General features: G+C 49.0%; 3 protein-coding genes and 1 long non-coding RNA gene across 21 annotated transcripts; 1 reads left to right on the top strand and 3 right to left on the bottom strand.

The window, feature by feature from the left end:
• Positions 1–10,889: 10,889 nt before the first annotated feature.
• Positions 10,890–196,838, top strand: PPDPFL (pancreatic progenitor cell differentiation and proliferation factor like). Of its 17 annotated transcripts, XR_010936543.1 has the most exons (8): positions 35,695–35,807; positions 37,838–38,036; positions 83,022–83,108; positions 83,385–83,499; positions 84,119–84,203; positions 85,296–85,440; positions 85,564–85,741; positions 97,852–98,258. XR_010936543.1 is itself a non-coding variant. In XM_067712369.1 (6 exons), exons 1-6 carry the CDS (start codon positions 35,801–35,803, stop codon positions 195,628–195,630), a joined length of 360 nt encoding a protein of 119 aa, XP_067568470.1. In that variant the 5' UTR covers positions 35,690–35,800; the 3' UTR covers positions 195,631–196,838. The 17 variants fall into 17 exon arrangements, 1 of the variants encoding a protein (XP_067568470.1); XR_010936542.1 differs by lacking the exons at positions 35,695–35,807; positions 37,838–38,036 and adding an exon at positions 10,890–11,170; XR_010936538.1 differs by lacking the exon at positions 37,838–38,036 and having other exon boundaries at positions 35,684–35,807.
• CLXN (calaxin) lies at positions 24,927–35,543 on the bottom strand. The gene is made up of 6 exons (XM_067712367.1): positions 35,381–35,543; positions 31,270–31,428; positions 30,440–30,544; positions 29,621–29,772; positions 29,249–29,353; positions 24,927–25,498 (listed from the first exon to the last, which is right to left on the bottom strand). The coding sequence occupies exons 1-6, from the start codon at positions 35,436–35,438 to the stop codon at positions 25,439–25,441; spliced, it is 639 nt and encodes a 212-aa protein (XP_067568468.1). The 5' UTR covers positions 35,439–35,543; the 3' UTR covers positions 24,927–25,438.
• Positions 136,445–141,354, bottom strand: LOC137210466 (uncharacterized). Of its 2 annotated transcripts, none has more exons than XR_010936555.1 (3): positions 141,028–141,354; positions 139,219–139,418; positions 136,445–139,113 (listed from the first exon to the last, which is right to left on the bottom strand). It is a non-coding gene; the product is annotated as an uncharacterized lncRNA (long non-coding RNA). The 2 variants fall into 2 exon arrangements; XR_010936554.1 differs by having other exon boundaries at positions 136,445–139,128; positions 141,028–141,351.
• Positions 153,639–157,280, bottom strand: SNAI2 (snail family transcriptional repressor 2). The gene is made up of 3 exons (XM_067712368.1): positions 157,106–157,280; positions 155,873–156,418; positions 153,639–154,934 (listed from the first exon to the last, which is right to left on the bottom strand). Exons 1-3 carry the CDS (start codon positions 157,182–157,184, stop codon positions 154,753–154,755), a joined length of 807 nt encoding a protein of 268 aa, XP_067568469.1. The 5' UTR covers positions 157,185–157,280; the 3' UTR covers positions 153,639–154,752.
• Positions 196,839–211,743: the final 14,905 nt, after the last annotated feature.

Here is a 211,743-nt window from a genome sequence, read left to right as displayed (position 1 = left end):
TTTGCTAGTATTTTATTGAGGATTTTTGCATCTATGTTCATCAGGGATATTGGCCTGTAGTTTTCTTTCTTTGTGACATCCTTGTCTGGTTTTGGTATCAAGGTGATGGTGGCCTCGTAGAATGAGTTTGGGAGTGTTCCTCCCTCTGCTATATTTTGGAAGAGTTTGAGAACGATAGGTGTTAGCTCTTCTCTAAATGTTTGATAGAATTTGCCTGTGAAGCCATCTGGTCCTGGGCTTTTGTTTGTTGGAAGATTTTTAATCACAGTTTCAATTTCAGTGTTGTGATTGGTCTGTTCATATTTTCTATTTCTTCCTGGTTCAGTCTCAGAAGGTTGTGCATTTCTAAGAATTTGTCCATTTTTTCCAGGTTGTCCATTTTATTGGCATATAGTTGCTTGTAGTCATCTCTCACGATTCTTTGTATTTTTGCAGTGTCAGTTGTTACTTCTCCTTTTTCATTTCTAATTCTATTGATTTGAGTCTTCTCCCTTTTTTCTTGATGATTCTGGGTAATGGTTTATCAATTTTGTTTATGCATGTAGGTCACCTGAGGGCATCTGTTCTTCACTCAGACAGGACGGGGTTAAAGGAGCAGCTGCTGCGGGGGCTCTGGCTCACTCAGGCCGGGGGGAGGGAGGGGTGCGGATGCGGGGCGAACCTGTGTGACGTTGCACCAGCCTGAGGAGTGCCGTGCATTCTCCCGGGGAAGTTGTCCCTGGATCCCGGGACCCTGGCAGTGGCGGGCTGCACAGGCTCCCCGGAAGCGGGGTGTGGATAGTGACCTGTGCTCGCACACAGGCTTCTTGGTGGCGGCAGCAGCAGTCTTAGCATCTCATGCCCGTCTCTGGGGTCCGCGCTGATAGCCGTGGCTCGCACCCGCCTCTGGAGCTCGTTTAGATGGTGCTCTGAACCCCCTCTCCTCCCGCACCCCGAAACAATTGTCTCTTGCCTATTCGGCAGGGCCAGACTTTTCCCTGGACTCCCTCCCGGCTAGCCGTGGTGCACTAACCCCTTCAGGCTATGTTCAAGCCGCCAACCCCAGTCCTCTCCCTGCGCTCCGACCGAAGCCCGACCCTCAGCTCCCAGCCCCGCCCGCCCCGGCGGGTGAGCAAACAAGCCTCTCGGGCTGGTGAGTGCCGGTCGGCACCGATCCTCTCCGCGGGAATCTCTCTGCTTTGCCCTCCGCACCCCTGTGGCTGCGCTCTCCTCCGTGGCCCCCAAGCTCCCCACTCTGCCACCCGCAGTCTCCGCCCGCGAAGGGGCTCCTAGTGTGTGGAAACCTTTCCTCCTTCACGGCTCCCTCCCACTGGTGCAGGTCCCGTCCCTATCCTTTTGTCTCTGTTTATTCTTTTTCCTTTTGCCCTACCCAGGTATGGGGGGAGTTTCTTGCCTTTTGGGAGGTCTGAGGTCTTCTGCCAGCATTCAGTAGGTGTTCTGTAGGAGTTGTTCCACGTGTAGATGTATTTCTGGTGTATCTGTGGGGAGGAAGGTGATCTCCGCGTCTTACTCTTCCGCCATCTTGAAGCTCCTCTCCCAGGTGGGACTTTTTATCTCATTTTTACACAAGAAAATTGAAGCTTTTTCTGGGTAGAAACTGCTTAATTAACTCTTTGCCCAGAATGGTGCTTGACATACGTAAGGTGCTCAGTAAGGTAGTTAAACAAAGGATGGGATTTTTAATCACTGTTGATCCTGATGTACTGTAAGAATTGAATTTTTTTTCCCTTGAAGTCTGCCTGTGTCTCCAGATAGATGGCCTCTTTGTAACATCTCAGGCCCTGGTTCTTGGAGTAGAAATTCAGTATTGATCTTCAAGTTTTATGAAAGATATGTAAAAAGTAGAGATTATCAAAGAAAATCATAAGGTAATATGAATATTAGTAATCTGAATATTGGAATGTAGGTTGAGCTAATTGGAGTTGTTTTAACCTAAAGGAGGAAAGGCTAAGGTTGCTTTCAAATATATGGATAACAAAGTAATTTATTTTTTGCAGAAAGTAGATTAAAAGAGAGAAGAACAGATCAAAAATTAAAACAGATTGTTTAAGAAAATCTGGTGGGGCTTCCCTGGTGGCACAGTGGTTGAGAGTCCGCCTGCCGATGCAGGGGACACAGGTTTGTGCCCCGGTCCAGGAAGATCCCACATGCCGCGGAGCGGCTGGGCCCGTGAGCCATGGCCGTTGAGCCTGCGCATCCGGAGTCTGTGCTCTGCAACGGGAGAGGCCACGACAGTGAGAGGCCCGCGTACTGCAAAAAAAAAAAAAAAAAGAAAGTCTGGTGGAATCTTCAACCTGGGCCATAAGAAGAGAAGATACGCGATGGTTTGTCATTCTAATGAGGCCTTTCTGAGGTCTGTTCCAATACTAGAATTTGAAGATAGTTTTTGGTTAAATATTTTTTCTAGAAGAACGAATACAGTTTTCTTACATGTGGGTCACAGGCGATGATAAGTATTTGGTGGTTTCAAGACACAACCACAGTTACATTAGTAATAGTGGAAAAGTACACTTTTCTTACCCGAGCCATAAAAGCTGGAAAACTGCCAAGTACCTGCTAGCTGAGGAGGGAAGCTGATCCCAGGGCTCACTTCCTGCCGCTGGTGCCGCTTCCTACAGAAACAGAGGGCGCTGCCGCCTGCACGGCTCCTGGGCTGTCACATCAAGTCCGGGACGGAAACAAAGACGATGCGCTGTTTGTTGATTTCTCTCCATCATCAAATGGCCAGTGGCCAGAAGGCGGCCCTGGCGAGCACGAGGAAAGGTTTGTGGTAAATACTCCCCTTCCCTGCCCTGTTCTGACAACAGCACTCGCTGGGTTAGCTGGGACGCTCAGATGAATAAGGTGTGCGGTCTGAACCGCTTTGAGTTTGTCCGAGGAATGCCACAAAAGTAAACTCTTGCTTAGTTGTTGTTGTTGTGTTTTTTTTTTGTTTTTTTTGTTTTTTTTTTTTTGCGGTACGCGGGCCTCTCACTGTTGTGGCCTCTCCCGTTGAGGAGCACAGGTTCCAGACGCGCAGGCTCAGCGGCCATGGCTCACGGGCCCAGCCGCTCCGCGGCATGTGGGATCTTCCCGGACGGGGGCACGAACCCACATCCCCTGCATCGGCAGGTGGACTCTCAACCACTGCACCACCAGGGAAGCCCATTGCTTAGTTTTTAAACATTTTAAAAATTGATAACAAAATTTAAAACAAAATACCTACCTTAAAGTATACAGAAATCATCCACAATTTCAACATCCCATAACATTTTCTTTTTTTAAAAAACTTTAATGTCAGATATTAAGTTCTGAAGAAAAAAGATAATAAAATAGCTCAATGTTAGAGAAAGATTGCATAGACATTCAATGGATATGGATGTGGAAGGTTCAGGGCAAGAGAGACTCTGGCCAGTGTTGTGTCCTGCTCTCAGCAGCTTCCCGGGCTGGGTGGGTGGCCACCCTCCAACCTCGGGTGCTGCTGGGCTCACCCAGGCGTCGGGGCCGTGACGGAACGTGAGTGGACGAGGAGCCGTCAGGGGACAGAGAGCCGTCCAGATCCAGGCTGGCCTAAGGCTACACTGAGGCTGCACAGCTGGCCCTCAGCATCTGTCCCAGGGGATTCACAGACCACCTTTGACTAAAGAAACAGGGGCAAGATGGAGCGCCTGGCACGTGGTGCTCGGGAGTGACTTACAAAGAGTATCACATGTAAGGAGAAAAACTCAAGGTCTCATACAAATACGTTTCCATTTAGGCTCAATTACTTTACATAATTGCCTTTCTTGTCGAGGCATGTGAAGAAGTCATTGGTTTTCTTTACCGTTTAGGGACCTGAAGTTATAATGAGTCAATAGCTTTCAGGGACAAGAATATTGTCTTGTGCTCCCTCCACTTCTCTCCTCCCTAAAAGCCAAAGCCCTCGAACAGATGTTACTTAGATTTTTCCAAAATGTAAATAAGTGACCCCTGGAGAAGGAGAAAATCATAGCATGGAAAGTTTTCAGGGAAAATGCTTTGTTTTTCAGAAAATTATACATGAAGGAAAATAATAAATGGGATTTAGGGTGAAAATATTTATACAACTTTATAACATTCTCTTCCCGGCAGTACCGTAATAATGCTGATTTATCCTTTTGCCATTTTTGCTTTTGTGATTTTGGTCACATCAGAAACTAGTCTGTGATCATTTGTTTCTGGCTTGAAACTCTGTTTTACTTTATATTAAAAGACTTGAAAAAACTCTCTTGCTTCTCACCATATTCCTGTTTCCATGACTACATCAGATGTTTTTTTAAGAAGTACCAGTATTTCTGAAAGTTGTACAGTGTTTTCAGTTGCACACCTAGGAAGCAATTATTGTTTTGGGAGAGGATTTGAAGCTTAAACTACCTTAATATTTGCCAATAGGCTTTAAAATCTATGAATCCACTAAAAACCTTAGATATTATTTCCTCCTTCCTGAACATATAATTTTATTTTATTATTATTATTTTTTAAATATTTATTTATTTGGCTGCACTGGGTCTTAGTTGCGGCCTGTGGGATTTTTCTTTTTTTTTCAGTTGCGGCCTGCAGGATCTAGTTCCCCGACCGGGGATCGAACTGGGGCCCCCTGAATTGGGAGCATGGAGTCTTAACCACTAGCCCACCAGGTAAGTCCCCTGAACATATAATTTTAAACTGTAGTCAAACTCACATTCTCCATAACCTGCCAGTGAGCATGTGTGTCAGCATCTTACCTGTGGAGAGATGCCGGCTTGTAAAAATTCCGAGGGAAATAGGAACTCGGAAAGACAAGCCGTGGTGAGGGAACCTGTGACTAATCTGTAGCAAAGTGAGTCTGATGGTTTGAGCTAACTTGCGTCTGTCCTCCCACTGCCCCGAGAGTTGGGCCACCAGGAGACGAAGACAGTGGGTCCAATCAGGAGGCAGGAACTCAGCGCTGGACCCTGACCACGCTGCCCTCACTGTGGGTGGTGTGCGCCCCTCGGGGGTGAAGTTGGAGGGATGGAGGGGAAGTAAAAGAAAGACACAGAGATACAAGAAGGGAGGAACCAGTGCAAACGAGCTGCAGATCACGCTGGCCGTCCCGGGTCTCGCCGACCTCGGCAGACTCGGAGAGTCATATTTTATGTAGACGAACGTTTTCAACTTCTCCTGCGTCTCAGGAACAGGCAAATGTTTTTCCTTGAGGCTTGGTCAAGGCATTCTTTATATTCCTCAAAGTTTTATCGTATTAATAGATGTCTTGTGGTGTGCTTGAGTTAATCTCGACGCTGTATTTTTCATTGTTAAAGAAAAAGGCATCTTTAGTTTTTGTCTGAACGTTTGACCCTCTGGCCTCTGATGCGGAAGCTTTCCTGACGCAGTCTGCACACAGCCCCGCTATATTTCAGAAGTAGAAGAGCATAACCAATTGAGCGTATGGGAAGTCACCGCGTCAAATATCATTATTAAACTGGATGGAGCGCCCTGTGTGCCCCTTTACTGGTGGATTCCTGTAGGGAGGGGGTCACCCTGGCGGTGAGTCCACATCTGCACCAGGCAGACATCGTGATGATACCCTTGTCCTGACCTCACTTTCCCAGTCCTTATTGAGGGTTTTATTGATTTAGAAAAGCACACTCAGCTGGAGTTAAAGATAAAGCGAGGGGATGGAAACACACTGCTCAGAGCTGCTCTCGTGATGACGGGTGGGACGGGGCAGCTCCCCACACATCGGGCGGCCCTGGGCCCTCGTCCCCCTGTGCGGCCCCGGGAGCCCCGGTGAGGTCGCGGGGACCCCGGTCACCTGCCTCTCAGGCTGAGAGCACTTGCCGGACAGTAACAGACAACACTCCTTATCACGAATCCCCTCTCAAAGATTGCTTTCGCTGACTTTTCCTGCGATCTTGCATCTGTGGACAGATGTGACCATGGGCTGGCGTCTTCCTACTCACGCTGGCTCGGGCGGCCGAGGGGAGTGATGGCAGGGGAGCCGGACTTCACTTGTTCTTGGGCGGCGACGCGGCTTCTCTCCAGACTGGACAGCAGGTGGACGCGGGAGGAGCAGGCGCTCCACGTGTCGTGCTTGTCAGACACACGCTTTCAGGTCTCGTTTGCATCGTAAATGCTTTGTTCCTCCTTTTCTTCACCTGGGACTCAAGCCCTGCTCTGTGATGTCTGCTGCCGTCTGTGGTGTGAACGCCCCAGCTTGGAGCAGCCCACTCACCCACGAGACGCGAGTGAGCTCAGAGCTGGCTGAGCCCGGGAGCCCCTGGCCTGCCACCCGCCACCTGCTGTGATCCACACGCGGCCTCAGGCACGCCGGGCACAGAGAAACGGAATAAAATATTTAGGAAGTGATGAATTTTGAGTTCTTATTATTTTTGCATTGAATATAATTTATTCAGGTGTACTTTTCTATAATTTAAGAAAGTCAATCATGGTAGAACTTAACAAGCAGCTAAACGTCTCCTGAAGATCTAACACGGGTTTCCCGCGAGGCTCCCTGAGCTTGTCCGAGCCTCCTCTGCTCCTGGCGAGGCGTGTACTTTCCGTGGTTACGGTTAATCACCCAGCTGAGTCTGGTGACTGGCTCAACAATTAAAATTAAGTATGAGTGTGGGTTTAGAAAAGCCTTTTAGAATGGAATATTTTATTTGCAGTGTCTCCTGACAAGATCAGTTCCTTACATTCCTTTCACGGAATCACCTTTGAAACTCATGACGTCTGCGGTGACTTTTATTGAAATATAGCAAAACTGGTACACATGTTGCAATGGTGAGCCAATTGATTGCCGAGTTACTAATGTTAGACATTGTGAATTGCATATTGACAGTGAGCATGGAACTATTCAAAATGTGGACAGTAAATCCATGGGTCTGGGGACTGGCCCCTCTAAATTCTTGTAAAGTAACCAGTATTATTCTGATCATTTCTGTCTAAAATGATTGATAGTCGATCATCAAGATACTGTGTCACCCAGACTTAAACCATGTAACAAAGGTAAAACCAATCCTGAGGTTAACATATAAGGTAGACCTTGGACCCACAATCACTGGATGAATTCAGATATGAAGGCAAGACGGAAAATGTAATGCGTGTGAAAACTTTGAGCCTCTAGGTTACTTTTAAAACTGTCTAGGGGATTCTCTGATTATTCAAGTGAAGCCAACACAAAACAGTTGTCTCAATACCTGCTTTCCGTTCCGCCCCCTTAAAGAGCTTTGCTCCCCGATCCTGAGCTCGGACCACGTGCTCCCTTGTGGGCGGCACGGCTGGCTGGCACACATTTGTGTGACTTTCCAGAAGACGGGGAGTAAAGGGTGAATAGGTAAAGTGTACGAAGCAGATGGACCACTGGAGGTGTGGCTGGAGGAGAGGCAAAGGGGAGCCCCGTGTCTGGGGCAGAACTCCCCACCGACCTGGCTGGGGCCTGGCGGGCTCTGCACCCTCGGGAGCCCATGTCTGGAGCCTGGATGGGGCGTCACTCCTTCGCCACCTGGCCACCCGGTCGGCTGTGCAAGGGTCCTGTGCAGTGAGATTTAAATGCCTACCTCACTTTTTAGGCAAAGGTAAAGAATTTTCTCCCTAACTTAAATCTCTTTTTTCCCCACACGATCCACTTGTATTTATAAAATTGGGTCTCACATTTACCAGCAGTGTGGAAAGCACCGGGCAGGTTTCCCTGGGCTGGTTGGTCTGTTGGGAAGAGCTGGGACCCGGGAGCTGCTCCATTTGAACCCGAGGAACAAGGGCTCTGTCACTGAGTTGACACAGGGGACAATGTGCACCGTGGACAGTCACTGAGTCCGAGGCGCCGTCCGCCTGCAGCTCCATCACCGAGAAGCCCAACTGCCCCGTCCACGGGATACAGGGGTTGCACGTCCTTCCAGGGAACCGCAGCCTCCTTTCCTGGGTCTGCACATGCACATAAGCACACACTCCAGTGCCTGTCACGGGAAGGAAATGTGGAACCTTTGCAGGAATGGGGTCCTGTTCCACAGCAAGCAACTCCTTGCTCTGGGCCCGACTGCCAACCTCCCCTTCCGCCTGAGACAAAACCCGCAAATCTGAACACTGGCACCAAGCTCGGGCACCCAGCACGCGCAGGTCTCCAAGCCCTGCAGGGTCATCTCACGGGGCAGTGGCCACGTTTCATTCAATGACTGTGGTGTTTAAGTGGGACTAATAAAAAGAAAGTTTGATTACTTAAAGTCGGGCCAAACGTAGAATTAACAACCTTCCCATGAAAACAACATGAAGGTATAGAAACAGTGTCGAAGGAACTAAAACAGAGCAGAGAAAATGATATCAGAAAAGGATACACTGCTAACATCAGTGGTAACACAGATGAGAGCTAACAGCAGGCGCTGTGCTGAGGACACACCAAACCACGTGTATCACTGACTCTCCCCACAAAACAATCCTGGCAGCTCAATTCCACCTTCCCCAAGGTGGAGGCCCTCACGGGGAGAGGAGTTGGGGGTGGAGGGAGGGTCCTGGAGACACGGCCTTGGGCCCGGGCAGCTGTTTCAAGGCTCTTTCCAGGTGTGTCACCTTCTTTCTGTCCTCAGGAAGGGGCTGCAACAGACCATCCTCTGGTGCAAAGCTGGCCCTGCCAACGTGCTGGTTGTTAATATTTTGATGGTTATTTAATTTTTTTTATTGTGTTTGCTTATTTTTTAATCGATGTACTTCCAGAGTCTTCTTGAGTTCTGCAGGTTTTCTCAAGTTCCTGTCCCTCTTCCTGAGCTAAGAACCAGGTCCTTGGACTCCATTCCTGCCTAGATTTTCTTTTACGTCTCCACGTGGAAAAAAGAGCAAAGCATGGAAGCCAGGAACCCCTCACTAAGTCCGATTCTCCACGACGTGCTGCTGTGGAGCAACCTCCATCCCCTGTCCACTCCCGGGTGCCCCGTGTGGCAGCGGGTCTCAGCTCTGTTCAAACAGAATCTGCTCTTCTCTCGCGATTGTGGCAGGGTGTTTTTCACTTAAAAAAGCCGGGGAAGCGTTCGCTGCAGTTTTGGGGGAGATGCTCCTCTGCGCTGGCGGCTGTGAGAAGAGAAGCTGCTCTGAGTAAGCAGGCAGAGACTTTGTCAGGAGGACGGTTTCTGCAGAGAAGCCTCGTCTTCCAGGCCTCTCCTTCCAGCAGGCTGCTTATTAAAGAGACAGGTGTGTGTGTGCACGTGTATAGGAAACAAACTGAGCCTTGGAGACCCCGCTTCCAGGAAACCTCCTTGCTGTGCTCGATGCCGAGAGAAAGTGACCTCTGATCACCTCTGCGGCGGATTTTTCAGCTCCCAGTGTCTGAGTGCTGGTAATAACGAAGCAGCCAGTTTCTCAGCCTTTGAACTCCCCACAGCCCTTTGAGTCTTCCTGGCTGCTCCTTGCCGGGCGGGAGAGAGGAATGCGGGCAGGCTGGTGCCTGCTCTGTGCGCTGAGGTCTGCGCAATGGCAGCCGCGCCGTGCAGCCCCTTCTCTGCGGCTTCCTGGTGGTGGCAGCAAGAAGCTGGACGGGCTTCTGGGCACATCTTGCGCTCCAGTCAAATGAGTGATTCCCTTCCAGCCCTGTAGGTTTTCAGGCAGCTCCCGACACCGGCTCTGGGTCTGGATGGGAGCTGTCCATCTGTGTGAAGCTGGGCAGCCCGTCCCTCTGCTCTGGGGGCAGCTCTGCCTGGTCCGTCCGGGAGCTGGGAGCGGGCGCTGTCTGCCCTGCTGCCCCGCCTCCCAGACACCTCCAATCACCTGGGCTCTGATGTCCTAGGACACATGGGGAGCGCTCCTGGCGGGAGCTGCTGCTGCTTTTGACGTGTCCTTGTGGCCCGGTGGGCCGATGGCCGGGAGACGTGACTTTATAACATCTGGTGTCGTCTCTGCCGGGTGGGAACTAATGGCTGTGCTGGAATCGTTAAGCCTTTGTACCGGAGCACACGCTGAGCCATTAAAGCAAACCTAATGATCCAGCGCGCGTTCCCAAGCCCCTGTCGCCCCAGAAGCTGCGGCGCTCGGGAAGCCCTGTGTCTCTTGCCCTCGAGCCAGACCCCTCCCAGTGGCCTCCACGCTCCCACATGGTTGCCTGTGAATGTCGTGGATCCTACGAAGCTGCAGTGACTCCAGGCCAGCGCTGGGACCCTGTCCGTGGGCGCCTCCCCGCGTGGCCCTTGCAGTTGAGGTCTGACCTGTCCGTGCCTCGGTTTACTCACCATTAATCATACCGTCTGCCTGTCCACTTCTGGGAAGGCTGTAAGATCACACGAAGTCGTGGGTGTAAAAGTGATTTGCAAAGTATAAAAGTGCCACTCAAATAACAAAAACCCTGCAGGTGCTGGGGTCAGGGCACAGGGTCAGGGAACCAGCCCCGCCGACTGTGACTGAGTGTGTGGGGCCTCAGTGAGCACTTCGGGGAACAGGCTTGGTTTCCTGCTGGCCGAGGCACCTGTGTAAGGAGCGTAGGTGCAGGGTGCTTGGACCACAGCGTCCTCAGACCAGCAGCGGTGCGCCCTCCTCACCAACACACACTGGACGCCTGTTACCTGGACGGCAGGTGCCTGTCGGTGCTGAAGCCGGTGAATACCAGCCCCTCACAGCCCTGTGTCCACCAGGCAGTGCCAATCTGGGAGTCAGGACAAAGGTGGTGTCAGGGATGCAAAGGACGGAGAAGGGAATCCCTGCCCACTTTCACTTTCAGTTTTGGTTCTTACTGATGCCTCTAGGGCCGCGGACCGTATCTGACGCATACCGTCGCGGACGGGTCGACCCTCCGTGGACAGAGGGAAGGTGGGTGAGCTTGGAGGATGGCTCACTGCCAGTGCCGATGTGAGTCACACTTTGGGGTGTGCCCAGGACGCCCTATTGCTTTGCAGTGTGCTCTGTACCCATAGTGCCTGAGATGCGCATGCGTGTTGACTGTCGTTGCGGGAAAACCCCAGATCAACCTTAGATGCAACGTGGTCTTCAGGGAGCTGGTGGCCGCCTTGCGCTGCAGGTGGACGTGGTGGAGGTGACTTCCTCACGCGCATCAGCTCCTGAACGAAGATGTGGCTGGTTCTCCCATTTGGAGTTTGAAGCCTGTAGGGAAGGACCCAAATGGGTTTGGTTTTCTTTAGATCATAGCAATACTCTGGGGGTCCGACTTTCCGAGGATCCAGACAACTCGCTACCGTCCGCGAGCCCTGCCAGGCTGCTTCTAGAACCTTCATACCAGGTGAGAGATTAACACAGTCACTTACCGGCCTGGGGTTGCAGGTGAATGAGGTACCTTTTGTCCTTGGGGAGCCTGTCTTTTGTCGGGTATGGGCACATACCAGCAAGAACTTGAACTCTGACGGGTTGCTGGTGACGGGGTGATGGGGGCCCCCGGAGTTTCCTGAGAGACCCGGACAGAAGCAGGTCTGGGCATGAGGTGGAGTGACCCAGGTGGAGCAAGGGCGAGGGAGGAAGAGAGTAGACAGTAAGGTCAGAACCAGCTGGTGACCTGGGAGAAAAGGAGGCAGTAGGATGCGGTAGCAGATGTATGTGCAGCGTGGAAGGTAAAGTGTAACGAGACGCGGTCTGAGAGGCAGGCCCTCAGGAGGCCGTGTGCGGAGGTTGAAACAGGTGAGGTGAAGACTCCGGAGGAGGGATGGGGGCGCTGCTCCCCAAGAGGGCGAGAGGCTGGCGGAGACAGACCGTCCACACGAATGTCTGTCATTCTTGGGGCAGGAGATCTGGATTCTGGGAACATTGGGGGAAATGTTAGAGTCCCCCGGAGTCCGCGAGTTTGGTCTGAGAACAGTGTTCACGCATCCGTCACGTCACTGGGGGTGGTCACCCCCCAGATGAGTGCGCTGCCGTGAATTACGGGCCCAGGGAAGTCAGTTGGCAGACGAGGGCAAAGCTGAGGAGTGGGCCAGGCAGCGGCTCGGGGCTGACCCCTCTGCAGGACCGGGTAGGTCCACAGGGAGGGGGACCCCGGCGGGAAGGGAGGGGAGGAGGCGTGAGGCCCCGCAGGCCCGCAGGGGTGTCAGCTCCAGGGGCCCCTCGTCCTGGCAAAGCCCTGCCGGGTGGCCTCTCGGGTGCCCCAAGTTGCCGGAACACCTAACCGGCCACAACAGTGCATGTTTCTGAGAGAGTAACACACCCGCCAAGGAAGGGAGGCTGTTCTCAGGACGTGTGGCTTCTACCAGGTGATTTCGTATCTTGTTTACCTGCACATTCTCTGCCTTTAAAAGTTAAGATTTTGTGGCCAGCCGCGTGCTGAAAACGTGTGAGTTTGAAGCCCTTGACCTCATAACTTTACCCGGGGCCTGGATCAGTGGGATCGCCGCCCTGGCGGCATAAATCCTGCAGTGCCCTCCCGCCAGTGGCAAGGCCTTTAAGTTTCCTAAGGATGCTAGTTTCTTAGCAGATTGTCCTAGGTTGTTCTAGTCCATAGAATAATCTTTATTGAACTCAAGTCATACTTACTATGTACTTTACTTGGAGTCTATTTACTTTTGCTCCATTTGTGAAGATGTATTCCATGTAATAAACTTACACTGTGAACGTCAAATAAAGGCACTCAATCAGCTAGTATTCTTCTCTGGGCAAAGACATACATACTCATCCTAGTGAATTTTCCAGGTGCCCAAGTGTCCCTGGTTTACTGCTTTTTGTCTCTGAGGGACCATTTTTTAATAGATTAAAAAAATTTTATTTACTTATTTATTTATTTATGGCCGTGTTGGGCCTTCGTTGTTGTGCGTGGGCTTTCTCTAGTTGCAGCGAGCGGGGGCTACTCTTCGTTGCGGTGCACGGGCTTCTCATTGTGGTGGCTTCTCTTGTCATGGAGCATGGGCTGTAGGCACGTGGGCTTCAGTAGTTGTGGCACACGGGCTCAGTAGTTGTGGCTCGCGGGCTCTAGAGTGCAGGCTCAGTAGTTGTGGCTTGAAGGCTCTAGAGCACGGGCTCAGTAGTTGTGGTGCACGGGCTTAGCTGCTCCGTGGCATGTGGGATCTTCCCAGACCAGAGATAGAACCCATGTCCCCTGCATTGGCAGGTGGATTCTTAACCACTGTGCCACCAGGGAAGTCCACGAGTGACCATTTTTAATTTTGTTTGGTGACCACCATGAAAGGTCGCTGCTGACACCCCTGAAATGATGGGCAGAATTAACCACTGACCTCTGGTCCTGATCTCCCACAGTGAGTGTGGGCCGTCAGGGCTGCCTTGGACCTCAGGGAGATAATTCTGTCATACTTTATGCTGTTGGGTACGTACTGGTGTCCCAACGACTTTCTCAGGAATCAGCGTCACCCTGGGCACACAAACTCACACAGAAAGAGGTTTTCCAACAACACAGGCCTTGGGATTCAGTCATCGACTCATTCAGCAGATATTTATTAAGCGCCAACTCTCTGAAAAGCCAGGAGGACAAGAGTGAATAAGACTGGTGAGATCTATGTGTTCATGGACGTACATTCTTGTAGAATGAAAAAAACCGTCAGATAATTAAATAGGAAATTAGAGAAAAACAGAGACGGGCGGTGCGGTGGTGTGCGGTGCACTAAGCCCTGGCTTCCCTTCGGGGCGCTGAGGGGGGTTAGTAACTAGTGCAGCTGCAGCAAAGGGGTGGCTGATGGGACACTGTCTTCTAGGCTTTCATCCCTCCACTTAGCGCCACGTCTCCCATTTTCTCACAGCATAACTGATAGAAATGGGAAATCCTGCCCGAGGATCAAAGGCCTTTTGGAGGCAGCAGAGGGCTGGATGCGCATGTGCGTCAGGAACACGGGTCTCTGTCTGGTTTCTGATGTCACATCAGGGAGAGGAGAGCCCTCCCAGAGGGCTGAGCGGCCCTTCAACAAAGAACCACGACTCCCCGCCCCCCCCAGGGTGGGTGGGTGTGAACACGCGGTGGCTCCTGGGTCCGCCAAGGGGACTCGGGTGGCAGCTGGAGGCTCTGGGGCTTCTGAGCACGGGGCCGGGAGGCTGGGGGAGCCGCGTGCCCAGGGATGGCCAAGGGTGGACGGGAGGGTGCCGGTGCGAGGGCTGGGCGGGCAGCGCCGGGGGTCCGGAGAGGCCTCTGCCGAGAGGAGCCCCGGGCACCCCTCCGCCCACGCCCCGTCCCGGAGCCGCCGCGGGCGTCACCCCCGCTGCACCCCGGGACCTGCGGGCGGAGGGCGCTCGGCTGTTCGGCAGCCGCGTGGCTTTCCTGCAGAGCCGGGACGTGTCCCGACCGCACCTGCAGGGCTCCCGTCCCGGGGCCGCGGCACTGGCTGCGCTGCACCTGCCGTGGGTGCGCCTGCCGCGGGGCCGCATACCTGGCGCTGGGCTGCAGGCCCCGGCCTGCTCTGCATCCTGCTGTGCCCGCGGTGGCGAGACTCTGCACGGCCAGGATTTCCTAGCCGGCACGGAAGCGAGGGGGGGGGCTCCCCCCTGCCTCCCCCCGTGCATGGCCCATCGTGACCTCACCTTCGTCCTTCTGCTGCTGTCAGCTCCTCTGCTTATCGCGGCTTCTCAAGAGCGAACTGCTCAGACCCTAGAGGCTGGCCCTGGAGGAGGGGACACCAATCGCCAGGGAAGCAGGGCTTTGCTGAGGCTCTTTGGGGGCAGCTAGTCGTGCTTTCCTATCAGAACCCACACACAAGCTTTATGCAAAGTCAAGTGCTGTTTGCTCCTGGACCTTGAACGTTTTGGTAGTTTTTCTGGGCTCTGAGAGACATCTCCAGGCATGGGCTTGTTCGGGGCGACCGGGGGAGGGGTGCTGAGATGGAAGGAACAGCACACACCCGGGGGCAGCGTGCATGGCCGGAGGGGAGCGGGGACGCCGCTGAGGCTCCGAGGCCACTCCGAGCGCCTGCCCCGTGGACCAGGATTTGGCTGCAGGGTTTTCTGTCGTCCTGCTTCTGTGATGTGCCACAGTGACAGAGCAGCGGGAAGGCTTTCTGCTGAGGACAGAGCACCTGCCACTAGCTCTTCTGACCACAGCGGTGACTGCCTTGCACAGAGTATTCGCCAGTGGTGGGAGTTTAACATCTCGTTTCCTGGTTGGAATTTTCCATGTGGGCATTTGTATGTCCTTCGTGCTCGTTGGATTTGTGGGGGCTGCAGGGCGCTAGAGCCCGCGGGGGCTGGGCGGGAGCTGGGGCGGAGCCGTGGAGGAAGCGTCCTATTTCACCCCTTTCTCCAAACGTCCTCTTGCTGGTAACCCCTCACACAGGGACCCTGTGTGTGTGTGTGTGTGTGTGTGTGCTGTGTGTGTGCATGCGTGTGCGTGTGTGCGTGTGTGGCTGGGCCATGTGGTGGGGACCGTGCAGGCCGATGAGGCTGGAGGGGGTGAAAGTTGACACCATGATGTGTGTCTTGGGGGAGGAGCATTTTCTTGCGGGATTAAATCTCGGCTGGAGGACACAGCAAACGCAGGGCCTGTGGCTCGGCTCCCAGGGGAGGTCGGGACAGTGTGGGGACGTCAAGACACACGAGGGGTTTCTGGGGCGTCTGCAGAGGCCCCAGCATCTCCGTGCTCTTCTGTGGCTGCACCTGCGGGTGAGTGGCCGCCGGGCCACCTCGTCCATGTGGTGCTCTATTGGGGTGAAGCTTCCCAGTGTCGGGTTTACTGGCAGCCCCTCGAGGGCACAGCAGCTCCACCCTCCCCCGTCATAAGCCCCCATCCCCCCACCTTCCAGTCCATCAGGACCATTCTCTTCGCTGTGTCTTTATTTTTGGCTGCGTTGGGTCTTCGTTGCTGTGCACGGGCTTTCTCTAGTTGTGGCGAGCGGGGGCTACTCTTTGTTGCGGTGCACGGGCTTCTCATTGCGGTGGCTTCTCTTGTTGCGGAGCACGGGCTCTAGGCTCACAGGCTTCAGTAGTTGTGGCACACGGGCTCAGTAGTTGTGGCACGTGGGCTCAGTAGTTGTGGCTCACGGGCTCAGTAGTTGTGGCTCATGGGCTCTAGAGCACAGGCTCAGTAGTTGTGGCACACGGGCTTAGTTGCTCTGTGGCATGTGGGATCTTCCTGGACCAGGGCTCAAATCCGTGTCCCCTGCATTGGCAGGCGGATTCTTAACCACCGTGCAGGGAAGTCCCCTCGCTGTGTCTTGACATAATTTCTGGCTGCAATCGATGCCGTTTTGCTTTTCAGAAAACGCCTTTGCGTGTGTGTACACTTAGGTTAGCGTCTGGATGACTGTCCCCTGCCCACATTTTCTTGTTGCTGTTCTTTTAGGGCCCCTGCGATCAAATCAAACCTCAGTTTTCACTTCTCCAGGCCAAATACGTGATTCCTTTTGCCGCCTGTGGTGTGTTGTGAAATCCCCCCGGGGCCCCACTGGTCTCCAGGCGTGAAGCCAAGCGAGCTGCCCACACCTCGTGCGTCACTGTGGGACCAGCCTGGCGCGGCCGCGCGTCTGCATCCTAAGCAGCTTCCTGAGCTGTGGCCGCACCGGGGGCCATGCAGATGCTCTGCGGCCTCATTCCCCTTGCAGGCAGAGGGGCCGCCTCCCTCAGACCGGCGTTCGCTGGACCCTGGATGAGCCCCCGGGCCCCACACATGGCTCCCCGCACGGCCAGGCGCTCTGTCGTGCTTACCTGGGCCACTGCCCGTCACTCCTGCTGGCGCCGAGGGAGGGGCACGTCCACCCGAGAGATCTGTGCCACCTGCCCTGGGTTATAAGACGTGTGCCCGGGCTGGGGGGCCTGGGACCCCACTGAGCCAGGTGGCCCCGTCCTGCTCCCCGGAGCCTGTGCTCAGCTGCCCCTTCATGTCCCCCAGGACACGCATGTCCTCAACTGCCTGGCGGCCCCTTCCCCCGTTGTTCTCATCACTCAGTCCTTCCCTCCTGCCTCCCCCTCCCCCCATTCATCCTGCCCCCTGTGGGCTCTGGGGGATGGCTGTTCCCCCCCCCCCCCGACCTGTTCACACTTTTCAGGGCTGAGGATTCTTCCAAGCAGAGGAATTCAAGGGACCAGCTCAGGACGACCCTGCTTGTGAGCCTCACTGCACGGGGTTGCCTTGTCCGTCCTCTCTGAGATCGGCAGCCCTGGGTCCTCACGGGGCGGGACCTCCACCCGGGGGTAGAGCCGCTTCCGCGGGATGGTCTTGAGGGCGGAGGCTGAGCCCCAGCCCCCTCGCCCTCACCCTCTCCTGGGGGGACACAGAGAAAGGCGGGAGGGGATGCCTCTCCTCACACCTGGAGGTGCCCCCAGGACGCCAGGCGAGGGCACAGCAGGCGGGGCCGAGGGCGAGCGTGCCAGCGTCTGAGGGAGGAGGCCTGCTGGGGGGCGCAGGTGCACGTGCGTGAACAGGCATGCCTGCACACACAAACACGCGTACACACAGACACATGCACACACGCATACGCAAGGCCACAGCTCACACTGGGACCAGAGACAAGCGCTCAGACCCACTCAGCAGTGACAGGGTCGGAGGTCAACGGCAGGTGCAGGAGGTTGTCCCTGGACGTCCCCTGTCACCTGTGTGCTCCTGGGACGTGGCAGTGCTGAGGAGGGAGCTTGGGGAAGGAGAGTGTATCACCGTGTTGCCGAGTCACGTGCGGGGAAGGCATTTTCCATCCCGTCCGAGGATCCCACTGCCCCCGACACCGGCTCCTCCAGGCACCCCCCCGAGACGCCCACCCCTGCGGGGGCCCCTGCGAGTGGGTCTGCCTGCTGAGGGTGACCGAGGAGCCCCGGCCTCACTGCCCCTCCCGAGAGCCCGGCGGGTCCAAGTCCCGCGTGGCTGAGTCCAGGGCCGACCTGGATGGAGCGTCTGTCCTGTGCCCGGTGCTCTCCAGGTACACCCCATCTGCCCCCTCCCTGGGTATCCACGCCCTGCGGGCGGGCATCCCTGTGGCCCAAATGCGTGCGTGGGGTGAAGTGAGGCCCGGAGGGACCTTGGGCCCTGGGACCGGGTGCGCAGAGGGGCTCCTGCCCGGTGCCCGACCAGAAGCGCATCTGCTGACCCTGGGGACGCAGGGGAGCCCCGGAGCTGGCAGGGCGGGGGCTCAGTGCCCCTCCAGCTCACCTGCACACCCCCCCCTCCCAGGCCCAGGCGCAGGGCTGCACCGCCTGCAGCTCCGTGTACTCCGGGAGAAAAGCCTCAGATCACAACCTCTGGATCCCGGGTCCCAGAATCGTCCCGATTTTGATTTTCTGTGACTACTCACCCCATCTGTACCTGAGGGACGTGACCGCCTGGTATTCCTCCCCCGCAGCAGCAGGTCCCGACAGGGCTCGCCTGGAGCAGCCGCCCCGGTGGACCGGGGGCACCAAGATCACAGGGGGCGGGTGGGGCTGCCGGGAGACAGTCACCCGGCGGGGATGCAGCCCACCACCCCCGCCCTCCGGGGGTGCCGCTCTGCCCAGCTGCCCAGGTGCAGCCCGCCGCCGGGAGCTCAGGGGAGGCGTGGCGTCAGAGGAGAGACCCAAGAGGAGCGTGAGGCCTCCCCGGCCGGCGGGCCGCAGGGCGCGGGGCCTGTGAGGGGCCGGCTCTGCCCCCCTCCTGCAGGCCCCCTCTGCCCAGCAGGCCTGCCCCTCTCCTGGGCCTCTCCCGACACGGCAGACACAGGGCTCTGGGGCCCCGAGCTGGGCCACTCGGGTGGTTTGAAGGCCCGGCGGCTCCTGCCGCCTCGTCGTCACTCGCTGCCGTTGGGCGCCTTCTTTGCGCCCACACTTCCCTTCCCAGCCACTCCGTCCTGCCGGGGCCCTGGACCCAGCCCTGGAGCAGTTCCGCAGCCTCAGAGCCCCGTGGGATTTTTGACGGTGTAAGGTGCCCTGGCCATGCCCGCACCCTGCCCTTAGAGTCTAGCAGCCTCACCCCGGGGGGCTGGGAGCCCCCCTTCCAAGCGCTGGGGGCCTGAAGACGTCCCGCGCCTCCATTTCTGCCTCCTGTCCCCAGCTGTACTCGGTAGTTGCTTGTTTGCAAAACGGCCTCTGATTACAGGTCGGGATCGGGGCTGAGCGGCCCTTCAACAAAGAACCACGACTCCCCCCCCAGGGTGGGTGGGTGTGAACACGCGGTGGCTCCTGGGCCCGCCAAGGGGACTCGGGTGGCAGCTGGAGGCTCTGGGGCTTCTCAGCACGGGGCCGGGAGGCTGGGGGAGCCGCGTGCCCAGGGATGGCCGAGGGTGGATGGGAGGGTGCCGGTGCGAGGACTGGGCGGGCAGCGCCGGGGGTCCGGAGAGGCCTCTGCCGAGAGGAGCCCCGGGCACCCCTCCGCCCACGCCCCGTCTCGGAGCCGCCACGGGCGTCACCCCCGCTGCACCCCGGGACCTGCGGGCGGAGGGCGCTCGGCTGTTCGGCAGCCGCGTGGCTTTCCTGCAGAGCCGGGACGTGTCCCGACCGCACCTGCAGGGCTCCCGTCCCGGGGCCGCGGCACTGGCTGCGCTGCACCTGCCGTGGGCGCGCCTGCCGCGGGGCCGCATACCTGGCGCTGGGCTGCAGGCCCCGGCCTGCTCTGCATCCTGCTGTGCCCGCCGTGGCGAGACTCTGCACGGCCAGGATTTCCTAGCCGGCACGGAGGGCGGGGGGGACGTGCCGCCCCTTAACTCTCCATCTTACCTGTTTTCTTTAAAACAAATTCACGCGGTGAAAACGGTGCTCCCAGTCAGGGAATGCCCTCCCCCAGCCCCTTCCTCCTGGCCCTCCTATCCCTCCATCGCCCCCTCCTTTCCTCCTTCTTTCTGAGACAACAGCGGCTCCGATTTCCTGGACTCTGTGCTCCCTGCAGGTGGGACAGTGGGACTCTTCTCACCTGGCTTGTGGTCTGCAGACACCGAACCTGGGGCACCGTGCCCAAATCCAGCAGGATGGTTTTCAGAGTCCTCGGCAAGAAGGAGGTGCATCCGCTTCCCAGCTGATGACTGACCCTAGTTTCTAGGGCTGCTGTGTTCTTTCCTGAATTTTACGAGTCAGAATCAGCATCAAGTCATATTTAGAAATGCAAGGAGGCAAGAAGCCTGTTCTGCACTTAGTCAAACTTACCCTGTCCCAGTTAGGAACGTGGCAAGCAGCCCCAGGTGTGAACTTGGCCGGCTCGAGCTCACATAACGTGGACGCAGCTCGTGTTTACTCAGTGGGCTTTTGGGCTCTTGTGCTTTCATGCAAACCCTACAGCCTGTTAGTTCCTCTGTGATATCAGCACCTTAGAGCCGGCACCACAAGCACACTGAGCGCTGAGTGCGGTTTGTCAGGAAGAGACGTTAGCCGGACAGTGCTTGCTGTTTGGGGCTGGTGGCGTCTTGGGGTGAGAGGAAAATTCAAGGGGCTCGAATGTTCCTCTTGAAGGGAATGAAGTGCTGTATGTTTCTGTGAGTCTGTGATGAGGGTGGTGTGTGTGTGTGTGTTAATGGGGGGCAGTTTCGTTAAAACAGACTCCAAGCGTGTCATGTTCGTGAAGATCCTAGTGACGCTTCCTCTGGAGTTTTATCCTGGCTCCATGAGATTCATTTCTCTAAATACGTTAGATTATTGAAGGCATTTCTCGAGACGCCCTTCATCTGCCTGTGGCTCCGTCACTTAAGCGATGCCCCACGTTTGTCCACAGGGAGGACCCAGAGCTGGGTTCTTCAAGTCAAGGCTGCCTGTATTTTTTTTTTTTATAAATGTATTTATTTATTTGTTTTTATTTTTGGCTGTGTTGGGTCTTTGTTGCTGTGCGCGGGCTTTCTCTCCTTGTGGCGAGCAGGGGCTACTCTTCGTTGTGGTGCACGGGCTTCTCATTGCAGTGGCTTCTCTTGTTGCAGAACACGGGCTCTAGGCGCACGGGCTTCAGTAGTTGTGGCTGACGGGCTCAGTACTTGTGGCTCGCAGGCTCAGTAGTTGTGGCGCACAGGCTTAGTTGCTCCGCGGCATGTGGGATCTTCCCGGACGAGGGCTAGAACCCGTCTCCCCTGCGCTGGCAGGCGGATTCTTAACCACTGCGCCACCAGGGAAGCCCTGCCTGTGCTCTTATTTATTCATCACCTACGAGCCCCTGGTGAGAACACTGGCCCTCATGTCCACCACATACCTTTATTAACCTCGTATTCATTTCGCACTTTACAGTTGACAGAACGGCACTGTAGGCTGATCCTTACTCATTCTCAAAGACCCTGTGAGGTGAAATGGAGGCAGAGAGAGTAGGCACTGCTCCCGCTTTACCTGAGATGCACCTGTGGGGTAATCTGTAGCCTGTGGGTCGGGAGACCGTGGGCCCAGCTTTGCAGGACAGCCCCAATCACACGGGCCTGATAGGACCACAGCTTCCCCTCGCAGTCTCGATGCACGGTGCACACTCTGGCCCCACCGTCCACAAACCACTCTGCGCTTCTGTCAGACGTTCAAGTCCACGTGGCCCGTGTCGGGCCGTCAGAGCATGACCGCAGGCGGGGCCTGGCGCAAACCCGCCCTTCCCCACAGCTGGGGTCCTTGGGCTGCTTCCCGGCCCTTGGCGAGAGCCACGTCACCACGTCTGCGTTTGCTGCTGGGTCCCGTGGACTCGGCTCCTGACATCTGCTTCTCCGGATGGAAACCTCTCTACGCTGCCCTGGCCTCCGTGAGGGGCCCAGCCCCCCCATCCCAGAGGACTTCTGCCATCCCCCCCAGCAGCCCACAGTGGCCTCACCTCTCCTTCCACCCCGCCTTGTGCGTGGCTGCCCTCGTGACTGGGCGGGGCCCAGCCTAGTGTCCTGACTGCTCTTTGTTCCGGAAACGGGTGCCTTTACATGCAAATTGGAAATTCAACGAAAGAAAGAACATTCCCAGGTGTTTCTGACGTGAAGAGCCCTGGAGAGGCCCAGCGGCCCCCTCTGCGCGCATAAACCACGTGGCGGCCCGGCCGCCAGGAAGGGAAGCAGGAAGCCCCTGCAGGGAGCTGTCCTCGGTCACCCTGAGCAGCAAGGAGAGTGGACGTCCCCTTCCGCGACCGTGAGGGAAGGTTTACCCTTAGATCCAGGCAAGGGCTGAGTGTGGCCTGGCTCTGTATCACTTCGGTGCGCGGAGGAAGTTTCTTGATTTCCCTAAACCCTGACTCCCTCCATTGGAGGGACAGTGGATCTCGGATGGGACGGGAGGTCATGCCCTTGGTTGCCCCCAGGACTGAGTGGGAAGCATGGGGTGATCGCGTAGCATTTAGCGTGACACCTCAAGCAAAAGTGCTCGTTGGGGTTTTGTATGATGTGTCACTGAGATCACAGGGACTGTTATTCCTCTTCTGACCCCGTTGTATTCTAAAGGTTATTAAGGACCAGATGGTTTCCATTAGCCTCTGGACGGGCCTGAGCTCCAGGCTGACCGCTCCCACTAGGAGGCGGTGGCTCGGCCCCTGCTGCCACTGGAGACAGGACGTGCCCATCTTTCTGCCTGCTCCGTCCCTGCTTGCCGCCCTGGGCTCTGAGCCACTGTGCCGTCGTCCACACCGAGACTTGGGGGTGGGGACAGGAAACGGGTGCACAAGGTCCAGGGCAGGATGACCTGGACGCCACCCAATTTTGTCAAATGCCCTCTGGGTGGACAGCCTCTCCCGCAGGGGTGCCGAGTCCGGCCAGGCAGCAGGAAGTGGAGACAGACAGGGGATGCGGGTCTCGGGGGAGGAGCGTTTTCCTGGCGGATTCAGTGGGCGGCACAGGGCACAGGAAGCCACGCTTGGGATGCAGGGACCTTGAGCGCTGCATGCCTTGGGGATGCGATGTGGAGTCCCCAGCCCGTCCCCAGCCCGGCCGCCCCTCCTCTTGCTGGGAAGTGGGCACCTCCTGGCTGGCTCTCAGGTGTGTTTGGGGACGGCTCCTCCTTCAGGGGTGACCGAGACTGGCGACGCTCCAGGAGGTCCTGTGCTCCACCTGGATGGAGCGCGGCCCCTGAGGTGGGGGACACATGCGACTTCAGCCCTTCTGGGCATTGCCAGGCGATTGCACAGTCAGTGCGTCGTAACGAGCGCTAGTCTGGGGACAAGCCTATTCCGTTGTGTATCTTTTACGGCAGCTGCATGTGAACCTTGACAACTGGGAGGGTTGGGGGCGGTGAGCAAACACATCAGGAAAGATACACTTGGAGGAACCTTCTCTAGACGCGGCTGTCTTCACAGTTTCCGAGCGTATGCGGTGGGAATTCCCTTGAACAATCTCCTTTCATTCAGTGACATAACTCGTGCTGGGCCGGGGGGAGGGGCTGTCGCAGGGATGCCTGGTGCTGTGGGGGCGGCAGGGGCGGCGCAGGGCGCGGAGCCCTCGTCGACACTGCGGACCGGGCGAGGCCAGGGGCTGACTTAGTCTTAGGCTGGGTTACCCCCCCTTCCCGGCTTAGCCCGAGGTGGGACTCGCAGGCAATTGCAGGCTTGACTTCTCACAAGTGCAATCTTGTTCCCAAAGATATTTGCAGGTTAAGAATGCAGGACTACCAGTTTTCAGTGATAGCTTTCAAATCCTGTAGTTGAAAAACAAAAGGATTGTTTCCCAAACAGAATCTCTCTGTGCTGCGTGGAGGCCACGCAGCCCCCCAGAGGGGCCTCCCACGGCGCGGGGGGCTGGTGGGAGGGGAGGGAAGCCCCACTCAGAGGAGCCAGTGAGAGGAAGGCTGCGTTCAACTCTCCAGGTTATGACCGCTTCCCGCAGCCCGACCCTGCCGCCCGAGGCAGGCGCCGTGCCGAGCGGGCAGGATGGGCTGAGCCTGGGCGGGGGTCAGCAGCGGGGCCCAGCGCGGAGCTCGAGGACACAGGGGTCCTCAGAGGGACGCGGGTACTCGGATGAGCTGCCCCGGAGTCGAGTGACTCCTTGGTGCTAAACTCCTCTGAGTTACCACAGTGGTGGCATGAAGAGAGGCCGGGACTCTCGAGCAAGGTGCAGGGGGAGGCGACTGGGGCACATCTTGAAGAGGGGTTCAGGAGGCAGGGCATGCTCTGAGCTGCCCGGGGAGGCTGTGGCTTCTCCCTCAGGTGCTGGCATCCTCTTCAGTTCCACCACAGTTACGGAGAATTGTTTTAAAGGTTTTTTTAGTTTTAAATAAAGTCAAGTAATAAAACAGGGTTATCCACGTGGAAGTCAATTTGTACCCAACCTACAACACGATGTTTAGGGACAGACGCAAAGCATTAGTTCTTTGCATCATGAGTTCAAATCACGGTCAGTTAGGGCCCACGCGTTGGCAAAGAAGTTAAAAGACGGTGCGGCACAGGGACGGGATCTGTCCTCACGCGTTGGCCCAGCCGGTCTTCCCGGAGGGTGTGAGGTCACATGTGCTGGAAATCTCAAAATGATGCAGGCCTGAAAGCCAGCATTCCTACTTCTACAAAGTTACCCCAAGTAAGTAAGCGACGATGCACGTGAAGAGGTTTATCTACAAGGACAGTTCATTTCGGGAAGTATCTGTAACAGCAAAAATGTGGCAATATCCAAACGCGAAGGGCAGGGAAAGAGCCTCACAAGCCCTTCTTTCTCAAGCTGCTACCTGACGCCCAGGGGCACCTGCTGGAGAGTGGGGGGCAGGGGGAAGGCAGGGCTGTCTTCAGGGCTTCCTGGCCAGTGGGTACAGTGGGATGTGACCCCAGACGAGGGGCTGCACAAGGGGAGTCCCAGGTGTGGGGGGAATGCACTGAGGGGCAGGGCGGGGGATGGGGACCAAGAATGGGGTCCAGGTGGAGACACAGCGGAGCCAGACAGAGAGCGAGCTCCTCATCCGCCGGCAAGGGCGGCCTCCGGCTGACTCCAGAGGGAAGCTGAGAGCCGCACCCGGGCCTCACCCCTCAGGTCCAGGGAAGAGCACTCTTGCCTCTGCCCACCCACAGGTGGGTTTGCCTCCTGGTGCCTCGTGGTACTGTGCATCCCTGGTGTTTACCCAGGGCCGCTCTGGGCAGCGGGCTGTGCCCTCAGACGCCTCAAACAGTAACACAGATCGTATGCACACAGGCTCCGTGTCTCTGAGTCTCCCTCAGGGCCCAGCAGAAAGACGTTCCAACGCTAAATGCCAGAACCGTTGTGCTCTGGGTGCCACCTTGATCATTTCCTGCTCCAGAGGAAACTCAGTAGTTTCAGTGATTTTGTTTTAACATCTTTATTGGAGTATAATTGCTTTACAATGGTGTGTTCGCTTCTGCTTTATAACAGAGTGAATCAGCTGTACGTATACATATGTCTCCGTGGGACAGGGAGGGTGGGAGGAAGACACAGAGTTTCAGTGATTTTTAAACGCGTGCCCAGCATCTTTCTGACGTGAGGAAAATAACTCATGATGATATAGTCTCTCTATTCATTTCATTCATACAAACATTTTATGACAGTTATGTGTCAACAGACAGTCTAGGTGATACCTTGTCTCCGCAGTGTTCACTCGTCTGGCCAAACCCAACCACAGCTAATAAGGAACCCCTTGTCTTCGTCTATCTTAGTGGCGTCTTACGCCAAAGTTGAATGATACACGTTAGTCAGCCCTGACCCCTCTCACCAAACACGCAATTCACAACCACGTTCCGAGCTAAGCAGGAAAAATACACAACACGGATGAGGCTCCTTTTCTACTCACTTGAGACAACAAGACATTTAGGAATTCACACCTCGTTGAACTCGTTTGGATCTTTGAATACTTGGGCTTCAAATTCTTTCTGGTTCTGCAAAATGAAAGTGTTCAAATTAGTACAGACTTTCAAAAAAATAAACAAAAAATGTTCCTTAGGCCTCCTAACATCCGAAGAGATGGGCAGTGACCGAGGAGGAGTGGGGTCGGGGACCTGGGAGGGGCTGCGTGTTCACCCGCAGGCGTGGACTCTGCTCCAGCCCAGCGCTGGTTCTGGGCCCACAGGGTGGGCGAGACCACATGGCCTGGCTCCCAGGAGCCCCTGCCATGAGCTTAGGCTCTCAGCCAGGAGCCGGGAGCTCAGCTCACTGCAGTGGGGGCTGCAGGAGTGTGAGCGCATCAGGGGTCCAGGGGGCTCAGCACGAAAGGGAGATGCCTCCTGGCTCGGGAGGCTCTGGATGGAGAGCAGGGGGTGGGGGAGGGACGAGGTCGAGCGAGACAAGAACCCAAGGGCCTACCGCCTGGGCTTTCTCAGCAAGGTGCGGGTGACCTTGGCAAGAGCAGTTGCAAGAGGGGACGGGAAGAAGCGATGGTCGTGTAGGTCATAAACATGGACAATTCTTCCAAGACGCTTGGCTGTGACAAAACAAGCCTTGGACAGGAAATAGAAGCAGGTGTGGAACTAGGGGAAGCTCTCTCCTTTGCTTCCCTCCCTCCCTCCCTTCCTTCCCTTTTGTTTGTCACATGTGACAGGTTTAGGTCTGTTTAAATTCTGATGGGAAGGTTTTAGTAGTGAGGAAGGAGGTTGAAGATGTAGGGTAAAGATGAAGGTAAATGATGGAGTTTCTGAGGAGATGGAAGGACATAGATCCAGGACTCTCCCTCAGGCACTTCTGAGATCTCTCCACCCATCCATCCACCCACCTTCCATCCAACTATCCACCTGTCCATCCACCCATCCACCCACCCATCCATCCACCCATCCACCCACCCGTCCACCCATCCACCCATCCATCCATCCACCCACCCTTCCATCCAGCTATCCATCTGTCCATCCACCCATCCACCCATCCATCCATCCATCCACCCATCCATCCATCCACCCATCCACCCACCCGTCCATCCATCCACCCGTCTATCCATCCACCCATCCACCCATCCACCCATCCATCCACCCACCCATCCACCCGTCCACCCATCCACGCACCCGTCCATCCATCCACCCGTCCATCCATCCATCCACCCATCCATCCATCCACCCGTCCACCCATCCACCCACCCGTCCATCCATCCACCCATCTTCCATCCAACTATCCACCTGTCCATCCACCCATCCACCCATCCATCCATCCACCCATCCACCCACCCGTCCATCCATCCACCCGTCTATCCATCCACCCATCCACCCATCCACCCGTCCATCCATCCACCCGTCCATCCATCCACCCATCCATCCATCCATCCACCCACCCGTCCATCCATCCACCCATCCATCCATCCACCCATCCACCCGTCCATCCATCCACCCGTCTATCCATCCACCCATCCACCCATCCATCCGTCCACCCACCCACCCGTCCATCCATCCACCCATCCATCCATCCATCCACCCACCCGTCCATCCATCCACCCATCCATCCATCCACCCACCCGTCCATCCACCCACCCGTCCATCCATCCATCCATCCACCCATCCACCCATCCACCCGTCCATCCATCCACCCGTCTATCCATCCACCCATCCACCCATCCATCCGTCCACCCATCCACCCGTCCATCCATCCACCCATCCATCCATCCATCCACCCACCCGTCCATCCATCCACCCGTCCATCCATCCACCCATCCATCCATCCACCCATCCACCCACCCGTCCATCCATCCACCCACCCGTCCATCCACCCACCCGTCCATCCACCCACCCGTCCATCCATCCATCCATCCACCCATCCACCCATCCACCCACCCATCCACCCATCCACCTGTCCATCCATCCACCCGTCCACCCGTCCACCCATCCACCCGTCCATCCATCCACCCATCCATCCATCCATCCACCCACCCGTCCATCCATCCACCCATCCATCCATCCACCCATCCACCCGTCCATCCATCCATCCACCCATCCACCCGTCCATCCATCCACCCGTCCACCCGTCCATCCATCCACCCGTCCACCCGTCCACCCATCCACCCACCCGTCCATCCATCCACCCATCCACCCGTCCATCCATCCACCCACCCGTCCATCCACCCACCCATCCACCCACCCACCCGTCCATCCATCCACCCATCCACCCGTCCACCCACCCACCCGTCCATCCATCCACCCGTCCACCCACCCACCCATCCACCCGTCCACCCACCCACCCATCCATCCATCCACCCATCCATCCATCCATCCACCCACCCCTCCACCCATCCACCCGTCCATCCACCCACCTGTCCATCCATCCATCCACCCACCTGTCCATCCATCCATCCACTCAACATTTACTAGGGACCCACCATGTGCTACACACTACATGTGAGGAAATATGGTGAAAACCTCCCAAGTTCCTGCTTTAGGGACCTTACATCTACATGTCAAGACAGACAATAAGTGAGTAAATATATTCTGTGTGACGATAAGAACTGTGAAGAGAAAGAAGCAGGGTCGGGGATGGAGGGGAGGAGAAGTTAAGATGATCAACAGCATCTGAGCAGAGACTGAACGAGGCGAGGTCTGGAGGGAACATTCTGGACAGAGGTCACGGCGAGCACAAGGGCACCAGGGAGGCAGGGCAGGTGGCCGGGGGGGCTCCAGGGGAAGAGGGGACAGGACACAGCAGGAGACGTGGCTGGAAAGAGAGAAAGGGGCCTCGTGCAGACTTCAGGGCCCGCCAGGGAGGGGCTCGAGCACCAGAGGGGCCTGAGAGCCTTTGTGTTTTTACATATCCTGGATATTGTGGAGGGCAGTCAGTAGGGGGACAGCAGTGGAAGCATGACCTGGGCTGGGTGACTGATGACAGCGACTTGATGGGGGCTGGTGGCCAACAGACGTGGGAGAAGAGATTATATTCAAGGGTTTATTTTGAAAGAGTAGCGAAAAGTGTTACGAGAGAGAGGTTAAGGATGACTCCTAGGGTTTTGACTGAACACCTGAGTGCGGGGGGTGTCATTTATTGAGTTAGGGAAGACTGGGGGAGGGGCAAGTTTGGGAGAAAATCAAGAGTTTATTGAGATCATTTACTCCGTATGTTGAGAAGGCAGCTGGAGATACAGACTAGAGACTGGGGTGGGTGGGTATAGGGTAATATTTATATATCACATCCCTCCATCTGCCTAAAATCTTCCAACAAATCCTCGTGATCTTCAAGACAAAATCCAGCTCCGAGCTCCATGGACTTGGCCCTCTGTGTCTTCCCGCTTCATCATCAGTCTCATGAACCTAATACAGGTTCCTTTGTATCCCCCGCTTCCCTCGCTCATGCATGTCATTCTCTCTGCTTGGGCCCTTCTCCCCGGCTGACCGCTGTGTCCGCAAAGACCCGGGGACACTTCCTTGTCCTTCCAGCCATACCCCCATCTCCCTGCAGCCTGTTTCCGTGCTCCTTATTTATTTTTTTGGTTACACAGGCCTCTCACTGTTGTGGCCTCTCCTGTTGCGGAGCACAGGCTCCGGACGCACAGGCTCAGTGGCCATGGCTCACAGCCCAGCCACTCCGCGGCATGTGGGATCCTCCCGGACCGGGGCACGAACCCGTGTCCCCTGCACCGGCAGGCGGACTCTCAACAACTGCGCCACCAGGGAAGCCCCCTACGTGACATTTTGGTCACTGTTCTGTGAATGTAGTGCCGTTACCTTTGGGTCAGGAAGACACGGTCCAAATGCTTCCAGCAGAAGAGTCTCCTCCCTCACAGCCTGTTCATAGTCTGCGAAGGACAGCTTCCCGTCGTGGTCGTGGTCCTGGGGGCAACCGGCCACACCGCAGTTAACATGGAAAACATCACAAACACACACTGTCTTCTCATGGCCCAGTGTTCACAAAGAAGACGTCAGAAAAGTATGAGGCTAAGTACTGAAATTGAAAGGAACTGTCATATTATGATAAAAGAGCACAGTCCGAGTGCTGTCTTTCACCAGGCAGGAAACTGAGAGTTACTCTAATTTGAGTTCTTATTTCTACCCCACATCTGTGGATTTCACGAGAAAACTCTAAATTACCCATCGTACCATTTTCTTCAGGGTTATTTCCACCAGGTCTTTGATTCCTTCGTCGGGGTCCTCCTCGGACGGCTGCTTCAGGAGGCTATCCTTCAGCATGTGGAACATCTCCTCCTTCGAGATGAAGCCGTCGCCGTTCAAGTCAAACACGTCAAAGCAATCTTCAAGAAAGAACCGGTACGAATGTGCTGCGGCCAGGAAGGCGGCCTTGGTTCTGATGGTGTTCAAGGCCCAGGGCTCCAGTGGTGTTTACATCAAGCCTCGGGCCTCAGGGCAATCAATTCCCCTAACAAATGCCTGATGTCCGCTTACTGAACATACTCAACAATCCTTAGAAAGTTTCCTACACTTAGCTTCAAAGAGCAGGCCAAGGAGCAACGACTTAACATTCTCACCGTGAAAACCTTGGAAAACGGATTGAACTGCGCCTCTTAAACAGAGTTCATTGGGATGAATTAGGAATTAACTAAGAATCAGAAACTTGAATCGATGTTGTATGATGACAATTTGAGTAACAAAATATGTAAAGCACTTACCACCTTCATACGTAAACGCATGCGTACGTGGTCCGCACGTGCACCACCTGCCTGTGCAGTCTGGCTTGGCATGGATTCCGCCTCAGAACTTCTTGATTTGCCTTTTTATTAATTTTTTTCAACCCTTATTATTGACCTGAATTTGCTCCGTAAAAGAGGCTGATGGGAATTCATACCAAGCAAACAACACACAAACCCACCCCACTGGCTGGGCTGGAAGACATTGATGATTTTCACTCTTTCGAGGTACTTATCGTAAAGTGCAAACCAATAGGATAACACGAAGTCTTACATTTCATTTTCTCTTCCAGAGTTCCTCGAAGAAACACGGATAATCCATACACCCACTCTGATACAGTTATGCAACCATCATTGTCTTTGTCAAACCCTCGGAATACTAAAAAAAAAGAGAGAAGTAAAAAATGTGACACTTGTGCTGCGTTTCTATTCTCGGTGACGGACCCGCACAGGGCTACGCACTTCTGAAATTTAGGCGAAACCTCACGCCCATATGGTCCCATGTTCTCATTTGATAAAGGAGGAAACTAAGATGTCGTAACATCGGAAAACTCTTTTACTTAAGCGTTCACGTTTCCCTTCATACTTTGTGGGAACAAGTAAATTCTGAATAGCTAAATACATGAATCAACAGTGAACGTATACACATATAGGTACATTAAATTTGTTGATATATTAACATAAAACATAATTTTATATTTTGTTACCCAAGAAAAGTACTGCTATTACATGATAGATAAGATTATATCTTAACTTTTATTGGAATACTCTTGATGATGTAAGGAAGTTTAAATGTCCTTTTAAAACGATTATTTATTGTTCTATTTACTAAGTAGGAATATAAATAGCTCGGGTTTTCTGATGTAAAGAAAGGAAACCTAGTTATTCAAGTTGACTTTGTCCTCTTCCTAAATCCACAGAAAGAGTGGTTGCTACCTTCTTCCCTACCGTGCTTCCCTATGAATGTAAAAATTAAACTTTTATGTTCAAATGGATTTGGAAACACAGAACGTGAAGCTTCCCGCCCAGAGTTTGTCCAAACTCCAAACTGTTTTTCCCAGTTATGGCTGGATTTGGCCCGTCTAGACACTGACGTCCGCTCACCTCTGTCCATGATCATGTCGTCCGTCATCCCAAATGTCACGTGCAGGATGTTCCGAAAGGCGTTCCGATCCAGCCCGACGTCCAAACCCTGCCGCTCTGTCACATCACCCACCAAGTTATAGAAAAGATTGATAAGGCATTTCACTTCAAATTTATTAACTGTGAAAGAATGAAATTGAGATGTAACAAAAACGCCTTTTAATCTTTAATGTCCAACTTAAACTTTGCACAAATGAGTTTTGTAGACAAACAACACTGGAATCATGAATGGGCAGCTGTCAACAGGAGACGGTCCTCTTTTGAGATTCATGACCCTCGAGTTACCAGAGGATGGTCACTACCCAGAAGTTCCCACTGAAGTAAGGGCAGCAGCCGTCCCTCCAAACAGATGTAAGTGCAGTCACAGTTAGAAAAAGGACGATAATATTAGCCAGGTCACCTGAATGCGGATTGTGGGGTCTGATTCTGAGTAACCAAGGCGATGTTAAAAATGGTAGCTTTCCCCCAGCATTTTGATTATAGGCATTCGTGAGATTTGCAGTTTAACTCTTCCCTGGAAATAGATACCAGCCTCCCCCAAACCAGGCAACGACTTTCATCTCACATTAGCCTTCGTGAAGCCGTGCGCCAGAGTTTGGAAAGCAGAGTCACCTATTTTCCAATAAGGAAGGAGTTAAGCATATCCTAGCACCCAGGAAGGTTCTCGCTGTGAGGGCTGGAAATTAACAGGCAGCCGTGCAGCAGCACTTCGGAGGAAGGACTTTTGTGTCTAAAGGGTGTGCACACACATGCCTGCTTGCACACACACGACTGCAGAGAGGGTGGTGCTGTTCACACTGAGCTAATTGTGTCCCCATCGCTGTCCGAGGTGTGTAGGTGGAAGGATTAGTGTCTGGCATTAGAACATAAAGGTGAGTTTCAATATGAGGTAAAGGTGGAAGATGGGGAAGATCTTATTTCAAAACAAGACAAAATTAAGGTTGAGTATTTTTAAAAGCAAGGACGGAAGCTGTGTGCATGTAAAGGAAAACAGCCCAAAGAAATGGATAAATCCCACCTCATCTTACAGGCCAGGAGAGGCTTGAGGGCGAGTTCCAGTTTGGGGGTGCCACAATTTAAGACGAACATTGAAAACGTTGGAAAACAAATGATTTAGTAAATAAATTGATAAATAGTAGAAATAATGTAATGGTTATAATTTTAAAAAGAGCCTTTACTTGCCACAGAAAACGGTATGAATGGTATGTCACTTCAAAAAAAAATTACACATAGAAATACTACAGAATCCAGTGATTCCACTTCTGGGTATTTGCCCCAAAGGATTGAAAGCAGGGACTCTGATACTTGTACACCATTATTCATAGCAGCAGTCGTCACAACAGCCAGAAGGTGGGAGCAATCCAGGTGTCCATGGGTGGATGAGTGGATGAATAAGATGTGGTCCATCCATACAATGGACCATGAGTCAGCATTAAAAAGGGAGGAAATCGTGACTCCTGCTACAACTTGCCTGACTCCTGACTACATCATGCTGAGTGAAACAAGCCAGATGAAAAAGGACAAATATTATTTGATTTCACTTATATGATGTACCCAGAGTGGTGAGATTCATAGAGACAAAAAGTAGACGGTGGGTGCCAGGGGCTGCGGGAGGGGGAAGTGGGGAGCAACAGTTTAATGGGGACAGAGTTTCAGCTGGAAAGATGAGAAAGTTCTGGAGATGGATGGTGGTGACAGCTGCACAATGTGAATGTACTTAGTGCCCCTGAGCGGTGCACTTAAAATAATTAAAATGGTAAATTTTATGTCATGTCTATTTAACCACAATAAAAAACTCTAAAAATAAAAAGTGATGTTAATGGCTGGGGAAGAAAACCTTGCATGAAGAATGATGCAGTCTGATCACATATATGAAATGCTAGCTGAGGGGATGTTGATTAGCCATTTCCCATCTCAGCTGAAATAAAAATGAAAGAGTATTAGCTCAATTTATTCCCCAAAAGATCCAAGATGGGTAATTTTTCCACAGGAAAAATTCTCTTGCTGAAATGTTTCTTATATCATGCCACAACTAAAAGATCCACGTGCCGCAACTAAGACCCAGCGCAGCCAAATAAATAAATAAATATTGGGAAAAAAGAATACTAAATGAAATTAAGGAAATTCGAGAATGGATTTTCATCTTTTTGTAAGGTGTAAGTCTGCTGTGCAGATCAGATCTGCAGAATGGTGGATTAACTAGACAAACATTTAAGATACTTTCTTCTTTGATTCTACAAAATCTATCCATTTCATCTTGGTGGGATTATCACCTGGCAACTAAAAGGAAATCTGACTTTAGAAGAAACGTCCTCTGTTTAAAGAAACTCAAAATTATTATAATGCCCATGATTAGTCACTATTTCTATAGAATTTAACTGGTAATCATCAAGGTTCTTAAGGTTCACTTTAAAATTTTTATGTAGGACAAAAATCAAAAGAGTTGACTGGTTTTCTTGCTGTGTTTTCGCTTATCTTTTCCTTTTATAAATTTATTTTATTTTTGGCTGCGTTGGGTCTTCGTTGCTGCGCACAGGCTTTCTCTAGTTGCGGCGAGCAGGGGCTACTCTTCGTTGCAGTGCACGGGCTTCTCATTTCAGTGGATTCTCTTGTTGCGGAGCACAGGCTCTAGGTGCGCGGGCTTCAGTAGTCACGGCGCGAGGGCTCAGTAGTTGTGGCTCGCAGGCTCTAGAGCGCAGGCTCAGTAGTTGTGGCGCACGGGCTTAGTTGCTCCGCATGTGGGATCTTCCCGGACCAGGGCTTGAACCAGTGTCTCCTGCATTGGCAGGCAGATTCTTAACCACTGAGCCACCAGGGAAGCCCTCACATCTTTGAATATGTTCACAGAATATCTGCAATACATTGCAAACTCACTTGAACAGGAACTAAATCAAATTCAGTGTTCGTTGTGTATAGCAGTTATTGCACTGTTTATTTAAAATGTTTACTAGATGTTTAAGATCTGGCCTTTTCCCACAAATGAAAGTATTTTAAGAAAAACAACAGAACAAAACTCTCATCAGATTGTAATAACCATGATAATATCTTAAATTATAGGATGACTTTTTTTAGACGTAACTTTTATTTCCAGCACCATCCTGACAGGATTTCCTACCACTCATCATATAAGATACTGAGTATGATTAGAAGGCACTAGATCCCATAATCTCTAGGACTACATGAGAACATGTTTGTTCTTTCTTTGCACAGTGGGAGTAGTCTTGGGATTATGGCTGTGGGATTATTGCGATAAGCACTCAACTTCTAAGATTTCTCGTCACATATCTCCCTCATCTAAGCCATATCCACAGCTTCCTTGCCCAAGCACAGTCCTGTTTTTCAGTCTGAATATAATTCTAAGGTTACCTGTGAAATTCTAGGACCACTTTTCAGACTATGTGTGAGATGGGAGCAGATGTCTTCAATAGGTGTCCATCTTGCCACCTGCCAAGTCTAATCCTTCACTTTGCTGGAAAGTTGGGTCTAGAGTTGGGAACAGATCCTTTACTGTGTGTTTAGCTTTGTTGAGCTTCTTGGATTCCAGGCACATTTCCTTGCTCTGAGATACAAGTTTCTGGGCCACTTCACCGTGTCTGTCCTAAGGATGTTCAACCCCTGATAACCACTTTCCCTTATAGGTCTCTTGGTAATTCCCAAAACTTGGACCTTGCCAGTTGATTTGCTCTAAGAAGAGCTGTTGGTTGGGCTACTTTTCTTGAGTTCGGTGGTTTTTAGTGCTTGTTTTCCACCTGTGTCTGAAGCTAAATCCACATGTGTCTCCAGGGTACATAAATCCCGTTTCTATAGCGTAAGGGTAAGTTAAGAGAAGGTTTGAGAAGCAAGTATGTGCGTGCTAGATACCTGGATACTGGAAATGCGCCTTAAGATCGTGGGCGCCAGGAGTGCCCGCCCCAAGGAGCTGATGTTGGTGTTCCCTTCCAGACTCCTCTTTAGGGTCGGGCGTGGAGAGGGCTCCGACTGCGCTCGGGCTCTGCAGGCGGAACAGTAGCACCGGGTAGGACAGGACCTGGCCCAGGAGCCTCTGCACACCCGGCACCTGATTCTTACTTACAGTGCTTGCAATTTTTAGTTAAGGAGTCCGTTAGCTTCTGCAGCTTCTTGCGGTTCATGCCGGCCGCTCAGGGAACCGGGTCGCGGCCCGTGTCCAGTGGGGCGGCTGCCGGGACCCTCGCGAGGCCTGGGCCTGGGGCTGCTGGCGAGTCTCCCCTGTGCGCGTGCGCGGTCCTAACACACGACGTGGCCATGGCAACGGCTTGGCGGCCGCCGATTGGCTGCCGGGCTGGGGTGGGCGTGATCCTAACCGGGCGACGAGCCATGGCAACGCCTGGGCGGCAGCTGATTGGCTCCCGGGCCGGCCGGCACTGTCTCCCTGGGAGGGCCGGCCAGGCGCGCTGCGACCGCGTTCCGACTGTGACGTCGGCGGGTGACCCTCCAGGTGTGGCTGGCTCGAGTTCACAACCCCTTTCATGAGATGCACCGTGAGTCCTCAGGGCTGAATTCTGTGGGGATGTCTTGGGTGGTGAGCGCTACACCAGGGAGGCTTCAGATCCTCAGCGAGGTCTGGGAACCCGGGGGTTGCAGGAATGAGCACGTGTGGTCCAGACGACGGCTTTTCGGGCGCGGGAGGGTGAGGGGCTCGCTCTCAGGTTGCCAGTCCTTTTGCCAGGAGGGAGTCTGCCACAGGATATCTTCAAGTTTTTGGTGATGCTGCAGAGAGCAAGAGGCGCTTGGAGTAGTTCCCCGCCCCCTCATTCATTCTTGAGGTGGGGCTGGAGACTGTCCGTGGAGTCTGGGGAGAGCCCCTGGCAACTTTTCAGCTTGTTAAAGAGGCAACCTCCCAAATAAAGACGAGCTGACAGCTGACACTAGCTCTGGGGTACAGCCTGACCTTGCTTTTCTGGAAAATATCTCAGTAAAATGGATCTTCTACTTATTTGAAAGACAGGTTCTTTGACTGCAAAGGCTAGTCCTTACGTCTTTACTATGAGAGGACTTTCTGCTCTTAACACAGATGAAACACCCTCTTTGAATTAAGACAGCGATAACATGGGTCAGCTCAGCCAGGAGCAAAAAACCTACAATATTCTCCCACATGTCACTTGTTTCGCTTCAGAAGGCAAAATGCTTTTGAATACAAATTATTCTATAGTGTGTGTACTGTCATTGTTAAACTGAAAGCAGAAAAATTCTGCCAACGGTATGTAACAACCCCACATGAGGTCTCTGATTCTCTTTCCTTGTTTCATTTGTTTGTTGAATGGAGGACTGGGGTGCTGCTTGAATCCAGGGTCGAGGATGCTTGGGGAAGGCAGGCAGGCACTGTATGATCCTGAAGCAGATTCCCTGAGAACTGTTAATTAATATGAAGTGATAGTGAATGTGAGATGGCCACCGTTAACGGTTAAGCGGTATTCCTGTTCGTGCCCTTGTCCGGCAGGTGCGGCGTTTCTAACAGGACTGTAGGGGACAGATGGAGATGGATGTATTCTGACACACGCACTGCGAGACCTTAGTGATCTGTCAGATGCCAGAGCCGTGGCAAATATTTAGTCCTTAGAGATCGTTGGGGTGCTCGTTAGAAAGGCAAGCAGCCCAAAGCGTGGCTGTCTGGGGCTAATAAGGGGAGCCGCTCCCGTCCCTACCAGGTGTGCTGAACAGACTCCCTGCCGGCGTGTCTGGGGAGCAACCTCCTCTCTGCGCGAGTTCAGGCGTCTGGGCAGACCTCATGCACTGGAAGCTTCTCGAGCACCTTTGGGGAGCAAATCCATTCTTCCTTCCTAAGCTTCAGGCCTGGGCCCCGCCATCTGTGTTCCCTTAAAGTGGAAAAGCCAATGGAAGGGCAGTGCCACAGAAGGCTGATTAGGAGTCAGATCTGTTCTAGCAGCAGAGACCCTGCACCTGCCGAGAAACCTTGGTGACGCGTCCTACTCCCAGCTCCCCCTTCCCCCGGTCTTCCTTCTATGTTATTCTTTTAGCCAAAACTTTACAAATTCACCATAGCGTCTCTCTCATGTCTCTGAGAGCATTGTGGAACTGGCCTCACCATACGGTCTTGCAAACCTTTCTCAGGGAAAGCAGGCATTTACTAGGGGCGTCTTTTGTCCACATACTGGCAAACCTCAGAGCGTTCTCTACATTCTTGTGACATCCTGAACTTAATATTTTTAGACCCCAGAACGAGCTGTGGGCCTGATAGAGCCTGCTGAGTGCATCTCAGAGCCGGTGGTAATTTCTGTCCATAGACTTTGTTGCTTGTGGGGAGGAGATGCAGCATTGCGTCCCAAGGGCTTTTTCCAAGAGAGGCAATTAGGCCTGAACAGTTACCTCATATCGAATCAATCAGTAATAGAATAATCAAAAACTGGGCTGAATTTGTGCTGTGCATGAAGTGATCATAGAACTTTCCAAAGTTCAAGCAGCTTTGAGATGGGTGCTTTCGTGAACACAAAAGTACGTTAAAGTGACTATGAAAGTTATAACTGCTTCCTTTAATTTTGTGTGCAAACAGTTTTCTCTTAGACTCACAATTAATTGGAATTTTGCCATAATAAAGAGCTTGGACGTCGAATTGATGAAAGTGTTTCCCTCAGTGTGGACCTTTTATGATGGAGGCGTTTGGAAGCTGTGGGAAATGACATCACAGAATTGATTTCCAAGTATATTACAAGTCTATTATGAAATTACTTTAATGAAAGGAAAATATAAAGGTTAGTTATCTACATAATTTTTATTCATTTGTACCAGTTTTATGTTGTAGGGCGAGTAATGGGAAGTTCTGTGGGGACTTGAGCCAACCTTTCGGGCAGGTGACCCTCCTCTGGTCTCTCACCGCTTTCTCTCCCCTGTGCCGCTCCCCCAGCCCCCTGACAGCGCAAGGGGCGTCTCCCTCCAGGACTGCTGCCAGGCCTTCACTCCATCCCCTGAGGCCCCTCTTGTGAGTGAATCCCTCCTGCCTCTGTCCTCCTGCTTTGCCTCGGGACTACCCTTCCAGCGCTTGCCACGCTGAGTGATGACTCTCCTTCTCTGATCTCTCCTCCCCACTGGACTGTGAAGTACATGATCCCTCTCTCCTCACATTTGTGTCTGTTTTTATCTCTGAATCCCTTTGTCTGGCACCTGTCTGTCATCCTTCTGCATTTGCCAGTACAGCCCAGGCTCCGTGGTCCACACTCAGGGGGAGGAGTCGCCTGAGTGGGAGGAACCCCGAGCCCCTTCCTCCGCAGCCCCCGTCCTGGAGACCCCTGTGAATGTACAGCAGGGCCTTTAGAGGGCTGGGAGTGAAGAAGACATTTTCCGAGTATACACACCAAACACTCACTGCTCTTAACACGTCTCTAGGTAATTTTTGGGAACCTTAAGCAAGTGGATGGTGGGGAAGGCAGACACCCGAGGTCTACTGAGGTTGGGGCCCTCACGTCTTACATATGCTTCTGATGCTGGAAACTACGGAGTGGCCTGTGATAAGTAATTACTGTGACAGCAGTAATCAGTCAGCAGGTTGAGTAAGGGAGCTGACCCTCCAAGCCTCACGGAGCTGCCCATGATGTCCTGAGGAACCCACTGGGCTTCCTCCTGTGGCCCGCTGGGTCCCGGGCCCAGAGCCTGGCTCTGGCCACTGTGCTGTCTGAATCACCCTCCAGGGACTTGGGATCTGCCCAGGGCTCCCTTGCACCCGGTCCTACTGGGTCAGGATTGCCATCCTTCTGAAGTCTGGTCATTAGTGGGTGTGTAGTGCAGACCCCTTGTGATTTTCATTTGCATTTCCCAATGACTACTGAATTGAATTTCTTTTTAATAGTAGGTTGTAAGTGTTCTTTATGTATTAGGAATGGAACACCGTTATCAGAATAGAGTCTGTGACTTTTATTCTTTTACTAGTGGCCTTTGAAAAGCGAAAGTTTTGAGTTTTGGTGAAGTTCAGTCTACCACAATTTAATTTTGTGGTTCATGCTTTTTGTGTGCTTCTTAAAAATATTTTCCTAATCCAAAACCATAAAGATTTTTGTCCTGTATTTTTTACGTGGTTTATGGTTTTATCTCTTACATTTAGACCGCTGGTTTCCTTCAGTTAATTTTCGTATGTGTCTGAGGTAAGGGTTAATGTTCCCTATTTTTCATATGGGCACCTGATTTTTATAAAAGACTCTTCCTTTTCCATTGAATTATTCTGGCATTTTTGTCAAATACATCTCGTGGGCTTAGTTTTGGACTATCTATTCTGTTCCATTGATCACTGTGGCTGTTCTTTGGCCAGTATCACACTGTGTTCATTTCTGTAGTTTTATAGTGAATCTTCAAATCAGGGGGTGTAAATTCTGTAATGTTGTTCTTTTTCAAAATTGTTTTGATTAATTAACATTCTTTTCATTTCATATGACTTTTAGAATCAGCTTGTCAATTTCCAAAGAAACAAAATCCTGCTGAGGTGTTGCATCACATCTATTTGCATCACATCTATTTGCATCACATCTATTTGCATCTATTGCATCTATTTGCATCACATCAATTTGGGTAGAATTGACGTCTTCACTAAGCTATTGCTTTTTCTGATCCATGGGCATGGTACGTCTCTCCATTTATGTAGGTCTTCATTACTTTCTCTCAGCATTGTTTTGAGGTTTTAAGTGTACACATCGGAGCATGTGTACATGTATTTATAGTATTTTTGATGCTAATATAAATGCAATGTTTAATATTGCAACTGTTCTTTGATAGTACATAAAATATAACTGATATGTGTACACGGATCTTGTATGCTGGAAACATGCTACACTCGTATATTCTTCTACTAGATTTTTTTTAGATTATTTAAGATTTTCTACATTGATGATCGTGTTCTCTACAAATAAAGGCATTTTTACTTCTTCTTTTCCAATCTGTATGCCATTTTAAATCAGCATTGGGCACGTTCCCTCCAACACAGGGAACAAAGGGAGGTCCCTGCTTTTGCCCCCTTCCAGCGTGATGCTGAGGAGCGGTGGCGAGAGCGGACCCTCGCTTTGCTTCCTGTGTTGGAGGGAAGGTGCCCATTGTTCCGCATCACACGTGCTGTTTGCTGTAGCTTTCTCACAGATGTCCTACATTAGATTAGGAAGCGGTCATCTATTCCAAATTTCCTGAGCGTGTTTGTCATCAGTGGGTTGCTGAGTTTTTACTGCTCATCCACACCTCCCCCTGCCGGAAGTGGCACCAGCATCTGTTAGTTGAGCTGCACATCACAGAAAACGCAGGCAAAGCTGGAATGCCTGTCTCTGAGGAAAATAGATGACTCACAGCTCATCCTGGACCTTGAGAGTGTTTGCATTCTCTGCAGTGCTCTGAGCAGTAAGCATCAGTGCAGCACAGAAGGGTCCACCATCATGTCCCCACCCTCCCTCGTTGTGAATTATTGTCAAAGTTCCGTAGCATTTTAAGTCTCCGTTTTTATAAAGTTGACTACACTACTGACTTCGGTCATTTTGAACTGACTTCCTCACCGAAGCCTACAAGTGACTGGCTTACTTGTCTGGTGCTGTCTCTATAGCCTCACTCAGGGGCTCTTGTTTTGTTTTTTCACTGTGGTCAGAGCTTCACAGCTTCACATTTTATTTTCAGTAGAACAGTCTTTTCATTTATTACTTCCTTTTGTGTGAGAATATACTTTCTTTGGCATTTCTATTATTTAGAGACTCAGCATTTTTCTCTTGAAACACAGTGGATCAAGCACCATAAGCTTAGACGTGTTAGACGTACATGGTGATGGTTAGCAGTGCACCCTTAATATTCCTCCTGGTCCTGTGGGGAGACCACCCTTCTCAGCCCTTCGCATCAAGACAGGACCATATCACCGGGTCCTGGCTAGCGGGACGCGGACAGAAGTGAGAGGGGCTGCCCCGGCCTGGCCACACCACTGATCTCTGCGTGGTCCCCTTCGAGCTGCTGGGCAGGGGGTGGGGTACACATTTCCGGAGCCTGGGGCTCCGCGGTAAATCCTTGGACGACAGACACTGCTTAGAGCGTCCTGGTCAGGGGCACCTTGTGTGGACACTGAGTGAGTGGAAGGTCTTCACTGCTCTACAGCGTTGGAGCTTGGGGTCGCATGTTACAGATCGCCTACCCTGAGCAATACACACCATCCAGCAAAGTGGGGCAGCCAGTCCCCCGACGGGAACGGGGTGCACGCCATCTTTAATGCTTCAACGAACATAGCTACTTTATGTGCATCTTCCGGTTGCGTTTGCTGAAGAATGAATGATTTATAATCTTGACATCCTGTCTCCAGAAGGAGCAAGTGTTGCCCCAAAGCTATTTGGCTTTTTTTCTCTTACTATGAAGCAATAGACCCCAAGTGAGATTTACAAATATTTCTCGTTAAGTTCATTAAAAATAAAGTACTATGTTGAGTATTCCCAACCCTTAAATATCTTAAAAAATTGTAAGTATTATTCTCTCCATTGTACGCGCTTACTTTTAATTGTCTTACGCGCATGCTGTCATTAGTTTATATTGTAAATCCCAGCGCACTGTCAGTTCAAGCTTCCTCTCCAACGATTCATTCGTAATCTCATAAATGGGAGAATCTTTCTAGTTTATAAATGTGTGTTTCTCTGTGGCCAGCTTCTTGCAGATCTGACCAGATCGTCCTACTCTCGGTGGGAGAGCTCCATGGGAGGGGGCCGGGCTCCTCTGTTCCCTGCTCGTGGGCTTGTGCCTTTTGTGTCACTGTTACCCTCAGATCGGGGTTTCTGCGAAGAAATGATTTCAACCTACTCGTCCTTTTTTTCAGGGCTAGTTCAGTCAAAACCAGAGAATTTAATCCCCAACTCCGCTTAACCAGGCACATGTTTAAGGGCAATGCCCGTGACACTCTGGAAGCAGAGAAACGAATAAAGGGTCACATCCTCTCCCGCACATCTCAGAATACTGCTCTTAGGACACGCATGTGACTGTCCTACAAACAGGAGAGCACATGGCCTTGAGAGCCTGCCCTGGAATACACGTTGTCACTTAAACAACAGCAACAAAAACTCATTCTAATAATAACTCACGGTGGGACAGTTGTTTCTCAGTGACTTGTGAGAGCTGTTGCTACTTTTCTTTGTCCCTCTCGATGCTCTGAGGTGTCACACCTGAGCATGTAGCCTCGCCTATTACTTCAGACAGAAAATAGAGGTCATCCTTCACGAACTTTCTAAATTTTCACGTCTTCCCCAGCTACCGTCAGGGAGTCCACCTACCCTTCCTTCCTGTGTCAGCAGAGGAAGTGTTTTCTCTCGGACAAGAAGAAGAATCTTTATAATGTTTCCAAAAAGCACACCAAATTCCCTTCAGTTTTTTTAGCTTAAACTCACGTGTCCTTTTCAATGACATCCTTGAAACTTTGGAAATAGGTTTTCTATTTTTTTCATCCCCATTGTTTCTGAGCATCTGCCTACCTTGAACCGTATTGTATTCTGCGAGGTGATATCACATCCTGTGCTGAAGAGAGATCCAGTTAAACAATAAAGAGTCCCAGCTAGAGCTTCAGTTATAATGACATCATGCGACATGTCAAAGTTTGGTTCGAGTTTGTAGATAATTAGTTTCCTACAATTTTCTGGCTGTCCGTCATCACTTTTTAGAGCTCGGTGGATTTCAGCCTCAAGATGAGAAGAACCTTCACTTTCTCTTTTACATCCCACAGTGGGTTTTACACCGAGTAGAAATAGCACAGTTTGCTACACTCGGAGGGTTAGCGCCAACGGATTCTTTCCTTTAATAAGGTTTTACACATTTGAATTTACTTTGTTCAGGGAGCACTTAGGAGGAATCAAATACATCCTTCTTCTCCTGCTTCTCCCCCTTCTCCTTCTCCTCCTCCTTCTTCTTCTTTGTTCATCCCTGGTGAAGTCAGTTCCTGATTGAGGTCAAGTTCTGCTGCTGGCAGATCTCTTATAGCTCGCCTGACTGTTTGGGACTCACTATAGGCGAAGGGCTCACGGGACCAAGCCTGCTGTTGATTCTGCTCCTTTCCCCAACGTCTCCAGCATTCGCCTATCAACTGACTCCATGTCAGTGAAACTTCACGATTGTTGTAACTTTCTGGATTCCCCTGAAACAGAACCATTCAGTTCAGACCTGGGAACCTATGAAACGAAGTGTGACTAACACTGATCTTAGAGCACGCGGTTAATGAGACCACTGTCTCAGGAGAGACAGGCTAAATCCCCGACTAAGCAGCATTGTCTTATAATCACCGCGGCACTGACGGATTGGTTTTCTGAGGACGGCAGTGCTGCATTTGAGAAGCCGGCTTTGTGGCTGGGAGTGTCGATGCTGCTGGGATTAGGGATGGGATGGGACCAGCAGGAGCTCAGGAGAGGAGAGGAGACGTCAATCTCAGTAGAAAGAGAGTGATTCAGGCCGTCTCCTTGCGGTGGACGGAGGGCTGCTCTCAGGGATCGGCCGAGCTCTGGCGCATTCATTTCTCATTCAGTCTGAGGACGGAGATGTGGCCTCTCTTCGGTGGTCGGGGAACCTTGCATTTAAACAAAAGTGAGCCCATTCGCAGAGCCGTGCACACTGATTCAGTTCTGCAGTGTTCCTTCTTGCTCTGGAAATCAAGTTCTTAAAAGTCTCTGTTTCAAGGTCTTGTTTCAGTCGTGGATGTGTATCATTACGTGTGTGTGTCCACATAATCTGGTAATAGATGGTCAAGTCAGTCCGTATTTAGATTTAAAAATGGTTCATCTCCCCACTTCCTTTCTATGAGTAAAGCTCTGGGTCGTGGAGAAATGCAGTGCAGGGAAGGGACTCGGAAACGCCCTTGGTGATGCCAGGGTCCTGGTCCCAACTTTGCGGAAGGTCTGGTGTGAGGCTTTGCTGCGCCAACAATGCCAGCTCTAGTAGGAGAACTGTGAGTTTCGTATAAACAAATATATTTTGAGGCACTTTCGGAGTTATTCTCTTAAGAGTTGCTGAAAAATTGCTCTTTGATGAGAACCGCAAAGGGCAGTCTCCGCTCCCACCAGAGGGGTGTCCTCTCCAGCTGGCCCTGGGCGCCCTCACCGTCTCCCTCTCACGACAGGGCCCCGGCTTTCCTTCCAAGTGGGCGGTGGGTTGAACCCGGCTGGTCCCCCGTTCCCCTGCCACCTCTGACTTGCCGGGTCATCTCTGGGACAGAACTGCTTGAATGCGGGCCCTGGTCCTCCTCCTCTGAGGCCGCAGACTTCTGAGCCTGCTGGGTCTTTGTGAGGCATCGCACAGATGTGTTTACATTTACAGCAGCGTTGGAAAGAGAGAAACTGTGAAACAGTCCAAATGTTGCCTCTAAGATGGTCACGAAACGCCTAGCTTTATTTTTCTCCTTGGCTCACTCAGAGAAACGCAGATTTCCCCCAACCCGTGTGCCCTGAGCTGGGGCTCGGTGCCTCCTTTGTCTGGCCCGGATCACAGCCACGTTCCTACAGCCCCTGGACCCCGGTCTGCTTCCTAGCCATTACTTTATTCCCTCCTCAGCGGTACCCTCGGAAGCATTTCCTGAGCTTCTGGGGGGAGAAGCCCATGGTCAGAATGATGCACAAACCAGCCAATCAGAGGCAGGGCTGGACCTGAGCCAGGACTGCTCTGCATCCGCTACGCTGTCCCCGGGGCCACAGCTCTGTCATCCCGACTTCCTGCCGGACGCAAGGTCGGAGGCTCGCGGCCCCTCTGCTGACCTCAGCTGGCCCCTGTGTGGTGTGGACCCATCAGCCACTCCTTCACGGCTCAGCTGAGCCTGGGAGGCCCCCCAGAAAGTGGTGCACGCACAGCCCCCGTCTCTCCTCTTTACTCCTTTTCTGGGATGGAGAGTCTTCCTGTTGCCCGGACCCAGCTCTGTGGGGACAGAGGGGAATTCACATGGAGGGTCTCAAGTCTGAAGGGTCCCAGCTCTGCGGGGACGGAGGGGGATTCACGTGGAGGGTCTCAGTCTCTGAAGGGTCCCGTGGAGCAGAGCCGCCCGCGGCTGGGAGCTCACCTCGGATCCAAGGGAAACCACCGTGTCTGTTTTAACCCGGGGGGTTGTTTCTGGGTCTCTGCCAGCTCAGCGCGCGGGTGGTGCTCTAAGACCTGCAGGAGACCAGCCACAAGTCACACGTGCACCATGTGAGAGCCTGACAGGCACCAGGGCTCAGGGGAGAGGCCTCCCGGGAAAAGAGGCCCCAGGGAACAGGGAAGGCATCTGGAGGACACTGTAGAGAGGGGCAGCGGCGGCCGAGGCCCAGGCCTGTGGGGAGCGCTGCCCGGGGGCCCTGGGTGACAGCGGGGCTGAGCCAGCTGTGCCCGCGACACCTTGCCCACGTCGCCATGGCTGAGAGCCGCAGCCAGCTGTCAGCTCCCGGGTCTGCGTTTGGTGATCTGGGCTCAGCTCAGCTCAGCATCCTCCCCTGTTTAGAAGAGCTGGAATGGGCGCCGCTGCCCCCAGGCCGTGGCCACCCTGTCGCAGCAGGTCCGCGGCAGCACAGACCCGGAGGAGAAGCGGTACCTCTTTCCAGGGGACTTGGCCCTGCGGGGAGGGAGGAGGCAGGCTGGTGGCTTCCAGGGACCCCGCGGGATGTGGTCCCCTGGGGCTCGGCCACGCCCGTTAGGAAACCCCCGAGGGCGAGGGGAGATAGGCGGCCTGGGTGACTCTTACATACAGGGCGCTGGGCGGCTGCCCTCCCCCAGGACCGTGTCCAGGGCTGAGACCCTTTCGGCCGCGTCCCGTGGTGCAGACCCGCTCGCCGGGCGGGAGACTGATTCCCGCGCCGCCCTGTGACCCCTGGGACCGTGTGGCCGCAGGAGCCGTGAGGTCACACCGTCGCCCTGGGGACACGCTCACTTCCTCCCTCTGTGGGCTGGTGCGGAGAGAGGAACTGCTGAAAATAACCGGGAGGGAGGTCACCGAGGGAGAGTTGGCAGGCGGTCCCCATGCTTTTACTAATGTGGACTTTCTCGGGCTCGAGGAAGTACTTGGTCTCAAAAATAGCCGGTGCTTTTCCAGGAGGAGCCTTGGAGCAGAGCGGTCCCCTGGGCCTGTGAGGCATCGCTCTTGCGGCCGGGCTGCCTCGGTCCTGCCCTGCGCTGCCCAGATATTTGTGCCTGGGGCAGGGGACAGGGACCAGCAGGAAGGGAGAGCCCTTCCTCTCCTTGAGGAGGAATCAAGGGTGTTGAGCATCTGGAAACACAGCCGAGGGCCTGGACACGTCGGTGAAGGATAAAGGTTTCCTGAGAACAAATTCTGAGCTTGACTAATCGGAGTTTGCCAGCACTTATAACCAGGGCAGCGTGTTTTGACAGGTAGAAGCCTGGAGGTGGAGGGTAGGCACCAGAAAGGTGGCAGGAAACATCTACATCTTGCTTTCAAGAACAAGCTACGGTTATTCAATACTGACCGTGTGCCAGACAGCACTCTTGGCATTTTATCTGTTTTACAGCATCCGACCTCAGGTGAGCCCTGGGCGGTAGGTTGTTTTCCCCTCTGAGCTGCACTGGAGGAAGCTGAGGCCCGGAGAGGTGTGGTTGCTTCACGCTGGGGGCAAAGGGTGCGCTTCACCTCACAGGGGCTTTGTGTCCTTTCCAAGCGCACTGGTGGCTGTTCCTGTGCCACATGCGCGTGCGTACCTGTGCGTGTATGCACGTGGATGCGTGTGTGTGTGCATGGTGCACTCTTGTATGATGCTTCTGATGGGCGTGCCTATGCCGGCATGACTGCAGGCACAGTTTCACTGGCTTGCCCATCCCCAGGGGCCGCTTGTTCTCTGGTGCTGGTGCCTCGTGTGTCACCTGCCATTTCTTACTGGCCTGTGGTCTCTGGAAAGCCTTTCCCCTGGGAGATGGATGTGGTGGATGGTGCCTTCTGGGTAGAGAATGCTGTTTCCACAGGACGCACGGTGGAGTGTTTCCAGCGTGGGGGCTCGCGATGCAGCCCGGGTCCTGCTCCGACGCTGCTCTGTGGAGGCTTTGACTTCTCGGCCGAGGACAGGTTTAGTTTATGCTATTATATGCCTTGTCAAGCAGACTTCTTCCTGCCAGAGACGTTCAAGGCGAAGGCCAGAATCTGAAAGTAAACATCGATTTGTGAGGGCACATGAGCACACTTGATTACTTTGTATAGTTGATCACATTTTATATGATGTTTTAGACTCGACCTTACTTCGTGGCAAGGAATCCTCTTTTCTCAAACAGATCAAAAATTCATTGGTGTTTATAGCAAAACCTCATCGAGTCAGGCTGCCCCATGTCACACATCCTACGCAGTTACAATTTAAATTTCTAAAGATGTGAAGAATCATTTGCTTAAAATGAATAACACACCCAAAGCTTGGGGCTACATAGACGCGTTTCTGTGTTCAGTTATGCTTTACGTGCAAATCTGTGTGCTAATTACAGCACAGACTTAGTTCTTCATTAATATCCTCCAACCTTTTAATGGTTCAGATTACTACATGTGCAATTCCTGAAAAGATCTGACAGGAAAGCACTTTAAAGTTTATTATAATCCAAAATGTTTGTGTTTTGTATCTTACCCCTGCCTGTGGCCTCATCAGTGCCCTTCATATGTCTGCTTTGGAATGCTTATCAGGTTCTATATTAATTATTTTCTTCTTATCTGCTTTCTCATAAACACTGCGACTCCGTCAGTTATTCAGAAGGCCTAGCAAAGTCCTCCCAGATGCTGGGGGACTCAGGGATCCTGCATCTTCCTGGCCCCTGGCAGTTGCTCAGGCTTGGCTATTCATTCACCTGGAGGTGTAATTTGGTGCTTCTAGTTTCCAGAATAGATTTTATACAATCCATGTTAATTCTTCTATAAAGGTTTGGTAGCATTCCTCAGGGAAACTATCTGTGCCTGAAGAGTAACTTTTGGGGATGCTTTTAGTTACAAATTGGATTTCCTTAATAGTTAAGGAATAGCTTCCTTAAAAAGCTACTCACATTCCATATGTCATAATGGGTAAGTTGTGGTCGTTTGTGCTTTTCAAGGAATCAGTCCACTCATCTAAGTTGTCACATTTATGTGTGTAGACTTGTCCATGTTACTCCCTTATTATCATTTTCATGTCTGCAGGATCTGTAGTAATATCCCCATTTCATGCCTGATTGGTAATTTGTGACCTCTTTCTCTCTCTCTTTTATTTTTTGTAAGTCTTATAGGAGGTTTGTCAGGGTTGTTGATTTTTTAAAAAAACAAAACTTCTTATTTCATGGGTGTGCTCTATTGTTTTCATGCTTCTAATTTCATTGGTTTCTGTCCTTGTCCTTCCATTTGCTTTGTTTACTTTGCCAGGTTCTCGAGGTGGAAGCTTAGATCATTGACTTGGAAATCTCCCTCTTTTCTGAGGTAAGCATTTCGTGCTATGAATGTCCCTCCCAGCGCTGCTTTAGCCACATCCCACACATTTTATTATGTGGCATTTTCATGCAGTTCAATGCACACTTTATTTGTCCTGAGATTTCCTCTTTGACCCATGGACTATTTAAAACTGCATTGGTTAGTTTCCAAGTGTTTGGAGGTTATTTTCCATTTTGAATTTCTAGTTTGGCTCCATTGTGGGCTGCAAGCATTCTGTATGATTTTAATTCTGTTAGATTTGTTGATTTTGTTTTCTGACCAAGATACGGTCTCTCTTGATGTGTTGACTAGATCCTGTTGGTTGATGGTGCTGCTGAGTACTTCCGTATTCTTGGTGGTTTTCTGAATAGCTTTTCCATCAAGTGCAGAGAGAGGCATGCTGAAGTCTCCAAATACTGTTGTGGGTTTGCTCTTTCTCCTTTCAGTTCTATCAGGTTTGTTTAAAAAATTATGCAGCCCTGTTGTTTGGTGCATACACATTTGGGATTGCTGTGTCTTCTTGGAGGCCTGACCCTTTTATCGTATTGCACTATTCCTCTCTGTCACTGGTCATTTTCTTTGCTCTGACATCTCCATTAGCTGATATGAATATAGCTTTTGAGAGCTCCTTTCTTTTGATTAATGTTTGCATGATACATCTTTTTCTATATAGTTTCTTGAAGGCAATATATAGTTGTGTCACAATTTTCAATCCACTGGGCCAATCTTTGTCTCTTAAGTGCTGTATTTACATCATTTCACTTAATGTAATTATTAATTGTTATGGTTTAAACCTACCATTTCATTTTTCTTTTCTACTTATGTATAGTTTTTCTTTTCTCTGTGTCTTTTTTTTCTGGCTTTCTCTGGGTTAGTTGAACACATTTTGGAGTTCCATTTTGATTTATCTCAGTGTTTTTAAATGTATCGCTTTCTGCAAGTTGTTGTTATTGTTGTTTTAATCCCTGTCTACGGGTGTCAATATTTTCCAGTTTGAATAAAGTTTGGAAACTTTACCTCCCTTTATATCCCATTTATAACCTTGTTTAAAATACAATTGTATTGTATATTTTCTCTACATATTTTTAGAGGCACATCAGAAAGTTTTACAACTTTTTGTTTTAACCATCAAGGGTAATTTAGAAAACTCAGTAGGAGAAGGATATGTATTGTCTAGATACATATTTTTACTCTTTGCATTGTTCTCATTTCCTGCCCTTCCAAGTTTCCCTCTTTCAGAAATTCCTTTCTGTCTAGAGAACTTCACTTAGCTATTCTGTTGGGTTAGTTCTGCTAGCAGCAATTTTTTTCTTCATCTGAGAAAGTCTTTGAATTCCCTTCATTCTTGAAGGGTATTTTACGAGTATAGGAATCTAGGTTGATAGTTCTTTTACATCTTAAAAAATATTGTGGACTCTAATTTCTGGAGAGAACTTCACTCTCATTCACATTGTTTTTCCCCTAGAGAAAAAGTGTTCTGTCTCCTGCTATTTTCAAGATTTTTTTCTTCGTCTTCACATTTTAGTAATGTGAATATGATGTTTCTTGGAATGGATGTCTTAGGGCTTATCCTGTTTGGGATTTTCTCAGCTTCTTGAATCTGTAGGATTATGTCTTTTGCCAAATTTGGAGATTTTGGAGTCATTATTTCATTGAATAGTTTTCCAGACACTTTCTTCCCCCTTTCTTTCAGGGACTCATGCCATGAATGTGAGAATTTTCTTTTAAATCTGCCTACAGTTCCCTGTGACTTTGTTCATCTTTTTCTTTTCTTTTTTCTACTTTTTTTGGTATTGTTCAGATTGGGTAATTTCTGTTGTTTACTGTCCAGTTAATGGATTCTTCCTTTGTCCTCATGTTGTTGAGTCCATGTACTGAGTTTAAAATTTTTTTTTCAGTTATTGTATTTTTCTATTCTAAATTTCCCTTTTGTTTTACTTTGTATCTTCTATTTGCTAAGACTTTCTGTTCTTTCATTTGTTTCCAGTGTGTTTGTACTTGCTCATTGAAGCACGTTTATGGTGGCTGCTTAAAAATCTTTGTCAGATAATTCTAACATCTTGGCATGTTGGTGTTGGTGTCTGTTGACTGTCTTATTTTTTATTCAGGTTGAAATTTTCTTGATTCTTGGTATAATGCGTGATTTTCAACTGAAATTTGGACATTTTGGGTATTATGTTATGAGATCTGAATTTTATTTAAACCTTCCATTTTAGCTGCATCACTCCTCTGCATCACTCCAGCAGGGGGAAGGGGCCTCTGCCTGGGTCCTGCCAGATGAGGTTAGAAGTTCAGGGTCCCCCCTTGGCCTTCACTGGCACCTTCACTGGCACCAAGGGAGGAAAGGATCCTTGTACAGCTGGTTAAATGTGGGAGTCTGGCTCCCACTAGGCCTCCAGCGACACCAGCCTGGCCTGGATGCTGAGGGTGCCTTGTTACTGCTCCCCACTTGGCTACACTGGCATCACCCCACTGGGGAGTGGGGGGGGGTCTTCATACCCCCATTCAGGATGCAATTCCCAGCCCACTCATTACTTGGCCTTTTGTGACACACCCTGGCAAGGTGTCCAGGGCATCTCATTACACTTGGATGGAACAGGGAGCAGGCCCCTCCCTGTGCCTTTGCTGGTGGGGTTGGGGCCACAGTTTTCCTCTGGCGTTTGGCAAGAGTGGAGCACTTGTTGTCTAGACACTTTCCTTATTGACAGGCTGCCCCTTTTCCAGCCCCTTGGCTGGAGATGGCAGGCTCTTCTTGGGGCTTTTCTGGTTTGTGCCTGTTCACACTTCTGGGTGGCCGGTTCTTCAGCTCCGGGGCTGGGATACAAGGCAAAAAGGAAACCCATGGAATTCGCCACCGTCTCCCTTGGGTCCTGAGTTCTTGAGCGGCGCACCTTCTCCGCTCTACCTTTAGGTTTGTGTTGTATATACTGTTTATTTTTATTTGTACTTAGCAGGAAGAAAAGGGAAAAACATGTCTATTACATCTTTCTGGAAGCAGAAGTCCAATGGAAGGCTGCTAGATTTTTAGTTTCTATTTTAAAAATTTTACAAGCATCTTACTTATAGAAAGATTTTAGGACTCAGTATATTTGTGCGGTTTTCATAAAATGGCAACTCTCTTTTTCACACTCATATTTCCTCTGTGTGTACATTTAATATCATGCTATGTAATGCATATAGTATTATATTACATAATGTATTACTCTATATGTATTACATAAATTTAATGTATTATATACATTATAATACATAATATATAATTATAATATGTTATACATTAATTATATAATACATAGCTGTATTACTTTATATAATTCTGTATGTATTTTATGTAATATATACGCCATTACATGTATTTACATTATTGTGTATTATATATAGCAAACTGAGTCACCAATAAGCAGGTTTTGAGTCCTCCTTTGCCCGAGCTAGGAGCTGGGTGTCACAGAGCATGAGAGGCAGTTTGTTTGCCGGGAGGCCGTAACAATTGTCACAGACGTGTGTTTTCTCGCAGTTCTGGAGGCAGGAGTCTGAGATAAAGGGTTGGCAGGGCAGGTTTCTCCTGGGCTCATGGCTGGCCGTGTCCTCCTGCATCTTTACACGTCTCCCTCTGTATGTCTGGGTCCGAATCTCGTCTTCTTACAAGGACACGGTTCATGTTGTGTCAGGACCCACCCCCAGTGACCTCACTCTACCTTAATCATCTCTTTAAAGGCCTGTCTCCAAGTCATCTCCTTTGAGGTCCTGGGGTCAGGACTTCAGCACTGAGTGTCCAGGGCACCCCCGTCGGCCCCTGACGGGAGCCTGGGACACAGACAGCACAGGGAAGGCCGCAGCCTAGCCTGCCCACTGCTCCTGACTTGGACGCGGCGGCCAGGCCCGGGCTGCAGACAGGCTCCTGGCGGAGGTGGCCGTCAGGGCCGGGGCTCGAGGGAGGCCGGGCCGGCGTCACGAAGGGGCGAATTCCAGGCTGGAAGGGGCCTCTGCTCTCACTTGGTTCCACTTCCTGCTCCAAACAAACCACGACTTCTAACCTCCAGAGAAGGGAGCCAAGCCCCCAGGGGGTGTCCCCCCTACGGCGAAGGCTTCTGGAGTCCTTGCCTGTCCAGCAGCGCTCACGAGTGTGTTTCATGAAAGAATGATGGCTTCTTTTCACAGATTTTTAAGGAAATCGATTCTTACATTTTAATGAAAGAGAAAACAAATGATATGGTACATTTCAATAGACCTTCGTGTTAAGAATTCACATATCCTGGAGATATATTCTTGGTTGGTTTTTTTAATTGTTGTTTTTTATACTTAACATGTGCTCTGAGATTTACCAATTGAATTTTCTTTGACCTCAAAAACCCACGTAAACCAAGACTCCGAGCACGAACTGCTTTTCTTCCTCCCCACTTCAAACAAACACACATCTTCTGTTGAATCCCGGCAGCCCAGTGGATTCTCCGAGCAGCAGTTGGTAGGGAAAAAAGAGCGGCACGAAAGCCTCCTACCAGACATGTTCAGCAAATGCTTTCTTGCTTTAATTTCATTATGAGTTATTGAAGCGTTCAACGTTTGTCCTGGCGATGGGCCCCAGCCACCCCGGCCCGGGAGACAGGCGCCCTTGCTGACCCCCTGCATTTGGCAGCCTGGTCGTGGCTCAGTCCTACTGCCCACCCTGCCCCCACCAAGGAAGTAAGAGCACTGTGTATTCTAGGAAAGAAACACTCCTTTCAGAGTCTCCTCCTCCTGCGGCCTGTGCAGCGCGGGTGCTCTCGGGGGCCGGGAACAGAGTGGCCTTCTGTGGGCCACCAGCCGCAGACTGGCTGTCTGCGTGGGGAGTTCCTGCTGCTCCGGCCCAGCTGCCAGGCCCCTCCTGCTTGGCTGGGGAGCTGAACTGGCAACTCGGGAGCCCAGAGCAGGAAGAAAGGGGCTTTCACTCCCTCCCTGATTGGACACACAGCTCGGCCTCTGGACGCGTGCTTCCCTGACGGCTCTCCGAGCAGCGACGGAGCAGCAGGCCTTCCTCCTGAACCAGCTGCCTGGGGAAGCAGATCCCAGAGGCGGGGCCGTGGCTGGGGGACTGTGCGCGTACCTCCCCCTTGCTGGGGGTTCTGGGCACCGGTGGGGCCTTCTTCACGTTGGGTCTGCACGGTCCACCCTGGAGCCTCGGCCTGATTTCCAGGGCTGGCCGCCTGCGTGAGGATGCGGGGCTGCAGGGATGTGGGGATAGGGAGACACAAGGATGCGGGCATGTGGGCCCTGAACGCGGCCCTGCTCCATCTCCATGCCTGGGGCTGGGGATGAAGCCCTGCCAGCCCCTCTGCAGATGCCCAGCTCTGGGACTGGACCTCAACCCCGATGGCTACGGCTCTGAGCTGCCACTGGTGCTTAGCTGGCAGCTCCCCGGATTCTAAGGAGCTGGTGGGACCTGCATCAGAGCCTTCCTCGCTCCTCAGAACCGTCAAGGCCCCCAAGCCCTGACCCAGCAGGAGCTGCCTCTCACTGGTGCTGGGGAAGCCTCGGGAAGGGCATGTCTTGAAGGCTCCAGGTGTGGTTCTGGAAGCATTTATTTGGTGAATTCTGGTGTTCCGTGTGGCTCTGATACACGGGTGACTGGGAAGGAAAAGGCCAGAAGAGGAATACTGAGTCCAGCCTTGCATCTTCCTACTTGTGACGACACCGGAGCCCCACGGGGTGTGACCTTCGTTCCCACGGGACCCTCTCTGTCTGGACCTGAGGCCGGAGGAGGAACCAGAGGCAGGACCCTCAGCATAAAGGCTGAGCACCTTCACGGCTCAGCTAACAGTGCACCCCAAGGAGTCTTTATCCTGCCAGCCTGAGAGACCTAAATTCCAGAATTCTCTGCAGAGCCTGACACCTTGAGTGTCGAAAACACCTTTGTTAAAGTGAGTTCTTCCCCTAATCTCGTTCACGCACGCTCTGGGGAGGCACCCACGTCACATGTGCTGGACATTTCTCTTACCTGCACGTGGAGATGAGGTTGTGTCTTGGGCAGGAGCCTCGTTGTTGGATGTGAATAAGCACATATGATGTTCACTGGTCAAATTTTAGTAGGAAACAGAGTCATTTATACCTGCCCTTGAATGCCCAGGCAAAAATAAAAGAGGCAGACAAGGTGGCCCTGACCAGGCATGTTACCTGTGAGGCCCGCTGGTACGTGGGGACCCCAGACCTAGGGCATCTTGGCTCAAGTGTTTCACTTATTTATTCATTTTCTCTTTGTTTATTTGCATATTGCTTATGTGACTTGTTTGTTTAGGGGAGCTGGGCTGAGCTAATAATGACTTTGAATCATTTATTTAGGATAGATTGGTTGAATTATTAGCTTATTTACATGATGCCTCTCTGCTTCACTCAGAAAATCGGGAATTCATTCTGAGACTGGGAAAATATTAAGTCTTTACTTCTCAGAAATGCTGTGATTCTTGTTTGCAAAAGAACAAACTAAACCAGACAATCAAAAAGCAAAACCAAAACCTGCCCTGACTGTGACCAGAGGAGAAGGGTGGAGAGAGGAGGAGGCACTTTTGCTTTCAGGATAAATTAGACGCACTTTTCCTGTTCCTCCCACAAAGTACAGCTGAAATTGATGGGCTTTAAATGTCTAATACGTGAAGGGAGACTGAAAGTTGGAGACAGGTGGGTGGACAGGTAGGGACTTGGCATCAAGTCTTGAGAGCATCAGGGAGCAGGGGCCCCTGGTTTCCCTTCTCCTCGTATCCCAGACCTGGGGCAGAATAATCCAGAACCTGAGATGCAGATGAGGATCAGGGATGAGAGCCTTGCAGAACAGAGAGCTTTTAGAGGGCAACCACTGATTCCGCCCACACCCACACACACCAGCAAATGCTGAGAAGGGAGTCCAGTTGGAGGGGCCAGTTCTGAGTCATCAGAGTCCCAGGAGGACTGAGAAGCAGGGCAGGATGGAGGAGAAAGAGTGAAAATGTGAAAATACAGTGTGTTTTCCTTCTCTTATTGAGTTCTCCAAATTGTATTTGACAGTCTAAGCAAAAGTTATAAAACTTCTGCATGTGGCATTAAATGTGAGAAGAAGAAATATTTAAGATGATTATATTTTTAGTGAGGGAGGAAAGGGGATATAAAAATGATGTGACCTTTTTACACGTCACTCAAAAGTAAAACATCTACCCCGGGAGACTGTGGGAATTTCTATACGCCCACCACTGAAGGGCATACAAAGGGATACACTCCCAGTGGAATTCTAAAATTAGGTTTAAGTGACCTACAGGAAGGCAGAAAAGGGAAAAAAAAAAAAAAAGAAAGAAAAACAGAATAAACTGAAAGAAATAAAATAACAGGCTTAAGGCTTAACAGTTCAATAATTGCATTAAATTTAAATGATCTAAGTGCATGAATTAAAAGAGATTGACACAGTGATTTTTAAATGATCTAATTATATAATCCCTGCAAGAAACTCATTTCAAATGGGTGATACAGGTAAATTGAAAGAAAAAAGATGTATCATGCAAACATTAATCAAAAGGAGTTATCAAAGCTATATTCATATCAGTTAATGGAGATGTCAGAGCAAAGAAAATGACCAGTGACAGAGATAGTGCACTATGATAAAAGGGTCAGGCCACCAAGAAGACACAGCAATTCCAAATGTGTAAGCACCAAACAACAGGGCTGCATAATTTGTGAAACAAACTTGATAGAACTGAAGGGAGAAACAACAACCCCACAACGGTATTTGGAGACTTCAACATGCCTCTCTCTGCACTTGATGGAAAAGCTATTCAGAAAACCACCAAGAATATGGAAGTACTCAGCAGCACCATCAACCAACAGGATCTAGTCAACACATCAAGAGAAACCATATCTTGGTCAGAAAACAAAGCCAACAAATCTAACAGAATTAAAATCATACAGAATGCTTGCTGCCCACAATGGAGCCAAACTAGAAATCCAAAATGGGGGATATCTCCAAACACTTGGAAACTAACCAGTGTACTTTCAAATAGTCCATGGGTCAAAGAGGAAGTCTCAGGAGAAATAAAATGTCCATTGAACTGAATGAAAATGCCACATAATAAAATGTGTGGGATGTGGCTAAAGCAGCGCTGGGAGGGACATTCATAGCACGAAATGCTTACCTCAGAAAAGAGGGAAATTTCCAATTAGTGGACTAATTTCCACTTAGTCAGTGATCTAAGCTTCCACCTCAAGAATCTGGCAAAGTAAACAAAGCAAATGGAAGGAAAATGACAGAAACCAATGAAATTAGAAGCACGAAAACAATAAAGAAAACCCATGAAACGAGAAGGTTTTTCTTTGAAAAGATCAACAATCCTGACAAACCTCTAATAAGTCTTACCAAAAAAAAGAGAGAGAGAGAGCACAAATTACCAATATCAGGCATGAAATGGGGATGTTACTACAGATCCTGCAGACATCAGGATGATAATAAGGGAGTAACATGGACAAGTCTACACACATAAATGTGACAACTTAGATGAGTGGACTGATGCCTTGAAAAGCACAAATGACCACAACTTACCCTTATGACATACGGAATTTGAGTAGCCTTTCAACTATTAAAGAAGTCCAATTTCTAACTAAAAGCATCCCCAAAAGGTAATCTTCAGGCGTAAATAGTTTCCCTGAGGAATGCTACCAAACCTTTAGAGAAGAATTAACATTAATTGTTTAAACTCTATTCTGGAAAATAGAGGAGGAAAAAATTCTTCCCAGTTCATCATACTTAAATCAAAACCAGACAAAACAGTACAACAAAAGAAAACTACAGACCCATATCCTTCATGGATACAGACTGAAAAATCCTCAACAAAACTGTAGTAAATAAAATCAGAATTATATAAAATGAATTATACACCATAACATAGTGGAGATGCAGAGCTGGTTCAGTATTCAAAAATAGATCTGGATTATACACCATACTAACAGGCTAAAGAAGAAAAATCACGTGTATATTAGTTGATATATTTAGAAAAAGTGGTGGTTTTGTGCTTTGGTTTTCCAAGATGTTGCGTTGGAGGGACTGCCTAAAGGTGCACGAGAACCTCCACGTTATTCCTCAGAACTGCATGTGAAGCGACACTTATTTCAAAATAAATATTGGCATTTAGTCAAAGACTGGTACTCTGATCAGTGCCAGTCCTTCAAACTCTGCTTTCTGGAGAAGCTCGGACTCACGTGTCCGGTGCAGGTACCTTGGCCGCAGGGACAGTGCGTGTTTTCTGAGTCATTAGGGAGCTTTTGCGTGCAAGTTAACCCTTGATTCAACCCTCATACGATGAGAATTCCAGAGGTCAGCTGCACTGACACTGCAGGTGTACCAATATCCAGGCCGTTTCCTTCTCCCTGATCATTCTCAGCATTCGTGTTACAACGTTCATCTTGAGCTGTCAGGTCCGGAGGGAGTCAAGGGCTGATGCGCCCTCCCAGTGTCTTTCCCTTAGGAGACAAACTCCTGTTTCCAGAAGCTGCCCCCGACCTGCACCCAGTGGCCGCTACGGGGTCCCGAGCCCTTGCCGGATTAGGCCAGCGGCCGTGTGCAGGAGGGTGGATGTCAGAAGTGCCTCCTGGGTAGGCCAAGGAGGAGTTTGACGAGAGAGGGGCCTTCCCCGGCCATGGCCCCGGTGCACGCTAAGCGCCTTGCCTTTGGGCCTGCAGCAGTTTCGTGGGTGAGCAGGTGAACCGCCCAGTTTAGGCAGGAGAGTGAGTGTCACCGTGGGTAATGCAACAGCCTCCTGGGGCCAGTGAGTGCAGGGCTGGGGTCTGAAGAGAATTTAAAAGCAGAACCGTCTTTTCTTTCAAAAGCCTCACTTTTGACAGGGGTTATTTTGTGGATCTGCACTGTCCAAGTAGCTGTTTTATTATATTAATTAGTTTGTTTGTTACTTATTATTTAACGGAAGGTAAGGCTTTCGGCTAGTGGGACTACTTGCTCTGGTGTTGGGACGGCGTTCAGATGCCTGGCCGGGTCCTGGGATGCTCAGCTGTTCGGAACCCAGGCTTGTCCTCTGGCCCGTGAGTAGCCCGGCAGCACGGACACGGGGCCAGGAGTCTGGCTGGGGCTACCTGCCCTGCAGAATCTCCATTTCCCTCTTGGTCTTTGAGATTTGTGGGCAGGGCCCTGACCACCCACGGATTCCCACACAGAAGTCCCTTTGTGGGCAAATAGCTAGTTATTTATAACTGTGGTCACAGATTTCTCAAAGAAGAATGCCAAGCTGTAGGATCCCTGTCTGGAAGAGAGAAAAAAAACTGGGAAGCATGGGAAACGTGGTGAAAACCGTTTCCTTACACTGCATGTTAAGCAGAATATTGCATTTTATCCCACCTGTATCCCAAGCATTACCTGTCTGAGGGATCCCCGAGGAGTTGCTGGTCGGTTGGTTTGTGCATGGTATGCAGTAGGCACTCAATAAATGTTTGCCAGGCAGCTTGGGGGTGGGCCTGGCGTTTTTCTCATGGCACCTAGTTATTATGGGGACTCAGAAGTGCAGACACTGCAGACTAACCATCATTTAGAAGCAGCAAAAGCCAAAGTTAACCCAGTTTTCTCTTATTATGCTCTTCAAAGCAGTTCTGGTTTGGCATCCGCATCTCTTATGGGAAAGGGTTTGGATGAAATCGTATTTTATCTGTAATTCTCCCCCATCTTAGGTTTGCAGGCAGGGCCCCCAGTCCCTGTGTGTCTCTGCCAGCCTAGCCTAAATAGGGCCTATTGTAGGTTTAAAACATGCATCAGAGCTTCAAATACAAGAGGAGCAGGAGAGACGCTTCTAAATTCTCATCAGTGTCTAAATGCATTTCAGTTTTTAAAAATAAATATAACGTGCGTGTGCATGCGCACGTGCGTATGTGTGTGTGTGAGCTTGTGCGCGCGTGCGTGCACCTGAGGAAGGGGCGGAAGGGACAGCCCCGAGACTTTCTGTCATTGGATCAGTCACCATTCCGTGTACCTGGTGATTAAACTATCACAGCACGACCCGTAGGGCGAACGCTCACGTCAACGTCACAGCAGTTTCTTTCTGAAAGTTTTCATACAAGGAAAAGTTGTTTAAGGCTGAGCCAGGTTGCCCGGCATGTTATGTATGTCTTCAGTTTTATTTATTTGTTTTGAATTTCATAGCTCCAGGGACCTCAGGCATTGGGTTAATTCCTAAGAAGGCCAGTGTGTTTCTCTGAGGGTTATTTCATGGTGGGAGAAGATTCTTAATAAATGGCGCACTCTGTGAAGTGTCTATGTTGTTGGTGGGCATTGAATAGTATTTTCACCCTCCTCAGAACTTGTTTCTCGTTTCAAAGCTGCAGGTCAGGCGATGTGCCTGATTCTCTCATCCTTTCACTCGTCTCCCTGCTTCTCAGGTAACACACAGGGGCCTTTGTCTTTGTCCTGTTGGTCCTTATCAGCACCTTAATTATTTAAATGAGGAACAGCAGTGTTATCTGGAAGGGACTCGTCAGGGTGCAATTCTTAGGCAAACCAAGGAAGGACAAACACTTCAGGGTCCTGGCCTAAGACTAATTTTACACAAAGAAATGTTTCTAGTCAAAGAATAGAAAAGGTATGTGTATGTATTTTCAAAGACACATGATTGTTTTTAAGATTTAAAAATAATTTTTAATTAATCTATAAAAGGACAGTGGTTCCATTTTACAAATACAGAGTGTGGGCAGCGTGATGTCATGTGACTTGCAGAAGGTCAAGCATGCACCAGCCCTGAGGGGGCGGCCGCTGGGTCTGTGCCCACCTGCACCTGCCAGGACCCTGACTTCCTCAGGTTTGCTACCCTCTGTGTAGAATACCGAGTCCCTGATTTTGTCCTAAGAGCTGTCACTTCTACCGTAGGGGCGTTTATTGAAAAGGCCCACATTGCACCCAGAGCGCAGCCTGGGCTTCAGATGCCGCCTGAGCCCAGGTGACCGGCGTCCGTCCACAGCCCGCCCCGTCCACCCAGTACCTGGGGATCTGTGCCGCCGGTGGCTCCCCACTGCCTGTGTTCCGCCTGCTTTTCTGCTGCGACACACAGAGCCCCCTGTCACTGGGAAGGCTGAGCTGCTGTGGATGGTTCCCCGCCTGAGTCCTCAGCTGCAGAGCAGGGGAGCTGCTCATTCCTGCTCCTCAGACTTGGGGTCACTCACGGAGTGACCAGCACAGGACCTGGAGCCCAGTGAGTGACTGACACGCAGCCCATCGCACCTGGAGGCCCTCAGCTCACCTCGCAAAGAAATGCTTCAGGCGGTGACATTCCATTCCAGAGATACTGCAATTCAAGTTCTAAACGGTTTCAAACTTCTCAGCATCCGTAGCCTCTTTATTGCCAAACAAAAACATTACACACGGAAAAGTATGAAATTGAAAGACCATAGCCAATAAAAATGACAATTTGTATGTCATTATTCAATAGTTTCGAAAGATGCTATCATTTTAACAGTCAGTGTTTAAAAATATCTTTCTATATACAGAGAACTCAATTTTCCTAGAGGTTTTAAAAGGACCCATAACTACAGTTTCTTCCTTATGTGGCTTCATCAGCTATGTTTTGGTCAACTTATAGATGATGTTTTTCAAATTATCATAAATTCTTAAAATTGTTTCTTCTCTTGTATGTATGTCAGAAGTTTAGCAAAATAATGCATATTCAAGTTTGTGTGTGTGTGAATTTGTATAGAAATGCCAGGAAGGAGACATCTGTGTGTGTGTGCCCTTTTGAATCGTAAAGATGTCACATGAGCTTAAACCTCAAACTAACTCAGCAGGTGTTATAACTTTTGGATTATTCAGAACTCTGACTGCACTTGTAAGCCGTCTGATCCATCGTTATACTCGTTACAACATCCCAGTAGAAGCTTTAATAAGCTCTGTATAACCTGACTCATTTCTTTCTTAAGGGCTATGCAGCGAATCGGAACAATCTTACAAACTCATTTTGACGAGGTTTGAATTTTGTATACATTTTCAATAATATTAAGCCGTGACTTCTTTGCACATTAGAAAGGTGTTTTAAAAACTTTTTACACACCCCAGGCAGATACCCTGGAACTATTTTGTAAACTTTCACAGTACACATTGCCGCGAGGACTAGGTTTTTTTTCCTCCCATCTTCGGGTATGTTTTGCCATCCTTTCTTGCCGTTGACTTGGCTGGAAGGCCAGCATCCAGCCTGTCATTTCACATGTTGTCACTGTGGTCCACAGCGCAAACATTTAATTTAGTTAATTTAATGCAGTTAATTTCATATTAAGCTAGTCGAGAGCATCATGTCTGTTTTTATAATGTCTCTTAAATATTGTTTTTAACCAGCAATTTATTACTAGTTTCCAAAGGAATTATTTTGCACCCAAACTGACGACACATTTCTTTTTTCTTCCTTGCTGGTAAGTATTTATTTATTGCAGTTTAGTTGATTTACAATGTCGTGTTAGTTTCAGGTGTACAGCAAAGTGAGTCAGTTATGCATAAACATATATCCATTCGTTTTTAGATTCTTTTCCCAAGTAGGTTATTACTGAGTATTGAATAGAGTTCCCTGTGCTTTCCAGTAGGTCCTTACCAGTTACCTATTTTATATAATGTAGTTGTGTTTATATGTTGATCCTGATCTCCTAATTTTTCCCTCCCCCGTTTCGCCTTTGGTAACCATAAGTTTGTTTTCTACGTCTGTGACTTGATTTATGTTTTGTAAATAAGTTCATTTGTACCATTTTTTTAAGATTCCACATGTAAGTGATATCCTATATTTGTCTTTCTCTTTTTACTTCACTTAGTATGATAATCTCTAGGTCCATCCATGTTGCTGCAAATGGCATTATTTCATTCTATTTTATGGCTGAGTAATATTCCATTGTATATATGTACCACATCTTCTTTATCCATTCATCTGTTGATGGACAGTTAGGTTGCTTCCGTGTCTTGACTATTGTAAATGGTGCTGCTATGAACATTGGGGTGCATGTATCATTTCGAATTATGGTTTTCTCCAGATATATGCCCAGGAGTAGAAATGCTGGATCACATGGTAGTTCTATTTTTAATTTTTCATGATACATTAAAAGTGCCTTGCATTTGATCTTGATTTACTCTAGAAGGTTGTGTGTCGGCTGGTTATTACGCAGACCGCTGCTCAGAACATGCCTGGAGAAGGTTTCACTCCTGAGAGCAGCAGGGTGAGGACGTAGACTCTCAGTGCCTGGGCGTCCTCCTGGCGGGCACGTGGGCAGTGAGGCTGAGCTGGGCAGGGACTGAGGGCCTCCAGGGGCCCAGGGCCACCCACCAGGGTCCCCAGCGTAACCTACCAGGGTCCCAGGGCAGTGCACCAGGGAAAGGCACAGTCTGAAAATTGTAACCGGAGTATATCAATTTGTTTCAACATGGCAACTAAGAAAAACAACGGGTTCTACTGGAATCGGCAAAGGCTGGGGCATCAGATCCAGGTTCAAATCCTGCCTCTGTCACTTCTAAATACAACAAAATATTTATATTATTATAATTGTTTTAGTTGGTGGATTGCAGTTACCAGCCCATCCGAAATTTACAGGGTTTGGAGTATCAAATGAAGGCTGGCTATTCAAAACAATAAACAAAAACCATAAAGTTAGAGTGGTTTGTTACTAGTAAACAGAACTTTTGATTTTATTGATAGCCAGGTCTCTCTAAATACAACTGCTTCTTGTAGATACTTTGTCTTAAGACAAGCATTTAGGTTGTTTACATTTTGTGGGTTATTTTCTTTCCATTTTAGACTTGAGTTTATCATAGAAACAGAGCTAGAATGGTGGTTACTAGGGACCAGGAAAGTAGGGGAACAGGGAGAGGCTGGTGAAGGGCATAAACTTCCAGCTAAAAGCAGAATAATTTCTGAGGATTGAATGTAAAACGTGGTGACTACCGTTGATCACGGTTTTGTATCGTTGAAATTTGCTAAGAGAGCAGAACTTAAAAGTCCTCACACACGAAGATACACGTGAGGTGACGGTTGCTAGTTAACCGCGTGCCGGAAGTCCTTTCACAGTGTACACGTGTATCAAATCACCACAGCGCACACTTTCAATATCTTACAGTTGCGTTAATTGTACCTCAATAAAGCTGAAATTTAAAAGACCAAGTTTAAACATCAAAAGAGAGACGAGCAGTATTGAAGCTCCTTCAAAGAATCGATGTTTTACGTGAGACCCTCACTCTACAGAACAGCTTGTAAACACCAGCTAAAGCAGGAGGCGTCTCTTTCAATTATTCCAAAAATTGTCTTCTTTGTTGTTTTTGCTCTTCATTTCCAAATTCTGTCCTCTGGACCGACCAAGGTCAAAGAGCACCAGGGAACAGACCAGCACTGGGAACTGGCTGGAGGAGAAGGCCTTTCCTGGGCACGGCTCGGTCCCAAGATTCACGGGAAGCTTTGGTTTCTTACACCTCTGTCACCCTCTCTGTCTTTCTTCAAGTGCTACCGTAAACACTTTAAACCCTGTGTCCTTCCTTCTCAAGTTTGCCCAGTTCCCACAGTTTGTCACCTTCTGCGCTTGTTTTGCTGTTGACCTTTGTCTCCTGGACTTGGGAACAAGAATCTAGGAACTCGAAGAAAGAACACAGATACTTTATTTTGCATCTTTCATTAAAAAAAAACCCCTCAAAACATAATCTACTCTGTTGTTACCTTAAAAGCTTAAGGTGCAGTTACTATAATTGAATTTATGTAATTTAAATTAATCAATAGATTGGTTTTTCAGAACGTAGTCCATCTAAGTGGCATGTGGTCTGCAAGGCACTAAAGGAAATGGACATTTATCTTTCAAATGCTGGTAATGTTCCCCTGTAACAGCTGAGGAGTGGCCCCGGGCAGGGCTCCTGCGGCCGTGTTTAATGCCTGGGCCCTCAGATATACCTCTTCTACTATGCGGCAGAAGAAACACTGGAAAATTCACGTCTAGTTTCGGGGGGACTACGAAATGGAAACTGTGTCTAACCGTTCCTCTTATTCAACCACAAAGGGTGTGGATCGCTATTTCATAACGGTCTGTTTGTTGGGTCAGAATCCCGTCTCCGGCAAGGGAAACATAAAATAAGAGCCATGGAGCATAGCCACGGAGCTGATGTGTTTATTCTGTGTAATACAATCAGTTCAACAAGAATTTTGAGCTGTTTTGTAAAATGTGGCCACTGTTTTCTTCTATTCCAAGTCTTCACTTCGGGGCTCTGTTTCCCCTCTAGCCGGGGTGGGGATGGAGTCTCTGCCGGGGGACCTTGGGCGCGTCACAGTGCTGTCCGAGGCTCTGAGCCCCTTCCCAGTTTCCCGTGTATCCGCGCGCCCTTGCGCATCTGCCCTGTCTCGCGGCGGCGGGCACCCTGGCCTCTGCGGTCGCCACCGCCGCCCCCAGAACAGTTTCTCCTGCATTTCCTCAATCCTGGAATGAATCCAGGGGACCCTGGGAGCCGCTGTCCTCACAGCCGCTGCTCTCTCCAAATCAGGAAGGCTCCCCATGGCCACACCCCACACCTGGCGCGGCCACTGCCGCGCCTGGCAGGAGCCCCCAGGGTCCCCTTCGGAAGCTCCCTCTGCCCAGCCCGCCCGCTCCCTGCAGCTGTGCTCCGGCTCCGAGCTGGCATGGCTTCCCCAGGCTACGCTCTGCCGGGCCGCCTGGGGTCCCCTGGCCCCGCGGAGCTGCGCCCCTACTCCTGCAACCAAAGTGCCTCACGTGAAGGACGCTGGGAGCACCGCCCTGACCACCGGAGCAGGCAGAGTTCCTGGTAATTTGGTCCATCTGCCTCTCTTCTTACAATGAACGTACCCATTTGGAATAATCGGATGGTCTGCTCTCTTGCTGAGATTAGATCTGCTGGGGTGCTGGGCGGCTCTCAGTGTAGTTTGGATTTTCCAGGTGGTGGATAAGGAGACTCCAGGCGCTGTGGAGTCTGGGAGTTTGGTGGACGGGGTGGTACTGGCAGGTGCCAGAGGCGCTGAGGGCTGGGCTGCGGCTACGGGGCGTGAAGGAGGCTGCCGACCCCCTGAGGTCAGGGAAAAAGGGTAGCAGGTCCTGCTTTTTCTCCAGGGCCCCCACCTCCCCGGGGGACCCAGCTGCCAGGGAAAGTCAGGGGTCCAGGCGCTCGGTTAAGGCACGCAGTTGTGGCCTTTCCCGAGCCACGATGTCTGTCCTTCGAAGGTGAAACGGCAAAGGGAGTGGAGGCCTGAATGGAAAGCAGCTCTGCTCCAGAGAGCGGGGCCCAAAGGATTCGCCAGCTCGAGGGGACACAGGCGTCTTAGCTAGAAAGGAAACGTATGGTTAGAGGTTTGCCTGGCGAGTCCTCTTACAGTGGGAAGCACATTTATTTCACGCTCAGGATTTCTCATTTTACTGTCCGTAGAGATTTTTCACAATGACCTGATGTAATCGTGGTCATACTTTCCTAGCGTGTTGGCGCCTGGAGTGAAGTTGCGCACAGAATCATGTGTTGACTTATGCGTTCTCTCCAGATTTCTCATTTGACAAACTCCCACTTACAAAAAGACTATTCTTTTGCCCAAAGAGCCAGATACTCTTCGAAATACCACATTTTCTGTCCTAATCACAGACAACCGGTCTTCAGGAAGAGGCAAGAGAAATTAGTGGAGACTTTACTTGTTTCCCAGATAGAGACGCACACTTAGGGCTTTGCAGCGTTCAAGGACGCAACGCCTGGCAGCAGTGTGTGCATCGTAAGCGTAACCCTGAGTTGCTTTCGTGCCAGGGCTGTCTTCCAAGTCACTGTGTGTTGACCATCCATCCTGCTTCATATTTGTTCTGCTAGTTTTAAAGCAACATCCTCCTTGGAACACGCACTCGAACATTTAAAAGTCAAAGGACATGTGCAAAGGAGAAAGCCGCTGATCTGGATCGTCATAAGGAAAACAGCATGCACGTCACAGCCATGACACGGGCAGAGGCTGGGGGCCTGGGCTGAACACGTGACCTGCACGTTCCGAGTGCGAATTCAGCTCTCGGCCCGGGGAAGGCAGCATCGCAGCCTCAGCCTGTATCCCAGGACAGGTGTGCGTGAATCTTCTCGCTCGGGGGGTGCTACAGAAGCAGTTTTCTTCTCAATGGAGACTTAAAAAAAGAGGCAGGTTTTCTCCCCTTGTCACAGAAAGACACTGCTGACATGTGACTTTTGGAATTAGGACCCAGAAGAATGAACAGAGGTCAAATGAATGGAACTGGAAGATTCCATTCTGGCCTTTTTGCCGCCTGAGCCATTAAAACAAATCCTTTTTTCTTAAAATTATTTGCAATAATCCACTGACTTCATGGAAGTTCAGCTGCTCACAGGCTTTATGGTGCTGTAAGAAAACAAGTTCATCACCTTCCTCCTTCAATATCACCTCATTTCCAGGGTCTTGTTTTCTTTTTCCAAACCTCCAGAGTGACCCAGGCAGAGATGTTTGCACTTTGCTAGGTCACGTGCAGCCTCTCTCTAGCTCTGTGGTGCGTTGTTACTTTCAAAGGCAATGTGTTGTAATTTCCTGCCTAATTCAAGTTTTATGAACTTTTCGCAGTCTTACTCTTTTGTTTCTCAGATATTTCAAGTGTTTCTCAAATAAATAATGTTAGAAAGAGAGAGCATGCGCAAACTTAGCTCCTTTACTGTCGCCGTGGTGCGTTCCTGCTGCAAGTGCAGCTCTCAACCCGGAGCAGCTTCTCTTTCTCGTCTGGAGAGAAAACCTGAAAATCTCCAGGTCTGAGAAACTTCAGGTCAAACATTTAAGAAAGAGTTTCCGTAAATATATTTTGATGAAGAGTTTCTCAAAGCTCTTTATACGTTTTCGAGAGAACCATTTCTTACAGTCACTAAGGCAGACTTTGTTCAAAGCTCCTCATAACTTTGCAAGACAAGGAAGTCGCTTTCACAGCCACGGAGGGAGCTCCCGGAAAGGCCTCTGACTTGGAGAGTATCACAGGGGCTTACTGGGCACTGGTTGAGGGCTCTGGTTTTAAGTGGACTCAGACAGGGCAGCCGGCTTCATCCCAGGTGCACACTCTCCCTCTACCTGTCCCCCACCTGTGTGGCAGCAGTATTTCGTTTGCTGGTTCATTATTTTACCTGGTTCCAGCGGGGGCTAAGGCGGACAGGCAGGCCCCGGCAGGGCAGGTGGAGGGGCCCGATGGGCTGGCCTCCCGTGCCCTGCTCACTGGCGATCGCTTCTCGGACCTGGGCTGGACTGGACTCTTGACTGAAGCCACCAATAGGGCACAGACCTAAGAAGCCAGTGATGAGAAAACGAGTCCAGCCCGGCAGACGGCAGCAGCCACGGTGGAGATGGGACTGAGTCAGCCTGCGACCTGCCGCCGTCTCCCGGCCATGGGACCACGGAGCTCAGGCTGGGAGAAAAGTCTGCTCAGACATTGATTTTGCTTTTCTCCCCAGTACTTTTTTTCTTCTTTTTCACGTCGTAGATTTAATTCAGGGGAAACACATGTAAAAGTTCCATGAGATAATTTATTATACAATATGCAAAACAGATACTATGTTCTTTTTCTTGCTAAAGCGCTTGCGTCTCTTATCTAGACTCACTGAAGATCCTCTGCAGTGTAATAAGTAATTACTTTTTAAGAATCTGCAAGTGATCGTCTACAGCTGCATAGTTGCACATATGTACCTATATGTATATAGAGTTAATATCTGCATGCGTGTAATTTCAAGGAAGAAGAATCTTCTAATCACGTTTATAAATTGAAGGCAGTAAAAGATGTTTAGCTAAGTTATCAGAGTGTCTGGCTCACCATACAGGAACCACTTCAGAAGGACTTATGAAATGAATAAATATAGTCACCGGTGGGGATGAGACAAAGCATAAGCATTTCTGTTTTCAATTGAAATTTTTCTGTGGTGTTTATTTGGTGACATAGGAAAGCTTTTATGCTAGAATAAACAGTTAAGGGGGTATATTTGCAGGAAGAAAAAACATTCTACTTATTAAATGATTTTCAAGGGTCTGGAATCTCACAGGATGAAAAACATAGAGACTGTTATTCAAGAAAGACACCCACACCCTCTACGTTATGTGTTTGCTGAACAGCTTCTTTCTGACATTAAAATAAAATCAAGCAAAAAACACGTGTAACAAAAGAGAGCGGAAAAGCAGGCAGACGGAGAACAAGACGCCACCTGTTGCTTAGGGAGCTGTTTCTGTGCGTTTAGCCCAGAGGACGTCTGCTGAGCTCGACTGCGTGTGACAAAAGTTAGAAAGATGCAAGTTCACTGCCTGGCTGCTGTACTTTGTATAAATGTGCCACTTTTGTTGGAATCTCAAGATTCTACATGAAAAGGAACCTAAAATATGAATGAAAAGGTTTGACATGGAGGCCTGTCTGGCACAGGGCTTAGTGCCTTCAAGCATGAATGAGATACTTACCGAGTGACGGACGGAAGGAACGGCCGGGCTGCCCTCCTTTCACTCCGTCCACCTGCTGCCCCTGCGTGTGGACGTCACCCCCGCAGCCCCCCACCAAGCCTGGCGGTCATCCTGGGCGTCTGCGTCCCCAAACCCTCTGCCACCTTCAAGTTCCCCCAGAGAATTCCTCCCCTCCCATTGCCCAGCCTGGTCGGGAGCTGCTGTGATGCTTTCCTGCAGAGCACAGATCATACTTTGCAGTGAGGCGTGATGTCCGTGTTATTCGAATAATGCCATTTTACTAGCATGCGAGTCTCATGAAGGCAAGATGCTTTGCTCTCTGTTGTATCTCTGGCACTTAGCACAGAGCTAGGCACATAGATCGTGCTCAATACGTATTTAAGAACGAATGAATGAATAAGATTGTTGTACCATTAGGGTCAAATTACAGTGGCCTGAGGCTCTTGCTTTCCCAGGCCCCTGGCAGAGCTACCTCAGCTCGTGGGTCTTAGCCCTCAAGTCTGTAAAAAATATCGACTGAAAAACAAGTTACAGGGCTTCCCTGGTGGTGCAGTGGTTAAGAATCCACCTGCCAATGCAGGGGACATGGGTTCGAGCCCTGGTCCAGGAAGATCCCACATGCCGCGGAGCAACTAAGCCCATGCACCACAACTACTGAGCCTGTGCTCTAGAGCCCACGAGCCACAGCTACTGAGCCTGTGAGCCACAGCTACTGAGCCCACGTGCCACAACTGCTGAAGCCTGTGCGCCTAGAGCCCATGCTCTGCAATAAGAGAAGCCACCGCAGTCAGCCTGCGCACCGCAAAGAAGAGTAGCCCCCGCTCGCCGCAACTAGAGAAAGCCCACACGCAGCAATAAAGACCCAATGCAGCCAAAAATAAAATAAATAAATTTATATAAAAAAAAACAAGCTACAGCTAACACCATACTTAGTGGTGAAACATTAAACGCCTTCTTCCAACGATTGAGACTAACATGAGGATATCTACTCTCATTACTTATATTCAACTTATTATTGGAGGTTGTAGCCAGTGCAGTAAGAAATATAAACACAAGGCGTATGATTGGAAAGGAAGAAGTAAAATTATTTCATTTGCAGGTGATGTGATGGTGGTTTACACAGATATACTAAGACTTCTCTGGAACCCATAGTGAATTCGGCAAGGTCACAGGATAATGCCTGGTTTTCAAAAATCAGTTACATTATTTACCAGTAAGCAAAGAACTGGAAAACAGAACACAAATATCCCGTGTACAACAGCAACACACCAAATACGACACAAGAGTAAGTTTAGGAAAAGACACGTGAATCCACCGCTGAGAGGAATGACAGAAGCCCTAAGTAAGTGGAGAATAATGCTCATGTTCATTGATTGGAGGACCTTCTGTTGTTGATTTTCCTCAAATTGATGTAGCAATCACACAGTCACAATCAAAATCTCAGGGGGCACTTTTCAAAAGAAATAGATCAGCTGATTCTAAAGTATATTTGGGAAAACACAGCACCTAAGAAAATCAACAAAAGCCGACAAGTGAAAACCATTGGAGGACTGACAATCTGATACGCTTTTTCCTGTAGCTCTGTATTAATCGTGGTGGTGTGCTGTTGGCTTAAGAGTAGATAGTCAGTGAAGACAGCAGAGAATTCAGGAGTGCGTCCGCCTGCACGTGTCAACTGCTCTTCGACAGAGATGTCGAGAATATTCAGTGGGGGAAGTGAGCACTGGGGAGGGGTCTCCTGCAGGGCTGGGCAGTTTTCTTCCTTTCCACCGTTCAGCCTGCCCCGTGGGGGAAGTGAGCACTGGGGAGGGGTCTCCTGCAGGGTGGGCAGTTTTCTTCCTTTCCACCGTTCAGCCCGCCCCCAAGCGCTCACGCCAGCCGTGGGGCCGCTCGGGAGATTTGGGCCGGAGGCAAAGCGAACCGTCAGACCTGTTTCCGTTCTGTTCTCCTTCCGTGTTGCTGACTAGGGCAGGTCTGGGGGTGCTGATCACCCCTCTAACAGGGTCCTAAGCAGAGGCCAGGACGTGTTACTCTTTTCCTCTTTCTAAAATTCATCAGATTCTGACGGTTTTATTTATTTATTTTTTTATTAAATTTTTTGATTGAAGTCTAGTTGATTTACAATGCTGTGTTAGTTTCAGGTGTACAGCAAAGTGATTCAGGTATACATAGACATATATTTTTCAGGTTCTTTTCCATAATAAGTTATTGCAAAATACTGAGTATCGCTCCCTGTGCTCTAGATTCTGAGAGGTCTGATCTCATAGCTTTCCTGCCTGGGCTGTGTATGCCCGTTCCATGTGCTTCCATGACCCCAAGCTGCTCCTTTTGGTGAAAATCCTTATGTTCCTGCTTCCTCTGAAAATATCACCCTGATTATATTTCTCTAAATACAACTTTATTTATCCTGCTTTCTTTTTAAAAAACTGTATTTTTTTTCTAAATGCAACTCAAAATATCATGTCTGTCAAATCCACGTGATCCAGCGTCAAGCTGGCGTCCATTGCATTCACTGCTTTGCCCCCAGCACCTCGACTGCCTCCCCGACATCTCCTCTCCTGGTCGCTCACCCACTCCCTCACCCGTCACCTGCGAGTCCGTTCCATCCTCACCGCGCACACCCGCCGTCGCCCAGGTGGCGACGGGGTGCCTGTCTTTGCGCAGAATCTCAGCGTTCCCGGGATAGACCAAGCCGTGATGACTTTGTTCGCAGGCATCTGCCGTCGTGTAAACAGTTAATGAGTTTTCACTGAAGGAAGGAAGGCAGGCAGAGGACTCAGCCGACACCACCGGCGCTGCCGGTGGCAAAGCCCTGGGGTCCTGTCCTGTGTGTAGCACGAGCTGGCAGCCCCTCTGTCCCTCCCTTAGAGGCCAGGTCTAGGCTCCTCTGGGGTCAGTGGCAGGCTGTCCATAACCCGAGAGCCTGGCAGGGTGTGGATTTGCCCAGAGGTCAACGCCCTGGTGCAGCCCTGGAGTCAGCTCGTCCCGTGTGGGGAGAAGGAAGGATGCTGACCATCTTCCAGGGAGCACGGGGGCCTGCGGGGAGACCCGCCAGGTGAGGAACAATGACGGCACTTGGTAGCAAGCTAACGTCTCCTGAGATGCCGAGGAGGCTGCTGAAAGGTAGCTAGCGGCTTCTGAAGCAGCTTCGGCCGCTCCCCCAGGTTGTCCGTTAGATTGAAAAATGAGGATGTTCACCCGTCGTTGACTCGCCAAAATGGTAATTTTGTAGACTTTACCCTCATTTTTACTTTTTATTTTTAAACATATTTGTAAATAAACTCATTGATTGTAATTGATTGATTGAAGTAGAGTTGATTTATAATATTCTATTAGTTTACTCTAATGTTTACTTTTCAGGGGTGAAACGACTCACAGAGTACCTGAGCTATTTTAAGGCTTAAGGCATAAAAGTCCCTTTATCTTAGAAAGAAAAAAAAAAGAGAAGGAAAGAAAAGACGAAAAGAAAGAATGAAAGTGAATTGTTAGAACAGGAGGGAGCTCTGGCCCTTTTCCTGCGTGTGGCTTGGAGTGAGCTTTGAGCTGAGGCAGGAAGCTCTAGCGCAGGCTCTAGGGCTGGGGGCACACGCGGCCTCCCTGCTTTCCCCGCCGCCCTCCTGGGCCCCAGCGTCCAGGAGGATGTGCGTCCTGTCTTCACATCTGAACTGTTTCCTCGAGTCTAGGGGCCCGAGCAGGGTGGCTGGGAGTGGGCAGAAGTACCAGGCCAGCCAGGACCCGGGTGTCGGCGGGGCCTGGGTGTGCCCGGCATGTTCCCTGACGGCTCCTGACACGGGGCCTACTCGCACAGCCAGGACCCGGGTGGTGGCGAGGCCTGGGTGTGCCCGGCATGTTCCCTGACGGCTCCTGACACGGGGCCTACTCGCACAGCCAGGACCCGGGTGGTGGCGAGGCCTGGGTGTGCCCGGCATGTTCCCTGACAGCTTCTGCCACGGGGCCTGCTCTCGGTGGGTTACCCTGAACTGCGCCATCCTGGCTCACCCTGCAGTTTCCTTTTTGAGTCACTTTTCAGCTCAGAATGAATCACTCTCCTCCCTGCTTTCTCAGCCTTCCGTGCCTGCAGGCTCCATGGCCAGTGGGAGGCAGAGAGTTTTCTGTGCGAGGAGAGCAGTTCAGCCAGGAGCCCCTTCCTCAGCTGCCAGCCGTCCAGGCCCCTGCGCACACGCCGTCCATGCGCGGGGGTCAGCCTGGGGACAGTGCAGGGGCGGGTGGCCCAGCAGGCTCTGGGCGGACAGGAACACTCCCCTTCCCGTCTGCGTTTTTCTCTGGACTGAAAAGTCAGAAGCTCGTCCCCTGGGCTTTGTGAGAGGCGCTTTCAGTATCCTGGTGCCCCCGGGTGCTGGCTGTGCTCTGTCATCAGAAAAACGAGATGTCCCTAAAGTCAGTGGTCACTGGATTTGACCACAGGAATCTCCAAAAGCCTTGTCCGTTTTCTCATAGTTTTGAAAAGTATATACTTACGAAGAATTTGGCTTTGAGTTGTTGCGTCCAGCTGCCTTTCTTTTATTCTGTTTCCCTCAGCTTTTAGCCCACAGACCCTGGTCAAAACTAAAAGTGCTGTTTCTACAAGGCAACTGCAGACAGGGTGCTCGCGGCCGGGAGCACAGAGGGCTCTTTGTGGGTCCCCGGCTCGGGTGGGTGTGACGGGGCGGCAGAGCCGGGACGGGCCCGGCCCTGGCTCGGCCCGCGGCAGCTCTTCCAGCGCCAGCGTCCTCAGGGAGCAGGGCCGGGGCCTCGGGCCTGAGAGAGGATGTGACTCATCCTTGGATCTGGAAGCTGGTGCCTCTGCCCTGTTGTTTGGCCAGTTCACGGGCTTTGGGGCTTCCCAGGGGAGCCGTCGGTGCTGAGAGGGAAGCGTTCTCGTGCTCTCGGCCCCAACTTTCTCTTCCGAGTAACTGGGGACCCCCAGGAGGAAGGCGGCCTGCAGCTGCTGGGAGGGGAGCAGGGCACAGAGTGTCCAGGCCAGGCTCCCTCTCCTCTCCCACCCCCCGACGACATTCTTTGGGTCCTGGGGAATGCTCCATTTGGGCAGGTCTCCAGGGGTGTGTGTGCTGAGCGTGGGGCAGGCTGACCCCCAGGTGGGAAAGCCCGGGACACGGTGCCCCAGGGACTCTGAGTCTCGCTTCCAGCGGGTCCAGATCATCACCAGTGCCTGTGCCCCCCAGCAGACCCTCCGTGACCCCAGCGCCGGAGGCAGAGTTGATTCACGTTCACTGGACTGGACGGGAGCTCTGCGTGCCTGCGTCCTCGTCTCCTCCCTGCCCCTCATTCTTCGAGCCTGACTTCCTTTCCAGTTATTTCCATGCCCCCCCTCCTTTGCCAGTTGTTGAGATCTTAGCCATTTTCCAAAGCCCATCTACTTCACAAGACTGTTGCCATCGCTCGGGTCAACGCGATCCCGTATTTGTTTCTTCCCCTTGGCACCCGGGGTGGCCGTGCTCGCATGGGGGCAGGTGCGCCGCAGTCAGCTAGGTGAGGCCCCATGTACCCACCTCCTCTGTTGCTTGGAGCACAGGGCCCGGAACCTTGGAAGAGCTCCATCAGTGAGCATCCACGTGCCGGCCCAGGTGGCAGCATCCCGAGGACCGGCCCCAAGGAAAGACCAGATTTTAGCTTCAAAGAGGCAGCTCAGAGGCAAAACGAGCCTCAGGGCGCTAAAAGCGAGGGACCAGATCCTAAAGTGGCCCCTGGCCGGAGGTGGGATGCTCACACACACACACACACGTGAGCACACGGCCCCCAGGCTCCTCCCTGGCTCTGAGATCCATGGTGGAGGACCCCTGTGTAGGAGGCACATGGTCCAGCTGAGCGTCACCCGCTGGGATCTGGGATCTGCCATTTGTCTTGAAAGGCCAACACGATAGAGGCCTGGACCCCTGAACTTTGGGGGGCCCGACAGCAGGGGCACCAAGTGGAACAAAGGGCCTCCAGACGTGTGCGGGGGCTGCGTTTTGCCCACCTGGTGTCACGTTCCAGCCGCAGCAGGACAGACAGATGCCCGGCCAGGTGAGGAGATGCAATCTGCTCCCCTGGTGCGTCTGTTCCTGGATCGTGTGATGGGAGCAGATGCTGAGGCAACACGGCCGCAGGTGCAGAGAAAGGGGGAAGCCCAGGCCCTGGAGTGAGTGCTACGGAGCCCAGGGCCTCCAGGGGTGGCTCGGTTTTCTAAGTGACGGATCTGAACTTTCTCGTGGCGTAAACCCTCATCTGAGGGGCACTGTGTGTAAGAGGAAGCCTGGGCGGACCTTGGCGTCTGCAGACAGTGGCCCCACCGGACCCCTAGTCTTTGCATCCTCCTGCGCGAGGGGTCTGCCCTGAGGCTGCCCCGCTCACCCTGATGCTGACGCTGATACTGTTGCTGCGGGCGGTGCCTGGCCGGACCCCACTGGCAGACAGCCTCGGTCAGGCAGGGCTGGGGGCTTATGATTCCTCACGCATCTCACCTGCACAGGAGGCCTGAATTTGCTCCTGAAGCAAGCCCACGGCTGCATCCATGAGGGGTTTCACGCCCTGCCCTTTCCCTCGAGACGGCCCAGTGTCAACTGTACTGCACAGCCCTCGGGATCAGAGTTCAAAACTTCCCTGATTGTCTCTCTAGTTGCTTTAATTCAAAAATTATTATTTAGCATCCTCTGTCGCTAGTCAGCACACTGTACGCTTAGGTGAGACGGCTTGCCTCTTGCATCACTTAAAAATACGAATGAAATTATTGAAAATAAGAAGCTGTTCCCGAGGTAAACCCTGGCCTCCAGCAGCTGCTGGGGACCCTCAGAGGGGGGATTCTAGCTCCGCAGAGGTGTTGCGTCTGGTCCCAGCAGGAACGCGGCCGCCTCCCCCTGCCTCTCCGCATCCTGCTTCTGTTTATGAGGGTCATTGCTCTGCTGCAATGAACTGGCCGTCCTTCCACCGTGAATGTGCCCTGGTTCACGTAAAGGCTGCGCTCGGGGCCTGAGGCTGCTCCAGCCTGCCTTCCTTGCTGCTCCCAAGGGCATGCTCTGAGGAGCTGCTTAAGATTTTTAAATGAAAATTCTTATTTCTCTGATTGTAGACTCGCATCGTAGGCCTTATCCAGTTTCCCTCAACTTATAACATTTTGCAAACTCTAGTTCTGCGACATCACAACCAGGGTGGTGACATTGATACAACCCACCAATCCTATTCAGATTTCTCCAGTGTTACTTCTACTCGTGTATGTGTGTGTCTGTCTGTATGTGCATGTGTGCATGGTGTGCGTGTGCATGTATATATGTGTGTATGTGTGTATGGGTGTGTGTATGTGGCTATATACGTGTATGTGTGTATATGCATGTGTATGTGTGTGTGTTTCTTTAGGTCAGGTTCAAAAAGGTCACACCCGTGAGTAGAGAGATGACATGAACAAGGACAAATATAAAAGAAGGACAGGACATAGAACGTCAGATTTAAAGGTGACACGTACACCGAGGGAAGAAAACAGGAGAAACGCCAGACAGAGCCCTGAAACAAACACGTGAATGCAAAGTGGCTCATGAACTGCACTTACGGGCGTCCACCAGCGCCAGACTGTGTTTCTAGTAATTCTGCAGTGGGTTTGCGTCATCACCCCCATTTTTCAGAGCAGAAGATGGAGGCCGGGAGAGCCAGGTCTGCCCATTGGGTTCACTTCGAGCCCAGTTCTGCTGCTCTAACGTGGTTCTAAAGCTGCCGTCTAAGGACCAGAAGAGCCATAAGGAGAGCTCAGCCAGGGTTCAAGGTCCTCTGTGGTCCACCTGGTCGTCCTTCCCTCTCCCTAGCCCCCGATATTTTTACCGTCTCCATAGTTTTCACCTTTCCCAGGATATCATATTGTTGGAACCGTACCGTGTGTCATATTTTCAAATTGGCTTCTTTCCTATGTGTCTTGCCACGGCTTGAGAGCGCCTTTCTTTTTAGCGCTGAATCACATTCCATTGTGTGGACGTCCCATGGTTTATTTATCTCCTCACCTCCTGAAGTTCAGTGAACATCCATCATCTCATATAGAGCCGGAAAAAAAGTACTTTTTTTTTCCCGTGATCAGAACTCTTAGGATTTACTTTCTCAACAGTTTTCATGTTCCATACCGCAGTGTTAACTGTAGTCACCACGCTGTGCATCCCCCGTCCTTATTCATCGTATAACTGGGCGTTCGTGCCCTTTGACCACCTTCCTTCAGTTACCCTCCCCCCACTCCCACCTCTGATGACCACGGATCTGAGGTTCAGATCTCTTTTTCTATGGATTTGGTTTGTCTTTCTTTTCTTCCATTTTTTCAAGACTTCACATATAAATGAGATCATACAGTGTCTGTCTTCTTCTGTCTAACATTTCATTTAGCATAAAGCCCTCCAGGTCCATCTGTGTTGTCACAGATAGCAGGATTTCCTTTTGTATGGCTGAATAATATTCTGACACACACTATCGTCTATCTGTCTATCTCACATCTTCTTTGTCCATTCATCTGTTGATGGACACTTAGGTTGTTTCCGTGTCTTGGCTCTTGTGATTCATTTTGAGTTAATTTTCATGATGGTTATAAAGTCTGTGTCTGGAATCTTTTTTTTTTTTTTTTTGCACACAGATGTCCAGTTGTTCCAGGACCATTTGTAAAAAGACTATCTTTTCTCACTGAATTGTCTTTGCCCCTTTGTCAAGGATCAGTTGACTACATTCATGTGGGTCTATTTCTGGGCTCTCTAACCTGTTCCAATTCATCTATCTGCCTGTTCTTTCACCAATACCACACTGTCTTGATTACTGTAGCTTCACAGTAAATCTTGAAGTCAGGTAGTGTCTATTCCCAGACTTTGCTCTCCTTCCACACTGAGGTGTTATTTCAGATCTTTTGTCTTTCCATATAAACTTTAGAGTCAGTCTGTGAATATTCACAAAATATCTTGTTGGGATTTTGCTTGGGACTGTATTTGGCATGGCCTTTTTCAAGTGCTGAAAAAAAGAATTGTCATTTGCAAATTCTATATCAACCAACTACTCTTCAAGAATGAAAGCACATGTTCAGATATATCAAGACATATTTGGAAGAAGTAAAACCTAGAAGAATATGTTTCCAAAATATAGTGGCCACAACCACTGTGGAAAACAGTCTGGAGGCTCTTCAAACATTTAAAAATAGAGCTACCTTAAGACCTAGCAATCCCACTTGTTGGTATAAACCCAAAGGAAACGAAAACGGTGTTTCAAAGAGGTATCTGTGCTCTCAGGTTCATTGCAGCATTATTCACAATAGGCAAGATATGGAAACAACCTCAGTGCAGCCAGTGGATGGATGGACGGATAAAGAAGATGTGGTGTATATACAATAGAACATCAGCCATGAGAAAGGAGGAAATCCTGGCTTTTGCCACAGCATGCAAGGACCTTGAGGACGTTATATGTCCTCAAGGTGCAATAAGTGCAATAAGACCGACAGAGAAAGACAAATACTGTGTGATATCACTTATACGTGGAATCTGAAAAAGCTACACTCATAGAAATAGAGTCTGGAATAGTGGTTTCCAGGGACTGGGGTTGGGGTGAATGGGGAGATGTAGGTCAAAGTGTACAAACTTCTAGTTTGAAGGTGAATAAGTTCTGGGGATCTAGTATACAGCACAGGGATTATAGTTAAGGATACTGTATTATAGACTTGAAAGTTTCTAAGAGAGTAGATCTTTAATGCTCTCACCACAGAAGAGAAATGGTAGTTATGAAACATGATGGAGGTGACGGCTGGCACTATGGTGGTTATCATTTTGCCACATGTAAGTGCATCAAATCAACACGTTCTACACCTGAAATGTATGCAATGTTATATACCAATTATGTCTCAGTAAACTGGGGGAAAAAGGCATATCTTGAAGCATAAAACTAGAAGAATATGTTTTCAAAAGACATATCCTAAGGAACGACTATTAGGAAATTCTCTAAACAGAAAGGAAATGATAAGGAAGGAATCTTGGGACATCAGGAAGGAAAGTAGAGCACGGTAAGAGCAAAACTATGGGTAAATACTGTAGGCTTTCCTTCTCGTCTTGAATTTTGTAAATTACGTTTGATGGTTGAAGCGAAGACTTTACCACTATCTTATGTGGTTCTAATTTTATGTAGAGTACACACATCAGATTATTCAATTGTGGAAATTAACACAACACTGTAAGTCAACCATACTTCAGTAAAATTTAAGAAAATAATTAAATTGTAAACGTGGGAGGATAAATGGAAGCGCCGTGAAGCAAGCTTTCTCCACATCACGGAACTGGGCAGGTAATGACACCAGCGAACTGGGACGGTGTACAGTATGACACCTGCAATGACCATTAAATAGATACACTCAAAGCCACTAAAGATAAATAAAACTGGATTCCTAAAAAATGCCCAAGTAACCCAGCGGAACTCAGGAAAAAGAAAACAGAGAAACGGGCTGTTGTGGACTGAGTGTTTTTGTCCCCGCTGGCCCCGAATTCATACGTTGAGATCTAATCTGCACCGTAATGGTATTTGGAGGTGGGGCCTCTAGCGGGAAACGAAGTCATGGCTGTGGGGACTCTTGGTGGGATTAGTGCCCTTGTAAGAAGAGGCAGACAACCTGCTCCCTCTGCTCCTCCCTGGCAGGCACACAGAGGGAAGCTGGCCGTCTGCACCCTGGAAGAGGGTCCTCACTGGAAGATCACCATGCTGGCACCCTGATTTTGGCTTCCCCGCCTCCAGGACTGTGAGAAGTAAACAAACAAATAAGCCACCCAGCCTATGGGACTTTGTTATACCAGCCTGAACCTACTAAAACACAGACAGTCACCAATGACAACAGGTAACCAGAGAGAACAAACAGAAAACAGAAAATAAAATGTCAGACTTACCCTAAGAACAGAAATTACATTACAGTTGATTGGTCTACATACTCCAAAGACAGACATTGACAACGTAGATGAAAAAACATGACCAAACTCTACACTGGGTGCAAGAGACCTACTTCAAATATAGCAACATAGGCAGGTTGAAAGTAAAGTGATAGTAAAGATATATCATGCAAATAGTATTTGAAAGAAATGAGGTTATATTAGTGACAGATATTATACTAATATCAGATTACATTATATTGCTATCAGATATATCAGACTTCAGAACAAAGATTACCTGAGGTAGAGGGAGTCATTATATGACAGAAGAACCAGTCCACCAGGAACACATCTCCATTCTGAATTCGTTTTCAATTTCATCAGTGTTGCTAGTAATCACACAGCATGTCTTTTTCTTGTCAAAGAGAACTGAAACCCTTTTTTCTTCTCCCTCCCTCTCTCTCTCTCTCTCTCTCTCTCTCTCTCTCTCTCTCTCTCTCTCTCTATATATATATATATATATATATATATATATATATATATGCATGCATATGTATATATGTAGTCTTCTATATATGTATCAGGATAAGCCCGTTTTTTATGAAGGAAGTAGGCATAAATATTAGATCTGTGATCTATATATACTTAGTGTGTTTAAATAATTTTGAGCTCTGGCTTTACATCTTTAGAAAATGATATTGTTTCTGTAGACCAGCATTTTTCTTTGGTTCCAAGTATTAGTATAAGATATTTCTACTACTTCAGTCCTGTATGGGGGTATGGTATGTACATGCACACACTCTCACACCCACATATTGGAGAATTCTTTGAGTTCCACGGTTGCTACCAAGATCCAGGGTCCAGACCACACGGGGTCTATGTTATGCTGGCCAAGTGGATTGCTGTCTCTGACAGTAGGAAGATTGACTTTTAAAGAGAAAGACATCAAAAGGCATGTGGTCCCCTTCTCTCAAAACATGTTGAATATAGTTAGTGCACAAGGGATGAATGGAAATGAGTTTCGGGACTGATTTACCTTCAGTCTTTCTAGAAAAAGAGACATTTAGGCCATATTTGAATTGAAGTTAAATCAGCCCCACTCCCAAAACTCATTCATCTCACACACACACACACACACACACACACACACACACACAAACACACATTTTTATCCTCTTAACAAAGATTTATACACCATAAGCCTTCTTACCTAACAACTAACCTTGTCATAGTTTCCTAGTCATTTATTTGTGGATCAGGTTACCTGTTCAAGGTAAGACTGGACCAGGATGTCTTGATGAAAAATTGAAACTTGACTCGATGTATTTGAATCAATAAAGGAACAGGCATCAACGAGAATGTTGATACCTGATGTCACTGCAATTTTACGTAATTTTCCTCCTAAAATGCCACTAATAACTTGATAAGTATGTCATATAATGTGATGACAATGACGTCCTTACTTTCATTAAAAACAACCAAACTTCTTTATTATAGAATTGTCATAATATTGCCATTGTTGCTTTTACCTCTTGATCTCCCTCCCCTGTCTCTCTCCTCCCCTCCCCCTCTTCTCTGTTTCTGCTCTGCTATGTTTGCTCGCTGCTTTTATCTCTTAGATTCCACATGTAAGTGAGATCACACAGTATTCGTCTTTCTCTCTGACTTATTTCACTCAGCATAATACCCTCGAGGTCCATCCATGTTGTTGCAAATGGCAAGGTTTCAGTCTTTTTTATGGCTGGGTAATATTCCATTGTGTATTTATACACCACATCTTCTTTATCCATTCATCCATTGATGGACACTTAGGTTGCTCCCATGTCTTGGCTATTACAAATAATGCTGCTATAGGGGTCCACGTATCTTTTCAAATTAGTATTTTCATTTTCTTTGGAAAAATACCCAGAAGAGGAACTGTTGGATCGTATTACGGTAGCTCTATTTTTAACTTTTTGAGGAACCTCCCCACTGTTTTCCACAGCGGCTGCACCAATTTACATTCCCACCCACAGTGCACGAAGGTTCTCCTTTCTCCACACCCTCGGCGACATTCGTTGTTTGTTGTCTTTTTGATGACAGCCGTTCTGACAGGTGTGAGGTGGTGTCTCATTGTGCTTTTGACTTGCATTTCCCCTGATGATTAGTGATTTTGAGCATCTTCTCATGGGTCTCTTGCCATCTGTGTGTCATCTTTGGAAAGATGTCTATTCAGGTCCTATGCCCACTTTTAAAATGTATTCTGTACACGGTTCACTAACAACAAACTATCAGAAAGAGGAGTAAAGAAAACAATCCCATTTACAATCAAACTGACGGGAAAAAATTACCCAGGAGTAAATCTAACTGAGGCGGTAAAAACCTGTACTTGGAAAAGGATAAGACACTGACGAGAGAAATTGAAGGCAACCCTAATGGAAAGATACACTGTGCTCAGATTTTGGCATTTATTGTTGTTATTAAAAATGTGAGAAGAAACAAAACTGGAAGGAATATTTCTTTCATCTTTTGAAGAGAATGGTGATATAACCTGCAGAACAACCCAGAGTTGGAGTTGACGTCAAGAACCGCCTTCCCCCTCCCCCTTGTGTGACCTTGACCTTGTGCAGGTCACCTGACCCTGTAGGTGACAGTGACGGTGCTGAGGACGCAGACAGGACAACCATGAGGACTGAGAGAGGCCGGGCAGCCCTCATCACCAGATTTATCACCGCTTTGAGACGCTCAAAAATCGGTCCTTCTTTCACCTATTTCTACCCAAGCAACTATGGTGGCAAAACCCCTTACTTTATGTTTTTTCTTTTTACATTACTGACCTTGATTTTTCACCAATTGTACCTAATTCAGGGTGGCTTTACCTGATTGTATTGCAGCTTTCTGTAGACTTGTACCCTTCATTTCCGGTACTGCTTACATAGCCTTCCCCCGCTTGGCTTCTCCATGCATTTAATGGCTACCTTACTGGAAACAGAACGATCGCCCAGGGAACGGTAAAGTGGATGGTCAAGCAGTTTAGAGACTGACTTTCTACTGCATTACCCTGGTAAAATGTCAGATTTTCTCAAGACACGCAACACTTCCATTTCATGGACTATTAAAAAGGAAAATGTGCTTCACTCATCCAGTTTCCTGTGTCCTCTCGTGCAGGCATGTCGAGCCATCGATCATTCCCTGTGGACAATCCCGGGTGGAAAGACTCGTGGGCACTCGGGGACGTCCAACAGGCCGTCAAGGGTGAGGAGAAGGTGGGGGAGATGAGGACCCGACACCCTCCGCTTTGTAACAGGGTATGACTTCTCACGGTGTAACAGCGCACATTCATCCTGGGATGAATTTAACTCTGCTCTTTGTAGCAAAGACAAAAGATAACCGTGGCGTGCCCCTCGCGTCTCCAGTTCCCAGACAAGGATGAGGCTGGCAGCTCGGGCGGGAATGTGGTTTCCTGGCCCCTTTACCTCGACTCTAGGGAATAACAGGAACGTGGTATCTTATTCACACCCCGTCATCCAGGTTGTAGCAGGAGATTTGTCCATAGAGATGGCTCCTGGAGGAGCCCTGACCCATCAGCCGCCCCCTGGAAGAGCTGAGTGAGCGGAGAGTGAGCTGCCGGCTGGAAGGCTCCTAGGTGAGCCGTCGGGACCCTCCGACGTCAGCGCCGGGGTGGCGCCTGGTGGCCCCTGGTATGTGTGTGCCCCATGGACGGAGACGGATTTCCTGGTGTGCGGCACCCAGCGTGCTGCTGGCTGCTGGGGCCGCGCGTGCCTTTCCTGCGTGTCCCTGAGGAGTCTGAACGATTGGAGTGGAATCAGGGTCCGGGGGCCAGGGACCTGCTCATCCTCTCCAAGAAGCTTATACGCTCATCAGAAAGGTGGAACAATGTGAATGGTTAGAGATCTTCAACTTTCAAAGCCTCCCGTCCTCAGCAAGGTCAAGCGAGGCTGTGACAGACACCAGCATCTCCAGCTGGCCCGGCACCCACCAGTGCTGTCCACACCTCCCCGGGAAAGGTGTCCTGGGAGGAGAGGGCAGAATTGGCTGCGTGCCCTACAGCCCTGTCCCATTCCCCTCAGCCCTTCCCTGCCTGGGACAGGGAAGTGGTCCCGGAGGTGCTGAGTCATCACGAGGTGCCGCTGTGCAGGGGCGGAGGGTGCAGGTGGCCCAGGGGTATCGATCCCACCCTCTTCCCGTGAGAAGTAAGTTCATGTTTGCGTGGCCAGCTTGCCTTGTCTTTCTCTTCCTCGCAGCCAGACGCCTTCCTAAGGGTACAAGGTCCTGCCTCAGCTGCTGCTTGCCCTCCTGTCCATGCTGTCTTAGTGCAGTGTAGACGATGTGAGTTGTGCACGTGCATATACACTCACTGCCCTCCATCCTGCTGCAGGGTTCCCAGTGTGGACAATGTGGGCTGTGCAGAGCCCTTGCCCAGTGGTGTCTGGTGGCGCTGCCAGCCACTCTGGCCTTGGTTCTGTGCCGTTTGCAAGCCCATCTCGGGCGATGTCTTCACACACTCCTCTGCTGTCTTGGAACGGCTTCTTCCCGCCCCTCTCACCCCCGCCCAGCCAGCACTTTGTGGCCTGGACGACTCCTCCTGATTCCCCGGAGCCTCAGTTTCCCTGTTGCTGTCAGGAAACGTAGACACAGAGCTCCCCGTGACCCTTGCTTTAAACTCTCACAGCAACATTTATTTTCCTTCAACATGTTCATTGTAGTTATAAGCAAATAATCCTTTGCGTGGTGGAAAGGTGATTTTTTTTCCTTGTGCCTGGCTGCAGGAGAGCACGGGGCACGTGCTTTCGTGGGTGTGTTCGTCTGGCATGTGGCAGGGCACAGGGCACGTGAGGGGGACTTGAGAAGTGCATCAACCCGGGAGGAGTAGTGGATCAGCTCGTGTGCAGTGAACTCGGCCACGTGTTCCTTAAACGCAGGGACGGCTGGGTGGACCTAAGAGCAGGAAACCAGTGCGAGTCACTTGGGCTGTGACGTTCCTAGTCTGACCCCAGCGGGGCAGCTGACCTTGCCAGAGGCCGGCAGCCTGGGCACAGGGACAGGGCTCTGGCGGCAGGGAGGCCAGGGAGCGTGGGCCAGGGAGCTTCACGGGTGCAGTGGAGGAACACTAGACCCGGGCAGGTTCTCACGTGCTCACCTTGCGCCCGGTGGCCCCCTCCTTCCTGCTTCCTTGCTGACGCCTCCACAGCTGGGGCCGCCGTCTGCACTCTCAGCTCAGCTGGCCAGGGGGCCGCAGGGCTGCCCCAGGGCCACCACCGTGATTTACACCGCCACACATTCGTTCCACCTTCTAGGGAAAGTGGGATAGGATGAGACATAAAGAAACATTATTTCCCGAAGGTGGACTCCATTTCTTTAACCATTCATAAGTGTCAAAAAATAACTTACGACCCCTCGGGGGCTGGTATTGTATTTCAGTGACTCTCCCGCTGTGACTGCTGTGTACACCCTAGAGCATCCCCCTCCCCCATGGGCGCACCCTGTGCACGCACAGCTGTGTCCGCGAGCGGCAGGGCGGCGGGACGCCGTCACGCCGGGGGAGTGTCAGCGCGCGCTGCACGGGGTGAGGAAACCGTCCCGTTCGTGTTGTTCTTGTGATTGATTAAATCTGGCTTTTGTGAGCCCATAAAAAGAGAGGCAGTCGGGGGACTCTGGGCTCAGTGCAAATGTGAACTACCTCTGGCAGGTGCTTTCAGCCCTGAGAAGTCTGCCCGTTAACACGCAGGACGGCCATCCTGTGATGCCGCGATGCTCTGTCTGGGCCCCGGGGACAGAGAACGGGGCCTCCGAGCATCCAAACAGGCGTGGGGACCACGGCGAGTCCTCTGCTTCCCCACATGCAGGAGCTGTCAGGGAAGCACGAGGTAAGATAAAATTGCATGTTTATTCGTTATTAAAAGAGACCAAAGAGTATAGTCGCCGACTGTAGTTTTTATTATGGTATGGCAGTATCGTTTAGCCTTATTATATCCGCTAATTAAAAGTTTTCTTACGTTTTCCGAAGGGGCAGCCCCAGAGAGTGCCTGGCCTGGATGTGAGACCCCAGGGGAGGCCTGGGGTTGTGGAGGGATGGGAGGGTCACGCGGTGTGCCCGGACAAGGGTGAGGCATGGTATTTAAGGGGACCCCAAAGAACAGACGACCCCCCTCAAACCTGGAGCCAAGATAAATAATAGTTAATGCAATATTTAAAAAAAAATTCACGTAGGCAAACTACGGTGCGCTGGCCAGTCGCCTGTGGTTTTTTTTGTATTTTTATTTATTTATTTTTTTCAGTCATCTGTTTTTGTAAATAAAGTTTACTTGGAGCCCCAGGGCTGGGATGAGGGTGAGGCAGGGCCCTGAAAATGCAAGATGGGAGCCTGTCTTTATTCTAAGTAAATAGAAAAAAGTTTTCTTACATTTTCTGCTCTGATGGTGTTGAAAACAGGGGCTCTTCTGAAATTTTTGTGATTTACTTTAAAATAACCACGGGACAGAATCAAGAGTCCAGAAATAAACCCTAAGCACCTATAGACACAACTAGTGTTTGATAAGGGAGACAAGAACACTCAATGGAGAAAAGGCAGTCTCTTCTGTAGATGGTGCTAGGAAAATTGGATATTCACATGTAAAAGAAGGACCCCATCTTACACAAAAATTAACTAAAAATGGATTAAAGACTTAAATGTAAGACTCGACACCGTGAAACCCAGAAGAAAACATAGGAAAAAAATCTCCTTGACATGGGTCTTGGTAATGATTTCTTGGAAATCACACCTAAATCACAAGCAACAAAATAAAAAAGAAACAAGTGGGACTACATGAAACTAAAAAGCTTCCGCACAGCAAAGGAAACCATCAACAAGGTAAAAAGACAGCCTACCAAACGGGAAAAATATTTGCAAACCATATATTTGATATGGGATCATATCCAAAATACATAGAGAACTCATACAACTCAATAGCAACAAGTGAAATAATCCAATTAAAACATGGGCAGAAGATCGGAAGAGACATTCTTCCAAAGGAGGCATGCAGATGGCCAATAGGTACCTGCAAGGACGCTCAGCATCACTAATCATTAGGGAAATGCAAGTCAAGACCATAATGAGCTGGCACCGCACACCTGTCAGGATGCTCATCGTCAGAAAGACAAGAAATAACAAGGGCTGGCGAGGAAGTAGAGAAAAGGGAAGTCTTGTACAACGTTGGCGCAGCGACTGTGGAAAACAGTGTGGAAGTTCCTCGAAAAGTAAAAAATAGAGCTGCCTTAGGAGCCAGCAGCCCCACTTTGGGGTATTTATCCAAAGGAAAGGAAAGCACTCAGTCGAAAATATATACGCACCCTGATGTTCACTGCAGCACCGTTTACAATAGCCGAGACATACCAACAGCCTAAGTGTCCCTCAGTGGATGAGTGGATAAAGAGGGTGTGTGGAGAGCACGTACACAACGGGACGCTGTTCCGCCACGAGGCAAAAGGAAATATTGCTGTTTGTCACAACATGGATGGGCCTTGAGGGAATTGTGTGAAACTAAGTGAAATAAGTCAGAGAGAAAGGCAAATACTGTGTGACATCACTATATGTAGAATCTAAAAAAAAAAATTAAAAACCCCGCCGAACTGCTAGTGAGATGAGATTTGCAGTCACCAGAGGCAGGGGAGAGGAGAGGGGTAAGACTGGAGGAAGGTGGTCGGAATGAACAGACGTCCGGTTGCAGGAAGAATAGGACGAAGGCTGTGATGCCCAGCGCGGTGACCATAGTTTACACTCTGCCCTACGGTGACAGGAAAGCTGCTAAGAGAGGACATCCTAAGAGCTCTCATCACAAGGAGAAATGTATTTTTTCTTTTTCTTCCTTTTTTGTGTCTGTATGAGATGCTGACTGTTCAGTAAACTTATCGTGATGATCGTTTCACAATATACGTAAGTCAGGTCATCACGTTGTACACCTCAAACTTACACAGCAATGCACGTCAACGATTTCCCAGTAAAACTGGAAAAAGTAAGATAAAAAGGAAATCTTTCCTGTCCCCACATCTAGTCCCTTCCTCTCTCCGCAAAGCGTCAGACCCGGTCCCCTCCTCCGTCAGCCCCGCCAGCCCTCCGCACGCCCTGAGCAACCCCAGGAGGCCCAGGCCCCTCTGAGGATGCGCACCGGCAGGCTTGCGCCCTGAATCTCTGAAAGCTCCACATCTTATCTAACTTTCACAGAACACGAAATATCACGTGGCTGTGAACTTGGGTCTGAGCCACAGCCCTGGCGTTAGGGATTCCACGCCGTGACAGAGGGAGAGAAATCCACCGTGAACGCGCGGATTCTGAGCAGATGCGGGAACAGCTGACCCGGGAGCCTGGGCTCCGAGCAGGTGGCGGATGCTCTGGACGCAGGGAGCCTGGTCGGAGGCACAGTGAGAGCAGCGGGTCAGGCCCTGCAGCGCCGGGCGGCTGAGTCCACGCCTGCAAGCCACTCCCCAGTGGAGCCCGGCCAGGGCGGATGGCTGCCAGACAGCCGGGCGGATGAGTCAGCCCCGGAAATAATCCGGCTGGGACCCAGTGGGACAGCAGAGAACAGAAGGGTCAGGAGCAACAGGTGGGCCGGCCCTCAGGAAGGGTTCAGGGACTCACAGCAGGTGGCGGGGGAATGAGGGCGGGGGGGATGGGCACGTGGTGGGACCCCAGGAGGGGGGATGGGCAGGCGGCGGGGGGTGGCGGGTGGGCGGGCCCAGCGGGTGTGGGACCTGCAGGCTTTCCTCGTGATTCTGGCTGCAGGTGCCGTCCCGGCACGTGAGGGCCAGTGGGGCCAAAGTGCACCTCATTCTTCCAGGTTATTGATCTGCTTTTAAAGGAAGGGGCTTGGGACACTGGACCGATATTCACTTTAAATTAACAGTTTAGGGCTTCTCTGTGTGATTTTCAAAGTGTCAAAGGGAAGCGCAGAGGATCAAGTTGTTCCAAAGAATGATGGGGCACCAGAAGAGCATAGGAAGGGCGGCCTGGACGGCGGCGGGGGTGGGCACTGCGCGCAGGTGCGCTGGCCGCTGGGCGGGCCGGGACCGTCCCGCGTGGGCTGGAGCTCGGGCGAGCACTCCGGTCTGCCTTCCACCCGAGCGGCTGCACGTGGCTGAGGCCCCCAGGCTCACTCTGGGGAGGGGCTGGCCCGCCTGGCCCCATCGGGCAGGCCCTGCCTCGCCCTGGGGGGAGCGGGGCTGGGCAGGAGTTCGGGGCACACGGCCCTCAGCGGTGCTGTCTGCTCCGCCCCTGGAGCCCTTCCACGACCTGCTCAGCCCTGACTATGGGGCAAGAGTTAGTCTGCACCCGAGTCCCGGCATTTGTTCAGGCTTGCGACCTGCATGAGCTCCCCTGTCCTGGGCTGACTCCGTCTCTGCACTACAGTCGGGGCAGAGGAAGGGCTGGTGTTACTGGAAAGAAACCCTTTCCGGATGCCCAGCCCCGGCCCAGAGATGGTGCTGGTGTTCTTTCCTCCGCCTCGAGTTCCATCCACTTCAGCACGTGGCCCCTGGGGGCGGTCCAGGCCCCTCTGCATCCCTGTTGTAGCGTTGTCAGCACTGCCCGGGGGGCAGGGGGAGACAGGGTGAGGACGGTGGGAGAGCTGGTCCTGGGGTCGGGAGAAGGGGAGCGGCAGGAAGGGATGTGGGCGTGCACACATCTGCCAGAGGTGTGTGTTCTGTCTTCCAGACGCCTTGAGTCTGTGTTATCCCCATGGTGCCAGGCGAGGGCTCCCGCTTCAGGCCTCGCTGACCAAAGGGTTCGAAGGATGCTGCAGCCCAAAGGAGCCCACTTTTCCAAGGAAGAACGAGGGGACTTGGGTGGCCAGCAGCGTCTGGAGTCAGGGGTGTCAGAAATGGCACCTGGGGGGCTTCCCTGGTGGCGCAGTGGTTGAGAATCTGCCTGCTAATGCAGGGGACACGAGTTCAAGTCCTGGTCTGGGAGGATCTCACATGCTGCGGAGCAACTAGGCCCGTGAGCCACAACTACTGAGCCTGCGCGTCTGGAGCCTGTGCTCCGCAACAAGAGGGGCCGCGATAGTGAGAGGCCCGCGCACCGCGATGAAGAGTGGCCCCCACTTGCCGCAACTAGAGAAAGCCCTCACACAGCAACAAAGACCCAACGCAGCCAAAAATAAATAAATAAATTTATTTTTTTAAAAAAGAAATGGCAGCCGGACCAGGACTCCAGGGAAGCTCTGGACAGAGGCCGGGCCTGGGTGGCCCAGAGGGAGGAGTGGCCCGCAGGGCTTGGCCGGGGCGCGGGCAGGGCCAGAGCCATCTCCTGGGGCAGCGCTGGGCCAGCTCTGTCTTGGGCCCGCCTGCAGATCCAAGTTTGCATTTTGACGGAACACAGGCCATCTCCTCCACCACGCAGTCTTCAAGGTCCCGTCCTCTTCACGGGTGTCCTTTCCACGCGCTCTGTCCCTGTGTCTGGCTTGTATTTACTCCTTGGACCCATCCTGGTGATGAGTGAGCTCAGCGAGGTGGTGGAGCTTCCATACTCTTTCTTTGCTTTTCCTGCGTGAGGCGGAGTTGGCGTTCAGCTTGGACCCGCGCGGCTCTGCGTGACTTTCTCCAGGTGATCGTAGCTAGGCTTGTGGGATATCGGAGAAGGTTGGAGAAAGACAGAAAATCCGTGTGGAGTCCCGAGGTGCGTTCTGGGCTGCGATGCCGGCGGCGGTGCCACTTCTGTCCCTGAAGCCGCGGAAGGTGTTACAGAGCCTCTTCCTTCCCCCTTGTTCCCGCCTGCTGACGGCCTAGTCTGTGTCGGCCGCGTCAGTAGTTTCTGAAGCATCTTTCCACGTATGACCCCTCGTCCCGAAGCCTGTGGAAGGAGTTTGATGGAATTAATCTTCCTTTGTGTTTTGAAGGTTTCCGCCCTTTCCTGTCTTTTTTCCTGTTCTGGGTCCACGTCTGTCTCCCCCCTTCTTGCCTTCGGCGTCTTCTAGGCGGTTTTTGGCAATTCGTCTTTGCTTCCCAGTCTTAGCGAGCGTGACAGCCCTCGGGGGGATGTTCAGGGAGACTTCGGGGTGGAGGGGAAGAGGCTGGAGAAAGGAGACAAAGCATCGGGAGGGATGAGGCATGGCCACCGCGGTGGCAGAGGAGGGACGGCCTTCCGGGTTTGCCACGTCTGGTCGCAGAGTCACGTCGGGGTCCTGTGGGCCGTGGGCTCAGCCCCGGGTGAGGTGGGGGACTGGCACCTGCCAACGTTCTCTTTTTCCTGCTGCCGACTCCATCTCCAACCGTAAGAAACACAAATTTTTAATTAGAAAGAACTGCATTAAGTAATGATCCTTGTGGGGGAAAATATCCGACTTTTGATTTTCATACATTTTCCAGAAGCTTCATTATAAGGAGTGTTAGCTCTTCGGGAAAAAACTTAGTAAAAATTTGAAAATATACCGAGTTTGCTCCCAAAGGCCCGGATGGAAGGGGCACGGACGTCAGCCCACCCTGACGGCCCCTCCCGCCCCCGGGGGCCTGTCCGAGATTTCCGCCTTCTCGGTGCTCCGGGGGCAACCCGGAGAGAGGAGCCTTCTAGACCAGCTTATAAAATGTGGGTCCGCTTTACTGATCGATGAGTTTAAGGATTTTCTGACCGCCCGCGTCGAGCGTTGAGACCGCGTTTTCACACCGGTGATGGGTGGTGACTCACGCAGGCACAGGGGGGCGGCTCCAGGACGACAGCTGGCTGAGCCGTATTCCGCAGGGACACCGCGCGGGTCCATCTGGAAAGCGGCTCAAGCCAAAGTGGAGGGAGCCAGGTGTGGCTGGCCTGGGAGCCAAGCCCCACGTTCACACGTGTCCGTGAGCTCCGGACTGGAGCGGGCAAGCTTCCTTCCCACCACACCTGGCTACGGGGCACAGGAAAAGCTACACTTTGTCGCACAGCTGAGAGGTGGCGGCCCGTGCAGTTGCAGGACGTGGACCCGGCAGCGGCCACCTGGTCATCCCTGACCGCAGGGAGTCTCTGTTAGACTCTCGGCAATTATGACACAGTGGCTTCCCAGGCCAAACTTGATGCCAGAAATGTTCAAAATAAAGGGTCTGGAAGAGCCAGAATTTGATTTAAAAAGACCCGTGAGATCTGGTGGAGAGCACTGAGCAGGGACCTAAACGCCCCTAGACTTCTCCTCCGGCTGCCCACGGTGAGCTTTCCTAATAAACGAGTGTATGTAGCAGTGCCGTTCCATGATTTTACCTTAAAGTCTTAAACATATTTTGTGTAGGGATGCACATGAAAGACACCTTGACGGAGGAAGGTGACCTAGTGGAGGATCCGTGAGGAAAGGAGGGGAGACGCTGTGCAGACGTGTCATCTCGCGCGGGCGTGTGTACCTGCAGGACTACTGGGCTTCTGTCGCCTGAGATGGGGGAACCGACAGGCTGTGTCCTGTCACCCCTCCCCTCGTGGCACCGAATGCACGTGACTGTCCCCGCAGGACAGAGAAAAGCCCCCTGACCCAGGGCACCTGCTGCAGAGTGACGAGGCCACGCTGAAGGGCCCCCGGCAGGATAATCCCCCGCAGGGCGACATCCCCGCTTCCTCTCCTGAGCCCGCTGCTGCCGGAGGAGATGCTGGGCTACGCAGGGGCTCGGTACGATGTCCTGACACCTTGCTCTGAAGGCTTACTGGCCCCTGGCCGCTCCAGGTGGCTGGGAGGACGTGGGTCAGGCAGGGACAGGCATTTACTGCAAGACAGCGAGGGGGATGTGGACGGAAACGTGGGCGGAAAGGGGCTGCGCGACATGGAGGACATTGATTTTGCCTGCTCCAGAGGCTGCAGCGTGGCCCCGGTGGGCGGGGACAGTGGCCCCAGCAAAGCCCATTCTGGGAAAATGTCCCGTCCTCTCCAGAGTCACCGGCGTGCCGGCGGGTCTCAGAGCAGTGCCCTGGCCAGCGCCCAGCCTGGCGGCTAGACCAGCAACGTGGCTGCGACCTCCTGTGCATTTGTACTGGGTCCCACTGACTTGCCATCCAAGATCGGGTTTGAAAATGTATTTTTACATAATATCATCCAATCACGGTCTTCTTAAAGGTATGCGGCATCAAAGAATGCCATTGACTGTGATTTATAGCATGACACTGAAAAAATGCAAATGTATTTGCACCTCTATTACTGCCTTGCTCTTTTCCTTTACACATAACGAGGGGTTCCGGGGGTAAATGAGGGGGAGTCTGAACAAGAGACGGACCTCAAGGGAAGCAGAGTTTTCTTGATAACCAGAAATATTAGAACTTGGATCTGGGATTAATTATCTGAATCTTTTGAAAAATTATCGTTTTGATTCCTCATCTGAAAATCCTGAAATTCTACGGTCCCTTGAGGGTGTGAATCAAATAAGCAAAATGAAGTGGGTAAAACTCTTTGGATTTCTTGGGGAGGGAGGGCTGAGAAGGGCCTGCTTCCTGAAGACTCAGCCCCTCGGGGAGCGGCAGCCCTGATTCACAGCTGCCCTGCACCTGCCCCCAGCTGTTCGTGCTGGAAATGGTATGAACTAGCGACACTCAGATTTGTAACCTGGGGACTCGGGGGTGGGGGGTTAATTCTGTCCCTTGAGGGCTGCAGACACACCTTTTCCTCATCTCCTAGCTTCCTTTACACTTAAGAGAAGATCACCATGTGCTTCTTTAAAGGAACCCTGGTCCAGGCGACGTAGCAGCTTCCCATTATGTGGCATCCTTCTCTGAGGCCCTGTATCCTGTCATCATTGTTATCTCTAACCTGATGACTTGATGCCAAACTTCCTAAAATGTGGCTTTACTCCCAGAATTTCAATGCAGTTGAGGCACTTAATATCTCTTAACTCTGTTTCTACCATCTTCTTGTTCGTCTGTTTTTGCCAGTATTTAGGAATAACAAAGGGTAATTCGAATGAGTGATGCTTGGTGTATACACATGCGGGGGAGGAGAAATGGAAAATAAATAGAACATGGACAAGAGGTGACAGGAACAGAAACATCATTCTTTACCTCATGTGACGGTTTTGGACACCAGCGGCATCAGTCTGAGACCTTGGACCAAGGTCTTGGATTCAAGGTTCTGTCTGCAGTTTCTAGACATTTGGATAGGTTTTATGATGTTATACTCTTCAAGGAATCAGGTCAAGTTTCTTTCTATGCCACAGAGTCTATATGGGAGTAGTTTATTCCCAAATACTTGCAGAGTGCCCAAGACAGCCCTTTCTTTTACATCTTAGAGCTGGCATTTGCATCTTAGAGATGGGTACGTTGAGGAAGGACAGAGAGGAAAGTCCAGCTGATTGGCCTTCGTGTGAGAGCGTAGAGCCTGTGTTGGGAGGAGACACATGTACGTGAAGCTATAAATATTCATGGTGTTTTAAGTTTATGCCGTTTTTTTGTTTGTTTGGATTTTCCACATAGTTGATCATGTCAACTGTGAACAAGGTGGTCTTATTTCTTCCTTCCTAATCTGGATTTATTTCCCCAACCCCTTGGGGTCAGGCTGGCTGGAGCTGGCTGGATTTGGGTCTTTCCCTTCCCCCGGGGCAGTTAGTCTCTGATAAACCCCAGCTGGTTAGACTCTGGTTAACTAGTTTTCCTTGAGGCCAGGCCTTGTTGAGAAGAACAGGGTGCTCTGGTGTTTTTCAGAGAGCTTTCGCCTCCCCCTTCCAGAAGCCCGGGGACTTTTCTCTGCTTTTTACCGTGGGAACCCGGCCAGGATTCCACCACATCATGAGGCCTGGGGCTGGGGCCCCCTGGAGCATTAACTCTCAGACTTGCCCACGTGGGGCCCCGGCTGTCCTTTCCTTGCGGTCCGGGTCCTACTCTGGATGCACGGCAGTGTCTGCTCCTGTGCTCTGCTCCGGGAAAGAATGACCACCACGCTGGCCTGGACTCGCGCCGATGCCGTGTCCCCGCGAGGGATCCACGAGTACTTGCCATCCTTCAGTCTGTTCGGGTTGTCACTTGTCCTGAGGATGGAGGCATGGCTTCCAAGGTCCTCACGTGGGAACCTGAAGCTGGAGGCCCGGGAGGGGTTTTTCCGTGGATTCCTGCAGCTGGTTAGTTTTCTGGACCTCACCCAGGTGACGCTCCCCTTCCCCAGAATTTCTAGGTGTGTGTCAAGTGCAGGACTGGTTCTTTCCCCACGGAAGCATGATAACAAGTTCAGTTAACACAGTGCTGAGCACACGTTCCTTCCTTCCTTCCTCCATCCGTGGAATGTGCCTCCTAAGTGCAGGCGCTGTTCTGGGTTCTGGAGTCATTGTGAGCAGGACAAACACAACTTTGCCCTCCAGAGGGGTCGCCCTGGTGGGTGGTGGGCAGCGATCACGGCGAATGAGGAAACACAGAGCGTGTTAGGTAGTGACACCTGCTACGAAGCAGAATGAAACACGGGAGAAGAGCAGGTTGGAGACCAGGGCTCTTCGGACAAGCCAGCCAGTGACACTCTGTCCACAGGACGGCTCAAGCCACTCCTGAGAGCACGGAGGGGAGTGGGTGTGGGTGGGGGGAGATCGGTCATGAGGCTCATGGCCGGTGCCAAGACAGCCCGTGTAGGCTTGGAGCAGAGCGGAAGCAGTGAAGGTTGTAGGAAGAGGACAGACTCTGGACGAACGCTGGTGGTGAGGATGGTTGTCAGGGATGCAGCTGCCGGCAGGGGCAAAGCCGTGCAGGTAGGGGTGGGCAGGGACGGACTGCCTGTTACACACCTGCTCAGGTGGAGGCTGCATGGCGATCGGAACTTTGGAGAATTCTGCCCTTAAACAGCCGCCCAGTCACGCAGACCCGTGGACAGCAGGCCTCTCCTTGGATCCGCGTGCAGGATCATTTCAGATGACGTGACCAGCCGGGGTCAGGATGCCGCTCCGGAAACCGGCTTCAGCGTGAGTTCTCCAGGACGTCGCTATCGTCTTCTTGTTCTGCACGCCCTGCTGTCCTCAGCGTCTGCCCAGGACCAACAGATCTGGCTGGCTCTGAGTCCTGCTGCCAACGAGGCTGCAGCCTTTCCCCTCCTTTTAGAGGGACTGGTGTGGGGGGGCGCATTTGTCCCCAGGGCATTGTGTCAGCTTGAGTGACGAGCCCGGGGGATGGTGACCTCAGAGGAGAACCCTGTGCTTGCCGGCTTGGACCGGGGTGATTCCGCCGCGGGCATGTCTGGGGTTGTCGCAGCTGGTGAGGGCTGGCGCTAGAGCACAGAGGCTGAGGACGCTGCTGACCCCCCTGAGACGCAGGACAACCCCCTTGAAGCATTACCTGCCCCAAAGGCCAGAAGGGACGAACCTGAGAAAATCAGGGCTGACCTGAGACGAGGTCCCTGCTGACCCCCTCGGAGGACAGACGGACACCTGAGACTAAATCCTATCTGGGAGGAGGGCGGAAGGGGGGCACCCACGTCTCCTACAGGCCTTCCTGCTGCTCCTGGCCACGCGGTCATCACTTCTCTCCAGACCACTGGGCAGCCTCCGCTGGGCCCCCCTTATGCCCACCCCATAGGTGCCCGACGTCCATTTAGGAGGCAGGGGAGACTCCCTCAGGTGCAGCTGAGAAACATTGAATAGCCTTCCTTTGAAGCTTTGAGCTTGGTTTAATGTCTACTGTGGAAAAGTGCAAGACAGAGACTCAGACCTTCAGCACCTAGGGCGTCTGTAGATGTTCCCAGGGGGATTCTCTCCAATGCAGGGGATGCAGTCAAATTCCCGAGGGCTGATTTTGACCCATCCCTCGCTGCGTGTGACTCCACCAAAGCCAGGAAACAGCTGCTGCCTGTGGTGCCTGGTGCCTGGGGAGCTCTGGAGAGCAGTGGGGAGCAGTGGGGAGCTCTAGGGAGCAGTGGGGAGCTCTGGGGAGGAGTGGGGAGCTCTGGGGAGCTCTGAGGAGCAGTGGGGAGCTCTGGAGAGCAGTGGGGAGCAGTGGGGAGCTCTAGGGAGCAGTGGGGAGCTCTGGGGAGGAGTGGGGAGCTCTGGGGAGCAGTGGGGAGCTCCGGGGAGCAGTGGGGAAATCTGGGGAGCTCTGAGGAGCAGTGGGGAGCAGTGGGGAGCTCTGGGGAGCAGTGGGGAGCTCTGGGGGGCTCTGGGGAACAGTGGGGAGCTCTGGGGGACTCTGGGGAGCAGTGGGGAACTCTGGGGAGCTCTGGGGAGCAGTGGGGAGCTCTGGGGGCTCTGGGGAGCAGTGGGGAGCAGTGGGGAGCTCTGGGGGGCTCTGGGGAGCAGTGGGGAGCTCTGGGGGTTCTGGGTAGCTCTGGGGGACTCTGGGGAGCTCTGGGGAGCAGTGGGGAGCAGTGGGGAACTCTGGGGAGCAGTGGGGAACTCTGGGGGCTCTGGGGAGCAGTGGGGAGCTCTGGGGAGCAGTGGGGTGACCAACTTCACCTCCTCTTCAGCACTTAAAGGTTAAAACCTGTAAATGGCAAGACTTTTCTTTCTTTCTCCTTCTGCTTATTTTTGAAGTGATGCCATGATGGGCATGCGGGGCCTGGGAGAGGCTGCTGGCTGGAGGCCGAGGGCGCCTCTGATTCAAACCTGAGGGCCTCCAGCACCTCACGCCCTTCTGCAAACATCAGCGCATGTCCAGGACCATGTGCCCTTGTTGGCTGGCTCTCTGTGTTTGTACTTTCTCACTCTCAACTGTGTTTTCTGTTCTGCTGCAGGCACGGGGCTCTTACTAGCCGAAATGGAAGGAAACTATTTAGTAAGCGTTTCTACCCCGGTTCTTCCAGAAGCAATTTGCGTCTCTGTGCTATTAGCTTGAATTCAGCTGAAGTCATTTGCCATCGGGGTTATTTTCCTGTTAACTCAAGAGAAACCCAACACTCCGGGCCCCTCTGGGCTCTACACACCCCACTCCCTTGTTCCATGTTTAAAAATGTCAGATAAATCGTCCTGAGATCAAAAGAAATCAGCTGATGAAAACAACTCGATTTTGGTGAATCAATCTGTATGAATGACACAGAGAAAAATGCTAGACTTGAACATTTCTTTTCAGGATTTCATGATTCTTCCCTTTTTCATTTCCTAGGAATTCTCATCATGCTCTCGCTGCTGTAACATCATGATACTCGTTCTCATAGAGATGAGGTTTTATATCCAGGTCAGCCAAGACTCCCAAGCCAGTTGTAAATGCAGATGTTGCCCAAATTGTAATAGATACAAAAATAATTAGAAGGCGAAGCATAAGGTCTCGAAGACAGAAAAGAGGAGTGCGGAGGACACAGTGGGCAAGAAGGGAAGGCTTCTGGAGAGTCTGAGTGAGCTCTGCCTCTCATCGTCACATCCTGGGTTTCCAACATCTGGAGGAAAGCTACTTTTCAGAGATTTATGTCTCTCCCTCTTTCTCTCTCTCCCTTTCTTCCCCTCTCTCTCTCTGTCTCCGTTTTTATATATATAAAAAAGAATTAAAAAGGACTTGAACATCTGGGTTTCCAACATCTGGAGGAAAGCTACTTTTCGGAGATTTATGTCTCTCTCTCTTTCTCTCTCTCCCTTTCTTCCTCTCTCTCTCTGTCTCCTTTTTTATATATATAAAAAAGAATTAAAAAGGACTTGAGATGACACTTTCTTTAAATAGTTTTATTTGTTACTTTGGATTTGAAAAGAAGTGCTGCGCTAAGCAGGACTGGACAGCATCTTGGAACAGGTGTCAGAGGCCGTAAAGGGAGAAGGTTCACAGCAGTCTGATGGGCAGTGCGGGGCCCCATCGGGAAAGAACAGGGAGGAATTGTTTAAAATCCCAAGAAAAAAAATAAACCTACCTATCTCAGAGGTCTCAGGGCAAGTATTTCATTAGCTTTTTTTGTTCAGAAATATTACTTCTCACTCGATTTCATTCCCACCACTTTATCTTTGTTCAAAGTTGAAAGCAAACGAGTGCCTCTCAGTGTAGAGAAATGGAGTAGAGTGTAAGTCCCTGGATCCTGAAACAGTGCAGGTGGATTTCTCCTCCGATGAACTGTTCAGAAGAACACTGACACCTCACCAGGACTCAGCGGGTCCCCGTGAGCCCCGAGGGCATCAGAGCCGTGGACGAGGGCTCTCTGACCCTCAAACTGTCATGTGACCACTGGATCAAGGAAATCCTTCAAAGAGACATTCATTTAATAGCTGTAATTACAACTTAAAATGCAATAACACTGGGATCGTTTCCTAAGAGACTCAGTTAAACGTATGCTAAATTAATTGCATAAGTTGTAAGACTCTGAGTGCAGACTTTTATGTAAAATCCCAGGGCTAGGAATTTTGGGGTGATGGTGGACAGATGCAAAGAAAAGAGGCATAATGTCTCTCATTGAAGGAAGTTGGGTCCAGCAGGCTCAGGCCTGGGGAGGGGCTTCAGGGGCCTGGCAGGAAGAGACCCTCCCTTTCTGCTCTGTCCTGGGACAGCGTCCCACCCAGAGGCGGGTGGACGGGAGTAAAGGCCGGAGGTAAAGGCAGGAGGTCTGCACAGGGCAGTTGTCAGCCCCTTTCAGCCCCCCGTGTGCTGTCCTCCTTGGCTGGGAAAATAAAGCCTCAGAACGGCTGGAAATGAACACTTGGCCATCGAGTTGAATGAGAACTCTGCTGAAACATTGCCATTTTCCTCAATAATGGAGATTCCAAGTTATAATAAATGACTTTCCATTGCATACGTCAGTGGGAATGCACTGGTAGAAACTGGGTACAATAAATAAGCCACTGAGGAGGGACGTTTGACAGTCAGGCCCCAAACTGAAGAACTGTTTCACCAGACTGCAGTTCCGTTCTGCGCAGACATTGTAGAGTTGTGCAAATTATGACGGATAAAATGTGCTGAATGAGACACCTTCGAATTTGTGTAAAGCAAGCACATTACGAAAAGAAAGTTTTGGGGAGTTTTGAAATTGTCTTTGTGAACAATGACTAATGACAGGAAAAGGAAAATGGCGGTCGGAAGGAAACACCCTCATTTGCCCGGTGATGTTTCTTTTTGGTTTGGCTTGAAATGTTTCCTTAGTATCACCTATGAGATGTTAGAAAATATCTACGTCTGGTTAAATTCAGGTTTACTCGTGTGTTCTTCTTCAGCTTCCATGAGAATCCGTGTATGTCGAGAAATGCATGTTTTCCTAGGCACGCATCACATCCGCTCGCTGCGAGGTCTGTTTCTCAGCGATCTGCTTTAACTACGCGACTAAAAGTGGGAGGTTTCAGAGCAAGAGACTCAAAATTTCCTCCTCTTGACCTTGTCCCTCGACGAAGGCCTTCGTGGTCTGTCTACCAACCAGCATCCTCGTCTGGTCTTTAGAACATCACATGGTTCACATTAGGACCCTTGACAATGTTCCTGAAGCCTGAGAACTCTTAGGCCTGGGTGTTTCTCTGAAAAGCAATACACAGCCACCTCCCAGAAAGGCCCTTAGTAACTTGGGGCAAAACTGAGCTCGGATAGGGACCGCTCTCTCTGTCTCTACCAGGCCAGATGCCGCTGGGGAGCCTGAGCCAGTTCTGATGCAGAAAAGTGAGACCCCTGAGGACAGTCCCCGCCCCCCCAACAACTGAGCTTTTAATTGCTGTTACCCAGGGTCACCCAGCAAAAGGCAACCGCTTCCCCTCAGATGCTGCACACTTCCCTCTCCATGGTCCCTCCCCCTCTGGAATAACCCCCTCAAGGTTTTACACACGCTGTCTATAAATCTTGTTTTATTAGTTACAGTAACTAACATGTTTTTACTTTAATTGGATTTTTTATAGCGATAATTATAGATTCAAATCTGGCTGCAAGAAACAGTACAGAGAGATCCTTTCCACACATTTGTTTTTCCCCAGTGGTACCATTTTGGGAACTATAGTCTCTTATCCCAAGCAGGAGAGAGTGACGTGGATGCAGTCACCCATCTTACTCCCACTTCCCAGCTTCTCCCGTGTTCCTGGTGTGTGTGCGCTAGGCTCCGTCCCATCCTATCGCTTGTGCGGCTTCTCAGCCCCACTCCTACCTGCCCACCGCCGTCATGGACCCACACGACCCCTCCTGTGGCTCTCACAGGGCCCGCATGACACCCACAGCCTCCTGCACTCCCCACTTCTGGCTCAGCCTGGGAAACAGCCATGTGCCCCACATTTTTCAGGGCTATAAAAACGGAATAGATAAATGGCTTGTGCACGTGGGTTGTATGATAGCTGAAGGTCCGGTTTTATAAGAAGCCGACACGCTGTGCCCCGAGTGGCTGCACACCCTCACGTTCCACTAGCAACGTGTGAGGGGCGCGCCCTCCCTGGGGCTTGGGGCTGTCACTGGTTTTTATTTTAGCCACTCTGGTAGGTGACCTCTCACTACGGTTTTAATGTGCGTTTCCCTGAGGGCTAGGGATGGGCTGATCTACCATCTGTAGGTGGTCTTCAGTGGAATGTCTGTTCACGTCTCTCACCCAAACAACTTGGACTGTTTGCTTTAACATTGAGTTTCGAGAGCTTTTTATATATTCTGGATACAATCCTTTGTGGGTTATGTGTCAACATTGCTTCCAAGTCTTTACCTTACTGTTGTCAGCTCCCTCCTGGCTGATTGTAACTCGCCTTACAAGCTGAGTTAGGCATGACCTCTCCAGAGAAGCCTTCCCTGACCCTCCAGGCTGGGGAGGTGCCCCTTCTCAGGGCTCTCCCGACGCCGAGCCCACCGTGGTTCTGAGCCCCGCCGACGTGGCCGGCTCCCCCAGGGCCGGTGCCACAGCCGTCATCCCCGTCGTGTCAGTTGCTTATTCGCTTATTTCCTCACTTAGATTATAAACTTTCCGAAGGCAGAAATTATGATTGACTCATTCCTACATCCCCAGAACTCTTTAACTATCAGACATGTAATCTTTGTTGAATGGCTAACTGAATTAATATAACCTCTCATTCAGTTTTTTTCTTCCCTTTCAAATTTCTGTCTTTTCCTGATTTGTTCTTTTCTTTTTGAATCTATTTCCTTTTATTTCCTCGTTACTGAATAAGGAGTTCAAGAGAAGAATGAGATAGATATTTTTTTGAAAACCATTCTTCCTATAGGAACTTGATTCAGGGAATGTATTCCCTAAAGATACACTTCCATTTACACACAATGAACAGTGTTCACACCGTTCAGATAGGAAAGCTGGATTCCACGGGAGACCTTCTCAGGGACAGTCATCCAGGTGGGAAGGGGGTCTGCGAAGAGGCATAGCCACACGTCCACGTCAGATGTGGATGTAACTAAGTCCGTTTACTCAGAAGTACTTGCTGAGCGCCTTGGTAAAGTGGAGGTTAGAAAGGAAACGAATATATACATTGTCTACTAACGACACTTATAATGACTAAGTCAACTTCAAGCAAGTTTTACAGTCGTATTCTTCAAATATGCATAAAGTCAGGTTAATTTCTCACCACTTCACATAAGTTATGCCCAGAGGTCTAATAGGCTAGTTCTTACTAAGACATAGCTAAGAAAAGCAATAAAAGAAAACAAGGTTCTCTCACACAATAAGTAAGTTTAAACGATAAACTTAAGCTGTCCTTTGTTTTCCTCAGGAAGGTCAAGGAGTGATGATTTGACTCTCCTCTCTCGTGTCCCTTAAGTATTCCCTTTATCTGTGGAAATGTTCTGGAAAATGACTATAGCCAGTCACGGAGGGCACTCGAGGGTGGTTTGTGCTACTTCAGTGAAGAACCTGATTGGTAAACTTCAGGGGAGGACCCTGGCCCAGAACTTTGAGGGCCGTCACTTCCCGGCCTCCTGACCTGCTGGGCAGTGGGTCCAGGAGGCCCGAAGCCAGCTCTGGGCAGATGGGAGACACTCCCAGAATCCAGGGCTCCAACCGGGCTTGTGGGCCCTTGGGGACCTCCCAGCCCCGTCCTCGCGCCCGTCAGCTGAGTGTCATCAAACGCTGGCGGGGGGCGGGCTCGCCAGGGTGGCGGCGTGGAGGGGGCGTTCCTGCTGCTCACGTGAGGCCCTGCCGGCCGGAGCCCCGGCCCCTACACCAACTGTCGGCTGTTCTGAATTAAACTCACGCACGATGTTCCATAGACGCTCAGGGACCCCGGACAAAGTCGAGTCTGGGGGACTCGTCTCTTGATTTTGCAGTTGGAAGCATTTTGCAAACGTAATTTAAAACTGCAAGAAGCAGGCGATCCCTTCCTAACAAGCCTGAAGCTGTGCTGCTCCAGGGGACGCAAGATTCCACTAATGACAGAGGAATTCTGGCATCGCTTGCGGTATTTTTCAGATTTTTGGACTTAGAGCGAATTCCTAACAATTTGCTAACCTATTGATTGTTCGCATCCTGCCGTTCAGGAGAGAAATCCCTCCAGAGCACCACCCTGGCCGTCCGGGCCCCGTGGACACGGCATGGTGTTTGTCGCCGGCGCCTTCCTTCCACGGGCCCGGGGCCAGTCCCCCAGAGTTTGCCGGGCCGGGCGCTGGCCGCCCCACCTGTCACCCGGAGGCGTCCTTGGAGAGAAGCTGTCAGTGCACCTGCCCCTCCCCCCAACCCTCCCGGTAATTCACCTCCTAACCCAGCAAGAAAGGGCCTGAACCAACAGCCAGACATGCCTGCAGGCCATGGCCCCTGTCCTAACACAGGCTTTGAAACGATTCCCTGACACAGGGTTCCCAGGCTGGAACACAGCCAAGTGACTAAATTCATATAATTTAAAGAGCAGCATGAATGACTAAGTGCAGCAGAGGTCGGAAGACAGCAGCCCACACTGAGCTGCAAAATCCAGTGAGATCCCACTTCCTGGGTGAGTGAAGTGAGCATCCTCGGGCAGGGCTGGCCTGCTGCCGCGGGGCTCTGAGAGGCATCAGGAAGCTCTGGGGCAGACGGGCCGGTGACGGCGCCCAGGGCCTCCCGGCCACACGGGCACCTTCCTCCAGGGAATCACCGCCCTGTCGGGATCTGCTCAATGGCTCTTCCCGCCCAGCGATAGTAAAATAGCTGAGAATTATTTTCTAAAGCGTTTAGGTGGAATTGAGTATAAGTCGTTCTCGTGCTTTTAAAGGGTAATAAGCGATTCGATTTTGTGTTGGACGTCGGGCTGTCGTCACCCCGAGATGCCCCCTGCTTGGGCACCCGAAGCTTGTGCGTTCTGCCTCGTGTTCCCGTCTGCTATAGAAGGCCTTTCATTTTCCCGAAGTAGGCTTCCCTCCCCTTTTCAGGCAGGTTGAGACTTTCCCCTTCTCCGTTCCCCAAAGGCCTTGCAGGTACCACGTGTCAGCACCTTCCCCTGTGCCCTCCCACCCACCCAGGAGGGCTTTGGTATCTGCAACAGTCAGCAGTGTTCAAACAGTGAAGAAAGGGAAAACGCTGACATCTGATCCTTAAATATTGATACTCACTTGTTGATTCTACCTAGATTTCATAGTCTTTAAACTTCAAACCTCGAGAACCAGAATAGACTCCCAAAGAAGACATACAGATGGCCAACAGGCACATAAAAAGATGCTCAACGTTAATCATCAGGGAAATGCAGTCAAAACCACACTGAGACACCACCTCACGCCTGTCAGAATGGCTGTCATCAAAAAGACAGCAAACAGCAAGTGTAGGTGAGGCTGTGGCCCTGTGCACTGTGGGTGGGAATGTAAACTGGTGCAGCCGCTGTGGAAAACGGTGTAGAGGTGCCCCAAAAAGTTACAGCTAGAGCTACCATACCGTCCAGCAATTCCCCCCGGGGTATTCATCCGAAGGACATGAAAACACTGCCTCAGAGAGACGTCCGTATCTTTGTGTTCCCTGCAGCATTATTCACAATAGCCAAGGTATGGGGACAACCTAAATAGTACTTCCTAAAGTGAAAATGAAAAAACTTGGAAGCATAACTTTTACACAGAAGTCACTTTATGAGCTGCGAAGCGAGTTCACCACGGGACCACCGACCTCTAAGACTGTAGACTGGATTTGAAGTCATCCCTTACTTATGTAGTACTTCCATAACATCTCAAACACATTAGGAGAATGAAATTAAAATGGAATCAAAGCTTCAGTGATCACCCAGCTCTTTGAATACATCTAAACCACGTGCTCCTTCATTCCTGGTAACAGAAGGGTGAAGGCTGCTCGGTTTTGGCCTCGGAGGAGGGGGGTTGCTCCAGCTGAGAAGCAGGGGCTGTGAGCAGAGCGGAAGGGGACGGGCTCTGGTTTTGGACTCGTCAGCTTCGAGGTCTCTGCAGGCACGTGCTCTGGGTGGTCGGGGGCCCAGCTGGTTGGGGTGGAGCTGGCCGCAGCCCAAGGAGACAGACAGGCGCCTGGGGGCTTTGTCAAGACAGAGCGGACAGAACAGAGACTTGAATTGGAATTTGCATACACTGAGAAATTTGACATGGACGTGGAAAACAACTCACTTTCCACAGATTGCACTGTCCATGAAGAAAGGAAACTGAAAGAGCGTCAGGAGTTTATTCGTCGAAAGTGGAGGCCGGTGTCCTGGATTCCCTCCCTGGGTGACAGTTCTAACCTCCCTGCAGGTCCAGCTCGTTGTGCGAACTGACCGGTGTGTGGCCAAGACGAGATCTCCGTCAACCTGTGCCTCTAATCAGTGATATATTGTGGGGTTTCCGGGGGAAACTGAAAGAGAGAAGGTGGAGACTGTAATATTTTAAATGCATCAGAAAACTAGGCCTAGGGATCTCACTGATGGTCTCAATAGTCTGCTTCCTCTGACCAAGGAGGCAATTCTCTAATCCCTCAGTGGCTCATGAATGTAACAAGAAATCTAAACTTGACATTGCAGAGAAAAAAAGGCATTTTTAAAGGAAACACAGGTATTATGCTTTTTATAATACTGGATGTACTTGCTAATATATTGTTTAAAATCTTTGTGTCTGTCCGTGGGAGAGATTGGTCTGAAAATCGCAACACATTTGTTGGGTTTTGGTATGAGATTTATGCTGGTCTCATAAGATGAGTTGACCGCTAGTCTCTGTTCTCTATTCTTTGAGAAAGTTTATGTAAAAACTGATGTTACTGTTCCCTGAAACATTTGCAAGAAATTACCGGTAAGTGGAATAACCATCAGTCTCAACTTGGGCCCTACCTGGTTCTCTGCACTGAAGGAATTTGCCTAATTTCTGTGAGCCTCTGTCTCCGTATCTGCAGAGTTGATTTGATACCTAGTCAATTTCTGTTTAGACTCGTTGTGGAGATAATAAGGCCCTCTTGCTTTCCCTTACCTGTGGAAGCTTGCAGAGTGCCACGGAAACATGTCATGAACCTCTGTGAGGTCCTTGACAGTGTTTTGTTTTTAAACATCTTTATTGGAGCATAATTGCTTTACAAAGGTGTGTTAGTTTCTGCTGTATAACAAGGTGAATCAGCTATACATATACATATATCCCCATACCCCCTCCCTCTTGCGTCTCCCTCCCTCCCTCCCTCCCTATCCCACCCCTCTAGGTGGTCACAAAGCACCGAGCTGATCTCCCTGTGCTGTGCGGCTGCTTCCCACTAGCTATCTATTTTACATGTGGTGGTGTATATATGTCCATGCCACTCTCTCGCTTCGTCCCAGCTTACCCTTCCCCCTCCCCGTGTCCTCAAGCCCATTCTCTACGTCTGTGTCTTTATTCCCTGACAGTGTTTTACACAAGAAGGCAAGTGAGTAGACAGCAGAGGTCAGGAAGTCGACTCACAATCTACGGAGGGAAAATGCGTCCTCGGAAGGAGATAAATAGGAATCGAGAGGGACCCTTGGCGGCAGTCGGCTGAGGGCGCCGACGGCCTCCTTGCAGGGAACTGAGCCGGGTCCCCACTGTCTTGCCAGGTTCCTGAAGCCGGCGCCATCCCCTCCCGCTGAGAAAGGGGCCTGTGGGGACGCGTCCAGCCTCCGCGGCCCTCACGGGCGCTGAGCTGTCTGTCCCCCGGGGTCTGCGCGGAGGTGACCCCAGGACCACCGGCTGCTTCCTCTTTTGTGATTCTCCTCTTTTTTCTGACTCGACTTCCTACCTCCTCAGCATGCGTGGGGATCACATCCCAAGTAAACTCCACGCCCCAGCCCCGGCTCTGGGTCCGCCTCTGCGGGACCCAGGGTAGGATGTGCATCCGCGCAGGGCAGGGCCGCCTTGGGCTGGGGACAGGGCGCCCCGCGTGGCCTTGCCGGCCGGCTCAGGATTTCCTACTCTGCTCCGAGGCCACCCGAATGAAGGCGGCCGGCTCGGGCGAAGCCTTGGTTGTTAAGGGATGTTTAGATTGAGCTCAGACTTGATTTCAGTTGGAGTGCCCCATCTTTAAACAAGTAACAGCTGAAAAATTTCCAAATGGATTGTTTTCAATAACTTGTAAACTATATCTCACAAATGCAGTTTGCAAAGGAATTTGCTAAACAGAGGTCTCTTTTGTTACCTCGGGAAAAGTATAGAGTTCACTCTGTAGAGTGTAAGATCCGTGAAATTGAAGCACGCCCCCCCCCCAAGTTTCCCTGCGAAGAGCTGCCCTTTCCACCAGCTGCCATGATTCAGCCCGAGAGGGATTATTCCAGAAAGCGCGTGCTGGAGGGGAGAGGCTGCAGGGAGCACGTCGAGGATATCTGCTCACTCAGTTGTTCATCTGTTCACAGGGCATTAACTGAACTCCGAGTGTATGAAAGGTTTTGTTTCACTCAGATTGTGGGAAGATGGTGTGACGTAGTTTTGGGGACTCAGCTGGTTTGATTTATGTTGTCTGTTTTGTTTCGTTCTGTCTTATTTTCTGACCCACTAGTAAGCTGACTTGGAGGACCAGTCGTCCTGCAATTTGTCGCTGGACCGGAGAAGGGAAGGGGGCCCTTGGCCCACCAGTTAGTGAGAGGGCATGAAAAGGGACCCTGCTGCGAGGACCACCCCTTCCACTGTCGGGGTACGTGTGCCTGCGTGTATGCACGGTGCCCTTCTGTGGTAGGGTGGCATCGCAGAGCAAGCCATGTACGAGTTCTCGTGAGTTTGGGGCTGGGGTTGAGAGGATGCAGTTGGTGCCCTGCAGACCCGGCACCAGACTAGACTGGGGGGCCACCCAGCTGTTCCCGGTGCAGGGGCTGGGACAACGGCCAGCTCGGCTCACAGCCCGGGAGGTGGCAGCTTGCCCCAGACAGGCCGGGCCCTGCCACGCTGGGCGCTGGGGCCAGCAGCGTCCTGAGATGTCAGCTGTGGGTGACAGGGAGGGAGAACCCTGGCAGGTCTTGTCCTAACAGTTACATGTTTGTCTGGGACTCATGACTCAGAGGGTAGAACAATTACGAGGTCTCATCCGCCTAAGAGAGTGTCAAAAGTGCTCTCCTCTAAGGGGCAGGAACTGCAAATAGTAAGGACCACACCAGAGAGCTCTCTCTCTGTCTCTCTCTTTTCTGGGGGGTGGTGCTGCGAACTTGACCAGAATTGTTGGGCACCTGTTACCATGAGGGTGCACATTACAAAAGGTTTTCCTCTCTGACCTCTGGAAAGATGGTATCTGTTGATAATACAGAGTTTCTGGAAGCATCTAGATCATTCATTTGAAGAACATTTGGACATGAGCAAGATATGTAAGAATGTTAGAATTTTTATTCCTGTACATTTTTCCTTTTAAAGGTGAATAAGAAAGTCTCACTGTTCTAAGGGAAAGAACAATGTTTGCTTTCAGTAATTTGATAAAATCGCTTGATTCCTTTTTCAGTGCTGAGCTAGACAACATGCCAAGAAGCGTAATTAACTGAATCAAGGGACACAAAGGGAAAGAATAAACATTTGTTCTGAGCAGGTGTTACGCAATCTGGACGCGTGCTGTCCACCAGGCGGGCGTGATGCGTCTTGTTGAGGTGGGTGCAAGGAACAGACTGTGGGTCACCCCGAGAACGCTGCTGTGCTCACACTCCAAAAACTGCAAGTATTTGCAAGGTACCACTTGGGCTGTGTACGTAGCAGCAGCATAGCTAGACTTGGAATGGAAATAAACCCTTATCACACAAGTACGCGTTAGTAAGGCCCAAACATGTTGTCGCGCGTTTATTTGGTTTTGAGTCAGTGTGTGTGTGTGTGTGTGGTGTGTGTGTGTGTGTGTGTGTGTGTGTGTGTGTGTGTGTGTTCGTAGGATCTGAGATTGCCTGACAACCTTTGGAGATTTAGATTTTTTCCAGCACGTTCTGTAGCCGCGCTCGTTCGAAGCAATGGCTTGCTTTCTTAAAGAGATGCCTTTCTGCTGGTTGTGCTGTAAGCTGGGCCCGGAGGACCTCAGCGCAATTGTTCTGTCCTGCAGGGTTACATCTAGGCTTTTCCTTGCAGGACATTTTGTGTGCAGACCTTGTGTTGGAGAGCAGCCCGCACAGGACCAGGCTCCTGGCTCCTGAAGGCCGGGGGGGCTGCCGCAGACGCCCCGTCTGAAGGAGGCCTCACGACTTGGCGTTGGAGCTGCCCCTGGCCCCGGATGAGTCGACGGGACCCGGCAGAGTGTTTTGAGCGGCCCCCGTGTTTCTGTCCCGGTCGGCTGTGAAGCGTTCATTTCAGGACAGAGAGCCTTGCTCCTGAGCAGCTCTTTCCAAAATATCTTTTAGTGTTTGGCAGGTGGTTGTACTGACTCAGGGCCCTCATAAGAAAGTCGTCACCGACCCAGGGTGAGTCCCAAATGGAACCGAAGCGTATTTCAGCATTGTTCTCCTTCCAAGAGGAGCTGGATGGCCTAGCACACGCATGTGGACAGCAGCTTGAGAGCTGAGCCCGGGAGGGAGCTGGGGTCCCGGCGGCCGCTCCCTGTGCCTGGCCCCTGACATAGCCTCTCCCTGGGCAGGTACCACACAGGTCCCTCACCCAGCGTTTAACACTTCAGGTGCTGGATGTGACGAGCAGCTTCCCCCTTTACTCGCTGAGGAATGGAAACAAGGTTTTAGCCTCACCTATGCCTCTGCGTCCTTATCTGAAGAATGGGTACGATGACAGCATCCAGCTGATAGGATGGAAGGGCTGGTGACGAATATTATTTATATCATTATTCTAGGGAGAAATGTAGTGTGATGACTGATAATGGGCTGCAAACACATTCAGTAAATAGATAATCCCCGACTCGTGATGATATGACTTAGGACTTTTTGACTTTATGAGGGTGTGAAAGTGATAGACATTCAGTAGAAACCGTGCTTCAAATTTTGCTCTTTTCCAGGGTTAGTAACGTTCTGTGGATGCTATCACGTGAAGCTGGGCGGTGGCGGCCACGGCTCCCAGGCAGCCCACGGCCGCTTCAGATGCTCTGAGCACAGTTCACGCAGCCGAGCTGAGCTACGAGGTCCAGGAGGTCGGGTAGTAAATGCATTTTTGACTTACAGTGTTTTCAACCTTTGATGGGTCGGTCGAGATGTAACCTCATCGTTAGTTGAGGAAGATCTGTACAATTAATTATGACCTTTTCCAAAGCTCACTCTGCACTGTCAATCTTTAGATCTTGTAATAGATAACATTTAAGTTCAAACGTGCATTTAGATTTTAAAAAATACTTCATACTGATGGGACAACATATAATAACTTTCAGATGATTAGACTATTCTGCTCGATCTAATAGATTTACAAACTATACATAAATCTTACATTCTATCAGTCTGAAATGTTAACGCCCAAAGGAAATTCAGAGAGATTTGCATCTGAACTAATCTAAAATTTAATTGTTTTGAAAGATAAGATATACTAGTTGGAACTAATACTAACTACACACGTACAGTTAGTACTCCACTGCTAAAAACTCTACTAATACTAAATTCAATTGGAGGATTAAAAGATAAAAGTTAGTATGAGGGCTTCCCTGGTGGCGCAGTGGTTGAGAGTCCGCCTGCCGATGCAGGGGACACGGGTTCGTGCCCCGGTCCGGGAAGATCCCACGTGCCGCGGAGCGGCTGGGCCCGTGAGCCATGGCCACTGAGCCTGCACGTCCGGAGCCTGTGCTCCGCAACAGGAGAGGCCACAGCAGTGAGAGGCCCGCGTACCACAAAAAAAAAAGTTAGTATGAATACTTTGACACCAGAAATTATTTTCTTTTCCTTTCTCCTGGAGTCCTGAAAGCTCTGGATTGACTTCTTTATATAGAACTAATCTTAACTCCTGGAGGCGATGGAAATTGCAGCCGAAACGTGAGACGTGGAAGGTGAGGGGACACGGTTTGAAGCAGCAGAGAGGGTACTGCTTCCGTGTCCCCGAGGCCGCAGCACACGGCGGGCAGAGGCGGCGAGAGGAGCAGAGGAGATGATGAGGTCTGTGGGGCACACCGGCCACTGCAAACAGGAGCTCAGTGAGTTTGCCCGGATGGGAAGCGGGTGTGTGGGGAGGGCGCAGAACAGCCCACGATCTCCGCCAGACGGGCAGAGCCCAGGGCTTCAAGTCAGCAGGTGCACAGATGATGTGGACCCAGGTGTGGGAGAGGAAACCTCCCACAGGTGAGAGCCCTGACCTGACGGACTCGCCCGGCTGTCATCATAGAAAGCACTGCTTTCCAAACCATTGTCATTGCTACTCCTTACTTGTATGTGTCTGTTTATACCTGGACGGTCACCATGAAGTGAAACAACAGCAATTCACATAAGAGTATGTGAATTAAGAGGATTTAAGTTGTAGGCTTTTTTCTCGCGGGTTCTGGGTTGTGTAAGGGTCTTACTTTATAATTCCTACACGTTGACTCTTATAATGACAAAAATCTACTATGGGGATTAAATCAGTGTGGGACATATATGGTAGGTTTCAGAAGAATCCAGTTCCTCGATCTTTAAATATATATTCAAATCTAATACGTGAACGGGGGACCCTCTGTTCTGACAGCCTCCCAGTTATGGGATGGGAACTTCTACTGTGTAGAAAAGACATTAGATTAACGAGTGACATTTTTTCTCGCTCTATTTCCTTTCCTCTAACTCCTCTGTCATGGAGATGCTGACAGGATATAGTGATGTCTTGTGATGGGAAACAACCAGGGCTAACGTTATCTCTCGTCCTGAAATACAACAGAAAAATCTCACCGTGGAGCCTTTCGGAGCAGAGCTTTGGGGCCGTGTCCACGCAGCAGAGAATGTGACTCCTGGGGGGGATTTCCAGCCCGGGGACATAGCAGTGCTGACCCCCTGCCCTGCGGGTGACCGGGGCCACCGGGTGATAAGACAGTCGCTCTGCACAGAGCTCTCTCCTCTGTACCCACCTCTGGACTGTCCCCTGTCACCCTTTGTGCTCTTTGCTTGGAGAATTTTGAACCCAGAGCAATTTCCTTTTAGCAGAAGTTCCCTGAACCCCTCTCTCTCTTTCACTCCTGAGTTGCCTCCTGAGGCAGAGGTGGGGACACTCTGGCCACGTGTGTTCCTGTCTCGCTGCCCCCCTCAGGGCCAGCAGCTTCTACCCACAGCTTTTTTTTTTTTTTTTGCAGGGGCCTCTCACTGTCGTGGCCTCTCTTGTTGCGTAGCACAGGCTCCAGACGTGCAGGCTCAGTAGTTGTGGCTCACAGGTCCAGTTGCTCCATGGCATGTGGGATCCTCCCAGACTAGGGCTGGAACCCATGTCCCCCGCATTGGCAGGCAGATTCTCAACCACTGTGCCACCAGGGAAGCCCGACCCAGAGCTTTTAAAATAAATTCTCATTAATGTTTTGATAGAAGCTCCAAAAGGAGGAGGTTGGTGTCACCAGCAGAGAACATCCGTATTTGGTGAAGGAAATAGTTGGATTTTTCTTTGTAAAAATTGTTTTGATGGTCTAGCGGAAAACATGTTACTATCTTAAGAGAATTCATTATGTTTTTCATATCATGGGCTAGTTTTGTTAAAGCACGGCGTGTATCAGGGTTTTTTTTTCCTGATATGACACCGTTGTTAAAAGCACAGCCTGCAGGTCTGCATGGATCTGAGTTCAGTTCCTGGAGCACCTGCTTATGTCTTGTGTGAACGTGGGCAAGTCACTTCCATTCTGAAATGGGATGATAAGAGATTTTATCCTGCTGGGTTTTAGGAAATGAAACAAGATAATATCTCTAAATTGTTCAGCACGGATACTGGCGCATCATAAGCCGTAATCAATGTGAGACAACAACAGAACAGGTTTCCCTTTCCTGCCTTTTCAGTAATAGCCTGTATCTCCACAACGATGCTTCGCAATGACAAGCATTGTCATTATGATGCTGCTTTGCCTCCAGAGCAAGTTACCATGACACCGCTCATCTCTCCCTTTTATCTCCTGTGGTGACAAACTACAGCCGGAAAACCTGAGATATTTTCCATTGATTTCTGATCGTCTAGGGTAAAAAGAAAACGTGAACTGCGTACTTATGAAAGGGGAGGTACGTCTGGATTTAGGGTCGCATCTCCATCAGCTGGGTGACCCCAGCAGCTTCACACTCTGAGCTTTAACTTCTTCATCTGTGAGAACAGAGGAGAAGACCTCTTTTTCCAAATAAATGAAATTACATACATGAAAGCAGCCAGCATCACACTAAGGCACAGGGGGATTTTAATAAAAATTTCTTCCGTCCATCCACCTACCTATCCACGTACCCGCTGAGTGACCTCGGTGGTATTCAGGGAATATCAGGGACTCTGGAGGACATCTGTGCCCCGTCATCCCACCCCCACCGTGAATCAGAGGCTGAAGCCGCCTGAAAAGACACATCAGAGAACAAGAAGGTAAAACAGACTGTGACAGGCAGAGCGACGGCCCAACTGTGCCCACATCCTGATGCCCTGAACCAGGGAATATGTTATCCTACCTGGCAGAGGGCCTTGTAAAATGTGAGGGAGGATTCTGAGATGGAGAGATTCTCCTGGGCTGTCCTGGGGAGCCCAGTCTAATCACAGCCCCTTCAAATCAGGGCCTCTCCCCCAGCTGCCGTCAGAGAGAGACATGGGGAAACAGAGAGCCCGGCAGGAGCAGCGTGAAGCGCGAAAGGGCTCGACTCACCATGCAGACACCTGGTCAAACCTAGCCTTGATGTCCTGTGGAGATGTTTTAAAAATGTGATCTATAAATGCCCCTCTGCCATGTGGGTGGGCCTCGTCCAATCAGGTGAAGGCCTGACGAGAGAAAAGACTGAGGGCCCCCCTCGGGCAGCAGCAGCAGCTCCTCCCTGGGTCTCCAGGCTGCCGCCAGCCCCACACAACCAGGACTAAGCAGCCTGTCCCTTACAGCACGCCTGCCTTCCTGCAAGCGAGAAGGATGCCCCTGGTCCTGCTTCCCGAGAACCGGAAAGGGGGCGTGGTCTGGGGGAGCAGGGATGCCTTCTCCCCGTCCGGGTCACAGGAGAACAAGAGCCGGAGTGCAGGCTCGGAAGCCCGGGGCGTCCAGCGAGGTGAGCACCATGGGTGGGGACAACAGGGCCTGAAGTCCCAGAGGGAGTGTGGGCGCAGCCTGGGGCCACGCACGTCCAAGCTGCTGGCCCCCAGACGGCCCCGTAGGGGTCGGGGCCCCCAGAGATGCTGGGGAGCTGACCCAGTCCCGCGGCGAGTCCTGGTGCCCGGTACGGCATGGCGTTAGCACGAGGCACCTGTCCTGGAGCCACCCGCCGCCCCATGGCCACAGAGAAGAGTCCCAGCACAGTTCAGTGGCTGGCTTTGCACTTGGAGCTGTTTGGGGCAAATGAGAGCTTTCCCCCAAGGCTTTTAAGAGGCCCGGGGCGGGGCCACCTTCCCACGGGAGGCCTTCCCCACAGAACAGCCAGGCCAAGGGGTCAGCGCAAAGCCCAAGGCCTGGGGACAGCACGCGGTGTGCAGGGCTCTGGGACCACGGACCACAGACGGCAGCCCGATTTCTCCCACCAACACGCCCGGCCCAGACACCCCACACTGCCCCAGGGCACAGAGGCCTCAGGGCACTCAGGCCAGGCCCGCCTGCTTCCAGTGTGGCCCCGGGGGCAGAAGGGCTTGGCGGGGCCAGGCCGGCTCTGGGGGACTGTTGCGGTGAGGAAGCCGCAGTGCCCCCCCGCCCCGGGCACAGGACATGTTCCACCCGCCGACAGCACCCTGGATGCGGCCGCACGGAGAATCTGCTTGGGGACGTCTTGTTTAAGGTCTCAGTGATGCCCCAGGAGGTTTGAAGAGAGTGGAATGTGCTTTCTCCACCCAGGCTCTATATCCACCCAGGAAAATGGCCTTTGACATTTACCAGCATAAAGATTTGTTCAAGAAATAGCTGGAAAAAAATGAGATGTGAGGGCAACGCTGAAGTTCATGCAAAGATGATGTTGGCGGCAGGCTGGGGGCCCGGGGTCTCCCTGCAGAGGGCGGCTCGGTCCAGCCCTCACTCTCCGCCGTCACCCCGCTCCCAGCACCATCAGGGCACCGCCCCCCGGGATCTCCACACCCCCCTGCACCCACCTGCCTGAGGGGAGAGGAGGGCACGTCCTCCTCAGAGCTGCCCAGGCTCTGGGTGGGTGACCCCACCACTGTCCTTCTGTCCTCTGTCCCTCCCTCTGCACACAAGTCAGGCACCTTCTGGAGACTCACATGGGGTTGCTTGAAGCCATAGGAGTGTGTGTGTGTGTGCACGTGTCTGTGCATGTGTGTGCCATGTATGTATGCATACATATGTGTTTGCACGTGCATGTGTGTTTACACATGTATGCGTCTGCGTATGTGATTGCACATGTGTATGCGTGTGTGAGCGTTTGCGCATGCATGTTTACATGTGTGTGCTGTGTGCGTGCATGTGTGTTTACGCGTGCGCTGTGTGTGCACATGTTTACGTGCGTGTCGTGTGTGCGTGTGTTTACATGTGCACGTGTGTATGAATGCATGTATGCCTGGGGAGGGCCCCGTGCCATGTCCATGACAGAGGGGCTCTGGGCGGATGCACTGGGCCGACACCGTGGCAGCCCCTTGGCTGCCTCTCCCGGTCCTGCTTTAGCTGCTTCCATCCTGACTCTTTTCCTGGAGGAAAGGTGGAGCCCAAAGTGTCAGATTCCTTGTGGGCAACAGAGCAGCGCTTTTTAAACAGGTGACACGGCATCACCATTCAAACCAACAACAGGGGATGATGGTCCTGCCGTGACATCGGCACATGGGAGGAGGGTCCAGTAGGGAGGACCTGGCCACTGGGGGGATCGCATCCTACCCGCAGGGGCCAGCTTCCTGCCGCAATCCCAGGGCCAGAGCCAGGCCCAGCCGTGACCACACCCCCTTCCCACCTGGAGATCAGGTGACAGGTGACTGTTCTTCTCCGCTCTGGCCTTCCCAGGGGCCTGCATTCCTCAGCACTGTGTCACCTCCTGGGCCAGGTAGGGTGGCCGCCCTGCTCTGTCTGGGCTGAGTCAGTGCTGGGCCCGCCCTGTGGCCTCCTGTCCCAGCCAGGCAGACTCAGGCGTGAAGACCCGGGGGTTCAGGTGAGCTCTCTGAGAAGGACCAAAGTCTGCCCCCTTGGACTCTGATGACAGTCTTTAAAGTTTCAGAGGACATTAGCATAAAATGCCGGTGACCTTTCATGCAAACCTGTCTGAGGGTCGGTGGTCTGTACACGCCTTCTAGGAAGTTGGGGTCCTGGGGGTCCTCCACGTCCCGGCAGCCCCTCCCTCGATGACTGTGTGAAAGCAGCAGGTGCACTGTGTCCCCCCAGAAGGAGCTGACAGTGGCACCACCCCCTCGCTCTGAGCTCTGGTCGTCAGCGAGCTGCCCCTCGTCTTTCCGGGGGGCGTCTTCCGGGGTCTCCACGCTGGATGGCCCATCCACCACTGTCAACACCCGGCTCAGCGCCCACGACCGACCACGTCCTTTCCTCGGTCCATGAGAAGATGCTGCCTGCTGCCCGGAGGGACGGGGAACCTTCTTTATTGCTGCGCCTGGGCAGTGCCCTGATCACACAGAAGCAAAGGCAACGGTAGGAAAGGGAGGGCTGCAAGGACCAGCCTTCCAAATGGCTACACAAGAAACGTCCCACTGCCCCAGTGTGGCATCCAGGCCGTGCACTGCCTGGTCACCTGTCCCCAGCCTTCCAGCCCACCTGTTCCCCCGCCTTCCAGCCCACCTGTTACCCCCTTCCAGCCCACCTGTCCCCCACCTTCCAGCCCACCTGTTACCCCCTTTCCAGCCCACCTCTTACCCCCACTTCCAGCCCACCTCTCGCTTCCCTGCACCCTCTCCCGCCCACTCTGCTCCGTTCTGCTCTCTGAAACCCTTCGCACCGCATCTTGGTCACGTCCCTCTTAACCATCTGAGATGTTTTCTTAACAGTCTTTATTATTTAGAGCAGTTTTAGATTCACACCAAAATTGAAAGGAAGGTGCAGAGATTTCCCAGGTGCCTCCCACCTCCTGCATCCCCCCCGACCACATTATTCCCCAGTGTCAACATCCCCCCTAGGTGGTACATCTGTTACAATCCATTGACAGGTCATCATCGCCCAGATCTGTAGTTTACACTACACGAGGGCTCACTGTCGGTGGTGCACAGTCAGAGTTAAAACACCATGGCCTGGGACGCGCTTCAGGGCACCTCAGCTGTCATCTGCGCCAAGTGTCAGCAAGTGTTTGTTAGTTTGATTTTACTCTGTCTGCCCGCACCTTCCCCACACCTCCTGCTGTTTCTCCTTCCACACACAGTGTTGTCACTTGGGCCATCCAGATCTTAATCCCTTCCGTAACCCCATCGCACTCCGTAGATGAACTCTCTAGTGTGGTGGCCACTTGCCATAGGTTCTATCTCACTCCAAATAAATTAAAATTGAATTAAATCAACAATCTATCTCCTCAGTGGGACCAGCTGCATTTCATGTGGTCAACAGGTATGCGTGTAACAGCTACCGCATTGGTCAGACCATTCACATCACTGCAGAAACTTCTGTGGGGCAGCTTGCCATATATATATATATATATCTTTTTAAATTTATTTATTTTATTATTTGTTTATTTATTTATTTTTGGCTGCGTTGGGTCTTCGTTGCTGCATGTGGGCTTCTTCTAGTTGTAGTGAGCGGGGGCTACTCTTCGTTTTGGTGTGCGAGCTTCTCATGCGGCGGCTTCTCTTATGGAGCACGGGCTCTAGGTGTGTGGGCTTCAGTAGTTGCTGCATGCAGGCTCAGTAGTCGTGGCTCATGGGCTTATTTGCTCCGCAGCATGTAGGATCTTCCCAGACCAGGGCTCAAACCCATGTCCCCTGCATTGGCAGGCAGATTCTTAACCACTGCACCACCAGGGAAGCCCAGGTTGCCATATATTTAAAGGTTACTATATATCATGATCTCTTAAAGGTGGCAGACAGATCAAAGTTTCCACATTCACCACCCTAGACAATGCATTTTAATATATTCACTTTCCTTTTTAATGTTACATAGTTAATAGATTGCCTGACAGCAGAATTTTTCTGGTGAGAGAGTGACCCTTCCATTTTGGTAGCATTTTCTTTCTTTCTTTTTTTCCTTCTTCTTGTTTATCAAACTAAATGAAGAGTGTTAAAACCTAAACGGTGTTTGTGCATTAAGTCCATACTTTAGAGCAGATGAAAGTTCTCTTCTAAAAAATGGGAAGACCAACTAGGAGCAGAGGCCATGGACGGACGCCGGGGCTTCGGGGCTGGAGAGGAAAGTTCAGACGTGTTTATTATCAGTTTGTAATTATTTGACTTCTGCTTTCACAGAGAAGTAGAAAGCAGCCCCCTTTTAAAGGAAGACGTAATTCACTGCAAGCTCTAAACTCTACCAAGCAGAGACAGCTGTGTCCACATGTTGCTTAAAAAGTATTTTCTAAGTAGTGACGCTAAAATTAAACTTTACATTGGAAAGAAACCCACAGATGACTGAGGACCCTGGGCTTCCTCCACGCAGAGATGCCTTTGATTCTGCGAGAGCCACGAGGTGGGGAAGGGGCTCGCGTTGGCCACGGTGCCATCGGCCTTCCAGAGGTGGGAGATCGTGGTGGTCAGTGCAGAGCGAAGGGGATGGGTCCTCTTACTGGCGGTATCGCCAGCCTGACAGACCCCCTTACTGCAGGGGAAAGTCAGTAAATTTCTGAAAACTAGCTAGGACTCTTCTTATACTTGACATCTTAAGAGTTAGGAGACTGGGGCCATTTTTTGTAGTTTTTCTTCATTAAGATTAAAGTTACTTTCCTTGGGCTTTTGTACTGGGTTTGCTGCTTGTACGGGGAGGCTGGCTTTAGGAAGCACTGATCAAACGTGCTCAAAGGAGTGGATTCTTCGCCCCGTCTGCAAAGTGCTTCCCCAGGTCATATGGGAATAAACAGGTTTCGGTTGAGCAGCAAAGTGGCCAGGACGTGATATCATCTCTCCCTTTCACATCAGTGGCCCGGCAGCCACTTGTATTTTCTGTGGTTCTGCAGGGACTTACGAAGACCAGCAGAGCCGGGGTTACGTCACGTGTGGTCACTTAATGGACGATAATTTGTGGGGTTTGCAGGGCAAGGGCTTCACATGAAGATTGAAGCCCAGCTTTTTTCTTTTACTTTTTTTTGAGGTTACCAGTCCAGGGACTTGGTATTTCCAGACATACTTAATCCCGTCTTTTCTATTCCTGCCCGATTCACACACAGACGGCACGTTTAGCCTCTGCTGGCAGTAACTCGGCTCCTTTCGGCGTTTCCAGATAGTCTCAGAGGAGGACAGAGACAGAGGCATAGAGACCTGGTTTCCCAGGAAAACAGCTAAAACACGTAAGAATTAGCAAAGAAAATACACCCAGAACACCTGCTCCTCCAGGGTGGGTCCTCGCTCCCACCAGTGATATTCCATAAGCAGCAACTTTGCTGAGACAAAATCATTATTCACCGAGTTTTAATCACTGGGATTTCGCAGCTGATGAACTCGTCGTGATCTCAAAGCTGAGTCGTGAGTTGGTTGTTTAAAGTCAGGGTTCTTTTCCTCGTGGAAATGAGGTTGCCAGTGGGCCCAGTGTACCCCCCAGTGAAGCAGGACTGGGCTCCCAGCTGCGCCCAGGGCCCCGCCACCAGGGAGCACCCCTCCTCTGAGCGCCAGGCCGGCAGCGGACTGGGCTGGGAAAGGGGGACCAGACGGGAGTCCTGAGGCCAGGCCCCTTCCAAGCGCTCCCAGAGCCGGATCCTGGGGAGGGGACCGTGGCGGGCTCCCTGGTGGCACTGACTTGGGGCTGGGTCTTGCCTGAATGGGTCCCTCCATGAAATGAGCTCCTAGGCCGGGTGGCCCGGGCCCCTGGGGGAAGAGGCAGCGTCCCCAAATCCCTCTCTGTCCCCTCCTGTCCCTCCCATGCCTCCGGCACTCCCTCAGAGCACCCTTCTGAAGCAGGCAGGGGAGGGGTGGACCCTGGCATCACACACCCCTTCCCCAATCCCAGCCACAAAGACTAAGAAAGTGTTAGAGAGAAAAGACGAAAATGAGCTTATTTGCCAGAAGGTTAAGGCAAAATCTTCATCCAGTGTAAATGAGAAGCATATTTTAAGACGACAGCTACAAAAATTCTACGATGAGTACTCCTTGCCGTACTCCGATTGATTAGAAAGCAGTGTGATGACCACGGCGCTGACTGCTCGCGTGTAGGAGGGACGCTCTGTACTTTCTTGCGCGTCACTCTCTCTACAGGGGTTGCCTTGGCTCTTCCAGGTAAGAGTGGAAATGATTCCAGGCATGAAGGTTTCCAGGCAGCTCTCTGAGCCCACAAGCAGGACAGGGAGGTCCCTGACATGGGAGCCCACCTGTGCTCAGACGTCCAAGGTGGGTGCGGACTGGCTGGGCCACCACCCTCGGGCCTGTAGGAGGAGAGGGTCCTGAGTCGGCCTGTCACGATGAGGCAGGAGCCACATCCGCGACCTGACTGGGGGCAGGTGAGAAGGTGGGGTTTACAAGGGCCAGCCGACACCCTGGTCCGCTTGGCCGCTCTCTAGGGGCTGCAGCCGTGTGAGTGGATGGACAGGAGAAGAGAGCCGTGTGTGCTTAGAAATGTGCTTACATCTTCCCGTTTCCTTTATAACTGGCTTTCTGGACGAAATCCACCCGCACTGTGGAGGAGAAGCACGGAGGGGGCTCGGGGCCCCTCCCCAAAGGAGGAGACCCAGGTGTGCTTATTCCGCCCGGGATGACACAGGCAGAGGGAGTGGCAGAAGTCCTGCCGACACCAAGAGGCCAGGGTGGGGCTGTCCTTCCCTCCCGCTGCCCCGGCGGAGACACCGTCAGAACGGTGCTCGCCCGTGCGTGCGCTGTGTCTTCACAGGGCGGAGACCCCTTCCCCACCTAGAGGCACGTGGGACCTCGCAGACCCTCCGACAGGCGCCCAGACCTGGCAGTGCTCTGCAGGTCCCAGCGCAGGAGCTGCCCCGGCACCTGCACACAGCGGGCCGCACATTCAGCCACAAGCTACCACTCACCCCGGGACACGTCCCCTCTTTAGGGACAGCGACAGCCGGGCAGCAGCTGGGCTGTCTTGCCACAGTGCTTGTTGGCCTGGGACGCGTCCTCTGTCCTAGAATCCCTGAGGCCCCTCCCGTGCGGGGGCCCCTTCTGCACACTCAGCCGCCCCAGAGGGGTCGGGGCCCCAGTCGCCCCAGGCAGACCAACCAGACCAAACAAAGGCCACAGGGGCTCTGAGCTCAAACTGTCCTTGGAGCCAGAGCCAAGGACCTACTCAGGACCTGCTAGAACGCAGGGCTTGAACAGGGCCCAGAGACTCCTAGTACCACAGACAAAACTCCAGGGAACAGTCCAAAGTCACCCGTCACACAAGAACCAAGAAACGCCACAAACCGAGGGAGAAAGGACGACCGACAGAGGCCGACACAGAGCAGAGGCCGACGTGCGGAGCAGCTGAGGAGAGATTAAAGTTGTCGCCCTGAAAGTGCTTCCTGGGCCATTTCAAATCCTTCTGAAACTGATGAAAGGTAGAAATGGAAATTCTAGAAACAAAGAAAGAGAAGTTCTAAGTGGAAATTAGGAAGCCGAAAAGTGCAAGCAGCAAAAAGGTGAAACCACCCCGAGCGGGCCGAGCGGCAGCACGGAGGCGACAGAGGGTAGAGGAGCCGCCGGACTTCGTGACGGATCAATAGTGTTTGCCCATCTGCTCAGAGGAGCGAAAGCAAATAGAAAAAACGCAGAGAGTCTCGGGAACCAGAGAGAACACAGCAAAAGGTCCAACATCCATATTATCCGGGCCCCGGAAGGAGAGGAGGAGAGCGGGGCTGGGAGAGTTGCAAAGCAATAACGGTGCAAACTTCCAAATGTGAAAAGTGAAAGACATAAACCTACATTTTCAAAAAGCTGGGAAAACCTGAAATCGGAGGAATGCGTGGAAACCAATGCCGGGACAGATCACGTTAAACTGCTGAAGAGTAGAGGAATGAAACAATGCGGATGCTGGCAGAGGAGGGAACAGTGTCTACAAAGTATCAACGTTTCCATGACAGCGGACTTCTTGTCCAGAACCGTGGGGGTCAGAGGAACTGACACAACCTTTTTTAGTACCGGAAAAAAATAAATGTGAACCGTGAATTCAATGTCCAGTGAAAACAGCCTTCAGGAATGAAGGGGAAACAACTTAGGTTTTCTCTAACATAGGAAAATGACTGCTAGCAAACCAGCCCTTGAAGAAGAGGTAAAGAACGTTCTCTAAACAGTGCGGCAGGACCGGGCTGTTCGTAACACCAGAAAGGGAAGAAAGCCACCGGAATGAGTAAGCACAGGGATCCTAAATCGTGTCTGTTAACCTCCATGTGATATGGTGCTGAGTGGCTGTGTGGAGGTGATACTGAAGACAACTGTTGGGTGAAAGTGCAGAGGCCAGTGGATGGGACCCACGTGGAAGCCTACACTTCACCTTGGTGGTGAAAGATCGATGCCAGTGGGTGCGATCTGTTACATGTACAGTGATAACTACAGCAATTAACACACACTCAAGAGCAGTATAAATAAATCAAAATGGAGTCCTATAAGTGTTCTTGTGACCCACAGAAAGGCAAGAAAAGGCAAACCAAGGAATGAGAAACAGATGCAATGGCACACCGAGCCCTACACATGGATGACAGCCCTTAGGGGTTCTGAGGGTCCCAACAAAAGACAGAATTGGCGAGAAAGGATACAGAGAGAATCCAACAATATGCCGTCTACAAGAAATTCTCCTCACGCCCCCAGAATGTTCTGGGGCGAGGCTGCCAGTGGCTTCCCCAGAGCAGGTACAGGCTGTGTGAGGAGGCAGCTGGTCCGGGGTCCTGTCTCCTGGGTGGAAAGCCGCCTGCCGGGCCGGTGGAGCCTCAGCAGGAAGCCAGGAGACGGTCCACCGCCTGCCCGTGCTGCTGCAGAGCGATCCAGCCACTCACCGAAACAGAGCCGTGTCTGTTCACATCCAGCAAACAGCAGGGGAGAGAGACCTACAGAGGATTCTCAGAGAACCCGCCAAGCTCCCGATCGCAGAGGAGGGCTGCTCGACACACCGACCAGGCCTGGAGAGCACGGAGGGCCAACAGCCCTGGAGTTAGCCCGAGGAACTGGATACACAAGTCCAGGTGCGGGGCAGGAGATGAGACGTCAGCTCGCTGCAACATCCAGGCCCGGAGGGTGGCGTGTAGGTGTCGGGAGAGGCTGCGCCTTCAGCCCGGACCCCAGGATGGAGACGACGTGGGGAGCAGAGCACAGCTGCCCTGCAGCCCACAGGGCAGGGCTGAGACCATCCAACCTTGTTGCTGTTTGGACGCGCGTGCGTCAGCCGGGCACCGTGCAGAGAAGTGGCCGGTGCGTCTCTGGGCCGCTCTCGTGCTGATGACCACGTGCCCTATTCTGCGTGGAGCCCACGGAGCAACACCCCAGCCCCCAGCCAGACGTGTGAGGAGTGATGGATAACCTTCATCACTGTAAGCCCCCAGACTAACAGTAATGAGTTCACTCCAAATACAGCGACCCGGGCACGTGAAACTTGAAAGACGGGAGAAGGTAGGCCATGCGACATTAATAATAAAAGGAGCAAGCAGGCATGGCTGTCTCAACACCTAACACGGTACACTTCAGGGGAAACGACAGCTTCTAGAGGCCAAGAGGGTCGGGCGTCTGCTTCTTGTGGGTCGAGCTGTGACCCCAGGGAGATGTGTGCCCGTCCTAACGCCGATACTGTGGCTGGGACCTTGGTGGAAACAGGGTCTTTGCAGACGTAATCAAGTTACGATGAGGTCTTTCTGGGTCATGTAGGATCTAATCCAATATGCCTGGTGTCTTTATAAGGAGAGGGACATTTGGACACAGACGGACACACAGGGAGAAGCCCACATGGCAGCAGAGGTAGGGGCTGGGGTGATGGGCGTACCTGTCAAGGAGCAAACACTGTCGGAATAGAGACCGCTGAGGCCTGAGTGCGCAAACTAAGATTTGTGGAGTGAAAACAAGAACTAGCTGCATTCATAACTTTTATGTCTGATGCCATTTTTCCGTAAGATGCTTAATACAATTCAGGTTTATTTTCTTTTACTTATGAAGCGGAGTAGATGCAGATAGGTCTTAAATTAGACTGGCTTTGATCCGAATGGGCTGTGAAATAAAATCAATTCTATTGATGCTTGTTATTATTAATCAAGTTTACAGAAAACTCTGTTTGAGCTATGTACCTGCTCTGGGTTATACCCGCACGGGGTTGTCCCTGCCCTGGGTCCAATAACGTAAGCATTATCTCATTTCACCCTTACGACAATCCAAGGAAGTCGGAAATATAACTAGGTCCACTTTACCTGAGAACATCGAGATTTTAAGTATTTGACTAAACTGTCCAAAGTCGCACAGCAAGTAAAGAGCAGAGCTCAGACCCCATCCTGGGTCCCCTGGACTCCAGCACTCAGTGTTGAGGTAGAAAAGCATGGACCAAAGCTGATTCTGGTTGGCGCCCCAGGAGCAGCCCAGGCCGTACCCACAGCTCTTCAAAGGCCGCAGAGGTCATGGCCAGGTGGCAGCGGGTCCAGGGGCTGCCCTGGACCAAGGCCCTCACCTGTGCATGAGATGCTGAGGGATAAATACGTGCCTGACTTCCAGGCAGCCAGGCTTGGGGTGGGAGCTCAGGGCCATCTGGTTCTGGTTCAGGACCCCAGGGACCCAGTCCCCCGCTGAGACTGCCCCCCTTAACAGCATCAGGTCGGTGCCTGAGGGCCGCCGAGCCCTGTGCTGGCCCAAGCCACCTGCTCTGATGCCGCGCTCTGTGGAGCTGAGGCAGAGCACGGAGCCCAGAATGTGGAGGCTGAGCTGGGTGAGCTCTTCCTTCCTCGCTGTAGGACCGAGGCCACGCGCCTACCTGTGAGCCTTGGTTTCCACATCAGTAGAAGGGGGACTGCGGTATTCCATTCTCAGACTTTGTTCGGATTAAACGTAAGAGTGCCAGTGATGATACAGGGCCGCTTCGTGGGGCGAGTGAACGAAGGGAGTGAAATTGTTCTCTGCTCTGTTTTTGCTTAAAACAGGGATCGAGATTTGGTCGCGTGAGGGCCACATATGAAATCTTGTTCGGAGTCACGATTTGCTTGGACTCTACGCTGTTACGAAACGTCACTGAAAGAGTTTTCAGAGCGGCGTGAGCTCCCGGCCCCGGAGGCCCTGACCTTCCCGGGGCGTCACTCCAACCTCCGTCACTGGCGCCCTCTGCCTGCCTGGGCCTGGGGACCCCTGAGGTTTCGGCATCCTTTCTGGTCAGGTCATCACCCACCTCCCTTTGAAGAATGTGGGAAGATTAAAAGGAAAAGTAGCATTCCTTGCAACTTATGGGAGTTTTGACCATTTTTCCATCGTCTTCAAGACCCAGGGTGTGGGATGCGTCCTTGCTGGGCCGTCATGTCACCTATGCTGCAGACACCTGGTGGTGGGGACAGGCCCCTCGTGTGTGCTCCCAGACCCCAAAGCCAGGGCACCACGTGAACGTTTTCCATGTAAAATATTTGTGGGCTCAGTGGCAAATATCAGAAGATGGTCTTGGGACCCATGCTGCTTTCCAGACACTGAGAGTAGCCAGTGACCCCGGCCAAGCCCCTCCGTCTCTGTCCCTTGGCTTCTCCTGAGCAGGTGTTGAGTGCTGAGATGCAGTCACAGACAGAAGGAGGATGTCCAGACACTTCATCAATCGCTTCACTTATTTCACCTCTTATGATAACATGAAATAGTGGGTCAGGAGAGGGTGCAGGGACAAAAACTCATAGAGGGGCCTGAAGTAGTCAAAACTATTCTTTACCTTAAAGATAAAATATTAAGAATGAATGCTGGATAGAAAAGCCAATAGACAAGTTGGGTCTAAACGTGAAAATCCTTCTCTGGGTGGCCCTTCTCCTTTCCTTCCAAGTCAGTGTACACTAAAAACTCAGGGAAAATCCCCTGACGCATATGATTACAAATCAGCCCAATTCCTGTTATCTTTAGTTTACGTATCACTTTGGAAGGTTTAATGATTTTGGTTCAAAGTTGATGCATTTGGGAATGGAGCTAAAGGGGTAAATTCTAAATTATTTTTAAAATAATATTTATTCTATGCTGCAAGAATTTGTGCTATGTATACATGTTTTTTCTTTTTAAATCTTGGCTGCTAAGTTGAGGAAACTTCCTTGGTGAGGTCCTGGTTAATCAGTGAGACTCGCCAGCTGGATTTGCATGTAACTTGCTATAGATCGTTCTCCTTGAGCGTTTGAGTCCTCCTGGGCAAAGACCTTATGAATAAGAGTCAATAGTAACAGCTATACAACAGCTATAACAGTAACAGTTATATATAAAAAGAGCTTTCTTTTTACCTACAAGAGGTTGGAGTAATATGCTAACTGCTCCGTTTAGAATAAAAACCCATTGAGTTGATATATCCAGTCTGTTCTTTTCAATTACGGTAGCCACGGTCTTCAAATGTTTGGTGGTGGAGCTGGCTGGAAGAGGAAAGTTGGCCGAGACACGACTGTGTGTGTGTGTGTGTGTGTGTGTGTGTGTGTGTGACACAAATTGCTGACATGAGCTTGGAAACACTGGGCACTTGAGGGTAAGCCCCTGTCTGCCCACCCCTGGGCCTGAGGATGGTGTGACCCCAGGTACAGCCACTCTTGACCAATGAGGTTGAAGGAGTGACCAGAGCTAAACGTGAGCATCAGACACTGATTAAACTCCATCAACCGAATGATCACTTTAAGTTCTCTGTTTCCATCTATAAACAAAACTATACTGACCGTTACCTCGGTTCACTGTCAACTAGCCAAATCCTTCTCCCGTACGTATGTTGCTTAAAGAAACAGCACATTGGATTCCGAGACTGCCACATACTGTGTGTCATGCTTTCAACTGAATGTCATGGGGCCAAAGCAGGAAAAAAATCCTTCCAGTGAAACCTTACTCTTGCTTTAAACAGCACGGATCTTCCTGAAAAGATACATATTTTCCAAATCGAATTAAATTTCCTATTTTATTTAAAGTGTTTCTCTTGTAAAAAAGAAATTCAGACCCCAATATTTATTCTACTGACCACCCTACGCACAGTTTGATACATTTAACTGTTTCCATTCTTGTTCTAAGTGTTATCTTGTAGGTGTAATTTTCGTGTGGCATGTTGCCCAAGTGGATGAGTTATTAATATAAAAATCTATAAACAAAATGTAGTTTTCTAAAGAGCAAACAAGTCTTAATGTGTTGCTGTATACGACCAGCTTGAAAGTTAATTTAAGCATTCAAATTGTAACAGAAGATGCAAATACTAACCAGATGCTTAATGGCGTTAGAACCTTTGGTTCATTAATTTTATTAGGTTGGGATTAAATTTGGGTCCATCCTTTTTCTTAAATATTTTGCATAATTATAGATTCACGTGCAGTTGTGAAAATAATACAGGAAGTTCCCGTGGACACTGGGCTCGGTTTCTTCCAAAGGTGACGTCTTGCAAAACTGAGATACCGTGTCAGGACCAGGATGCCGACACCAGTACAGTGTAGACACAGACGTTCCCTCACTGAGGGGACACCGCCTCCCTCACCGTGCTATCTGTATACGCGCCCCGCACTCCGCCTGCCCCTACCCTGGCCCAATGCCATCACTAACATATTTCTATCTCCGTACGTTTGCCATTTCGGGAACGTTTTAGGAATAGAATCACACAGTGTGTGATCTGCTGGGATTCGCCTTTTTTCACTCAGCACGATTCCCTGGGGACCCATCCAAGCTATTCTATGTACCAGTGGCTCATTCTCCCCCACGGCTGAGTGGAATTCCACAGTATAGACGGACCACGGTGCGTTTAATCATTCACCCATTGAAGGACAACTGGGCTGTTCCTGTTTTCAGCTATTGCAGGTAAAGCTGCTATAAACATTCAGGTATAGATTTTTTGTGGATAAAAGTTTTCATTTCTCCAAGAGCGGCTTTGCTGGGCGGCCTGGTAGTTGAAAGCTTAGTTTCATAAGAAGCCGCTACACTGTTTCCAGAGGGGCTGCGCCGCTGGACTTTCCCACCAGCGATGCGTGAGGGGCCAGCCTCCCCACGTCCTCACAGGCGTGTGTTCTAGCCATTCTAACACGTTCATAGGGAACCTCACTGTGGTTTTATTTCCACAATAGCTAGTGATGTGGGACATCTTGTCATGTGCAAATTTGTCTTCCCTGAATCGGTGTTTTCATATCTTCTACCAGTTGTCTAATCTGATTAGTTATGTTTTTACTGTTGAGCTTTGAGAATTCTTCATCTATTCGAGATACTAACATTTGTGGCAAATATTTTCCCCAAATTGTTATCCTGTCTTTTATTGCTTTTCACAGGGTCTCTGACAGAGAAAAAAGTTCTTAATTTTGACTAAGCCTAATTTATCAATTCCTCTTGATTTCTTCAGAGTGACTTTTAGGATTTTGTCTTGTACGTCTTTCTCGGGGGTGCCCGTCAAGTCTCACGATCTGCACGGGTAAGCTATCTCAGCCACAGCCAGAGGCAACAATTTACCAATTCCAGGGAAGTGGGGAAGGCACACTTCCACTCAGGCCCCTTGACTCACTCACTCTTTCAATGCAATTCTCATAGGTGTTACTTCAACCTGTCAGATGGTTTGATAGAATTTGCCTCGATCATTAAGTATGATTTAGGTAAATCACAAGAAGAAGTATCGACTCCATTCACCTCCATTTTTACCCATTCTGAGGTTCACCCCCTCCTTCTAAAGCTCTGAGTATTTCTTAATACCGTTTCCCTTCCGCTTGGGGAACTTTCAGTGTCCACTCTCGAGGGACTGGTTTGCTAGCAACACGTGCTCTGAGTTTTCTTCCCATCCCCCTTCATTCCTGAAAGACATTTTGGCAGATAACAGAAGTTGTAGTCTCCGCTCTTTTCTCTCAGCAATTACAGGAGCCTGTGCAGCTCCCCTCGGTCTCCAGGACTTCGGATCAGAAATCTGCTCTCACGCCAGTTGGTTTTTCCCTCTGGCGGCTTTTAGGACTCTTTTCTTTGCTTTTTGTTTTCAGCAGTTTAACGTGATATAAACTGATAACGTGATCTGTCCCGGCATTGGTTTCCACGCATTCCTCCGATTTCAGGTTTTCCCAGCTTTTTGAAAATGTAGGTTTATGTCTTTCACTTTTCACATTTGGAAGTTTGCACCGTTATTGCTTTGCAACTCTCCCAGCCCCGCTCTCCTCCTCTCCTTCCGGGGCCCGGATAATATGGATGTTGGACCTTTTGCTGTGTTCTCTCTGGTTCCCGAGACTCTCTACGTTTTTTCTATTTGTTTTCGCTCCTCTGAGCAGATGGGCAAACACTATTGATCCGTCACAAAGTCCGGCGGCTCCTCTACCCTCTGTCGCCTCCGTGCTGCCACTCGGCCCGCTCGGGGTGGTTTCACCTTTTTGCTGCTTGCACTTTTCGGCTTCCTAATTTCCACTGAGAACGTCTCTTTCTTTGTTTCTAGAATTTCCATTTCTACCTTTCATCAGTTTCAGAAGGATTTGAAATTGCCCAGGAAGCGCTTTCAGGGCGACAACTTTAATCTCTCCTCAGCTGCTCCGCACGTCGGCCTCTGCTCTGTGTCGGCCTTTGTCGGTCGTCCTTCCTCCCTCGGTTTGTGACGTTTCTTGGTTCTTGTGTGACGGGTGACTTTGGACTGTTCCCTGGAGTTTTGCCTGTGGTACCAGGAGTCTCTGGGTCCTGTTCAAGCCCTGCGTTCTAGCAGGTCCTGAGTAGGTCCTTGGCTCTGGCTCCAAGGACAGTTTGAGCTCAGAGCCCCTGTGGCCTTTGTTTGGTCTCGTTGGTCTGCCTGGGGCGACTGGGGCCCCGACCCCTCTGGGGCGGCTGAGTGTGCAGAAGGGGCCCCTGCACGGGAGGGGCCTAGGGACAGGGCCCTGGTGGGGAAGGAAGCCAGCTCCCTGCTCAGTCCTGTGGCCCCTCCCAGCCCCACAGGCAGGATGGGATGTGGAAGACCAAATGCCCTTTTGGCCAACTGGAAACGCAGAGATGGACGGGGAGAAAGTGGTGTGTCCTCTGTTGGTGTTTGCCCGCCCTGGAGGACACGTTTCCAAAATGGTTTTCCGTCGTTTGGCCACCCCCTTCCAGGTTCTTGGCCAGGAGAAACCAGCCTTTACTGGAATTCCTTTTGTGCTGGTGGTGGTCCTGGACTGGAGGCCTCAGAAGCACCCTTTCTCAGAGGCTTGGGAGGCAGCGAGGGGGCCCAGGGGACTCCTGCCAAGTTGCCCTCGGGTCCTGAGCTTCTGGGCCGAATTCCTTCTTCCTTTCACCTCTCAGAGTCCTCATAGGCTTGTTTTTTGTGTAATGGCTTGTTTTTACCGGTGGGAGGGAGGGCCTGGTAGGAACAGGGCTTCTCTCCCTCTCTCTCTCTCTGCCTCAGAACCACTGACATCCCTGGGGCCGTTTTGTCCTGTTTTGCTCTGATAACCAACTATCCTGACATCCTTTGAGATGCCCTTCGCTCAGGTAACCGGGCAACAGCGCTCGAGTCTGGGAGGTGCGTGGCTGCGTTGGGGTCAGGTGGGGAGCCGTTCATCCTGAGGTCTTTCTGGGGGAGCAGACGCTTCCTGTCTGCCAAGTGCTGGCTGCGGGGAGATCTCGTTAACGGAGGGAAATGAAGCCCTGACCACACACAGCTCACGAAGGGCTCATGCAAACCAAGAGTGTGACCCGATGCAGCCGGCAAAAAGTGAGTCGGGAAGAAAATAAGTAGGAAGGAGGCTTTGGGCTTGGGCATCTCCTGAGGGCTGGAGATGACGACGTGTGGCTGAGTTGCGTAAAAGGAAAATGCATGTTCTGCCCTCTGGTACTAGGTCTGTGTCACTGAGCACAGCGGCTCCAAGCCCTTTGGGACTTAGGAAGAGAGAGACATTTACACAGGACCGTCTGGTAAGGACACACTACGCGCTTGGGACCAAGTGAAATAACCAAGCACAGGGAGCTCAGGCGCTGTCTCCCTCCGGCCGCCACTTGTCACTGGTCCTCCCCGGGCTGAGGCTGTTCCTCTACAGGGAGCCTCTTGGTGGGGCAGAAGAGGAGGAAAGCTAAGTGAAGGGTAGACACCGACACGGCGATGGACAGATGCCAGTCGGCTTGTCGAGGGCTCGCTCACCCCTCCCAGCTTTCAGCAGCGTTGCCTGTTGAAGTCTTCAGGGATGTCCCCAGTGGTCTGGGCTTAGACACCGCACAGGACACGAGGACACAGGAGAGAGTGCTGGGGCCTCCATGAACTGGACCATAAATACTTATGCTCTAAAATGACAGGCCTACACTATCTAAAAAATTGCCTTATTGCGCCTATAGCCAGTGCTTGGAAGTCACTCAGAATTCCTGCAGCGATTTTCATGATTAACTTCGCAGTATCTGTGACGCACATTTGCTGTGATTGTTTGATTTCAAAGCTGGGAAAGGAGCGGCCTCAGGAGGATTCAACGCTGCCTCTGTTCTTCAGGTGGCCTTTCCTGAAAGTGAGAATGACTGATTTCATGTCATGCAGGGTACAAGTTACCAGAGAGTAAAGGAAATGCTACTGTGAGCATAAACGTCATTAAGCATAGTGGCCATAGTGTGTTTATTGCCTGCAGGCCACTTTACATACATCTCTAATTCTCATAATTACTGTGCAAAAATAGTCATTTTTATGCTTAGTAAACAAATTCGGAAACAAGGTTTTGGGGAGAGTCAGTTACCTGCACAACAGCTAACAAGTGTTCAGACCGCAGCTCCAACCCGTGCATTTCTGACTCACTCCCTCTGTCCACACCCCAGCCGGCCCCTCCTTCCCTTCCTTCTTCTCTCCCCTCCTTTCCAGCAAATCAACCAATCAATCAGCGAAAATCTACTGAATTGCTGATGTGATCCAAACACCACGTCAGACTCTTGGGATAAAAAACGACGACTACAGTCTCACTTTATCTCTCAATGAATTCTCACTCTAGTAGAGGACACACATGAAGGATAATAATTTCATTAAAATATCCACGTTAAAAAAAAGGATAAAGTAGGGTGGTGGCTCAAAGAGGATCCCAGGTGGACAAGGAGAGGCGTGAGGAGGGTCCAGGGAGACCAGTTGCGGAAGGGAGGGCGCCAGCCTCACAGGACGAAGGGGAGCGAGAGGCGGCGAGTGGGCGGGGGCAGTGGCGGCGCACGGCGGGTGGGAGCGAGCCTGGCCCACGTGGAACGGGCTGGGGTGCCCCGCCCCGTCCCCGCCTGTGACCAGAGGCATCTTCCTCCTCGTGCTTCAGTTTCCTCATCTGTCCAGAGGGGGCTGTGAACAACGGCGCCCGCCTCACAGGCCGACACAAAGATAAGCGAGTATCTGTAACTCCCTTGGAAGGGGCACATGGTACTTCGCGCAGAGAGCTTGGATTGAAAGGGTCTCGGCGGTCTGCAGAGGCTTTGTGGGCCGAGCACGGCCACAAGCACTCAGACTTGGACCTGGAAGAAAGGGAAGCCACGGAAGGGCTTATCCAGCGGGCTCAAGGCTCAGCCCTGCGTTTCGAAGACGGCAGGCCCGGGCGCTGGGAGTGGGTGTGGGCTGCCGGCCTTCCCAGTGCCCACCCGGAGGCTGCGCCCATCGTTACTTAATTGAGAGTCTCCTCTTTTTGTTAATGCCCAAGTTTCCCCAAAATGGCCAGTTTAAAGGACGGCAGCCGTTTGGATGTGTGACTTAAACGCCACTTCGCGTACCCGCGTGGTTTCATGCCTCTCAACGTCTGGAAAGGAAAGCTTGCCCGAAGACATCGTTCGCCCTATTACAAACCTCCCCGGGCTTCAGAGTGTAGCAGAGAATTCAATCACATCCACGCTGAGACAGTATAAGAACCTCTCTTTCATAGTGATGCATTTCAATGGAAAAATATATTCGTAAAGGAAAAGTTTGCTTCTTAAGCAAGTTACACTCGGCTTAGTTTTTAAAGTCAATTCTCAAACGAGTGTCCTGGTTCTTCTGAGTCTGTAAGCCCGAGTTGCTCTATGTCTTTCTTTTAACAGGGACCACTTTCAGAAAAAGTTTGGTATTACCTACAAAAAATGTCTCCCCTTTGCATATACACCCCACAGAAATGCATCCACACGGCAGCGAGAGATTTGTTCAAGAATATTCATAGCAACGGCGTTTGTAGCAGCTCCTGATTGGAAATAGCTCAGAAGTCCATTACAGCAAAATGGATATGTACTTTGTGGGATCTGCACGCAGTGAGGTCTAAAAAAGCACTGAAATAGAATGAACAATAGCTACATTCAGGAGCGGGGTGAATCACAAACTGCATGTTGAAATAAGGAAGGCAGACACACACCAGAGAATATATACAGTACGATTCTATTTATATAAAGTAACAAACCAGGCAAACAAACTGGTGTTATAAATGTGGATTGCGGTTACTTTTCGTGAGAAGGGAGGTCGTCGTGATGGGGCAAATCACAGCGGGGGTTTCGGGCTTCTTGCTCTGCTCGGGGTCTGGATCCAGGCAGTGGTCACGTGGGTTTTCACTCTGTCCTCCCCGCTGACTCTGTCTCTCCCTGCGTCTCCCTCCGTCTTCATCCCCATCCCCACCCCGGTCCCCATCTCCATCTCCATCCCTTATCTACATCTGTATCTTTATCTGTATCTGTATCCATATCTGTGTTGTCACTCTTCTGTGCTTTATTTCAACATGTTTTCTAAAGATAACATTCTAGTGATTTTATGCACATTTTTTAAGATTGTGAAAATGAAACCTGTATACACAGTGTTAGAAGATTAGAAAAAAGTCATAATTACTGAGCTCAAAGAAGATTTTAACTTGATAGTTCAACATAAATTGTCAGATCTCGAATGGTTGTAATGTACTGTAATTATACAGGAACTTTAGAATTGTCATAGTTCAGCATTCGACTCCATCTCCTTTCTTTCTTAGGCAACATTCTTTGAATAGAAAACAAATTCCGTAAACTGCTGGTGACTTATTACATTTTAAGTAAATGAACTAAAAAATATGAAAACGTCCATCGCTCAGAGCTGAGACATATGAACTCTTTCTGTGTATGCAGGTCTGAAGTGTTAATATAGAGATCTCCGGTGTATACAGTGGTACATGGACGTCTATGATGTGTACACTGTGGTGACAGTGTTGTGACAGTATGTGTCGTGTTGCTCAGGTCACAATTACATCAAAGTTGCCCGCCCATCACAAGTTTTGGGCTAGTCTTTTTTTTTTGCGGTATGCGGGCCTCTCACTGTTGTGGTCTCTCCCGTTGCGGAGCACAGGCTCCGGACACGCAGGCTTAGTGGCCATGGCTCACGGGCCCAGCCGCTCCGCGGCATGTGGGATCTTCCCAGACCGGGGCACGAACCCATGTCCCCTGCATCGGCAGGCGGACTCTCAACCACTGCGCCACCAGGGAAGCCCGGGCTAGTCTTATACTGTTTGTAGTCTAAGCCAAATTAATCACATCTAGAAAGGATGAGAGGACTTGAATTTTGTGTGATCAGTTTTACACACACACACACACACACACACACAGGAAAATCATCTCCAAATAAATGTACACGTGATTTAAACACGAGCGTTTGTCCAGGCATGAAAAGATTTAGGCTGTGGCATAGATAAAAAACCCATAAAGTTTCTATCCAATCCATGTTTTAAAATGCAGGCTTCACTATAAAGAGCGTTTGTCTCCTAGACGGATTTGGTTTGCTCGAGGGTTCTCAGAGTGCCACATCTGGACCACTTTTGGTGTTCCTTATCTTTTTTAGAGCCATTTTGAGAGGTGGAGAATAGTAGCTCACTGAGTGATTAGTTTTGTGCTTTTATTTTTTAAACATGTATTATGGAAATTTTTAAGCATACACTGAAGTAGAGAAAACAGTATAACGGACTTGATTTTCCCAGCATGCAGCTTCAACGATTTTCAATATGTTGCCCATTTTATTTCCTGTGTGCCCCCTCCTCTTCGCCTGCCCGGGTTGCTGTCCCAGACCTCAGGAACGCCACCCTTCAGCTCCGGCATACGAGGCACCCTGAGCTCGCGGCTGCTTCTACCTCATCTCCTGAGTAATCCACTACGTGTTCTGTGAATATGCTCCAACACGAACAACTTCAGACCTGTATGCATTTGCAGGAAAATACAAATCAAGAACTTTAGAAACCTCCCAAAATATTGATTCTCAAATTTTTTTTTTCACATTAATAGAAAGTGTTTCTGGATTTTTGCTCGGTAACTTGGTTGCTAAGTCCAGCATATGCCCTTTGTAATGGTCTTCACACAGAGCTGATAGATTTAAAAAACTGACTTTTTTTCTAGGCTAAAAGTGAACGATGCGCATTTCACAGCATGGAAATAACAAATTACCCGTGGCTCCCTTTGGAAATATCCAGTGTTCACTCTTTATTATGTTTCCCTTCAGTTTTTTTTGTGAATGCATTTTACATAGTTAAGATCAGACTTCGTGTTCTATTATTTTTCAAAACTTGGATAATACCCAAGTTCTCCCTTTTAAAGGAAAAATGTGAGCCACCCACGGTATGCAGAGCCCCCACGCCGGGGCCCTAACCCTAATCACTTAAAAAACTAATTTGAGAGTAATTTACTGTAGAAACTAAATTTTTACCCTATGAATGTATCTTTCAAGTCAAAATTTCACTACGACAAAGAAGTTTTTATAACAGCGAGCATATGTTTTTAGACTCTAATCAGAAGTGAACTTCACTGAAGGGTGCCGGGCTCAGCAAAGCGCGCTTTGGAGACACTGGACGAGCCGCCGGGTAACTCATCACGGATGATTAAAATTTATCTCCACCTTGAACCTGACCTTCTTCTCAAGTAAACTCTTAGCCAGGCAGAAAACACGGCAAAGTGCCCTGTCCCGTGGCTGGGGGGGGTCCGTGGAGGACCACGCCAGGAGGCGATGCCCCGCTGGGTCGTGGAGGGGCGGGGCTGCCGGTCGGGAAAGGCCGGTGGTGGACCAGGCTGGCCGAGGTCAGCGCCTGGGACGGGCGCCATCAGCCAGCCCGGGCGCGGGGCGAGGTGGGGCTGGGCACCCGCTGGCAGGCGAGGCGTCCTGCACTTTCCTCCGAGCCGACGCAGCGGCTGCCTAGCTTCGCGAGAGCGTGGTGGCCCCCGGCAGGGGTGGTGAGGGCGCTCCCCCCAGAGCCCCGCCCCGCCCGGCCGGGGGAGGGGGGGCGGTTGGAGTCACACCCGCCCCGGGGTGCCCACAGCGCTCCGCGGAGGCGCAGCAGCAGGGCCGGGCGGGGCGGGGCCCGCGCGCCTCCTTCCCAGCCGCTGCCCCGAGCGGGGGGCGGAGCCGCGTGAGCTCGCGAGAACTCAGGCTTGCGACGCTCTGGGCCCGAAGGCGAGAGCCCGCCGCAGCGTGGGGCTGGGGCTGCGGCTGGGGCTGCGGCGGGCAGGGCGGTCCTCCCCGGTGGGTGGGTCACTGGTCACTCCGGCTCAAGCACACGGCCGCTGTAGTGGGGGAAGCAACGCGCAGGCCTGAAGAGCGAGCAGCTGGCTTCGCACAACGCCTCCCGCGTCGCGGGCGCCCCCGGGCCCTTGCTGTCGGGGGCCGCCGTCTGGCACGTGCTGGAGACGGGCTGCACCGCTCCTGGGGACAGAAGCCCTAGTTTGAACGAGCGGCGCATGCTTCACCATTTTCAAGGTTGTTTGCGTCCGAAGACTTTGAAAGGACCCTCTGTTGGGTCACGGGGGTGCCTCGGTGTAAACGCCGTGCGGGGCTCAGCAGTGTGGCCGCATCTTCCCCGGGCCGTCCTCCTGATGGCGTCAAAGCAGAGCCGGGAACAGCGTGGCCGTTGGGAACGGGCCTGCCTCGGGCCCCGGGTCGCCCGGCGGGAGGACACCGGCCGTCCCGGGGCGGGGGTCTTGTTGGTTCCGCGTGCCGGTCAGCAGAGCTTCCGTCCGTCTGCAGGCCTCGGGGTGGGGGGGCGGCTTCTACCCCACCGCGCACTCCAGCTCTGTGGGCCCGTCCTGGGATGATGGCCGTCCCCACAGCGAGGTTGTAAAGGGGCACAGTCACCGTGGAAAACAGTGTGGGGCGCCTCAGATGTTACAAACAGGCCTCCCACGCCGTCCAGCAGCTCCGCGCCTAGGCGCATGCGCAAAGGAGACGAACCCGCTCCCTCAGAAAGTGTGTCTGCCGCACCCCGTGTTCCCAACAACCTGTGTGGAAATACCTGTGTCCACTGGCGGATGATGGGCACAGAAGGGACGGTATATATATCATGGTCTATAGATATATCATGGAGTATTCTCAGCCATGAAAAGGATGATGGGCACAGAAGGGCTGGTATATATATCATGGTCTATAGATATATCATGGAGTATTCTCAGCCATGAAAAGGATGATGGGCACAGAAGGGCTGGTATATATGTATATATCATGGCATATTCTCAGCCGTGTAAAGGATGATGGGCACAGAAGGGACGGTATATATATCATGGTCTATAGATATATCATGGAGTATTCTCAGCCATGAAAAGGATGATGGGCACAGAAGGGCTGGTATATATATATATATATATATATCATGGCATATTCTCAGCCGTGTAAAGGATGATGGGCACAGAAGCAGTGGTATATATATTTCATGGAGTATTCTCAGCCACGTAAATTATGAATGCCCACAGAAGGGGTGGTGTATATATTTCATGAAATATTTTCAACCATGTAAAGGAAGGAAACCTTGTCATCTGCGATAGCATAGAAGAACCTTGAGGACATTATGCTTAGTGAAATAAGTCAGAGAAAGACAAATACCTACGATCTCACTTATATGTGGAATCTAAACAAAACAAAACAAAACAAACCACCAAACTCATAGAAAAAGAGATCAGACTTGTGGTCACCAGAGGTAAGGGGTGGAAGGAGGGGGGTTGGATGAAGGTGGTCAAAAGGCACAAACTTCCAGTTACCAGGTAAAAAAGTTCTAGGGAAGTGACGTCCCACATGATAGAATTAACACTGCTCTGTGTTATATGTGAAAGTTGGAAAGAGGGTAGCTCCCAAGAGTCCTCATCACAAGGAGAAAGTATTTTTCCTCTTTTCTTCTTTCTTTTTTATTGTATCTATATGAGGCGAGGGATGTTAGCTAACCCTGCTGTGATCATTTCACAACGTGTGTGAATCAAACCATCAGGCTGAACGCCTTAAGCGTGTGCTGCACGTATACAGTAATGCACGTCAGTTATTTCTCAATGAAACAGAAAAAGGGCTGCTGTGTTGTAAAGCTCTGCAGCCACACGTGGTGCTAACGTGGCAGGGATGCTGGAGCCAAGGGAGGGGCCGAGGCACTCCCCCCCCACCCCCGTTTCCACCTCCCACTGAGAGGCGTGAGGAAAAGGAGCGCATGGGCCCCAGTGTAGCCAAGTGCAGATTCACATGGGACCGGGACCAGGGAGCCTCTGCGGATGTGGATCTGCAGTCAGACGTCCCTCTGCAAAGACGTGTCCCGAGAATAGTCATGTCACATGTGCAAACGCACTGACCCCTCATCAGCCCATCACCTTGTTCTTGCTTCTTGTCAGTGGAGAGATTCACTGAGATGTGTAATTCAGTATCAGACGCAAAGATAAGGTATAAGGACAAGCCCACCAGCTTTTGGGCTCTGCAAACTAAGGAAGATCATTTCTAAATAGTAATCTTGCCACTATTTATACTGAAAAAAAGCGCATTCTAAAGAATGAAGGCAGCTATGTGCTGGATAATCTTTCCGTTAGGTAAACAGTGTATTAAATTTAGAGTGAAAATATCAGGAAGGACATGCAGTCTGCTTCTGTAGAAAACGAAGGTAGAACACAGCTTTTTAACGAGCTGCAGACACAAATTCGGCTGTTACGATATTGCACTTTGATGGTGCTGTTGCTTTATAGGGTTATGAGTTGATCCATGTCACATGTGACTCCGTGTAGAAAGTGACCTGTGCAGGCAGGCTTCCAAGGGGCCGGATGAAGCTCCGTGCAGTGTCCTGGCATCCGCATTCTGTGCAGAGCTCACTCTGAAGGCGATCAATGGAATGCAGGACAGCCTCCGAGCCTAGATGCCTGGTGAGAACCGTGCTGGTTGAAAGTTTAGGAAGTTACTGAAGGGTTTCCTCAGAATTAGAATGTGGACAGGAGGAGGGGATAAGGTGAAGAGGAGAGATTTACCTCTGAGGTTGTGTTCTGCACTCCTTGGTGTCACTGTGTTCCCAGGCGCTGCCTCAAAGCAGCTTTAACACGGTCCCACACCAGCCTGTTACTCTCAGAGCACCTTTCAAAGTGAGAGTCACAAAGGAGATGTCCCACCTGCGTTCGGTTCACAGAGATTGCAGCCAGTTGGCCAGTTGGATTCCGTAACTAACAATTTCCTGGAAAAAAAAAGAGCCATGTTAGTATGTAAGAACAGTTGTCCTGTAAAAACACTGATGACAACAGGAATCTTCGGAAAGCGAATGTTAATTCTCTCAGAGTAGTAATTGCAGGGGGTTGTCTGTACATCATTCACTTACTAGGTTTAGAAAAGTATCTCCCAGGAGCGATGGATACCCAACAGGGGCTGGAAGCTCCCTGCGACACTTCAGTCTGGGGCTGTGATAGAAAAGCCCGGGAAGGTCTTTTGCTTTTACAACTAGGATTTTAGCAGGTTTATCTCTGGCTCAGGCTTTTTTAGAGTGTAAAAAAATATTTCTCAAGTGAATCTAAGTATCTACCAATCTAGTTCTAGTTCTAAAATGTTATCAAATTTCTTATAGATACATAGATAAAGTTAAATTATTTGTCTTTTACCATCTAACAAAGGAAAGCCTGATGTGAAAAGAGGAGGTTAAGTAAGGCTTCTCCATCTGCATATGAAGACTAGCCTTGGCACGAAATTCCTTTCCCTTTAAAGGTTTCCCGGGGGAAGGTCTCTCCTCCCTCCAGCTTCGTGTGGCCAGGCGGGCAGGAGCTAGGAGACCACAGGCAGGTGGCAGTTCACTTCTGTCTTTGGTGGAGTCCCAAGCCCCACAGGGTGCAGGGGTCCAGGAAAAAATGTAAAACCAGCCACCCAAGTCGAATGGAAAATTTCAGGAGGGTCGAAAACCATCAAGATGCGGACAGTCGACGGCTGAGGTGATGACTCAGAATGATCTTTCGGTTTACCTGTTTACCCAAAGCATTTTACCCATTCCTTAAGAAAAAGAAGAAAAAGGAAAACTCACAGAAAAAAAAAAAACAGTTGTTGATCTATTTGACAGACTGGATAGAGTATCAATTTGTTTAATTTACATCCATAGATTTAGCACGACCTGTGTGAGCCGTGTGACACGATCTTGAAAGTTTCTTTTTTCCACTCCTTTTTCTTTGTGTCCTTTCTCAGAAATCATTAAAATGCCCATATTTACAAGGAAGTGGAAGCCATTCTAGAACTCGAAATTGACTGGAGGGTAAATATTCAGATTCATTTGAGAAATATGAGTTCCCAGCGAGGAAGAGATACCCGTCATTCAGTTGCTGTGCGCTGCCATGCTGCTGAGGGATGCAGGAGGTGATGGCAGGATGTCAGCAGAGCTTCTGTGTTGGATTCTTGGGCTGCAGAGAGTGCCCAGGCACTGGCATTTACTCTTATGGACCTCATCGCTGGAAACAACCCAACGTAAATGTACGTGGGTTACTCACATCCCTACCCTCCCCCAGCCTCACGTGGGCCTCGAGTTACTGTCCTTCCTCCCCACCTTCCCAGCACCCCTCTTCCTGCAGGCAGTGGTCAGATAGGTCAGGGGTTGTTCTCCCTGAGGTCTTTCCCCGGGGAGAGCAGGGGCTGGCAGCCTACAGGACATCTCATCTGGCAGTGACCGTGACCCAGAGAGGCCGTGGGGTGTCCAGATCTCTGGTGTAAGAACTCCTGTCCAATACACTAAAGAGACCATGAGAAGATTCAGTCTACATCGACGGGCCTGGGACCAGTGGAGTCTTTGTGAAGCATCTGAAGACACCTACTTTCTGGAGCACAGTGTGGGGGCCAGGAGGCGGTGTCAGTCTTGCCCGATGAACTCCAGGGGGGCGTCTGGAAAGAAGTGCAGGCAGCATCCGGGCCCATTTCAAGGAGAATCTTTCTCACTTGTTTCTCACACAGCTGGCTCTTCAATGACTAAGCTTTTCTTTGAAGAAAGGTTTCCTTGACCAAAAAAAAAAAAAAAAAGATTCTAGAAATATTTGTGGATGCTTGGGACTGAATCTCAATGTCAGCTATTTTTTCCCCCTGGCTTTGCTGCTCCTCAGACTTTCTTATGGTATTTTTGGAATGAAACCGCAGAGTCAGACTCCAGTGTGAAATCTCAAAGCCAAAACCGTCTGATACTTTTTCCCACAAGTGCGTTAGAACCACAGCAAATGCAAGGACTGCTCTTAGCAGGAGATGACCGAGGTAGTGGGACAGAATGTGAGGAAGATGAAGGTAGCTCGATGCCCCAGGGAGTTTGTTAGCTGGACGCCAGGCTGTCCTGGGCAGAGCCTGGGCTCCTGAATCCCCTGCGAGGGGCACCTGCAGGCGCAGCAGCTGCGGTTCTGTGAAAATGCACTGCTGTCTCCCTGGAAGGAGGACGCATGGAAAGCTGTGATTTTTAATCACAGGCCCAAGAAGACAATCAAGTGTGAAATTAGAACATCAGCCTGAAACCTTGTGTTGATACTGCATTATCCTAAACGTGCAGACCACAGACATGCATTATTAGGCATAGGTCTAAATTATTATTTGAATTTAGCAAAGGGAAACCAACAACGGCTGGTCAGTGTGCCTGCCCAGGGCCCCTGCCTGCCATGGTCCTTGCCGCTCTCCTGGCCCGAGTTACCCCGGAAGCCCACCCACTGGGCCTGGTGGGAGGGGTAGTTAAGAGAACTCCTGGTAGAATGCTACAAAATCTGTTTTTTTCCTTAAAAAGTTTTTTTTTCTTCTTTAGTTCCTTTCTCTATAACTTGCTCTGGGCAAAATCCTCTCGTCAGGCTGTGGGATACATTCAAAATGAGCAGCAGAAATGACAACTTATCTTTATTTCAACATGGAAATGTGGTTTCTCCAGATGTTTCTAGTGTTCCAAATAGGGATTTGCAAAGACTGAACGTTGCATCAAGGCTGCCAGCCTGAGAGACTCTACACAGTGACGGCGCTTCTGCAACACACACACACGCGCGCGCACACACATGCACACGCGCGCGCACACACACTCATACACACGTGCACACGTGCGCGCACACACACGCACACGCCCCTGAAATGTAGATAGGAACTTAGATCTGTGCGCAAGTAGAGATGACTTGAGGGAGACACACTTTTTCTTCCTGGATGTAGTTCGACACAGACACTGGGCAGCTGCATTTTTTGAAGAACCATTAAGTGCACGAAAGAGCCTTAAACAATCCGGAGCATGTAGTGCTGGGTGAATCATCCCGAAAGCTGGTTTCCGAGACCACAGAAGGCAGGGGGACAAGCTGGGAGAGGCGCAGAGAGCCTGCAGCACACCACAGGAAAGTCCCATCTGCGGTCCCGCCCCCGCATGTACGGGGGAAGGAAAAGGTGGCAAGAGGGAGAGGCTGGAGACAGGGAGATAGAGCAGGCACGCGGGGCTGGAAACATGGCTTTAGTTAGAGCGTTTGCCGTTGTTTAATCATGATGAACTTTTCTGCCGGGGGCAGACCTGGAAACGGTGACCAGAGCGTGAGGGCTTGAAAAATGCACTGAGGTTGTGACAGCTGTTGGCTTCCCTGCCCCACGGGAGACAGCCGCTGATCGTACATCGATGTTCATCTGTGATCTGCGCTGCTTGGCTTCAAGGTGTCTTAGAATACCTTTCCGGGCTTACAGTGAGAAGCTAAGTTATTCTCACAATCACCAGGTCACGGCTACCTTGGGACAAAATAGTCCTCCGTGCAGTAAAAACTTTCTGCTCATCTATTCGGCCACAGGAACATGGAGGGTGTTGGGAAGTAAAAATGTGGTCCCAGTGTCGACCCTTAAAGAATTCACAGTCCAGTGAGGAGACGGGCACAGAGGCAAACAACTGTCGCGTGAACTGTGTGCGGTGTGCCGTGGGGATAAGAGCCCCGTGCAGGTCTGGGAAAGTCAGAGGAAGCTCTTTGGAAGAGGAGGCAGTTGAACTGGGTTCCAAGAACATGTGGGAATGAGCCAGATGGACACAAGGTAGGAGGGGGACCAGCGGCAGGAGGTACAGGGCGTTCCAGGGTTTAGTCTGTTTAGGAAACTATAGGAAACTGTTCAGTATTTCTGGAGCACACAAATATAACATCAATCATTTAGTTATTGAGCAATCAATAAAAGCTTGTGGGTTTGGGTAGTATCTCATGTTCAGAAGTTGCCTTTGGTGTCACGTGCTGAGGAAGGTTTTTCTTTTTCATGACTGTATTTTGCTATATCAGAGGCAGATAGAGAGCCTTCCCTGCCATCCTTTCCCCTGGTTAAAGAGCAGAGTGGGCTCTTTCCATGAGAGCATGGCAAACACATGATTGCTCATTCAATGAACTCATGTTTCCCCTGGAGTTGGGCCAGTGGGCCAGAACTGCTCTCATGTTAATTTTTCCTCGTTCATGAGGATGGAGCCTACAGCCACAGCCGTATCAGGCAGTCCCCGTTAGAGGGGTCCAGGCTTGGGTCAGAATTACTTGAATGTCCCCACATGATCCCCAAGTAGACAGTTGCTGGATTTTCGAAGATTCACTGATCTTGGGGTACAGGGTCTCCCATCCTCTTTGGGTGAGTTGGGATTCTGTGAAATATTGACAGATTATCCAACATGGCTGGTGAATTGGCCATGGTGCTCTTGTGGTAGAAATGCCAGTTTCCTGGGATCTCTTTATATATATTTAGTAAAAGCTATTTGTGACGACATATGAATTAAACAGCAGCTCACCACTTCTTCATGGTCTTCTGAGTGTTTACTTATTACTTGACAAAATGCAATATTGTGATTACTGGATATAAAAAGCTCGTTTGGCCAATAAGAAACGGTATTGACGTGTTGATATGGTTTATCATATCATGAGCCCTTCTTTTAGCTGACGTCTTCTACAGATGCGTCTGGGGTTCGGATCCCACTGTGTTTGGTGGGATTCATGGCTGATAATGTTGAGCATTGGCTAATCTCAGTGTAAAAGCCATGAATAGTTTTATTTTTTTAAAGATTTATTTTATTCAGGTATAGTTGATTTACAATATTGTGTTAATTTCTACTGTACAGCAAAGTGATTCCGTTATACATATATATACATTCTTTTCCATATTCTTTTATTTAGTTTTAACTTGTTATGGGAAAGAGAGTAAAACAGGGACCTGAACAGGTAGGCGTCACGTTGTTTCTTCTCTTGTGAACAGTAAGGGTGGGAGGATGTCACTTCGCTGGATTAAGCAGGTTGGCTTTTAGGAAAAAGCCCAAATGGACACCAAGGATCACAGTATGTCAAACTCCAAGTAGGTTTGCTGCCAATGGTCAGCTCAGCTGCGCTGGTGAAGGGTGTGCTTGGCTTGGGAGGAACTCAGAGTGAAGCCCGTGGCCCGTGGGGCCTGTCGACCACCTCCGGAAAGCAAGCGGGCCAGGCCTCAGCCCTGCCTTCTCCTGGTTGGGGTTTTCTGGCGCCGGAAATGAATAAGGACTTTCTGAAGATGGAGTCATCTTCGTTGCCATGGCAGCTGCGCACGTGCTTCACTTCCAACCCAAGTGTCAGTATGTGCTGGTAACTCACTGCCCTTGTGCGGCGTCCAGCAAAGGCGGGGGAGGGTTGTCAGGTGGAATCCACACATTCGTGAAAAAAATAAGTGAGAAACCCATTTCTAATCTTCCTTTTCAACTCTGCTTCAAAATACTTCTCTCCTGCACATCATTTTAATCCTCCTGATTGAACGAAAATGATTTTGGTATTAAAAATCACTTTATCTTTTTTTTTTTTTTTTTGTGTGTTACACAGGCCTCTCACTGTTGTGGCCTCTCCCGTTGCAGAGCACAGGCTCCAGACACGCAGGCTCAGCGGCCATGGCTCACGGGCCTAGCCGCTCCGCGGCATGTGGGATCTTCCCGGACCGGGGCACGAACCCGCGTCCCCTGCATCGGCAGGTGGACTCTCAACCACTGCGCCACCAGGGAAGCCCTAAAAAAATCACTTTATCTTTGACATAGACCCAGATAACGGGTAAAGCACATGGAGAGAAAACACAACAGGAAGAGTCAGACTCGGTCACAGTGTTCTGTCCTTTGATTTTCCAAAGTGTTGATTTCTTTCCTGTTTGCAGAAGTCATCTATTCTCACATATAAGTGTGCACATTATATAAGGGCATCAGACAGGAGGTGAAAAGTTTCAAAGCTCTTGCCAAGCTCATTGGATGAAGAGCTTTTTGTATGTTTCTGTGGTTTTAAAGTCTGAGAAACCTCATCTTGACTTCTCAGCTTCTGGCGTTATTGTGGGTGGGGCTTTGAGGCTGGTGGGCCACTAGCTAGAGACTGATCCGTGATGATAAAAGGGTAGGTGCTCTGATCACACCCTTCTAAGGTGACTTTATTAACAGTGACAAGAGCAGGTGAGAAAGGCTGATGAAGAGGGAGGAGTGTCTCTCTCTAACAGACCCAGAGAGAATCACATTCTCGTTGACTTTCTTCTTCAAGTTCAACTCGAAGAAAAAAATGTGCTGAATCCGCTGTGCGCTCCTTACCCACCCGGACTCAGGAACAGTCCACGCCGCAGCGAGGCCACATGTGGAGCCTGGACAGCCGGGCCCAGAGCCCCGGGAGCCCCACTGTGCTCTGTGCTGGGACCACAGACCAGAACGGCCTCGATTACAACCGGGCTGTGGCCGTCAGTTCTTTTTAAAACGTCATAACATTGATGTTTATGTTGTCCAACATCAATTTCCGAAGGACAAATGAAAAGGCAGCCCCTTCCTTGTTTAAGATCTGAAATTGAAGAAAGAGAATGGCTGTCTTTAAAATGGATCAGGACACCTTCCTGGAAAGTCGCCTGGGCTGTTCCACGTTGGCAGGAGAGAGGACCAAGCTGGCGTCCCCTGACGAGGCTCCCGCCCTGGGTCCGGCCAGCACCCTAGCAGCAGCTCCACCCCGGAGGCCTCCAGATCTTCCTAAATTGTAAAACTCCAAAAGTTACACTTTAGAATTGCCTTTTCTTCTAATTCTTTTTTATTGCCTCAGGAAAGCAGTAACACAAAAGATCCTTTTACATCTTCGATTTAAAACACAGAATCTAAGAGGGGCTTGTCTGGCTGGGTTCATAGAGGGAAGTCTGTAGCTGATCAGTGTTTATCCCACCAGTAAAAGCCCAATTATTCCAAACGAGTTCATTCATTGTAGCTTATAAACGCAAGAAAATGATTTAAAAATACTAATACATGGGGAAAGATGCCTGGACTCTCACCCAGTTTAATTTTATAAGGAAATCTTTGCAGCGATGGTAGCTATCCTTTTCTTTCTCTTTCATTCCGTAAAATCGTTGCTATCGTGCAGGGAAGCTCTGCTCCCACCTTGCCTCCACTCTGAATTTTATACCGTATCTTTTCAGCTTAATTTCAAACTCTTTGAGAGCCGCTATGCTGTAGAGGAATTTATAAAGAGTTTGGAATCGTTCAGAACAGGTGTGTGCTGTTTCCTTCTCAGCTTTTCACTGGGAGGTCTTCTCCGATCCCCCTTTCTGTCAAGTGCCTAGTCCCTGCATTGCTTGGCGAATAGTAGGACGCAGTGAACGGCAGTGAGAGAGAGGATTCTGAACTCGTCCACGACCTGCAGCAGCTGGGCCTCTGACCCCTCCCTTCCCAGGACCCTGCCCTCCTCAGAGGTGGTCCCAGACCACCTGCACCAGCCTCACCTGGGAGCCTGCGAGAAATGCAGGCTCTTGGGGCCCCTGCCAGCCCGCTGATGCCGAGCTCTGGGGGTGGGACCAGCAGTGTGTGTTTCCACCTACCTGATTCCGATGCTCTCTCAAGTCTGAGAGCCACCAAGCAGCCTGTGCTCCCCCAACCCTGCCACGGCCCCTGGAGGTTCCTTCCACTCTGTCCACCTCACCCCCGATGCTGCAGAGACACGGGCTGGGCCCCTCCGTCTGTCGGTCTTCAGGACACGCGGAGGCTGGAAGGGCCTCTAGTCCCCCCGGAGCTATGGCAGATCCAGACGTCACCCCCATTCCTGCTGCAGGAGACGGGAAGGGGGGCCGTGGTCAGCATGCTTCAGTGGGGGACCAGGTGTGCGTTTTAGGCCTGGACTCAGCAGAATGCCTTTACCCACAGTGCGTATAACTTACGATTGCGACCAGGGCAGAGGAGCAAAGCCCGACGCGCACGCGGGACAAGCACAACTGGAGAAGGGCAGAACCGCGCAGCCCCACGGACGTGCTAACACCCAGGCGCCCTCTCTGCCTCTGCCCCTGGGTCAGCCCGCAGTGTCTGTCCCACCATCGGGGAGCATACCTCCTAGCGACCAAGCAAAGCTCAGGTTAAGCAAGATGGGGCTGTCTGGACCCGACTGATGGCCACCTTGATGAGGACGCCCACACTGGGCCAGTGCAGCACCTAGTGATGCTTTATGGCATTTTGCACGGTATCACCCCCCAAACCTGACATTGGTTCTTACCTATTTCTTTAGGTGATTCCTGCTGAACTTGCCCTGGTATGATTCAAACCTTACTTCATTTAGATTCTATAGGCTTAGGACGACGTGATCTCCATTCTATGTTGTTTTGACAAATAAGGTTTTAAAACAAGTTTACTCTATAAAATAGAGAACCCAAGGTCATCAGTACATTGTCAATAATATGAAATTTCTTCACCAAACAGTAACTAACATGAGAAATAGGGAATCCTTCATTACGCATACAGCTTACCCTTGAACAACGTGGGTGGATGTGAGGGGGTGCCAAACGCCCCACAGGTGAAAAATCTGTGTGTAACTTCACAGGTGGCCCCAGTACCTGTGGATTCAACCAGCCGCAGATCGTACGGTGCTGCAGTGTTTAGTGAAAACCATTCACTAATAAATGGACCCGTACAGCTCAAACCCGTGTGCTTCAAGGATCAGCTGACTACCATTACACGTTATTCATTCCACAATACACTTCGCAAGTAACACGATCCTCAACTTAATTATCTATCATCCTTTTATTGTATTTTGGATAAGTTTGGGTATTATGAAAGAAAAACATTTAAGAGAGGAAAGGGTTACTTGTCATCAGTTCAGAGAAAATACTTTTCTCCTAAGAATGTCTATTTGCAGTTTTACATAAATATTAATCAGTAATACAGAATTAACTTAAAATGACATAGTAAAGGTAACTAGAGAAAACTAGAGAAAAAAATCCATCAACTAATTTCCACTTGGCAGAAAGTCAAATACTTTTCAAAGATACAAGGTAATCAGGCAGGAAACGCCTCCGCAGCTGCTCCCCGAGGTGGCCACGGGCATCCCGGGAGGAGGCCCGGGGAGCTGCCGGGTGCTGAGGGCGCCCAGGCTGGACCACGCCTCTGGGTCCTGGGGGCCACCCCCAGGCCAGCCTTGCCAGTGTGGTTGCTTTTCTCCCTTCGGGGTGAAAGCACAGTTAGAAGCCTCTCTGCAGAGAGCAGGGCCCAGCCTTGGGGTGTGAGCGGAAGGAGCCGGTGTGTGCTTCTGGGCCCAAAGGTGGAGGAGGACTGAAGCCATAGTCAGAGCGTTAGAGCGTCACTCGCTGTGCAGATCAGGCGGCAGGTGGGTGGTATGGGCAGGGCGGCCGGGAGGAGAGGCGCCGCTTCCGTGGACGTCGTCTGCCGTCCTCAGCTTGTGCGGGGAGCGGGCGGGCCGGGAGCTGAGCGTGGTCACAGCCCGGCTCCTCGGGGTGAGCTTCCAGGACCAGCCTCATGTCCATCACCTGGAAGCTGGCTCGAAATGCTCAGGCCCGCTCCCGACGCCCCACTGAGACCCAGGGTGACCCCCAGCACACGGAGGTCTGACAGGTGGGGGCTCCGATGGACCTCGGGGCCTGCAGCTCCGCGAGATTGTGTGGCCCGAGCGGTGGCCTCTTTCACCGTCTTTTCTGCCGGATCTGAATAAAAGCGCCGCACGCCACCGGAGAGCGCTAACCCTCTACGCGCCTGGTGGGTCGCTCAGACTATAATGACCATTCGTTGTCTTTGTTAAAAGAGTGTCTCGCGATTTCACCTCATTTGAGTCTTTCCTTCCCACTTTTTAGAACCAGCCCTTGCTCCCTCCTGACTACGTAGGGGCACAAGTCCTTCCCTGGGAGGGCGGGTGTGGGGAGGTAAGTTCCAGCCCAGAATAAACGCCTGGAGAAAGTCATCCATCCTTCCCTGCCGCCCTAACTGTCCCTCGGCCACTGTCTAAGAAAACTAGTTAGTGATAACTCGCAAATCGTCTCTACAGGTCATCTTCCCAAGCAACCGGCCGAGAGGGTTATAAGCACAGGAGCCTAATTAAGTGAGGGAGTGCCCAGAACATATAAGCATGCCGTCTCCTGCTGGCAGAAGACCTTCCACTCACGGCTATAAATGCTTAGCCAGCCCCTCTGGGGTCCCGGGACGGGGACGTGGCGGCACGTCCTCCGCTGAAGCGCTCATTGTCTGCGGCCTGGACGAGGGCCAGGGCGGAAGGGTTGCCATGCGCGCTGCTTTTGACGCGCACCCGCCCACAGGGTAGCGATTACTTCCTGGACGCCCGAGGGGCCGGCCCCTCGCTTCGCACATAGCTCTGGCCCTGTGCTCGTGGACACACGTTTATCCCTGAAAATTAAACCAGAGGGTTTCCCGTCCACCTGTGTCCGTCTCAGGTGAGTGGAATGCTTCTGTTCTCCATCTGCCTCTGGTGAGAAGATAAGAATGGGGGAGAAGCCGTCTCACTGGAGAACTCTTGCTTCCCGTGATGACAGAACACTCATGCGTAAGTGAATTTTGCTCACAGTGTTTCCAGTATCCGAACCAGGGACAACTCCTCGGAAGTGGATCTTAGCCAGAAGAGCCTTAGACTTTTCACAATTATAACTGCCTCATTACCCCAGAGTGTCCACATTTTAGTGGTGAAAGAAATGGTGCTTGACTTGGAAGCCTTTCTCGTCTGGGGAGATAAAAGCCGGGGTAAGGAACGTGGGTGTATGAGGGAACGGCCGTGGCCTTCAGAAGATGAAGTGTTAATGGCCCAGGATGGAGGCCAGCTGCCTCTCAGCTCGGGCGAGAGAGGAAACGGGCTTGCGGGGCCCCAGGAGGGCGCAGGGGAGCCGTCGGGGAGCAGGGCCTGCCGGCGGCCCTGGAAGAAAGGGGCCAGCGGGGCTTCTCGAACGGAGCTAGACGTGGTTGGGTAATTCCTGAATTACACCGGCTCCTAAAGGCAGCCCTGCACTGTTTAATCTGGGGGCCACGTCATCTTGGTCTTCTCAGTGGCCTCTGCTGTGTGCCTGCATCGTGGTGGCCGTGGCCTGTGTGGCCCAGCGGGCCCTCCCTCCCCACAAGCAGCGGAAGAAGCAGGGTCTTGGGAGCCGGAAGAATCTGGGTTTGGATTTCAGTTTTGCAGCTCAAGACCTCTTCTAACCCTGGCTCCATTTTCCAAACTCTCTGAGTTCAGTCTCTTTACCCGTAAAAGACCAGCAGCACCGAGAACCCGTGGCCGTTGGATGTGACCCAGGTGAGGTGGCATCAGGCTCGGGAGCAGGTGTAGCTCGATGCTGAGTAATAGCATCATGGGCTTGACCCTGTGCTGTACAAGGCCTGTCCGTGTCCGGCACTGTCAGTCCTGAGCGGGGATGCTAAGGATCCCGTCCTCTTATACACTTTAGGAAACAGGGCACTGAGGGGTTAAGTAAGTTGCATAAGGACATAAAGCCGATAATACAAACATATATGTTGCTTTTTAAAGCTGGAGCTCTTCCTACTGCACCACCCTGTCTCGTATTATAGGAAACAAATTCCAGACACTGAGTAGGCTTATTAGAACACGTCCCTATTACTAAAACCACAGTTTCCAAAGCTTAGGCTCTCAGGATGTCTATCAAACCTGGTCCACGTGGCCCTGCATTTGTCCTTTATCCACGGTTTGGAGCATCCTCCCTACTGGCAGCAGGATGTCATCACTAAGTTAGGAGACACACCAGCATATTTGCGTAGAGGAGCTCTCAAAAATTATCAAGACTCTTTGCAATAAAGGGGAATATGTTAAATTTAGTTTAGATCTGCAGGCTATATGTCACCAATTTCTCTTATTTTATTCAATTCATTTATTCATTCAACAAACATGTGTTGATGTCTGTGTTCCAGCAGATGTGCTGGTTACTGGGAATTTATGCTTTAAGATGTTCTGTCTAGGGCTTCCCTGGTGGCACAGTGGTTGAGAGTCCGCCTGCCGATGCAGTGGACACGGGTTCGTGCCCCGGTCCAGGAAGATCCCACGTGCCGCAGAGCAGCTGGGCCCGTGAGCCATGGCTGCTGAGCCTGCGGGTCTGGAGCCTGTGCTCCGCAACGGGAGAGGCCACAACAGTCAGAGGCCCGCGTACCGCAAAAAAAAAAAAAAAAAAAAAAAATTCCTATTCGGGACTCCCCTGGTGGCACAGTGGTTAAGAATCTGCCTGCCAATGCAGGGGACATGGGTCCGATCCCTGGTCCGGGAAGATCCCACATGCCGTGGAGCGATTAAGCCCATGCACCACAACTACTGAGCCCACGTGCCACAACTACTGAAGCCCACACGCCTAGAGCCCGTGCTCCACAAGAGAAGCCACCGCAGTGAGAAACCCGCACATCGCAACAAAGAGCAGCCCCCACTCGCCGCAACTAGAGAAAGCCTGCATGCAGCAACAAAGACCCAACGCAGCCAAAACTAAATAAAAAATTAAATCTTTAAAAAAAAAAAGAACAAAACTGCCACGCAGTGAGATAAGCACCACATCGTAAATGATATAAATCTCTCAGAAAGGGTGAATTTGGAAAAGTATTCAAAGTATGTGACATCTGAGCCACGTCTTATGTATTAGAGGACGTGTAGTCAAAGACCTTGTAAAAATGCTAAAAGATCTAAAAAATGACTGAGCTGTATTTGTAGAAAATCTCAGTGTCTGATTGATGTCCCGTAATTCAAACTCATGTGACCTTAATGAAAGTAGAATATTTAAATCATGAATGAAGTGAGAATGGTGAGGACAAAGCAGAAATATATTGCAAAAATATTACCACTAATGCTTCACTAGGAAATGAAACGAATGAACAGACTTTTCCCTTTAGAAAATTATCTGTTTGCGTTTTGGACACTAAGAAACGACTTGCCTGTAGCTCTACTGATAAGGAAAGGAAAGTGGGCTGATGTGGTTCCTGGGAGGACGAACCAGATGTCTACAGGGATGTGACTCACCCACACGTGTCCCTTGTGGGATATTTCTACATGTTACCTGGCCTGCAAACTTCCAGGTATCATTTGTATGCCATATACACTAACTAAAGCCGTCTTTTTTTGACTTTAGATTGTCCCAGACAAGCTACAAGCCATTTCTTCTACATTTATAAATTGCTCTCCAAATAATTTTGTCTTTGAGATATGTATCCTGAGATATGAAAAAATTAAATTGAGGGTTTTTTTTTTTAGTCACATGCACCCTCCTTATATATGTTGACTAAAATTTAAATGTAACACATAGTGGAATGTGTGTGAACATTAAGGGAATATATTGGTATTGCTAACATCTTTGAGATACTAGTTCTAGCTTTTATTTGCATCACAAGAACATTAGAAGGAAAAATAATTCTCCAAGTTCTGAGCAAACCAGAGAGAAGTGATTAATAGTGAAATAACCACACCACAGGTTTGGAGTTTGGGTTTAAACACACAGCTTGTCACAGTGCCTGCGACACTTGGTTAACATCTTGACTTGTGAGTTCGTCCACGGCGTTTGGTAAGCATGTGCTTGTATGTGGTCTGGCTGGTCCTGCCCTGTTTGATTCAGTGCACGTTGGGTGTGGGTGGTGCCTCTTCAAAATACCATAAAGGGAAACTTAGCTCTGCACCGCTCAGACTGCAGCTTAGCTCATCCCACTAGACGTGGGGTTTCTTTGCACGGTTTAATCTTCCAACTTGTATAATTTATAATAAATCCATTTTTTCCTGATCTTTTCAAGCAGAAGTTCTATTTTTCTTCTTATATATCATTAAATATTTCTTTTAAAATCCTTAAACTGTTCTAGTGGCCTGTGTGACAAGCACTGATTACAACGAGTAATTGTAATCTGATTTCATAAAGCCAAAACAATCAAGTCATCAAGAAGAAAAATTTTTGAAAAATATTCTTGACTATTAATAAGGAGAATATTTTTAGCACTCAGAAAGCATGATTTTTGTTAAAGAGATACTGCCAACAAACTCCCATTAGGACGTGGTCTTTCTGAATGTAACAGTATTATCTTAAGAGTAAAGAAAAAATACTGACCGATTGCTTTGCTATAATCAAACACATAAAACGACACTCACATGCATAATGAACACTATTCACTTTTTCTCTTATTAACAAACGAAACAGTTCTTCATGCAGCTCTTTGGTGGTACTAATCATGAAGTAAGCAAAGTCTCTGAAAGTATACAAACAATAGATTTTAAATCAAAAATGTTTATTGTAAAAAAGAACCTTGAAAATTGTTTTTTAAAAAAGAAACGTGAATTTCACAAGTCTTCAGGTTGTTTATAGGCATTAGCTATAGACAACTTCTCACTTTCATACAAAACTCATTCAATCATATAAAAATAAACACAAATTTACATGGACTCATCAACTATACAATTAATTAAAAAGGCAGTTGCAAAGAGTGCTGTGTGGATTGCATTTCTTGTATGCGTTTAAAATAGTTTAAGTACATCACAGAGTTTCTAAAAATCCTTTGTTGCACTTATTCCCATCGTTAGAAAATCATTAAAATTTAAAAAATTAAAATTTTTAGAAAATCATCAAAAATTCTTTAAAAAAGTATGACATGGAGCATATGCACCAGGAATGTTCAAAGCTAGTCTTTCCCGTCTCCCCCAAGGCACGTATAGTTATTGGCAAAAAAAAAAAAAAGAACAAAAACCCCCACTTTTAATACATTCTCCTGTGTTTTTTCTTCTTGTTCTTTCTTCCTCTCTCCCCCCCTCTCTCCCCCTCCCTCCCTCCCTTAAAAACACAGTTTAAAGCATGACCAGTAATCAAAACAGGCTTTAGCTCGAGGATGGTGACCTGACATCAGACACGTAATGAAGTAAACTCGGAATACTTTCTAAGGCACCTGAGATAGGGTCTGGCAGATTCTCCTCCTATAGGAAGTTCTATTACAAATTCCATTACAAGGCAACACTGTTCTTTTCAGTGAAATGATTTGGCAGCGATGTAAATCTTTGAATTCTTTCTTAGTAAGAAAAGATGCACAATGTGCTTTTTGCTTCATCTCTGAAGAGAAAGATTCTTGTCTTTTATCCTCTCCATCTAGCTGTCAGTAAATATATAGTAATTTTAAACTTCACATGGAAAGGATTAACTTGACACACATGGATGCCCGTGCTCTTGAAGCTCTGTGTGTGTGTGTGCGTGTGCGTGTGCATGTGTGTGTGTGTGTGTATACATATTCTTTGGTCGGTAAGCACAAGAGAAAATGCCTTTGGACTTTTACTTGTCATTCGGAGGCGGAGTGAAGAAGTGCCTTCTGCTTGAGTAAACATGGGTTGTGTCACTCAGTGTGCCACACAGCAGCCCGATTCCTCGTGTTTGTGCAGAAGAGACATTCGGGAGAAGGTTTTGGAGCAGTTCTTGCACTGGTATTTCTTGACGTCCGAGTGTGTCTGCAGATGAGCCCTCAGATTTGACCTGTCTGCAAAGGCCCTGCTGCAGTGAGAGCAGGAGAAAGGCTTCTCCCCTGGGGAGTGGGACGGGGTGGGGGGGCGGGCGGGGGGAGAAAGAAAGACAATCAGTGTTTTCAGAGGAAACGCAAAGCCAGATAACGTTTATGAGCAACCACCACATTTAGCCCAAAGCATGAGAAACAGCCACACTTGGTTCAAACCCTCCAGAACAGGTACTTGTTTTAATATCTGGCCCTTTAAGACAAATGTGACTGTTGCATTAAAAAAAAAAATCAAATTAAAAAAAACTTAAGAATATGATTCCTGCCACCGGTCACGCAGAAATAATTCCTGTCGTCCCAGGGCTTCGCTTGTCAAGGCTCTCTGCTTCAGCAGGTGCAGCTAACGGTCAGCTCCTCCCCAAATTTCCCAACCTTTCCCCTTTTCCCTCCTTTCTTGTATGACAAAGCCTGGATAAACGCCTCGACTCCCTGAAGGGTAATTTTGTGTTAGGAATAGAAAATTCGGCAGCAAGAACAAAACAAAAGCAAACAACGGAAAGCAGTTCAGCTCTAACCATCCAGCTTGCTGTGGGGCGAGAGACAGCACAGCAAGAATGAAACCATCCAAACCCAAAACCCAACGCCTTCATCTCTCTGTCCCCCTGATCAATTGACCGGGATAGCGCCGTTTGTACTTGCTGACTCTCGGGAGCCATTTCACAGAACACACATTCAAGCACATCTTTCCTGTTTTGCTAACTGATCTTTGAGACCAAACCTCCTGGATCTACTTTCCAAAGTCTAAATGCTTGTTTGCGGTCCCGGGAGCAGAGGGTGTTAGCAAGCAATGGAGCCCTTGGTGCTCTGACGATTTTTCGAGTCGTCAGGCAGTAGCTAAAGATGACCATCCGTCATTAAAGGCGCCGTGTCGCCACTTAATGCAAATCCGACAGCCAGCCCAGAGCTTCCTCCGGTCCGTCAGTAACGTCCCTGACTAGGTTTTCTCTTACCAGTGTGAGTCCTAATGTGCCCTTGAAGTAGCCAGGGTCTGGAGAACGCCTTGCCGCAGATCTTGCAGACACAAGGTAACGTGTGGGTCCGGATGTGCATCTTGAGGGCGCCCAGGCTCACATACTCCTTGTCACAGTATTTGCAGCTGAAAGACTTCCTTGACTGGGCGTCACAGTGCAGCTGCTTGTGTTTGCCCAGCCCAGAGAAGGTCGAATAGGTTTTACTGCATAAACTGCACTGAAACTTTTCAGCTTCGATGGCATGGGGGTCTGAAAGCTTGGATTGTAATCTTTCCTCTTCATCGCTAATGGGGCTTTCGGAGCCGCTGTGGTCCTTGGAAGAGGTGTCAGATGGCGGAGGGGGGCTCACTCGCCCCAAGGATGAGGGGTATCCCGACAGAGGAGAGAGGCCGGTGGGCAGCGGGGCGTGGAAGGGAGCTGCTGTGGTCCACACGGTGATGGGGCTGTAGGCTCCCGAGCTGAGGATCTCCGGCTGGGGGATGACAGGCACGGGGTAGCCCTCATAGAGATACGGGGAGATAATCACTGGGGAGGAGAGAGGAGGGGAGAGGAGAGTGAGCTGAAACGTAGCTTCAAAAACGCACGAAGAATCTGCTTGGCCACACGCGCGGAGCGTGCTTATGAGAAGACAGACTCTGTAAGAGGCGCAGGCGTTGGGAGGACATTTCTTTTCCACCGTTGCTGCTCGCGGCCACTGTCCTTAAGGCACGTCTGTGTCCCCGGCACACTGCGGTCAGCGAGCGCAGCCCAGCGAGGGGAAAACCTACCCACTCTTTTTAGAGATACAGAAAAGCTCTCTTCCATTTTATGCGTGGGCTGGTCGCAGGGCTTACGCCTGTGAGTACAAAGATCGGCGTAAATCACGCCGCTTTCTGCAGGAAAGAAGCCTTATTACATGGGGGAAAAGCAGTAATTCAACGTTTACGCAGCGCTTCACCCACCCTCCACGTACTCATTATGCAAGTATGTACACGCTTTGGAACAGGACGATGGACGAGCCCAAGGAAGTTCTCCTAGCCAGTTCAGAGTTTGAAAGTTTTGAATTAAACCTGAGCCTGGATGATCAGAGGAATGACCGCTGTTTCGCGACCCTGTTTCGAGGCAAACAGCTCGGTCTCCAGCTCTTTTGTAACAGAAGCTGAGCGGACGCGCGCCCCTGCGTTTACCTATTTATAGATAGATGGAGATGCAGACATCGGGCCCCCCCTTTACCTGTGTGTGTGTCTAGCTCGCTGTAGTTGGGCTTCTTGGAGGCGTTGAAATGCTTCTTGACCAGGAATGAGCGCGGCATCCTGGCGGCGGCGCGGGGCGCGGGGCGCGGGACGCGCGGTCCTACAGCATCGCGGCCCCGGCAGGTGCGCGTGCGGCGCCGCCAGGTCGCGGGCTCCTCGCGGACTGAGCCCGCGGTGGCGGCGGGGAGGCCTTTTTTTCCTCTCTTTTGCGAGAAGGGTCCAATCACAGCCGAGAGGTTCAGATTTCAGCTCCTCCCTCTGGGACAGCTGTGAACAGAGGAAGAATCTGTTGTCAGACTAAGTTATTCTGGTTCCAAACGGGCTGTGCCCCGGATTTCAGTGGAGAGGAAAAAAGTGCTCGAGTCTTTTCAGCAGAAGTCATTTTCCTTCTTGCGCGCTAAGCCGGGCGTCCGTGCTCCGGGCGCGCCGGGTCCGCCTGGCCGGGCCTGGCTTCCAGATGTGGGCTCCGCGCTGGCCGGGGAGGCCGGCCCCCGGGCCCTGGAGAGGTCCGGCTAGCCCGGGGACGGAACAGTTCGCTCCTGGCTTTTGAAAAGGGAAGGTAGCGGCGAGGACAAAGCCCCAGTGAGTGAGCGGCGGGCCCCGTAGGGGGCTTCCCGGGGCCTCGCGCTGAGGATGCGCTTCGCGCCTCGGAGGCTCTGCCGAGCCGGACGCGGCGCTTCCTCGGGAAATGGAGCGGCCGTGTCACCATGTTAGCCTCGGTGCCTGAAAGAAGCGCTTTGTAGCCCCTGAAGGACCCGCGTTCGGGGAGAAGTGGGGGCACCGCAGGGATGAGAGGGAAGGATGGGTGAATCTTAACATCTCCACAAAGATACATCTCTTGTATCTTTTCATGCATCACTATGTTTTTTTATGGAAAAAAAAAAGCCTGAATGGGCCCTTAGAGACAATTGTTTCAAACATTTACCTGCTTTTATATGGTGCTGTTTCTTTCAGTATAAAGCCATCAAACTTCATGTCTGCTGCTCTGCTGCATGGTGCTTTTAAAGAAAGGGTGCTTTCATGAGTACTGCTTGGTTAAGCTTTTAAGCTGGTCTAGTAACCAGCAAAAATACCTTGATTTTGTGTATGGTATTCAATCTGAAAATACGCTAAGGTGGCTCATTGTAAAAATGACATTTCAACCGTATTTTCAAACATCTCTGTCCCTTCCAGATTTTCTCCCCACCTTTTGCTTAGAGATTAAGGAAGGAACAAATTTGCAATCAGACCACCCTACTCCTGATTCGAACAGGTGCCAGGAGAAAAAAAAGTGAAAAAATAACAGTGTGAAGTCAAGCCTTGTAAGAGGGAAGCGCGTGGCAGGCCGCATAACTTCTTAATCTCGGGGTGAGGCAGCCGTGTGCGGGGCGGGGCGGGCACTCCGGATGCAGGAGCCCATTTTCAATGATCCCCCCCCCCTTTTTTTTTTCTCTCCCAACAGTCACTAGTTTAAACGCCAGAGAAAGGAATTTAGATGAATCTTTATGTTAGAAGGAGCGGTGTTCGTAGGCGCCAGGAAAATGTGAACATGCCTCAGATTTCTCCACAAACGGTAACCTGGAGAGTCCCTCACAGCACCGTTTCTGAGCCTCTGCTTTGGGGAGGGCTGCTTCAGATCCGGGCCTGGTTTATTGGGGCAGGGGTCCTCCTCGCCCTTCCCAGCCCGTTCCTGCAGAAGCACTTGTGTTAGAGGTGCGACCCCCTCGGGAAAACGCAGATGCCACGTGCTCTCCCGTCCTCACCGAGCTGCAGGTAGAGCCCGCGCACAACACTGAGGCTGCGAAGGGCATCCGGTGTTCGTTTGCTGGTAATTACAGCACGAGATAACCTGCTAAAGTTGTGTATTCGAAGAATCCATTTTAAAAGCTGAGCAGCAATTCACTCCGCTAGGAACCCCCTGGAAGCTGGGTTACAGAAGCCTCATCGCGCGGACACCAGGCAGAGTCGGGAAGCGTTCCCGCACCCACTGGCGGGGAGTAGGGGTGTCAAGACCATCTGAGGAGCATCCTTACGCAGGTCTGCGGGCACCGTGAGGCGGGGCCGCGCTCAGGTGAGTCAGGGCACAGGTGCTCCGCTCACACACCCACCGAGGGGCCAGCGGCGCCAGGCGAGGCAGTGAGGATGGAAGGATGGAGGCGGGCTGCCGGGACCCCCCCAAAGAACAGGACCCCCTAACAAGGAACCCGCTGCGGGGCTCTGCCACACCTGTGAAAGGTCCCCTCCTGTCGGCCAGCATCTGGCCTCGGTCACTGGCTAAAGGCGCTCTGGCCCAGGCATGGACTCTGGGCTTAAATGTATCACTGGGGCAGCACACACCCAAGTGGGTTTTGTTCTGCAAGAAAGCAGTCCTGGGTGGACGGCTCAGACTCTTGGGAGGAGGAGGAAAGACACTGGGGCTGAGATGTTCCTGGGCCCGCAGTGTGTGTGGGGGGAGCTGGGGGCACATGTCAGCTTTTTGTGGAGCAGACACGTGAGGGGAGAAAGGACGGCCTGGGGGCAGCTTCTAGGCTCCCGGGCCCGACTCCCCCCAGGATCACGGTTCTCCTGGAGGAAGTGGGCCCTTAAAAATACCCCTCCCTGCGACTGAGCCCGCGGGAGGGGCCGCGCCTTCCCTGTGGTCTGTGGGACACGTGGGACCTTGGAAGCCCACGTGATCTAGTTCCTTAATTGTCGGGAAGGCTATTAGGATGGGCCCTGATGTGACTTACCTGACAGTCTCTTCTTTGCTCTGTTTTCTGAAGATGCTGACAGAGGTGACTTGTAGACAGCTTTGTAAAGGACAGGTCTGCGACCCCACGGTAGGGCCAGCCCTTCCCCGCAGGCTCCCCGTGTGGGTGGGACTTCTCCCGGACCCCGTCTTTTCCATGAAAGACACATTCTTGCCTCGCCGGATTGGGGAGTAAATCAGATTCCTGAGGTTTGTTTACTTTGCACAGGGACTCGTGCACACGTAGGTACGTAGGCATGTGGGGCGCAGTGCAGATCGGACTGAGTTTAGGAAACAAGTCCGGCACCAGAGGAAACCACGCTGGGCCGAGGCAGAGAACGGGCTCCGGAGACGGTCGTGTGTCTTCTGGCTTCAGTTTGTGGCCGGCACCCTGGAGCGGGTGGGGGAGGGATAATCTCCCTTGAAAGATACGCAGTCATGGAATGTCGTTGGTTTGACTGTGCTCTCTGGAGAATATGATCGTGCCTAGCTAATTCCTTAACTATTTAGATAGTAACACAGTGGCTGTGATATGGAACTTTGAAGTCTGAATGACAAAGGCGTGAGGCCGCTCCTGGTTCGGCACGTACCTGTGTTTGTACACAGATGTGTATGCATTTGTAGTCCTAATTCATAATTGAACTCAGCTTCAGATAAAGTCAACCAGCCCCTGAAAGAGAAATAAGTATTTCCTTGGGTACCTGGGTATCTCTGTCTGTAAATTATGTTCGATACTCTTCCCTTATTTCTTTTCCAATGATATGGGGACAAATATTTCCCAGTGCAGAAGGGGAAATAATCAGAGTGAGTGTAGGATTCTGCTAATAGGTTCTGAGCTTCATGACATCCTCTGGGGATGTGGATAAAACTCATGTACACACGTATGTCTGCTCAGCGAGGTCAGCATGAGCCTCTCTGTGTGTGTGTGTGTGTGTGTGTGTGTGTGTGTGAAGGCAAGCTGTCAGGGTGTGCTGTATGGTGTGATGGCGCTCGTTCTTCCTGGGTGTCTCACAGCCGCGGGTTGTGTGTGTGTCCGCCTGGCTCCAATCCGGTGAGGTCAGAAGGGGCGCGCATCTAACACCAAACACAAAACCTTGCTGAACGCGGGAGCAGCTTTTAATGAGATGTATTGAATATTTTGTGTCGAATAACTTGTATGCAGCACCTCGTCTCAAGGCGCCGTTTTCGAGCCCCCTTTACCTCTGGTGGCTGCACTGCAGTTAATGTGCCATTCAAGGTCAAAGACATCCACGCCCGCAGCGTCCTATCCGTACCTGCGGACGGGGCAGTTAGAGGAGCAGGAAGGACGGCAGAGAGCACGCTGGGGCTCCAGGATCTGTGGGTGCAGAGAGACACCTACTGGTGGAGTTGGGAAGACGCCCGGTTTCCTTTCCAATCGTCCTTTTCCATAATTCTCTGACAAGGCTGCCACCTCGGGGAAGGTGGACGCTTGGTCCGCACACCCAGGGCCTGAACCGAACTTCATTTTGCAGTTGCCCCAATTTCAGGCGAACATTGTTTAAACCCTGCGTTTTTAATCTGTTCTTAATTAACGGTGACGTATTTGTGTTTGTAGAAACGCAGGTGATATTTACAAACGCACTATGCCGCTTAAAGGATGGTGAGTGAGGGGGGAGACCTTCATCAGGCTGGGCCGTCGTGAGGAAAGCATCGTATTGGAAACTCAGGGGCACCTCGGATGGTTGTTCGCTGGGCCCCTGATGACCCCCAGGCAGAGGCTCAAAGGCGGGAACGAGCATCCCAGGGCATCAATGGCCACGATGGGGCAGATTCCCACTGTGCGTCCTCCTTCACGGCTGGGCACTCCGCTACCCACCTGGTGTGCTAAGTGGGCGAGACCCTGAGGCCAGGCAGTCTGTGGAGTGGAGGGTGATATACAGGCCACGGTTCTAGAAGGTTCCATGTGAGCTGCCCACCGTGCTGGGCACTGCACACGCATGGCTCAGTTATTCCCCAAGGTAGCCAGCCCTGCAAGGGCAAGTGAGGAGATGGAGATGCAGGGGTCAGGTCACACTGCTAATAGGGAACTGGGGTGGGGGTGGGGTGGGCACTCGTCTCTAATGTACTTACGTTCAAGCCCTACCTATTCCACTGCTCGGTTGTAACCATTTCTATCACAGGACTGAGTCAGAGCACGAAGAGTGTCTTCCCACAGTCTTCCTCCCTAGGGAATGTTTATAATCTTCCTATTTATCATCTTCCTGTGTCCGTTCCACCCACCACAGTCTGCGCTGTGCGTCTCCCTTTTTTCCTAAGTAACACCAGGGGCACAGTTGCTTCATTTCAAACTTGATATCATTTACCCCAGGCCTTGGGTGTGGCTTCTGGGAAGACATTGGACCAGAGTCCTGAGCACTTAGCTAAGGAGCTGCCGTGGTCTTTCCCCAAAAGGAGACAACACTGATCGTCATTCTTATCCTATAAGCACCACGTGGCTTTCAAAACTGGAAGTGACTGGAAGGGACTCCAGTCTTTAATGGGACTTTGTTGGGGAAATAAGCCCACCCGTAAAGAAACAGTGTTTCCGGCTATAATGGGGGTGCCCCACAGCCGGGAAGTCCTCTTTCTCTCCGTAAGTGTGCGCGCACGGGAGTGACACGCCCGCCTTGCCCCCAGCGTGGGGCGCTGCCGTGTCGTGGACATGGCTTGCTTGTATACGTGTGGGCAGGTTGGTCTGCACCCGCTTACTAGAAGGACTGAGGTGCTTCCTCGGGGACAACAGGGAGCCGGGCTCCCAGTGGGAGCCTGTAAGAAACCCTGGGTCCCCGGGGAGGCTTCTGACCACAGCCCAGTGCCAGCCAGGCCGCAGGAGAAGTGGGGGAGCCTGGTGGGTGGACCTGGAGAGGGACGGACTGGGAGGCCCCGGGCTCCTGAGGGAGGCGGAGTTGCTCCGGACCCCCCAGCGCAGAGCAGTTGAGGAGGTGTGAGCCCCGTTCCCGGGTCTGGCCGAGGACCCCACGGTGTCCACGCCTGATGGGGTCTGGGCGCCGGCTCCAGTGGGGGCCCGGTGGGAGTGCAGGTGCAGCTGGGGAACGAGGGTCTACTGGCTCTGGGGGCTGAAGTTGTCCCCAGCAGAGGCGGCGGCGAACAGACAGGCTCGGGGAGCCAGAGGGGGAGCGCCCCGAGTCCCCTGGGCACCCACCCTGGCCCCGCAGAGCACACAGTAGGTCCGCAGGATGCCTTCCAGGTGCTCAGGTCCTGGATCAGTGCCGGTATCACTGACATACTGAGCAGGGAGGGGGCAGTATGTGAGTGTCGCTGCCCACCCGCCCCTGTGCCCAGATGCCCTGGCTTAGCCCCGGACCCGAGTCGCCCAGACATCCACCTGGATATTCACGCCAAATCCTTTCAAAGAGCAGACTTTTCAAGACGGTTAGGGAAGCGAAGTCTAAATCACGCTCTGCTTATGATTTTCTCCCTTAATCGAGATCTGGGCCCACCTCCCGGCGAGCCATTTCCCAGAAACACGCGTCTGTCAGATCACGCGGTTGACACGAGGGTCCCGCCAGCTTCCCTGACACCTGTCCTCTGCGCCAGGACGGTGGCCGTCGCCAGCCAGGAAGACCCGGGCACACTGTTTGCAAGCCCCTGGGAAAGACACGTAGAGCCTTGTGGGCACTTGGGTCCACTGCTGACCAGCTAGTTTGCCCGGAGGGAAACCTCATTTCATATGCGGTGATTTTTTCAAAGTAGACATTTTCTTAAGTTATACCTGTTTCAAAAGAAACACACACATACCACGGGCAGAGCAATCTTTTCTAAACGTGCTCTGTGACCTGCGTTTAAAAGTAAAAGTCTTATCCTGAAGCCAGCATCATAATGGTGCTCCCTCCTCACCTTCAGACCTCGGGTGGAAACCTCTCGCTGGCGCTACGGAGTGACCGGTCCCCGTCGCCCACTGCCAGGGCAGGTGGTGGTCCAGTTCACGGGCAGCAGGAGAGCGTTAGCATCTATTATTAACTAGTATTAACACTGAAGCCTCCTTACTGCGACTCTGCCGCGGCTAGAGACCAACAGCTGATTGAAGAAGCCTAAGGCCTCTTAGAAGCCGGGTGGGTGGGGTTCTGCCCTCCACCCCCTGGGCAGCCACACGGACCCGGACTCTACGGGGGGGACACATCACGAGGCAGAGGCACTGCGCAACCATCTAAGGTGATTATGGGTGGACGTCAAGGGCGTGAGAGTAATCCCGAGACGCCATGTTGTCGCGAACCTTTGGAATTCTGTTGTTGATGCTGAGTGATGACCCAGACCAGGAGCTGTGCTTCGGAAGGGTGACGGGAACTGAGGCTAGAGAGGAAGCTGAGGCGGAGACTCAGCGTCAGGGCAGAGCCTCGGGGATGGGGGGCCGCGCGCGCCCTCTGACTCTGGCCGGGAAGGCGAGGAGAGGTGTGAACCTTCTCAGCCTCACAGGGGATGAGGTCTGACCCTACTGCTTCCCGGGGTAAAGCCCTGGCGGCGGCCTCCACAGCGCTGGGGGACAGGCCACCTTCTGCTGGGAAACGTAAGCCAGCAGCCTTTGCAGACTCTCCTCGAAAGCCGCTAAAGGCGTCAAAGTAGAAAGAAGGAACCGTTCTCTACTTCCAGGCTCTGGTGAAATCAGTGTCCTGGCCTCTGCTGCCTTCTCCGTCCCGGAAGCGGTCCAGTTTAATGCCTCTGCGTGGGCATCCCCTGCACATTTAATGTTGCTTTCATCCTTCCGCTCCCGTACATCAGGACAGATGTCCCCGTGCTTCGCGGAGACTGTGGGAAACAGCAGGTTCCACTTAAAATGGCAAATGCATCCTCCACCCCAGGAGGGACCCTCACTCGTGGAAAGGGGAGGACAGAAGGTACAGGATGTCTTGGTTTCAGTAGTTTTAGACCAAAGTGCAAAGGGAGACTTGGATCCCACACGCTGGAACATCCTCCACCTGGGGGAGAACTTACACAAGAAGGACCACAGTTCAACCTGGTTCCCCCGACGCTCGGTTTTCTCTCTGTGGTCGACTGAAAGGTGGCTCCCCTTGGCTCTAAGCTGCATTGGGGGAGCTCTGGAAACGGCCTGGTGGGTCTCCCCAGTCGGTGATACTCCCTGGTGTCAGCGAACGTGGGGATGAGGGTGGTCGCAGAGGTGTGGGCGTGGTCCCGCTTCCCGCCACAGAGCACCCGACAAACCTGCGCCTTTACAGGAACAGCCACTGGCCACGTGAGCCGGGGCGCATCCTCCCATCGACGGGACCCCCTCCGCCCAGTCCCTCCTGGGGGGACCGTCGGGCACCTGCAACCGTGCTGACTTCCCCGGGTACAGCACAATTCTCCCTCGTTTCCAAGATGAGGGTCAGCGTTTGTCAAGTTGCAGTAAGGAAGAAAAAGGACACAGGTCCCTGGGAGCCACGATCTTTAAACACACAGGCTGAGGCGGGGCGCCCTGGAACGGGAGGGCTCAGAGCCAGTGGTCCACGTCGTTCCCACGACACGGATCCGAGCCACCCGTGTGTCAGGATAGAGACTCTGCACTGGAGGAAGATCACCCTGAGCCCCAGGAAGGCCCTGACTTGACACAACAATGTTGAAAATCAACATGGGTGACGCCCCAGGATTAAGTGTCGGACGGAAGGGGTGGGGGCCGTGCATGGAAGGTCCCCAGGACACAGAGCCCAGGGAGGCCTTCCCTGGAGGAGCCGGGGGGTGGGACCCCTCCCACAGGGAGTGGAAACCCAGCCACTGAAGGGCGGCACAGGGAACTTGAACGCGCCGCTCAGCTGATGGCAGAGGACAAGTTTGGAAGCTGTGTGCTGTGTGTTGTCTTCTGAGGGTGGGCTTTTGCTGCTTTTTGTCCTTTCTTTGCACTTGGAATAGAAATGTTGGCTGCTTCCATCAGAAGTGAGTCAATGGATTCCAAAGTGAACTAAAAAATAATAATCTGGAAATTATAGGAAATGCTGTGCTCATCACCGTCATTTTCCCATGAGAACACGTGAATTGGTATGTTCTCAGGCGATTTCACCAGATACACCCACAATCAGCTCAGGCAGATGAACCGTTCAAACGAAGTATCAGCGTGACCGCTGGCACGTTAGGGTGAGGAGAGGCTCAGTTTTTGACTTGAAAAGGACGATTAAAGACGATTCATTATAACCCTTTGTTTTTAGGGGGATTATATTTTCTTAAGCTGTGTCAGCCTGGGGAGAAAAAGGGGTTTGAACAGAAGCACTTGAAGAGCGGTTCTCCTGCTTTGTCTCTCAAGCTATGTAGACAGGCTTCCTCTTGGAGAGCCCAGCTCCTGCCCAGAGTCCTGGGACGCCTTCTTGCGTCTCTGTCTTGGTGGCCATGTCCATGCCTCCAGTGACCACGCCTGCAGGTTGTGGAAGATATGGTGAAACTCCCTGGATGCCCCCGGCTCCCCTCCTGTCCGAGCCAGACGCGTCCCATTAGACGGCATCCAGCCTCCTCCAGTCCCAGTCCCGAACCTGGCCTCGTCTCCGCTGCGCAGACGACACAGCACTGGACGCAGCAGCCCCGGGCCTGGGGTTCCCCGCAGCCTCCCGTTTTCCATGCCCTTGACCCAGGCCGGAGAGGTGAGGGCGCGGGTGCTGCTCAGAGGACAAGCAGCTGACACACGCAGTGCCCAGCGCCAGATGTCCTTTCCTCCAGCGCACTGCACCGGCGCCTGCAGGTTTGCATCCTTCAGTTCTCTGTTCCCTGGAGGCTTCTTGTCCTTGATGCAAACAGACACCTGGAGGCATCCCTCCTGCCAGCAGGCAACTCCTGGTGATTGAGTGCCAAGATGGACAGAGCCCAGGGCCCTGAATCCCGCCTGCCGTCCCTCCTTCCTTCCTTCCCTCCTCCCTCTATCCCTCCCTATCTTTCCTTCCTTCCTTCCTTCTTTCTTTTTTTCTTCCTTCCTTCCTTTCTTTTTCTTTCTTTCCTTCTTTCTTTCCTTCCTTCCTTCTTTCTTTCTTTCTCTCTTTCTCTTTCTTTCTTTCTTTCTTCCTTCCTTTCTTTCTTTCTTTCTTTCCCTTCCTCCCTCTCTCCCTTCCTTCCTTCCTTCTTTCCTTCCTTCTTTCCTTCCTTCCTTCCTTCCTTCCTTCCTTCCTTCCTTCCCTCCTTGCTTCCTTCCTTCCTTCCCTCTTCCCTCCATCCCTCCCTATCTCTCTCCCCTTCTCCCTTTCTTTCTTTCTCTTTCTTTCTTCCTTCCTTTCCTTCCTTCCTTCTTTCATTCTTTCTCTTTCTTTCTTATGGATTTTATATCCTTATAAGAACCTGTGTATATATACATGCATATGTATCCTTTTTTTTAATAAGCACTTACTGAGTGCCTACCTTTAGCCAAGAACTGCACTAACTATATTTGTGAATCTTATTTAAATCTCCTAACAACTCTCTAGGACGGGTATATTTTACTACTTCACAGCTGATGACATTGAGAACTAGACTTCATACACATGGCCGCTGTTTAAGTCTACTGGTTTGCATATTGCATGTTAGCAGAACGACCATTTATTGACCTCCAAGTATTTGGAAATCAGACAATAATAGCCCTCATGCAGACTGGGGTAACTGTGTTTGGTTAAGCGTGTAATAAAGGGTAATATGACCCAGCCTGAGTGCCCATTAAATGATGCAGTTTTTGAGTTCAAAAATGACTGCGGACTCTGAAGTTCAGTAGGTCTGGATCTGAATAGTGACTAGTGTACATACTAGCTGAGTGGCCTCGAGCTAGTTGTTTAATTCCCATTTACTCTTTGGTGAAATGGGAATATTGATGATTCTCTCTCAGAGCTGTTGTAAGGACTTGAGATGGTGCAGGTAAGGTGCTCACACAGTATTCAGCACATAGCAGTAATAACGAGGAAGGTCCTTTATTAAGTGGTTACCATGAGCTAGATATTGTGGAAGCCATTCAGCAGGTTTTATTTTGGTGAACCCTCTCCTAATCCCTTTAATCTCATCCTGATAAAGTCGGGATAAAACCCATTTTGCACATGGGTTGCCCAACAACCCATTGGTCCCGTAGGCAAGACTCGAATCCAGTTAGTCTGGCACGCCCTATGCTTCTCCTACCGTGAGACCTGCTACGGAGCAGTCGAATGAACAACCACTGCTGTTGTTAGAGCTCACAGTGCAGCACGCTTAAAAATGACATCACTTTTTGTTATAAAAACATTTTTAAAAGGAACTACTCTGGCCGTTCAAAAATCCAGCAACAGCAGTTTTGTTTTAGAAACACGATCATTGACCTTTTGGTGCCGTGACTCTAGGGTGACCCTGGGTTCCTTTTGGTTTTGTTTTGTTCTGTTTTGAAGCATCTTCTGACAGGCTGTGGTAGAAGTAATTCTGGGGCTTCTTTTAAATAAGGTCCTGCCTCCACTCCTACCGCCTTGGGTTCTCAGGTTGGTGTTTTTCTTACTGCACAAGAGGGCAGTGGATCTGAGCCAAGGAAAGCTATGGAGACCTCTGTCATTTCCCAGCCAAATCTGAACAGTACAGTAGATCCTTGTTACGACATGACTCATCCATGGATTTGGATATATTGCTGGTCAAGCTAAGTCTTCCAAACATAACAACGATACCTGCCAACGTCTCAAATAATACGGTTAGTCTATGATTCAATTATTAGTCCTATTTATTGCGGCTGGAGGTGTGACAGCCCTGAATGCATTGTTGGAATAGAGTTTCTTACACTGTAATAAATAAGGTGGAGGGGGTAAGGGAGGGATAAATTTAATTTCCCCTTTGCTCTAACTTTCAAGGATGGAATTTATACTTTCTACATGAAGAGGTGTGTGGGGCTTTAGAAAGCTTGATGGATATATTAGTTCCTTACTTATTCAACGACTATGGCTTAGATGGCCAACATGTGCAGGGCCAGGTGTGAACAGTGGGGAGCAGAGAGCAGAGCTGATGGATCCCTGATCTCATGGGGCTTACGGTTTAGAGGGGGAGGGGTATCTCTTGCCCCTAAAGCATGAACTACAGATGAGGGCAGTTGTGGTGGGTGAAGGATGCTACAAGATTATTTAGCAGGAAATCAGATCTTCTTGGGAGTCGAGATACTTCTCTGCTGAGGTGATGTTTGAACTGAGTTCAGAGGGTTGAGGGGTGCCAGCTAAGTGAGACAGGGAAGGGGAGGAGGACATTCTGGAAGGACTAATAAGTGGCAGGGAGCAGACTGAACATCCAAAAACCAAAAGAGGCCCCTGTGTTGGAGGAAGGGACAGAAGAAAAAGCTGCAGATGAGGCCGAGTCTAGGGCCATTGTCCTGAAAGGATCATCTGTATTCTGAGATAAATGGTACGGCATTGGAGGAAAATTTGTGTGTAAGTATGTATGTTGACATTTCAATAAACTATAAAATGGTCTTATGTTTAGAAATAAGCCACCTTTCCAGCAGGCTAGCTTGATTAAAAATAAAAAGTAAAAGCCACCACCCCGACTTCTCTCTTCCACCTGTGCTTGTTTCTCTGTGTTGTTGGACATTCTGTCTGTGAGAGATGTCTTCCCAGCATCACTCATTGAAGAGGCTCTTCTTACCCCATTGTACATTCTTGGTTTCTCTTTCATAAATTAATTGACCATATATGCATGTGTTTATTTCTGGACTCTTTACTCTGTTCCATTGATATATATGTCTGTTTTTTTTATGCCAATACCATGTTGTTTTGATTACTATATATCTAGAATATAGTTTGAAATCAAGGAGTGTGATACTGCGAGCTTTGTTCTTCTTTCTCAGGATTGCTTTAGCTATTCAGTGTCTTTTGTGGTTCCATACAAAATTTACAATTGCTTTTTCTCTTCCTGTGAAGAAAGCCATTGGAATTTTGATATTAATTGCACCGAATCTATAGATTGCTTTGGATAATATGGGCATTTTAACAGTATTAATTCTCCTAATCCATGGACATGGAATGTCTTTCAATTTCTTTCATCAGTGTCTTATAGTTCTCATTGTACAGCTCTTTTACCTTGTTAGTTAAACTTATTCCCAGATATTTTATTCTTTTCAATGCAATTCATCTACTCTAGTTTGAATGGCATTCATGCTGTGCATGTAATTCTATGTTGACAGGTTTTTTTTCTCTCTCTTTTTTAGTAACTTACAGTTGTCTTTTTTGTTTGTTTGTTTACTAATCAGATAGAGAGAAATAAACACCTGTGGTGTTGTTTATATTTTTAATACATCAAGCTAAACATACTCTTAACTAACAGTGAATATATTATTGATACAATGAACCAGTTCAATTCAGTTGAAGGGTAAAGAAATGACAAGGCTGGTGGAAGAAAAACTCAGAGGACTTGATACTTTGAAGTCTTTTAAGATTTAAGAACAGGTCTAGGGAGTCAAATGGGTAAGAAGTTGAAGGGATGGGGGTTGTAATCAGAGGGGGGAAGCTTGGGTTAGTGATTGTGGAGCGGGGTCTCCATGCCATAGTGTCCTCTCCGTGGGGTGAGGTGTGAGCACAGTGAGGAACTGGGGGGGGGGGGGGGTGGGCAGACTCCCTGTGCAGCAGGAGGTGATGGGATTATTTGAGGATTTTGAGATTTTGATTCTCTTGCTGTTTATTATTTTGTACAAAGAACGACAGTAGAATTTACCAGGCAGACATTTGGATAGATTTGAGTTTTCTACCATGCTGTAGTTTTCTCTTTCTTTTGGTAAGTCTGTTGTTTCACTAGTCAATTTTTTTTTAATCTGCCTTACCATCATGAAGTCCTCAAGGGAGGAAACGAATCTCTGCCAACACAACTACTTTTTTTCCTCTTTTTCTTGAGAAATATTTTTGGAACGAGATACCTAGAAGGGAGGTTGTAGGTATTTTCCATCTTTCCATAGATGCATGTAGCTTTTGCTTTTTTAAAAAAACAGTTTTATTGAGGTATATGTTTTACATCTCATAAAATTCAGCCATTCAAGGACTTTTAATAATCTTGCTGAGTGCTGCAGCCTCCGCCAGAAATCGGGCTTGCTTACAGCGTTTCCACACTCCCAGTAAGGTCTCTCGTGCTCCTGCCCACACCCGCGGCTCCAGGCAACCCCCAATCTGCTTTCTGTCTCTAAGTTTCCCTTTCATGGGCATTTCGTAGACAGGGAACCACACCATATGCTGACTCTCGTATTTGCTTCTGTCACTTCACATAACTGTCTCGGAGGTTCATCAGTCTCGTAGCATGTGTCAGTACTTCATTCCTTTTTATTGCCAGATAATATTTCACTGTAAGGATACAACAAATTATTTAGCCATTCATCAATATGCTAACGGGGAACAGCTTAGAGCACTGTTTTGGGAACACTCTTTTCTAATATGGGCATTTAAAGCTAGATTAGAAGGCTAAGCCCTGTTTCAGTGTTTATCATAAATGCTGGTATGTTGTATTTTCATTCAGATCTACGTTGGCAGTTCGTTCACCTGTGTGTGGTGTGTGCTGTTGAGCAATCTATTGTTTGATTTCCAAATATTTGTGCTTTCCCTAAATTACCTTCGCTTTTTGATTTCTAATTTAACTCCGTTGTGGTCAGAGAATATACTTCGTGTGATTTCAGTCCTTTTACCTTTATTAGGGCTTGGTTTATGGCCGAGTCTAGGGTCTGTCTACTCTGCGACTCTTCCACGTGCGCTTGAAAACAATCTGTTCTAAGGTGTCTGCTCCTTCAAGCTGGAGTTCCTCTGCTATAACTTTGCCAACTGTTAATTTTGCCGTGTGTGGGACAGAGTGTCCTGTTCCTTTGTGTGTCTTAAAATGTCTTGGTGAAAACTGGACGTTTAGATATGTCAACTGAAAAAAAAAAGCATAACCTAAAAGTTGAGAAATACGTTTTATTCAGTGGGCTTTCTGAGGACTATAGCCCGGCAGGCAGCCTCTCGCTAGCTCTGAGCGTCGGCTCGAAGAGGTCAGGGAGGAACCAGGCATCTCAGGTTTTCTGTGCACGGGAAGAGAAAATCTGCTGTGATTTTAAAATCTGCTGTGTCCCTGCTTCCTGGAGCCTTGTCTTCCACTTTCTCAAGGGAGCCACAGTTACTTATGATCTTATTCCCCTGAGACATTTTGTCCACGTAAGAAGATTTATTTGGTGCCAACGTTTTCATCGGTCATTTTACTCTAGACACCTCACTCCGTCCTGATACTTAACAGCTCATGCGGCATCTATGCATTGACCTAGTTTTGTATAATGTTCACAGTCTGGGTTCGTCAGCAGATTCCGAGAACATTTCTGGTGGGAGTGCTGCCGAGGGGATTTGCAGCCGTCCAATGGCAGCAAATCAGGAGACATAACACCCGTTTGTCTCATTAGTGATACTGAGTTTGATCACTTGATAATCATGTCACCATTTTAAAAACACCTGTCTCACTTCGTGGGCATCTGTAGGGGGCTTTTTGTGCAGAGGGCAGGGAAAGGAAAACGTCTTCCCTCTGCTCTCCCGGGTTCAATGACTGGGGCCTGCAAATCAAACTGATATAAGACAGATTAGCAATAGAGTTAATAGTTTTAATCGTTTTAATTACGTGTGTGCACAGAGAGTAAGCGGCTGGAGCTTGGGGCCTTTCGTGGCATCTGACGCTGCACGAAGGAGGGGCATTTTGGACTCTGGTCGGGGAAGGGAGGTCAGTTACTGATGGGGTCAGGAACTGTGTGACAAACAAGAATTTTTTAGTAAGGTTTGTTATGCAGATTTGAGCGTGTGCTCTCCATGAATATCCCTTAAAAAAGGAAACTTAGGCTCTGTTTTCAGAGCTTCTCCTGCATCTGCTGTTTCTCAAAATAATCAGCTTAAAATAATCCTTATGCCAAAGAGGCATATTTTGGGGGACATATTCTGGTCCCCTTCAAGGGGGGCCATTCTTGATTAAAGGAAAGCAGAAGTATCCACCCATATGTGAGCGTGTGACTTCACATGTACATCCTTCATGGCTGACGGGTGGTGAGCTGGCGGGTGTGCGTCAGCCTGGCTGCAGCGACAGCTCTCAGCTGGCCAGCCTGGGGGTTTGTGACAGGGCAGGGGCTCACGAGAGGAGACTTAGGTGCACAAGCACTTTCCAAGGCTCTGCCTGGGTGTAGTTTGCTACGGTCTCATGCAACATGATATATCTAATCAAGTCAACACTAATATTAAATATGAATGGAGTAAATAATCCAATCCAAAGACAGACATTGCCAGAAAGGATAAGAAAATATTTAACCGTGCTCTCTAGAGAAGACGCCCTCAGATTCAAATGTGTGTAGAGGTTGGAATCTAAAAGATGGGAAAAAATACAGGATGCAAACAGCACCCATAAGAAAACTGGAGTGGCTACACAACCATCAGACAAAATAGACTTTAAAACAAAGACAGATGTTACTGGATACAAAGACGGAAGTTTTATTATAGAAGTGGTCCATCCATGCAGAAGTTATAGGAATTATCAATATATATGTACCTACCAACAGAGCCTTTATAGAAGAAGTGAAAGCACTTGACAAAATCCAACGCCTTCTTATGATGAAGACATGCCACAAGCTAGACATGGATGGGATTTTCCTCAACACGATAAAGGAAATCTATTAAAAACCCCACAGCGAACATACTTAGGATGAGATCAGGAGCAATACAAGGGTGTCCACTCTCCTCACTTCCGCCCAACGTTGTATGCAGGTTCTGGCCGGGAAATTAGGCGAGAACAAGGCATCAGGGTTAGAAAGGAAGAATTAAAACTGTCTCTACTTTGAGATGACATGATTTTGCTCCTAAAAAAATCCTAAGGAGTCCACCACAGAATAACTACAGCTAGTAAACACGTTTGGCAAGCGTGCAGGGCACAAGACCGATATACAAATAGTCTGTCTGTGAACCATGTGAAAATGCAGTTAACTTCATATTAGCATCAGAATGAATAAAATACTTGAGAATAAATAAACAAACAAACAAAAGACCTACGAAACGTTTACTCTGAAAATTACAAAACATTTTTGAAAAGAAGAAAATCCCTCAATAAATGGACAGGTATTTTCCTGTGAAACCATTAAAAGGAATATCTATTTGCGTGATATATCTAAGCAAATGTCTGAGGACAGAAGATACACTTCCTAGGGCTGGAGGGCTTGAGGGTCGGGGATGACTGGTAACGAGAAGAGATGGTTGGGGACAGTGCTATAAAGTGGACCATGGCGGTGGCTGTACAACCCCGTGAATACACTAAAAATCATTAAACAGTACACTCTGCATGGGTGAATTGTGTGACATAGGAATTGCATCTCCCTAAAGCTACTATGCATTTTTTCTATATTATAAAAAAAGATCCCTCTAAACTAAAAATTTTTAGTAAGGAAGTGTTATGTATAAATAAAAAAACTATTGAATATTTATATATAGGGTTATAAACTCATGCTGGGAACATGCTTATTTTATTTAAAATGGTCTTGAAAATTTGAAAAGTACAGGAAACTTAAAATACATATGATGAACATAACTTGTAATTTCTCTCTTCTCTCGTGCTCTGCACTTTCCAGAATAAACTAGGACCCCGGATCAGGGATGCTATTCTGTCTCAAGGTGTCCATGTCTGAATTATTTTTTCTGAACACATAAATAGATTTAGGAACAAATGGAAATCTCAACTGATACCAAAAAACAGCCCTTGAGAAAATCGACACGTTACCATGATAGGAACTCAGGACGGCCTGGGCTAGAGGGAGGCCTCTTCGCCCTGGTAATCATCAACCATGGGAAACCACAGCTGACGGCGTGCCTGATGGCACATGACTGAGGGCTTCCCCTAAGAACAAGGGCGCAGGGCCTGAAAATGCGTTTCCTTAGCACCCGGACGCGGCTGACCCACACACCTGCATTTGGTAACTTCCGTAAGACGAGAAAAGAGTAGAATTTCTCGATTTCACGATTGAGTCACAGTGTTGATCCTGATTGTAATTTATTCACAACCTACTAAGTGCTGTCAGGATTTAAATTATGTCCTAAGAGAAGGGCAGATGTACTCAGATGGAGACTTTGTCATGTGTTTCTGCGTTTCATCCCATGGGGGCCCCTGCCACCGGCACGGGAAGCCTTCCCTCGGGGTCCAGCCCACCCAAAGGTCCTTCAACCACTGGACATGGCCAAAGGAATCAATTCCAATCCGATTTTCTTCCAGTTAAGATACGTTTTGGTTTTGTTTTTTAGTTTATTTTGAACTTTAAAAATCTTCCTACAGGATCAAGGCTGTGTTACAAATGCAAATATCACACCCAGGCAGGTGCTGTAGGGCTGGCGTCCAGGGACCAGAGCCACTTAGGTTCAGATGGAGTAAACGCAGTCCTTCCCACTGTTGGGTCTAATCCTGGTGCATCATTGCTTTTGAGGGTCGTTCAAGGGAGACCGAAAGAATAGTGAAATCTTCGCAGGTACGTCACATCAGAAGGGATGGGAGTTTTGTATAGAAGGAATGGGCTCCCCAAACACTTTGCAAATTATTTTCAGCTTATCAGCTGGACGCACGGCAGGCTTAGCAAAACCGCCAGGCCTGGAGTTTCCCTGTTTGCCTTTAAAACAAAGAAGTAACTACCAAGTGGGTTTCAGCTGGATGTCACTACTGTGACGAAGGCTGTCCCAAGTGTTTAATACGAAATCATCTGTCCTTCAAAAGGCTGGAGGACAGTAACATTTAAAAAGTAACCATTTTCCTTTTACGTTTTGGTGTATTTATTCTTTTATTTTGTTGTAATCTCTTGATGTATTAAGAAATCCTAAATTAATTGATTCCGATGTTAAGCAGCCCGGTGATATGTTTTCTGGATGTATTGTTTTTTGTTTATTTATTTGATGTTTTGTTAAAGGCTATAAAATACCAGCTTTTAATGTTTTCCCCTAAAGCTAATAGTTTTACTGGGGATTCTTAGAAAAGAAAAAACTGCTACAGTCTATTATATTTATAAAAGATAAACTGTATTACATTTTCTTTAAAGCGTTGGCATTTTTTGAAAAATCTGAGAAATGGAGAAAAAATCTGTTACATTGCTATTAGCAGGCTAACAAAGCCTTTGTTAATTTTTTTTTTTTTTTTTTTTTTTTGCGGTACGCGGGCCTCTCACTGTTGTGGCCTCTCCCGTTGCAGAGCACAGGCTCCGGACCCGCAGGCTCAGCGGCCATGGCTCACGGGCCCAGCCGCTCCACGGCACGTGGGATCTTCCCGGACCGGGGCACGAACCCGTGTCCCCTGCATCGGCAGGTGGACTCTCAACCACTGTGCCACCAGGGAAGCCCTAAAATTTTATTGTATTAATTTTCAAACTTCTTTCTATGCACAATTCATACGTGTTGAAATAATGCTGTCCAGGCAGAATTGTGTTCTGCTCTTTCCTTTAGCATCGCATCCTAAGGCTTTTCCTGCTATTCAGTCACCCTCAGGATCATAGTTATAAATAAGAACACAAGATTCCAACATGTGGACGGATCCTAATGTGTTTTAGTATCTTCTGTCTCTGGAAATTTTGTTCTTTCCAGATGTTCACTGTTACAAATGATGCTACAATAAATATGTTTGATGACGTAGAAAATAGTCCTGGCAATAAAATTATTAGGCCACAGGCTATAAACATTTTCATGGCTCATGATACAAATGTCAAATTTCCAGATACCAAACTGAAGCCATCTGTGTTCAGAGATGCAGCTTGTGGGCAAGTTCCTGCAGCCACACCACCGTCCGTGTGGGACAGTGTTGCTTTACTGCTGATGCTTCTTCAGTATACAAAAAATGCATATCGCCGTTTAAATTTTTATCAGATTCATTTAAGATGTCCAAGGCCATCAGCTGGTAGCAAAGTCGAGAATAGAACCCAGGTGTTTCTGATCACAGGGCTTATTTTATTGAAAACCATGCTGTATTTCTTCTGTGATCATTTCTATCCTCATGGATGAAATTGAAATAACAAACCTCGCCAGGCTGTGACAAGATGCACGAGGTGATATGTGTGGGGCTTTAGGGAGGGTCTAGGGCATGGAAATCCCTCAAACGATGGCACTGATTATTATTTTTGTGTGCAGCCCACTCTCATGAATATGTATATTTTCAGTTTTCTCTATTTGTTCCAAAGAAGTTAGAAGCCCTTTGTTATAGATCTCTTTTATTATTATTTTTATTAAAAAATTTTTTTAACATCTTTATTGGAGTATAGTTGCTTTACAATGGTGCGTTAGTTTCTGCTGTATAACAAAGTGAATCAGCTATACGTATACATATATCCCCATATCTCCTCCCTCTTGCGTCTCCCTCCCACCCTCCCTATCCCACCCCTCTAGGTGGTCACAAAGCACTGAGCTGATCTCCCTGTGCTGTGCAGCTGCTTCCCACTAGCTATCTATTTTACATTTGGTAGTGTACATATGTCCATGCCACTCTCTCACTTCGTCCCAGCTTACCAATCCCCCTGCCTGTGTCCTCAAGTCCATTCTCTAGTAGGTCTGCGTCTTTATTCCTGTTCTGCCTCTATGTTCTGCATAACCATTTCGTTTTTAAAGTCCATATATATGTGTTAACTATGCAATGGAACCAATGTTTATTGAATGTCTGCTCTGTGACCTTTCCCTGGAGACCTCAGACTCCACAGCTGGGCCACGTGCTTCTGTATCCTGCACTTCCCCTCCATGTGAGAGCCCTGCCTCCTGCCTGTGTGAAGTGAAAATATGAACAGACCAATAACAAGCACTGAAATTGAAACTGTGATTAAAAATCTTCCAAAAAACAAAAGCCCAGCACTGGATGGCTTCACAGGTGAATTCTATCAAACATTTAGAGAAGAGCTAACACGTATCCTTCTCAAACTCTTCCAAAATATAGCAGAGGGAGGAACACTCCCAAACTCATTCTACGAGGCCACCATCACCCTGATACCAAAACCAGAAAAAGATGTCATAAAGAAAGAAAACTACAGGCCAATATCACTGATGAACATACATGCAAAAATCCTCAACAAAATACTAGCAAACAGAATCCAACAACGCATTAAAGGGATCATACACCACGATCAAGTGGGGTTTATCCCAGGAACGCAAGGATTCTTCAATATATGTAAATCAATCAATGTGATACACCATGTTAACAAAATGAAGGATAAAAACCATATGATAGTCTCAATAGATGCAGAAAAAGCTTTTGACAAATTCAACACCAATTTGTGCTAAAAACCCTCCAGAAAGTAGGCATAGAGGGAACTTACGTCAACATAATAAAGGCCATATATGACAAACCCACAACCAGCATCGTTCTCAATGGTGAAAAACTGAAACCATTTCCTCAAGATCAGGAAGAAGACAAGGGTGCCCACTCTCACCACTGTTATTCAACATAGTTTTGGAAGTTTTAGCCACAGCAATCAGAGAAGAAAATAAATAAAAGGAATCCAAATTGGAAAAGAAGAAGTAAAATTGTCACTGTTTGCAGATGACATGATACTATACATAGAGAATCCTAAAGATGCCACCAGAAAACTACTAGAGCTAATCAATGAACTTGGTAAAGTTGCAGGATACAAAATTAATGCACAGAAATCTCTTGCATTCCTATACACTAAGGATGAAAAATCTGAAAGAGAAATTAAGGAAACACTCCCATTTACCACTGCAACAAAAAGAATAAAATACCTAGGAATAAACCTACCTAAGGAGACAAAAGACCTGTATGCAGAAAACTATGACACTGATGAAAGAAATTAAAGATGACACAAACAGATGGAGAGATATACCATGTTCTTGGATTGGAAGAATTAACATTGTGAAAATGACTATACTACCAAAAGCAATCTACAGATTCAATGCAATCCCTGTCAAGCTACCAATGGCATTTTTCACAGAAGTAGAACAAAAAATTTCACAATTTGTATAGAAACACAAAAGACCCTGAATAGCCAAAGCAATCATGAGAAGGAAAAACGGAGCTGGAGGGATCTGGCTCCCAGACTATACTACAAAGCTACAGTAATCAAGACATTATGGTACTGGCACAAAAATAGAAATATAGATCAATGGAACAGGATAGAAAGCCCAGAGATAAACCCACACACATATGGTCACCTTATTTTTGATAAAGGATGTAAGAATATACAATGGAGAAAAGACAGCCTCTTCAATAAATGGTGCTGGGAAAACTGGACAGCTAGATGTAAAAGAATGAAATTAGAACACTCCCTACCACCATACACAAAAATAAACTCTAAGTGGATTAAAGACCTAAATGTAAGGCCAGACACTATAAAACTCTTAGAGGAAAACATAGGCAGGACACTCTATGACATAAATCACAGCAAGATCTTTTTTGATCCACATCCTAGAGAAATGGAAATAAAAACAAAAATAAACAAATAGGACCCAATGAAGCTTTAATCCTTTTGCATAAACAAGACAAAAAGACAACTCTCAGAATGGAAGAAAGTATTTGCAAATGAAGCAACTGACAAAGGATTAATCTCCAAAATTTACAAGCAGCTCATGCAGCTCAATATCAAAAAAACAAACAACCCAATCCAAAAATGGGCAGAAGACCTAAATAGACATTTCTCCAAAGAAGATATACAGATTGCCAACAAACACATGAAGAATACTCAACATCACTAATCATTAGAGAAATGCAAATCAAAACTACAATGAGGGAGGTATCACCCCACACCAGTCAGAGTGGCCATCATCAAAAAATCTACAAACCATAAATGCTGGAGAGGGTGTGGAGAAGAGGGAACCTTCTTGCACTGTTGGTGGGAATGTAAATTGATACAGCCACTATGGAGAACAGTATGAAGGGTCCTTAGAAAACAAAAAACAGAATTACCATACGACCCAGCAATCCCACTACTGGGCATATACCCTGAGGAAACCATAATTCAAAAAGAGTCATGTACCATAATGTTCATTGAGCACTATTTACAATAGCCAGGTCATGGAAACAACCTAAGTGACCATCGACAGATGAATGGGTAAAGAAAATGTGGCACATATATACAATGGAATATTACTCAGCCATAAAACGAAATGAAACTGAGTTATTTGTAGTGAGGTGGATGGACCTAGAGTCTGTTATACAGAGTGAAGTAAGTCAGAAAGAGAAAAACAAATACCGTATGCTAACACATATATATGGAATCTAAAAAAAAAAAAAAGTTTCCGGAGAACCTAGTGGCAGGACAGGAATAAAGACGCAGACGTAGAGAATGGACTTGAGGATACAGGGAGGGGGAAGGGTAAGCTGGGACGAAGTGTGAGAGTGTCATGGACATATATACACTACCAAATGTAAAATAGATAGCTAGTGGGAAGCAGCCCCAGAGCACAGGGAGATCAGCTCGGTGCTTTGTGACCACCTAGAGGGGTGGGATAGGGAGGGTGGGAGGGAGACGCAAGAGGGAGGGGGTATGGGGATATATGTATATGTATAGCTGATTCATTTCGTTATACAGCAGAAACTAACACAACAATATAAAGCAACTATACTCCAATAAAGATGTTAAAAAAACAAAAACAAAACCAAAAAGAACCCTCACCTTCCAAAGCAGTTTCCATGGAACCAAACAAAGAATAAGAAAGGATGCATATATACTCAGCTGCTTTCAGGGACAATGTCATAAGTCCACAGTTTTATATTCTGTTTCAGTTAGAACTCTTTTAATATGTTGACTAGGAAAAGCATTCGGGCCAGATACAGACCCCAGAATATGCTAACATGTCTCCACTTGCGGCCATCATGTGCTAAAGATATTCATTCACTAACAAATATTATTGAGAACCCAATACATGCCAGTGTTTGAAGGTACATCGGTGAGAACTGTTGCTCAGAGAAGAAGGAAGAGAGAGGAAGGGACGGCCTGTGAACCCGAGCTGCGCCCACCAGGAGGCTGGGTGACCCGCGGGCAGCGTCTTGCTCCGTGAAATATGTGTCATTAGGCACACGTTGTAAGGATCCCGTGTCACCTGCGGTTTGAAGATGAGGACACTGAAGGTGAGTTACAGAAAATATTTGCCCGAGGTCGTGTTTTCAGAAAGCAAGCTGACCTACGAGTTTTAAATCCCAGCTACCCGTCACTTTCTCTTTCAACTGTCCTGTGACATCTGTATCAAACTCTAAATCAGTGAATGAAATCTCCATCCTTTTTGGTGGATGCAATCCATCTGGCGAATCAGTGGAATATAGGGCACATCTTGGTGATAGACCTTATCTTATAATTATATAAAATGTATAAAATTTTTTGTATATGAAAATATATTAAATGGAAAATAAAAAACATGAAGTAAAAAAGCGATTTAAAATATATGTGTAATTTGGGGGCAGTTCTTCCATTGCACATATTTTGTTATTTTAACTTTACATCAGTGACATTTTGACAAAAAATATCCTAAGAAATATACTAAAGACTGCCTTTAAGTAAGTAGCCCTGCTTAAAAATTAAAGAAATAAAAAGATAAAAATTAAAAAATTGAAAGTTTTGTTTATTGGAAAGCAAATGTCAGAAAAAACCGTCATTCACTAGGGGAACAAAAGTTTATTTTCTGGGGAATGTTGGGTTCTTCACAGACTCTGCAGGTTCACATCCATTTTTAATGTCAGGCACACAGTGGCCAGCAGAGGGCGGTATGGGTCTACAATTAGTCCCAAACCAATAAAAATTAAGGGAAAATATTCTCACTCCCTTAATCCAAAAATCTATGCTGTAGTAGGTGAAATCTTTAAAAATATTTGTATTATATATATTGGGATCCACGATATTTGATTACTTTATTATGACAACGTATAGGAAATTTTTTTATAAACATGGATAATCTGTGTTTTAGGAAAAAATTAGGAAATGAGTGAGCTTGAAGAAAATGCTCTCTTTGATTTCTACAAGACAAAATCCACTTTAATCCGGCTTTCAGGGCTTCAAGAGGCTTTCATTCCTGACTATTTCTGATAAAGTATATTTCTATGAACAAAACAGTTCTGCGTTTGGTGATTCTAAGCTAAGCAAGTGTGTCGAAAGTTGTAGAGAAGAAAACTGTCATAGCGTCATTTTATTTTTGAAGAGAAGAAGGAAGAAAACAAGAGGAACTTGGTCTCTGTGGTGATTCCTGCTTAGGCCCTGCGATGGGACGATGGGCCGTCGCCGTGGGGTCTGCCTGGGGCTGCAGCTCTGCTGCAGTAGCGTCCGTCACCAGCCCCTGGGGGCCCTTCACTTCACCCACTCAGCCCCAACATCTGGAACTGTGTCCTGAGCACAGACACACGTGGCAGCGGCCAGGATTCACCAATAAACAAAAACGGACCTGCCGGCCTGTATGACTCCATCCTCAGCCTCAAGCCTCAAGTTAAAACAGAAAAAAATCAGGTAGACGGCAGGAAAAATCCATTGTTTTAACAGTGTATATGCAGACTGTGTATATGCAGATGTGTATATGCAGATGTGTATATGCAGGCTGATGACGTCAGGTTGGCAGTTATTTGCTCAATATACAGAAATAAGAAACAGTTACGAAACCGGAGCCTTTTACAAACAACAACTTCAGGGAGCATAAGGCAAAATGACGATGGATGGTCGGACCACTTAAACTGGTCATTTTCTTCCTTTAATTTACAGAAATAGCATTTTCATTATATGATAAAATGGACTTCCTCTGTTTTCAACTTTAGAAATCATTATCTTCTGAAGGGTTAATATAAAAATAATTTAAGGTCCTGGATATGTTTTCACCATGGTGTAAAATAACAAGAAATGGTTTGTAGATTGTTTTATATATTTCAGATGATAAACTTAGGTTTCCTCTGAAGTCTGTGGTTGAATCTGTATGTCTTCAGACACTGTAAATAGATTCCAAAGGGAGAAGCCTTAAAGATACAGTTACTCATCACTAATCATCAAATATACACATTCATGTAGCTCTTTTGAGAAGCTCCAAGCACTTCCTTCATAATATTTTTTATAGTTTTTGATGTTACTTAAAGTTTTGAGAAGTACTAATGTGAGACACAGGTTGCTTTTTTTTTTTAATTTCAAAGGTACAAAGTGAAATATTTTCTAATCCAATCACATCTCAGTTTACAAGGCAACCAGTCAACTGGGTATGATTAGAAATGTGTCTGTTCCAAAGGGGTATCATATTTCATTCCAAAGCAGTATCATATTTCAGACCCCAAATCGCACACTGAGTCATAAACATCATTTTATCATAAGACATTTAAAGATTTAACCACCAAAGAGAATCCAGAATGTCTGAAAGTACATCGTTTAAAATTAATGTTTATTATAAAAATAACTTTAGGTGGATCTTACATCTAAATGTGAAATGTAAAGGTATAATACACCTAAATAAAAAAATATCTTTACAACCTTGGGATAGGCAAAGATTTCTTAGTGGGAGTACGAAAAGCACAAAACATAATTTTCTTAAATGATTAATTCGTCTTCAACAAAATTAAAACCTTCAGCCCACCAAAAGACATGATTAAGAAAAATTGAAAGGCAGCACAGAATGGAAGAAAATACTCACAAAGGAGAGAAGAATGTGTTCAAAATTTAAAAAGAGCTCCTACAAATCAATAATGAAGGGCAAACAACCCAATTACAAAGGAGCAATACACTTGAACAGACACTTTCTTTTCAGAAAAGAAAGTATGGGGCCCATAAGCACAGGGAAAGGTGCTCAGCATCATCAATCATTAGGGAAATACAAATGCAAAGCATAATTGATACCATTTCACACCCAGTAGAATGGATAATATTAAAACCCCCGCCAATAACAAACACAAGGAAGTCAGCAGTTACTGGGCTCTCAGGTGTCGGAGAGAGTGTGAAATTTTACCTAGTTTAGAAAACTGGCTGCTTCTTATAAAGTCAAACACGTACCTATTCCATGACCTGGCAATTCCGCTCCTAAGTATTTAGCCAAGAGAAATGAAAACACTGATCTACAAAAAGACTTGTAAACGTGTGTTCTGAGCAACTTCACTCATAACAGCTCAAAACTGGAAACCCCGAAAAATCTGTCTACAGGAGAATGGACAAACACACTGTGATCAAATCACAGAAGGGAATGCTCCTTGGCAAGAAAAAGAATAAAGAATAATAAAGAAAAGAAATAAAAGAATAAACTAGTTATACATGCAACAAAGTGGATGCATAAAAAAAGTGCTGAGTGATAAAAGCCACACACAAGAGAATACTTTATGTATGTCTCCATTTATATGAAATTAAAAATTATATGAAATTAAAAACAGGTGTCGCTAGTCTGTGGCGATGTCATTCCGAGCAATGGCTGTTTTGGGAGGATAGGATCAATTTGGGATGAAGGAACTTCCTGGGGTGATGGAAATACTGTATGTCTGGTTGGAATGGTGCTGACACACGTGTATACATTTCCCCAAACTCGTCCATTATGCACTTAAGGTACGTGCGTTCCACTGTACATACATTTTACCTCAATACAAAGTAATGAAACTGAAAATAACAAAAACAATGAACATGCATCATTTGAACTTTCCCCAACTATAACTGTTAAAATTTAAAAACAGGTTTGAAAACATAATTATGTTCTTGAGCTTAGATTTGATTGGAGCAGAAGGTCTTCAAAATACCCTACAGGAGGGACAGGAAGGAAATGACTATTTCTTAGCATTTATGCACCAAGTACCGTGGTGGAACTTTTACATACACCATCACGAGTCATGTTTGCAGTAACCCAGGGCAGGTCCTTTGCTGACCCTCCACCCACAGATGAGAGGTAGCGTCATGATGAGGTCACCTGCCAGAGACCAGCCGGCCAATGAGGGAACATTGGAATTCCACCTCACACCCCATCTCCTTTCCACGACACCAACGCCAGCTCCTTCCTGCTCCAAATAAGCCACAGTTGTCGGAATCGCTGTGTTCCAAGAGAAACTCATTTCTGAGAAAAAATATGTGTCCTTACATCCCTCTAGAACTCCTTCCTTTCTCTCTCTTTGGACCACCGTGAAACATTAATCTACCCGATCTCCTTGCACAGATTTGGAGCCACGCTGAAGACGTTCGGGAGAAGCTAAGACCAGAACCTTCAACATAACTCACCATCATCATTCAAGAAGCAGGTGTCACGTGGATGCCAATGGATTCTCCCAGCTTTCCTCCTAATTTTCTAGGGCAGGTTCCTTTCGTCCAGTGTGTTCTTTGAATGTTGGTGCTGGTGTCACCTGTGTGCGTCTTTCCAGCCCTGGCTGGAGGCCCGTTACCCCGTCTCCTGCCGGTGCCCTGTGTGCTCCAGGCACCTCCATACAAATATGTTTAAAACTGAACTCATCGAATTTTCCTAAAATGAGATGGTTTCTTTGTGTTTTCTATTTGGGAAACATCTCGTCCTGTGAGCCATCCTCGGCTCTGTGGTCCGTTGGTTTCTGAGCCCCACAAACTTCACTCGTTAAAATGCTCATATTACTTCCCTCCTGAACACCCCCATCGCTGTTCTCATTTCCCTACCGAGCCCCCGCCAAGCCTCGCCCGGACCTCCGGGCACAGCCATCAGTGGCATCTGTACTGCAAACTCGTGGTTTCTGTTCTGAAGCCATTGACACATCCTCTTTCTTCCCACCTTTCTTTTACTTTGCTCCTCAAAAGCCACATCTGTAAAATTTTCTTCTACTGTGCTGTTGGCACAGAGCCCTTCGGCTGGATTTCTAAGTGTGGACAGAGCTTGCCCTGGGCTCAGCCCTCCACATCCTTTGCGCCTCTCTGCACACACGTCACCAGGTAACCCCAGGCAGGCTCTTGGTGTTAAGTACCGTCTTCCATGAGTGACATCCTGAACTAGCATCTCCAGCCCCAGCTCTGGCTCTGTCCTGAGCTCTGAATGGCTGTGTCCCTCTGCAGTCGATCGTGCAACAGGCATCTCAGAGTTGTCCGGATTAGAATCTGAGCACAGGTGTGACGGAGATTGGAGCACTTCATCCCCCTGGCTCCATACTTTACAGTTAGCATGTTGCTTCCAGTGGAACTTTCTAAAAAGTTACTTCAGCTACAAAGGTTTTGTCCTTTCATCACATGAGAAGGAGCTAGAAAAGAAAAACATTTTTATAATGTAATAAAGAGCCTTAAAGAAATCGCAGCCTCAGAAACCCCTTTATTCCAGGAAATTCCCTTCATGGGCTCCAGGGCGAGACACTCCCTCTGCATCTCCTCACACGATGAACCAAGGGTCTTCATCTTGAGCTTCCGTGAATGAGATGATCTCCACCCGTTGGACCATAAATAACCTTGGGGATATTCCTTCATCTCCTCACTGTGTCTCGTTGCACAGTCGGAGTAATGATGTCAACAGAACAGCTATTATTGCGGCTCCGTCAGAAATGGACACGGTCCCGAGGACAGTGTCTTTCACCTGCTTTGAGTTGCATGAAGGCGGTGCAGACTCTATTTCCTGTCTCACTTTGACCCCTACACTTGTCCTCCTGTTCCCGGATCCAGGTATATCCCATACTGCTGGGGGAAGGGAGAGAGGGCAGAGTAAAATAGAAGGAAAACGCTAACAACTTCGGCCCTAAATAAAGTGTGGATAAGGGTAGAGTGGTCACGAGGGAATGAGTCAGTGAGAGCAAAGGGGCCTTGACCAGAATTACGGAAACCTCAAAACATCTGCACACTTCCACTGGTAATCTGAAATGAGTGTGGATTCATGAAGGAGTCCAGAGTTTACCTTTGAGTTCAGTATTATAGATGCAAAACTAGAAGTTGTACCATAGATTGAAGCAATTCTGTTTTCAGCAAAAGTTTCACCAATATTTTCCCGAGATTGCAGGTAACACTACTGTTTTACAAACATTTACTATATAAGCACCTATAAGTCCACAACCTCTGCATGTTTTTGTGATTGAGGGCCTGCGTTTAAACACATACAGAAGTAATACTTTAGAAAAACACGCTGTGACTCACATAACATTAACCGCTTGCGCCTTTCCGTATTTAATTATTTATAAATTGCCTTGAACGACAGATCTTGATTACATAAAACATAAAACGCTGTTATAATGTCATGATGGATTTGCAATGCAAGTAAGTTTTCTATGGCTCCTGGCAACGGCTTGGGAAAGTTCTGCCAACAGTACTTTTTTTCTCCCCTTCCTTTCTGGTGATGAAATTCATCAAAATACTTTGCCTTCCTTGGCTGAAATTCAAAATCCACTTGAGCTTTGGATCATCTGATAAAAGTTAATACTTCATCTGAAAGTTCAACAGAGTTTATTCTCATAAGAGAAAAAAAAAACATATGAGAAGTGAAAAAACACCATATTTGGAAACTATATCCTCAATTAGGCATGAAGAGTGAAAAGTACAATAAAATAAATACCACTGTTAAAACTATTCTTTCTTTTTAGGTGTAATTCTCAGAGTTAAAATTTTTATTTCAAGTAAAGAATACACAGTCTAATACTTTCAACATGCTGTGTTCATTTGGACCCTTTGATAATTACTATGAGATGATTAAAATTGTATCTTTCGTCTCTACCTCTAAAGCTCATTGCTTCTCTGGTTTTAATTCTAAATAAGAAACTGTTTTGTCTGAGTTTAGTTGAAGGATCAGTGAAAAAATGACTGCAGTGTACGAAATTTTATGTCAGAAACTATGTATATTCTACTCCAGCAATAGCAGTGCCCAGATTTATGGGTAAAGATAAATCAAAATTGATATAATTCAGGATATCCAATTAAAGAGATAATTCATTCCATGTCTGAAATTAAAATTTTAGCGCTCAGCATACACTTTGTGTCTGGAATCTCACCTCACCTGGTAAGTTGTCTGAGTGATCTCGTGATGTAATTGATGAGACTGATGGTTTGAACAGGTGATGCTCAAGGCTTCCTTCTGCCCCAGAAATGTCCCCATGTGAGTCTCAGGGTCTGTTTCGCAGGGAATCCAGCCGAGGGCAGGGTGCCAGCAGGGCTGGGATCTCAGAGCTGGACCACCCTTCAGCTGGCCAGCAGCTGTCTGAACCCCGTCTTTGGTGATGGGTGGAGCGCCCGCATCACCTGGGAAACTCTTGCAGGTTGATATGGGCTGAACTGTGTTCTCCCAGAATGCACATGTTGAAGTTCTAACCCCCAGGGCCTCAGAGCGTGATTGCATTTGGGGACGGAGTCTTCAAAGAAGTAACTAGGTTCCAATGTTGTCTTTAGGATGGGGCCCTCATCCAACATGAATGAGTTCTTATAAGGGAGCAGATTAGGACACAGGCACACGTGGAGGAAGACCCTGGAGGAAGACACAGAGAGAAGCCATCTGTCTACAAACCAAGGAGAGAGGCCTCAGAAGAAACCAATGCTGCCCCCAGAACTGGGAGAAAATAAAGTATAAATTTCTATTGCTTAAGCCACCCTGTCTGTGGTGCTTTGTTACAGCAAGTCCAGCAGACTGAGACCTAGGGCAACTGTTACAGCCTCTACCTGTGAGGACCTGGTCGGGGGGCCGCGTGGAAGGTGAAGCTCTAGCATCCCTGGCAGTAGATTGTCGGACCTCGGAATGAGCTGACTGCAGCTGGATGTCATTCATATGTTGGGGAAACTCTGTGAAAGGAGGAGAGTGACTATTAACCAGTGTAAGTGGGATGGTAACAGGCAGCATGTGAAGGGTGTATCGTCTTCTGCAACCGCCAGGCAGAGGGAGCTGAGGTGGCCGGGGGTAGGACGCTGGTGGCCCCGGTCCACAGCCCTTCTCCAGCACCACTAGACTCCGATGCTGTGAACTGTAAGCTCATCCTTCAGGGACTCAGGTAGGTTTCTTTTCCCGGGAAAACTCACAGGAGGAAGGTGAGGGGAATGGAGGATGATTCCCACCACGGCCAGCACCCACGCAGACTGCGTGTCTTTGGGAAGCACCTGCTGCATGTGTTCATTTGCAGCTGTCGTTGTCAGAGGTGCCCAGTGTGTTTAATGTGGCATGTTCAATGGCCTGGATGTTACCGCGTGTTTGAGATCCCTGGCATGCCGTGTGCACACGCAGACATTTCATATTTCACGGCTGCAGCCGGGAATGAGGCAGAGGCGGTGGAGTCGCCCAGGTCTGCTCTCACGCTGCGCACTTGGTCAACCATCTGACAGCGCAGCATGGTAGGAAATCATCTACCAGCAAAACTCTCTTTCTTGCCACGAATTTCCATGCTCTACAGAGCAGCAATCGGATATCTATCTACTACTTCATCCATCGTCAATAAACCCAGGAGGAGTAATAGTGTCTCCCATGTGATAAATAGGTCACCTTTCAGAGAGGCTGCAATTGACTTTAATTAGTACTTACTCTTTCTTAAGCCTCCTTTTCTCTTCCCTTAGTGAGGCGTCCGTTAGGTTTGAAGGGTGTCCTCAGAGTAGGGCTCTCTTCTTGTTATGATCGAAGAGAAATGTTTGCATAACTTAATTCTAGGACAAAAGACTTAGTGAAAATGTGGATGGACCTCACTTTAATACTGAGCTATTGAAAAACGATGTGACTCAGAAAACAGTCGGGTAAAAATTAGTCTCGTTACGTCATGCTTATGGTGTGGAAATCTGAGCCCTGTTATAGCATTTTAATTATTAGCCAAGGATGTAATTCTCATTACCATGCACAGGAGGAATAATACATTATTTTTATCAGATTTTCAGAACACGAACTACTGTATGTGTCAGGTTTTGTACTGGGTGTTGCTAAAGGGGAAACGAATAGGGTACTCCCTGTCTTTGAGAAACTCGCATTCTAACAAATAACTCAATAAAGTGTGAGTGGTGTTACAATAGCAAGTTACAAAAACTAGTGTCAGGTGGGTAAAACCTTGGTGCCGCCAGCCAGGAGAGGGGCGTGGCATAGTGGCCAGGGGTGGTGCAGAGCTGGTGAGGAAAATGAGAGTTATCTCCCACTCACGTGTCTGTGACGGCATCCAGTCCCCCGCAGAGCCCGGCGGGGTGCTGTCCCCAGAGGGGCTACTACCCACCCCACCCCCATCAGACCAGCAGAGCCGAGGGCAGCGCCACATCCGGGCCCTGTCCTGCCGGGCCCAGGCCCACCTGGCAGGCTGGCACGGGCAAGGGGGGGGGCCGGCGTGCAGGGCTCCTGCGGCTCCGCCTGCGGTGGCCTGGTGCCCACCTGCGTGTGCTCGCAGCTCCGCTCTATGCCTTGCAGGCAGTTAACACCCCTTCCCCTGCCGGGCAGCTGGTCTGTCCCGGATCTCGGCCAGTCGGCCCTTCCACGGTGTGCCTTTTCTGAAGAAGCTTTAGAACTACGTTTACCGTAAAGAAAGGTTGGAGAAGGCAGGCGGGTGAGTGATTGTCACAGCTGTGTTCACACTTCTTCTCTGACCTTTAGTGTTTCAGGTGGAGCAAGCTGTAGGCGTTGTTATGGTACTTGGTTATGTATTTTTTTCTTGTCTTTGCAAAGCAATTGCATTTTTTGTTCATTGCAATGTATTTGCAATTTTGTATAAACTCTTTAATTCTCTTTATGAGATTTATTACGTGGTAAATTATGCTGCGTTACACACACACACACACACACACACACACTCATGGGAAAAGGAAAAGGAAATTTCAGCATTTCGTCACTGCCCCTGTTTTGCAGGCTGCTGGCCACCACCTCACTGGCCCTGCTCAGGGGACAATGGCATCAGTGCCTTCCATTGGATGCCTCTGGCCCCAAACCAGTATTATCGAAGTAAGTTGTACCAGCACCGGAGGGTACCCCCGGGGAATATGATCTGAGGAGATGTTTGTGGAATATTATTAACCTACGTATCATGTCCTGCTCCGAACTTAAGGGAGAAGAATGACAATTATTTGTGACAGTGAAGAAAACAGGAATAGACCTCATCAGAGACCGATCTGAATCAATGCGGTCAAGCCCCACTGCTTGCTTTAACTCTGTTATGTTGCGTCCATGAAACCACTGACACATAAATAAGTGACAATAAGCTTACACTTCATAATTATGTTTTAATTTCATGCACCTTGCATTTAATAGGATATGTTAAAAACGGAAAATTTCACATAAATAAAATACTCATTTCTTAGAAAAGAGGAGTCACGTGACTCTGCCTCAAAGATTTTCTCATTTCCATTTTCTGCTGTGGGTAATAGGTCAGCTTCTACCTGGCCAGTTTTTTTTTTTTTTATTTATCTATCCATCTGTGATTATTTATAGCTAAATAGAACATTGTAGCTTCTTAAAGAAACTTCAGAAATTTCATAAAATGAAACAATCATTTCAGAACCAAATTATCATTTAAGGGATGTATCCCAGCATGTAGAAAACTCTTATTTCAAGGGTTGTTTTTAGATAAGAGTTGGACACATTTATTGATTTATTCTTTTCACGGACCATAAATTTACATCCTTAGAAATTATTTTTATATCCTGATCTTTTAAAAGACTTACAGGTTTAAAATACAAGTATGATATGACAAATAAAATGTATATACCGTACAAATTAGTGTATATAATATACAAGAAATATTCCTAATATAGTACAATAATATTCATTCTTCATTTTGTGCTTCCTAAGATTTTGATAACATTTATAATATATTTTAAATTCTACATTTAATCTGTGGAGAGAGAGAGAGTTGTCCACCATGGAAAGAAATTTACTTTATGAATACAAATGTAATACGCATTATTCTGGAAGACTTTTAATAGGCTGGTAATTTAATCAGATTTTCAATTCATGAATTCATGATCAGGATTAAATGGTTTCAAACCATTTAATTCATATGTTGGGGAAACTCTGTGAAAGGAGGAGAGTGACTATTAACCAGTGTAAGCGTTTATATATAAAAATTTGTGTTTGTTGTTTACTTGCTTGTTTATTATCCTCTGTTTCCTACAGAATCCGGTGTTTCTTCAGGCACCTCTCTAACTGGCTCTGATTCTCTTCACTTCGTAGATGATGACAAATCCCAGCGAGGTATGTCGTTTATTTCTTATCAGCATCACCCTCATTATTTCCCATCGTTTTTCATCTCTCAAGTGTGTTTGATAAGGGAGTAATGTGAATTTTATTTCATAGGGTTACCTGAAGTGGCAGAATCCACCTGGTGGTTTAAATCCTTTTTCCAGTCTGAACAGGCAGAGAAGACCAGTTTGCTTGTGGGTAAGTTTTAGCCTTTTCTGATAAGGATGTTTCCTTTTCAGAATAGAACAATACGTGTCATAATTATCATGATAACCAATAAGGATAAAACCTAGTTGTCTCCTGGAAGGTAGTGAAGGCTTTGATATGAAGCGTACTTGAGGGTAAAGGTGGGGAAACAGTTTTTCCCTCCTTCTAGTTAAGCATCAGTCAGATCAGAGCACACTTTCTAATTCTATCTGTAGAGAAAAAACGGAAAACTCATATGCCGATTATTATCATGGTTTAGTGGGAATGGATCGGAGGCAAGGTTCTAAATTTGTTTTTCCAATACCTACAGGAACAACAATTATCTACTCCAATATAAGGAATCACAGCTCCTTGGGGAAATGGCTGATCCCAGGACAGGTAAGAAACAGTAAGAGACAAGCCTGGACTATTTCATGATGCCAAAAAGATAGAAATGCCCCTGAGATGATGGGGATGTGTCAAAATGACACAGGAATGAACTGGGTAAATCTGGGACTATTTCAGCAGTAAAATAATGATAATAATAGACAATTGCCTGTAGAATAAAATAAAGTCCATTTATCTATTTAGATATAAAAAATACTTGAATGAACAAATGAGAGAGAAAGAAAAGCTCTTTCTTGCAGCGGAATTCCAGTTTATAAACGTAGAAGGAATGATGGAGAATCGTTATATGACAAACACACCAGCAACAGTTGTTCCAGGCAAGAATTACCCCAGGGCTCTAAAATAAATGGGCACAAATGTGAGAAACAAGATATCACAGGCTCTCAGAGTATCTCCCCATTAAGTACCTAAGAATCACAAAGGGGAAAAATAGTACCTTTCTAACGGAAAAACTTGTCAGACGAGCCTCAACAAAAACAGAAAACAGTGAGCCAGTTGCTGGCTGTCCTAGACAATCCTGCTAGGTCCCACTGCTGGTCTGGACTGGGCTCTGGCCGCCAAGTACCAGCCAGAAGATGGAATTCGTGCGTTTGGACACAACACGTTTTGAACTACTCTGTCATACTGAATAGCACAGTTGTTATTCTAATGGTTTTTAAAAAGTGACTGTGTTGATTTTTACACCCTTTACTAATGACTAGCTACTAACTGGGGTAAAAAGAGTAAGTAACAATGCAGTCCATAGATTCTAATGTTAAAACATCAGTGTTTTGATACATTTTCCACAGAATCAACTAAAGAGGATACTTTGTAAAATCAAAGTAAGGCCAGTTGTTGAAAAGATGTATTCTTTACTCTATCAAGTATAGTGACTTGAATTATTTAGGTAAGTGTTTCATTTATTTTTCCGGTTTACCTCAATTGTAAAGGCAACTTACAAAGAAGCATTTCTCAGCTAATCACCTTTGACTTTGCAGTTCAGTGGGCATTGTTGTAATAGCTGACTCTTCTAGGCAAAGAATTACTGTTCTTTGTAATTCTATGTAACAGCTAATGGGTGTTCCAGCTGGCCAGCAGACCCCTCTCCTGGTCTTCTGACCTGATCCAGCAGATTCTCCTGGGGCTTTTTGTTTATTTGTTTATCCCCATTGGTATTTCCTGACCGCTGTTCCCTCCAGTATTCAGTTTAGGATATGTTAGGGAAAAATAAAACCAAGGGAACTCGGCTCTGTGTCCCTCCTTGCATCTGAGGACCCCAACCATTCCTCTCTTAGAGACTTCCGGTGCCTTTTCAATATATAATGTCAGGGGTTTTAGTTTTACTTACATCTGTTCCATCAGAAGTCTTTCTCTCTGTACTTTTGTCTTCAGAAATTTTCTACTTTTGCTTTTTATGTCTCCATATGAAGTTTGAAAATCTAGCCTTTTCCCCCTTATTTTTTCCAAAATGTTGTTGCTCTTCCATTGTGACTGCATAACTTTCAAGATTAACTTAGGGGGAACATCCATTCCTGTTGAATTAATTATTTCCCCCAAGATTAATGTGCTTTTCCACTGCTCGGGGCTTCATCTGCACCTCAGCTCTGTCTCAAAATTTTCCTCACATCGATCTGCATTTTGGGGGATGGTTGTGTTCCTAGATGTTTTATAATGTGTTTCCTTCCATCTCCGCCTCTCAATGCTTGTGTTTAGTGTGTTGCAGACTAATGATTTCTGTATATTAATTTTCTATCTAGGTATGTTATGAATTCTCTTGTCACTTATAATAGTATTTCAGTAGATTTTTTAAATTAACAATAAACAGTCATATAACCTGCAAATAAATTATTGTTTTACCTTCTACCTTCTGCTTTTTGTATCCCATTTCTTCCTCATGTCCCGTTGTGTCGGCTGGTATATCCAGAGCAGTGCCAAATAACACGACCTTTACAGCTGAACTGCACGAGCTGGGGAGAGGATCTTTCACACTGTGTCCTTGAAAACACACTGACTTGCAACACAAGAACCCTTGGAGTGGCGATCAGGAAGCTTGTTGGGCCTGTGACGGCCTGTGCCAAATGCTTTCTCACTAAGAGGGGAAAAAGCAAGAGACAGCCTTTCAGGAAAGCATGTCTGTATTTAATTGCTTTTTTAAAAGAAAAATGGATGCTAATGGTTTAAGTGCATTTCAAAATCCATGGAGTTAATTTTAATCCATGAGCGTATGACTCAGTTCATTTAATTATAAAATTGATCTATAATTTTCTTCTCTTGTGATATCATTTTGGAGTCCTAATGTTGGCCTTATGTCTTGTAAAGAATTTGCAATATTCTTTCTTTTTCTAAGTTCTGGAAAAGGTTAAAAGTGTTGGCATAATCTTTTCCCTAACGATTTGGTGTAATTATCCAGTACAACCACCAGAAAGTGGAGCTTTTCAGAAACCACGTGAGGTTGCCAGGGGGCAGCTCTCAGAACAGTTTCTGCATGTCTATCCTCACTTCATCATCCTTACCCAGTTCATACAGGTCATCACATTTATTTGCAGACAATTGATCAAAATAATCTCTTGGAATTCTTTTTTTCTTTTAAGTTAATTTATTTATATTTGGCTGCGTTGGGTCTTCGTTGCTGCGCGCGGGCTTTCTCTAGTTGCGGCGAGTAGGGGCTACTCTTTGTTGAGGTGTGCAAGCTTCTCATTGCGGTGGCTTCTCTTGTTGCGGAGCACGGGCTCTAGGTGCGCAGGCTTCAGTAGTTGTGGCTCGTGGGCTCTAGAGCGCAGGCTTAGTAGTTGTGGCGCACAGGCTCCGTGGCATGTGGGATCTTCCCAGAACAGGGCTCGAACTCCTGTCCCCTGCACTGGCAGGTGGGTTTTAACCACTGCGCCACCAGGGAAGCCCTCTTGGAATTCTTTTAATTTGCAGGGCTGTCATACTCTCTCCATCATAATATGCCTTATTTTTAAGTATTTTATCCTTGTTTTCTTCACTGGATGGTAGATATTTGTATATTTTGTTGTTTATCACAAATAACCAGCTTGCATTAGGATTTTTAGTCCTACCCTTTCTATGATGATCTTGAATTCAGAAATATTTTCACTCGTATTAATTATTGTTTTGATTTCCTTGTATTTATTTTGTTGTTCTGTTATTTTAAAAAATTCTTCTGTTGGCACTTAGCTTATTTATTTTCATTCCATAAGAAAATTTTAAATATGGTGAGTATTTTTTAAAACTAAATAAATTTATTTATTTATTTATGCCTGCATTGGGTCTTCTTTGCTGTGAGCAACAGTGTAACGTATTGCTTTCATTTTTCTCTTGCAGCATAAACGTTACCACAAGTTTGGCAGCTAAAGCAACACAAACTCAGGACGTCCCAGTTTTCTGGGGCAGGGGTCTCGGCAGCAGGTCCAGTGTCAGGGTCTCACAGGTGGGCCGTCCGCACTTCTGGAATCCTCCAAGCTAATGGAGGCGCTTGGCAGAACTAGGCTTCTGTGGCTACAGGACGGCGGGGCCCCGTCCTGAAGCCACCTGTAGGCTGCGGCTCCATTTCCTGGTCCCTGGCTCCTGACAGCCCGTGAGCCTCACTCGCCTTGGGCCCCATGCTCCGCGCCCCGGGCGAGCGGACACAAGAGTCCTCACTCAGTCCCGCCCTCATCACAACAAGGCCCTGGTCCCGGCTCTCTGAGGCTCTTTCCCACCAGCTGGGGACGCGTGTCCCGTTGAGAAAGGCGCTTGATGACCAAAGGCTGGATGACGTGGGTGACTGATAAACCTTTTCCTACCCTCGTGGTGGCTGATGGGGGCTCATCCTACTGGTCCAGGTGGTGGCAGAGGGCGCCGTTAGCAGGTTCCTGAGTCAATGACCACTGCTGGTTTTCTCTGATCCTGCTTTGGCAGCGGACAGGCTCTGCCGTCTAAAGTGGTTTGTGCCTTGAGCGGGCGGTGCTGCGTTGGTCCAGCCCTTCCAAACCCCTATCGTGGCTTTAGCCCACTTATGTTGGGGGTTCAGTAATTCGCTGGGATTTAGGGACAGAAGAATGGAACCAGGACCCTCCTCCAAGAAGCCCTGAGTCACGTCTCCTGGTCTAGGACTGTCTGTGTGTCTGTGATGCTTGATTTCACGTGCAATTTGACTGGGATGTGGAGTAGTTTGCGGTTACCCGTTATTTGGTCAAACATTATTCTGGCTTATCTGTGAGGGTGTTTCTGGATGAGATGAACATTTTAATTGATAGACTGAGTAAAGCATTTGCCTCTCCCCCATGTGTGTGGCCTCACCTAACACACTGAGGGCCTGAGTGGAACAGAGGACCGAGGAAGAAAGAATCCTCTCCCCTCCTGCCCTGACCTCAGACGCTGGTCTTTTCCTGCCTTCAGACTCTGACTCACATGGGAATGTACGCCGTGGCCTCTGGGGCCTCCAGCCGACCCACCTGCAGGTCCTGGGACTTCTCAGCCTCCATATTCAGGGGGCCAGTTCCTTATTATAAGGAAATAGATGTTAAAAATCCTTTGCTGCTTCTTTTTTTTTTTTTTTTGCTGCGTTGGGTCTTAGCTGAGACACGCAGGATGTTCGTTGAGGCATGTAGGATCTTTCCATTGCGGTCCATGGGCTCCTCTGTAGTTGCAGCACGTGGGCTCAGTAGTTGTGGCGCGCAGGCTTTGTTGCCCCTCAGCATGCAGGATCTTAGTTCCCTGACCAGGGATCGAGCCCATGTCCCCTGCATTGGAAGGTGGATTCTCTACCTCTGGACCAACAGGGAAGTCCCATAAGTCCTTTGCTTCTGTTTCTCTGCGGAGCTCTGACCAGTACAGGACTCTCAGCAGGCTCAGGGGAAAACTCTTACCGTGTGACCAGCTGCTTGTGTGTCTTAACCGGGTGTTGGCCCATCCACACAGTGAGCAGGGGACAGACTACGCTCGGTACTGGGGGTGGCTTGTGAAAGAGCAGTCTTGCTGGGACCCTAAATGCTTCTGCAGTGGCCTGTGCCTGGGTCCTGACCCTCAGGGTTACAGGGTCACAGAAACACCCTTGGCATCCTGTGGTGCGGCAAAGGGGTTCATTCAAGACTGACTCAAGCCCAGGGTCCTTTAACCCTATAAAGTACCCACTGCCTTTGGGGACACGTCTAACCTTGACAACACTCATTTGAGGTTCTTGTTGAGTAGAGAGAAATCCTCCTGAAATATACGAATAACAACAACAACCGAAAAATTTAAAAGAGGGAAGAAAGAACAATGAAAGAAGGGAAGACACCTGGGTTCAGCAAGGAAAGCAAAATACTGAAACAGGTCCACATTTTGACTCAGTTAAAAACACAAAACTTATTAAAAGTCTTTGCTGAAAAGATCAAAAGCCTCTTCCGGGCTCCTGCGCCCCGCCCCCCGTGACGCCGATTCTGAATGAGATTTAATACGTGGTCCGATGCATCCAGCCTTCTTTCTGGGTCCACTTCAGTGCTCAGACGTACGGCGCTCCCTATACCTTTAGGAGAGCTCCTGAACATAAAGTAGAAGGCAAAGAGGATGCTCGTCTTAACCGTCGGGACTATCCCCGCGGCTATGACACGCACGCCCCTGAAATCCCCCGCAGTGGGCGTGGATGCTCCCATGCAGTGAGTAATGAATAAAAATTAAACTAAGCCTTTGGCTGGAAAGAACACAGGCGCCTTACAGCGGCGCACCGTAACCTCAGCACTGCAGCCCCTTGGGAAGGCCTCAAACACAGTGTTACTGAACTACTGACTCGGGTCCATCAGCGAGGGAAGATGTTCTGCTCTCACTGCCTCTCTCAGCCTCCCAGAGGCAGCCGCCTTCACCACTGAGCACACACCCGCGTGGTACCCACGGGAGCCCCCAGCTGGCACCGTGTTGCAGCAAGGTCCTACCTGCATCCACTGTTCAGACAACCAAATAAGAGGAGCTCATTGTCACTGTAAAGTGCCCTTTGTAACAGATATTTGTTTTTTTATTTCCAATCCTGAATTCAACCACTTATTTTATTAAGGTTACAATGCCTGTAGTTTTGTTTGTTTTCATTTGTTTGGAATGTTTTTTGTGCAAAACTTTTTGAGTTTCTTTGTTTTATGGTTATTGCTTATCTACCACTTAAAGGTAGATTTTACTTTGAATTCCAATTTGTCTTTTAGCATATGAGCTTAGCCCATTTACTTTTTTTTTTTTCTTTGCGGTACGCGGGCCTCTCACTGCTACGGCCTCTCCCACTGCGGAGCACAGGGTCCAGACGCGCAGGCTCAGCGGCCACGGCTCACAGGCCCAGCCGCTCCGCGGCATGTGGGATCTTCCCGGACCGGGGCACGAACCTGTGTCCCCCGCATTGGCAGGCGGACACTACGCCACCGGGGAATCCCTACATTTGTTTATATACAGTAGATAGTTCGATGTTATTTCTTAGCTCACATGTGGGGCTGTGACTCCTACTTTCATAGATTTTAAAATAAACTTTACATCAGTGGCTCCCTGGATTTTCTTCTGTAAAATTCTGCTCTGTATCACTCCTTGCTCTAACGGCTAGCTAAGGCAATCGCAACTTTCACTGATGCTGTTTAGACGATACCTATTTGCTTTCTACTCTATACAATGATGGAACTCATATAAATCTTCCTTAGTTAAAACCCGTGGGGCCACATGTTCAGAATTCGGCATTTTTAGAATTTTAGATGATGGCATAATGCTTACCTATGCATTGTATGCCAACATACAGACCTGAGCATGTTAATATTACAGCACGATCACACAGTGCAGGAAAAATGAGATTATAAATAGCATCCCATTCAGATCAAGTTCTGAACTGAATGATTATCTAAGTAAGTTAGTATCTTGAGAATCAGGAATTAAGAATTTCAGAAAAAGGATTGTAGACCTCTGTACAATATCTTCTTCTGTTCTTCCCACCAAATGTATTTAACTGATTATGCTATTTTTCTTTGGTTTATCTTTATAATGTCAAATATACCTATATTTCTACCGTAGGCTTAGCAGCGTTTAACTATATCTCTGTCAGTCAGCTATTTTTAAACATTGAGAAAACGAGAGCTATACAGAAACTCCTACATTCTTTCTCTTTCCAATTTTAGCCATTTTATATCATTTCTACATGGCTAAGATTACAATTCTTACATTTTTTTTTTCTGTAACCATAATTACCATATTTATTTCAGACTTTAGTCAAACAATTCGCATACTCAATCCTCAATGCTGGAATTTTGCCCTAATAACTTAATTCACTAATTGGTTGGCTGAGTTTCGTTCTCTGATAGTTTCCTGAAGATTGACTTGTAGGAAAAATGCTCCCTGGGCACTCGCACGCTTGTTTGTAACTCCGCCATCGCACTTCCACTATCGTTTGGCTGTGCTTGGAATTCTTGGACCATTTTCCTTTCCCTGAGGACTCTGGCCATTGCTCTGAGGTGGCCTAGGCTTGAAGAATGTATGTATAGCTGAATCCTGCCTGTCTCTTTCTTTATAGGAAGGGTAACATTTTATGTAACTGTTCAAATTACTGTTTTTAAGTAAATTCATGAAGATATTTTTACAGTTGTTGTTTTGTGTCATTTTACCCTCCTACATACACAGGGTTTATTTTAAATGTAAAGATTCCGGTAGTTCTTTACATCTGGAGATTGTTTTCTCCTGGCTTATGAAATCGTGCTTTTGTTTCATTGTTCTAGTTCTTTCCTTGGACACACATGGGTATTTGAGTTTCATTTTCCCCATTATTTTCATATTTTCTCATAAGACTTTTCCAAGATCAAAATATAACTTATATACCGTAAAATTCTTCCCTTTTAAATTGTACAGTGAATTTTAGTATATTGACAAAGTTGTGTGACCATCACCACTCCCTAGTTCTAATCTCGTCACCCCCAAAATAAACCCCATACACGTTAGCACTCATCTCTCCTCACCCCGTCCACCCAGACCTTGGTATCTACAAATCTACCCTCTGTCTTGATAGATTTGCTTATTGGGGACATTATAAATGAGGAATACAATATATGAACTTTTGTGTCTAGCTTCTTTTACTTATCATAATGCTTTAAAGATTCTTCTGTATGGTTAGATGTATTTGTACTTTCTTCCTTTTTATGGCTGAATGTTACTCTATTTATGGATGGACATACCAGTTTGTTTATTCATTCATTTGGGCTGTTTGCACTTTTTGATTATGAAAACACTACTATGAACATGCATGTACACATTTTTGTGCAAACATATGTTTTCATTTCTCTTGATCACATACCTAGGAATAGAATTGCTGGATCATGTGATAACCCTATGTGAAGTGGTATCTCATTATAATTTTGATTTGCATTTCCCTAAAGACTAATGATGTCAACCATCTATTCACATGCTTATTGGCCATTTTTGTATTGTTTTTGGAGAAATTTCTATTTAAATTCTTTACACACTTTTAATCGGGTTGTCTTTTTTTTATTGCTGAGTCGTAGCGTCCTTTATATATTTTGGTTACTAAGATTTGCAAATATATTCTCCCATTCTGTAGGTTGTCTTTTTACTTTGTTGATAATATCCTTTGAAGCACAAAAGTTTTATGTTAATAAAGTCCAATTTATCTTTAAAATGCTTTCTTGTTGCTAGTGGTTTTGGTGTCACGTGTAAGAGATCATTGCATGATGAAGATTTATACCTGTGCTTCTTCTAAGAGCTGTGTGTCTTCTCAGGTCTTTCCTGGGCATGTGCTCTCATACACACAGCCTTCTAGCCTCCCAGGGACATAGCAAAGCTTTTCAAACATCTATAAACCCCTCTTTCCCCAGCTTTTCCTTTTAAGCTTTTTGGTGTTACTCTATTTTTCCCCCAACTATTATTCCCTGCCTCTGGTAGCTGCAATATTAAACAATGGCTTCTGATTCTTTTTGTCAAACAACTCCAAGGAAACTACTTCACACTGGGTGACGTCCTGCAGGGCAAGCTCTGAATCAGATCAACAGCCTTGGAAGTAGGGTCCTCCAGAGAACCAACAGACAATTAAAATAATCCCAATTCTTTGGAAATTCAGCTTTGAAGGAGCTCAAAGTCTGTTGTATCTTCTCTCGTCACTGCAAGGCTGACGGTTTTCCCCATGATGGCAGGTGTTTTCAAGGCTCGTACGGAACCTGGGAGAGGAATATGGGAATAAACTTCCACAAGTTCACATTCTTACCAATATTCAGTCTTTCTTTAAAAAAAATAAATGTTCTAGAGTGTTGCAAGCCTTTGGTTAATTTCCAAAGTTCTGAAAAAGTTGATTGGACCACTTTTGTGATTTTCCCATTGCTTTCACGAAAGTGAGTATTTTTGGAACTCCCTCATCTGCCATTTTCACTGGCCTCACTTCGTACGTTGTTCCATGTAATGCTTGTTGCCATTTCATTTGCTTGTTTCTCTTTTTCTTCCCCTCCATGTTTTTTGCTGTTTTTGTCATTTTTACTCTCCTTTAAGCTGTAACTAATTTGGTCTTGATTACCATCATGATTTTAATTTTTCCTTTCACCTGTGTTGATTTTGTTTCCTCTCTTTTGTTAAATCTCTTAGCATCCTCAGCTCTTTTATCTGCTTTATCATGCTGCTATGGAGGACATATTTTCTTTTCTTTCTTTTTCCTTTCCTTTCCTCTTTCTTCTTTCTTTCACTTTTATTCATGTCAATAGATTTGGTCAAAATTTTCATCTGCTCTTTGGTGACATTGTTGCCGTTGTTGTATGCTCTTAGACTACAATTTGTTTACAATACTCCTTTATTTCTTGTAGAAGATTTCAGATATTCTGAGCTTGTTCCTTTATATATTCTTACTCACTTTTGAACAAATTATTTCTAAACAAGTTTTTTTGGTTCATTTTTGGGGGCTTTTGGGCAAGAGCTTCATGTGTGAATTGTGTGCTCTGGACAAACAGGAATTCTCCTTTATTCACCAGGTTTCGGATACGTGCGTGAGTCCTTAAAGCCATATTCTCCAACTTAAAATTCTCCCTGCAGCGCTGTTTGCGATACAAAGTATCTCTCCTCCACCCATGTTGTACCAACATATTGTTCTTTCAAAATATGGCCTTTCCAGGCGATCTTTCCTTTGTCTGTCTCTGCTTTTTGAGACTCTGCACTAAAGATCAGGGACCTAATCCTTAACAGCCTCACGTCTATGACAGTTATTATTACAGTCAACATTTGCTGGTCTTGGACCCCAGGCTGCAACATTTCCCAGGCACAGAGGTGATCAGTTGACTTTTTCTGAAATTCCTGGCACTCCTCTGAGTGTCTCCATGCACTTCTATTTCATCTTCACTAGTTTTTACTTTTTACCTTTCTTTCCTCGTTTTTTGTGGTCCCTGTGTTGAAAAGTCTCTTAATTTTACTGGAGACTGCTTATTCAGTTCTGTTGTTTCTCTGTCCTGTTTACCTTAGACAAATTCTGGGAGGACTATTGTAAGAGCATGACGTCATGTTGCCACATTAAAACTGGCATTTCCATTCCCAGCTCATCTTAACTTCATATACAACTGGAACAAGGATAATTAATTTTAGAATTTGCAATAAACATATGCATTTGCAATAAATATATGCATTTGCAATAAACATATGCAATATCATCACACTAGAATGCATGCTTAGAATACGGTTCACCACAGGGTTAATTAATTGGAATTATCGGCTTAAAATATTTTGCTAGGTCCCTTAGGACCAATGATAATTATTTATATAACATCTTTTCCAGGATAGAAGTTAAGGTTGCAATTAGACATTAAGTGGTTTACATGAAGACAAAACATATAAATCTAAGCTTATAGCACAGTTTGGCTCTGAATTTATAAATCTATAAATTCAGAATGCAGGGGTTGAATTTTCACCTTTAACACAATCTACGTAACTTGGAAGAATTTTCTGAACTTTGTATCTCACTTCTCTAATCTTCAGGATAGGAGTAATTAAAAACAAACACCAAAATTATCTTTTGGGTTTATTGTAATGATGTAATGAAATAGTGTACGCAAAGCTTCCAACACAGTGGCTGGCATGAAATAAATACTTCATGCATGTTAGTTGACTTATAGTTAGCTATTTTAATATACGTAGAACATACATCATAAGAGCATGCTCTAACCAAGTGGATTAATTAGCTAAAGAGAATTTTAGGTATGGAGTTTTCTATTTTTTTAATGGAAATATTTTTTAAATGTCATAAAATATTCTGAATATTTGAAGGAAGGCAATAGTGCTTTATTTCTTGCAGAGGCCTTGCTCATACATCCTTTGATCTCCATAGCAACCCAATGAGGTACGCAGATCAGATGGGAAGAGAAACAGTAGGAATACTAATATATTTCCCCATTTCTCTGTATGAAGCAGCTTGTGCTGACGAGCCCTTACTAACAGCACCTGAAGCTGGAGTCAATGTGGTGAAGAGGAGAATATATTTGCTTTGGAGGCAGACAGACCCAGACCTGGAATTTTCAGTCGTAGCTATGAGACCTTCAGCAGGTTCCCTGACACTTCTCCAGTGGTAACAAGACCATCTCATCCCAAAGGTTGTTCTGGAGACTGAGAAAACTACCAGTTACTTCCCCTTATTCCTCTGTGTTTTGGGCTGTTGATGGTTCCAAGGCAAACACATTTAAGTGATAATGTTCTTTAGTGCCCCTAAGACTAGAGAAGCCATAGCTGAAGTGATTAGATGGATGGTGTCAGAGAATGTTAAGAGTAGTTCAGTACTTTTTAAATGTTATTGGTAATGCAGCCTGGGAGCTTCCTGAAGGGTGTTCACTGTTTCATGCCACTCTCAAGAGCTGGGAGGTGTCTAGTGAATGCTGTGGAATTAATACACTTGTGTGTAAGGGCCAAGGTTCGCTCAAGGTCATGACTAGGTTGAGGAAGCACAACTCCCAGGTGCTTCTACGTAGACGTTGAGTCTGGTGGGTGGTGGGTTTCACCTTGGAATAGCTGTTGGTTACTTCTGTGTGGGCGCGGGGAGGAAGGAGGGATTTCCTGGGCTTGTTTCCTATGGCTCTCTGACTAATTACTGCAAACTGGTGGTTTAAAACAACACAGACATAGGGCTTCCCTGGTGGCGCAGTGGTTGAGGGTCCACCTGCCGATGCAGGGGACACGGGTTCGTGCCCCGGTCCGGGAAGATCCCATGTGCCGCGGAGCAGCTGGGCCCGTGAGCCATGGCTGCTGAGCCTGCGTGTCCAGAGCCTGTGCTCCGCAACGGGAGAGGCCACAGCAGTGAGAGGCCCGTGTACCGCAAAAATAAAAAAAAAAAACTACCACAGACTTATACACTTATGGTTCTAGGGGTCAGAGGTCCAGAGCTAAACTCAAGAGGCTGGCAGGACTGTATTCCTTCTGGAGGCTCTGGGGAAGAATGGCTTCCTTGCCCTTTCAGCTCCTAGAGGTGCCCCCGTGCCTCAGCCCTGGCCACCTTTCCCTGTGTCCAGACACAGCAGCAACGTGTTGAGGACTCACTAGGTGTCATCTGCTCTCCCTCTCTGCATTCCGCTTCCAAGCGCCAGGACCCTTGTGATCACATTAGAACCACGCGAACAATCCAGGACATTTTCCCATCTCCAGGTATTTAACTGAATCATATCTGCAAGGTCTCTTTCTGCCAATAAAGTCGCCTATTTTCAGGTCCCAGGGACCAGGATGTGAAGATCTTTAGGGGTCATCATCCTGCCTACCACAGAGCTTGCAGGCAAAGATGAATTACCTTAGAACACAGTCTGGGAGCAAGGTTAGGGCACTTTTGGCTCAACGGCAGGTACGGCCAGCTGCCTCCCCCTGCTTCTGGGAGACCCTCATTTATTTTCCTCCAAACAAAAGCTGCCGTGGTCAAGCTCTGAACCTCCTCATACACTTAAGAGTCTGTGCTGCTGACACCCCTCACGTGCCAATGCATTTCTTCCAGCGGCCCAGGTTTAGCAAGTGGTTTATTCTTAAAGGGAGTTTAAAGGCAGTTGGAAGCAATTACCTCCTTGCAGTACTTTTCAGGAATATAATATCTTGAAAAAAAAGAGGGGAGGGGTGGTTCTAGGGAAAAGAACGGTCTTTTAGGGCAGAGTCCTCTGTGGCGCGGTCTACCTTACTGTAACAAGCGTCTCTCACCGAGTTCTGGATGGCTTGTCAATCGCCCTGTAAATTCAGCACCTTGCAGACTGCCAATCCCCAACGGAACACTGTCAATCAAGACAAGCGTGCCAGCTGCGCTTCTGCATATGCCTCCTTCTCAGGTTGGCGCTTCCCGGTGATTAAACATGGTCAGAGCTGAGGATCTCTCAGCACTGAGCGTTCCAGTAACCGGGTAGGAAGCAAGCGCTTTCAGGATTCCTGGGAGAGTCTAAGACCCGGCATCAGCTTCTCTGCATGAAAACTGTCCAGAGCACGCGGTTAAAGTACAATGTTTTCCTTTCTGTGCATCTGCCTTAGACCCTTGCAACCTCCTTCCTACTCGTATTTCATTTCGTATGTATGTAGCATCCACGTATGTATATGTGTATTTCACTGAGTCTGCTCAGACCTGCTCACACACACGCGCGCGCACACACACACACACACACACACACACAGCCATTCTCTCTCTCTTTAAAAAGCAGTGTTTTTAAGGTCTCACTCCTTTTGCTTTACATCATAAAAAACAAGGTCAGGTTCAAGTTCCTGTGGAATGAAGCGTTTCTTTTCCCCTTACGTCAGGATCAACTCGAAGAATTCAAGGAGATTGGAGCTTAAGGCAGTTAGTCTGGGTGCACATAGTAAATTCTCCATGAGGCTAGTAATCGTGTTTGTTTGTTTAGCGTCAGAGAGTAAAGGAGTCAAGAGAAAACCAAACTGCTTTCCAGCGAGTAAGTTAACCCGACGGTTCTGCTTAATCTATCAAGGAAGACAGACTGTGTTACTCTGACCTGTTGCTTCTTTTTGCCAAAATGAGTTAACAATCCAATTACAAGTCATCTGAAGTCAGTTTAAATGTGCTTTGCAAATGAGGTCAACACACTTTCAGTTTTGGGGGTGTTACAGGTACTCATTACGTCCAGACGGCTTTGGACTATATCAACTGCTAAGCTGTTTTATCTTAACCAGCCTTAAAATGATTAAAAGGAAATTTTCAAGGAATCTAAGAAAACCAAACTAAAAAAACAGAGCGTAAAATGGTGGTTACAGGGAGTTGTTGCTGGGGCAAGAGGAGAGATGCTTTTAGGAGGACAAACTTGCAATGGGTGGTAAGTAAGCCCTAGACATCTATGCCCAGCATAGCGAATACAGACAGCAGTGCTGTATTAGAATCATCAGACTTGCCAAGAGAATTGACCTTCATTGTTCCCACCACAAAAGAACTGATAATTATGTAACTTGATAGAAGTACTAATTACCGATACAGTGGTAATCATACTATTATATATCTATCAAATCAACATGGTGTGCACCTTAAACTTACCCAACATTTTACGTCAAATGTATTTCAATAAAAAACAAATTGAAAGAATGTCAAGTCATTTTTTCAATTTTTCCTTCCTTCCAGCAGAATTTATTTCCCTTTTTATAAAAACCTGAAAATTCCCCTTATGTCTTTTCTTTCCCTTTTTTTCTTCATTCCTTCCTCCCTCCCTTTCTTTCTTTCTCTCCTTCTCTCTTCCTTTCTTCCTTCCTTCCTTTCTTTCTACCTTCCTTCCTTCCTTTCTTTCTCTCTCTCTCTCTTCCCCTCCCTCCTTCCATCCCTCCCTCCCTCCCTCCTTCCCTCTCTTTCTTTCTTTACCACCTACTCTAAGACGTGCACTGTATTAGCTTCTGAGAATAGAGAACTGAAGATACAACTTCAGGCTTTCAGGAGCTCCTATTCCAACTCTCAGTGGAGACAAATGTCGAAAAGCTAACTCAGGCTATGGTGGTTAATTTTACATGTGAACTTGACAGGATCGCAGATATTTGGCTAAACGGTATTTCTGAGTGTGTCTGTGTCCTGGATGAAATTGGCATTTGCATGGGTGGGCTAAGTAAAAGTTTGCCTTCTCAGCGAGGGTGGGCCTCGTCCAATCTGCTGAAGGCCCAAGTGGAACGAAAAGACAGAGGAAGGGAGAATGCGGCCTTTACTTACTGACTGTGAAGCTGCCATTGGTGCCCCTGGATTCCAGGCCTTTGGACTCAAAATGAATTACACTCTGGCTTTCCTGGGCCACCAGCTTGCAGAAAGCAGACTGTGGGACTGCTTACCCTCCTTAATTGCAAGAGCCAGTTCCTTATAATAAACCTCTTCACAGTCAATCAATCCATCCATCCATCCATCTATCTATCTATCCTAGAGCAGTAGGAATAAATCAAAGACCCTCCTTGAGTTTTAACCTGCACAGAACATCTTCTCATGCTGTCTTCACATCTCAGGTCTTGCTTCTCAGTGTAGAGGCTTGGCCTCTTCTGTTTCCTCCTCTGAGGGAAGCCATTCTTCAGTCTGTCCCCACCCGCCTGTTCTTTACACCTGTTCCCATGGGTCCACCCCCTCTGTCTGGACTCTGTAATCTGAGCAGCACTTTTCCAAACTTCTCTGGGACAAGACAGTTGACGGAGGGCTTTGACCTTCCGAACGAGGTCCCAGTGGGATGCTTCTGTCAACAGGAGGGGACACACCACTTCCTTAGCTCCTGGCAGGGAATAAATGGAGTAAATGCATTCACACATGTTCCCTACATGCCAGTCTGAGTATCGTTGCTGATCTGCAGACACAGGACAGTTCACACACAGATTATTAAAGGAAAAATTTCCTGAACAATCTTCAGAGATTCCAAGGCTCTATGTATAAAATAAGCAACAAAGACCTACTGTATAGCACAGGGAACTATATTCAATATCTTATAATGGAAAAGAAACTGAAAAATCACTTTGCTGTACACCTGAAACTAACACAACATTGTAAAGAAGCTATTCTTCCATTTAAAACGTATATGAAAAAGTATTTTCATTCAGTATAACACTTGCTACTCCTTTCTTGCTTCCAGACAAGGGCCTGAACCACTTGGCTGCGTGAGAAACAAGACCTAAAACGTTCCTTTGTGAACTAATTAAAGCACCTCTGCTTGGGGAGCATCTTTAATTTCACAAAGACCCAGTAGAAGCTCAGAAAGTTCAGTTTTTCCTGAGGTGGGAGCCCGCCCACCTTCTCTATCAGGTTATGTCATTTTCATTTCTTCCCCTCTCTAGGCCGGAGGATTTGGAAGCTGAAAGGGTTAATAATAGCACTGGCCAGGTTCAACCTCCAGAAGCCAGGGAGAGGAGGTGGTGAAATGGTGATTTTCTTTATTTTAATGTAATTGAAACATTTGATGTTACTAGTTTGTTTGAACTTTTCCAGACCGTTCACAAATAAACACTTTTTCTTTGGTAATGAATCTTGGAATAATTATATATTTCATCACTGTTACACATTGCACACGGTGGGGTACCGCTTTTACAGGATATAATGTGAAGGATGACTCCTGGAGTTCCTGCATGTACTATATTATGTAATCATTTATTTAAACATATTCATGCAGTTAAAAATGTATATTTAAAACATAAATAAGTACCAGTGGCAACATTCCTGGGGATGTTTGTTTGGCATTAACATTTAATAGTCTTCGGGGTTTTATTCCAGGTTTTTCTGTTTACTCTGATTTGTTTGTGTGCCAAAACTCCAAATAGTTCATAAAAGCATTGATCATGGGCCCTACTTCGGCTGTTTTCAATATTTTAAAAATTACAGAGTATGCTCAAGCCAAAAGCTCATTTGATATCTAGAGTTTGTATATTGCCAAAAATAACAGCAGATATGATCAGCTAGGTTGGAGAAGCTCTGGAAAAGATGAAGCCACCAAGCACAGATGAATCGTTAAGGGCAGTTTACGATACAAGACTGTGTGATACCACAAGTTTTTAAAAATGGACGTAAGGGCACGGAGCACCGGGCAGAAGCTGTGTTCTGTTAACTTTCGTTAGGATGTTGCACTAGTCCTTGAACTTTTCGGGTCCACATTCCCCATTTGGTAAAAGGCAGAGTTCACGTTTTAATCTCCAGTGTCTCTTTTATTCTTAGCTTCTCAGGGTCGTGGGTAGCTCTCCTGGGTGGGGAGCTTTGTGGAGATAGCCTGGAGTAGCACATGGGAGCAGGGGCAGGGGGACCCTCTCTCTGGGAAAAACCGGGATGGAGAAAGGGGTTAGGGAGGAAGGGTTGTAGATGCAAAGGAGTGGACGTGTTAGGAGTCAAAGCATTGACCAGACATGGGCAGAAGTATACAGGGAGAGAAGGGACACAGTAACTGAAATCCATTTCTGAGGTAGGAATTAAATAAGAAGAGACATGAAGGAATCAGTGTACAAGGTTCAAGTTAATTCTAGCGCAGTTTTGACTTGGAGCTGAGCCCTTGAGTAACTATCTCATAGTGACTTCAGATGCAAAAATGAAGGGTTGGCACATAAATTTCAAAGTATCTAAGAATCACAAAGACTACTTATTAATAGAGGATATTTCAGGATCCCAGGACCAGGGATTCAGACTCAGCAGACCCAGGGGTAGACTCAGGAATCTTTTCACATGACATCACATAATATTATATGTTGAGTTTAGAGCGAGGAAATTGGAGGAACCATTAGGGCTGACTTACGGGAGTATGAAATGTCCTTTGGCCCAAGCTGCTGAAGTGCTACTCATGGTTGTGATCATTACCTCTAGTATTTAAGGACACATGCTCGATTCTGTCCATATACACGTAGCTCTGTAATAGTCTCTGTACTTCTTTAAAAGATGTTAACATTGTCTAAACAAGTTAGAATGGGGAGATATTTCATAAAGGTAAAGCAAAAATCAAATCATTATTTTAATATCTTTTGACAAAGTCTCACATATCAAAATGACATTATTCTCTCAAATGTTGTAACTAAATTAGCATGAACCAGTGTCACTGAGACACCTGTAGATACTCCTCACTGTTTCAATACCATTCTTCACCTTGTTCTTAGAATGCATTGTTACTGGAGCGTTTACTAAAGAGCTGCCGTACTCGTGTGTATCTCTGAAATGACTTCATATTTACGAAATAGTTATTTCTGGAATTAAAATCATGCGAAATTACATAAGAGATAACCTCAAATGACTTCAGAATTCAGCTGGTCCAATTTAGCAAATGTGAGTTGACTTCTAACAGTTTGAGGGAAAGATGCGCTAAACACAAAAGAAAACACTGCTGGGCTCAAGTGCCCTCCTTCTTATCCTCTAGCCCAGAGAGTGAACCATAAAAGGATCGCTTCCACCGCTGATTGAAGAATGCAAGGCTGGTGATGCCTGGCACGTCCTATTCAATTTCCTGTACGTCTCCTGCAAAAGTCAGGTGAGTCCCGGTGAAAGACTGAACAGTTGCCGTAGTCGAAGCCCCTGCAGGAACGCGCTGTGCCACTGAGGGGGCCTCTGATTTGTGCTACTGGTCTGGCCATCTTCTGGGTACTCATTACCAACGGTAAGGTTGATCAAGCGCAGGTTTCACCTGAGAAGGGCAAACATTCTGTTACATAGACTGAAGGTATGTCGATCGTTCTGACGTCCACAGGAAGCCCTGCTGGTTCATGGACATTTTGCTAAATGGACATGGTGTGCAGGAAGTGTTAGGTCCTGTGAACGCCTCAGAAAGCATGCAGGTAAACCCCAGTAAGATGCAAACACTTCATTAGTGAAGATCAGTGAAGATTAGAAGCCCAAAGATCTTAGGCAATTTAGGATAACCCTCTGAGGCAGGGGATGGCAAATCACAGCTCACGGGCAAGACTCTTATTTGGTGAATAAAGTTTTATTGGAACACAGCCATGCTCATCGACACATTATCTATGGCTCCTTTCAAGCTGTAAGAGCAGAGTTAAATGGTCGTGGCAGAGAACACAATTATAAAATATGTACTATGTGGTCCTGTAAGAAAAAAATTTGCTGGACCTTCCTATAAGATAAAGGACAGCTAGTTGTACCTGACATCCGCATTGGTGTGAAAAATTCAAAGCATTTAGAGAGCTTCTTTGGAATTTAGAGGTAGCATACAATGTATTTGGAAACATGGCTCTGATCTGTTTGTCAGAAGATATGAAAAGATTCAAGTTTTAGGAGGAGCTCAAGACAAGAATGGGCCCTATAGCAGGTCTGGGTTGCAATGCAAACTCTTCTGCCCCTTGGGTCATGAGAGTAGGCAGAAGCCCCAAAGGTAAATCTAGAAACTCACCTTTGATGGACAGTGATGCTTTGTGCAGCTCTGATAGAACAATTGGCGGGAGTTCTGGAGCTTTTTCAAAAGTAGCTGCTGCCACCATGCTACCGAAACTCGTGGAGACCGAGACATGGCTGGGCAACTCAAGGAGAAGCGCAGTGGAGCTAACCCTCATGAACTGGATATTATAGGATCCAACGATCCGTAAGCTTGAGTAGGTGCGGCGATAAGCCGTCACATGACG

The sequence above is a fragment of the Pseudorca crassidens genome, chromosome 17 (genome assembly GCF_039906515.1).
Source record: "Pseudorca crassidens isolate mPseCra1 chromosome 17, mPseCra1.hap1, whole genome shotgun sequence".
NCBI lineage: Eukaryota > Metazoa > Chordata > Mammalia > Artiodactyla > Delphinidae > Pseudorca > Pseudorca crassidens.
The sequence above is the reverse complement of the archived record's forward strand: the minus strand, read 5'-3'. Positions and strand labels throughout refer to the sequence as shown.

What these genes read in the sequence shown, in the direction of transcription:
- CLXN (XM_067712367.1), bottom strand. Translation starts at nt 35,438, where the DNA reads ATGAACCGCAAGAAGCTGCAGAAGCTAACGGACTCCTTAACTAAAAAT. An exon ending in AACTAAAAATTGCAAGCACT is followed by an intron (nt 31,429 to 35,380) that starts GTAAGTAAGAAT and finishes ATTCTTTCACAG; the next exon opens with TTAATAAATTTGAAGTGAAA. An exon ending in CGTGTCTTCCTGACCCAAAG is followed by an intron (nt 25,499 to 29,248) that starts GTAACGGCACTA and finishes TTCATTTTGCAG; the next exon opens with AACCAGAAAGAATTTGAAGC.
- PPDPFL (XM_067712369.1), top strand. An exon ending in CCCAAACCAGTATTATCGAA is followed by an intron (nt 190,468 to 191,637) that starts GTAAGTTGTACC and finishes TGTTTCCTACAG; the next exon opens with AATCCGGTGTTTCTTCAGGC. An exon ending in TGATGACAAATCCCAGCGAG is followed by an intron (nt 191,716 to 191,817) that starts GTATGTCGTTTA and finishes TTTATTTCATAG; the next exon opens with GGTTACCTGAAGTGGCAGAA.
- SNAI2 (XM_067712368.1), bottom strand. Translation starts at nt 157,184, where the DNA reads ATGCCGCGCTCATTCCTGGTCAAGAAGCATTTCAACGCCTCCAAGAAG. An exon ending in CGAGCTAGACACACACACAG is followed by an intron (nt 156,419 to 157,105) that starts GTAAAGGGGGGG and finishes TCTCCTCCCCAG; the next exon opens with TGATTATCTCCCCGTATCTC. An exon ending in GCACATTAGGACTCACACTG is followed by an intron (nt 154,935 to 155,872) that starts GTAAGAGAAAAC and finishes CCCACTCCCCAG; the next exon opens with GGGAGAAGCCTTTCTCCTGC.